This window comes from Anguilla rostrata, chromosome 1, assembly GCF_018555375.3.
Source record: "Anguilla rostrata isolate EN2019 chromosome 1, ASM1855537v3, whole genome shotgun sequence".
In the NCBI taxonomy this organism is placed as follows: Eukaryota; Metazoa; Chordata; class Actinopteri; order Anguilliformes; family Anguillidae; genus Anguilla; species Anguilla rostrata.
In genome coordinates, this window is record NC_057933.1 from 11,009,115 (window position 1) to 11,246,711 (window position 237,597).

General features: G+C 38.8%; 10 protein-coding genes and 1 long non-coding RNA gene across 17 annotated transcripts; 4 read left to right on the top strand and 7 right to left on the bottom strand.

Moving 5' to 3' along the window:
- Nucleotides 1-3,852: 3,852 nt before the first annotated feature.
- On the top strand, nucleotides 3,853-22,760 carry kcnk10b (potassium channel, subfamily K, member 10b). 2 transcript variants are annotated; one of them, XM_064321862.1, is made up of 8 exons: nucleotides 3,856-4,116; nucleotides 4,749-4,815; nucleotides 8,272-8,672; nucleotides 16,353-16,470; nucleotides 17,661-17,821; nucleotides 18,841-19,033; nucleotides 19,626-19,768; nucleotides 20,251-22,760. In XM_064321862.1, exons 2-8 carry the CDS (start codon nucleotides 4,761-4,763, stop codon nucleotides 20,905-20,907), a joined length of 1,728 nt encoding a protein of 575 aa, XP_064177932.1. In that variant the 5' UTR covers nucleotides 3,856-4,116; nucleotides 4,749-4,760; the 3' UTR covers nucleotides 20,908-22,760. The 2 variants fall into 2 exon arrangements, with proteins under 2 accessions (XP_064177941.1, XP_064177932.1); XM_064321871.1 differs by having other exon boundaries at nucleotides 3,853-4,815; nucleotides 18,844-19,033.
- Nucleotides 22,761-28,512: 5,752 nt separating this feature from the next.
- LOC135247903 (G-protein coupled receptor 4-like) lies at nucleotides 28,513-33,175 on the bottom strand. Its single transcript, XM_064321883.1, has 3 exons — nucleotides 33,089-33,175; nucleotides 30,703-31,708; nucleotides 28,513-30,225 (listed from the first exon to the last, which is right to left on the bottom strand). Exon 2 carries the CDS (start codon nucleotides 31,696-31,698, stop codon nucleotides 30,733-30,735), a length of 966 nt encoding a protein of 321 aa, XP_064177953.1. The 5' UTR covers nucleotides 31,699-31,708; nucleotides 33,089-33,175; the 3' UTR covers nucleotides 28,513-30,225; nucleotides 30,703-30,732.
- Nucleotides 33,176-34,718: 1,543 nt separating this feature from the next.
- LOC135241717 (G-protein coupled receptor 4-like) lies at nucleotides 34,719-36,857 on the bottom strand. Its single transcript, XM_064312329.1, has one exon. The coding sequence runs from the start codon at nucleotides 35,927-35,929 to the stop codon at nucleotides 35,003-35,005; it is 927 nt and encodes a 308-aa protein (XP_064168399.1). The 5' UTR covers nucleotides 35,930-36,857; the 3' UTR covers nucleotides 34,719-35,002.
- A 2,738-nt stretch (nucleotides 36,858-39,595) lies between these two features.
- On the bottom strand, nucleotides 39,596-42,115 carry bdkrb1 (bradykinin receptor B1). 2 transcript variants are annotated; one of them, XM_064321901.1, is made up of 2 exons: nucleotides 41,426-42,115; nucleotides 39,596-40,968 (listed from the first exon to the last, which is right to left on the bottom strand). In XM_064321901.1, the coding sequence occupies exon 2, from the start codon at nucleotides 40,965-40,967 to the stop codon at nucleotides 39,903-39,905; it is 1,065 nt and encodes a 354-aa protein (XP_064177971.1). In that variant the 5' UTR covers nucleotide 40,968; nucleotides 41,426-42,115; the 3' UTR covers nucleotides 39,596-39,902. The 2 variants fall into 2 exon arrangements, with proteins under 2 accessions (XP_064177971.1, XP_064177962.1); XM_064321892.1 differs by having other exon boundaries at nucleotides 39,596-40,971.
- Nucleotides 42,116-44,196: 2,081 nt separating this feature from the next.
- Nucleotides 44,197-164,028, bottom strand: LOC135247936 (B2 bradykinin receptor-like). The gene is made up of 2 exons (XM_064321940.1): nucleotides 163,830-164,028; nucleotides 44,197-47,513 (listed from the first exon to the last, which is right to left on the bottom strand). The coding sequence occupies exon 2, from the start codon at nucleotides 45,680-45,682 to the stop codon at nucleotides 44,582-44,584; it is 1,101 nt and encodes a 366-aa protein (XP_064178010.1). The 5' UTR covers nucleotides 45,683-47,513; nucleotides 163,830-164,028; the 3' UTR covers nucleotides 44,197-44,581.
- On the bottom strand, nucleotides 46,537-51,908 carry LOC135247941 (B2 bradykinin receptor-like). The gene is made up of 2 exons (XM_064321955.1): nucleotides 51,575-51,908; nucleotides 46,537-48,805 (listed from the first exon to the last, which is right to left on the bottom strand). Exon 2 carries the CDS (start codon nucleotides 48,796-48,798, stop codon nucleotides 47,743-47,745), a length of 1,056 nt encoding a protein of 351 aa, XP_064178025.1. The 5' UTR covers nucleotides 48,799-48,805; nucleotides 51,575-51,908; the 3' UTR covers nucleotides 46,537-47,742.
- On the bottom strand, nucleotides 69,099-93,785 carry LOC135247926 (uncharacterized protein C14orf132). Its single transcript, XM_064321914.1, has 2 exons — nucleotides 93,484-93,785; nucleotides 69,099-70,818 (listed from the first exon to the last, which is right to left on the bottom strand). Exons 1-2 carry the CDS (start codon nucleotides 93,508-93,510, stop codon nucleotides 70,591-70,593), a joined length of 255 nt encoding a protein of 84 aa, XP_064177984.1. The 5' UTR covers nucleotides 93,511-93,785; the 3' UTR covers nucleotides 69,099-70,590.
- LOC135241724 (uncharacterized) lies at nucleotides 116,921-121,077 on the top strand. Its single transcript, XR_010326096.1, has 2 exons — nucleotides 116,921-117,081; nucleotides 120,404-121,077. It is a non-coding gene; the product is annotated as an uncharacterized LOC135241724 (long non-coding RNA).
- LOC135247932 (protein TUNAR-like) lies at nucleotides 126,459-137,795 on the bottom strand. The gene is made up of 2 exons (XM_064321925.1): nucleotides 137,022-137,795; nucleotides 126,459-128,944 (listed from the first exon to the last, which is right to left on the bottom strand). The coding sequence occupies exons 1-2, from the start codon at nucleotides 137,091-137,093 to the stop codon at nucleotides 128,759-128,761; spliced, it is 258 nt and encodes an 85-aa protein (XP_064177995.1). The 5' UTR covers nucleotides 137,094-137,795; the 3' UTR covers nucleotides 126,459-128,758.
- A 14,939-nt stretch (nucleotides 164,029-178,967) lies between the features above and the next one.
- On the top strand, nucleotides 178,968-201,296 carry syne3 (spectrin repeat containing, nuclear envelope family member 3). 3 transcript variants are annotated; one of them, XM_064321965.1, is made up of 18 exons: nucleotides 178,968-179,126; nucleotides 180,867-181,024; nucleotides 181,361-181,533; nucleotides 181,915-182,224; nucleotides 183,572-183,727; nucleotides 184,459-184,803; nucleotides 185,479-185,615; nucleotides 186,586-186,760; nucleotides 188,519-188,701; nucleotides 189,411-189,554; nucleotides 189,958-190,092; nucleotides 190,452-190,613; nucleotides 191,397-191,569; nucleotides 192,378-192,978; nucleotides 193,204-193,362; nucleotides 194,504-194,686; nucleotides 195,164-195,205; nucleotides 198,145-201,296. In XM_064321965.1, exons 2-18 carry the CDS (start codon nucleotides 180,881-180,883, stop codon nucleotides 198,331-198,333), a joined length of 3,411 nt encoding a protein of 1,136 aa, XP_064178035.1. In that variant the 5' UTR covers nucleotides 178,968-179,126; nucleotides 180,867-180,880; the 3' UTR covers nucleotides 198,334-201,296. The 3 variants fall into 3 exon arrangements, with proteins under 3 accessions (XP_064178035.1, XP_064178051.1, XP_064178043.1); XM_064321981.1 differs by having other exon boundaries at nucleotides 198,148-201,296; XM_064321973.1 differs by having other exon boundaries at nucleotides 188,519-188,695; nucleotides 189,405-189,554.
- A 10,582-nt stretch (nucleotides 201,297-211,878) lies between these two features.
- Nucleotides 211,879-235,743, top strand: clmna (calmin a). 3 transcript variants are annotated; one of them, XM_064322011.1, is made up of 14 exons: nucleotides 211,879-212,228; nucleotides 224,957-225,018; nucleotides 225,958-226,053; nucleotides 226,457-226,540; nucleotides 226,623-226,715; nucleotides 227,385-227,578; nucleotides 228,007-228,200; nucleotides 228,359-228,441; nucleotides 228,539-229,847; nucleotides 229,887-230,347; nucleotides 231,017-231,195; nucleotides 231,829-231,883; nucleotides 232,163-232,221; nucleotides 233,323-235,743. In XM_064322011.1, exons 1-14 carry the CDS (start codon nucleotides 212,144-212,146, stop codon nucleotides 233,471-233,473), a joined length of 3,105 nt encoding a protein of 1,034 aa, XP_064178081.1. In that variant the 5' UTR covers nucleotides 211,879-212,143; the 3' UTR covers nucleotides 233,474-235,743. The 3 variants fall into 3 exon arrangements, with proteins under 3 accessions (XP_064178081.1, XP_064178064.1, XP_064178073.1); XM_064321994.1 differs by having other exon boundaries at nucleotides 211,880-212,228; nucleotides 228,539-230,347; XM_064322003.1 differs by having other exon boundaries at nucleotides 211,880-212,228; nucleotides 228,539-230,347; nucleotides 231,023-231,195.
- Nucleotides 235,744-237,597: the final 1,854 nt, after the last annotated feature.

Below are 237,597 nucleotides of genomic sequence, written 5' to 3' on the forward strand. Positions count from 1 at the left end.
ATAATTCTGCAGTTTCTCTCACATTGGCATGTATGTGTTTTGCCCACATCCTCCGTGAAGCATTATGTAATATCATGTTTGTAAAGGGTAGCCTACTATTCAAAATAAAGGTTGACTGACTAAAAAATAATAATTCTGATCATATTTACGGATCTTCTTGCATTTAAAGGATGTATACAACATAGAGATAGTCATTTTGTTCCATCATTCTTCTACATTTCAAGCAGTAACATTTTCTTAACTGAATTGATTTAATTCACATATTACACACACACACGCACGCACGCGCATGCACACACACAAACACAGTATACAAGGAAGAGAAATCCGCCAACCCATCTACAAATCTGCCAAGAAATGTATTTGAATATTTAATTCTTGGAGTAACACATGCGGTAATGATCCTATCCTGAAGACGTCATGTCATTACATATTAATGAGCATTCTTAGGGGGCATAGCAAATTTCATTCATAATTAAATGCAGTAAAAATAGGAGTCTCTTGGGGATGCATCCCTCTCAACAATAAAATGGAATGCTTGGACAATACACTATATAGTATAGGTGATGGTATTTAGAATACATGTGGATTTTAGTGATCTTTAGTGATAAGTTCCAATGAAGGCTGAGCAGGTACTGTATTCATTCCAAAATGGCCAGGCAAACCAGATTCATTAAAGAACTGACATAAAAAAGAAGTGACATGACTGATCACCTGGCATGACTCTTACGGAAATGGAAAATACTGAAAATGTAAAAATATTTATCATCATATATTTTTAAATATATATATTCCATTATATTAAATTCCCATGAATGCAGAACTTTCCTTTCAAACTACCCTTAGATCTTTTAAATTTATGCAAGTTCTGCTGATTTCTCTTTAACTTGAGGATGGCAACAGTAAGCAGTGGAGGCAAGTAAACATCTCCCATTATGATGCCCAAAATGGCAAGCAGACAAGCAATAGTATAATGACTTTGGCCCATTTAGTTTCCGTCTGTCTTTAAAATTCAAGCGAACTTGAGCTGTAGCAGGGATTTAAATGCTTTTTTTGCAGTAAGTGCTTCTCTGATGTGCTGTGTTGTATGAATAGCTCCCATGTAGTTGTGTAGCGAAAAAGCCACTGGACCTGTGATACTGCTTATTTCAATTATTAAACTGTGCACCCTTGCAATCTGTTTTCAGATCATATATTTTGCCCTGCTTTAAAAAATCTATTAAAATTCTACTATATAATAATAATGAAAATTATGTTTTTAAATGATTAGTACAAAACTCAATTGGATAGATAAACTCTGTTTGCTGCATTTAGCATAACTAAATACCTTCTCCCATAAGAATGAAAACACACACTAAATCATATTTTAGGCAGCCAGAACAATTTATCGATTCTGAGTTTATTATGCCAACACTTTGGTTTATGAAACCCTGTAGGGTAATTGCTGCAGTGCTTTCATGTGTTATACTGGTGATTACTCATGCTAGATACTGTACATCCCCAACCTTGTAGCCTTTTATTTATATGGTATATCAGCACTCACAATACATAAGTCAAGACTACCGAAGTGAAGTATGTGCAAGTCAACAATAGTCAATCATTGGTTTGAAGCCAATGATGAGATCATAGTGTTACAGTAAGTACCTTATGGCAGAACAATCACTAAATTTAAAAATATGCAAGAAACCCATGCTGTAATGAAAAAAGAATATAATTAGCACACTTTTTGCGAGAAAAACAATTCTGTTAAAGAAATATTGCTTCATGGGTGTACTTACTGTTTTGTTTTGGGGACCTTTTGACCTAGAAAAACCCAAATATAGCTAAGTGATTTGTGATTTATTTTATAGCTGTGTGGAGAGTGGGGCTCAGATTACTCCCAAAGATGCATGCATGTGCCAGTCTCGAAACCCAGTCCCCTTAGCTCCTGTTCGCTCAGCCTGTTCCAATGTGCAACCCCCCCAACACCACCCACCATAATTTGTTATAATTTAATGCAGCCTGTGTGTATAGTGCTCTCTTCACAGAGAAGAAGTCCTTTACTTTCAGAGAGGAAACCTGATTATTTTCATGAAATATCATTTTTTCCATTTATGTGTACTCAAATCCTAATTTCAGTTATCAATTAATATATTCATTTTAACCATCTTTCTATCCCTAGGTTTTACCTTTTCACCCAATTAAAAAAAAAAAAAAACTTTTTCCATTCCTCCATTAATTTAAGAGGACACAGTCAAGCACATGCATCTTTTGAAACGTAAGCAGCCGAGTACAGATTCTATAATCTGCACAAACAGACAGACACAGACAGGCAGAGAGACAGACTGCACGTGCCTGATCGTCCAGATGTGGCCTTGGGTGGGGGTTACCCTACTGCTGTGTGGCGAATTACACTTCACCCTGCAGGACTCTTGGCTGTAGTCCACACTGGCAAGTTCAGGGCTTGAGAATTAGTCACTTACTGGTGATTTAGCTGGGCATGGCACCTGGTGAGCCCAGTTGGAGTTTTCCCGATCACCTTCTAGCATCAGAAAAGACAGTGGAGGTGTTCAAAAGAAAATACTAAGAAATAAGGCTTGGTCATTGACAAAAAAATAAATATAAAAACAATGGGAATACCCTGTATCTTTGTGGCTATATCAATCATTTGGAACAAATATCACATTTTTATCTTAAATTTGCAAAAACACCTTGAAATATACACTGATGTCTCAATGGTTTAAGGAAAAGGGGAAACACAATCTTCATAACACATACACAACATAAACATATTAATCTTCACATTTCAAACTTAAGCCCTAAACCACAATGAGAACAAATGGGATCATGTACATAGCACAGAACTTGTTTTTAGTGGGAAAAGAGACCAACAAAAAAAGTAAAAACACAACACATTTGTGTTGTGTAAGATTGCAATTGTGTTTAGGTGTCACTCCACCCCTTTTCATAATATTTCCAAAAGTTCCAATCATTTACTTTGTGTAATTATACAAGCTGTTTCCCTGTTAAGGCAAATATTTAAATTCTGTAATAAATAAAAATATAAACAGTGAACCTGATACATTTGATAACATTTGATTTTTAAATGAAAATTGTATAAAATATAATACATTTAAATAAAATGTAATACTACAGTAATATGTGATTTTTGGTTCTGACATGAAATGTAAATGATCTGTTAAATGAGTCAACTGCCATTTTAAGCTGTTTATTTTAGTTTACCTAAGATCTGTTGACTGTATATTTGCATCTCATCAGGTTAGTGGGGTCATACATCTTCAACATCACATTCTCTGGCTGGTCCATGTGTCCATACATTGACACTGAAGTGGAAATTTGTGACAGGTCAGAGTTTTCACAAGTGGAAGGTTCTAAATAGTATACTATTTTTGTTTTGGGCCACAAAACTAGTTTCCCAGAATCCAAACATGCATGTCCAGGAAAAGAAGTATAGACAGGGTCTGGAGGGAGTGGGTGGGATGGGAACATGCAGGAGGCAGTAGGTGTATGTGGGAGGAGGGGAAGGGAGGGGTATGAACACATAAAGAGCAACATGAGTAGGTAAAGGATGCGCAACAACAAATGACAATACTACATTCATGCAGCAACTACACACACAATATCAGTATATGGTTTTATGCACTCACCATGATGTCCACACTATATTGTGGTAAAAATAGCTTCCGTTTCAATTATCAATTGACAGCATAAACCTATGTACGGTTAAATGATGTCATTTTTACAGTATTGTTTTATTTAATCACTATTTCCTTAAACCCTAAATAAACGTGTACACCCTCTTGGTTAGTGCTCACAGCCAATAGAATATTGGCAACGTGTGAGAGATGCCTGGTGTGACAGAAATCTGGTCCTTTACTTCATTAATTATTCATGCTTTCTCCTACATGCTAAAATTCTGTAATGGCGTGTGTTTCCAAGAGAAAGAACGGGTACGGTAAATTACTTTAATTGCCACGGGGACCCTCTCTGTTACCATGTGCCCGTGCCTTCGCCTCACTTCTTGGTCGTGTCTCCAGCGCCTAACTCCACCTAACAACGACGGTAGAGGAGGCGTTTCCTGCCTGATTTGTTGGCTACACGACGACATCAAAGCCAGTAAGTCGTAATATGAAAACGAAGATAATGGAAAACTAGGGAGCACATTGTAGCCCATAATTTAATGGGTCTTATGACGGAGGCTCTCATTTATTTTATAACAGATCTGTTACAAAATTTTGCTTTTGGTTTGACAAGAGGGCTTGAGCAGAGTGGAGACTACTATAGCTTTAGTGACAAGTCAGTCGTGCTACGACTCGATTGAAGTCTTCCCAACAGCTGTTTTGAGATGGATTCACCGTAGTGCTGCCTTTGAGCAATAGATGAAGCTGGCGTGAAGTTAATCATCTCTGTTTTCTTTTATTATCGAGTCCGCTTTCCTTGTTTACTGGCGAACTGACGTGTGAAATGTGCTGCAGCGAGAAGCCAATTGGGTGTTCTTATAAGGTACCACGGCAGGGGAAAAGCTCAAAACGATCAATTTGCCCCCGCGTGCACCACAAGCCCTATGACTGCTAGAGAAAAGAAGATAAAGATGATGCGTTTCTGCGATTGTTTCTCCAGCTATGTAGTACAGTATCTGTTGAAAACGAGTGGATTCAAAGCAAGGGCGCTGGCTGAACAGAAATATTAACCTGTTTTTGATGCAACGTTGGACAGATATTCTTTATTCTTTGTCTTTTAATTGAAAGAGAACAAAAGAGATGAAATTTCCAATAGAGAACCCACGAAAGCAAGTGAACTGGGAACAAGAGCAAGGTTAGTAGAGTATTATTTTGACCTCATGAAAAGTTTGTTTCCTTCTTTACATAATGTTTATATAAACTAATGATAGCTACTGTGTTTTCTATTATTTATATTACTTCATGTAAACTTCAGTAATAGGCAGCTAGAAAACGACGATCAAAAACATTTTATACTAAACAAAATTTCTCAAAATATTATTTTGATTCTGACTATCAATGAATGAAAGTCTGCGCGCACTTCTACAGTAATTTAAGTAGCCTATGTGTCCTGTATCTCATGATTCATCAGTTACCGTTCCTTTCGGAGCTTTATTACTTTCGATTATTCTCAGCTCATTGCTGAATATTTCCTTTTGCACATTCGAGTTTGGCAGTGGGTGCCTTGCTCAGATGTATTGTAGGCTATAGTCTAAATGTGAAATATTAAGGAGGGGACAGATTGGGAGATGCCTGCAGGCAGCCCATCAGACCATGGGGAATTACTTAATACTGTCGTGGGCATGGTCAAATGTAGGCTGAGGTCATACCGGAAAACGAAATAATAGTGCGCTGGCATTTATTATTATTATTATTATTATTATTATTATTATTATTATTATTATTATTATACACATACACAATACATGTATACATACCCATTGGCTGGGCACATGAGGAGGTCTCTGCGCTGCTGTAAGGAATGATGAATAATGAATTATGGGGTGATGTGCTACTCTGATGAAGTCAATGTGTAGTGCATGCCATGCAGCTCTTCCAAACACACCATCACATGAAAGCTAGAATACAAAGTATATTAGCAATACTTGGTGATTTAGCCAAGTGTCTCTGATGTATCTTACATGTTGATATGGTTTCAGGGGCGATAGCTTATTTAATGTATGTATGCATCAATTAGCATGTCTTTTTTTGTGGTCAAAGCAAAACTGAATATATCATTAGATCATCAGAGCAAATCAAATGCCTGGTGGAATAGGCCTTTACTGTCATTGGTAAAGGTTCTTTCTTGCCTAACTGTATAGTTGCCTTTGGGTAAATTGTAAGAGTAAGTAGCCTAGGTCTGCATCTATCTTATTGTTAACCAGACAGTAAGGACAATTTAGGAATTTGATAAATGAGTTTAAATTAAAACAGTGCCCACTACCAAAACCAAATTTTGTTAAAGTGAAAAATCAATATGATTTATTTATTTATTTATTTGGTAAAACATAAGTAATTTTTGTCTTATAGGTACACTGAATACAAACCACAGTCATCATTCAAAACCATTGCATATTTTTAAATAATGAATTGCATTCTGGATATTAGAATGTTGAGTTAGATAATCCTGCTTTTAATTAGTAGAATTATTTTATCCAGCACAACAGACAACCTGATAAGGATTATTTTCCAGGCACATTCTTAACAGTGTGACAGTTGTGAATTGATCTTTTAATTAATAATCCTTCAGTACAAATCCTTTCATGAAATGGTTTGGTTTATGAGCAAACCTGTACATACATTGTAATGTATTGTTTGTGTTTCTTACAGGATATTCTTTCAAGCATTTACAATTGCTCTGAAGGGCACTATATTAGATAAATAATTGAATCACAATGCCTATGCAGATATGCCTTATACAGTTTACTTGTATACGGATCTGTAGCTCCGGTAAGCGTGTGGGTGACTGCAGGGATTCCCGGCTGTCCTTGAGTCACGGACGTGAAGGTGGACGTGATTCAGAATGAGACGCGTCAGAGTTGATGAGGGGAGCGTTCCAGAAGGCAGGAGCTATCGGCTTGCTGTGCTCAGCAGCAGGCGATGAAGACAGGCAATCAACTAAAAATACTCACCCAGGCGTCTAACTAAAACAGAGGCGACAAATGATCACTTTTTGGGTTTCATATGAACCTGGCGAATGCTGTTATCAAGTTCCCTTTGGCGTTGCATTTTTGTTTTGCAGAGGAGTGGAGTGAAGTTAAACAGCATTATTGTGTCAGGGATTATTTGTCTTCTCTGTGTGACCCTTACCATATGGGATGCATCATTGCAGGCACAGTCCATCTGCAAACCCCTTACAGACTTGCAGCAAACACTTTTCATTATTGTGATTTTGTTTATTTATTTAAACAAGATAACTTAAAGGGGTAATATTATCAATAACGTCTGATAATTATTATTATTAAAGGTGATGATTGCGTCATTTCAGTTTGTAGGCTTCCTTGCATTTTTAAGGAATAGTTTAAAAGACGCATGTATATTTTATGAACTGGGAAACATAAAGCAAAAATGACATAATCATAGCCTGTACTCTATGTTCTATGTATGGGTATTCAGAAGAGACATATGGAGAGTATGTGTGGGTTATACCACATGTACCTGAGTTTCTCAGTCAGTGAAGCGTTAGAAGTGATGCAACACAGCACAGTGGTCGTACACAATGGGATCAATCTTGCCAGAAGTAGGGATTCTTTTATCTTGACAAGGGCTACTGTTGCATAGGCTCCTCCCAGTTATGCGCCAGGTGCGCTATAAAATGTTCAGTGTTATTCAACCCTTACAGAGTACATATGGTCCCTAATGGGATAGTTTACTGTGTGCTCACAGGCTACCAGTTATCATAAGTGACATGCCTCGCCCACTGTTGCTGCCAGCTCTCCTGTGGTACCATGTGTCAAGTGGTTACTCACATGTGGTTGAGTACAATTGGAAGTGTGCACGTGGTTCAGTCGCAATAGTATTAGATCTGAAATGAAAACCTGATATATAAGATGGGTCTCTCAACTGACAAATCAGGAGCTCCAAATGCTAAAATGCTGTACATTCATGTTGGAAATGTATAGCGGCACTGCTTCAAGGCTACCGCACACAGCTGTAATTGTTCACATCATTACATTGCCTACAGGGGTCCATCTCTTTTTTGTCCTTTGGCTTCTGCTTACAGTTTTGCACAAATGGTGTGCCATTACAAGAATGCACTGTTAGTGTTTTAGCCTGATCCAGAAAGGATCTACTGTCTCATATTAATTTGACAGACATGCATTATCGCTTCATCTTCACTTCATCCTGTCAATGCTGATATTTCTATGGCTTGAGCCTCTAAGCTTCAGTGCATTAACTTTCCTCTCCTGTCTCTGGTGGTGCTTCAGTTCAGCGTTGCCTTGCACAGCTCATTACGTAAATCATTTCCACATTGTTTCTGTTTCCTCTTGTGAAGGTTTAATCCAGAAAGGTACCATTTTGAACACTGGCTTTTTACAATTAAAAGCCACCATTACCGTTTTTATTCACAATTACAGTTTGGTGAGTTCAGAAATCACTAAAACTATTTAGCCAAACTGAGTTTGTATTTATAAAAAAAAAAGAAATGTTATGCTTGAATTTACTTCAAAGTCAAAATTAAGGACAAACGTTGAGTGAATACAGGCCACGTCCACCAGTACAGTCCAGCCCATTAGTAAGTTCTTGCTGTTGTCTCCCTCCCTCTTTACAGTGGCGGTTCAAATTAACATGGTTCCGCCAAAGAAGGTTCAGCCTGGGGTGGCCCAGTCCAGCTTGGTGCAGGCCAGTGTGGCCGCCATGCAGAACCCCATGGGCTGTGAACCCAGGCCCAATGGCCACTGCCCGCTCCCCAGGCTCTCCGTGTCTTCCCGCTCCACGGTGGTGGCCAGCATGGACAGCACCAGTTCCACGCTCCACACCGTCATGAAGTGGAAAACGGTGCTGGCCGTCTTCGTGGTGGTGGTGGTCTACCTGGTCATCGGGGGCCTGGTGTTCCGGGCCCTGGAGCAGCCGTTTGAGAGCAAACGGAAGGACAACATTACACAAGAGAAGGCTGTCTTCCTGCACGCACACACATGCGTCACCCCTGCTGAGCTGGATGAGCTCATAAAGGTAAGTTAAAATCGGCTACAGACGAGCCAGAGACCAGGGTTCTGTCAGGCAAGAGGGATTAGGGTTTTTGGTGGAAACCAGTTTCAGTACATTGGAAGCCGAGGGACTAGGGTGTGGCTAGGGAGTCTGTGGGGTGGAATAAATTTCAGTAGGGCATTTGTTCTGTGGTGGTGGTGAAGTAGAACAAGTACAGTGAAGTGAAAATGAGAAGCTGACTGGGCTCATACAAAAAAAAGTTAAACTTGGAATTGCTTTTCCTCAATGATGACAGTTGTCTCAAAACTGAGATATTAAAAAAACGATATAAACACGTATATAAAATGTAAAAATAGAGGTGATTGGGTAGAGTTGAGAACAGAGGAGGAGACATCTTTGATTTTAAACACAGGAACAAAGCAAGGCTAAAAATCCTGCATAGTATGCCTTTATACTTAAATAAGCATATCTGTAAAACCGTAAACATAAGGACGATAAATATAGAAAGATTGTCACCCTTGGGTGCCTGAAAGGCTAATTAGCTGTAAGGAGTTATCAGTTGTATCCAGGAGTCATGGGGCATTGGTTTAAGACTCCCTGCAAATGACCTGTCTATCAAAGCCATCCCACCAGCTGTCCCCAGGTCAACAGAATGTACTAATTGATAAGTAAATGCCATGTGCAGACAGACTGGCCTCTAACACATTAAAAGGCTTTTCCAACGGCAAGATGTATCCTGCAGGAATGTGCCTCACATATGACAATAAATCCCACGTTATTTGTGATATTATATGATATGGTGGAGCTGGCATGTAATTTGATTTTGTCTTGTCAGCAACTATGAGCATAGAAGAGGTCGTCTTGCGCATGGAAGGCTTGCACTGTCTGGAGCCTTTAGAAATGGTCTGAGTATTACAGAAGAAGGATAAGAAGCAGTAAATTGTGAAGTGAAGCACTGAAGAAAAATGCCAGACAGCAGGGACTGTATTTCAGAAGAATACAGAGTGAGCTGGAGGCTGGCTTATCAGTGGTACCTGTGGAGTATAACACACTTTTCAGGCACCCTAAGATGTATGTGGGAATGATGGAGAGTTTATGATATTATTGTGGTAGTTCTTGGCATTTATTGCAGTAAGACTTACGAATGTTGATAGCCAAAATTTCCACAGTATATTAAGGGTTTAATGTCCGCATGACATATCCTTAATGCTTGCCCTGAAATTGGCAGGCATTCTCATCTCAATGGACAGCGACACTTTGGATATAAGTGTATGATTGACTGTGGAAGATGTCTATTACATCATGTACAGTTTGCAATATAAGTAGCGACTAATTGCTAAACAGTGTTGCCCATATAGCCGACTGCTATAATGCCAACACTGGAGAAATTACCTTTATCATTACTTTTATTGTTGGCACACTATGGGGAATTTGGCATGGTTAAATTTTGTGAACTTTATACCACCCCACTATCCCCTACCCCCCAATGATCCCACATCACTGCTAACCTCATAGGTCCCATAGCCCTGAGCGTTTTGAGAGAGGTCAGTAATGCCCTTATGGCACAGACAGCATAACTAAGAATCGCTGGTTGCAAGTGTCGGCTAGCTAATTAAAGCAGCCTGTTCTCTGGTGATAGAAAGCTCATAACCGGGTTTTATTTTACCTCTGCTGCTCTGCGTTCTCTTTTCTGCAAGCCTTGTGCTTTTTTAATAGGTGCACCTTTCTTGGCTCCTCATAAAGAAACTGAGCAACACCTGAGATTTCATGCCCGCCAGAAATTGATCTGGAATCGTGAAACCGTGCAGATAGTGAGCCGAACAGGGAGGTCCCTTGGGTCTTTAATGTAGTAAAACAGGACAATTTTATTTAACAATAGCGGCCAGCCATGCAGAATTCAGTTCAGATGCCCGGAGACCACATATTAAAATGAGCGGTTTGGTAAGTAAACAAAAAGGCAAGGTTGTTTCCTTGGTGGCTGAAAAAATGAAATACAGATGGTGTCATTAAAATATAGCACTTTGCTTTGGAAACCTCAGTGGGAAAAATAGCAAAGATGGAGAATGTGCTTTGTCAGGGAATCTGATTTAAAATGCTGATATTGTGGTATGTATGATTTACAGTCATTTCACACTCACAATGCGTTTTTAAATAGGGACATTTTTGTGAAGACATTTTAATCTGCATGAAAGATCAGACACTGCCTCCATATGCAGACTCAGAGGTAGAAATAGGATTACTAAAACAGCTTTATTTTATTACTTTCAAGAGTGATGCAGATCCTTATAATGTGGCACATGGTGTGGGTAGCTCAGTGCTTTCCAGTGTGGTGCTAGCCTTCTCTGCATGGTGTAACATGAGAAGGATAGGAAAATGGATGTGCCATTGTTGTGAGCTGCAGAATCACACAATCTGGATCAGAGACCCCTATATCAGTATTTACACTGATAAATTAACTGACTTGAGGCCACCATTGTATTGTTTGTTGATGGAAATTGACAAACCTGAGACCGATACTGAGATATTTACTGACAGAAATTGATAGATCTGACACCACCTAGCGGTACAGTATTTACAGAAAAACAGACCTGTGACCAGTACTGTAGTATTAACAGAGACAAATAGACAGACCTCAGACCAGTACTGGCAAATTAACAGTGACAAAGGAACAGATCTATATATCAAATATCAAAGATATCTTCTTGTGATGACAATCTTTCTTAAACAGTGGTTTTTGACCTGACTTACACTGCATGGTTAAGTATAATGACAGGCCACTACTCAAATGTTTTCACCGCTGTCACAATACAGCAGGCCGTAGTGACATGACTGACATTTTTTGCAGGGCGTTCCTGCAAAAGAGCATCCATGCTCAGCGAACCTACCCTGGGTAAATAAAGGTTAAATAAAAATAAAAAAAAACATGACTGACATGAAGTTATGTCCTGAAATAAAAAAAGAAAAAAAAAGATGGTATAAAGATGCTGATGCCAAGAAACCATAAATATGAGTGCGCAGGGATCTCACATCCAGGAAGCAGCTGGACTTTATTAGAATGGACACTGCAATCAAGTGATTTGGAAAATATGAAGCTGTCTTTCTTTTGGCTGTGATCCTGTAGTGTTTTGTAGTGTCTCTTTTGATTAAAACAAGAAAAAGAAGTCTAAAATGAATTTTACTCAAAATTAATTCAATTAGGATATTTTTAAAATATTTGTATCACCAGATGAACATAACTAGAAATGTGAGCTGTAAAAACAGATGATTTGAACTAATGTGTTAAATGCGTGCATCTCAGTTATATGGTTGCATTGAAAGAATGGCAGAACAATGAATTCACTCATTCCACTTTAGCTTTGGGAGATCTGGATTTTAATATTAAAATAAAGTTTCAACATTCCAGAATGTTTATTCTGAGAGATCAACAAAATAAAAATTTCAATACTGATGATTTAATATTCAATAATAATATTAGCTGATGTTGACACTCTTAATTAACTGTAGCCGTGGAAACAAGGAGCCACCATTAATTTTCAATCATTGTGTGTCATCTGTTTTAATATTTCATTCAACATTAAGGCACTAGACCTTTCCCCAGTGCACATAAGAGAGGCCTAAAATGAGATGCAGCTCATTGGTATTTGACGTGTACTGTTTTTAACCAGTTCCCAGGGAGCCACGTTCATTCAGCACTCTATCAAAGCAGTGAAATTTCACAGCATGTCTTCATTTCCCACACAGCTTTCCTATTAGCACTGGGAATTTTCCCATCTCGGATGGATGCTCATGTCATTTTTATCATTATAGGGAACTTTACATTCATCAGAAATAAATGCGGAAAGCTGCATTTTGCTTGTATATGTCCTGTGATACATGCTGAAATAAAATGTTTAGGATTGTTTTCAGACCGTGGGTCATTATTTAGTCACTGAAATTTTTCCCCTTTGGAATTGACCTTTATTATGTACTTCCTGTGGCCCTTTACAGTAAAATGAACGGAGTATATGTGATGGTCCCACTCTGGGCCAGTGCCAGACCATATGCACTGTGTTAGAATTGATTTAACAATGGACATTTTATTGTGTGTGACTCTGGGGGGGGCATGGCTTGAGGGACTACCATGACTACCATGTCAACAACCATGGCAAAAACTTGTATTACAGTTGTTGACATGGCTGAGGATAATAACAAATTCATATAACCACTATTCGTATAACCACTCACAAATCAACTTCAGTTCATTTCAGTGTCACAGTGGCATTGATCATGTTGCATCAATACCAGGGGCAGTGCAAAAATAACATAATGAAAAGAGAAAGAGAATCCGTAATCCACCACCAGCGTCTGTGGTTTCTAGAGAATGCGCTAGAAACAAACATTCTATCACATAGAAGAAAACTGAAATTTTATTTTTGGTAGTTTCATAAAGTGCTGTGTCATAATGATTCTGTGCCATCTCACAGTCTTGCTGCGCATGATGAGCTTGTCACACACAGACTCCGGGTGCTTGTAAACATTGGGCAGGCTCCTGGGATGCCTATGCCAGTGTTTGGGAGTGAGTGATTTAGGCACACTTCCTGCTCCTTGCCATCTCACCAGGGTGTTCATCCTCATTACACTGGCTTGGCAGCAGTGGGGTGACTCGCTGTTATGGAGGATGGATGTGCACTTTGAAAGTCACTCACATTTCTTCACGTCGATGATTGTTCTTTTTGGTGCCTACTTTATGTGAGGCTGCTTTTCATAATTTTCTTTGAAATGAGATGGCAGTTTAGCAGACTTCAGTTGGCGTTTTTAAGCAAGCACACAGGGAGAGATTAACTACTCCTGAAATAAGGATCTTGCAGACAACCTCTAGCCCGCCATTATTTTTGTCATCCTTTGATCCACTTTTGCTCAAGATGTTGTTTTATTTTCAATTACAATCATATATGCAATGCTTTATTTTAACAGATCAAATAAAAATGGGTGTTTCCTCAATTTGTGTAAAATACACCATTTTGTTTATATTGTTAACCTTTCACAGGTCATAAGCAAAAGTTTTATACTTACAAGCATACAATTATGAGTAAATGACAATTCCAAAGGACATTTAAAGGTGGGTCTTAACCTTTGAGAGAATTAACTAATATGCATTTTGTATAAACAGGAATAAAGACACGAATTAAATAGTAAGAGCTCATTAGCATGCTAATTGCATTTGGTCAAGGATTCAGGAACTGATGAATTGCACCTCATACTTTACCCACAATGCATTTCTATGAGTTGGAGTAAATGCTTCACTAACTTCATTATGGCACAAAGCAGGGCAGGCTATAGGAAGAAAAATTGGTGCTTGCAATCTGCGGTTTGATCAAATGGTTTAGAATTGTGTTTTTCAAGCCTTTTTTCAGGAGCCATCCTTTCCAGGCACCAATCATCCTTTAAGGCACTCAGATTAAAAAAAAAAAATATTGCTTCACCTTGATCTCAGCGCAATAAAGAAACCCAAACAAATGTGAAGTGGATCAAACATTATAAAGCAATTTCCCTATTCTTGCAGCACCTGAAAGTGGTTGAACAGATCATCTGAATTACAAAGCTTCAGTCTGTAAAACTCCAGAGTGCATAGCTCTAAGCTGTCTGTAGAAGACCTCATCTAAGAAATATGGCCAGTGGGAGATTCCATGTGCTGGTTTGCTTCTTTAGCTAAGTAGGCGTCAGTTAGATTTATTACTTAGTTTTAGCTCTGTGGCCAAAGGTGTGAGGTGCAATGTGGCTGTTATCATCTGAGTCATGTATCATGTGCAGGACCAGCATGCAGAGACACTAGCCGCAGGTGCAGGTCTTATGGAGAGTCAGTCTTTAATAAGGTTGCTTTAGGGTCGCTCTTTCATTCGATGCTAAAGCAGGTGGGTACAAGTTTCCTGGTAGCTTTTGCTGTCTTGATCTTGTGTTCCTGAAGTCTGCATGGCTTCTCCTTTGCCAAAGATATGCTGTACAGATGCAGTACCAAAATGATAAATCATTTGCAGGGTGCAGTACCATATTTTGAATTGGTATTTGTGAATATTGTGTGCATTCGTGTGGTTTAGCCCCTACCAGAGAAATGTAATGGCTGACTTTTGGAACACCTGTTATTTGTAAATGTTATTGTGTCTGTTAAGAATATTCTGCTCTTCTCTTCTGCCAAAGATCTCTGGCACAACTGCAAGGAATCGGTCCATTAGTATAATGACTCATTCTCGTTCCAGGGGGTGAGATCAGTGCAACATGAACAGAAATGACCCTCTTTACAGTCACAGTTGTATGTGGGAAATTTTATTTTACTCCTCTGACACTAAGACCTTGATTCAGTCAATCTTTTCTAAGTCTTAAACTCAAAGATAGTGGAAATTTTCTTTTTATCTTCTTATCAATTTCACAGTCTGCCAAATCCATGGAAAATATTGTTTGCAATGAAAAAGGCTTATTCTCATTTATTTGTAAATGAAAGGGCATATGTTGGTTGGTTGGTTTCTTACTCCGTGGAAGGGTGAATGTATATTTCATAAGTCTGACTTGATGCACCTGACAAGACATGACACGTTGAGGTGAGATGTTGGCATGGAATGACTTTGGTGGACATCAATTCAGTGCTGAAAACACAGCAGAGAAAATGTGGAATTGGCTTTCATCGCCAAACTTCGCCAAAATTGTCTTGGGAACCCTACAAGAATTCACATCTCAAGATGTGGGAATGGGTATACTTGGAAATGAGTGTTCATTTTAGTATTAGGTGAAGCATTTCATAAGATAAAAAATAATACAAATGCTGTGTGAATTAAAGGATGGCATTCTGCAGAATGATTTATGTTTATCATTATTGATATTGAACTTTCATGTGTTTTTGAATGCCTGAGACATTTAAGAACGAATGTGCAGCTACACCAGCCAAAATGTTATGAAAGGGCGTTTGCTTATAGTGCTGGAAAAGAAAAGCTTTCGTACAGACCACAGCTAAGTTTCCTGCAGCAGTCCTAACTTGAGAACCTGCAGAACGCACGTTTGACCTTCAGCTCTCCGGAGGCTGGGCCATCGATACATAACTCTCACACCTGAACTGGCTGGCAGTCCACCCCGCTGCTCCCCACACGTAGCGTCCATCTGCTCTCAGGATATCCCGTCAGGATAGGGGCTCAGATGTGGTGGACGCCCAGTGTTTCAATAGCGATGACTCATCACTCTGAGGAGCCATTGCGTGTCACTCACGCAGATGACCCAGCTGAGCACTGTCCTTTTTGGGCATTATGCACGTAGCTGCCCTGTCCTCCAGGGCGGCGGAATCAGGCTAAAGTTAGTAGCTCATTTTCAGTGAGCACTAACTGGCAAAGCTTTGTGGCTATTTGACACAATTTATTTTGTCATGTATGTTAATATAGCCACATGCAAAGTTTTGACCTGTCTGAATATGCACTTTATGTAAGATTCAGAGGTTAGTTCTTAAATTATACCTTAGTTGTGATTAAATCCTTGTGGTGTAGTTTTCAAAACAGGTTCATATTGTATTTAAAAATCCTCAGATAAACTTTGGAAGTTGACACCTCAAGCTCTGTTAATTTTTGCATAACAGTGGGTTAGCAAAGTGTAAAAAATCTATATAAAAAGCTGTAATATTGAGGATTCACTGCATGTCTCTTTCAGAGCATGTGACTAAATTAACTGTGTGACTCATATTTTTCCCAGCATGCTGTGAATGCTGCCAGTGCGGGGGTAAGCCCCATCGACCAGACATCATACAACTCCAGTTACTGGGACCTTGGAAGTGCCTTTTTCTTTGCCGGCACTGTGATCACCACAATAGGTAATCTCCACACGCCTCTTCCCAGAACCTCTTCTTCTTCTGGGCCCCTGGAAGATTGATTCATATGCCCTTGTCATCTGTTACGTGAAATGGAGTGAAGCAATACACTCTGCAGATTGAAACTCTGCCAGTGAATACTGTTGCTTAATTAAGCTGCCAGTGAGATGGCAGATAAAGAGATTTCAAAGAGGGAAGCAATATCTGACCTTACCCTTAACCTGGATGCATGATGGATTCATGACCTTTATAGACTTTTAATGGAATCTGTTCATCCAGTTGCTCATTTCAGAGAATCTTGTGCTTGTCAGGCTCCAAAAAGAATCTCTCTACTATGGCTTGAAAGAGAGGGTTCTTCCAAAGACCAGCTGAAGAAAAAGCTTCAGCTGAACGGAATCCTCATTTAAAATACAGAGCGAAAGCAATATGCCCAGACATTAGTGAGTACCTAGAAGTTGTGGTTGCAACCAGTTGCTGATAAAACTTGAAATGACTTTTGTATTGCTAAATAAGAGAGTTTTTGCAGGAAATCTTTTCCGCCATGAGCTTGAGATGACTCACTAATGTGGGCATTAGTGTAGTTATTTTACACTTTAGTTTGTATTTTCATAGAGATTTGCTATGGCCACTTTTAAAGATCTCTGTCCAGAAACAATCCCTAAAATATATATTTAGTCTGTTTTAATACTAACAAGCAGGTAGTTTTCAGTACTTCATGCAGTTTAGCACACTTCAGAAAATGTATGAACATGATTAATAATTTACAAACCAAAACAGGTTCAGCAGAGCCTCAGGCTTTGCTTAAAATAACCTAAATAATAGAGTAAAGGGTCATTCCATTGGCTGGAGATCAACCAGATACAGGAGGAAGGAGGAAGAGAACTATGATATGGAAATGAGGTGAGGAAAGATGCATGCAAGTATCGGTTCTAGGAATAAGAAGCCCGTATCCTGATTCATCCAGCAAAATCAGTACTACCCTGTATATGGGGCCTTTATTATTATCCCTTTAAGCAGTAATGGTCCGTCTTCCCTCTTGTTTCTATCCCATTTATCTGCTTAAAGCAAGGCTTAAATTCATCCCTTAAAATGACTTAGAAAAGATGTCTGGATCAGTAGACAGATGTAGATCTTTCAGGTGCTGGAAGATCAAAAGACTGCATCTCACCGTGACATCTTGACTCCTCCTACAGGCTATGGAAACATTGCCCCCAGCACTGAGGGAGGAAAGATCTTCTGCATCCTGTATGCCATATTCGGCATTCCTCTCTTCGGCTTTCTCTTGGCTGGCGTCGGTGATCAGCTTGGAACCATTTTCGTAAAGAGCATTGCAAAGGTGGAGAAGATGTTTCGGGTGAGTCAGAACCATTCCAAAGCACATCCTGGGTTCTTCTGGGTCCCAGAAGCCTGGGCACACAGTGGGATTCAAGCTGAGGTTTCAGAATTATTTCGTTGCCAGTCATTCTGGAAGGAACCCAGCAGAAAATGAGGAACAGTACATGGAGTATTAAAAACCTTCGCATATTTAAATATGTATCACTCATCTCTATGCTATATTGTAGCATATTTAGAATGCACTGGCTCATATTATGTTACGTAATAGCAGACACCCATTTTAGGCTTTGATTTGTGATTAAATTAACTGAATGGACAGCCTTTGAGGCTACAGTGGCTGTGGAATAGCCTGAGTGACTTAATAACCGTTCTTTGCACAGAATAGCATCGATTCAAGTAATGTTATCAGGTTTGAATCTGATTTGACATATGAAACCAAAGCATCTCAAGCATGCAATGTGAATTTCATTCTGTATTTTATTTATTTTAATGGGATTTTCTGTGAAATAATAATGCATCAGCCATCAGTCTTAAAGCATGTTTTTCTCATTGGGCGTAAAGTGTCATTTAGGTATTTGCTGTATTTATTAGTGAATGGAGAGTGTACAGCCTTACTCTCAGGCTTGCATAGATTCTGATGTAGCCCTGTATATTTTTTTATAGGGAATAGGACACGCACTGCCTGAGAGTCCTTGAACAAGTCATTGCAATGCCAGGCTGTAGGGAAACTGATACATGGTTACATGAGCATCCATAATGGCTTCTAAGCATTCAGCTCTTAAACATACAGTACCTTGAGATGACAGTTTATATAACAAGGCATGCAAATTATGTTCAGGTCCCCTCAATTATTTTAGATTGATATTGATCATTTATCACAGCGCACTGATGAACAGATGATGAATGGATGTTGAGTCTCTGCCATGCTGGTCCCTTGTTCAGCTTTGCTTGGCCACGACGAAACTTGGCAAGCTTAACATACAGACCACTGAAACTAATTTAACTGAATGTGTCTCGATTTGTCCTCCGCTTTTCCAGCAGAAACATAGGCAAGTCAGCCAGACAAAGATCCGGGTGATTTCCACCATTCTCTTCATCTTGGCTGGGTGCATAGTCTTTGTCACCATCCCCGCCTTCATCTTCAAGGGCATTGAGGGCTGGACAGCCCTCGAAGCTATCTACTTTGTGGTCATTACCCTCACGACTATTGGCATTGGAGACTATGTTGCAGGTGAGGATTTTAGATTTATATGTGTATATATGCTATGATGTTACACTACAGTGCACTGCCGGGGGACTGGGATAGAGGTTTGGAAGGACAGCCCCTTTTTGTTCACTTGCTCTTGCCTGAAACCACATCAAGCTAAGCTTCCTTTCCAACTTGACGTCTGATCACCGACTAGCAGGGCCTCCTACATATCCACAATCTGTCTACACTTATTAGTGTGAATAGAGGGAAGAAATGTATCAAGAATAAAATGTAATTTATATTGAGTGAATAACAGCTGGAGTAGTGTTGCTTCTGAAGTTAAGTGCTGCAAATGTGAAATTAAATAAGCTCTTTACTGCATTTGTCGCAGGAACCTGCATTGATTTGGGTTTTAGCTTGTTGCCAGTGCCTCCATCTTGGTCATGATTCTTTTTTAATGCCTCTCAAACATCCCCATTGTTTCTGATGGAAGCGTTTCAAGCACTGCCTTCAACATCGAATGCACAGAAGTACTATGGTCAATGTAAAGATGCAGCTTGCAATGAATATTTTAAAAGTTTCAAGCTAATGGGAAATTCAGGCAGTGCCAGATACTGTATGTTTTTGCTTTCAGGTGGAGATCAGAAAAAAGAATATGGGGAATGGTACAAGCCGCTGGTCTGGTTTTGGATTTTGGTGGGCCTCGCTTATTTCGCCGCTGTGCTCAGCATGATCGGAGACTGGCTGAGAGTTCTTTCCAAGAAAACAAAAGAGGAGGTAGGAAGCACTATTTAAAGCTCATTTGTAGTAACGGCTTCAAAACTACAGTTAATGTCCTCTTTCTGAATTCTCACACCTAAAACAGCCCAGGAAACGTTTAACCCTTTAAGGTGTGAGATATGTAAAAAAATATTTACGTATGTATGTTCGTAACTGAACAATCACTACTGGTAATTGAAAACAATGGAGTGCTACAACACTGACTTGGGATTTTGAAAAAAACATTCCCAAAAAAACGTACTTTAAAGGTAGTCTGTGTAGTTCTTAAGATTTCTTTCCTATGGTAACACAGTATGGTCCTTCAACTCTATAAGAGTTGGCTGTAGAGTCTGCCAGTCTATCCTATTGTGTAAAATAGCCTTTACCGCTTCTGTTATGCATACTTTATACAAGCATGCACTCAAACAGTTCTGTGTTGCGTATGTCATATCAAAAGTGCTAATACACCTTTGTCTCTTGTGACGTGTCCTGTTGTTCAGGTCGGGGAGATCAAGGCCCACGCCGCTGAGTGGAAGGCCAACGTTCGGGCGGAGTTCCGGGAGACCCGGAGGAGGCTCAGCGTGGAGATCCACGACAAGCTGCAGCGCGCGGCCACAATCAGGAGCATGGAGCGGCGGCAGCTGGGCTTGGACCAGCGGGCACACTCCCTGGACATGCTCTCCCCGGAGAAGAGGGCTGTCTTCTCCAGCCTGGACACCGGCCGCTTCAAGACCACCTCGCAGGAGAGCATCGACTCCAAGCTGAACAACCTGCGGCTGAAGGTGGAGCAGCGCGAGAAGCGGGAGCAGGCCTCCTCCTCCTCCGAGGACAACATCTTCAACCGCTTCGGCTCGCTCACCAAGCTGGCCAAGCGCAGCAGGACCAAGGAGCTGAAGAAGAACATCCCGGAGGACATCCGCAAGATGTACGACACCTGCAGCTGCAACACCATGGAGGAGGAGAAGAAGGAGGAGGAAGGAGAGGAGGAAGAGGAGGAGGAAGGGGAAGAGAAAGAGTGCAACACCAGTTTGACAAATTTAGCCCAGTGTCCCGAGAGCTCCAGGCTAATGAACGGGTTCATTCCATTTGAAACCAAAGAGGACGAGGATGAAAAAGCACTTGAAGAACAACAAGAGCAGACCCAGATGAGCCCTTAGGCTGGGCATATGACCTGTTGAAAGGTTTTTTTTTAAAGTCTCAAAATGTGCCTTTCTGTTTTGTATGCTTAAATGTGGGACAGATTATGGTCTGCAGTCTGCTCATTAACTACTCACTGTGCCCTTCTAAATGAAATTCCGTCTGCCAAAAACCTTCTGAAAAAGGTTGCATTACCCAAATTGGAAGTTACACTATACTCTGCCAAAATGTCAGATGACTACGATACTACTGTAATGAGAGATGATTTTTAAGAGGTTGAGAATGTGTAGGACTGTAGAACAGCCATGTATATTGGCAGAATGAAGCTGAAGATTGCACATTTACTCAACCTTCAGAAAGGATTTTCTTTCTTACTATCAAGTCAATGTTGATCCTTTAACATGATGTCTGTAACATGGAGTCATTGTGAAATGAGAAAAAAAATGCAGAAAACTTCTGACTTAATAACACAGAAACCTAATGTTTTTAAGAAAACGGAAAATGACTTTTAAAAAATTGCTGCAAACATGTAGTCTAGATTGTGTAAAGAAAATAGAAAACTCAGAACTTCAACTGAAAACAACAACAGCAACAATAATTACGATACTTGTACTGTGCATTGTCTTTGAGAAAAATTGCTGTATCAATATATTCCAAAGCTGTTCGGTTCATGTTCGCAAGTGACATCTCAGGGCTCGTTGTCAGGTGGTTGTTGTTCATATACACTTGTCTGAATGATGCTGCATTCTCACTTAAAAATGGATTGCTTTGGCCGAATATGGACGAATGGAGCATAAGCCATATTGCAAAAAAACAAACAAAAACAAAACAAAAAAACAAACAAAAAAATATAAAACTGAGTGGGTTCCATCTTACCATAGTAAAACGCGTTGTAAAATGTTTAACATTTGTCAAAGCAGGAAGAACAAGTTATGGAATATAAATCTCAACGCAGTACTGTTCAGCGACTGCTCAGTCGGGTATGTTTCCTTAGTCATAAATAATAATCTTACGTGACTATTTTTCTGAGACCTGGACTGTACCCTGGGTCGGTATGGTAATATTTGAGGTTTTGGATAAAGACTGCTATCAACAGTCAGAATGCTTCTTTGAATATAATTTTTAATTATATTGCAAGTTCCTGCACAGAATGACACTGTCTGACAGTGTACGGTATGTCTCAGGATAGGTGGGTAATGAATGATTTGATTTGCTAGAGAGCACTGAGTATGTAATGAGTAGGTAGTGTCTTGTGTGAGTGTATTAGTGTATGTGAGCATTCACTACCCATAATGCACCTGGGCAATAATTTTCTGGCCCTCCATCACAAATGTGGGCATTTGTTTTACAGTCAGCTATATTCAAACCAAGAGGAATTTGCGACACAAAGGGTTCTATAGTTTATGTATCATGTGTCGATGACATGAAACCAAAATGGCATATCTTCATGATATTTTTGATGCTGACTTCTTCAACACAGACAAATTCTCAGTTTTCATTTAACTAAAACTATTCATATGTGTCCAAGAGTGATCAGTCCACTCTTTCAGAGTAAAATGCACTCTATCAGAGTTTATTTAGCCATTTTTTAAATATAGCTTTGTACCCTTAAGCAGAATCTATTTGCATTTCCTTTTACCAAGTCGTTTTGTTTGCTTACTTAATAAACGCCACATTAGTGATTGTACAGTATGCATCACAGGAAATCATCAGGCATGCAGTAGAAGGGAAACAGGAGCTGATGTACAGAAATACTGCCAGATGTGTTCCCAGCCAATTTTTGTAACACGCACCATTATCAGCTGTGTACATGCATGGTATAGTGATCTCATCTCCACAGTCATCCGTCACAATAAATGGACCTGTAAGCCTGCAGATGTGTTGCTACTTCCATTAAGTTTGGGGTAAGCATTTCAAAAATAGATTTATTGCTTTGTATAACACATAATTGCATAGAAAATGAGTTCTCTTTGTGGTTTCTAAATTAATCGAACTGAAATGAAAATGTGTGACCCACTGAGTTGCTGATGGTAAAAAGTATCCTTTAATTTAAATATCCTTTATGTCTGTATTGGGCAGTGCAGATATTTAAATTCCTCAGAACGTCTCTCTCTCTCTCCCTTTCTCTCATACACACACACACATACACACACAGTGTGATTCTACCATTAGTGGGGAGTGTAGTCATGATTGTAACTTCAGTTTCTCTCACAAACCGTACTGCACTGACAGATTTAATTGCATCAGTACTTCAGTTCCGCAATAACAGTGAGTCATTATTTAAATTTAGAAAGAAAAAAAAAACTTATTTGCCTTTAACAACACACAAGTTACAAAATGACTGCAGTGAGGCTGTTTAGCCAATATAGAATTAAAATGATGCATTTGACTCATTTCTGTGGCCATATTAAGCTTTTGTACGAGTCTATTCAGGCAAAGATATTGATCCAGATATAAAATGAATATTTGCGGCAGAACACCAGACATTGGGCACATCTTTTCCCTAAAGTGTCTGTGCCTACTGCAGAATAAGGGCATGGAGCTGAAACAGTGCAATCCTGGGGGCAGATATTATAAAATAATATTTCTAAGGTAACAGTTTCACATTGAGTTGAACTGAACCAACACAAGGACAAAAAACAGCTTCAGGTACAAGATATGTAATGTCTGAGCAATGACTTGAAGATTTCTTCAATATCAGCCATTGCTGTAAGCGAACAAACTCACACAGGACAAGAAGAGTAATTGAATATGGATCTCCAGTCCTAACATATCATTTTTTAAATCTTCAGCTGCTTTTTGTAAACATCTTTGCCTCAGTGTTGATTATCATTGAATTTCCATTGGCTATTTTTTTTCCCTCAGACTAGAGAACTGGTTTTCCCTCTCAGTTCTCTGATTTAAAGTTGTTGTCTATTTGGTGGGGCTTTGCATGGTTTGGCAGTAGTGTAATTAAGGGGTCACGAACCCTGCTGAGCTGCCAGGCATGTCAGTTCTTGGAACCCATCACTTAATTGATCAATTAAAGCAGATTGCATGGTTAACTCTGATCACCAATGAAAACGTCCAGACCATGTGGCTCTCCAGGACCAGGTTTGGACCTTGTCTAATATAAAAGCAGCAGATGAATAAAATAAAATAAAATACCTGAAGAAAAAGGGCATGTAATTGTGCTGATATATTAATATAAAATGTTGTGCTTCATAAATTGTTGTTCCTTGACATGCTTTAAAAGGTAAACCTATCATTCCATCATTTTCATTAAGATTTTCATTGAACATCACTTGTGCAAGCATTGCATTAAATATAGTGAGTGCATTTTGGAAATGAATAACATACAATGAACTGATACAGCAGATTTAGTCACTGGTACCTGATTAACCTATTAATATTCCCTGATCGGTCATTGCACACCTGGTGTCATCTAAGATGCCAGACTAGAACTTATTTAATTCTGATTGCTGTTGGCTCTCTACCACTACCCCCAACTGAATGTTCTGAACTGATAGAGAAATTTGAACGTGTGTTAAATCAAAATTAAATTGTCACATGCATACATACATTTAAAAAAAAGAATTATATTCTAAAAATAATGGGCATGGTTTCTGACTAATATATGCACAGAATGCAAAGGATAATGGAAAGATTATCCAGGTAAATGAAATGTCCACGCAGTCCAAGGTGACACAGAAATCCGTAATGAATTGAATCAAAGATAAGCTCCGGAGCTGTTGAGGACGGAGGAAAGCTTGACATAGGGCACGTGCACTTGTGTAATTGAATTATGGACAAAGTACCACGGAAGAAAAAAAAAAGCAATGAATTGCACCCTATGGAGTAAATGCTCCTCCAAGGTTAATATGACCTCCACCTGTCATGCGTTTCACATTGATGGGGAGGCGCTGGGTTGCACCATCAATTCAGCCCGTATTGGCTACAGAGGTGGGTTTCACGGGCACATTTACATCTCTGGACTGGCAATCAATGAGAACAGTGGAAAGCTGCACTGTATCCACATAGATCTAGCATGGTCTCACCTTGAGGCAGTGACAGCTATCTATAATTGCACAGAGCAAAATAAATTACTTCACTGGATGAGGAGGAAAGAACTTTACACCATGCTGGTTAATGCACTGTGATAGGTGGTGAAAAAGATAGGGATAGGGCGTCACTGGAAGAATCGGATAAATATGGGTTTTCCTGCACCTTGGGACTTTGACATTCAGCTAGGTAATCAACACTGATTTCTTCATTCAGTAATACAAGCATGGGTTACATTCTCACATGGACAGTAGATCCAGTTCCTCTCAACAGGCAAACTGATGGCGGCTATTAAAGTGGAGGTTGACCGTATGGTTCAACAGTACATGATCAGGGGTGCTCAAAGGTAAGTTAAAAGCTGGGGCTTTTTATTTTCCACGTCCCTTATGCCGCAAGTACTTTGTGCTACAACTGGAATTGACGCTTCGATGCAGGGGCTGATGGGAAAGCAGCAATGTGACAAGGTTGCAGCTGTTCCCACCCTGAGGTGAATAGATGACCTACGGCCTCACTTGCACTGTGAGAGGGAGGCCGCAGAGAGCCTGGCATCTCGAGAAAGGTGACTGTAGAAACGACAGCGCTAAGCGTGAGCAGAGACTACAACCTTAAGGACCCACTGCTGGGGCTGTAGGAAACTGCAATGAGGCTGTAATGGAAGTACTCCTGTCAATGAAACATTATTAATGTCTCCCAGAGGTTTGTAACAAGTGGCAGAGGCGTTAAGCTGTCACCGTAGTGTAATTCACCAAAAGGTCATCCCTAAACCTCTTCAATTAACTAAATGCATTTACTGTACTGTACTGCTCTCAGGCTTGCTTATTTTCCCCAAATGAAAACCCCAAGAAGACCTTTATGAATGAGAAAAATACTGGATCTCAAATTTCAAATGTAGAAATGTAGACTAAATTTGACAGGATTAAACGTAAAAAGAGAAAGGTGAAAGGATAGCCAGTATGGTTTATTCCAGCCTTACTCAGGATGTGACTCCTTTTACTTCTATGCTATGCCATGAGAAGCCTTGGTTAATTGGATGCATGAAACAGGGAAATGGGTCGATATTCCCGTCCAGTGACGAGACTGATGCGGGACTACATCGTTTTTCTTCCATTAGTGGATGTGAATTACAGGAGAAAAACCTCTTGCAGAGGAAGACTGTGAGGTCGACAGGGAGTCCTTGGGAATTAGCAAATATGCTAATTATATAATACATGATACAGAGCAAATTGTTGTCATGGTAACCCTCATTTTGAGAATCACACCATATGGAGTCAGTCCAATGTATAAGGGCAAAAAACACTCACCACTTTAGAAAATAGTTGCTTTAAGATTTATATATTGTGCATTCATGTATTTATTTACGTATGTATTTATTTGTTATAATCATATTCATCATCACCATCATAATACATTCTCTACAAATCATTATATAATTATTTTACAGCTATATTCCTTAGCACTCTTAATTGACAGCAGCTGGTGTCTTGAAAAATTTTGTGTGTGAAATGTGTGTGTGATCAATGGCCAGTTATGAAAAATATCTGGGAGCATCCCAAGTGAGATGTCCAGACTGAATTTTCAGTAGCAGTGTATGTTCCTCCACACATGGTATTTAAACCACTTCCCTGTCCGTTAAACTGAAGAAATATTGTTTCCTCCTCTTTGGTATAAACATGCCAGGAAACCTGATTGCACAATTGTTGATGTATATTTAAAAACATTTTCATTCACCTAATTAGCTAGAAACAGTGCAGTGAAGCTGTGGTCCTTTTAAACTGTAGATTCATGAAACAATGTAGGTGGAAGCAATTTTCAGGTGTGGCAGTTTTATTCACAAGCGCAGTTTGCTGAATACATTTTTTGAAACTGCGCAAAGTATGAGAGTAACTGTTGAATTTAGCTGTAATTCAAATATATCAATGTGCTACGATTGAATCCAGCACTCTGTGTCTGCAATGGGTCCAACTACAGTGGTTTGTGGAACATTGTTCAAACACAAAGTTCCTCAAAGCCAGTGTCATGTTCTCATCTTCATGGGCTAATTCAATGACTGGCTCTGAGCCAGTTCAACCTGTTGACGAAGCATTTGAACATCTCTTAACATGAGCGTGTGCCATTCTGACTCCCCAACTGAGAACTTATGGGTTTGAAGGACACCTACAGTTGTACATGAATACATGATGCTGTTCAAAACTTGTGTGTTTGAAACATCGTGCCTTAGTCTCAGCTGGAGAATTACCTCCACTACTATTGCCAGCCCTTGATGGGTGGCTTTCACTGTCACAGAATTACAGAGAGCAGAGAGAGGTGGTCTCCTATTATCAGTGGGAGAAACATGTAGATTCTCCTTTTTAAAGACACATATGCTCCATAATCAATATTTCTGTGTTTTGACTTCATTTGTAAAGAACATGCTTTCTGCATATAACCTCCATAACAGCTGTTCTGTGGATACAAGAATACACCCTACATCCTTTGCCCAATGGTAGAAATTTCTTCTTTTTTTTAAAAATATGAATTTGCTCTGTCAGCAAAAAGGAAAAGTATCAGAAGGAAGAGGAGGAGATACAGGGAATGGGTCCAGCGCAACAGGAAGGATGCTGATGAGAGGTGAGGGGTAAAGCTCATGATGTGTGTGCTTGGGGTAATTACCAGTGATACCAGGGGGGCCTGTCACTGACACACCACGTGACTGCTAACGGAAACATCACAAAATTCTGAAATACAGGCACGAAGACAGCTACCACTGATTATGCCTGAAATTTCAATATCTTCCATATGGTAATTTCATATTAAGGACAACTGAAAATGTGAACATTTTTAATTAAACCATTCAACAAAAAAAGAGAAAGATATCCAATAAAATATTGATTATAATAAACCCATTAACCTACATAATATCAGAGCGGAAGAGAAAAGATGTGCAGCAATGAATTACACTGCATGGGAGTCATTTGTGGTGTAGCTTAGGAAGCAGTGACTATGGAAGAATGCAACCAAATAACACGCCTTCGTGTGTCCCTTTTCCTGGAGAAAGCAATACCATGGAAGCATTGAGCTGAGCCTCATGATGAAAATCTCATTGTGGTTTTGTGAATATCATCTGAGCAATGGCCACATATTGACCCCATAGGGAAAACTGGCACTGAGTCACACCATACCATCAAGCTTAAATTACCTGAGGCACAAGGGGTTTCGCGTGAGTCACACATTCTAAAAGCTCTTCTGTGAGTGCTATCCATTTCCTACGCACCTTCACTAGCACAGTGGGTGACAATCACTGTTCATTTTTGCCTTTGATAAAGACAATATAGATGATAAGGTAGAGTTGAGATGAAAAAGATACACATATGCACACAAACACAGACACACACGCATGTGCGTGCACACACACACACACACACACACTCACCTAAAATCTGTACATGCAGATTTTCTCTTATCTCCATGTGCTTCCTGAGCTGTGTGTGTTGGTCTGATTGTGGCAGTCTGTCTCAGAGGGCTGTCTCTGTGGTGACTCACGGCTATGGACACGGGCCATTTCTGTGATCACACTCCAGTCCAAACATCTAAACTTCTGAGCTGCATTTCATGATAACAACCAGAATCAAATTTTATTCCCTGCTATTTCCCCAAAACACCTTGTTTGGCCTGACAAACCAAATCCGTGTATTACTTTCGATTTCATATTTCCTGTTTGGATAGCTTCTTCATTACCCTGCTCAAAGTAAATATTTAAAGCAAACATTTAAAGCAGTACTTTTTCAGAATGTGTTGAGGAATTCTGTTCTATTTTCAGTCCTCATTTACGCCAGAAGGCTCTTCTCATTATCACCCTCAATTTCACTGGAGCAAAGTGAAGAGAATAACAGCAGGCTAGAACATGGTGGCATATAGGGAGGTATCTTGAAATAAACCTCACCGTCGGTCGCTGCTTAATTCCAGGAACTCTTTTGACAGGTAAACTTCACGTACTACACAAATAAGAAGCATGGTATTTAATCTTCTGACCACCTAGTACTGTGTGACGCAAATGCAAATAGGCAAACATCAGCAGGAGAGTAGGCGGCGATTGACAGAGTCTTTGTTCTGAAAATTATATAGCGAGGTTAGAAAATATTTAACATTTAAACATCATTATTTTCTTGTCCTGAATTATTAACAGTGCACAGCAGCTGTGCAACCTAGAAACACATAAAAAACACACTACACTGTTATCATTATTGCACATCCCCATAAATTCAAGATGCATAATTGTAACCCGATTACCCACCTACTGCATGTGAAAGGGAAATTACATGGTTCTTGTGTGATCCAGCAATTAAATTCAGAATTGGAACAAATTGTCCTGTAATGTCAGTGTTTAGCTCAGCACCTCCGTGTTTGGTGCACTACACATATTTATTTCTGCTATGAACCTGAATCTAAAGAAATGATCATATTTACCTGTAATGATTATAAAGCACCAAGCATCTGAAAGCTTCTTCTCTCCACTAATGTTTCTGCCTCGACTACATGACCATGCAGGCTATTCCACACATTGGCGACTCAGATCAACATATCTGAAATTTTAATAATCAAGCGCTTTATACTGATTGTATGACACTTCAACAGAACAACAAGCAGGTTATTAGACTGTCCCATCTTGCATTTGTGATGGCAGGGCTGTCTAACTGGTGTGGAAAAAAATACATGGGTCTGCATGGGGCCTGTCATATAAGTGTGTATAACAGGACCCATAAAGACAAAACTGCTCAATTAAAAAAGATAAAATTATTATTATTATGAGATAGGATCATTTTAATACTATTTTTACAATATTTTTTGTAAATACTGTACAACGTTAATATATTTTTCAAAATAGGAATATAACTGTTGTTAAAGTTCAAAGTTCAAACTATTCAAATTTCATGAAAAGTGAATTGTTATTTGAAAGAACAAGCTGTGGTGAGATTTTCAACCAGTATGGTCCATCTGTTTTTCTAACATTGTCCAGTAGATGGCAGTACAAGCCAACTGTCTGCCTCTACTCTTCTACCCTTTCAGCTTTATATTGGTCTCCCAAGTGAACATTTATCTTAAAATGAAACTGAGCAAGAAACCTCAAGAGAACCTAATTTCAACATACGAGGACTTCCATTTGGTGAAGTAGTGCCAAGATACAGTTTTTACTTTAAAACTGTGAGCACACCTATAACACGTGAAGTTGAGTTTTATTATGGGCCGTGTCCAAGACATTTCTTCCTTTTGAGTCATCATGCCTTTATGCAATTCATGACCTCTGTGAAGTCTTGCATTGTCTATAAGATAAACAGGAAGAGAGCAGCTGATGAGATATGACGGTCTCTAAAACATAGACGTACTTATTGTCCAATGCATCAACTCCTCCGCCAGTTGTATAGCCAAGGAAAATCTATGTCCTTTTATAGAAAAAGGGATAGAGGATACAATCGTTTATCATGTTACATCAAAAGAAAAAAAAAAGAAAAAAAATCATCAGAACAGTTCTGCCAAAACTTAGAAGTTGTTAAGCTCAGTTCACTAAATTCCTGATATTACAGTTGGAACTCAATACAGAAGTACAGAAAACTCTCTTCTTGCGATTGCTGTCATGACTGATGGTTATATAAGCTAGTGGTTATTTTGTCAACCAGCTCGCCAAAACATGGTTATACAATCGGAAGAGATTGCTACATCTGACAAACAACAGATGCATTTATTAGGAAAATCGCTGTGAATCTCCCACTATATGTTCGGATAGAAGTTGTCAGTCCTACCTGCGCAGATGTGAGGCACAACATGATTCTCTATGATGGTTGACGGGTCATGTTCTTCTTCCGCTTCCTCTGAATGAAGGCAACGGCGCGTGTGATTTCTGATTTGGCACTTTTTGTGACAAAGCAGTACAGCAAGGGGTCGGCCAGACAGTTGAGTGAGGAGAGGGCGATGCTGACTTTGAAGGGGACGGAGAACCTACTGGCGTCCTGGCACTCTTTCTCCCGCAGAGCGCGGAGCAGCAGCACGACATGGATTGGTCCGAAGCAGAGCCACAGCGTCAGCGTCATGGCGCCCATCAGCATGGCGATACGTCTGCGCTCGAGCCTATCCGTGGCTTTATTGGCCCTCGCCGCTCTGTGGATCCCCTGGCAACAAAACGCGATCAGCAGAGCCGGGAACAGAAATCCGACCAAAAAGCGAATTACGCTGACCGTAGCTTGCCCCTCGGGCATTGGATAGGTATCGAAGCAGCTCCCGTCATCGTTATAATACTCTTGAGTGGACATTGTGGCGGCGTTGAATGCGATGGTGAACAACCACACTGTCACAGTGACGCAGAAGGCTGTTTTCACCTCTCTCAGGACAGGGTTCTTTAGTGGGTAGACCACAGCCAGGTAGCGGTCCACGGAAATGCAGCACAACAACGTTGAGCTGGTGTAATAGTTGGTGTATATGAGAAATATGGTTAAATTGCACAGGAACTGGCCGTGGATCCATTGGTCTTTTTGCATGTAATCCACCCAAATGGGACCCACCATGATAAAGAAAATGTCAGCCAGGGCCAGGTTAAAGAGGTAGACCCCTATCTCATTCTTCTGCCTGATGTGTTGCCAGGAGACGTAAAGTGAGAAGCAGTTGGAGGGAAGGCCTAACAGCATGATGCCTATGTATAAAGTCAGAAAAAGCATATTTTCCAGATGTGCATCAGGGGCACACCGGCTCAAGTTTGCAATACTTGCTGAGCTGTAGTTTCCTGTGACGAGTGTTGAATTCATCGTTGCCCACCTGTAGGTAAAAGATGCAGCCTGAACAGCGAGGAAGCTAACTACTGATACGTATCAGTTGATCACGTGACTGCGTTGCGTCAGTGTCTGTTACTATAACCGGCTTCAAACCGACTTTCAGTTCTGTTTTTGACTATGTTCACTTCCGCGTCAGACATAATTTTCTACTAGGTTAGAAGACTTAAGTGAACAACAAAGATTATATAGCTGTACATCATTTACATCTGAAGTGAATTACTATCATGAACATTATGAATTACTCATTGTCCCATGTAAAAGCATGAAAGTATTCACCACATTGTTTGTGTTTTGGCAGTATTTTTTTTTTATTGGTCACTATTTTAGTTGGCCTTTCTTGTGAATGTATTTCCTGCCTGTTGAAGCTTTCTCAATCTCAATTTTTTTTTTTTGCAGTCACCTAAAATGTTTTAGTTATTTTGTAATTATGTCAATTTCTTAAAGTGTAGCTTAATCAAATCAATTGCTTCTTTTATGAAGGCTGCTCATAGCAGCTTTTTCCTGTGAACTGATAAAGCTCAGATGCAAAGTAGAAGGCTTTGCCTTGTAAAACAGTGGGTTGTTTACTTTATTTTGCATGCATACAGTATCAGCCTCAGCTAAACTTGAAAAGGTTACAGTTTTTACTTTGTCTGCCGTCTTCCTGTGTTTTTTTTTGTTTTTTGTTTTTTGTTTTTTTCCTGCTACCCATACACTTTTCTGGACAAAATGTACATGCTCACAAGTCTGTTCATGCAATCAGTTATCAGTTGTAATTTTTTTAACCAGATTATTAAGGCAATAGTATTTGAGGAAACAGCTTAAAGTAGTGCTACATATAGGATAATTAATTTAATATTATACAATTTATTATTTAGCACTATTCTGGTACCATGTTTTAAAAACAAAAAAAGTTATTTTTTAAATCAGTTTTTTGAAAGTTGTAAGTAATGAGGAGAGAATTAAAATAATCTCATTAGTCTCAACACAATGTAGCTGGGAAATTTAGTGTTTTACATTTTTAGATTGCGAAAGTAGAGTACATTAAGACATGTCAAGGTCTCTCAGCAGAGGTCAGAGGTGGATATTAGTTAATGGAAAATCTTACTCTTCTGTTGGCAATATCCTTTGCCGAAAGAGCTATAGCATCACAACTCACTGTGTAAGTACAGACTCTTGGAGTTCTGAAGACTGATTGACACAGTCCAAAGTGGGTTCTCAATGGGTCCCTCAACCCCCGTAGTCGGGCACTTCATTTGTGCTGCTTCAGGAAATACTCAGCTTTGACAAATAGATAAAATACAGACTCTGCAATGCCTAATTCATTGTGAGTGAGTTTCTGGGAAGCTAGCGAAATGGAGGTAGAGTAAAAAGTTTAACTTACCCTTCATATGCATTTAGGTCTGAAACACATCTACTCAATACATTCTTCTTCTTTCCTGCAAGTCTCAGAACAGTCAGAATTTCGACATTCAAGGAAATAGGAAGTGGCTAAGCATGTTTTCAGAAAGAGATAAGAGATTTCAGTGTCTATGACTTATACATACAATATATACAAGCTGCCGTATTGCAAGTAAAACTCCGTTTTGCTTGTGCTTCGTTAGTTAGATCATTGCCAATATCGTTTTGCAATAATCATACTAATCATACACACTGATTCAAATTGGCATTGGTAGCAAAAAAAAGGTATATATTAAATGCAGCAAGCTAGCTATCTAAAGTAGTTTACAATGGCATGGTTACTAATTAGCTAGGTAAGTGTACAGCCAAAAAGTATAGTCTAAAGTGGGCTAACCAGCAAAGTAACTATCCAACTTGTTGCAGTGATTACAAGTGATAGCTTGCATCATTGTACAGCTGATGACAGTTTGAATGCTGGAGAGTGACTGAAATTACTATATATCAGACTGAACTTATCAGATACGGAGAAGGCCATATCTAATATAGATATCCAATATTAGATATGGTCTTTCATTTAGCTAACGCTTTCCCGAGGAAATGGAAGGTAAGTACAAGTGTTATGAATTGATAAATTAAATCCATATAAAAGGCCATTGTGTCCAGAACTGGAATGGCAGCAAAATGACATCTTCAAGCTGAAATAAGGGTAATTTATAGACACCACCATAGCAAACAAACAAATAAATAAATAACAAGTCCAAGATTTGAGACTTTTGTTCAGGCTCATTGTAAGACTAAGGGGTCAGCACATGCACTTAGTATCAATTCCCCAGTGAGTAACCAAGTCAGAGGTCATTGCTGGGGTTTGTAGTTTCTATGGTTTGAATGAGCCAACGTTCAGTTCTGCAGTTCGACACAACTACATGGAGCTAAATATGAGAAGCAAAACAAAATCATATAAAACGTAATATACAGAACTTTATGAAATGTATTTACATCAATCATAAAACCCACCAAAATAGTATTGAATTCCTATAAAATTCAGAAACTCTAGAGATATACCAATTCACACGTAAAAATGTTTGACAGCTGCAGATTTTCTCTACACCACTAGAGGCAACCGATAACAAGGGATGCCTGTGATTTCTTGTCCAGGCCTAAAGATTCAACACAGAAACGTACTCTCACATAGTTTAAAAATAAGGCCAAGTTATCTGCTGTAAAATTAGTGGCCTTATATAGCTGGCTACCCTTGCAGCGTTATAATTTTGTATAATGTGAATTAAAACAAGCCTTCGTCCTTTGAAAAAATATGTCTATGTCCAGGTTTATTGGCCAGTAACATTACCAGCTTTAGTTTTCTGTACATTTTTATGCCAAAAATGAGGGCATTATGAACATCCTATTTTTTGTGCAAATGATGGATAGACATGTAATGAATAATATTGTCTGATTACCTGATCCCTGCATCTGCCAAGAGAGGTGAGAATTGTCTTTAGCTATTATAGTGTAGCTAGCAAAGATGTAAAATACATTTTACATACTAAATACTGCAGCACACATTGATAAATATGTAGTTTAAAATAAATGCAAATGTAGAAATATATGTCCCATTAAAATGACTGACAAATAATTATATAATAAATTTTATGCTCACAACTTTAATAGCATTCATCTTATGCTGATGCAGTAGATCTCCTATTCACAGAACAGATTTCTTTCAAGAAGAAAAAGATGAAAAGGATGCTGTTGGAGAGGAAGAATATGATCAGTGTGCATGGATGAAGAAGAGTAAATGAACTCACAGCTTAGTTAAACATTATGTAGTGAGGCCTGGTGAGTCCTATGAGATGGGGGAAACAGTCTTTCTCCGGAACGGTAAGATCTTTCCAAACCATTAACGGCATCCCTGAAGGATCAGGTTCATCTCCGCCTTTGCAGCTTCACTCAGGAGGCAATAGAGGATGGGGTCCACCACACTGTTGATCGTTGTCGTAGCAACGGATACCATGTAGGCGTCCCTCACACGCAGGGCGAAGCCACACACGTTGGGCTCCCAGAGGCCCCTGAGGAGCATGATGGTCTGGAAGGGAGCGAAAGCCGTCACGTAAGTGAGGAGGAGGAGGAAGAGCAGGCTCTGGACCTTCCTCCGCTCGCTCTCTTGCGTGAAGGTGCTGCGCTGGAGGGCGAGGAAGATGCGCAGGAAGCAGAACGTCATGAGGAGGAGAGGGACGAGGAAGCCCAGCGCCACCCGCACCAGCGCCACACGCGAGACCGCCGGCCTCATGGGCATCTTCTCCTCGCACAGCCGGAACTCCGAGAAGGAGCGGAGCGCCCCCGTGTGGTGCAGGAGGACCGCGTGCAGGGCCAGCTCCGCGCACCACACCAGGGCGCTCACCCCATTGGCTGTCCGCACCGTGTGGGCCCATGGGTAGTAGAGCGGGGAGACCACAGCCAGGTATCGGTCCACACAGATGCAGCAGAGGAAAGAGGTGCCCACGTAGAAGCTGTTGTTCATGACCACGGCGATGAGGCTGCAGAGGGTGTCGCCCACAGGGTAACGGAGAGCCAGCTGAATCCACACTGGCAGAGTGATTGTGTACAGGAGGTCTGACACAGAGAGGTTTACCAGATACACCGCCAGATTATTCCCTTTCCTTGCCAGTGCCAATGCTACATAGAAAGAGAGGCAGTTAGCTGGGAACCCAATAATAAAACATATAGAGTAGAATGTAGGATACATGCGAACGTCCACAAAATCTTCTTTTGTGCAAGAGCCTGAACCTGAGCCGTTTGTGAGGTTGTGGGACAGCAGAAGGTCCATCTCTGCAGTCTGTTACGATCAACGACGTATTGTTGTTTTGTCTGAAAGCTCTGTGGTATTATACAACAGGGCGGTTATGAGTACAGGTGCCAATGCAAATGATTTCAATTCAATTTTTTTTCCTTCCTGGACGCAATTCATTGTAATTTTCAGGGGGTTTTCATTGTACTACATGACTGTTCAGACTACTGTTCCACATCGTATATGGCAGCTGTACAATCTACTGGCTGGCTGATGACCTGGTGAGCTCATTTTATAATGTAATCAACACATTTATTGGATAGCATTCAATAATGGGAATATTTTCCAATTATGATGTGTCTGTATGTGACCATTTGGATTTATCTTTAAACCTAAAAATAAATGCTACAAATAAATTAGGAGGCAGCATAGTATAATGGCAAGGGAACTCAGTTTGCAGCTGAAAGGTTGTACTTTTAGTTTGCCGCTAGGGCACTGCTGTTGTACTTTTGAGCCAGGCATGCCAGGCTTTAAGCTGAAAGGCTTCAGTAGAAATTTCATAAATTGATTGCATGTTAAGTTTCACGCAAGTTGCTCTGGATAAGAGCATTCAGCTAAATCCTGCAATGTTGACCTAACTAAAGGAGGGTTAGATAAGGATGAAAAACAATTAAATATGGTGGTGGTTTGCCAGTTTGAAAGTGCTTAGTTTTATTTAGAAAGTGCTAACTAAAGGTACAGGATGATAACAACGACTGAATGTTGATCTCCCTCCCTCGTCACTAGGCAGTTCAAAAAGTCAAATATCGGGCAGTCTCCAAGATCAACATTTAATTACACTAATGGCAATATCACACACTTTATCCCAGCGTGTACAATAATAACTGCTCCTGCCAAATTCGCAGACATCATTATAACCCCAAAGGCATTGCAGGTGCTCTATATTAATGTACTCCCAATGCTGGATTTAAAGTGATCCAAGTCAGATGTTTTTTGTTCTCTAATAAGAGACACTTAATTAAATAATAGAGACTATTAATCAGGTGGATAAATAATGAAATATTTAATAATAATAATAATAATAATAATAATAATAATAATAATAATAATAATAATAATAATAATAAATCCAATAAAACACCATGACATTGTTTTTTCCCTTTTCCGTCAACAAAAGCAAGTTGTCCTATGTAGGGTCATGCTCCTACAAAATGCCACACTCTGTTTGCAATATACATGTCATAAGGCTTTAACTTCATCATTAGATATCAGGTTACACATGGCTTAAGCTGGTTATCTTGGCATGTCACAAGAAGCAAATGATCTCTAATGGTAAGTTCATCAAATTAAGAAATATTTTTGTGAGGAACTGAACATCCATCATGAAAATGCATCTCGCTAATTGCCAGAAAAAAATTCTACAACTGTGACGAACCTGACATGGCGAGCTACACACGGCCTGTAATTGAACTAAGAGCAACCAGGCACTGAAAATGACATTATAATACTTTTGATTTGTGGCTCTGCTTTAGACTGCAAGTATTTCACTTGCAGCCATTAAGGGAAATTCACATCGCCGTGAATATGAAAGGGCACATGCCCCATATAGAATTAAAAGAATATCGCTTTAGAAATGTAGTCAATTGGCTTACGTAATTCACAGAAGTATATTGGAGCATTGAGAAATAGCTTATTCAAAGCATATATTCTCCTAATAACTGGCATTGTTCTTTTTTTGAAATAATGGATGACAAAAACATGTTCCAGTGAAAATATATATATAAAAAATATATATATAATTTATTTTTATTGAATGTGCCTTATAGTGTTGATTTCAGCTTAGTAGAATATATAGGTTTTAAGATTAAGACCAAAGACTAATGTCCTCTACAGGGGACAATAATCAATTGCTTTATGGTTTTTATGAAAAATAGTTACTATATTGTACATCGCTCTAAGCATGACAATATTATATTAGCAAACTACACAATGAAATACACGGAATATGGAACACCATGGGCATAGTTTCAGCACTGTAACTGTAAATTGTATTATGATTTTCTTCATAACCAGACTGAAATGATTTGGAAAGGGAAATTACTCATTTAAATTCCCTGCCCCAATTTGCTAAGGAAATTAGCAAAATACTTCCTCAGCAGACCAACAGGCAAACCCATTTTCCCACATCTTATTTTGTGCTATGGGATTATGGGATCCGCTACAGGGTTTGGAAGTCTGCAATGTCTGACATGTATCCCGATTTACTCTGAGAAAGCTTAATTGATTATCGGATTTACTGTGTCCCTGATTCAATAATCTTACAAAAGCTTTTAGCATTACTCCTGTGACCTAATGCCATTTGCAGTGACCAGTTTAATTGCAAATATCATCACATTAAACTGCTTGTGTCTTTGTGTCTTTCCTTATATGTATACAAAGCTCACCGAGAAGCCTTTAATAAATGCTTCACCAGAATAGTGATCAACATCCTGTGTGTATGTACTAAGTCACCTTCTTTTAAACATAAAGTCCCTGCTGGGATAGTAATTCCATTGATTTCCAAATGGATGTCATTCTTTCTGCTCAACTTGCTATCATTTCTAAGGACTTTGATTTAACACAAATGGCTATGGTCAGAGATAATATTTTGAAATATATACTTCACAACAGTATAATACTACTCAGAGGTGTCATTGGAGGATGTATTACCAGGATTTATTGAAGAAATTAATGCAATCTAAATTCATTGTGCCCATCACAGTGTTTTACAGTTCACTGTAGCCAGGTTACACAATCTGGATTATAATCTTGCTGAGGTACAGTTTTACTACTATCTGGGTCCCTCTTTACGCAACACTATACTGGTAGGCAGCCACCTACTTTAAAGGATTAAGATCTGCAGAGGAACGAGAGCCAGATTCACTCTTGTTACCGTGAGCCGGAGGAGGTGGTTCACATTTTACGTCATAGGATCTCTTTGATTACATCATTGACTTCATGAACTAAAAGCCAAAGAAATGACTCTTCAAAATAGGTATTTTCAACAAATGACATTACGGTTTGGTAGCTGGGTGGAAGAGCTCCCACCATGTGAAAATTTTCCATTGTGTAATGGAATAGTGAAAATGTCACTTGGCTGATTCTGCCCTGCTTTGACTGGCTAGAGCAGCCATATGTTCATATATATTTACTGCATAATCCATCATGATACTTGAGTTTATACGTTCCTGAAGCTATGTGTGCTGAGAGTGGGTGGCCAAGCACGTGAAGTATAATGTATACAAACATGAGATTTTTTTTTTTTTTAACAGAAGGTTCACGTTGATTAAATAACCCATCAAATAAATCTAAACTCTTTTAACACTCAAATAACTCTTAAAACTCAACACTTAATGCTCTTTGTAATCTTATAACGCTCATGAATATGCCATAGTCCAAGCCTTTCACCAGTACCATGCAAACTATTCAGGATCTTTAATTTGTTTTACTATAGGTAAGAGCCAGACGGATTTGTGGGCACCATCTTAATATATTGTTACTTGAGAAGCAGACAACTCCAACTTTACTTCAACAAAAAATAATAAAAACTGTCATATATTAATTTACATTTACTGGGATCCTGAGACTTAAAGGTTTTGTTGCAAAACTGTTCAAAAGTTCAAATCTGGGAAGTATTAACATCTGGAAAATAAGCATCATCTCAAAATTATTTCAGGCCTTTAAATGGAAGAAACAGTGCCAGGAAGGGATCCCTCTGAAATTTATCAACACAGAATACACAGAGCTGGAATCTGCAATCCTTCGCTTCACTTGAGGCCTGGAAAAGATACATTTAACCTAAACAGTGCACAAATGTAATCTGGGGAGTGTAAATATTCAGTTTGTTTTTGTTATATTTTTTGTTCCAGTTGATCAATAATTTTTTCATCTTCTTAATTTCCTCGGTAACTATTGTGTTTATTACATGGCCCTGTGTAACTGCTTTGTTTTCTTGTACATGCGGATTAGATTTTTATTTGTTTGCGGAAAACAAAGCAGGGCTTAATTGATCAATGCGCAGGAGGTATGTTGATACGACTGAACGCTGCTGAGCCAAGTCGTGTGAATGGCTGCGAGCCTTTTTTCTTCTGCAGATATCCGCTATCATCTTTCTGAAATACTGGCCAGTGAAAACATAGAGCACCGGGTTCAGGCAGCTGTTCAGAAAAGCTAGGTAAGTTGAAAATTGGTTCCCAATGTCAAGGGCGTGATACCATGAGTCAATGTCCAATATGTGAAGATCACACAACAGATCAAGGAAGGTGAAAAGGTGGAAAGGACACCAGCATATGAAGAACAGCAACAAGACTGCATAAATCAGTTTGATAGCCTTGGTGTCATTCCTGTCCTGAGCAAAGACATGTTCTTTCCTCCCTTTCAGGGCTATCACAATCTTACAGTTGCAGAAAACTATAATGGTTGAAGGCAGCAAAAGTCCTATGAGATTCATTAAAATGTGGTTGGCAAGTTTCCACGATTCTCTGGGATAATTAATTAAGCAGGCCACTGTTTGGAACTCCGGAACATATTTCACACTCCTATGAATGACCATGGGCGTCGTCATGGCAAACCCAAACAGCCATAAAACAAGGCAGATCACTTTGGCGTAGCGAGTCCTCCTCATCCATCTCGCGGTCAAGGTTCGAACAATTGCCAAGTAGCGGTCAACTGTGACCATCATCAGCAGGTAGATGCTGGTGTACATATTGACAGTGATGGACATATTAACTGCCTTGCACAGAAAATCCCCATATAGCCAGTTGAATCGGTTCAAGATGTTCATAGCCCAGAAAGGTAGGCTGGCCAGAAGCATGAGGTCAGCTAGAGCCAGATTACCAAGGTAAATCTCTGGCACCGTCCAGTGAGCTTTGTGCAGTGCAAAGACTAGCAGGACAAAGGCATTTCCTAATATTCCTGTCACACACACAATGAAGATGTACGGTGGCACTATGGTGTGAACAAGACTCCAGGCTGTTGAGTTGTCATCTGTGATGTTGATGGTTTGGGCCTGAGTTGTTACCATGGACACTGCCTCCATGCTCCTCATAAGAACAAAAAAAGAAGAGTAAACACAGAAGTAATGTAAATAGCTACATATTTGCAATATTATTATAAAAAAGTAGGTCTGCTAAACGTGGAAAATAGTGCTAGGACACATGACACCACAAAGTAATTTTAGTTGAAAATCGATGAAAATATTATAATTTCAACGCATTTTCCCTAATCTGATTAGATTAAAGAAAGCACATAAAAGGTTATGAGTACGGACACATTCCATTGCAATTACTCTTTTATATTTGTAATAGTTTTACAATCATTTTATATTACTGTTATTTAACATTTAACTGCTAATATTCATTAACAGCAGAATGTGAGTACAGCTGCTGTGATCATTCTCTACCAAAACAATTCTTGACATAATTTATAATTTTACAGTTGAACATTTGAACATAAGTTACCTGCTGAATCACCTTTGATACAGCTCTAGTTTCTTACCTTGTGAGTAGAGAATTCCCTGAAAATTCGACTGGATTTTGGTACCGGTGATGAAGGATCACGCAGCCCCGAAGAGCAATGCCTTGCACTTCTGTTCCTTCTATTCAGGGAAGCTCTGCTGTACTGCAGAGGACGTGTCAGCTGCTTAAACCACGCCATTCCTCAACAGAAACATTGATGTGTACATGAAACTTGTTTATACTGTATTCTGTACTTGCCTTCCAAAGATCTGAAGAATGTTCTGTTGCTACAGAAGGGGAAATATTTATTCTATGATTTAAAGTGTGTTTGCGTGTGTGCGTGTGCGTGCGTGCGTGCGTGTGTGTGTGTGTCTGTATGTGGCCGGGGAGTAAGGGTGGGGGAGTGTAAGAGAAATATTGCACTTATATGTGGCAGTATTCACAATAACGCATTTAGGATAATACTAACCAGGCCTGAGGCCTCATTTTTAGAATTTTTGCTCATACAAATTTGATCCCACGGATTAATCATGAAAATCGATCCACAATTTGAGATTGGCAAAACTTTAGACTGGCATGAAAATGTTCTTGTGCGTACACAACCTCCAGAGGATGCCTGCAAACACCCTTTTTTCAGATTTGAGAATATTTTGCCAATCCCTTCACTTATGGAGATGTACAGACCATTAGAAGCTTAGATAGCAATTGGAATGTTATAACATTACATTGGCAAGACTATCTATGTTTGACTCAAAAACGTTGTCACAAAAATACAACAGACATAAATATATGCATGTATATATATATATATATATATATAAAGGAACAGCCTGAATAAATGACTGACGGTTTAATGAGTATGAAAATGATGTGCATCATATGCTATGGATGAGGGAATATCTTCTACAAGCATGGTGTTCATCTCTCTGGTACAGTTCCACTGAGTGTGAGGTCTCACAATAATGGAGAAGGAATTGGGAATATAATTAACCTTTAACGGCACTCTCCGCCACCATTATCAAAACACCAAATGAGGGAATATCATTTAGAAGTGTGGTGTTCCATCCCTCTGGTAGAGTTCCAGAGACTTGTATAATCTATGCTAAGGCGCTTTGCAGCTGTTCTGGTGGCTTGTGGTTGTCCAAAAGACACGTTCTCTTTGCTTTTCCTTTAATTTGTCACCCATTTGTGAGTATATATGAGAAAAAAAGCTATGATATGTAAATTACTACCAGAGATGTCCTAAATAAATATTTGCAGCTGAAGTTTTTTGCCATTGAGCTACTGTCCAGACCAGTCTGGAATAAAGCAACTCCATTCGTCTGGTACATTCTTTAGATAAGGCACCTCCACAAATCTTGCCCCATTTATTATGTACCTAAATCAGTGAGGTTATGGGTTCACTGACTGTGAGTTCTCACATTACTGGAGAAGGAATCTGGACAATTTAACCCCACAGAAGCATTCTATTAATGAGTCTTTTGCTATCTTAACAAAAACTCTGTCATGTCAGTGAATTTGTTAATTTTTAATTAATTAACATATATAGTATTTGAAAGAAGAAAAAATAAAAACTTTCATGATGTTGAGAAGCATTAAGATGTGTTGCCATTCAGTTAGTGCAGTGAATACAACTTGAAGGTTAATTTTTTGATTAACTACAGAAATTGTGCTGTCTGGGAACATAATTCACACAACATCATTTTCTCTCTGTGGGAATGACAAAATGAGACATTTTGAAAGAATACACTCATAGCAAGGTGGTGCGGGAGACAGTTGAGGTCCACATATTACTAGGGGGAAAAACACATAAAAAACTTGTAGATAAATCCAACTTACACATCATATCTCAGTTGCGTGTAACTTATCCAGTCTTTCAGTTGCTACATTCCTTGAGTATATCCCTGCACTTTTGTACCTGTGTGCATAACAACCACCAAGATTTAGAACAGTTGTTTTACATTTCACAGAGCTTGTGTTTTTATAAAGGTAGCTTAAGTGTAGTGTTTTTAATAAGCCAACTTTTATTTGTAAAAGCACAGTGTTAATCTCCATTAGACAAGTCACATAAAGTTTGAATTGAATGTTGGAATGTCATATATTTTTGTACTAATGTAAACTTAGCTCATGAAAGACTGAAGTGATTACTTAAATGTGTAAACAGTGGTCTCTAAAGAAAAAAAGGGGTATCCTGCACTTGTAGTCTGGATGCTGGATGTCATGGAAAATATCAACCACCTTTATCATGGGGTGAATAAAGAAACATTATGGCAATCTGTTGATAGAACTCTTGTAAAGCTGTAGTTTGCCATAAATAAATATCTTCACCATGGTTTAGAAAATCACACTGTCACTCATCACCATTGATGGGCAGTCAGTAAAATCAACACAGTTAAAGAGCCATTACCTATCAAATTGGTATCAGACTATAAAGTAGGAGAATTAATAGGCATCAGTAAGCGGATGGGTCAGGACCACTTGGTAAAACTGGGCAGGGCTGGGTATCCAAGGTAGCTGCTAAGAGAGAGGTAGTTATTTATCCAGTTAAACAGGCAATCTTATTTATCCAGCCTAAACAGGCTCTCAGCCTGGCCATCCAATCCTCTCCCAATGTAACTGCCTTTCTTTCCCCACCACTTCATATAATTGTGGTTAGCATTATGGTACCAAATGGCTCCTGTGCATCACCCAGATGGTGACAAAAGAACAGTAAGGAAAATGTGGAAAGCAAAATTCAAACCCTGTCAAGAATAAACAATAAATATAATAAAGAGGCCATGAGGTTTTGTTTGATTCAGTTTCGCCATTTAGTTTGCCACAGACCAGTACAGGTTATACAAAATTGATGTGTGAAGAACTAATGAACAATGAAAAATCACAAAACATACACTCAGTAGTGCAAACCAAACAAACATTTGACTTTAAATGGTTTCCTTCACAGAAATTAATAGAATTTCATTATTAATTATAAATAATTATCCACTTATCACTTGATGGTCCTAATGTTATTTCACATTATTCATGATAAAAATGTTTATTACAGAGAAGAGGTCACTTTTAAGATCTTTACATTCAGACATGTCAGGTATTATATATTTTAAATATGTGTAGAAGGAAAAAATAAATCACAAATTACCTCAAACATTGAACATCTATTACTCCATGTTCTGTCATTTCCACAGAATATTAGCCTAATTTAATTCGATGATTCTAAAGTATTTCTAAGATAAAGTTCGGAATCACCCAGATTGATGGACTCATTGTATCTAGTGATTGATGTAAATTTAATAGTTTTCAAGGTCTCACTCTTGTCTTTTCGGTTGAGAATGAGTTTAAAGATCCTTGTTGCCTTTTGCCTGAAATGCTTCCCCACAATAGCATACAAGAACGCGTTGAGTGAGCTGTTGCCATAACCAAGATAAGTAGCCAGCTGAATGCTAATATCAATACCACTCGCCCAGAGGCAACCTCTAAGAACATGGTAGTAATAGAGTGTGTCCAGGAACATGACTACCTGGTAGGGCAGCCAGCAAAGAATAAAGACTACAAGGACAATAAGTACCAGGTGTCTGGCCTTCCTCCCCGTCCTTACTGCAGAATACTTCCTCATTTGGTTGTTCTTGAGGGCAGTGATGATGCAGTAGCTGCAATAAGACAGCACCGTGAGGGGGATCAGGAAGCCCAAGATGTTGACAGTCATGTTGTAGCGGATCCTCCAGCCCTCGTGGGGGTAGTCCAGGTAGCACGCCTCCACCCCGTATTCCGGGAAGGGCTTGACGGTGCGGAACAGCAGGGCTGGCAGGCTCAGGAGACCGGCCACCACCCAGACGGCGAGGCAGAGCACTCTGGCCCAGGACACGTCCCTCAGCCTGACGGACGACATGGGCCTGACCAGGGCCAGGTAGCGGTCGACGCTGATCATCGTGACGAACAGGATGCTGCAGTAGTAATTCATGGCGATGGTTAAGCCCACCAGCTTGCACAACGCCTCCCCGAACAACCAGTGGAACTCTTGGGTGATGGTCACGACCCAGAATGGCAGGCAGGAGACCATGACCAGATCGGCCAACGCGAGATTGCCGAGGTAGACGTCGGCTACGGTTCGGCGTTCCCTCTGGAGGCAGAATACACAGAGGACGAAGGCATTGGCGGCCATGCCCAGGACACAGATGACCCCCATGTAGGCTGGCTGCATGGAGTAAACCCACTCCCAGGCTTCAGTATGATTGCATTCATTTCCATCAGTGGCCCAGGAGCCTGTGGCTGGTGCAGTGCCTTCAGATGAGTTTGACACCATTGGGAAATGGTCAACGTTTCAATAAAAGTTTAAATAAAACGTAAAAACTTTTTAATGCGTTGGTTGATTTGATGACAAGAAAAAACTAACATGAACGAGTAAGTGAACGCAACATAAAGATTTACACAGGGCTGTTGAGAAGGTATGTCTTGCCGTTTGTTCGTGATGGCAAAATTAAAAGTGAGAGCACAGTGTGTTTGGGTTTTTTATATAGAAACAGAATAAGAAGGGGGGGGGGGTGTGGTTGCTAACTAAAACAAGTCATCTGTTGATATAGCCTAACCTTGAATGGAGTTAATGGACCAGTCGACAGATGGCACATCGCTTTTACCTCAATGACGTGAAGGCGCAGGAAACATGGTTGCTCTTAGGAAGGAAATACATCTGGGTGCAGTTGTGAAAAGTGAATGAATGTCCTGAGCAGTATGCCAGTGAATCCAAAACCACTGTGAAAACAGAAAAGTTCCAGACAAACTTTTTTATTTAAAAAAGAAAAAAAAAAAGCTACACTGAAAGGAAAACCGATATTTTATGAAACAATATTTAGTGATTCAACTGTTTTCATCATCTTGGTTTTTCCACCCAAGATGGTTGTAAACATATGCTCTTAGGCAACTATAAGTGTTCTCCCTTTTGGCATGTCTGGTGAATATGGGGGTGTTTGACTGACCTGAGTCTGTCTCGGGAGCTTCCTACCAATAAAATAGGGCCTTCTCTACAAAATAAACTGTTAAAGTTTGCGTCATTCAAACCTCAGTGGAAGAAAGAGAATTTATAGCACCACTGGAAATTCTGTGACACATTAATCAAGTTTACTTCAGTAAATCTGAATCTGAAAGGTTTCAAAAATAAAACACTGTTCTCTTAATTTTATTTGTGGAAAATTTATGGACTATGTCTGCATGGTACATTTGCTTCATATGACACATATACACACAATACATGTGTTTTAACAACAGAAAAAAGCACATATGATACTTTACATTACATAGCTTCTCTTGAAATGATACACTTAACAAAATACATGTCCACACACATATACATACACAAACAAATTAATTAATACTGCTTGGTCTTCATCAATGTTTAATTTCTATTTTGTTATATATACTGAGTTGTTCTTATTTTATTCTTATTTCAAATAAAATAAAAAAGAACATATGTCCTTAAATCTTCTATTTCAAAAAAAGCATCTGCCTACATTTATAAATGCATTTTATAAATGCTTATTTTCATAAGAACATCAGCAGTTACGTATTGATCTTTGCTTATGTTCACATGCTGACTTTAAAAAGTCTTTCAATACTGCTTCAACATTTACAAATTTTACTTGAGTTGCACTCTGTAACATGGGTATTTCCTGGGTCAGGTTAAGCACTAGGTCTTGGTGTAGTGACATGCCCCAAGGAATAGAACCTAGATCCTGAGTGTTTTTGAGAGTCCCACTAGGCAAAGCACAATAGTTGGTCATAGTATTGCTCAAGTAAAGAGAGATTTAGGCAACAGGCTTTCCCCCATTATTACACAAGAGGGAGGGAATAAGTCATTAGGTCTCCCAATACTGGTGTACTATTTGGAAGCAATGACTGTATAACACAGATGTTAGAAAGTAAATCTTAGAATGCTACAGGTCAACTTAAAGGGCGGGGGGCATTTTGTAGTTAGTTGCTGTTTTCCCTTAATGCTAGTTTTTGTTTAGAGTTCCATTTTTTAAATAACATATGATTTGTCATACTATCTGGGCCTGCTTCTGCTGGTGCTTCAGGGTTAGCATCTATTCAATTATATGTTTGATAAATAAGCCATTCAACATTCTGATATGCAATCAGATCTGTGAGAACATTTTACATATTACACAGGATGTACATTTTTGCATGGAATCACACATAAATAGTAAACATTAAATGGAAAGAACATTATATACATAAACTATTATAAATATCATAAATATTTAATATATTTTAACAATTGAAAAATTGATTATCAGCTTAATTCTTCAATTTCTAGGAGTGAAATGGAGGCCACAGGCGTCTAATCACATATTTCGTTTGTAAAACAGCTCAAATAATGGTTTTCAGTGTTGATGACAGATTTGACCGAGTTGATCCAGTCACTCTTGTTCTTTTCTGATATATTTGCTCAAAGACCTCCTTAACTTTCTTTCTGAAGTTCTTTCCAACAATCACATATAAAATGGGATTCAACACGCTGTTACTAAAAGCCAGGTAGGTGAACACCTGGTTGCTGATCTCAAGGCCATTGATCAGTTCACATTCGGTGAGACCCATGACCCGAACAACAACGTCGAGAAACGTGACGAGGTGAAACGGAATCCAACAAAACATGAACGCCAGCAATACGAAAAGCACCAGGAGAGTAGCCTTCTTCTCTGTCCTCACCGCGCTGAACTTGTTCACGTTCTGATTCTTCAAAGCCTGGATGATCTTACACGTGCAGTAGGAGATGACCGACAGAGGTATGAGGAACCCCAAAAGGACCAGGAGCAGGTCGCAGGCCACCTCCACCGCAAACGACGGGTAATCCAGAATGCAGGCGTCCACATCAAATTCTTCTATGTATTCCACCTTCCTGAAAATGACAACTGGGATGCTCATGAGAATGCCCAGGCACCAGATGGCCAGGCAGCTCAGCTTGGCGTAGGACGCCCTCCGCATTCGCCCGTGGGACATGGTGTGGACCAACGCCACGTAGCGATCGAAGCTCACCAGGACCAGGCTGTAGACGCTGCAGTACATGTTGACCTTGATGCCCATGTTGACCAGGCGACACATCACCTGCCCGAACTGCCAGTCAAACTCATTCCACACGCTGATGGCCCAGAAGGGTAGGCAGGAGACGAAGACCAAGTCTGCAACAGCCAGGTTGCTCAAGTAGATTTCCGCCACCGTGCAGGCCTTCTTGTGCAGGCAGAAGACGGAGAGGACGAAGACGTTCCCAGCGATGCCCAGCACGCAGATCACCAGCATGTAGACCGGCTGCATGGTGTACAGCCAATCCCAGCCCTCTGAGCTACAGTTGCCATGGCTGCCCTCGTGGACCGTGGCGTTACCCGTTGTGAGGCCTAAAGTAGCCGTCTCTGTGGTGTTGGAGCTCATGATGGTGCTGTGAAGAAACGTTTTTCAAATGAAATGAAAATCATTGACTTAAATATGAATTCAGTATCTTTTAAATAAATGGAGATATACTGTGGAACAATGCATAATGTAAAGCTGATAGAAAAACTGCATATAAAGTACCAGTAAATAAAAACATGAATAAATACGAAGAACACAGCAAAATAAAACAAAATTTTGCCCTTTGGCATGGTAGGGCATACATCACCCCCACCATGCTGCCACCCGCCCCCACCACCGCATGTACAGTCCCACACCACCACTCATAAGCCCCAAGCACACTGGAAAATAAGTAAGTCAATATGCCTCAGGCATTTGAATATTCCAGGACAGCAAAACACCAGAATGAATTATGTTCCCTATTTGTTTCCTGGAAACTTTGCAATCATATATGTGCATCTTCGGTGAACTTGGTAATTTCAGGTATATAGCTACCGTGTGTTGTCTATTGGTGCTGTTTGTTTTGTCAGCAAAACTTCAATTTCTACTTCAATTTCGAAGTAAAATTTAATTTATCACACTGGATATGGAAATAGACTAAAAACATGGCCTATGCCTTGCCCACAAAATGTACTTGTATCTACAGGCCATTTTATAACAATGAAATTATTATTACCTGAAGGAAATTGTAGGAGTAAATCTGAACTAAAGAGGCTGTTTTTATTTCTGTCTCACTGCAGCAGTAAACTTCTCGGTTGGTGCGCTTCCCCTTTAGAACATGTTTTTGAGTGACTTTATAAAGGCATGACTAAAGATGCCACCGGGAATTTCCGATCCAATGTGACGGCTTGCAGACTGCAGCAGCACGGTGTCCATTGGCTCACATGCTGAATTACTCTGACTCATCCTTAGACCCCGATGTCTCATAGTGTCAAAACATTGTGTATTATTGTCACACAATTATTTTTAGCCCTACCATTTAGATTTTCTCCCAAAAAGCAATATTTAAATGTCCCCCACTTCTAATCTGACCTGAAAGGAATATGTGAATATGTGAAGAAAGCATTTAATTTGATCTGGCGAGGGATGGTAGACAAATTATGGAAGTACTGGTAAAGCTTACAGTAAGTGAACTGAAATGAGTTCGCATAAAAAAATAATAAGTAATCTGATTAATTCATGCAGGTTTTGGTCTCAGCTGTAGATTTACAATGCGACCCCAAGTTTAGTTTTCTGTGAGTGAATTTCATTTGTGTGCAAAATGTTAGCTGTTATTTCAGAAAATATTCTCAAACTTATACCATATGAAAGAGAAGAATACCTTCAATTCATTAACATACTCTAGATTTTGTTGAACCTCACGTAAAGCTGATTGGATGCCATTGTAACAACCCTACTGCATGCTGATATATGTATGTATATGATTTAATTTACTATTCCATATTAGGGCTGGGAGTTCTGCCAACTCTCTAATCAGTATGCTGAGTAACTTATTGTTTATGCAATACATAATATTTGCTTTTTACTTTGCTGAGGATTAGCACAGAAGTCCAAGATGTCTTCTCCTGAATTATTAAATATTTACAGGAATCAAACCAATTTCGTTGACTGTTCCAGAAAAAAATGTTTCGCAACAATTATGGCGGCATTGATTTGCTGCCACAATTTAATGGATCAGAAAAAATGCTGTGACAAAAAGATCTAATTGCCTATGATAACATGACTATATTCTTTATGTCTGGTTATACTTTTACATGTACTATAGTTACTCGGTAATATAGAATAGTTACAATTTCTCAACATTTCAGGTGCTATATGATTACATTTACCATCTTCAAAAGTTAGTAGTGTGTAATCTGCAAACTGCTGAATCACTCTGAATGGCAGTTTGTACACTACCTCATGCTTGATTTTACTGTACATGCTGAGAGTCAGAATAATGTTCTCTCTTGAATTATTTAGTACTTTAATAGAGGAATTTTCTGAAAGGAAATCAATTACCTGAAGACAAATTGTTTTTGTATATTTGTGGATGATTGGCAGTGACCATTATATCAATGGTGGTAAAGTGAAAAAATTACACATAAAAACAGAGTGGGGCTCTGCTTACGTATCAATTATTATTGTACAATAACTGTTATACTGTTAATTATTATAGTTACCACTAAACTAATATGGAATACATGTGCTGTGAAAATATTTCACAACCTCCACCTTCATGCAAATAAGTTGGTAAATGTGCGACTTCATACATTAGGTAAACAAAACAAACAAGCAGTAAAAGATATTTAATTTCAATTAAACCAAAAATATGCCTATTAACTTGCAATACTGACCTCTGAACCCAGTTTAACACAAAAACATACCGGAACATTTCTGACAACACATTCGTTGATTAAAAGAAACGTATTGCCATTTTAATACATGCACTGATCTATATTTAACAATTATATACATTTTAATACCTGTAACCCGCCTCTTTCACACGTGCGAATGTATTTTGAAGCACATGCATTTACTGATGCCTCATTTTTGGGTGCTTTAAAAACATGTGGTCTATATATCCACATGTATGACAAACCACCTATCAAAGCTTCAGAATTTCTTATGTTAGTTCTATTAATCCTTTCTTTGACAATATTGACCATTGTCATGTATCATTTATTCACTTTTTTTGTTTAAAATATGTCAATTCCTTTTTGGATTACAGATATACACTGCCAAGGTAAAAGTATTTACAATAGTCTCATAAAGTGAAGAAAATGTTGTGAAAAATGTTCCCTCCCGTTTATTTACTGTAATAATTTAGCATACCTACCTGGCTTGATTGAATCTATGCCCGTCTAAATCCAGCTGTGTTCCCTTTAGCCCAGATGTGCGGCCACGGCGATTCTGCTTCTGCTACAGTCTGCCTTGAAAAGCAACGGCTGTTAGAGGAGGAGGGAATTAAAGTGATGTCATCCATTCATCATCTTTCTTTCCCTAATGTTTTCCGCCCTCTTTGCCCAGCTGCTTCTGTATAGCTCATTTAAAAAAACATCATATTCATACTATTGGACTACACAGTATTCATCTGTTTTGAGGAATATCAGTTCACGTAGGCATCGCACACTTAAGATAACAAGCATTTCATGAGTTGCAGAACTGAAAAATGCCAGAAGCGACCAGGTCATCATGGGCATGCCTGGGGGCAGTCTGCCAAGGAACCACACCTTTATCTACATGTAAGATAAAACATACTTTGCTTCTGAGCTTACTCCTCTGAGAGGCTTGGAAAAGAGGCAAAGACTCACCAGTGTAGTCTAAATAAGTGTATATCCGTGTAGTATGTTTACCAGCTCCCCAGAGTTTTCTAACCCCGCACACTGTAAATGAAACAGCGTTTGCAGCATAACTGTAACATCATTTATTGTCACGGCATCAGTTCCCACACCACCTGTTTCCCGGTGTTAGGTCTCGCCTGTGCTCTGTGATTCCCTGTGCTTCGTGTCTAGTCCTAGCTAATTGTTGCAGTAATTGGATCATTGCCTTACCACATTCCCGACATGTGTCTGCTCGTTGTCCCTGCTTGTTGTTTGCTGTGTATTTAAGCTTCTGGTTTTCCTTGATTTTCTCAATTTCCAGCATTAGGTCATGTCAGTCCTTGGTGCTAGCCACCCCGTGTCTAGTTTTATCCTTTGGTGTTGCATTGTTTGTGGTTTCGTTTTTGCTTGTTAACAGTCTCTGTAAAAGACTTATTTAACTTATCTCTGCCTCTCTGTGTGATCTCTGTGTGTGGGCCCTAGCAATTTATGATGTGTACCATACCACATGCTTTTTTTCATTCTATAGGACTTGAACTACATGTCAATAGTTAATCTTTAACACAACCTGAAGAAAAAGTGAGGCTTTCAAGTGAAAACCCTCAAAAGGAACATTTGCTGTCTTTCTCTTCATGGTGGTTCGTAGTGTTTATGGGTGACCAGTGCTGCTCGACAACCGGGCTGATGATCTGACAGTAAAAAGAAAAAAAAGTGACAATATGCTGAGAGACTGTGAATAAGCATACCCATTAGAGCGCACAACACAAAAAATGAAAAATAGAACTTATATGATAGGGTGTAGACTTTGTCCTATAAATCTTGGTTGCTTTAAGATTCAATTCAATTCAAATTGTATTTGTAGAGACATTGTTGCAAAGACACTTTACAGCAGAAATACAAAATAACATTGGGCAAAAACATGCCTGTACTTTCAAAAAGTAAGAAATTAAGGTTAAAAAATTCCGCAGTGGGAAAAAAGATACTACTTGCCAATGGGAAGAAATCTCAGGAGGAAAACTGGCTAGAGATGTGCAGCCCATCCTCCACTGGCTGGCCTGTTGTAACAGGTAGAATAAAAATATATGCAATAAAATGGGTTGGGCTGGCTACAGTCAGAGGTAGGTAGACTTGCGGGAAACATAGTCCAAGCAGAGAGATGTAGAGTTATATGCAATTCAGAGGGGCGCAGGTATGCTTCAAGGCCTCCGGTTTACGACCAGGAGAGGGACGAGTGGTCAGCAAACTCGGGGGCTGGGGGAAGCGGCAGAAGCCCCCAGGAAGAAAATAGAGAAGAGAAAAATGGGTTGGGCACTAATTATGAGATTAACTGCTGCATGTGTAGAGGCCTGAGCATAATATGGCAACGTCCCAGTGTGCTATGCTGTCTGAGCACATCTGAAAAATGAGAAGGAAGGGTGTATAACCATGATCGTGATCTTGAGCAGACAGTACCCCAACAAGGCACAGAACGTCAAACCAGAGCATTCACGTGCAGTGGCAGGACAACAACACAGTTAGCTTTGCTCATAACATATCTGTGGTCCTGATTTCCCCTTCCCAGACATTTTAACAAAAGGACTGATTAAAGAAGTAGGTTATGAGGCATGGACATGCTAAGGGACCCGGCTTTGCCTCCCATTGTAATTTTAGAGGTACTTGGAATTTTCAAATTGCCAGAACCTTGTAAATGAAGCAATCTTGGGTAATAAGGGATAAGTAACTAAATAAAGTAAATAAAGGATAAGATATTCTGGAGCCAAACCTCGTACATTAGGAGCAGAATCTCGTAGCCAATTAAAATTTAACAGGCATCCAATGAAGAGATGCAAGCACCAGACTGGTATTCTCACATTTCTTTGTTCTTGTAAGTACCCTGGCAGCTGTAGGCTGTACAATTTGGAGACATTTCAAGGCTGAATTAGTGCAACCAGACAATAAAGCATCACAGTAACCCAACCGAGAGGTTACAAAGGCATGAACCATTGTTTCAGCATCCTGCAGGGACATCTTCCTCAATTTAGATATGTTCCTCAGGTCAGAGAAGGTCACTTGTGATGTAATTAATGTGGGCCTGAAAGATCAGAATCCTTAGTCATGCCAAGTCTTTTTTTAACAACTGCATTGGCTGAGATAGATTTAAAGACAAGTTTAAGAATTCATCTTTTATATTTGGGACTTACTACCAATATCTCAGTTTTATCTGAATTCATTAAGAGGAAATTTTATGTCATCCAGGCCTTTAAGACAGATCTCTAGTTTGGCACGCTGATTAAATTTTCCTGTCCTTGATGCAGAGCTGGCCATTATTATTTGGCATTGGTTCTATTTTTACCCTTAAGCAAGGTCAAATGCTCAACTGTCTGCATAAATTGTATGTGAAATTTCAGCAATACAAGTCACCTTGGATAATGCAATTAGTAAAATTAAATCTAGCAAGAGCTGTATAAACTACTGAACCTGAAAAACACTGACTGCACAGTATCTAAGCTATATTGGACACACACGACCAGACGCTCACTTGCTATTTTCAATGTTTTTGCCACTTAACATAGCTTGTAGTGGTTGCTAAACAGAAAACAAAATGCTATATAGTTATCAAGCTAGTTGACTACTGAGTAACTAACTGCTGCTAAATTGAACGTCTCTTACTTCATAGACTTATATTTAGGATGACAGTCATCTTAAATGTGTTAGCTAACAAAAAAATAATAATAATACAGCTGTGAGCTACATAAAAAATAAAAAATAAAAAAAAAAGCACATGTAGGCAGGTAATGCTCTGCTCATCACCAAAGATTAAAATGTGAAAGGACACAATTTTACCACAACATGATAACATGGATTTAAAGATAAATATCTGTGTGTTGCACTGTATACATGGCCTTCTAGGCTGGGATACTGGGGGATATTATGGCTGTGCTGTAACCAACCAAAAATCCCTAATCTGTCAGCTGCCAATGTTGGCATGGGGAGTGTTCCAGTGAATTTCTCAACAGATGCTTAATGCATTGGAGGCCAACTAATGTTGGCCCCATATCAACTACCAGCACTGAAACTAAATTGGATGCTTTATAATTGCGCATATGTTTCCACACAATAGTGGCCCCATGCTAAATGTAGTTATATTAGTTTGCCTTGCTGGACAAATAATGGTACATTAAAATAGACCAGTAATAGGCGATGCATCAGTACCCAATATTGGTTGCTGACAGTTCATAAACATTGCCCAAGTTTAGATCATCTATCATCTTCCAAAACTGGCAGCCAACTAACTGATGACTGCTTCCAAATTGAACAAGCTAAAAGGGCTCTCTAACCATTTTAAATAAGCCATTATCACAGTGATAATAAAACCACATAAGGACTTATTTATGTCAGGCCATTGTTTGTAACTAATGCTGGGCAGCCACTGGCCTTCTGAGCTGCTGACAAACAAGCATAAAGATTGATCAACTGATACAAAAAAATGGTAAACTGTCAGGTCTGGATGGCATCATTATATAAATAAATGCTGTAATAAACATTTTGACAAGCATAACTGACATAATGAAGGAGACCGCTTGAAAAAGGGATATCGCATCGATCACAGAGTGGTCAATAATTATGTGACACGTTTGTTAGGAAAAATATGATTTTGTCATGCAAACAAATCCTTTTTTTTTCACCAGAAGGTTTATATGTCCCGAGGCAGGATGAGCAACTCAAATGGTTTGTTTATGGTTTCAGATTTCAGTTGGGTTCGGTGAAGCTGAGTACATCACATGCGATTCCTTTTGAAATGGCGTGTTTGAGAAGAGGAAGTGTTGTGCGAGTCATCAAGTGTAGGAGTACCTCCCACAACAGTTTCAAAACAAATATTTTAGAACATCTGCCTCAGCTGTTAACATCTGACGCTACCGTGACCGTACCGTTTTTTATAGGCTGACAAGTAGTTTTAAGTCTCTTCTGTGAAGGACATGCATTTTCTATACATGTACATGTATCTCGCATATACAAGTAATGTTTTTTTGTTGTTATTTTCTTTACAGCTTTACAGATTTGCATGTAAAATAGAACAATTTATCATCCATATTCCTTTGTGTTCTTTTTTTGTACGAAAGTACAGTACCAGCAGAATGTTTATGCCTTGGTTTCACAGTGACGCATGCTTGTAAGTTGACCATTACTGATGATTCATGTCCCACGGCTGCCATGCAAAATGACTGTTCTGTTTTAGGAGGACAGAGCTTTGATTAGTGAGGATGATCTCTGACCCCCTATATCGTTTTGAGAGCAATTTAATGCCAGCACCTGGAGGTATTTTTAAGTAACCAATGAGCTGTGCACGCTCATCCCTATTTGGCCGTGGATTTGCTCCTGAGCACCCTGACAGAACATATTTTTTCAAATCCAAAACAATGATCCTCCACTGAGATCAAGCACAGTCCTTTTTCCATTGCATCATATTGAAAGATTGAGCCTAAGGTCAAAGAAAAAAGGAAAAAAAATCTCTGCTCCAAGTTATCCAAAAAATTTGATTTGATAAAAAGACCTAACATGAGTGCCAATGAACTGATGGAGGATAATGCAATTTCTCACAGATGCACTCATACTTAACTCTGTGCCCTCTGACTGGGTTTGATCTTAGATCAGTAACATATGAGAGAAAGTAATTTAGTGACAAGGCAGAAACTAAACAGACCCAGAACACATTATAATTTGTAAACAAGGGTTACTCTAACTCTGACCAATTTGAGATAAGATAAATAAGGAGGATTATACTTTTGACAGTTCAGATATAACTTGTAATAAAATGAATGGTTATGTAAACTTCAAAGGTTTTTTTCCTCCTGTTTTAGCAATGATTACAGACACATGTCTGAACGCCGCTTTAAATATGTAAGGTGAACATGTTCTACTCCAGATACACCATAGTTTTTCTGAGCCTTAAGCTACTTTCAGCTGATGGGGTATGCCACGATGTCTGTTGTCTGTCAGTCTGTTCCTTACACAGTCTTTTGAATATTTTTTTATGGATTGTTCACTCAGTGAAAGACACCAGACTTACTCATCAGTACTATTTAACATTTAGAAGCCATACGTGCGTCATTGTGTGTCATGACCATTGACCTTTTATATTTTTGATGAAAATGGTAATAAAAAATATTTTCTGATTCAGAAAAGGAGTGCACTGCATTGAATATTCACCATGCATTAAAATAGATCTCTTTTAGTGAATTTGCGTTCAACTACAATGAACGTTTCATTTCACCTGAAATAACTGCAAGGTCAAAAAATGAGATCATCTACAGACATTTAACTGACTAGAAAGAAACAGTATCTGTGACTAAGAACCCAGCTGTTGAACCCTTTGCGTGTAAAAAGTTTCTAAGCTCTCGCAAACCCCATAAAAAAACAGACAGTACTTGGAACAGGCTCATAAATTAGCACTGGGATTAAATCCATTAAAACAGACCTAGATGTATCTCCCATTACAGCATACGTGACTAATGTACTAGATTAATGCAGGTCTGTTTAGAGCAAATGTTCATTCAAATCCATGTGAATACAAAGGTATGTAAATCAAAAGCTCTAGTAATCCAGTCAAGACATAACCGTACTTTATTTAAAATTCCTCATGCAGCTTTAAAAACGATACAACCACTCCTGTGGCGTTTTCAGACATCTGCCCATGCAAAGCTGCAGCTGGGTGATCTTGGGACCTCATGTCAGTCCTGTACATTTTCTAGCCACTGCCCCCATCCTAACCTCCTCTTTTCTTCCTGGACATCTCTTCCTTTTGCTGATTGGCCTGTTTCCTCCAAGCGACAAGGAGTGCCACATGTTCCATTTGAGCTTGATCACAAGGGTTTGATAGATCATTAAAAGCCTGGGTATTCAGAGCCTGGACGACGAACTGCTGAGTACCTCGAATGCATGGTCACCTGCATCCATTTAGCTTAATAATTAATGGAGTTATGCTGTTATAGGTTTGAATGGAACAAATACTGGGGCCATGTCTGCCACTCCAGGAGCAGGGGTATTTACTCCTGAGTCCCAATAATGCATTTTCTCTTTCCCATTCCCTCTCTTCAGCTAACCAAATCAACACCAAGCTTTGCTGGTTATATTTAATGGAACCCGTTGCCTCATTTTATGACAGCTGCTCTTAATCTGAATTCAGTGCAGAAACAAAGCAAACCAGATAAGACAGTCGCATCTCTTTTGCATGACCATCTGAATATGTTTCCATCACAAATGGGACATCACAACAGAAATAAACGCTACATCCCAGATCAATTAATGAATAAGCGATTGAAATGTGTTGTATTCACATAAAATATAGGCATTAAATGTAGAGAAATTAGTTATTTTGCAAATGAGTGCCAGTACAGGAAACTGTACAATACCTGAGTCGACCGCGTTAACCTATAGAGATTTCTGAAACAGCGACATTTCGGGCGGGTATATTGGTAGGTCATTCTGGAAGAATATGAACAATAAATTTGTTCCAATTTTAGCCTCTCTGTTAGAGGACATGCATGCAGAAATTTTTGAATGGCTAGATCATATAAATGTTTTGTTACATTCAGTTTGTTCACTTTTATACAACTGTAATTCAGAAGTATACATCAGATACTGGGCAGGAGATTCATACAATTGTGATACAGTGTTAGCAAGATGATCAAACTGGTGAAAGTATATTTCATTTTTTGTATCCGTTTTAATTAAAAATCCATTTATAGAAAAAAAATCCCCTGACATAGCGCACATGATAACTATGCCATTCAGCAACCTGGCTGCTTGTCTGTCTTGGACTCCATTCAATTATGTGGGCATGGCAGAGAAAGGCTGCCCACTGCTATTAGCAATCAAATCACAGCATAACAGAATTACCGAAGAATTTAAATAAAGAGAACTGATTCTATTCAGGAGACGACTTATATCTTCACAAAAATAAAGCAGCACATTCGCTCTTTTATAAAGCACAGGGATAAATTACATCCAATGCCGGATTTCTTTGAAACTTTCAGAATAATTACATACCTCCTAACTCCAGACCAATTATGCAGGCGGTTTCTATGGCAACTTGAGCTCAACAGTTATTTTTCAGCTGTGACGGGAAGCAACAGCATTTGGGGTCAGTGAACGTCACTCTTTTTAAATGTGCATCCGCTCCACCTGCCAGTAGCTCAGTAAGTGTAAATCAAGACCTGAAAAACACTGTTTTCACTGGGGTGAAAGAGAGAGCAAAGATAACAACGATAGGACAAATGTTCACAATAAAAAGGGTCAAAGCTATGAAAAGCCAAGCATGGAGAGGTTTATTCCATGCCTTTAGGCCAACTGTTTGCCTGCTAGTTCCTTCCATATTTCATCCTTTAGTTTCTGGTGCTATAAAAAAGTGTTAAACAGTCACGGTGGGAAAACAGCATCATGTTATGGAACAGTAGGTCAGGGGTGATTAACGCAAAAATGTGGTTATGTAAAAAAATAAATAAATCGTTTCTGTTTCTGAACTATGAACTCTGGCATGCAGAATGCAAAGAAGTATGCAAGCGACTCCCCCAACATCTACACATTCACTCACACACACACACACACACACCACAGATCACACCCACACACACACCCACACACACACACACACCATAGACCACACACACACACACACACACACATACACAGACCACAGACCACACACACACATACACACACACATATACACACCACAGACCACACACGCACACATCATACACACACATACGTACACACACCTCAGACCACACACACACACATACAATGCACACATTCCATACACATACACCATACACATTCCACACACATACACACACACACACACACACACACACAAACAAACACACGCACACACCACACACACACACATGCACACGCACACACACACACACCTACACACACACGTAAGTGCACTGTAGAAAAACACCAGGAAACTTGTAAAACTATTCTGAGGATCTCCCTCCTGGCCCTGTAGTTAGTCAGGCAGGCAAATATCAGTTCAGCCTAGAAACTGGCCTCGATCGATATTCAATGGATGTTCAGGATCATTCGTCCGTGGAAAACACTCTGCATATGATTTAATCTCACACAAGAGGTTCTGTATGGTATGTTCTCATCTTTCATATGGTCTACTGGAAATACAAAAAAGGATCATTTTAAAAGATCCATTTCAAAATGTGAGGGCCTAGCTTTTAACTTAAAACATTAAAGCCTTGTGTTTCCCAGAATTATGAAAGGTCATTTATCAGGTGGCAGATGGCTATGCGCAGATAAAATGTTATAATGCGTAAGTGATGAATTTAGCTGAGCAAACAGTCCGTATACGCCTGGAGAGTCCACTTAAAGTGCTGCGCCTTTTACGTGCGTGTGATATCAAAATGAAACAGGAAATATGTTCATCTTGTTTGCCGTTCAATGTCAATAAATAAACTGATGAAAGACTACAAAGTGGTAGTTTTCCTGAAGTTTGTTCCTCAGTGGATTGTGCAAATATCTTGTACACACATGACTGTTTATAGTAAACATAACATTTACTGATAATGAAAAGGCTGGCCGATTCCGGAAAATCCTTTGATGTTCGGAAAGATGTGAGAAATTGCTCACACTTTGTGCCACAAGTGAGAAACACCTTCCTCAGTGACAAACCCAAGAGTTTGCAGATAACTCACTTTAAGTGATCCTGTGACTGACTCTGCCTGTTACGGGAGTCAAATACACAGGAGCTCAACTAAGTCGTAAATGTTAAATCTCAAACCTGGTATGAAGAACATGATTTATATAACATCTTGAAATCAATACCTGAAATGAGATATCGGATTTCATTCTGATTAGCTTGGCCAAAGATGCCTTTACCAGTGTTCAAAAATCTTTCAGCATTCTCACTGAATGCCAGGTGAATCTCCTGGCTCTGATCAGAATCAAAATTGTAAAAATCTTTACTTGTGAACATGGAGTGAATCTATGAATGAGTAAATAAATCACAAGTTTATTAATGTTACATACAATAACTAATTTACTAAAATAAAAATAAAAATACTACAATTATACTACCATATTACAAGTTATATAACAAGTTAATCATGTTGTTATGCACATTGCCAGACAGATACAAGGATTTATACACTTTCTTGAAATGTGAAAAGTTTGCATGCTTTTGCATATAATTGCAGTCTAGTCAAACGTCAATGTTTTTACAACAGATTTTGTTGTCTTGGAACAATTATTTTAAAGCTGCGTTCAATGAAAGTGCTTGTTCAAGCTGTGGTTAGTTCATCAGGAAAATATGAAGCTACAAAAAACCAATTTTCACGTTTCAGACGATCAGAGACAATAATGGTGGCAGACAGCATAATTGTGGTGTACTTATGAGGTTATTGCGAGACTATTTTCATTTATATTCTTCTCTATGTTAGGTCGTAACCTGAATATACAGAATCCCAGAATGCCAACACTTTGCATGAATAATATTTAGAATTAAACTCATATGCCCTGCCGTTAAAATGAAAGAGTTTTATATATATATATATATATATATATATATATATATATATATATATATATACAAATCTAAAGTCATAAAATCGACTTAAAAATGGTTTTATAATTATTTAAGAGACTTTGCAGGCTTTTAGTAGAGACTTTTGGTCTGTTTTACAAATTTAACTACATAGTGCCAATTCTCTATTTATTATCTTTAAAGAAAAAATTAACTCCATTATGGGGAGCATGTCTGCTTAGTTGTTTGACCATGAGCTACAGACAGCAGTGCCAATAGTATTTGAGATGATGCTGAAATAAAATGTCCCCTACCCAGAGGGGGACAGAGGCAGAGTAACAAAAAAATAGTTTTTTTATGAATTTGAATGTTGGCAAAACACTCAGTGGTACAGTAAAACTGTACTTGTAAATGCACTTGTAAAACTATAGTAAAACTGGTTAAAACTTGGATTTGCTATGAAATATTTTTTCCAGTGTGGTGGATAGTTATTTCATAACCCATCAAAAAGGGTGTGCTTTGTGGGGGCTGATGTCTGGACAGCGTGAATCACAATGTTTCGTGTCTGCTACGTAGGTCTAAACACTTTCATTTCTAGTGCTGCCTGTCTCCTGTTTAGCTGAAATACATCAACCCCTAGTTTTCCAGTCTTCACCACTGAAGATCTTTGGGCCAGACCACTAACCACTAATTCAGTTGTAAGGGCAGTCTGTCGGAATGTGGTAAATACTTGTAGCAGACACTGCTTTGGTAGGCTGTCATCCAATTCTAAAAATAATGATTTCACTTGCCAAGGAAAAAAGTTGTGATGTGACAAATACACAGAGTGCAGACAGCAAAACAGACAGTAGCTGGAGAGAGAAAGTATATGACGCTGTATGGTAAGCCCTGTAATACCACAGGACTTCACTCCATGACCACCTCAAAATGGAGTTCATGAGCTTTGAAAGTCGGTTGTATTGTCAGGTAGTTAATAACCCTGTCGAAATGTTTCCATTTCATGTTAATTGAAGCATTAGTGAATTTATTTGTTTCTGAGATGGGTTTCCATGACGACCCATTGGCACATCCGCTGACTTTTATCTGAAGTGCTGAAAAAAAATGTTTGCTTTCTCACAAAGCTAAGAATTTATTTGACAGACTTAACATATTTCTGAGGAAGAGTGCATCTGCATTACTTTTCATGAAAATACATTATCCAGCACTAAATGTTTTATGCTTTCAGTTTAAAGTGGAAATTTACATTTCAGACATTAAACAAAATGATAATTATCATGAAAGTTTTACTTACACATTCTCAAGAGCAGACTGTCTATGACTGTTAACCGCAGGGTCAAAGTCTTGTAAACTATGATAAACACGACACGGGGGCTTGGAGGCACGTATCATTACAGAGGCATGCTGTTACACAACTGAAAATGATTAATCTCTTGCTTCTCATTTTCCATTTATTTAATCAGTTGCTCCCCAACCTTTGCAGTGTATGTCCATGTGTCTAGCAGATTCCAAGACAGGCACTGCTGGGCACAGTCAGCTACTGTATGTCACCATTTGTCTAACATCAAAAATATTTCTTCTTGCTCTGAATGATAATTTGTTTTGTGTGGCAATCTTCTTTAAGACAGAAATCTTACTTTCCGGTAAGATCATGAAAAATCATATTGTTTAGTTACATACTCTACTGTTTAACCAATGATAAAGGAATTTTTTTTACACAAGTTACAGAGCATTAGCTTATATGCCTAAATGCAAATCTATACAGAATCATGGTGATAGCTGATGCACTTAGAATACATTTAGTTTTGATGTGATCTGATTAATTAAGCAGATAATTTCATAAAGATGGGAATATCATGATATGATTGGGATATAGGCCTACATAGTAAGGCTGGGTGTTTGTCACAGAAGTTGCAGGTGCCACGGATTTGGTGACTTTCCCTTGTTTAGGATTTTTAACAATAGCCTATTGCCAAATGCTGGGAGAAACAAAGTGCAACAATGTATACAGATTCTGGAATGCACTGGGATCAGGATTCTCATCCTTGTCCGTTGTGTTGATGCCCAGCACTCCTTCACCATTACATAATTTCAGTGACAACATGCACTCATCAAAGATTCAACCTTGCATCACATTGTACCTAAACAAACTTTAAAGAAATAAAAACTGAGATGTGGTCACCATTTTATTTTCCTAATGCAATTTGAGCATGCTCTATTTCTAACAAAGTTCTATTGAATTAAAGGCAAAAAAGCAACATTCAAACTAAAGTTATACCCTTGAACAAACCCACACACACCTTTGGCAAGTTGAAACATGTTCTTTCCCTCTTTTTAATCTTTTTCAGTTGTTAAAGCTGTCAAAGGTCAGATACTGTACATTTGCTAATAGATGTTTATAAGGAAGGCAAGAGATGGCCTGTCATCTTATCTGGTCCATACATAAGTCAACCGTGAACCTGCAATGTGAATATGCCTCTGACTGATGTACAGTGTACAGAATAAGAAATGAAATAGTTCCCTCATCAGAAAAAGTGATAGAGTGAGAGAGTGAGAGAGAGAGAGAGAGACTATAATAAATGTGGTGATAATGTTATGAATTAAATGAAACCTCATTCTTTGATTAAATATGTTTTCTGTAGTGGTGGAGGACAATATGCCCTATGATAACTATGTGGGCCCATGCGCCTTTTCAATTAATTAATTAATTAGAGGACCTTCTCGTAAAAGCTCCTCTACGGTCTGTCTCAGTAATCCGATGACTAATACCCGTGTATCTTCAGCATCCTGGTGTGATGATACATTCACAATGAGAATTTGACTGGAGAAATATGCGACTTCTTGGAAACGATCCTTGCAGCTTTCCTGTAAAAAGCAATAGCCCATTAAAGCAGAACCCGGAAAGAGAAGCTTCAAAGGGAATTTTTAAAGATGCGGAGTCTTCTAAGGGCTGGTACCCCCAAACCATCACTGTGGAACCTGGATGTTATTCCCTCCACACAGGAAATGTTAATGTAGAGGAAACTTTGGGGGCAGACCAGGTAATCCCAAACCCCAACAGGAGACATAGCGTGTGGTGGAAGCCCAGCAGATCACATCGTTTTAATTTAGTTTTGATTGGACAGGACAAGTCAGCACATAAAACCTTTCAGAAAGCCAAGGCAAAACGTTTCATAATTTATATTGCAAACTCTGGATGTTTTTGTTGTTGCTTCTCATAGTCTGCTAAGAGAACTGGTGCTATACCTACTCTCATATATTAATAACTTGCATTTAATTGATTTTATATGCACTTATCATATTTTTTTAATCTGTTCTTGTGTGTTCAACACCAGAAAAGTATTAAAATAACATAATTCATAGCAAAGTAATCGTCCACCAACGTTTCATGAGTATATCATGAATGTGAATGAAGATTTTGACTCCTGAGAATGAAGGTTAGAAAGACACAGGTTGTTGCATGCATTCCTTTCATCTATGACTCAGCATTACTTATGACCAAGTGCCCTCTACTGGTACAGACGGTTATCATTTGAAACATATATAAGATACGTTTAATAAAATCAAACTGTCAAATGTGCTCAATTTATGTAACTGGGAAAGCAACAGACATTAAAACTGTGTCAGAGTGTTGGTGTTATGAAGATAAAATTTAGGAACATCACACTTTTCACATGACAACATGCATCACAACGTGTGCATCTCTACAGCTATTCCTTTTCTGATAATTGCTGAACAGCTGTATTTGCAGACAGTTAATGGGAAGTGGAAATGACACAGGTTAACGGTGTAATAAACTGCTCTAATGTGAGCAGCCAGTCGTTAAATTGTGGGCGCTGAGATTAAACGTTACATTTAACGGACAACAAAGCCTACCTCCGACACACACATACACACACACAGGCAGTAATGACCAATAGCCTTCACCACAAATCTCCCTCACACTTCGATAACGAACAGTTTGGGAATTAATTATAATGGATGTAGGAGTGAGGAGAAGATGTAAGCATGCAGTTTGTAATTGCCGTCGTCAGCGTGTCACGTTGCCGGTGAACGCTGTAAAACACGATTGTGTTTTGCTTCCTCTTCCACTCAGACTGGCAAGTTTGTCTGCAAAAGGGGGACGGACGTGATGCAATTCCTCCCACAGGATTAATAAATAACGATCCCTACGGTGAGGGGGGATATGACCTGCATGAAGATCGTCCATCAGACAACCCCTGGCCCTTTGTGACTGGGGAAGATGTCCCTTTTGCGTCATGTTTCCATCCATAATCCATACGGCTGAAATGAGGAATCAAGGGAAGATTCATAGTCTCACTGCTAGAAAGGGGGCATTGCTGATTTATTGAAAAAACAAGCAACTGCTTCAAGATCAAATTTGAAATAAGCGCTCCCTTGGCATTGGATTTTGGATCTGATTGTTTGACTGTGGGCTCAGGTGGAAACTCAACATTTATCTGTGTTGGTGGGACACCTTGTCATAAATTTTGCTCTCTTCTAAACACATTTGTTATTCTATTGGCTACTCCAGTGACAGATAACATTTAACCTGGTGCCTGGCAGAATTACATTCAACTACCTCACACAAAAATAGAAATAATTTAACACGCAACAACTTCGTGACTAATTGTAGCAGTGCATTATATTGATATTTGCAACAACTTAATGCATTGCTCTTAGCTACTTTTTAATGAATATTGGAGATTTCTCAAACACACTGTGTCATGCTGCAAAGAAAACTCCCTTAAAAATGTCAGCTTAGAATAATTTGAATAATGCCCTCAAAAGTCAAATGTTATGGATCTATAATAATCTGTGAAATTGAATTATCGAGACCTGTCAGTGTACAGGGGCTATGGAGCAGTGGTTTACCATCCAACCTGACCAGTATCAGCGAGCATTCAAGCAATTAACTGCAATAACATTCATCATCCAGATGCCACAGTGCAGTACAGGGGACTGGAGAATGAATAAATCCATAAAAGCAAATGAGAGCAGAATTCAGCACTTGTATATTTCTATGTTTATGTTTCTATGTGGAAATTGCTTTAGACAGCAAATATTTCATGGAAACTGGGTATCGCCTCTTTGCAGCCTCCTAATTAATAGGAATATACCAGGTGAATATGTGGTAAAATTGCATTTAATTGTGTAATTACCACTGGTAAAACAATAGGAAAATACTAAGAAAGTAAAATGAAATACTTAAAAACATGGGATAACCGATAAGTTAACATTTCAAGCTTCTGACAGAGTAATTAACACATTTATACTTTAATTTGTGAACAATTTCAACAGCTGGAGATTGCTTGGATAGGAATATTTATATTTTAGACTTTTGACCGTGCAATATAGGCCTATTCTTATCCCCCCCCCCCCCCCATGCCTCTGCACAGCTATGTTGCTAACTTGTATACATGGGGGTAGGTGAGGAGTGTACTGCTTTTGTATGCTGTGCACCTCCACAGTACCACTCTTAGGATGGGTGGTGTTTAATCTTTATGTTCTCATTTACAGTAGGAAAACTATCATTCAGTATTGTTTTCAGTACTCATAGACATTCATACACAGAATTGCACCTGACATGCGACATCCCCATCAGCGGTGGCTTTCTGCCATACCTCTTTTCCACAGGTGATGACATGCTTGGTTATCCCCATCTTTCAAAGACGCCTTCAAAATTAAAATGAAATAGTTAAGGTTCATTTATTTATGTGTAAGAGGCAAAAAAAATCTGACTGTAAAGTGCTTCATGGGGGGAAAAAAAGCATTGTTCTTGCGTTTATATGGGGTAATATGCAATAAAGGTTTTAATGCTTTGTGAAATGTACCAGACTTGCTCAGAAAGGGCATGGAGAACCTGCTAGACACGTTTTGACGTGTGTGTCCAAATGGTTGGCACATATTAGCATATTCAACACCTCAAGGCCGGGCTGTCAGGTGGGATTAGACAGGAGAAGACCTCCACAGTGTATCCTCTGAGACATCTGAGGCACTGGCAATCTCCGGAACTGTCAGACGTGAACTTAGCCTGCACTCAAATGTAAAAAAAAAACCCTGTCAGAGAAGAATATATGCCCTTAAGGCACAAATCTGATTTGTTTAGCAGAATCTCACTTGAAATGCTTATGTGACTGGGATGAGTGATAATGAGCGCCTTTGTCGGAGAGGTAACTGTATTATTTTTGACGGTGTCTTCTTATAGGAAAGGTTGCCTTTTGGAATACTCCGCTACCTGAGACCCAATGATGCTTACACCGATTTCTGTTACTGAGCCAACACAGTTCTACCGGCCACAAGCAAATGGCCTTGCAAAGACACAAAGTTAAATGAAACAGATTAACAGTATTGTTTAATTTCAGCAATGTGCAGAACCTTCTACAGGTGATATAGCATTTTTGACAGTTAAGATATATTAATTAGTACTATGAAATGAAATGTCTATCCATTGCGTTTGAGCTAAAGTGAGCTAACTTGCATCACTTCAAACTACACTGTACAATAAGCAGTCCCACTTGTGCACTCTACTTTATTCCAGGCCCAGGGAAATTAAACACTTTATGTACAGTAGAGAATGTAGATTCAAGGAAGCACTGTAGACCCATATAAGATGTAAGATTAATACAGAATGGATGGTGCTTTAAACGTGAACCCGGTGCTCAAATTGTACCATATATTGATCAAAAACTAAATGACGCTAAACATGAATCAAATTAACGACGATAATGAAAAGGTACTGAGGAAAGGCAGTTACCATCGAAGCTATGATACGAATACCAACAGAGAGAAGACTGAGCAGTGAAATGTGTTAGAGAGGAAAGTAAACGAGGTGACTTTTCACAGGTCTGGGTCGTTGGCGAAGAGAGAGAACGTCAATTGGCTGCATTCAGGAGTTGGATGTGCAATCTGCGACCATGTCAGGGTGAGCGATGGCGCCTTATGCTCCTGCATCAATCTCTCTCGGGAGATACGCCATCTTCAGTAATCAGCCACAGCCGGAACATGTGGCCAAAGCAGCACAGTAAAAACCAAGCTGCGATTAAAAGGAAGTTAGCCTCAAAGTCGGACGACACTCAAAAAGTTCTTCGTCTGGTTGTGCTGTAGGAGGAAGATGAGGGGAAGTCCCTCCCATTATTGAAGAACTGGATCAGATTCTGTCAGACAACTGTTCCAAAAACGCCTGATCTTAACCATTCACATGCTAGGCCTTACAGAACTGGACTATAATCAAAGTATATTAAAATTAAATAAGCTACCGAGATATTGCTATAATTAACAATATATAGGCAAATACACAAATTATTGTCAATTCCAAGTATTGTAAAATATAATTTTTAAATACACTGTAGTGAAATATATTTATATTTTCCACATATTCAACAAAAGTCCACATATTTACAATATGTTGCAGGATATTCCATATCTGTAAGGGATTAAAGTATTTTCAGAACCATGGTCCTGTATCACCAAACAGAACCTCTGCTTGATCTTCAAAATGAAATGGAATAATAATGATGTGATCATACTGAACTATGTAGTACTTTATTATACCCCCAGAATTATGGTCTTGAAAATGTCTACAGACATCACATGTATAATAAACATCTAACCAACAATGTTTCCTCTTTCTGTAATAAAAAAGAACATTACTATTAAGTGATGCCACTCAAAACACCACAAAATACAAACAAGTTTCACTGTTTTCCTTTGAAGAATGAATATATACAGTTAGCCAGTCTAGTTTTACTAGTGTAAACAGTTATTTCAAATCTACAGTATATATAGCAACAACATAACACTGCCTGCTTGTGTCTCTGGTGTAATTACACATATAAATTATTGTGATATTGAATACATTTCAAAATTGAATAGAATCATTCTGGCCTACACAGCTGAATAAAACTATTTTACTGAAAGTTTCAGTTCTTAAGTTTCAATAAAATCAATACAAGGATAAGGAAATTACTATGCAAATTATTTTCAACACGCTTAAAAAATGAATTCATCTTTTGAAAATGAGCAATTTAAGTTATTTCCAACTAATGAATAATACTTATGTAGCCATAAATAATGGTAGATTGTCAAATGAAGGGCATTCATACATTTGCTGCCTTCAAAGGTTCCTCTGATATCGTAGCATTTATTGTGTAGTGCTAAAAGCACATTCACTTTTGACTGGAAGGTCTTGAGCAAGACAGCTGGAAATAAAATTTAAAAAATACAACATATCATATAAAAAAGACACTTGCACTGAAAAGGACTCTGCCAATTATATTATGGCATTGAATGAACACATTTGTACACTGAATAGTGTTGCAGTCAATGATTGTCTCTTTTACTAATCAATGCTGGCCCCATATTATAAGAAACAGATGGTATAACTAGTGAATTGGACAAAATCTAAAAACCTTGACTGCAGAGTGGACTACGACTGTACATTTAAAGCTGTTCTATATCTGTTGTTTTTCACTATTTACATTTTATAAATTGAATATGTATACATCTGTAATTACATCACAGATTACCTCCCTTTGGCAGTAAGTTTTAGTATTTGAAATATGTCACATGGCTAAGTAGTAAGTAATGCAGAAATTATACCAAATTTCATTTTTTCTTTTTTACAACAAACAATCCATTGCACTTTTCCCCAGTAGGTAGACAGCACCCTCTTGAATGCTGCTCTCATGTCTAGGAATGATTTGTTGGTCCACATTACCAGTAGGTTTTCAGCTGCACCTAATTTCTAAACTCATAAATAAAAAGAAATAAAAAATAAAAAATCTCTAGATTTCTTTAACAACATTAGATAAACTATGAAGAAATGTACTGGGTGGATGGTGGGATACAGTAAATGATATATAAATAAATACACAATTAAAATAACCGATTACAATTTTACCATGCAATGAATTGCTGTCGCTCTGAATCCCTGTGTTCTGCTGGACCTTTTCTTTAACAAAGAGAGTTGGTGGCATCCCCCAGTGTCTGAAGTCAAAGGCAAACCACGGCAGCGGACTATCAGAAAGTGAACGCGTACACCACGCCCACGACCACGATGTTCCCGATGGTGGCGATGATGGCGATCCAGAGCCAGATGGCGTCTCTGGACATGGGCTGCGCCTCGTCCTGCTGGCCCTGCAAGGTGACGGCGGCCGCGTGCACGCTGGCCGAGGAGTTGAAGAGCGAATGGTCGCCGCTGTAGTCGTCGTTCGGCGAGTCCATGAAGGCGCCCGTCATGACCGGGATCTGGCGGAAGAGGAGGACACGGGTGCGATTGCTTGTCAGGACAAGGGAGTTCATGGGAAGGGGATGAGCACCTTTTCCACCATGTGGGCCTACACATAAAACCTGCAACTGCCCTTATATCAGCTATTGCAATGCTGGCATGTCATCAGAAAATTCAATAAATATCTACAGTAGCCTTCAACATACACAAAAAAACACCTTTGGCCAATTCAAAAGATACTCTAAAACCTGCAATGATATCAAAAGAACATGAGATAGTGAACTATCCCTCTAACACATTTATCAGTAATGGACCATACTGGGGAAAGGAGATGGCAGGAGATTAGCTAGCTGTGTACTCTTTCTTATAAGCCTTAAAAAAAATACAAAGATAGAAGTAGATACCACTACATGCATAAGGCTCCTTGTGCCTATTACTGTAGTCATGAATTTTTTCCCCAAGTTTTCCCTCCTGCCTCTTTTAAGTTTCCAATTCCATTTTCCAATATTGGGAAGGAGGTTTCAAACTTCTGCCATGATTTACAACATAAGCTGTGGGAAGTAGGGCTTAATTAACACGCATGAATATTTCAAATATGGGACATTAGAGTGATTTATTGCTTAAGACAATTAAACCATTTAGAAGAATCTTCACCAGAGCAGAACCATCCATCCACTCCTATGAACTGTACTTACTGTAAGACACAGAAGGGGGCTGACCAATGCCCTTTCAAGTTCATTGGATGAACAGACCCTCTTTTCTCAACAATGATAAAATATACAATACCTGAGAGCTATGTAAAAGAACACTTCCATTCTACTCTCTGAAAAAGCTTAAAAGCCGGAATTTTAAACCTTTGCTCCCTTTTGACAAACAATGACAAAGCTGGCTGAGCTGCTATTGCTCACATGGCAGGCATCAATGCAGCAATGTACAGGGGCAGCAACCTGTGAAGCCTCCTCCCCCCTCCCCAATCCTCTTGAGATTATTCAGGCAGACACAAGGACTCTCTTCGGGCTAAAGAATTGGATGGATGCCGATCTTTCACTCTAACGTTAATGAGAGCACTGCGATCTTTATCTTGCACATTAACACCTCACTGTGAAGGAAAATCTTTCTCATTTACTGGAAGCAAGAACGTGTATATTTTTTTTGGCCACATTGATTTACTCTAAGTAGCTTAGCTCAGGATCTCATTGTATTAGCATTATTCTTGCAGAAGATGGGAAAGGGGACTTCAGAATGTTTCGAGTTACTCATCTACAGACAGGCTTTGTCTGTTGCAGTCACTGACGTAATTCTTCCAGACAATCAATGGACTGTGCCTTCGTCACCATGTTCTCACAGCAAAGAACAGTATTGCAAATTTGACATCTGAAAACATTACCCTTTTGCATTACTCTTTCTTACAAATCAGTTCATGGAGATAATAAATTGAACATGCAGCACAGAAGGAGAATTTTTTGATATCTTCAATTGATTTTTTTAAAGGTTAGAAACCAGGATGATTGTAGCCTTTAAAAATCAAATGAAGATATCCAAAACCATCGCCAGCTGTGCTATATCTTTAATTTATTTCTCCAATCAAAAGCATCTTGCTGCAAGGCAAATATTAGTATGTATGTCCTCCAAAAATGATGTGGCTAGCTGCTAACCAGTTGTGCTGCATGGTTACTGCACTGGAAGACTGGTGCGGGAGCCAGAGAATATTCTGCTGACTTACACCCTCCCTCCCTACGTGCCACATTACACCCTCCCTCCCTTGTATCTCGCCTCATTCCAGGCCACAGGCAACACTGGCACAGTTGGGGTTCAATTCCAGACCATGGGGTAAGTTACTGCACCAAGGAATGATTTTTATTTTTTTAGTTGCATGCACCACCCATGGATACGATAACATATCATCATATAGTTACCTATATTGTTACCTATAGATAGAAGTGAAATTAATTTTCGAGAGTATCTTCCCTAAAGGCGAAACAGAATCCCATTCAAAAATTGGTAACCATTATCCTTATAGCAAGAGGGTGGTGCCTCCACAAACTGCAGTCACCCTACTGTCAGCTCACAACACTAAGATGGAATTTACTCTTAGCTGTTCTGTGGACTTGAAGTAATATCCCAGCCACAAAAGAACATGCACATGTTCCCACACGCACACAGACTGCACAAACATCATACACACAAGCACACACACACACACACACACGCACACGCACACACACACAGATATTCTCATTATGCCATCACTGGTTACACAAAAAAAGTAAGCTGTGTAACTGTACTGAACAGAATGACACAAATCATAGTGTGAACATCCCCAGCATCTCAGTACTGAAGTCTTCGCTCACAAACAGTTATTGCAAACCACTGGAAATGTAGAGCTGGGAGCAGTGCTGGTTCAGTGTCTCTGGAGTACAACAATCCAGGTACGTGATCTGAGACGGCAGTTTAAGATTTCCCATTCCACCCATGTAATCTGCTTTAAAAAAAAAGTGACATCGAACACTGGACATAGTCACGCATGTGTGTGCATATACACGCACACACACACACATACACACACATGCAAACAAGTGCACGTACACAGATGTATGAACGCTTGTCAGCAGGCTACCCATTATAAATGTGTTCATGTTTCTGCAATAATGGCTTAAAGACCCCATAGCCTCTTGTTGCCAGTAATTGAATTGTGAAACTGTGAAATGGCTTTCCTGAGATGCATGCAAACACAGATTCCACACAGGCAGAGAATGTAAAATGTACTGTTTTTACTCAGTGCACGGGGGCCATATCAATAACAACCCGCCTTACCATAAATCTGTTTGAGCATGGCACAGAATTCATAATGTACCACAGCATTTACCTTCAGCCTAATGGGCTGCAACTTCAGCCACATACCTTTTATTCTTTTACCTTCCGACTTCAGTTTTATTGACTTTGTGTCCCTCCAGAGACCGACTGTACTGTTGGGCACTTTCATAATTACTTCATTCAACTGCTTAATCTGAATAGAAGGATAGTTCAGTTCACTGTGAACAGAAAGAGCACAGCTAATAAGGTGTTTATTCTCTATCTTCCCTCATAACTATGCTGAATTTTTTTTTTCCTCCAGAAGACTTAACTTGCTTGTTATATAAAAGAAAGCAAACAAAGTCTGAGTGTGAAAGCAAAATAGTTTTTGTCCATACATAGCAAGTATATTGTACAAATGATCTTGAATTTGTTCGCGAACAAATTCCAATTTGGTTGAATGTTCAATGGAAAGTGAATGTGAATCATTAGTGTGATTCACATTCACTTGAAGTGAATAAGGAGTTAAAGTACCCTTGGGATAAATTAACTTGTGATTTTCTTGTTTTATTATTTTATTAGTCTAAACACTGATGATTCATTTGTGATGTTTTAAAACAAGTAATTTTTAATTGGTGTACAAGGTCAGCTACTTGTTAACATTAAAAAAGCAATTTCAAGTCTCAAAATACTGTTCTTTTTTTTCGTTACCACCGCAGCGCATAACTGGGACTACCAGCTGTTGCCATCTGCGTGAGGCTTTTGGCCGAGATCAAAGCACATTAAAATATTAAAATATAGCGTATATTCATGCGTATAGATAAGTGATCATTTTCCATTCTGACCAGATGAGAGAGTCTGAGAAATACCCTGGGAAAAGGAAGGGGTACACTCAAAAGCCCTGCGGTGACATGTGAGACGGAGAGGTTGCGTGAGCCTGTGTGAGAGTGGTGCAGTTACATGTGCATCCTGACGACTGCTTGTTTCGGTGGCTGACTTCCGACACTTGCGGACGCCAGCGTGTCAGAAGTGCGCTCATCCATGAGACCTTGTATGACAGGAAAACTCTAGCAAGCCAAAAGTTCCGACACCCTCTGGCAGATTCACCTTCTTTTTCAAACAAGGATGGGAATAAACACAGATGTGCAAAACTGACACATTTTCAGTATTCTTTAGACACCTTGCTGAATATGCAGATGTCAGAACTCAATTTCTAATCTGACAAGAAAAGTTACAGTACCACATAAAGAAGATAAGTTCACTCAAAGACACAGTACACAGTAGGCCTCCTTGATTAAATATAAATATGTGTACTTTCACCACAGATTAGATCAAGAATGTGAACTGAGAACATGAGCTGCTTTCATCTGGAAAATAATTAGCGTTATTCTGCTGAGTGCAGCAAAAAGTTTTGCTCATTATTAGGTGTGCTATCTACAGCGCAGTACAATTTTATGCAGTTATCCTCTTTCAAGCTGTAGTAACAAAATAAGGCATAAGGATGCTGGAAAATATAACAAAATGTATTCAGTGTAGATCAAAGGAGATAATATTGATGTTATACAATGCCTATTGTACGTCAGACCACATTTAAAGTACTGTGTTAGGTTTTCAGTGCCAATGAATAAGAGAAGTATAGAAGTATAAAGAAGTTGACAAGGAACTGTAACTAAATGTATTCTACAGTAGATGAGAAAAGTAAAGACCTGTCTAAACACTAATGATTAATTTGTGATGTTTTAAAACAAGTAACTTTTAATTGGTGTACAAGGTCAGCTACTTGTTAACATTAAAAAAAGTTTTAGACATTTAATGGCCTGTAAAAGGAGACAAAGGGGATATTTGATTGAGGTTTATAGATTACACAAAAGCAATTAACAAAGTCAACTAGGTTTTCAGGTTTAATTCTGTCAGCAGAACAAGGAGGTAGGTAGTAGTTCAAAGTACATTTCACACTGATATAGGGACATTTTTATACAGAGTTGTCACTTGTGAATGTGTGGAACAGCTTGCCAATGTCATGCAGCTCAAGCAGACAGCCTTGGGATGTTCTCTGTGCTAGATTATCATAACCTGTTTTCATCAAATATTTCCATTCTCAATGGTTTAAGTGTTGATGGTGACGTTTCAGTTCATGAACTTTCTATAGTGGTAATATTTTGGGGAACATAAAAGAAGAATTAGTTATTACAATGCTTAGAAATTACCATAATGAGCAATACTTTATTCTAGGGACATTATTACATTTCCATCATAGTGTTTTTTTTCTTGCTTTGCAGACCTTGTGATTTACAGAAATTCACATGTATGCTGCAAAGACAGTCTCAAGGTAATTAGCCGAAACAGCTTTGAAACATACCTTTTGTACAGGATTTGTTCCACAAGCTTTAATGTATGTGTATGACAATATGCTGACATTCTGAAAATGCATTTCATTTTGACAGAAAACACAGTAGTTAAAAGTAATATATTCTCCCTTTGATTTTCTTTGACTCAGATGTCCTATTTTCTGTTCATTCACATTCAGTAAAATCCCGCCAACCTTTATCATCCAAGTAAAATGCATGATGAATATGAAGGCAGTGTTACTAGCATGAGGGTCATTTAACTGATGTTCTATTCATCTTCTTCATTTCAAATTAAGCTACATTTTCATACTCATGTGCAATGTCATCTGCTATGTCTTGAAACATTTTGACAAATCGATAATGAATTGTAATTCATTACTTTAATTAGAGATGGTCCCAGAATTGAACCATGTGGTACACCCTGTCCACTGTGTCCAGAATATTTGATTTATGGCCTCCTATTGTGTTTCCATTACTTTTAAATGTCCTGATCAAATTGTATTTGCCAAGGTCAATGCCTTTATAAGATCAATACAAATTTCCTGTGTAATTTATCTCATCACTGGATGTTGGCATGCAATTTGAAACTGTAATAAGAGCAGTGATCATGACAGCAGATAATGGGGATTTAAAGTTATTAAAAGGGAAATATGCTTTTGTTATTCAACTGATCAACAAATATTTTTATAAGCCACCTTATTGCCAATGACAGATAAGACAGATCCTGAGTTGCATCCTGAGTATTTCTACCATTTCAATTAAGGTATTAGTCACGGATCAGTCAGCATAAATGCCTAATCCACTCAACTAACTCTGGTTCAAATCTACTTAAACTACAATTCAAATGACTAATTACCTCTTTAACCATAGGCTCTTCTTGATATGTAGTTCCTTCCGAGTTGAAATATGTTTTACGTGATCACACTTGACCTTAAAAGTATGTGGACTAATACTGTATCCATACTACATCCTCATTTATGCAAACACAAAATAATTCGCCAGAGGAAATTCAATATATTTATGACACACAAAAAAGCCATCCATCCAAGCCAAGTAATTCATGAGGAATTTTTGAAGCTTCTTTTTTTCCAGCTTAACCCAGGATAAGGTCTTTTTTTAATCCAGGCATATTTTACACCAGCTTTTAAAAAGTGGGACAACACGGAATATAGTATCAACGTCTGTAGCTCTGCTTAGAAGTAGAGTTATCTTAGATCTGTCAGTGAAAATACCAGAAATAACCCAAAACATGGTAGCAATATCAAAGAGGTAAAAAAAAAAAACTCATACTGAAAACCTTGTCAAACTAGCAGGTCTCTTTTTCTGACACCTTTTCACTTTGTATCAGCCTTTTTAGTGCCTACATTCATTCATCAGCAGTTGAAAGATGAGCATAATCACCACATTGTCTGTGTCTGTGGGAGCCATGTATGAAATTCTACACAATGACCGTGAATATTGATCATGCAACATCTGTAATCACCAGCCCGCTCAGAACAGCCTGAAAGCACAGTCTTTTTTTAGCCTAGGGCTAAATTTAATAAAAGAAACATTTGCCAAGGCTAGCCTTTGGCTAGTATTAGGTTAAGGAAGGCCGGGAGCTATGATAACCGGGTGGGAAAATTCAGGGGAAAAAACAGTGGACTGAAATTGTCATTACATCAGCCCACCGTTAAAAAATATCACAATGATATTATTTAAAAAGCTTCATTTTTTCTGTGCTTGAAAATTGAAGAAAACGCTTTCTGTCACAGAAATGCATTAATTATTTACCCAAGCAACTATTTTAATAATGTATAGCTGGATTAAATGGGAAGCATGTGTTCACAGTATATTTTACACTCAGGCAAGCATAGATTTCTCTCACACACATTGTCTTTTCCCATTCCATTGTGTATTTGTCTCGATATCACATTTTCCATACATATATTTCACACAACTCAATTCAAATATGTATATTAGCGATAAAATATACATTTCATTACTTATCTTTGTTTAATGAACACACCACAGATATACAAGCAATGCATTGACATATTTAATATATTGCACTCTGTTACATTTTGTTTTTATTGGCAGACCCATGATATATTGGAGCATGCCACAGTGTACATTTTATTTTGTATTTCCAGACTGTGTACATCACCCACTGTGTATGCAGCTGGGTGTGGCCGTTCTACACAGTCCCTGTGTCCTGATTTTCACTGTGTTCCATTTCCTGGAACCACCAGCCCTTCTGTGATGTCACTACTGCTTTCACAGTGCTATTTATGCACACAATACACTCTCTTCCTGTTGCTGGGATTCTCACTTAGCAATAAATAATGGGCTTCTTGATAGCTGCCGGAGACTGTCAAAAGACACACCAGGGTTAGAGAAACCCACATAAATGCCTCCTGAATGTGTTAATGACTGCCATTTGCCAGTAAATACATGTGATGTCACAATTTGCAAATAATAAGCACCTTGTCCTTATTTGGAAGTTCTCTTTAAACACCAAGGCCTGTGTGGATTTTGCACCACGAAAAGGATCAATAAGGAATGTTATATTTTTGCAACATACAACAGTAAGATCGTTCTCACATGTCCATGATGGTAAATAATGTACATTGGCCTCTGCTCAGTCATTCTCTTCTGTTTGTATGACCCTAGCTCTGTGACTTTTTACATTCTGCTCACACTGTGTGTGTGTGTGTGTGTGTGTGTGTGCGTGCCTTTCGTGTGTGTGTGTGTGGGTGTGTGTAGGTACACCTCTGGTAGAATTTCCTCATTCTAGTGCAAGGTCACTTTGTCCCTGAGGAATCGTCAGAAAACCACACATTTAATCTACTCAGAGATTCATCACAATACCATGACATTGCTAGTTCACATGGATTTTGATAGTAAACCCCATCAGAATTGCATTGTGATATTTACACTTGGGGGAAAACCAATATTACTTTTAATGATTTAATTCCTGATCTTGAAATATACATTCTAAAGAATAATTGTTTATCAGGTCAAAGATAGAAGCAATAATGTCCACTGGTTACCGTGTCCACTCTACCCTGTGCCCTTCTCATGGCAAACAGGTGAAGTTAAACAGGCGTGGTATTGGTTGGAACTCGGATAGGGGACCTCCAGGGAAAACTAGGCAGCTACGGTCAGGCAAGTAGGGGGTGCTCTCCCCTCTGGACCAAATTGAAATCTGAGGCCTGGCAAAGAGACAAGAGTACTGGGCTCTTGAGGGGGCTGTCCATAACCGTGGCCCTAATTCTCTATTGTTATTAATAATCAAGAGACGGGGTGATACCCTGGTGTCTTGGCCAAATTTGCATAAAAACAGGCCATCTACATTTGGCTATCACATCACACTCTAAGATTGATTGGCTAAACAATCCCCAATCAATATTGATTCCCTGGGTCATCACTACAAAAGAGAAGTGAATTCTCAGTCGACCTACTTGGTTAAATTCAGTAAGACACAATGATCATATTAATAGCACAGGCACTCATTCTGTAGAAAGCAAGCTGCTGACCTCTTTACTTCACGTTATCGGTCTCTTCTTGCAAGTCAGCCTGTCAGCCTCTGAATTGCTAAACCTAAAGTTCTGAAATCCTTTCAGTTCAAATTTCCCATTCGCAATTAGCTTGTACAGTTTTCATTTCTGTGTTACACTATGCTGGTTTATGGATAATGTATCTACATTCAGTATTTTCTTACTGTATTGCATTTTAAACACTGTATATTTCCGTATATCACTGTATATATTTCCTACTTTAAGGATGATAAAGTTAATCAACATCATCATCCTCATCCGCAACTTCATCATCCCCACCATCATCATTATCATCATCAACTAGCAACACTACTTCTACTAATTCTACACTAATTCCATGCCTTGAAGGTATTTTTTACTTCCTACAAATCAAACCACATTTAACAAGTATGGCGACGAGTGTATGACTCCACAACGCCATGGTAGTCAGCCTGACAGTTTCTCAAGGATTAATGAGCTGCTCAGATCTTCTGCCTGCGGTGAGATCTGCAGTTACCCCCTCAGCGCGATCCTTCCGGCAGTCCTACCCCGTCATCATCCTCAGGCAGCGGAGATCAAACGCGGGGACGTGCTGAGGGTCCCCCCCCACCCTCCCCACCTCCCCGCGTTCTGGGATCAGGAAACTCTGTCATCTCGCATCCTGCTCTACAGGCGCAGTCAGAAGCACCTGCATGCACTCCAAACCCAGGCTTCTGCACAGGCACAGGGCCCAGGGCCCAGGGGAAGCTTCACACTGACTCTGTAACAGGGGCAACCCTTTAACTCTATGCCCTCTGCCAGTTACAGTATCCTACCGTAGAGTTACAGGGTGCTGTCATAGAACAAATACATCTTGAATCACATGTTGGGACAAATCTCCATTTATTATTGCTATTCAGAATTCTGAAAAAGATAAAGAATAGAAAACGCATACCCCAGTCTCTAAATTCCGCTGTGTTTTATCATACAGTTCAACTCAGATATGGCCACATTTCCTGGACAGCGCATGCCCATCCAACAGTACTCATCAGTCATATATGAAATTTCATTATCCCAGACCCTCTGAACCCATATTCCAATATCCTTTGTGGCGGCACATGGCGAACAAATTACTTTTTCTAATTATACATGGGCCAAGTTTCTCTTTCGATAGAACTGTTTCTATAACCACGGTGAAATTTGATTAATGACACGGATGATGCATTGCATTGTGCGCGCGCTACAGCTGAGGTCTTGGCAATCTTTCAGACTCAAGAGGTGTCAAGTTAAGCAGAGCTGAGAACAAAGTACAGCTGAAAATGGAACGCCCGTGATAAAGAGGTCGCTCACTATTTTTACCACCCATTTTTCAGAAGTCACTCATATCTACGGTGCTATTTTTCTTCCCCGGCAATAAAACTCTTCTGACACCTGTCCTGAAAGAAGGAGGAAGCACTAAATGTTATACTAATCACTAAGGAATGCCTCTTTGATGTACAACTCTCAATTATTTAAAGTGTCTTGCCTGGACCAGTGAAGGGTATGTACAATACTTCTCTCCTGTATCTTCTCAGTGTCTGTGATGAATGTTGTATGATAAAATAAATAAATAAATCACACCAGTCGCCTCAAAGCTTCTCAAACCGCTGTCAGCGTCTGCACAGACATGACTAAAGCTTATTCTTTCTGTGTAGGTCTGCATGCGTACGAAGGGTGAAACGAGTTGTGAATCACTCCCTTAACATGGATTTGGAATGGCATTCTTTGCTCACCAATTTACATTCTTTCTCCTGTCAGTCTTCTGCATCTCCCATTCTGCTTCCTGCTACAATTGACTCTACGTGCAACCACACCGATCATTAATAACAAGTAATGGATTCTTGTGTCACACTTCTTCACACATTCTGTTCCAAACAATGTACTGCCCCCCAGTGAGAACTGGACAGATTTACAAGAGCTGGAACAGGGTGCATAATGCAGGCATTACAGCACTGAATCCTCACCTCTCCGTCAATAAGAAGAAAACTACTGCTCTATAGTCTATAGGGTCAGTTCTGCGGCTGACCAATGCAGACAAGAACATGCAGCGATTCTACTGTAGACATTACATGCCTCTTCCTGTGCCAGTGGTGGAAAAAACAAAAACAGAACTTAAGTTTGTACATTAGAAAACTCATTAAAAGAACACACCAGGAGTCTCTTGGGGCAAAATAATAATCTATCATTTCCACGCGAGTCTTAATTTTCAATTCACAGTGGCGTCTCATCGCAGGCTAAATATAGTCATAAAAGAAAGCCAGAAACCTTCACAAACTAGGAGAGGATGCAGAGACGATTGCAACTCTAATGAGGGCCGGGAATAAAGCACCTGCTGCTCACCGTGTAATTAATCAGAGCAGATGGAACTGGTGTTCGCACTGAAATTATGCATTGCATTTGTTTCACAGTGAGTTACATTGGCCATTAGCACGGTTATAGGTGCACATACTAACACACAAAGCCATATCCATGATGAAATGTTGCCTCGGGGGGCAATTCCTTATCCAATCCTCACAGCATGCTTTTAAAAACTCTTAAGGTCTATAGTCTCTCCCTCTGAGATTAATCCGTTTGGGACGGACACAGGTGAATGGGAAATGAGGAGAGAAAATTAAACTGAAGCACAAGCCACCGTAGGGTGAACAGATTACCAAACTCTGACAGCTGTAATTCCAAACATGTTCCAGATAAAATATGACTTATATCATAAGACTATCAGGCAGAATGCACTTCTATAATAGCATACAGGCTCCACAAACTATCGGAAGAAAACGAATTAGTGAATAATTTACTGATCTTCAGTAATCTCGGTGTACACCATGCTTGATCAATTTTTCACATCAAAGGGATACAAAGGAGTACTCCACCAAAACCCCAGGGTTTTATTCAATGTCTGGTCGAAATGTCCAAACCATTTCACACGGATACCCTTCAGCAGTCAAAACATGATAAAAAATAAATTCACTGGAGTCATGGAATGAACAGAATCTTATTTTAGTTCCTGATTTCACTACTTGAGAAGAATTACAGCTCTGATGCTCCTTTGTCTGTTGTCATTCAAGAACAACATTCTGTTCTGGCGGGCATCAGAGTTCAAGAAGTTCAAGAACTCAAGCAAAGAGACCAGGAACACTGCAGAGGTGTGGCTATTGGTCATGGAGCCCTTATCGAATCCCGTGTGCCATGAAGTTATCAAACATTATAAATGGTGATTAATTCAAAAGAATAAAAAGAATTAAAAAGAATAAAAGAGTAAAAAGACAGGGGAAAATTACAAGGCTATAACGTACTATGGAGGGTACAAAATGCAAAGTAATGGACAAAGGATACCCTTACATGGCAAACATCGGCTAGCATATTATATATTTACAGAGTTGATCCTGTTAATGCTTGCCTGTGTGAACGGAAGTTTGTCACTCACAGACATAGCCACAGGAAGAGGACAGAGGCGAGAGTAGAAAACAAGCAAATTGTTCCTAGAGAGACAGCAGAATTAGAAATGCAGTCTATGGCTGAACATAAAAGATGTTAACATTATTAAAAAAGGTCGCATGATGAATTTAGGATTTTCAGCCAATTTAATGGAGAGGAGAGTTGAGATTGGATGTTTGATTACTTGATCATCCAATCATGAGATCACTAATTGATTATGTGGATCAGAACTGGAACGTGTGTGAATTAACAAAACATATAGACATCTCTACGGCATTCAATCTAATCAATATTCATGTCCGGAAGCTTAAAAACCTGGTATGAAATAATAATAGAATTCATTGATCTTAATTTTCCTGCATGAATTTTCTCGTCTGGGAATCATTATTAATAAAAAATGTATGCTTCATGTGCCATATAGAGCCTTTGGGGCGTGGACAAAGAGCCTAGTTTGGATTATTACAATATTTAATTTTCATGGTCATAGATTATTTTAATATGAAAATCAATACATAATATCATTCTAAATTAACATCCCAAGTTTGATGAACTGGTCAAGGCTGCAGAACATATACAGCAAAAGTCTCACCCAAATCCCATTAATTAATACAATGACAGGAAATTATATCGGGCTGACGGGTGGATAGATATAGAAGCCACAGTCAAACCCCATCTTATTAACACAAGCTGATGAACTCCTGTTAGTGTCGGATGGAAAAGACAGAGCTCAATGAGCCAACAAGCCATCAACAAACTCTGCACAATCAATATTGACAAACAGCAGTATTAAAGACATCATTAGGATATTTATTTATTTATTTACTACCATTTTCATTTAAGATGGTTTCATTAGATGCAATGTGCTCACATGTTCAATAATGCTAATTATTGTTATTCCAAATTGTGATATGATTTCCTTGAATCTGAAACACACACACACACACACACGCGCACACACACGCGCACACACACACACACACACACACACACAAATGGGAGACAAATTAAAGGAAAAACCAACATAAAGTATCTTGTATAGTGTTGGGTTTCCACAAGCCACCAGATCAGCTTCAATGCCTCATGACATTGATTCTACTGGTTTCTGGAACGCTACTACAGGGATGGAACACCATTCTTCTAAGAAAATATGTCACACTAATGGTGGGGCATTTCACACAGAACAAAGCATCATGGGCCAAAATATCAACCTTTAACGCTTAATATCTCAAAATGATAAAAGATAGAAACAAGGTTAAAAGAATAAAGAAGCTAATAAAGCTTTATTTCTCATGTGCATATATACATGTACATGTGAAATGCATCCTCTGCATTTAACCCATCCTAATTACTTAGTAGCAGTGGGCAGCTACAGCACGGCACCCGGGGAGCAATTAGGGGTTAGGTGTCTTGCTCAGGGACACTGCGACACGCCCGGGGTGGGGGACGAACCGGCAATCCTCCGACTGCCAGACAACCGCTTTCACCTCCTGAGCTATGTCGGCCTTCAAAAAGTACTTTAAACAAATCAATTAGAGAAAAACCTAAATAAAACACCATAAAGGTGCAAAATAGGTGAAAAATAGAGCCTTTGATAGCCAACCAGCTATGAATAAAGTGGGGGAGGGGGGCGCATGCATGAGAGTGGTATAGGTATGGAGGCAGCTCACTGAAAGAGGCAAACCCCTGGGTGTCTCACCCAGTAGATGCTTGATGGCTTCCTGACGGGTTCTAGTGTCTAGGGGAATACTCAACTGGAACAGATAGGTCAAAGAAGCCATCTGCTGTGAAGACCTCCACCGAGGGGCACCCGGAGGGTTGACGCGCTGCAAGACACCCACCACTCCGGCTTCATTTGGAGTTGTAATGATGGTGGTGGAGAGCGCTGTCTTAGCATGTCAGTCCAAAATCTTCCGTAGGTGTTCAGTTTGGTTGGGATCTGGGATCAGGCCATAGCATGTGATTTACATTATTTTCATAACATCAGTCACCCTCGTGCCCTGTGGATGGGGGCATTGCCATCCTGGAAGAGCCTACTCACATCAGCATAGAAATGTTTTATCATAGGATAAAAATGACCCTCACTGTTGGGGTCAAGTATTCAGGCCTGTACCATTCTCTTTGTGTATGCCACACATGCACTCACCCATTTGTCGAGAGTCACATAGATCTTTTCCTCTTGCCATCTTTATCCAAAATTAAAATCAACTGGGCCACAGAGCACACACACACACACACACACACACACACATATATATATATATATATATCACTGACGATTTTCTTATGTGCTGAGGTATCTGAAAATGTAATCAGGTCCACATGGTTTATTTATTTATTTATTTATATATGTATGTATGTATTTATTTATTTATTTATTTATACTGGACGTCATTAAAGTTAGCTAATGAGAATGAATTTTCTTGTGCATCTCAGCAATAATGCTCCACAGGGAATGGGTTGTTGTTCTAATCACAGAGATCTTACACACAGCATCTGTGACTCATACGGTTAAAACCACCGGAATGTGAACACAAGTGAGCGCAGCAAATGAACTGTAAGCCCTATGCCCCCTCAACGTACAGTACTGCTGGAAACTTAGCTGGACTTTTCATGCGTTAGCTGAGTCATTGATGTTCTTTCTGAAACGTGTAATGTTTTATATAACAAGGACCCAGGGGAGACGTGTCTGCCCTACTAGATTTAATAATTAGTTTCCTGACGGTGTTCGATGTGGGACACAGCCAGGTGATGAAAAAATAAAAAATATCCAAGAAATGTATCATGTGAGAAAAACACTTCCCTTCAGGTCTTCTGTAGTTAAAGGAACAGTGTATTTGAAGACTAAATGTGGCTTTTTTTCTATTTCAAGCCGGATAGCTACAGAGAATGGATATGTTAAGAATTCCAATTTTAATCTTTTTTTTTTATTGAAAAAGCAAGCCTGTGATGAAAATGTCTTTATTTTGACTTCGATTTTAGCCGCACTGCCCTTTCCCCCCTCTTTTATTCCCTTCCTCAGTGTTTTACCCACTTTGACCTTTCTTTACCATCTCTATTCCATCACTCTTATCTCATTTCAGTGAAAGCTCTGTGAGCGTCCTTCTGATTCTCCTGTGGAAAGCTGCGGACTGAGGCCACGTTCCACCTGAGCAATAAAAAAACACTGCTGTTCAGAACATGAAGGAGCCCTGAAGGAGGCTGTGTATCAGTGGAAAACATGCCACCACACATTCAGAGACGGGAAACTCCGAACACATCAGTGTAACATTCAATAAGCACTTGGACACACACACTGAAAAAACTGGATATGAAGGTTTCCTCGAATCATAAGCATGCAGTAATTTAACAGTGCATATATTCCATGGAAAACCTGACACAAAAATCGTTGCAATATCAGATTTTTCTTGCTTTGCAGAAAAAAAATGAATGCCTGGGCAAATGTCAAGAGCTGAAACACTTTAAAATCATTATAATCCAATCATCCGAGGTGACTGTGCTACTTTATGAACTCAAGTTGTTAAAGAATATTTCTGGAAATATATAATACTGTACTTGCTCAGGATCTGACATAACAGGTTGAATCAGCACATTGGCAGTTCAGCAGTGAGAAACGGCAAATATAGTGATCTTCTGATTATGGCCAACAGCAGAACGAAGCCCTGTTCAGTGCTGAATCGCAGACTTGTGCAGCTGGTTTGAATAGACCACCCATATGGACGCCAGTGCAAGAGAAGCCGATGTGACCAGAGCACACCCACAGCTGGGCACTCCAAACTGGCTAACACACCTGAGCCTCAGTGCTCATTTCTGGGAAGGGTTTGGGTGGCCTGTGGTAATTTGGGATCAGAAACCAGTGGAGCATGCATAATAATGCGCTTTGACAGAAACGGGACAGAATACCACAAAACAGGAGCTGAAAACTGCCTCAGCTTGTACCATTTCCCCCTAGTGGCCACGTATAGTAACAGTTGCTCCCATCAGAAAGAAGTTTATCAATACCCTGCATGCATAACTGCCAGTAGGCTAAGGACAGTGGCAGATCATACACCACTCCCCTGCCAGGTGAAGCAGAAGAGCAGATGGATGGTAGGATGGAGAAGGAAACTGCAAACACAAGAAGAATAAGGAAGTCTTTACCAGCTGAGTAAGTTCAAATAAAGATATCAATACTTTGGATGAAGAACGTGAGGTAATAATTTAACACTAAAACTTACAGATATAATTATTTAACACTTAGTAACCAAGCACTAGTTTGGCTTCATTTGATCAGCCCAATTGATGATAAATCATGGTTATTGTACAGAGGTTAACTTATGCACTGTAGCCATAAGATTTGGCAGTTTTCCTGATAATATAACACATTTATAAATGAAGAACAGAACCCGTATGTCTTAAAATGAAAGCAGGTTTTACATTAAGAACATCAACAACCCATTCTGAAGAAACCTGGTTTCTCCAAGTATGTTGTGATCATGAATATGGCAGCCAAAAAAAAAAACACACATTTTTCTACTGAAAATGCTAAGGTGAGGGCAAAATCATAGTCAGGCACTATCAGCATTAGGATTGACCCCTTTCTGTCAAAAACTGAAAAGACTGCAACAAAAAATTGCAACAATAAAAAATTTAAATTGCACTGCCATTTTCCTACATTTCCATTGAAAAAGGCACTGGCCTTTAAGTTGGATTTCCATGGAAATACACTTTCATTTTTTGGAAGTCTAGAAGAAAAGAGCTTTTAGAAATGCAACCTTCCACTATTTTTTCAAAGAATGCTGTCAGAAATAATCAGCAGGACCTGAAGAGGACACTGAGGTAGCACATTTACAGCACTGTATTTTCTATTTTCCCGCGTAAATGAGCTGAATATGGCAGATTATTTCAATTGTCTTATAGTGGACATCCAGCAGACCAACAAATAGACTTAATATTACACTTCAACCCCCGGATGTAATAAAAACTCACTTCCTGTTTTTAAATTTTCATTCAACACGAAATCACAGAACCTGATTCGATCTGATATGACACCAGACAAGAGATTGCACTGACAAAAAACAGGTTCGGATGAAAAAGTACTAAAAATGTGGCATGTTTTCAACATCAGACAGATGTTAGGGGTTTGTTGTTCTGACTGTGACTGTGGATGGCCATAGCTGCATGCCCTATGAAGCTCAGAAAGGTTCGACAAGGTCCCTGTGAATGACTCACTACCACTGTGACACGCCCAGGCTGAAGGGGAATCGCTGTTTGTACTACAACTGCCATGCTTTCCACTCTGAAGATGCACTCATTTACATAACAGCCTGAGAGACCATGACCTCTACTCAACCTCTTATGTGCATCATCAGGTTAGCGTGTGGGCACATGTCCTATACAAGGTTATGACTGGAAATAGCATTTTCTTTCTCTCTCAACATTTCTGTTCCCCCTTAATGTGAAGTGCTGACAATAATAATAATCATAATAATAATAATAATATTAATACATGTATTAAATTATCGCTGATTCTTAAGAATCAATCAATCTTAAAAAATGTAGTCCACATTAAATCTACATCAAATCTAAATTTTAAACAATAATGAACTAAGGTCATTCACTTAAAGCAACAATTGTATAGAAAGCAACCATTTTTAAACACACAAGGGGGCATGGGAAAATCATGTGCAAGCACTGAAAATCACTGGTACTGGCACTGGCTGAAGTTAAACACAAAGTGCACTGCATTTAGAAGGAAAAACAGCCATAGTCTCCTTAGTCTCAGGCTCAAACTGTTTCCTCTGCTCTTCCTTATTTGCTCCCCTGTTACAGGAGCCATTTGCAAAGCCAAAGGACATTCTAGAAAGAAGCCTTCAGCCTAGTTACTGATTCTTTTTACTTAAAAGAGGAATGGGGCCTACACCTACGATTTATAAATCTACTCTTAATGGGGGATAAATGCATTGCTAATTTTCTGAATTCATTTATGTCTGTGTCTTGGTAGGATGTGCAATGCAGTGCCCAACACCATGGGTAGGCATCACTGGTCCTTTAACATACAGAAAGGTTCTCTTAACCCATTCTTTTATGGATTTAATACAAAAATACCTGAAAGTTTTATTTGAATAAATCCATATTTGTGATATCTTCTCTATCTCAAAAAAGGCACACTTCAAATTTGAACTGCATGTGAACCTGGAGCTCAAATTCCACAGGTAATACGTTTATTCTTTCCATAATCTGGGTAGCTTATGTAAAGTACAAGATCTCGACATGAAAAGAGAAATAAATTATATGAGTCAGAGCCCATGCACAGACAGTGTGAATACAATTGAATCCTGCGAGGTAGAGGCAATCTGCTAAGCAACTGCACGTGTAATGGAATAATTTTTTTTTTAAACGACACTAAAGTCAAACTTTTCATGAAAAACGCCTAAACGGATCCATGAACTACTGAACTCCCCTTTACAGTATCTTGAGCCTGATATAATTTGAATTAAAGTGCCTACACAGCACCTTGTCACTTTTCTCATCAGATAATCCGGCTGAAACGGTTTCAGACGGCACGGAGGGCCTAAGAAACGCCCAATGCTCAACATTATCTATCGCTTCCTGCTCAGTTCGGCCGCTCGCATCTTCCCGAGGAATCGCGGCGTTAATGAGAAATCGGGGGCAAATGCATCCGACAGGTTTTTTTTTCTTTCCTCGAGCCGCGGATATGTTTCAGCTCCCTTACAGCGTCCATTGTCGCGGCTTATCAACCGAGTGGGTTAAAGAGGACGCGGTCTGCAGGAGGCCTGTGAGGTTCTCGCCAGGCAGAATGGCTCACAGCATGGGCAGTCACCAGGAGCAGCAAAAAAAAGGGAGGTTATGAGAGCTGGCAAGAGCCAGGAATAACAGAGCGGATTCTGGGAATGAGATTTTCAGCGGCAGCGCTGAGCGTAACATGGCCAGAGGTGGGAAAGACTGTTCATTCTGCCTTTTCACAGTATTACCACACCCACCTGCTAAGCTCTTAGCATGCACTCTGGGTCTCGGTGCTCATGGCTACAGCCTCCATGTTTACTTTGAACTGTGCTTATTTTATTTATTTATTATTATTATTTTTATTTCACAACATAACACCAGCAAGGCTTGGAGCTACAACCATGCTCAAAAAAGTGGCGGAATTGAATTTATATGCAAACTGCCATACCAGGGAAATAAATATAGTTAAAATAACAATAGCTTTGTAAATAGTAAAAGCAGAAAACGAAAATTTGAAAGATCTGCAGCAGTTGCATTAAGCAAAGGGGCAAAATCTTATGGTACAGTTCAGCAATAGTGCGTATAAACTTCAGAAGTTGAGTTTTGAGAAGTATGACACACAAATACTAGCTCACTCACAGCTAATTCAGGCAAAACCTAATTATAGCCATGTAGCACTACTAGCCAAGATGCACAGTGTACAGCTATGTCTTCCCTTTGGGACAACATGAGCTGGTTTTGTTACTTTAACTTATTTTGGAAATTAAAGAAGAACAGCTTGCAACCGTGCACTTAACAACCTCCCACAAGTGCCATGTGGATCTTTATTCAACCTTGCAAAGCAAAGCAACTGACCTTAATGAACACCACAAAGGTTTTGTTAGTCATGGCTAGCAATGGAAATGTTCTGGCTTGAATGTCCACGTGAAACTAAGCAAGCATCTTCATTGGTATCTGTCAAGCTAAATTAAAAATGAACACATTTGGATTTACAGTGCATTCCAAAATTTCAAACAGAAAATCTCAAATTTTTATGATAAATTTGGATTAAAATACCTGTCGAAACATTCTTGTCCTGAACTATTATCAGAATCGAAGATAAAAGTGAAATGAAATCACTCAGTATTACACTGACCCACATAGTTCCATGAAATCTATAACAATCTATGACACAATATTCATTAAAATTGTACTCTTTTGAACAGGAGAACAAATATCCCTTGTGTGAATTCTTGTTTTAATTAACGACAGACTAGTAAACCAAAAGCCCCACATACCTAAATATGTGAATAAAATCACACACCACAAATATTACACGAGTATAATTGATTTCTTTGGCCTTTAGGCAATGTCAATGTCAGTAATAATCCTTAATATCTTCTTCGAGATTTTCCCCACTTACAATCAAAATGGCCTCAATGTGTACAATGCAGCTATTTGTGAGTCATAATTCTTACTGATTTTTAGTTGCTAGAACAATTTTGCATATACAATGTTGAGATACAGTTCCTCCCGAAAGAACAAAATTATTCAAGCACACAATAATAATTTAATCACAGTGGCTAAAGATTCAGACTTGGGAATACAAGAGCACATTTGCGGGAAGCACCTAATCAGGATTCTAAGATCTTTGAGTTTCACCTATCCTTATAAAAATTATCCCATTGAAATTGCATTCAAATTATTCCTGAGCCAATACATACCAATAACTTAATGAATTTGTGTTTAACAGCAGTTAGTTACAGTACATTTCTTTTGCTTTCTCAAAATACAATTACGTACAGCCTGGAGTCAGGCCCCACTGTTCTTGTAATGATGCCAAATACAAAATGACCAGACTTGGAACACAAGACAGCTCTAGATATATGACTGCCAAAGCTCTGATAGCCAGGCAACATTTTATGATACTGGAGATGAGACTCACTTTCATTTCTCATTGAAAGTATACTGTAGTGGCATTTTAAACAGAAAACTTAATTATAATTCTAAATAGAAATGGATTGTGCTCTCATTCCAGCCCTCCAGGTCAGAAACAGTGGCACATAGATCAAAGGAATTCAGTCACTATTGTACAATCAGGAAAGATCCGTACTCAGTGTTTTAAGATGAACAGATTTTAAAAAATTGCCTTCCTCAGTGTCCGCATTCAATGTTTTCAGATAAGATGAGGCGAAAAGATTTTGGCATACTGATTTCATTAGTGAAAATGGTGTAAGACTGCCATCAGCACACAACACCATTTCAAGGTAACATGCCGATTGTATTTTTAGCCTCATCTTAACTGAAAAAAAATAAATAATAATTTGTAGATCTTTCCTGAATGTAATATTGTACTGTACTGACCTATGAAAGTCTAATTAAAATGGTCCTTTCATGCTGTCATCATAAGTAAAATCAGATTAATTCCAATAATATTACCATTTATTCAAGTGTAGTTCAAGTGTTATCATTTATAAGACCAAAGAGAATTGCATAAAAAACAAAGGAAGGAAGGAAAAACAGGAAAATCACTGTGTATTACGAAGTATAGTCATCATAAATACAGTAATATACAGGTATGCACATGTTACAATATGAATAATGCAAACAAACAGGAGGAACAGTTATTGGTTCACTGAATCGTCTAACTCACTGGTGATAAGCTACCCAGCTGCCAAGGCACACCACCTTCATTACCATCACCACTGTCAACACGTTTCAGGCACCACTTATCATCACTTGTGAACAAATAATGAAGGGTTATATGCTGAAACTATTTAAATGACTGTCATTTACAGTATAATGAATTTTAAATAACACGAAGGTCAATAACAAACCCGTTGCTACACAGAGAACATTTACATTTATTCTCTGCAACAGAAGTTATCCTCTTATGAATGTAGCCAACCCTGTCAACTGAAGTTTGTACTACCAATGAAGTTTAGTCCTACTCCACTGTATCCGTAACTCCACCTAGAGGACATTTTATTTTTCAAATGGCAGGGTTTTTATTCCAATGAAAAGGCAAAGGAACAGCAAGTAAACCTAATTCCATGCCTATAACTCCTAAATATTACGAGTAAAGATAGTCGGCTACAACTGTTAGCCGTGTGAAGCTCGAGAGGAGCGACGCGAGTTGCTTCTTCTCTATGACACGTGCAAAAGACGGTGAAACATACACGGTCTTTGTCAATGGTAAGGAGCAGGTGATTGTGTCACTAAATGGCTGGGATGTCTTGCAATACAGAAGCCTATCAACATTCAATGCCTAAGTAACAAATCTGTAGGTCAGGACTGTTATTGATTCGAAACTATTTAGTCATAGCAGGCTTATAAATAGGAATGCCTGTAGCCTACTAAGCTGTTTGAAGTAGGCTAGCATATAACGTTCTTAAATTATAACTGCTTTTGGGTTTACCAACTGACACAAATAGCCTAAGCATATGTGTAATAAAACGGATAATAGTTAGCCCCAATATTAAGTAAAGACGTCAAAATGAACAAAGCACAACACTGATACATAAACCTATAGCTAATGAACGTTACGTGAACAATGCGAAAACGATTATCGCGGACAAAAAATAACAACTATATAACATATATTTTGCAAAGTAACGATGCGATAACGTATGCCATGCTTATTAAATTATTTAATTATGCTATGTAGAATTCCACTAGAAGAATGTGATAAAATGAGAAAAAAATTATGTTTCGTATTACATTGTTCCATATAATAACTTTATTTCACTAGCATGCATTTTTGGGTTAAAAATAAAAGTTGTTAAACATAGACATCCAACCAGTTGATAGTTAAAGAACAGAACATTATGCTAATTCGATATATGTCAAGGAAATAAAACATGCGCTTTCCTACCTGCGCAGCCATAAATGAGAGATCCATTGTGTTGTATAATTCAGGCCAATGCACCCACTGGGAAATTAAATATGGGTGAGTCTAAGTATTATTTCCAAAAACATTGGTCGATTTTCACCCTCAAAAACCCTTCCTCGGTTTCGGTCCTTGCTTTTCTTCGCATGTAACGTCGTGGACGAAATCGTATGATCAGAAGGATCCGGTTCTGTGCTGAAACGAACAGAGTGAGATAGGAGAGGGGGTGTTTCTGTGACAAGGCAAAAGGCAGACTGAATCGGCGATGATTGAATCAGTAGATGGAACCCACTACAAGACTGGAGGGGCGTTCCTCCCAGATCTTTTCCATTCTGTCATTGTGCTACCTGTTAGAGAGATCGGTCTGTTCTGCACGCCCGAGAATATAAATAAACTACTGGAGTGTTCTAAGAATATTTGTATTTTAAGTGTTGTAGATATGCATTCAATCGTAAAAAAATAATAAAAAAACGAATGACCAGCAAAATGTTTGAAAATAGTAAAATATGTGATTAATGTTTTTCTTTTAACTCAAGCTGCTTTGTTACAAGCCCTTATCACATCGAATTATTCCACATTTATTCAATGCATCTCCTTGAAATGCAATAAAGTTTTTCCTTGCGAGGTAGAACAGTATTGTGTGATATGGCTGGCTTATGCAAGTAGCCTACGCTAAAACTGTGCAGCACGTGTAATTGTACTTAACAATACTCAGAACTATAATGTTAGAATCCATTTTTCACTTGTCATTTTGAACCTTTCAGTCTTCAAATATGCCTAATGAAAACCGAAACGGTTCAGATTATTCATATTAGAATGATTAATTTTTATAAAGGTGAGAGTAGAAATGTTTTGGAACCACATAGGAAAGATTTTCAGAAGAAGAAAAACCTGAGAAAGAAGTATCCTAGTTTCCATTTTTCCCTTTCCTTGGTTCCTCTAATGGATTGATTTTGGAGCTGGAAAAGGAAGCAAGGTTAAAAAAAAAATTTTAAAAATTGGAATACACCCGTGTATTAAGCAAATTGGATGTTCTTATTCAGTCAAGCGTAAGTTTGAAGCCATGTCACTTAAAGATGTGCCAGATTGGGAGAGGTAGATCCACAGGTTGGTCGTTTATACACCATGCTTTCTGAAAAAAATAAATAAATACTTCCGCGTAGGATGCACTTGTGTTTCCTCACACAACATCTATTGGGAGCCTCCTAGCTCCTCCCTCTTAGCTCCTTCAAGGAGCATTTAACCGGTTGGAACGTCCTTGAAAATGGCGGACCTCATCCAGGCGAGGACCAAGGAGACAAGGACAAATAAAATAAGCAATTGGAATGAGCCCCTGGTTTTCATTCATCTCCTCTAATCAGGGACTGATTTAAACCTGAAGCACCAGGCGAGTGCAATCTCTGGCCAATCAGTGACATCATTGGACTATCAGGCCGAACAGAAAACCAGCCATGCTTTTGACCTTGAAAGCCAGATTTTAGTATCACTGACATACTGATTTATGAGGAATTAATCATTTAAGATGGCTGAGACTCCATTTTGTGGTTCACTACTGCATGGGCTGCATCATTTTTCCAACATAGAATTGTACATTCGTATGGCAGTCTATTGACTGTGCAGGCACTGAGCAAACCCTGGTGTAGAATTGTTCAGCCTTTTCTACTGGGTTTGACAAGTCTGGTCAGTTTATCTTTTCAACAAGAACTAATCTTTGGACCTGGAAATCAGCCCTTCATCTTACTGAGTCTTCCCCATGAGAGTGCTTTCCCAAAGAAACATGTTGTACCTTATTCTTAATATGTTTGACATATTCTGATTTGCCACTTTTGGTTTAACTCAATAACTAGACTTTTGTTTTGTCTTGGTGTTTAAACATTGCAGTCGGTTAGGGAACTGAAGCACTCTCATGCTGTAACATACTTCGGGTATATTATAAATACTTTAGCATCAGCTATCATTTGTTTTTATTACAGAAGAATGACTGCAAGAGTATTACAAAGGGCCCAATGGATACTTCCATGATTGCACATAACACTAAATTAGATTGCATTACATTGCTTTCATTTAGCTGCTCTTACTGTCTCCAGAGTAACTTACAATATCAGAGAGACATACATCTGCATTGATTGATATGAGCAGTAGCACCAGACCTAACTAACAATATTCCCAGACCAGGGAGGAAAGAAGCAATATTTACCAAAGTGCTGGTGCAAGTCAGTTATGCTAACTATGTGCCCTATGATAATACTAACCTAAGAATTCTATGAAAACTATTCTTTGGTTAAAGGGCCAAAAGATATAAAGCCTGACAATATTATGAGAATAAAATATGCAACATTTGAAAGTATTAAAACACTAAAAAATAAATTTCAGTGGTTTGTATTTGCAAGACTGGTCAGACTGGTGTATATACAGTAGTTAAAGAACAGTAAAGCACTACCTCTGAAGAAGAAATAAATTATTAAATTGAATGTTTCTCTTCTTGTGGGAACACAACAGTCATATGAAAATGAAACAGGTAAATTGCATACAATGTCTGCTTTGCTTCAGCATCCATTAAGCTTATATATTGTGGATTGGAATTGTTCTGACCTTATTGCAGGTTGATCTAGCACTGGAATGACATTGGACATGAATGAAGCTAACCATCTGGTCTGTAGTTACTGTTTTATTCTGGGTTGTGAATATGTGAAAAGGCAGGTTCCACAAAAGACAAAGCAATGGAACACTTTGGAATAATGCCATATTTCAAACACAAGATGTTTTTGGCTAAATTAAATTAGATATAATATGGGTTGAATCTTGATGTACTACTAGAGCGAATGATGAAGGGACTCTTTAATCAATGGAGGACGGAGGGTTGTAAACCTGGGGGCGGGGCTGCACTGGTGAGGGGCATCTGATTTTTGATCCTGTCTGACAGGTGCCTTCAGGTTTCACTTTCCTGGCCTACTCTTAGCAGCCTCTGCTGATTTTATTTTAAAGTCAATGAAATATGCATTTCCAAGCTGTTCAACCTGTTGGTTGATATTTGTAATGCTTGCCTCTGATGTCTTATTATGATGAGGTGAAAATAGAAGGGAGTGTGATAATGCAAACATTTTAGAGCTCTACGACAGTTATTTCTACAAAAACTGTAGGGTACAATGCAAAAATCTACCCTACAGCTTGAAAAAATTAAGGGTGAGGAAATTCAACAGAAGAGAACGAAACAAGGTAAACTGGACACAAAATGAATGTCAATCTTCTATACACTCTGAATACTGAATACATTCTAGACTCTACTGGATGATGAGTTATGTTCACTGTTATAATCAGAACTATTATAAACAAAAAAATCTGATGTGTTTTTTTTAAATAAAAACTATAAATGATTCTTATATAATAGCAATTTATACTTCAATACAATTGAATGAAGTTCCTCAGCAGTTAATTAACATTTAAATTAATAATGTTGTGCATATCAATATATTTATGATGGTGATGGATAGAATTAAATTAACTTTCCAGGCAATTGATTTAAAAACATTTCAAACAATTAAGTAGAAAAAAACTATTTCTAATTATTATTATTGCATAATAATTAATAATTTATTCATATGTTTGTACTGCTAGCATTAGCTGTTAATTAAAACAGGTCTTTATGTGCTCAACTAGCGTCATTTATGTAGCATGTGAACTGTTATGGTGAAAATTTGCTGTTGTCAACCAATCAGAGAGCATTATTTATGAAGTTTATTTCATCAGTATAGAACAATTCCAAATATTATTATTAACTGATGAAAAGGAGGAAGAATTTATAGGACTGAGAAATTATTTTGACAACAATAACAAAATATAAAAAAATAATATGAGTGACACACTATTTTGTTTTCGAGTTTTATTGTTCCTCTGTAAATAGACACAGAAGTAGTGCCTAAAACCCCATCCATGTGTTAAGGGTTGTATTGCACAGTAATGAAATGATAATAAAGCTCCTCACCATTGAATTGCAAACCATCAGTTTGTCTTTCATGCAGTATAATCTTCATATAATCGTTGCACTGGTTTATACATCAATCAGGGGATACCACTTAACCTCAAATGTGGAACTCATTTGACATAATATGCATAAGCCAAATGAATTTTTTGAAAAATAGGAAGCTTCAACCCATCTCTCTAAAATACCCTTTTGTATTCAAATTTAAGGATAATCCGTCCATTATCTAACCCACTAATTCCTGTTCAGGGTTCCTGGTGAGGCTATGATCTATTTTTAGCTCATAGCCTCACTATGAGCTAAGTATAATGGGTAGCATGTCACACACACACATTTTGATATATGAGAAAACATTGTATAGGGAATTTCTCTATTGCAGGGCACACACAACATTCACTCACACATTCATATCTATGGAAAATTTAGAGTCTCCAAATAGTCTAACCCACAGGAAATCCACACAAACACAGGGAGAACAAGCGAACTCCACTCGAAAGCAGCATTAGCCTTAGCTAAGTTAACCATTACCTGCCAAGATAGCTAGTCTACCTCAGTGTAATGTAGTGAACAATGATCTCTTAATGGGTCCTTAATAGTGTAATTGAATTAGACTTGGTGCCTACAAAACCTTTAAAATAATTTGTCAAGGTGTCCTATTTCTGATAAGTTAGCAAGCTAATGATGAATGTTTTACGCTGAGATCTTTTGCTACCACCGCAACATTAGACAAACTGTTATTTCTCTGCCACCAGTTTGGCTCCACCCACAAAATACATCATCAAAGTTTACTAAAATAATCTATCTTATGGGTGTAAGTCTCTCACGCTCCTTGTGTCTCTCATTCTAATAGATTACATTCATTAACCCCATTTAGGTGCAATGCCTAAATAGCCAGCATAACTGCTCACAGCTTGCATATGTAATAGTCAAACTTAAACAAACAAAATATTTCTTGCATCTGTGTTATGTGTTCATCATATGTGTGGCACATTCAGCACGCCACCAAAATAGCACCATGCACCAGTGTTTGAGTTAAAACCTGGTCTGGCTTGGTTTAAACCGCAAACTCATTACTGAACACAAAGCTTGCACAGCATCATATATTTCTACTGTCTAGCGGCCTCTATTGCGGTACCAAACGCTTGGTGTTGTAAACGGGTCTTCTGTAGACCATGAGATGACAAAACCTGGTACAGGTGATGTTGCATTTGCCGGAGACAAAATTAGGAATTCTATTTGCACTCAGGCACCTCTGCGCTTACATTATCATGAACATTAGGCCCAATCTGTTTTAACACAACTGACTGAAAAATTTCATTCTTATGTTCCCTCTGAACATACAACAGCCCTGTGAAGAAATATAAAGGTAATAATATAATTGGCCAAGAACCTAGTAGTGGGGGGCATCCATAAACATCCTGACTATTAAAAAATACAGTTGTCTGCGCACGTGTATAAGCAAAAAGCAGCTGATGAGCTTTGACAGAATCTAAGAGGATTTTTTAGTTTTTAGCTTGTGAGCAACTTCATGCTGATGCTGTACTGCTTTTAGTAACTGGATTATATTAAAAGGGAAGAGTCTGTGGTGTATCATAAACATTTTAGGGCTTGTTGTGTTGTTAGGTACATAGACACATTTAGAAGCTAGCCTCTATCTTACAGCATGAAAGCCTCATAATAATTCTACTGGCAGAACCGTGCCCCTCCATTTGAAGTTGACATTTTACATTCAGCTTGTCATTCAAATGTGCTCATATTTCACAACTTAATCATCCGCATAGTAGGTATTATATGATCGGACCTTGACATATGCACCCCACCTAAGGTGGTTAGCCTTTTTCACTAATATATTTCAGCTCAAATTATTGAGCATATCATGAATACTATCATGGACATTTCTAATCCTAACCACTCATGATCCACATTATTCAAGACATCCATGTTCAAGTGCAACTGTTTTATAACACATTACATAGTTTATGAACCTATTTTTAATTAAAACTGAAAGTCTCTTTCAAAGTGTTGATGGAACATCTGTGAAGATTCACAATACATATTAATGTGCTGTGGATGAAGTATCAATATATAAAACTTATAAAAAATACTGACAATTTTAGTGTATATGACCAGCATTGTTAATAATCATCAGGTCAGAAAGAAGAAATATGCAGGACATTACATTCAGCTTTATTGCATGACATTTTGGTGAATTGTTGTTGCTTATTCGGGGCGATATAGCTCAGGAGGTAAGACCGATTGTCTGGCAGTCAGGGGGTTGCTGGTTCAAACCCCGCCCTGGGCATGTCGAAATGTGTCCTTGAGCAAGACACCTAACCCCTAACCTCTAACTGCTCTGGCGAATGAGAGGCATCAATTGTAAAGCGCTTTGGATAAAAGCGCTATATAAATGCAGTCCATTTACCATATTCTTTCTGTGCTCAGTCTGTGCCCTGTATGGCTTAAAGTTATTCACACGGCTTGCAGCAAAAATAAACTACTCATAACAGCATATTGTACAGTATTAATTAAGGTATTTATGGTATATTTTTTTATGCTGCTGTGCTAACATACAATCATATGCATGTGGATTTAGGCTTTTAGAGGGTACTCAATAATGTAGCGAGACCGTGGTTCGCTACATGTGTCACTTAACGAGCTGTCATGCTGCCTGAGACATTTGTCTAAACAGTTTTAATCTTCTGTGATTTTTTTTTTTTTTTGTGTTCATTTGGATGTGGCAGCTGTGTGGGAAGAGACCAATGAATACCATTACAGCCATGGAGTGTCGGAAATGAGAAACAATCAATCAAAACACCATATTGCAAAAAAAAATAAAAATAATTAAAAAATTGGGAACATAGCTGTAGACAAATTTAATTTAGGGGAGGGAGGTTTGGGTGCAGGTTAAACACCAATATCCCTTATGCTTTCTCTATTATTTCTGATGGAGAGATTTTTGAATTGCTATCTCAAAAGCATAAGCTCACCCAGTTTGTTTGCTTCATGATAAATAGTGCATGGCTAAAGATATGCATAATTTATGATTAATGTTGTGCTGACTTAAAATTTATTGAAATTTATCACAGTAACTGGTGACCATGAACAGTCTATGAGCACCAGCCAGGGTGCTATATTCCCTTTAAGGGGTATTCTGCATATGAGCCATGCATATAAATGTCCATATACACTGTAGATACCACCTGCTGTGATAAAAGCTCTTTGCACTTGTGTGAAAATGTCTATGTCAGTAAAAAGTAATCATATTTTTGTGAAAAAAATGTCAACTTGATGCTAGCTGGTAACAACTGAATGGCTGATTCTTTCGCTTTGCCGTGATAAAGGGGATCGGACCGCACAGAAATGGCTACTAAATAGCTTGGAAAACATGCTTAACCACAGAAGGCATGCACATTTAGATCACATTGAATACTTGCACCATATGGTACTAGCCTTAGCAATGAAGAGTGGTATTGACAGAGAATTACATTTTGCCATTCCCTAGTTTTATGAAATGTCTCACGGTAACGATCCACCAAAACATATGTGGAAAGACATTTGTTAAAAAGTGAACGCACCGTGTTCCGCTGTCTGTCAAATTCACTACATACGAAGAGAGCTGCTGCTAAAGGAAGCAGTCATGGCAACCGTAATTAGAGGAGCGGAAATGAGCTATGCTCTTCATAGTGAGTGCACACCACCCGTGTGCCGGGTAAGTGAGATATTTAAATCAGCGCCGTCCCCTGTGTTCTTTCCCTCAGTGCGGCTGATGAAATTGTTGAAGCAACAAGATTAAAGGAGGGCAAACCGCGGAGGGGCCAACGAGTCCATGATCGAGCCATGGTGCGCTCTCAACTGGTAGCAGAGCGTTGCCGGGGGTTACGGGGATGGCCATGTTGAAGGTCTTTGCTGAGAGCAGCTGAAACAGGGAAAAGTGGGTCAGCCGGCCAGGTGACCTTCAGTCGCGTCACATCCGCTCTTATCGACCGGCAGGCAAAAAAGTGCATCAAATTCCTTTTAGGATCTCATCTGGCAGGGAAAATACATATGTGCGTATAGTGTGGCTCAGCCTGAGAAATGCAGTCGTCTGACATGATGCATGGAGCCCAATTCCTGGTCAATTGTGGTGACAATGCAGTTCTAACTACAATGTGAGGTTTCATGGACACTATCTGTAAATAAATGAAGTTAAAAAGGTATAGCGCCATCAAAACACCAATGTCATTTCACTGTTAAACTTCCCCTTATGTATGGCCCTTGCAAAAAGAAACTTTCCTTTTGACTGTTGCTCTATATATACATACATGCACTGGTAACCGAACACTAAACAACGGTAGATTAAAACCAACGCTAAAAACACTAAAAATGTGCCATTTCACAATCCTGGTTTTATTTTTACCTCTCTGTGTCCAGACAACATGAAAGTGAATTAAAAAAAAATACTTAGTATCTCTGAAAAGTGCTGTAAATTATCATCTGTCTCTGTAAATTGAACTGATCTTTATTGATATTACATATAATTCTTTAAATATTGTGTCCTTTTCTGAAAGGTCTGGAAATATTATATATGGACCATATTTCACATTTCGCTGATCATATCACTGAAATGGTATTGCACTTGTATTTGCATTAATCCACTCCCCCACATACTGTAACTGGTACACTCCCCAATTCTACCCACACAGTTGCAAGGATGAGAGGTAACCTTGCCGTTACCATCCATTGTTTTGCCCTTCAGTCCTTCCAAAATGCATAGTTTCATGTAGAAACTGTGTTTGGGCTTTACACTGGCTTTTATGGTATCAAAATAGGACCCACTGTATCCTTATTAGCCACACACAGTAAATTTGTCACACAAATGCACAGAGCTTGCACGATGTACTCAAGCATACACTGCAAGAAAATAAATATTAAATAAACTTAATATAACTTAATTACAGATGCAGATTTTGACTAATGTTTGATGTTGATATTTTCCTATTCACAAACATCCAAGGCAAAGCCCTCAATTGAGATTGATGATGCTGCATGAGATGCCATGGGCTACTGCTTTCTGAAGGAACAAAATGTACCACCGAAATATGGGATCATTTTCCTCAGACAGTGTAAATGTTTCAGGATGATGCATTGAGACTATGAATTAACTCCGTGATGATTTCCAGTATTCCCAAACAGATGGTCCTGGGAAAAAAATGAATGAAGTAAAGTAGGAAATCCTATGTTCCTGGGTCCTGGTCTTAAGCAGTATGCACTTATTGTACGTCACTTCGAATAAAAGCATCTGCCAAATAAATGTAATCTAATCCCCACGCATCACGGTGAAAGAGGAGTCCTGCTCACTCACAGTCAGTTGTGGAAGGCACTCGCAGTACAGACAAAGGTTGAATTCAGTCTTCTTTACTCCATGGGGCACCTGACCTGATTAGCAGATGCCTTGCAAGTCTGCAGTCCCTGAGGTGGGATGCGGCTGTACATGTGATATAGTGTTATGTGGGTGTGATTTCATGCTCTGGTAGGCCTTTTTTTCATCTTTCTTTTTCTTTTTTGAGACTGACCTATAACAAGATACGCAAGGTTTTTACTTTAGAATCTGAGTTATCCTGAGAGTTGAGCTATACATGTATACCCGGCCATAGTAGCCTGTTGTGGTTACCAGGGAAGATATATGTAGTGAGTAAAAAAAAAAAAAAGAAAGAAAATAAGCATTTGGTTCAGCAGTTCAGCTTGTTGGTTAGCAGTAAGGACAAGGGAAAACCAGACAACAATTGTGAAGACAAGCATGAAAAAAGGCCATACTGTTTTTTTTTTTTTTTGTATGAAGGTCATGCTTTTATCGCTCAATGTACTTTAAATAAATTCTTGCATCCTCTTGCAGGGCTGCATCTGCCACTGAAGCAGCTGTCTCCAGTTCCTCGCTGGCCCTGCTGGAGTAATTTCCTCGGAAAGAGATCAGAACGTGTAACATTAGTCTTCCAATGAGATAGCCAGAGCCCGCACACGCCGCGTTTGATTGATCGATAAAATACGAGAGGAAGCATATTACAGCGTTTACAACGATGCCCTTGAAATGCAGAAAAGGAATCCAAGCAAATATAATACATAAATCAATATCTATGACCTACTGTAAAATGCATAAAGACAGGAGAAAAGGCTCTCAGTATATGTGATAGGGTTAAATACTGTGTGTGTGTATATGTGTGTGTGTGTGTGTGTGAGAGAGAGAGAGAGAGAGAGAGTGAGAGAGACCAATACATCACACCATCAGCATAAACTAATATTTATTTATATATGTGTATTTATCTTAATATATATTTGTACATTATTTATACAAAAGGAAAATGTCAGTCTTGCTCTCTCCTCAAATTGTCCTTAGTAACTCCAATGTTCTTTATATGATTGATTTACCACAGAAACATCCATAATGAAGGCATTTAAGCTGTTATCTCCACCCACAGACTGTGCATTCTTAAAATTTCTTAAAATAAATACATTTATTGACACCTTGCTCAAAATGACACGAGAAGGAAAAAATACACAGAAGAGATTGTCAGAGAATGGAAATATATATATATATATATATATAATATTAGATAGATATATATATATATATATATATATATATATATATATATATATATATATATATATATATATATATGTATATAGCCATGTATCTTTTAGCAAATGCATGACACATAAGGGGTATTTACCTTTTAGAACTAGTCTGGCAATTGCTTTTGATAAGTGGTAGCACTGCAGAAATGCATATAGCCAAATCTAAATGAAGAATGGAAAATTTAATATGTGAACCCAGGAGGGAATTGGAAATGATATGAGAGTAGTCAGACATACCAGATGGCTCTGTAACTGCTTGAAGCATACTGGTTTGTAAGAAGATTTGTTCAATTAAAGGAGCAGTGTGTGTCCATGACATAAAGTATCAGAGGTTAAATACAGAGCCATATTTAGTGTTTTATGCCAATCAATAAGGGTCCTGTTGGCTTATGACTGGCTCAAAGTAAAGATGTGAATCAGGATGATAACTGTTTTATTTATTTTGTTATTGGTAGATTCACAAAGGATGTATTTTTATAATTTTTTTCTGGGGAATACTTACACAGATTCTGTTCTATCCTGGGCAGTTCTGTGTTCTATAACCCTATGTGAATACAACTGTAGTTATGAATCTTTTTCCATCTATAATTGTGGTGAAATGTCAAGTAAAATTATATTTGCCTTAATATTATCCTGCATACAGTGACAAGCATAGCACTGGTCGGTATTTACATTGCCCAAACATGCTTGCAACTGAAGTGAATTCTACTGGCCTTACTTTTGTTGGAATCAGTAAATCAATGGCCCTGGAGAGTCAAATAACTCTGCTTAAACATCCTTGACATTTGCTACCTCTCCCTGATGAATTAATCAGAGTCCTTTTGTATCCTGGGTGTCCTTAGATCCTATCTAGAAATCTTTATCCAGACAGGGCATGGGTGGCATTGAAATGAATCTCTGCACCATAAAGTGCATCACAGGCTTTACTGAGTAACGGAATGCCATTAAAGTAATTAATGGGCATGTCATGACATGCTACACCACTGAAGTTGAAATGTTTGAGATTGGCATTGCAGGACATTTGGCAACATGAGTTTGCCCTCTTTGAGGTCTTCATTTAGACACCTTTTAAATGACGTTCTGTGGCCTGTGGGGCTGCAAAATGATCTAAAAGTAAGATAAAGGAAATAGTGTGCAAATAAGAGAGGTTTTAATTACCTTTTGTTAAATGGCATTAGACAAAAAATTTTAATTGAGGGTATTAGTTGGATATGTGCGGAAGCAATTCAGATTAATATTTACTGTACCTCTTAGTTATACAGTAAGCCCAGTTCCTCTATCTGTTATTGTACAGGCGCACTTTTCTTTAAATTCACACACTTCACAGGCAGCCTGACAACACTGCTTGTGAAATTCTGAAATCCTACATTTACGGTATGTACTTCAGTTATAATTATTTTTGAGGACATTTTTCCTTGTCACAGTTAATATGTAGTAATGAAGAGTTAATAATAATGTGCCATTTGAAAATTTTAATTATTTTCAATCACTGTGCTGTGCTATTATAATATACTTTCCTCTCTATTAACACAAAAAATAAAAAAGTAAAAATCTGAAACAAATCCATTCCACACAGTAGCTTAATTCATTATTAAGTGGTCCACATTATCTAACATTATGCCAATGCACCATGCCCCAGGGTCTAGACTAACCTCCACATGTTTTATCTTTAATTAGTTGAAGGGATGAATTCTAGTGTAGGAACTTTTTGTATAGACATTTTAGCCATAATGCAAAAAGAAGATATATCTTCTCAGCAGTGATTATCCATAAAAAACTTTCCACTATCACGTAAACATCTCTAAGGAATCTACTGAATTCATGCCACTTCCTTAGATTCCAAATGAGCAGTGTGCTCCCATGGTCCCCGTGTCTGGTGAGAATATTTAATGTATGTGATCATTGTTTAATATTAATAGCCTTTTTGGTAATGAACAGGATTCTGTATGTATTGCATCTATACATTTTCATAACCAAAGTGCTGAATATTCTCTCATCCTTTCAAAGGTGGTCATAAGTGTTTGACCTCAACTCTAAATTAATAGGCAAATCACAGAGACCAGTCGACAGCCGCAGATAATGATGTGACCGACCTTTTCACTGCCAGAATGCCACTGTAGAACCCTGACAGAGCCACATGTCATTCCTGTAAAAATTAGTGCTCTTTAAATTTCTAAAAATAATTACAGTACTCTCTGTCTCTCCTTTAATGGTTTTTCTGACGCAGCTGCAACAGACACATAACCTTTTCCTCAAGTCTTTCAGCCATTCTTTTAAAAATAGAAGAGTTAATAAAAAAAGGAAATAATGTAGAATCATCTGCCATCATCCAGGACAGTACATATTTTATAAAAAGTGGCCATATCTATAAAACATGTTTAAAAGAATTCTTGATCATTGTTTGGTGTATCATACGCATATTCACAATCACCCAAGCACACATTTACACATGCACGCACGCACGCATGCACACACACATGCACATACACGCATGCGCACGTTCACAGTAGGCTAGCAGGAAGAAATTTCAACCAAATAGTTGCCAGTCTCTCCTGTTCATGGTGAGTTTCAAGTTACATTTTCACTGATAAGCTCTGCTACCATATCAATGACTGGATCAGTTAACTCCAGAAAATACACCCAGGCAGCAACACAATATGTCTATACCCAGCATCTTATCAATGGCTTATTTTTAGTATCAGGAAGTAATGTACTTCCACAATCTGTAATTTCATCTGCTTTTTCCCCCGTTCATAACCTGTAGCATGTCTATTCTAGGGGCGACATAGCTCAGGAGGTAAGAGCGGTTGTCTAGCAGTCGGAGGGTTGCCGGTTCAATCCCCCACCCTGGGTATGTTGAAGTGTCCCTGAGCAAGACACCTAACCCCTAATTGCTCTGGTGAATGCAAGGCATCAATTGTAAAGCGCTTTGGATAAAAGAGCTATATAAATGCAATCAATTTACCATTTACCATATTCCAGCCAAGGTGGAACTCAGTGTGAAATAAATGCATTGGCCCTTTTTGACTTCTGTCTAGGGTTTAAAGGGGGTAATTAGTTTTTCTTATGGTGATATGGGTGTTTGATAACTTTTTTCATTAAATCAATGAAATAATAATTTAAAAATGTTTTTTGTGTTTACTCTTTTCCCTGAGTTTCCCTTTGTCTAATTACAATTACTGTGACTCACTGAGAGCTGATATCAAGGACATCTCTAATATGAACTAATAGACTGTAGGAATAAGATATGCCTTCTTTCTTGTTTCTACGCCTTCTTATTAATAGCTGCACATACTGTATACTAAATATAGTTCTGTGCATTAAATATGACATAGTATCATTTTTGAAAGGAAGAAGATTTAATGAACTGTACCAGTTGTGGTTCAATAAAAAATTTAAGGTGGTTGCTGAGTGTTTCATGCTGTTAAGGCACTGATGTGTGGATGGGCCCCATGATTTGGTATATAGCCCTTGTTTCCAGTATTGGATGTAGCTAGCAGGAACCCCCTCTGGTCAACTAAACACCTGCTGTCTGATGTCTGAAAGGGCTGCACATGAGGTGCCTACTTCCAATTCAATATCACACTGTGTTCTGGTGGAGGTATTATGCTTGTCTGTGCTCTCGCAATTTGACAGCAGAGGTTTCCGCAGTGAGCACAAATCCCTAGAAATAGATCATTCCAAATAGCAAAAAATAAGCTAATTACAAATTTTGGGCCAAAGAAATGCTGTAGGTGCTGTGCAGAAAGTGATTCTTTTTTTGGCAACAAAGTCAGTGAGATCATCCTCAACATTGCATTGTGCCCTGAAGGAAAAAAAAAACCTTGTCCCTCAGTCTTAGCTTGGACCTACAGTACAGGGAAGGATTCTATTTGGTAAATGGACTGCATTTATATAGCGCTTTTATCCAAAGCGCTTTACAATTGATGCCTCTCATTCGCCAGAGCAGTTAGAGGTTAGGGGTTAGGTGTCTTGCTCAAGGACACTTCGACATGCCCAGGGTGGGGTTTGAACCGGCAACCCTCCGACTGCCAGACAATCGGTCTTACCTCCTGAGCTATATCGCCCCTCGAAATCTAGTCCTTTGGCGGGTGTGGAAACAATCACTACAGACTAATATGAGCAATCTTGTTTCCACCTGCCACATCCCATCTGCCTTCCTGCTCAGATGGAACCAGCAGCAATGGCTGCATCTTTCAGTTCTTGTTCATGACATGTAAAACCACTGACTATCACAAAACTGGTTCATTGGCATATGACATATAACAAAATGAATGTAAATACTGTAGATTCTCCTGAAAAAAGAAATATTGGGTAAGTACTTTTCTCAAAGGTACTGTATTGCATAGGAACAGCATAGCAACGCTGAACCAATAAATTCCATATGCAACCACATATAGTTCAAATCCCAGCCAAGGGCCTTTCAGTGTGGAGTCTGCATATTCTCCTTGTGTTCGTGTGGGTTTCCTTCTGGTACTCCAGCTTCCTCCCACAGTCCAAAGACATGCAGGATAGATTAAATGGAAAGTCTAAATTGTCCTTGGGGAATGAATGTGTGAGTGAATGGTGTGAGGGTCCTGCGATGGATTGGTGGCCTGTCCAGTGTGTATTCTTGCCTTTCACCCAATGTATGCTGGGATAGGCTCCAACCCCCTACGAGCCTGATCAGGAGTAAGTGTTTTAGAAAATGGATGAATAGATGTTGGTTTTGAACTCATACAATCATGGGATAATTGGACATTAACTCCATCATCTCATACAAATATGTTATTCCTAATATATAATTAAGAGAAACATATTTGTACAGCCAACAAATACTACTTTCCCTAGTTAGGATGCCAATAACTACGTAGAGAATTTTGTCTGATGGGCAATCATATTCCTATCCATTCATCCGTCCATCCATCCATCCACTATCTATACCCGCTTATTCCTGGAGAGGGTTGCGGGTGGTGCTGGAGCCTATCCCATTGGGTGATAGGCAGGAAATCATATTCCTAAAGACCTTCTATTTTCTTCTAACAGGAAGCACTAACAGCTTTATCCTTCAAAATGATTGACATATCACTCCCAAGTGACAATATTTAAAGCTCTGATGACAGCATGGCCCTGCCTATAAAGTATTCAGGTGCTGTCTCACTGCCTCTCTGGCCAGCAGTTCCTGTACACTGGTATGCACTGTGTGTACATGGAGCATTGAATTCCAGGGACTGCATTAGAAATAGAAAGCATAAATATCCCGTGCCAGTTTTTTCACACCACTTCTGCCTTTAAGTGCAAGGTCCTGAACGCACTGAGAAATGTATACATGTGTCAAAGCACATCACTTTAACTCATTGCGTGGAAACATTGCAAGACATGCACTCAAAGGGGGAATTCTCACGGTCATGGTAAATATTGACTCAGAGACATAATCATATGGACAATTTCTGATAAGTCAGTTATTATTGTATTTATAAATTTAAAAAAAAAATAATTTCCAACAGGTTGTCTTCTCAGTCCACGACAACAAACATTTTCCAAAGACAACACCACCAGAGCCAATGTTAAAACTGAAAAATTATTCCCTGGCCACTGAAAGGTAAGTCAAGCAGAACTCCTCAGAAATGGTGGGATTGCAAAATAAAATACTTTAGTAAACAGGAATATTTTGGAGAAATAGGCCTGTATTTTAAAAAATTCCAGGCTATGAAAATACAGTCTATTCAGACATTTTGTGGGATTGGGCACATGTAAAATGTTTTGAAACACATTCAGTACAAAAAAAACAAAACAAAAAGTAAGCCATTAAAGAAAAAGGAGGCGACTGTTTTCAATAGTCATGCAGTGTTACACTATGCCATTTCGTCTCTGAAGAAGGTGAAACATGAGAGATGCAGTTTTGTTGCATGCAGCCTAAATTATGGAGATTACACCCAAGTCTGTGGAGAGGGTGGAGAATGTAATAGACGGTGGTGGCTGACTTCTGATCTTTGTTTTTCCACAGATTTCCCCACGGACCCTGCGTTTGAGATTCCATTTACGTAAGATTCGGTGCAAAGACGGTCTGTGTCATTTTCTCATTTCAGAGCCACATATCCATCTACAGCACTGCTACCTAGGTGACAGATGGCTACCAATACCAGACAGTCAAAAAAAAAAGCTTGTGGGTGAAACGTATTATAATTAAATCTGTGGCCTGCTTCTCAGTCTCTGGACATGGAATTTCAGTTAAAAGTACCACGTGTGAAGCATTACCTGTGGTCAAGTCTGACGGCAAAGGAGACATGCGCCATTTCATTTCCTAGTGTTTTGCTAAAGAACTACAGAAAATCACATGCTCAGGCAATCAGTACATAATATTTCCTCAGTGATTGTACACGTTTCATCCCAATGTTTCAGTCCATGATGACAACATAATGTATTTTGAGATTTCTATGAGATATGTGCAGAAAATGAGTGCGTGTAGATCTGAGTCGGGGATAAAGAAAGCTGCATAAAAATCTACAGTTCTCATTTGTGATGGAGTGCAGAGAACTGGGTTGAGATCCAAGGGTCTGATTAAGGCTTATCAGGGCAACAGGGACATCATCCAGCAATAACAACTGTAAGCAATTCAACACTTCAATGGGATCCTATTACAGCTGGTTTTCTCTAATCTCTATCTGTCTCCAAGTTCTTATATGACTTACTGCCACAATTTGGTTTCATTCATTGTTTTTAGAATCAGTGATTCAAGTTTTTTTTTTTTTTTTTTTTTTGCTGAAGTAGATTTGAAACAGAGTTTGTTGAAGTTGCCTAGTGGAAAGAGGGAAAAACCAACAAAAAATCTAACAAATATATTACAAATATACTACAATTTATTGATTTAAATGTAGCATTGTTAAGTTGTGATATTTTCCTATGTAAATGAGCCCATGAAAACCGATATGCCACTCACACAGACAGTTCTTGTATTGTTCTTGTGAAAAAATAGGGAAGTGAGAATTTAAGTTTTAGAGATGTTACATAGAAAGGCAGAGTGGCCACAGACATCCTTGCAATCCCTCCATATTTAATACAGTCAACATGGTCGTATCACTGAAAGCATGCCACAAACTAAGACAATGGTTGCGTGCTCTTCTTTATTATGCTGGCTTTTATCTTCATTGAAGTGTTCTGGTGTGCACTTTCAGTGTGTTGTTGCAGTGGTGCGTAAAACGTGTCACCAAATGCATGTGCCTAGGCACTCTCAGAAAACCCACATGCACTAATATTGCATATCGGAAACAAACCGTGATGCATTCACTACTGGACATACAATGCAAATCAGAGATCACCTACTTTGTAAAAAAAAAAAAAAATTCACATTTATTAGGAGTATGATTCATTTGCCAATCAAATAAAGTTACAAAACCTTATTACAAAATAATAAAATAAATTGATTAATGAGAAATGATTAACTCCACCTCTTTTGTTCTCATATCATTTAAAGTAAATTTCAATTTCTCATACAGTACTACACATTTTCTGCAGCATTGTGGTCTATGAAATATAAATCCTTTAAAGTTAAATATTGATTTTATTTAGCTGTCGCATTGGGTACTCAGTCCAGAGAGCGATTTAATCTGCATGTGATCTTGCTGGAAAGATTCATGTCTTTGGCGAGATTAATAGTAAGTGGTCTCTAAAAGGCTGTCAGCGTGCTTTAAACATGAAGCTTTGAAAAGGTCACAACCTCCCCATTGGCCAGGCCCAGGAACCACTCTCACACACTGTGATCTAGACCTCCTGATGAATAATGAAACATTGTTAGCAATGGTCTCCAAAGCGACAACCTTTGCACACTTTTCGTATTCTGTTCTCAAAAATTCCGAAGCAATTTCAAAGCATCTTATTGTGAAGTCACCTAAATTTGTCGCTATGAACAGCCCTTCAACATGAACGCATGATATTCACCAAATCAGTAAACCAGACAATACCTATTTTACATCTGTGACATAAACAATTTGATAATTCAGATTTCTGTCTTTGGAAAGTGGCCTAAAACATATATTCATATTGCTAAAAACCTGGATATACTTTATGGATTCAATCAGCAGCAAAGTAATCATGATGTATTTACGATAATGAAACATATCTTATGATTTCTGTGGACATATATTCAAAGTCTGCTTGTTCTATGTCTCTTTACATGTAATTACTAAACATGTATGAATCTAAATCTGTGTACCTTAGCCTTTGATTCTAGTACTTTTGTATGTGCTTCCAAATGAAATATAGCCTGGTGATATCAGCTGAAGCCTTGAATAAGAATGCATATGCCCTATTGCATATTTACGAGTAATTTATCATAATGTATTACATTTCCAAATGAACACAGTAAATCACAGTAAATAATATTTTTAAATAGGCTTAAAGGGATTTGGGCTTCCAGAAAGTTTCATTATTCATTTAGTAACAGTTACATAACAAACCAATGCAGAAAAACATTTTTTTATGGTCCTGGAGTAGCACATTAATCAGATGACCTGATGTTAAGGACAAAGAATTAGAGTAATAAGAAATCAAAATTAATTAGGTAATTAATACTATTAATTCAATATGCATTCAAGAAGGTGCAATACATAATGATGATGATGATGATTATTATTATTATTGTTGTTGTTGCTCTTGTTGAATTATTTCACTTCTATTGTTTTCATCACAGGAAGGGTGCTGAAATAATCTCTGGCATAGATAGGTTGTTCAGTATTATTTTTGTTGACAGGTTCACAAAAGATCACAAGCACAAACTATACTTTGATTTCTTTAAGTCTGTCTTCTCTGATAGATATCTCTGGTATGCTATTAATATATACAAGTACACCAATTTGCCTGATTTTCATTAACCCTAAGAGGTCATAGCATTATAAATAGATAAGATAGATGTGAGGCTTTCCAATATGTCCTTTTTGATACAGCCAAGACAACTGAAAAGACAATTTTCAAACTCCTTTCACATATAGTTGGTTAATGTTGTTTGCAACGGCCAAACCATTTTTATCCCCATTTGTAAATACTGGGATGTCATTCTTTCCAAATATTGTTAATGATTTAGCATATTGGCGAGAAGACAGTATGCAGTGATATTGCACATCCTGAATAGAGACAAATTTGTTTGGGGTTGGGATGTCAAAATCAGGATCAAACTAATGGGATATGGAGGTAAGAGAAGTGTGTTTGTTCTTGTTGTTGGCTTTAGTTCACATTGCTCCTGTTATTCTTCCACCGTGTTCTCTGAGTACTAATGAGGTGAGGGCATGGAGGACCACTTCAGGATTATTGACTCAGGAAGCCCAAAGCTGACTGAATTCAATCAAACAGTGTCCCTGAGGTGGCCTCGGAAAGCCTGAGATTTACAAAGTTGCTGTACATCTTACAGATCATAAGCATTCTCACTCAAGGCCAAACCAGTTCACGGGAAAAAAATTAATACAAAGCAAATTTATATGCTGAAAGAGGGCTCTGCCTCTACGCATCCCTGCCAATTAGAAAAGACGAGCTTAATCAGTGTGATGTGAAGTGAAATCAGGAAAATCGCGACGGTACAGCGATTGTCTGTTCTGAGACAGACGCACCCACCTACCCTTGATGGGTAACGCCTCTGTAGTAATGGAAATGACAAGCTATTGATTCCGTTCCTGGGTAATCGCAGCTCGGCGTATTGTGCTTCTTTGAGAGGCACACAATGTTCCTGAGAGAAGTGAGCATGTTGACCTATTTTCACTGATGTCTAAGACCTGAGTCATTGCCCACTTGAAGCTTTCCAGGCACACTTTTGTTTCAGGGAACTCCTTGAAGGGAACCTCACAGTGAACCATGAACTGGATTTAGGCAGCATTGCAAAACTGTTAAAAAATGTCACAGATTTTTGTGGTTTAGTATTTAGAGAGAAACTGGACCCAGGCCATTGTTTCAAGTTTCAGAAGCAAGCACTAAGCAAATGTACTGAACCTGAAATGTCTTTCTCTTGTCTCGATCGAAAGTATACCTCCACTTGGATATGTTGGGGCGGGGGGTTAATATATTTTTATGTTGAAAAGTGTTTCTTCTTTTTTATTATTATTTTTATTATGTTGGGCCCTCAGAAATTTGCTGTAAAGTATTTAAAAATATAGATTTTGACATACCCAAAGGACAATTTATCAAGATTTGGTCCAGGCACATTAGATAGAATTAGATCAGTATATTTAGGCTGAGAAGACTATGAAACACGCATAAAGATAATATATACATGCACAACCTTTAAGTTTTACTGGATTCAATTAAATTTTCTTGATTACTAAGGTTGTAGCTCTCAGGTCTATCATTTCCCATCCTGTGCAATGCAATGTCCATACTCTTTCCAATGCTCAGACCTTAGCACCAAACTCCAATTATAACATTATTAATAGAAATTAAGCCATTGAGTTGAGTAAAGTCAAAGTCAGTGTTGATTCCCCATAGTCATTTGTCAGTGTTGTGTTCCTAAGGTTGAGAAGCATCTGCTATGACTGTGTCTCTCACTAGAGGTCAGCAGTAGTCCAATTTTGTCATTTTGTACAACGACGTGGTAGGAAACACTCCCGAAGTGCTTTTTTATGTTTCTCTCTTTATGATAAAATAATAGGTAGCTCATACTTTGAGTAAAGACCTACATGCATCAGTTAACTCCATACCATAATGACTAATGTTCAACCCACTATGGCAGGTGTTGTTTACTTTTGCATTTAAGCATGCTTTCCAACACATAATAGTGTACTCTCTTTGTATTTGCCAGTTTTTTTTCCTGCTTATATATTCTCATCACTTACTTGACTGTTGAAAATAAGGCTGCAGTCCCTATTAATGCCTATTTATTAAAGAGACTTTAATAGTTCACAGAGATAAAATGTTACATACAGTATGTTACCAATACACTATGTTAGCTTATGCTCTCTCTGCGAAATGTTACAAGCAGCACTCACTCAATTCAGTTTGATTACATTACATAATACCTTGGACATGTTAGAGTATTTTTGAATGTTGTACACTTAACTTTTGTTAGAAGCGGTGGGAAATGCCCAAATAAAAAATGAGAGCAGTTACAGGATATAAAGTTAAGTAAAAAAAAAGAATTCATGATTGAACGACTTAACTAATCACGATCTTCAATCAAGACCTTAAGTAGAATCAGGTGTCTCAGTGCTGAACTAAACAAAGACATGCTTTATATGAATACATTTTTCTTTTTACTGCAGTAATACTCAATCCTGGTCCTAAAGAGCCACTGTGCCTGCTGGTTTTTGTTCTTTACTTAAGATCACCGACTGATTCAAACCCAAGAAATCAGGTGACCTGAATTAACTGTGTAATCAACTATTTTAACTGATCTATTGCTGTGCTACTCAAGTGCTCAGAAACACCGAAAACCACAAGACTCTGCAACTCTCCAGGACCAGGAGTGAGGACCAGTGGCTCAAAGACTGTATTTAAACTTATATCCATGTTTACTTTCTTTCCTGACTCTCCCCATATTAGGTCAACAAATTGTTGAATTAGTGTCCCCAAAACTCAATTGTATGATTAGTCACTCGACTGTGTCGCAGAGTGTCTCTGGGGACCCCTGGACGATGACCATTACAATACAAGTTTAAATCCCTACAGGTTGCATGATGAAGACAAACTGGTGGCCCTGTTATTTGTGCCTCTCAGAGGGGAAATCTGATATCCAGCCAATTTGTGGGTCAAGGGTCAGGTGTCTTGTGCAGCAAAGAAGTTGTGAGGTTGAATTGAATACACATTCCACAGTTCAGTTATTTGGAGTAAGCTTTTACCTACACAACAGCAAACGCCCCGTTAAAAAAATATTTTTCTGCAAACACATACTTTGATTTGAAACCAACAAAAAGAAAGAAGTACGAGAACCTCCAGTATGTGCCTATAGAGGGCAGTGTGCTGCAGGATGTGATGAAGCACTGCTTCAGATTCTGCTGCCAGTTCAAAAAAAAAAAAAGGAAGAAGTGTTTTAAAAACTGTGAAATTGTTGTGGCAGTTCAGAATAAGACACCATCCCTTCTATTTTCCGGCTCTGTTTGATTTGTCAGTGTCCCTTCCTTCCAAACTTGTCGTGCCCAACAACAACGTAATTTCTCCGACAGAGCCTGACAGCTTCGCATAAAGCCTGTGGCAGAAGCTAGCGGTGTTGACAATGACCTCATTATGGTACGACACACAGCCAAATGGAAATGCACCGTGGAAACATCTTCATGACTTTTAATTAATAGTTTCTGTCCACTCAGAGCCACATCATGTTTAACGAATAAAATGCGGCGAAGATCCCCAGACAGCCCTGTTCAGCAATTTGCTTTACGAAAAACAAATTTTTGCCGTGCTCAGGACTGGTGTGTCTGTCACTGGTCTGCACTTTAATCCACAATTTCAGATAATTATTCATCTGTACCTACTGTACATTATCCACTGTACCCGTCCATTAAAATAATATCCTTGCATCATTAATGTCAAGCTGTGCAGCCTTTTAACAGATGTGCCATGAGTGCTAAGTGTGTGACTTATGTAATCAATGTCTATTTTTCCCCCACATTATGATTGTGGGAAAAAAAAGAGCAATACTGAATCAAGCTTTATGGCACCAGTGATGCTTTCTAAGGGGTGCTCTTCAAACTCTTTGGCAAGCAATAAGGACCTGTCACACAGATATGATATCCAAGTTAACCTCTATGTGGTCGGATAGATCTGAAAGTAATTGCAGCCGCTAGAGATCACAGCACTGGCTCGCACGATCCACAATGGCAGCACCTCGTTACGCTGAAGTCGATCCCCGGCATTGACTTCCACGTCCAATTAGGGACACCCCTCAGCCTGGTCTATTCTCTAAGTGGAGTCAGCTGTTTGAGCGCGCTTTTAATTCTCTCTGGCAGTGATTGATCTGCTGCGCGTTGGACGCAACCTTGAGCCGACAAAGCACCAGCGGATTGCTAGCCCGCATGCATTCTCACTCTTCCAGAGGCACGGTGCGCAGTTCTTACTTGCGTCTGGGTTCTGACTGAGCCAAATCCTCAGGTTTGAGATTAATTCGGCGTGCGTAGGTGGATGCGTGTCATCAGCATTTTTGCAAAGACCAATAGAGAGGACACTGACAGTTACTGTGGGGACAGAGAGTCAGAAATAGCACATCTTGGTTCGGCTGCTAACTCCTCATTAAAAAGGTACCTGCTGAGATGTCCTTTTCATTGTGCTTACGTACCTGCTCAAAATGATGCATTAATGCGCCCTTAATACTTAATACTGAATGGGGCGTACTTGTATTGCGACGATCAGTCCCATTTTAAAGTGAAATATTTACTTCAAGCAGCGTTTCCCAACCTTTCTCCTTCCGCGGCACACTTTCCAAATTTACATGGCACACTACTCTCAAAATCGAGCGACATTCTAATGCTGATGTGACGTGTCACCAGTTGGCCTAAATGTTCTTTCTGGGTTATAATGAGGCGATATGCATTTGAATGACATTTACTTTGGCTTTTGTTAATGGAATTTTTAAAAAAGAAATTCATTTGAACTTTCATTTGAATTAAACGCACCGCTGACACTGAAGTGCCATGGCACACTGGTAAGGAAACAGTGACTTAAACGACGAGATGTTAAAAATGTTTTGGTGCTAATATTAAGAACTGTAACTTCTGACCAGACTGAAATGAGAAACATATTTACATTTTACAAAGTTTCTGTTTACTATGAATAAGTTCCTGCAGCAATTGACCACACTGAAGTTATTATACGTAATGACAAGAATTATTACATACTGTGTTTCAATACTGCTGAATACAAATTATGAATTGAATAAGAATAGTTCAGGCAGTGCTTTCCTTGTTAACCTCATGCCACGAGTAAGCATAAATCTTCTAAACTCTTGACAAAGCAGCTGATTTGCATGCTGTGCCCTGCTAAAGGAAGCAAAGTGGGCTGATGGATGTTAGAGAGCTCCTTAATCATCTCAAAATGTAGCGCAGCCCCCAAGTAAATATTAACATAATTAATCATTGTCCGGGTGTCAGTCATGTTAAAACAGCTTTCTATAAATTATGCAAACAGTTTTCATATGTGGCTTTCACCGCCTCTCATCCCCCCAACACCCACCCCTTCTGAGAGGCAGTGGCATGTAATTTAGTCAAGGTCATTCCATCATATTTTGTGCATTCTTCTCTCATCAAATGAATAAGTCTTGCTCAATGTGTCCAGCTGCATTTGTTTTCCTTAGTTTAAATGTCATAAACAGAAAATTAAAGCCGATCTTCACACCTCGGTGGAACTCCAAGTGACTTTTTAAACAGCCTCGTCTAATTACTTGAGAGGCAAATTTATGGAAAACGGAGCTGGCGAGCTTTTGAAAGGCATGAGCATAACATTAAGAGTTATTAATGAAATAAAATGTAGGGTTGTAAATATGGGGCAGGGAGGTCTCCATACATTCAGAGTATTCATCTCTTCTCTTCTCCAAGTAATTCAATTGCATTATTAATTTCTCCTGGATATAATGAAATATAATACAGATTTAAACCGAAATTTAATAACACAGGTTCCAGGAGCTAAATCATTTAGCATAGAAAATGAAATGGGGGATGTGAGACTGAGTGTGGTGTTTTCTGGTTAGAATATTACATGAGTCAGTAAGTGGGGGAACTCTGCAGACCATGATTAAATTCAACATATGAATTCATTGACTGGCAAGTCTGGGAGAACTAAGAGAACTTCATGCTTCATGTAATGCATATGCCTGTGTTTCTTCATTCATTAAAATTTGACATACAGAAAATATTGTTAATTTTATTAATTTAATTTGATTGCAATAAGCCTGGTTGTTTAGCTGTTTCTATTTCAATGAAGCATGACTAGTATGAAAGCAATATGAAAGCAAGCCCCTAAGGCAAGCATTCATTGTTTCATCCTGATTGAGCAGACCACTGTAAGCCTAGAGGATGCAGAATATTCTGTGTATGGTTGCAGAGCCCCATATAAAAAAAGAAAGGGATGGAAAGGTTTTAATAATTAAGCAAAAATCTCCTCCAAAAGTAACTCATCCATCACTGGCCTTGTTGAATAAGCATGTCACACAGAATATGTGTGTGTTGTGTACTATATGACAGCTCATTCATGTTTGAAGACCATTTCCTTGCTGTATGAGTTTATATTTTAAATTCTTTACTCAATTGTTTATTTGCAACAACACAACAATAAATAAATAAATAAAAGCATTATACTCATCACTGATCAGTTTAGAATTATTCATTGGTCACACCAGTGTATGCAGCAATGCATGTATTAACTTACAACATTGTTAACCATATTGTACAAAGTACACACAAAGTACTCAGTCATGTGTAGTCGTTATAGCAACAAGCAACCACAGTACACTGCATGTCATTTCACCATCTCTGGTACCTAATTATTTATTATTATTTTTATAATTTATGCTGAAAATCTGGAGTGCTTAGGAGTGCTTAATTGTATCCCTAGGCCTATTTGATTGCTGCAATATTCTCTATAATTTTGGGATTGGAAACAAGCGTGCACACTCCCTGTTTGTGCTGTTCAGTCACAACACAAATATGCACAATCTTGTCTTGCCCTTGTGGCCACAAGCTCAAATAAACTGGCAACTCATTTAGCACAAAATGCTGCTGAAACTGCTGAAACAAGGGATGTTTCTGTTGCTTGAGTTTTGTGAACCTAAAATGTTACACACTGTTTTCTGTTTGTAAGTCACTTTAGGAAGTCTAACAAGGTTTTAGTAAGATTTCAGTTGATTAAAACTTTTTACAACAATGGAATGAGTTTGGAATATGTTGGCCAGCATGAATTTGAAAAAACATCTTGACTAAATAGTGCACTTCTTATGTATATTGTTATCTCACTGATTGGTTTTGAGGTTATTTTAGAGACTGAAGAAATGTCATAACTTAAATAGAGGTTGGATAACATGAAAGAGTATGTTTTCTGTAGTGTGATTTCTTTTACTGTAAAATATTTTAAGATGTTTCAAAGGTTTTGACTTTCATGCGCTTTTATGCTGCAGGGATTTATTTGTTTGAATTAAGCATTTCAAGACAGAAGACTGAGAAATACTTGCACTTTGAACTGAATGTAGGCCACATAACTATCCTGAAAATAAATGTTTGTAATTACCATCCTCCAGTAATTATTTTGACAGGGGGGATGCTGTGTGAGTCCTAAAGCTGAATTCACAAACTTCCTGCCATTTTGACCAATGAGCTCACAGACTGATGTCACATTTGCAATTCTGTATTTTTTAACTTTTCTCCCCCCTGCCTGCAGAACCTTTCTGACATTCCTGTGCATTCTTCATGACACATGAGCACTAGCTACATAAAGGATCCAGTGGGTAGCTAAGCATCCTGAAGATGCTTAAATGATTTTAAAAAAGGCTGACACTGTGTTTGTACAGTATTCAAAACCGGCATAATATATTCAAAAATAGTGCAAAGTACTATATACAAAAAAACAAGTCAAATTAGACCATGATATGCCTGTGTCTAACTTAGCATGTGGGATTTGCATACTGTAAGTAGACTCTTCTGGAAAGGTTCTAACAGCAGAATCAAAAAAAAAAAAAAAAACAGTAGGTTGGCAATAACACACCAATTTGCATTCATGTACATTCATGACAAGACCTATTTAATTACAGAAGACAGTCTGCTTGAGGGAATATGCAAAGAAATTAGAGCAGTTGGTGTGTGCTGAAACTGCAGACGCTTGCCAAGGTGCTAGATGGCTATTTACTCTCCCCCTGTCTCTCCTCACGACACAACTTGATGATTCTGAGTGGAGAAGTGAAAGCTCTATACAGGATCAAACCTCGAGTGAGCAGCTAAGTGTCAAATTCTTATCAAGGGTTATAGCACAATTAATTCCTTTGGCTGAGTAGCCAGTAGCTGGGTATCATTCCTTAGCTTCAGGGTATGTAAGATCAAGCTTAAGGTCAGTGGTGTCAGAGCGTGGGTGGGAAACAACCTGCTATTTAAAGCTCCATTAGTTCATGTTTCACTTACCAGCGTTTAGTTGCAAGCTGATCATATTTCTGAGAAAATGTTACATAATTATTACGCTAAATTATTTAAATTTTCCAGAATTACTATTACCATGATCCCTACTATTTACGTGTTTACTAAGCAACTTTCCATTATGCTGCTATTCTATTTATTATTACATTTTCTATTATGCATTGTCATCTTGAAATACATTAAACACCATGTAAATGTTTTACAATGTTCCACAGTAGAGTTAACCCCTTGTTTCTGTTGTTGGAGTTTTGTGGAATGTTACATATTGTTTTCTGTTTGTATGTCACTTCAGTACACACAATGAGTACATTTGAAAATGTTTAATGCACATTACAGAGGTTTTGTGCCCCTTAATTAATCATTCTTTATTTTTTTGCAACAAATTTTATAAACGCGTATCTCTGGGAAAAAAGTAATAAATAAACATAACAAATGGTTGATTACATTTACCCTTGGGTGTGATATAGATATTAGATCTAACATTCAGATTTGTTATTCAAAACATCACCTTGCAGTGTTTAATGAAATAAAATGAACAATTTTATGCAAACCAACTCATATAGATAATATAAATATATCATGATTTATTTGGTGCAGTTTGACTTCCTTTTTCCCCATGTGTTTATAAAATGGGATGTAACGCGCATGTATTCCATTAAAACAATGTTTCATTGGCATTGTCCTTGTAAAACCCATTAATAATTGGCATAATCAGATGTTTTTCCCAGTAGTATTTGTAACAATTGCAATACATAATTAAAATGCTGCCCACATATATAGCAATTAACTGCAAATCTCCAAAGAGTAAGTCCTGGATAGGGGATGGGAGAATCCTACATTGACCTTGAGGATTTAATCTCATGTTCCTGCATCCCATGCATCCCATGCATTCCATGCATTTCCAGGTACCATACATCAGTGCCCCTGGCACAAGTTTTGTTATAAGCTTTCCTGTGTCATACAGTCTAGTCTCTTGCTTATAAAAGTAGGGAAAAGACCACGGAATTGCATTACATTTCAGAAACACACTGAGAATGGTGTGAGGTTAAACATGAGGTTTGTCGTCAATTTGCTATTACATACTAAATAATCATTATTAATACCGCAATATACTGTAGAACGGTGCGACTATTACACTATTGTTAAATTAATTTGCTTGAATGTATCTGAGAATTGTCTATCTATGCCTGGCTGCCTTGTTGAAAGATGTCCTCACAATCTTCCGTAAACCTGTAGGCAGACAGCTGTTGTGACCTGTGGACTTGGTGAAGATGGTTAAGTTTATTGCTGCTGGCATTCTTGATTTTATACTTCATGTTGTGCTTGTTTTGCATTACTGGAGAGATACCTTGCCAGCAGGCAATCCTATTCCAGGTCAGTTGAGACCTATCCAAGCATACTCATGCAGACTAGACATGGAGCCCTTTAACAGATGCCCTTGGCTTTGACTATGGAAGTAAACTGAAGTGTCGAGTGATGTCATCTATTGAAGTAGATGGCATCACTCCATAGTCATTCAGCCTTTACAAAATAGTCTGTGGAAATAATATGGTTTAATGGTGAAACACGAAACTGGTGGAGCACATCAGATTACTGACTGAAAATGAGAAATGAACTAAAATTGATTAAACAATAGCAAAATATTGGTCTGTTTGGATCTCCTTGTGTGGTTTGATTAATATTTCAGCGTGTAATGCTATCGTAATTTTCAGAAAATGTTTATGTTCCTATGGTTATAGGGGCTGACACCTTCCTCTTAGAGTATTTTCAGATTCAGGAACATCAGTTACATCAGTTACTGTAAGCATCCATTTCTGAGAAAGCACCATTTTTTCTTAAAATAAATGTAAAGAACTGAAGTAACTATGAGTATAAATATGGATGAATATTGCAGTTAATTAAATTCCCTTTCAACTTGTAAGCCAGTCATGTTTCAATATATCAAGCATTGTAATAGCCAGCTTTAAAAACAAATGTTTAGTAAAGATCAAGCACCTTATGTTGTAGTCTGTAGTTCCGGTCACTTGTCTCCCCAGTACTGTCTCTGTGTCTGTGTTCCCTGAGCTGCTTCACTCCCCTGTACTTGCGTGATTTCACTATTCGGGTGGTTCCGGGTTTTCGTGGTTTCCCCCCTTCTTTCCAGTCTCGCTTTACTTTCTTCCTGCTGATTTCTAGTTTTACTAATTTCTACTAATCCCTACTAACTTATAGATTGTAAAGTACTAACCTCGCTAATATACTAACATGTGAATATTACTAATGGACTAACACACACTAGTTTTGGGTTTTTGATAGTTTAGATCACTATACTAATACATTAACCAGTCTCCCCTTTTCCATGCTGCGCTGTAGCTCCGCCCCTTTTCTTTCTAGCCTGCTCTAACGCTGAGTTCTGCAATTGCCTGCACCTGTCTCTTGCTCTAACTGCACCTCTCTCTCTCTGCACGTGTTTTACCTGCTAAACCCAGGCCGTCTGTTATCATTGTTGTCTATGTGATTCCAGTCCGCGTTTTGTCAGTCCCCTGTCATTTAATTAGTTATCCTAATGTTCTTCACCTGGATGTTGTTTGTTACTCCGCCCTCACTCACGTTACCCCTCCTTGATTGTTACCTTCCCCAGTGTATAAATGTCAGTCTTTTCCACCATGTCCCTGTCAGAACGTTGATCAAATTCATTGTGCCGATTATTTGTAAGCCTTTGTATTTTGAGATTCCTGCGACACCCCTTTGCCTGACTTCTCTTTTGCCTGCCCCTTTGTACCTTCGCTATTTCTGATCTCCTGGTTTTTGACTTTTTGCCTGTCTTTTTACTTTTCTTCTGGAAACTCGATTCTGTACCTCACTCTCTCTGATCACCTGGCTTCGAACTTCGCACGGAATAAAGACAACGTTTTCTTGGATTTCCCTGGTCTGCGCGTGGGTCCTTACTCTGAACGTAACACCTTAAGCACAAGGTCACATAAAAACATGTTTTAATGTTATGTGGGGAGAAAAAAACAACAATAATTAGCATGCTGATCACATTGTATTAATTTTATGCCAATGGAGGATAATAGCCACTCTTGAAATCAAGCAGTCTGAGATGGGTTATGGACATATTCACATAATGAGACCAGTTTCATTGAAAAAGTTCCATGTTTTACTAATCTGTCCATAGAACATTTCCCAAAAGGCTTGGGGATCATCAAGGTGCTTTTCTGTAAATGTGAGATGAGCACTGATGTTTATTTTGGTTAGCAGTAGTTTCTGCCGAGATACTCTCCCATGATTCACATTGTTTGGCCAGTCTCTTTCTTTTTGTGGAGTCACAAACACTGACCTTAGCTGAGGCTAGAAAGGCCTCCAGTTCTTCAGATGTTCTTCTGGGATTTTTTGTGACTTCCTGTATGATTTGTTGGTACATCCCTGGAGAAATTCTGCCAGGCCAGTCACTCCTGGAAAGATTCACCACTGTTCCAAGTGTTCTCCATTTGGAGACAATGGCTCTCACTGTGGTTCGGTGGAGTACAAGAGCCTCATAAATGGTTTTGTAACCATTTCCAGACTGATATATTTCAACAGCTTTTTCTCTCATCTCTTTTGTAACTTTTATTGTGGCATAGTGTACTTGTAGAAACTGTTGTGACTACTTCACTTTGATGGTAAGGTTCAATATGAGGGAAGTTTAGATTTGACAGGGCTGGCTTCAAGCAAGCATGGTTGTGTTCAATCAACGGAATCAAATAAATAATTAAATGATCATTTAAACGGTTTGTTTACTCAGTTTCCCTTGGTCTAATATTACATTTTGTCTAAAGGTGAAACCATTCCGTGTGACAAATATGCAATGATAGAGGAAATCAGCAAATGCTTTTTCACGGTTTGTAAATATATAGCATATACTATACAGTGTGTATCATTGTTTTAGACATTTGTCACCAAACACTAGCTATTAAAATGAAGAATTATCTGAGGCTACATTGTCTGTCTATCCAGTTAGTACAAGAGCTCAGTACTGGCTCCTAGGCTATTGTGAATTTAAGCAGCTGTGGATCATCAAACAATATTGTTTACTTGGTTCATTGCCTAATCCAATATATATTTATAAAATATGCAGTTAGTTGCGTTTTTAATTTATTTATTTTTAAAAAGGATTATTCCAGCCTGATTTAAAGCATAGGAAACTCTTAATGGAATGAAAAATTATTTTGACACATACATGACCTAAATGATATAGGCAAAAAGGAAAGGGGGTAAATAAATACATTTGGTTAAGGTTATATGGAACCATTTCTTTGTCCTCTACACTTTGTGGTTCTTTTATTTTCTGTCCTTCAGATTGATTTGAGGTTTGACAGAGAAATCTGTCTTACTGTATGAAATGCTTGAAAATAGGAGGCTTATTCCCTTCTTCCCGTGCGCACATTCTGGATCTCTCTTCATTTTTTTCCTGAAATGCAAGAATATGTTGAAAGCTTCAGTCCTGCATGTGTGGGTTATCCATCTCATGCTTAAAGACAACAATGCAATCTGACAAGTGTAAACTTATAAAATATATTTTGTGACTTTGTTTATGATTCAGTCATTTATGAGATGTCTCGGGAGGAAGTGAGTACTTTCATGTGAATATACTTGCCTCTTGCCTGTAAGCTTTTGAGTCATCGTGATGACCATTTTAATTGAATTCGGGATGCTTCAGTTAATATCCAGCTGTACGAATAGATACTATATATATAAATGCAAGCTGCTTAAACTCTGGATAAAAGTGTCCGCTAAATGGCGGTAATGTAATGTAAAAAACAGAAACAAAATTTGGCCATAGGATGAATATGTAGCAAAGTTTGAGGGACACACCAACCTCACCCCCAGCCCCCCCTGAACCCCCACCCCACACCCAGCCAGCCAAACAAATAATCACTGATGTGCCCCACGGTCCAGAATCGATTCCCTACTTTGTAAGAGTTGACTGCAGCTGGAACTCCCATGGGGCCTTGGGAACCTTGCCTGGTGAGATCCACCTGAGAGAGTGTGTCTCAGGCCATTCAAGAGCCAGTCTGCCTGCGCCCACTGCACGTGAAGTGTAGCCCTCGATCGCAATGGCTGCATGGCTTAGCTGGCAGAGAGCAGAATACAAAGTGCCAACTGGCAGAATGTACATTGGAGGAGGCCCTTTGTAGTCTTCCTGGATTTAAAAAATAGGGGTGGGGTAGAGATGGTTACAGATTTGAAATCTGCTTCACTTGATTTTATTGCGAAGTTTTACTTTATTTTTTTTTTAAGAAAACATCAGGCTGAAAAAGCTTTACATAGTAGATAACAGGACTTCAAAATCATATCACCATACTTCCTTTTAAGAAGCTTTATTACATTTACGAGTCCCACTTTTCTCTCTTCAAACTGTTGTTCATATAGGATTTTAACAAATAAATAAATGGCAAATATATGTAGAGAATATACAATGAAGATTGCAGAGAAAGAGTGGATTTCCTGGGAAATCCAAAATTAGTTACAACAGGTGCAGGTTATGACAAACACAGAACTCCTGTGATGGTTTCCCAATCTTTAAAGATGAACATCAGTTTGTGTATTTGTCTTTCCAGTGTTAAATATATCATTGAAGACTTTAGGCACTGCTCCGTGGCTCTTGAAGTTTTCACTCCATTACTAAATATGTTTTCCCCTATCTTTAAATGAAAATAATAAGCACCTGCAGGTTAAATGGCAATGAATTATTTAATTGTTGGAAATTGAAGATAAGATGATAAAACGGACAGTTATTTTTCAGAAATACATTCTCAGCACTGTCCACTGAAGTTATGACAGGCTATCTTTTCCTTGGAGCTAAGTGCTGCGTGGAGTGTTTGTGGGCATCTTGAAACTTTGTCACAGGCACTTTTCTGGGCACAGAATTTTTTTTTTTTAATTCATATATTTATAAGTAACTGTGCCCTCTTTATTTGTGCTTTATGATTCTACTACCACCTTTACCCCTTACAGAAATGGAATGAACTGCAATGGACTGCAACATTGTAAATATCGGCTAACTAATCGACTTAAAGGATATCATTAGTGCATCACCTGTGCAAGTTATAGTCCTATACCTTAACATAAGCTGAAACCATTTAAAATACAATACATTGACATGTTATAATCATTGCTGTCTGACATTTAACAAGCTGTTACTGTCTTCCTGGATCCACACACAAAAAAAATAGTTTCATGTATAAGGCAGTATGATGATTATTTCCAGGTAGTGTATATGTCTTTGTGAAAAGAGATAACTGTACAATGTAATAAAGAGTAAATATGGGGTGGTCATACAAAACAGTCTTGATATAATAACTCAGCTGTAGACATGAGTATATTCAATGAATCCACTAAAGTTTAAGCAGAACGTTTAAATGAAAGTATCGCTTTATCTTATGTTGTTGTATACCTAGAAACACATTAAATGCACTAAAGACCAAGTACGCACCATGTACCCTTATTTACACATACAATGTCACTGTTACTTATGTAGAAGTGTGCAAACTACACTATCCAACATCCATACCATACCATCACATGGCCTTCTTATTAAATGGCTGAAGCTTGTATGCCGGATGGCACCAGGGTAAAATCGCCTGAGAAGACACAGTTGGAAAGGTATTGGTATGCTAGGTCTGGCCGCCGATCTTTGGAACAAAAATAAATTGATGCTTCATGGGAAAGTTACCATCTGAGAGAGAGCCTTCAGTCGTAACGCTGAGAGAGATTGGGAATCAGTTGCCACTTAGGATCCTGAAGAACTCTTTGTAAAGGGAAGGGGTGTTGACCCTGGTTCAAGAAAAAACTACCTTATATTTCTTGCTGATGTCCACTATTTTAATTTTAGCCCTAGGGCTCGACTGAGTCTATGAATTATTAATTAAACCCAAATAACCAAGTAGCATATTTCTGGCAACACATGTAAGAATAAGTTGCATCAAATAATTCCAAACAGCTTTTGCTATGTCTCTAGACAGTAAAAACATAATTCAAGGGTGAATAAAATATTACCCCAACCATTTTATCCTATATACACATTACAAATATCAAAGTCATGTTGGTATAAACAAAATATCTTATAATAGATTCTGAGTATTTATCATTATAAATGAGAAACACATAGTAGCTCACAGCATGTCTGAAATATCTTTCAGTCTTAAGCTTCAAGGTGTACTGTGTAAAAATCTATTGTTTTCCCCGTTTATATAAGAATGCTCGCTCAGCTCACAATATTGTGCTACAGCCTCTTGTTTTTGTTGTCTCCTAATCTCAATGCGTGATTTACACAGTCTTAATGAAAACTGCATTTCGGATGCTGTTCTGTGATGTGGGTCTTGGCTAAATTGGAACATGAACAGTTACTCCAAGCTGCATTTGTGGGAGTCATTATCTCATGCATATATACAGAAGAACTGGAAACAGTGTTCATATGATAACTTTTGATCACACCAGTGCCCCAGTTTCAAGGGTCCCACAGACAATGGTCTCTTGGTATGATCCTCTTTGAGCCCCCTTTGATCAACAAGCAAGTCAATAGCTTTGCTGCTCAGCACCCAGTCCTCCAACATGTAAGGTTTGCCAATCATTTCAGAGATCTCTCTGGTCACAATGTTGTGTAGATGTACACAAAAATGATGACAACCAGGTTGAGGATGGTTCCAATGATCCCCAGCATAGCCAGTATGGACTCTTCCTTGCTTTCCTTATCTTGAATTCCCCTTTCTTCATCATTGATGGAAGTGTTTACCATTTTCGTAGAAAAAATCTGTAGTTTTCTTCTCAAGCTGACCTGTGAGTGAAAGACACACATACCATGTGATGCATGACATAACAATAATTAAGGGGGTTGAATGGATTAAAACTATGTTGAAGACTTCATGCAGTAATACAGAAATGCAACACCAGACTTAGATGTTTTTTTATTTTTTGTTTTTTTGTTTTGGTGCTGCTTCTGAAGTAGTTTCTAAAACAAATGTTCTATTATTCATATTAAGTCCAAGTCCCCCCAAAGCATATCACAATACAGTATTGATAATGTTTCAAATTATATTGATGAAATTTCAAATGAAGTATTATTTATTTAAAAGTGCAATACTTGAAAAGACAGGCAAAAAATCAATCATGATCCCTGTCAGTGTTTGTGTAGATAAAAATAATTGATCAATAAGTGTCCCGCTGAAAAATCCAGCTTGAACCAGCCAAAGCTGGTCAAACTGGTTTAAGATGTATTTTCAACACTTCTGGCTGGTCAATCAGCTGTTCACCAGCTGACCAGCCTATATAGTCAGCTAGTCTACTAGTTTGACCAATAGCTTATTCTACCATCTTAACTGGCTTTGACCCGCTTTGTCCACCTATAGACCAGCTTTGAGTAGCCACAGATCAGCTATGACCAGCTAGAAGTGTCAAAAACATGGCTTAGACCATGTTAAACCAGCTTAGAATTCCAACTGGTCTTAGCTGGAATTTGTGTTTCAGAAAAAAGATTTTAGACTCAAGAACACTAAATAAATAAATAAATAAATAAAAAATAAATGGCTTTTTGGGGTGGGTTGCTTTTATACATGTATTTCATGGACAGTGCATGCACACTAGAAAATCCTACATGACATTTGATAAATGAGGCCCAATGCATGCAGTGCAAGGCTGTCAGAATAATTAAATTAAACTTGTGAAAAATTCAAACATCACTGTCTCAAGATTAGAATGTCTGTATATTTTGCATAAATGCATGAAATAAAAAATGACAATAACAAAGTGTTTCAATTGTACAGTTCATTTTTTGTGACCACATTTTGTGCCTGTTCATTTAATTATTTATACTCTTAGCAGAACTTGTCTTATTATTTGAGAAATTACAGTTGAATCCGAATACTTATTTCAAGCTGTCATTATGAGTGTCCTGGTACTTTTGGTCCTTACATGACACACATATCCACACGCACGCACACAAACATGCACACACACACGCACACACACACACATACACACAAGCACGCACACACACACACACACACACACCCATGTTAGGATAGCTATCCATGTCATTAAGGGACAGTGTAGTGTTAGTTGTATTAGAAAGTGGAACTATGATATAAACAAACTTTTAACTCTCACTATCAAGGTAACTTTAAAAACTGTCTATGAAACGTCTCCTATATCCTGGAACATAATCCGCAACATAATTGCAATAATGATTTGTTTTTCTTACCCTACTTTATACTTTCAGACCAATATATACTTGTGATTAGTTCAACATGTTCTTTTTAATGGAAAGGGGCTTGAAGTAACTGTTTGAAGACCCAGGGGAACAACAGCAAAGAAACAACTACATTTTCTGGCAGAAGCACAGTTACAGCTGGCACAAAGTTTAACCAGTCTGAAAAATACTTTTTGAATTTATGAATAATCATTTCATAATGTTTGCTAAGCCCATCTACATCGCTAATATTAGACAGGGCTCCAAGCTTACACAATCACATCATCGAGAGGCAGTTTGTCAATTTTTGGACTTTATAACCAAGACATTGTAGCATCAGAAGAAACTGGGAACACCAGACTGATTCAGCCTTAGATTTTAGAACCTCAAGTGCATGCTGGAACAATGCCTTTACATGATAACCGCTCGACAGTCCCTGCATTTTGTTTATAAAAGTCATTTTAAGCTGTGATCTGGTATTTTTCCATGTGTACGTACAAATTTACAACACTGGTGTCCAGAATAGATAAATTATGTCATGTATAACATGCTGTCATGTTTCCTGTCAATCCTAACGCTCTGAGAAGATGTTCTACGACAAAAATGCCTGGGCAAACAGGTACTTCATAGGTTATGTTTTAATGCTGATAACACACATGGACTGCGCTATGTTTCAGAAATGTGTCTTTTCCATCTCAAACGATACAAATCAAAATATCGAACAAGGCATTGTTAATTATAATCAGCGACATGATGTGATGACCTTTTAAAAGGAACAGTCTGAAACTGTATAAAGATTGGAAATCCCAAATATGGTGTCTGTGTCAAATGGAACCATTCTTAAAAAGAGTGTATGAGGTTCAAACTGGTAACATGGGGTAATCTCTACACAGACACTTCCTTCAATGCTGCACTGGTCGTCTTGCAGGCTTTTATGGTGCAATGTTTTATTTAAGACCTCTGAAGTGATTTTTCATCAAAAATATATTAATTTCCATCATTCACTGAATAAAATATAGTGGACTTCTAAAATGTGTTTTCATGACAGGAATAAAATGTAATGAAATACAGTTACATTTAGTTGTTGCTTCAGTGATATAGCTGAAGCCTTTTTAAATTGATACTTCCTCACATTGTTTTTTTTTTTCAAAGCATTAATGTCACGGTTTGCACAGTTCATGGTACTAGTATGCATTTGTTAAAACATATAAATGTTGGTCCTAAAGTGTGTATATATATACTCCTGAAATCGAGCAGAAGAAAGTTGGAGGACAAAAACGTGTTGCAGAAAAAACAAAAATATTTTCACAACCATCATTTATTTTATTTTTATTGAATGCCCCATGCAGTTAGGTTTCAGCATAGTTGAATATATGATTCTTGAGAATCAGACTTCAGACTAGAAACTCATGTCCCCTACAGGGGACAAATATGAAGGATAAATAGATAACACTTTTGTTACTTGCTAGTTTACAGACATATACTAAAATATACATATGTTCTCATACTGGACGACTAAAGTGACACAAATCAAGCTGACTACGCCAGGTTATTGGGCTGACGCATGAACTTCCCCCTGCTGCAGGGAAAGGGCTTTCTCCAGGAACACCTTGGAGCCCATCATGATTGACACTTTGGTCATTGCAGGGATGGTTCAAGAATGAGATCATTTCCATACCCTGTTAAGGCCACTCAGACCATCTCGAGGTCCATAACCAAGGGAATCGTCTGACAGTCATCTGACAGAATGTGTTCCGTATCCAGTCAAAGTGATGAGTTTTTAAGTAGATAAGGGTTTTGTGTGTGAATGTATTACTGAAGTATATTGGTATAAAGCAAAAAATAAAACAAAAATCTAAATCATAACAGCTTGAAGTCGCAGTAAAAATGTGAATGTAGATGACAGAGGATTGTGGATTTTTATCTCTGGTGGAAAAATGCAATTTCTTCCTACACCAAGGCTATACATCTTTTCAGTCAAACTAAGTACATACACTATTTGTATATGACCTACTGTATCTCAATGGAAAACACAAAGACATGGGCTCTGATTAGCACACAATATATTAATTGATGAATCCTTCTTCATGGTAGCATATACACTATATCAGTACTTCTGTTGCCGGAAAGCAAACATCTGAGCATCTTTTAATAAACTGTTTGGCTTCAGAAGCTTACAGTAAATCCAACTGAATTCAGTTGTTTGTTGTAATTAATACCTGCCACATCCAGATTAAGGCTCATTGGCAAATGCTCCACCAGTGCAACTGATGCTTACAGAACATCAGAGCTATTCTGAATTACAGGCTATTTTCTCACCACTTTGCTGGCCAGGGTCTTGGCCTGGCCTCACTGGACTCCAAATAATGGCAAATTTTCAAATGTTGAAATCAGTTGAGGCATGCAATTATTTTATTGTGCAGTATAATCAGTGTTGGAAACCACCACTGTATCTGTAGCTGTATGTACAGTACTAGTAAAATGACATTTTTTGGTGCCGTGTGTCTTTACAACATAATTGTAAATTGCTGCCTCATGAAAGAGACTCAGTCATATGGAATCCTACTTCATCAAGATGTTTAGCATTTTGTGTACTATTTTGTTCTTATATCACCATTACCTACAGTCCAGATCATGCATTTGAACTCACTGCCTAATTCTAATTTAAGGAAGAGTGTTCATGTAATTAAAACTATTCTTGAAGCTCATGGGTATAAAAATATAAGGATAATACATATGCCTGTCTTCCGAGAGTAATGCAGATTTAATTTCTAAAATCATCTTCAGGTCTTTTAAAGTTCTTGTCTGTAATTTAATTTTTTTATTTATTTGAAATGTCCTACTCTTTGAAACATTATCTAGTTAGTATACCTTCAAGCAGTTACTGTAATTACTTTACCATAACTTGACAAAATGAATCATATTCCCATAAGCATGCTGTTAATTATGAAAAGCTTGAGTTTTTTTTTATCACGGTAACAAGATGAACTAGTTAGTAAGGATAGCTTTTATTGACAATAATTTCCCCATGTTTCTATCACAGTGTTTCACAGATTGTTATCATTGATAGGCTGGACAGATTATTTAGACTGGTCCAATGTGTGATGCATGAATGACATTTAATCCATTGATATTTATTTGTATTCTTTTGATAATTTGTAGTTTATTTTACACCACACTTATTATGCACATCAGTCTTTCTTAAATTGTGTATCTCATACTCATACTCATATACCCTTCTCACGTTGCATTTTTGCAGCCTTGGATATAATCAGTCACATGCCAATCACACATGCATGGCCTTTTGCATGCATGTTTCATTCAAAATGGCAGGTGTTTTTCAATAGCAACTTCGTAGTTTTGGTATAAAGGGGACTTCCCTCTGACAAGAATGGCATTCTGTCCCGTGAGTGCACTAGACTGATTGGATGCCACCGATGAGCTATATTTTTGAAGAAAAACAGGCTTTCCATGTTGCCAGCTCTAAGCTATATCACAAACACACATTCTGGAGCACATCCAAAGCTCTAACAAAACATAGACAATTTTCCATGGATGCAAATACAAGCATCGCAATCAAATATGCTTAGAATTTCACCAGCAAACAGAATTTTGTGTATATTTTTGCTTCAGTATTTATTCAAATGTCACAAATAAATGTATGATTCATTCCTCTGGAATGCTGTAAAAGCCTAACATCTAAAAATGTGGCAAATGCAGATTATAACTGAAACGAAATGGAATGAATAGCAAATGCTAAGCATGACATCTCTAGATCAGTGGTAACCAAGCCTGTTCCTGGAGATCTACCATCCGGTAGGCTTTCATTCCAACCATAACAAAGCACACCTCATTCAACAGCGAGAGATCTTGTTGAGTTGCTAATCAGTAGAGTCAGGTGTGCCAAATCAGGCTTGAATTTAAAACCTACAGGATAGGTAGATCTCCAGGAACAGGCTTGGTTACCACTCCCTAGATGCTGGACACACAGAGATAGATATGGGGTAAAATTTCAACAATAAAATGAGGAATATAATGGACTTTGAGAGGTACTGCTGACTTGGGAATTTTAATACTGGTTGAATCATATTATGAAATATTGTCTGGGCACTTAATCTTTGACCTCTTTGTAGGTGTCACTAAAGGGGGCTGGGCATCATAATTCAATATTGTGAGGTTACAGCTCTCTGCATCCAGAAGATGCCTGTAACTGTACTATATCAAACTTACTGTAATCTTAACAAAACACGGTTATAGTCCTGTCAGCACTGCTGTATCTGTAGTAGAGTCAATGCTCTATCTCAGACCTATCTAACTTGCAATGGTGATTTGGATATGAATATTAAGTACTGCTTTCCAGAATGCATCAATCGCTGCTCCTGTCACTTATATCAGCAGTTCCCCATGCTGACATATAAGCTTACAAAATTCTTGTTAAATTTATGACAGATGCAACCATCCGCACTAAAATAAACCTTTTTTGTGTGACAGAGATGGACGGATATGGCAAGACACTGCACCATACAATGCTAACACATCCAGTGCTCCATGTAAAATTTAGCTATCTGGGATTAAGGTCCATTCATGTGTTCACAACCTGGTAAGCACTAATGGTTTTAGATGCATTTTCAATTTCTTTCTTATGATGCTTCACCATCAGGCTTTCAAGCAATACTGTACCACTTGGAAGAGCTAACAAATCATGTATATTGTTTTTTTTTTTTCATTCTTATTTTACAACTTTTGCAGATGCAGTGCAATCAAAAAGACTTTATTATGCCTGGGATGTAATTCTTATGTGGGTCTCTTGTTCAGTTCAGCAATAAATGAAGAAGAAGAAAACAAGCCTGAGTTTGCACTTTTTGACAGCCATATGCACCATCATAAATATAAAAAGGCTATTGCATTACAAAAGAAGACACATTCCAGAGAACATGAATACAGAAAAATTCATTACTCCATGAATAAAATATAATACCGCTGAAGTGTGAAGGTTTGAATTTAGCCCTCTTTTAATTCCCTGTGAAAATTCAAGCTTGGCTTAATCAATATGAATATAACAGTATTTGTATTGAGGGCTGTTTTAAACCATACTGTTGGATGGGAATATCTCCGGTATGTTGATTTATTATATGTTCCAAATAAAGTAGGGACTCCAATCAAAATATAGTTCATTTTGTTAAATCTAACCAGAAAGAAGAGTTAAACACACTTTACTTCATTTTACTTTTGCCGGAAGTAAAAATGAGACCTTCAAACACTTATTGTTCAACTAAGCATTTATTTCTGCTGGGGAATAAAGGAGATCACATCTGCATTTCGAGACCAAAGCCGGGAGCATGATTAAAAAAAGAACGCACAGAAAGAATGAAAGGAACATCCTACCTGAAAAACAAAAAACAAAAACAAATATAGAGATCCTGGCTAGAGCTCGCCTAATCAAAATTAATGTCTCAAAATTAGTCAAGCTTGAAACCTTATGCCACTTGAATTATTCAAAGCGTGTCAAACATTGCACAATATTAACTTACTCTGACAAGCAAAGGTGCTTTTGGCATTGTTATAGAATTAATACAAAGAACTTCCCCTCACATCTCTCTCTCTCTCTCTCTCTCTCTCTCTCGCCCTCTCTCTCTCTCTCTTTCTATCTCTCTCTCTCACACACATATACACAGACACATCGTCTACACATTTAACCTAACTTTCTATAGTAAACAGCTTAGCCTATCATTAGCTAACTACAGAAATTATGCACCACATTATAAATTTAGTGACTTCTTTTATATATATATATATATATATATATATATATATATATACAACTGTGTGAATAATGCTAGTGGAAAAATATTCTAAAAAACTTTCACTGAAGAGGAATATATGATGCATAATGATTGGGTTTCCTTTTTTTTATTGGTTGGCAATTAAGATATCTTACAAGTAAGATATTCTTCTTAAAATCAACAAAGTAATCATGTTATTCACATGTCCTATTAGCCTCTCAAGTGTTAATGACGTTTTAATGATTAAGCAGCAATTTGCATCTGTAAAAATCTTTCATGCTTCATGCTGATTTGAAATGAGTTGTTTGATCTGAATAAAGTTTTTTTCAAACGTGACATCCGACTGAATAAAAACAGCATGCCAACTTGATTGACACAATTAAAAATCTAAATATTGTGCATGTATGCAAACAGCAATGTTCCTAATTATCTTTTACATTCAAAAGAGTGCCTCAGAAAATGCACAGAAATGGAATTGACTGCTATTACCAAAATTAAAATATCAAATGTAAGCACTGCAGAATGATAAGGATTTTGACTGCTGTTAGTTCATCTGTCCCTTAATGGATATCTATATCAGTTTTTAAAACTAAAAACAGTTTTAAACCACATGTCATTACAGTCCTATCAACATCTTATCAACACTGGAGATGCTCAAGTATTCATCAGCATCTCAAAGATAGAACTGCTGTACCTCAAACTGCAAATCGGTAACAACAACAAAAGAATCTAGCTACAAGCAGTGTACAAAACAGATAGGATCAGTTGTTAATTTACAATGTGTCTTGACACATTGGTACAATAAGCTACAACGTGCTGGAGAGCCTTCGGGAGACCTGCACAGGAGGAGTCACTGCTGACAGAAGGTAGGTGACAGCACTTACCTTGCACAGCATCAGGAGAAACATAGCATTGGACATGCTGCAAGAGACGGCCTTTCTGTGGTGCACAAACATCCACGGCAACTAGCTGCAAAGTCGGTTCCACTCATTCTTGAGCACAGGATGGCCAAAGGATCTTGGGAGGGCAGTGTCTTCTTCCAGACTGTCAAACTCAGGGTCAGTTGTTGGCGTTCGCTCCCTGATGCAGTTGAGTGTTCCCTCCCCGAGTTTCATCTCACAGACGCCAGGATCAGTTCGACTCTAATCTCTCTTCTTCAGCTCAGCAGCTGAAGCCGTTCACTTCTTCTTCTCCTTTCGTCAGGACGAGGGCAGGCTGAAGGTCTGTGGAGTTGACGAACGAAGGTGGGGGCGTGGGTGTGGGGGTGTGGGGGGGTAGAGGAGATTTTATCTTGTGTCCAAGATTATCTCTCCCCTTTAGCTCTCCTGTTCCGCATTGATCTCACCAAAGGTTTCTTTTTTTCCCCCTTTAAGAAGACAGGGATGTAGCCCTCAACGAGATCGCATTGTGTAGTCTTTCACTTGTGAAGCAAAACTCCTGAATCCTGAGTGTAATTGTAGAGTTTCCCAAATTTACACAGGATCTTGAAAGAATTCAAATTCCCACAGTGACCAGATTGGGACACTTGGTGACTTAATGTACAAGTATATGATTTGTGACCCTCACAGCACAGCGTAGCTTTATGGCAAGGCGTCAGGCGCCTCTCGTTTACTACGCCGAGTGAGCGCGCTCTGCTCATGTGTAGTAACCATGCTGCCGTCGCGCTCCGGAGGCAAGAGGCATTCCCCGCTCCTTCTGCCGCGCATATTAATGGAGCTGGGGTTGCCTTGGCAACCAGCTCTGGGGAGCCGCAGAAAGCCTGACGACAAGAAGCGTTTGTGACAGCGGCGGTGATGGGGCGGGGGGGGGGTTTGTGGTGGGGGGGTCTCCTCTGTGGATGTTCTCCTTTTTTAAGCACACGGAGCGATCCGCGCTGTCGGAGCGCCCGCAGCTACTCCGACCTGAAGGAGGCGTCTGTGCGGTGCCAGCGGGGCCACGTGGGCAGGCAGGCTGGCAGGCTGGCGCACACTACCCGGGCACTGTCCGACAGCGCTGCTGTATGAGGCTACGAGGGGGCATCCACGCCCGCAAAACTGAGGGGCACTAAAGCTTGCAGCGAACGCACTCATCGAACATGAAATACGACTTGCTGAGACGCTCAGAATTCAACATCAGATTTCCCCCTTAAAGTGTAATGTTCCTCCTCTATTTTCTCCTCCATGACTTAAGATGCATATGAGCACCACAGGCTAGATGCAGTTCTGTCATTGTCATATAAACTACGGCATTAAAGTGCAAATCGGGCAGGCAGAATTACACTTTGTACATAAAGGAAGAGGCAGATCCGCTCCATGAATTTATATACTCATTTATTCATTCATATTACAACACCCCGCAATAAATATATCTGTCTTTCCAGCAAAGTGGAAAGTAAACTATGGCTCATTAAAGCCTTTCCTTTCTGACTTCGGAGGTCCATCTCTCCTGCATTATGATTACTGAAAACATATGACAAAGATATTTCATTTCTTTACAGTTCCTATAAAGCTTATTTTTCTTTTCTTTTTTTACAAGCACACCTAGGCTTATTGGCTTATTGGCTTATAGGCCAAAATAAATAAATAAATAAATAAATAATCTCTCAATAAGTGTCAAATCTATACAAAATTAATGTACATAATGATAGACAAGTTACCAAAATAATTATGAAATCCAAGTAGCTATAGTTAGCTAATGTTATCTGAGGTTCTAGTAATTATATGCAAATCATATGCAAATCACAGAGATGGTTAAAAAAATGCAATTTAAAATAGTAGTAAACAGTTTTTTGTGAACATGTAACTAGATGTTTATAAATATAATTGCTGATGTTGAATTAAATTCAAAAACTGATGACTAGAAACCTGGTATTTTGATGTTGTGGTAACATTTTAAGTAAGCATTATATGTACAAACCTTGAGAGTATTCAATAATTCCCACTTCTTTCTGTAGGGTCCACACAGGGTCCACACAGCATCCTTTTTACTAGCTAGGCAGTGTAAATAAATGGACGAAAATTTCTATTTTATACTGCTGTATAAGGGAATTATCAAAAGAATATTAGCATGTCTAGTGTAACTTGTCCACAATCAGCATTTTGATAAGATTAAATTAGATCACTGTGCAACTCAAGTTACAGGGGAGTTGCATATATATTGCAATCTAAATACAAATAAAATAAAATTTAGTTGCAAGCAACAGAGGTTTTTGTTGCAAGAAACATCCTCCATAGACCAACTGCAACTAACTTTTGATGTGTTTGCTTGTTGCGGTTGAGTTGAACTCCATGCTGATATTAAACTTTGACAACAGTCATGACATTTGTTTGTTGCTCAGCTAAATGAGCTGTGTCAAAGTACACCTGACCTTAATTTCCGATCAGTTGACTGAGACTGCAAAGTGAGCTGAAAATTTGAGGACATGCCCAGTTTAAAATGTGTTAAATGAGCTATGCAGTCCTAAAAAAGTAATTACCGCTGCTATTCCAGTGAAAAATAGAGAGAACTGGACAGCGGCAGTCTGGCCATGTCACCTTTAGGGGTTTTATGAATGGCAAAATGAATGTTAGCGCCAGCTCAACCCCTGACAGTGATCCTTCTGTCACAAAATATCTCATCACTGTATCAAGTCATGGCCAGCGTACAAGGATTTCAATGGTAGTTCCCACAAAGTGGCAAGGTGACAAGTGGTTAGCTGACTTGATAAAAAGTCATTTCTTGAGATGCCTAGAGACACAATTGTATCTGTATGCGCGTATGTATCTGTGACCAAGAGCTAAAGTTCTCACTAAAGTATTAATTGTTAAATATGTAGATTGCCATACAGAAGGCACCTGGAATCAAAAATATAAATATGTAACATGTAAAAGCAAGGTATCAGTTAAATCCTGAATTGTGATAATACAGGTGAAAAGATCTCAAATTCTGCCTCCAGGTATTTATCTTATATTTCAATGGAAACATCATTTATGTGTGTGGGTGTGTGTGTGCGTGTGTGTGTGCATGTGTTCTTGTGTGTGTGTGAAATACTAACACCATACTTTAAGGTAGCATAAATGCACATTTTTGATTAATGCTGGTTCTACAACCATGATCAAATTCTGGTTTCTGCTCCATAAAGTTGATACAAATTAGATAACTTCATAGTCCCTGCTTAGTGATCCTTGCAATGATTAGATTTATATATTGCACCTACCTTACGTCCTATATTTTTACATGGACAATATTTCATTATGTGGGGGATGTTAATGGAAAAAGTTTAGGATGGAAAAAAACAGGCAAAACAAATTGGTTTAAGCTCGATGTCACACTGCACATTAAATGGCCTGGAATGGACAGCAATAAAAATGGAAATGTAAAAGAAGCATTTCTTAGACAGAGCTCACTGGTGTGCATCATTTTATTGCTTACATTCACCCCCACACCCCCATCCCCAATCTTAGATGAACTTACTTCAAGCTTCTATATCCAATGGAACATTTATTATAATTAACATGACAGTAAACCTAATTAGTTCTTGTCACCAGCAAACTTTGTCACTACAGACATCGTTCAGACAGTACTCAAGGTAACCCAAATGAAGACACCTTATTAGTTTCAGTTCACTTAGATCCAAAAGGAAAATCTAAAACAAATGTTTTTTTTTAGGAATGTGGAGATCACATTGCATTTATACATTATGTAATACACTGCATCATATAAAGCATTTCTGATTTGTTTGAAAAATACCAGCATAGCCAAAAAGACTGTGCGCGGAGTGCCAAGTACAGATCCAGCTTGGCAAACGAAGAAACTCCTGCTTCACTGTGAAGCATTAAGAGCTCTACGGTACAGGACCTCCCTCTGTTTTCCATGTTTACTGCAGTCATTGCGCATCAGTAGCCACAGGCATAAAAACAGGGGAATCCTTTCATCTGCTAAGCTACAGACGTCCCTGTGCTACAGAGCTCTCTTTCCGAAGCTGGTCTCTGGCAGCTCAAACTCACCCTTCGTTGTATTTTTTAACAAGAGAAAATGAAACATCTACAAATATGTAGGTGCATTTTTGATACAGCATTCATGGGAATTTAATAAACACCTATTTTGCGACTGGGTTTAACACCGTGAATCACACTTTCGTGCTAATATTCCAAGCTGTGTCTATATTTAGCTGCTCAATCTCTGAGCAGGAAGTTGTCCTCTTATGAATTCCGATCAGGCCACACTTTCAGGTCAGGCAGAGGACAACGTTAAGTGGGGTTCAGTGTAGTTTTATGTGGCATTGAAATAACTACGGAAATGGCTGCCATTTAATCTAATTGTGAAGAAAACGAAGGGTCCATACAGAACTCTTAAAGCTCAGAGCAGTCTCCCATAGATCTTGCTGGCTGTACTGCAGTTGTTTCAATCAGAAATTTGTATGGCAGGTAACAAAAGCAAAGGGCTTGAAAACCTGGCAGAAGACGACATTGCATGATTGTCTACAGTTATGAAAACATTCAGTTTTGCTCTTTTCCCTGTACAGGGAGGGCTTCTCTTCTTGCAGTAGGCTTCTGTCTCCCTTTATATCTGGTAAATATGAAGTTCATTAGTACTGCAGTTATAAAACTGGTGATTCTTCCCATCCCAAATCCCAAAATTTCCTTTACTCACATCTAAACTACTCAGCCCCTCTTTCAAAAATCCAAATACCATTCTTTAAGGCAGCATAAATGCATTTTTGATATCCCTGTACACACCTTCATGACTCCTTGTGAACACTATCTAACCCCATCAAATCTTTGTGCTATTATGATAAAAGTGCCAAGTTAGATTTCCCAATGAAGAGTCATCACTGCTGGCCACTGCAGTACCATTTTGTAGAATACATTGTGATTGGTGCTTGATGCTGATCGAGAATTGCGAGCTTTCTATATTTAAAAGCATTTTTCAAAAGCTACAATTACTTCTGGAAAGAAGAACAAGATAAGTGTAAGTTGCTGCAAGTAAAAACAAATAGCAGGCCCAGAAACACTTCAACAAATACTTAAAAAAGTACAAAAAAAACACTTTAATTTACAGTCTTACAAAAAGGCATTAAAAGAACACAAAGTGTCACTTTCATTGAAAGAGAGAGACATGAGTCAAGATCATCATGGGCTAAAGGACTGAATAAATATATTAATCAGAGTGACATTCACCACACAAGGTTCCCCATTCAAAATGTTTCATCTAGAGATGGTTAAAGTACATATGGTATGTTCTTCATCATGAGAGACTTGGATAGTGGCACATCCACCTGGCCCCAAAAAGGGGTTATATCTTGTCTAAATCAATTATGACTCATTGAGTAGAAAATCTTAAGATAAATTACAATATTTATGTGCTTATGTGCAGTCATTCTAAACTTGTAATGGTGGAACCCATACAGACTGAACTGAAGAACGGAGAGTCTTGAATCCTAATTGATTTATGGATTATTTCACCAGACCTGACATACAGGTTCAAGCAATGTTCTCAAATACCTAATCTCAGAGAGCCAAAATATAAATAAATGAATACAGATTAATAGAAAGATTAATACATTTCAAAAAGGAACACAGTATGTTCCCTTTTTCCTTTCAGGGATAGCACTTTAAAGTTTGCATATTTATTAATATTCTGCTGACAGTGATATCTGAGATTTGGGAAGTTCTGTGATCCCTGTCAATCACATTCTCTAGGGAATGCATGAATGTGTCATGGCATGGGTCAGGTTTCTTCTCAGCTGAAATGAGCTGGAATTACATAATTTAAACAAAAGGTTTCTTCTAAAAGCCAGTACATTAAATGTTTTGACTTTCATGAATTGAAATTTAAACTAGCAAAATGTACCATTTTTCTTCATGACTATGTGCCTGTCTTTTCATGTAACAATGCAAATGTGTATCTAAAATTTGCTTTAAAAGACAGTTCTGATAAATAAGTAAGACATGCAGGAACACTCAAATTCTTCTATTTGACTGCTAATGACTATTTTACAGTTTGTGTACATCTGTAGATATAGTGCTCAAAATCACTTACTGCAAGGAAGTGCGTAAAAAAGTAAACATTGGAATGATTGTGGTTGTTGGGTGGCTAAAGCTGCTAAGACACTTTCAGTGTGTGTATGGGCCCCATGGCCTAGTATCAAATTCGAACTATACCAGTTGCAACTGTGGCTGGTATCCAACAGGGTTATGCATAATGGCAGCCAGGCTCCTCAGAAAGGGGGGATTTGGTTGGATGGGATGACTGTGGCTCATCACTAACCAGTGACCCCCTGTCGAGTGCCCACAGTTCACTTGCTGTACTTGAGCTGCGCTGCACATGAAGTGTCTTTCTCCAACTCATGCATATGTCGTTTGTGGACTGGGACATGAAAAGAAGCAGCGGCTTTACATCACATGTTTCAGAGAAGAGCACATTGCTGAAAGAAAATTTGGGGGAAAAATGTGAATTTAATATTTTTAAGGTGAATAAAGACCATGTAGACTTTCTGAAACTTATCTAGCGATTTTTCAAACTGAATCTAAACTTTTACCAGATACTTCAGAGGCAGAGAGTCATAGAACATGAAAGTGTGCTGTCAACTCAACAACTTTAATTTTTTATCCCCCAAATATTCAGAGAAAGAAACTGTACCCAACGTGAGCGTTTTCGGGTCAGCACATATACCCTTAAAATATTTTAATGTTATGGAAATTAATGAAAATATATTCATCACACTGCTCCTTGGTACTGTAAGTAGCATATATTGCACTTTTTAATGATGAGGTTTTGTGGCACAAACAATGCTTCATTTCTAACATCATCAATCAACAGTGACTTTTGAGAGATAAAGTGGTGCAACTGCGATGGTCAATTTCTTTAGGTACCTCTCAACTCTCAAAGAGAACTGAGAAAACCATCATTAGTGCATGTAACACAGACAAAAGAAGTCTTTTATGGAAATGAGAAGAAAGTTTAAAGGCAGTTGTGCTGATGAGAGAACTCTGTGGGCACACGTGTTCATTATTTAACAAACACAATAATGAAAAGATATTAAAGTCACGACTTACTGTCTGCATTCCTTAAAATAAATAATGTCTGTTGTTTTTATAACTCCAGCTCCACTTTCATGTTGCAAGATAAGATTTCAACACAAAAAATTACACTCACTGTTTGTGCTTGTCCAACCCCCAACTGTTTAATTGACCATACTGATGCTGATCTCTAATCCTAAAAAGGGTCATTCTACAGTCCTTCAGCATTTTTCAAAATGCCAATAGTTCTCAACAGTCATTGACAGCCCGAGAGTGCTGCTTTTCCATTGACCAAAAAACTCTGGGTGCTCGCAAGAGTGTGAGCCAGCAGTGCTGACTCCTGTGGGAGAGCATTGTTCTCCCTCATTAAGGAAGAAATCCCTTTGCAGTGCTGTTCATCTGATTGTCAACTACCTCTTCAATTAGCTTGCCTGCGTGCTAGCTGGCTAGCTCCTTAAATGAGTTAACTGGCATGCTAAAACATTTGAGAGGCAATAGTTGACATGAAACGCAGAATACCAGTACAGCAGGGGGCTCTGATTTGATCAACTTATCGTACTCTCCAGTAGTACTGTGCATAAAATAAACAGGAAACCACCAGCTTTCTTATGGAGTTTTAAAAATGAGCACTTTGATCATATCAGAAATGCAGGCAAAAAGCCAAAACAAACAGGTGGTGAAAAAATGCTAACAATATATAACATGCCGAAAATATGTTTCAGGTTTGAAGATATACACCTTGTCACTGAGTTTCCAGTGATCACACTACAGTTACATATTCAAGATCTACTCAAATATCACTACCTGGATCTCTAATGCATCTTTACTGTATAAATGGAAACAATTCATGAACAACTGCAACCCTGATCCACACACTGTAGACTACTTTTCAGAAAATAATGATGGAATGATCCTTTCGGAGAATTTCTGTTAAATGAGAGAGGGCTATACCATTTGATATCAAGCAAAATTCAAAATTAGGCCACACCATTTTAAATAGCATGAAATGACTACATCGTCTACTGGGCATTTACCATGCACAATTCACCATCTGCTCTTCAGTACCTTCAGAAGGGCTGTTTGCAGTTTCTTGCAAATGTGACTATGCTTTCCAGAATGCTTTTCTTTATATATCAATGCAGTCCCGTATCTACAGCGGAATGCCAGAGGATATTGTGTCTTTCCTGAGCATGGTATCAAAATATGAATATACACTCAAGAAAAAAAGCTCAATATGTTTGTGAAACCATCTGGCGTGTCTGAATGGATGCCGATCTGCCGAGTGCTTGATCAAAGATCCGTTTTGCGGGAAATATTAACATATAAAACATGGAGTCATATCACAGTTGGATTAGGGAAGCATGATCCTAGACAGATCAGAAGATCTCGGGGTATTAAATATTAAATATGAAATCTCAAAGTCGGGAGCGGACTGTTCTGAATTTGGATGATTTAAGGCTTAACAATGCCGCTTATCCTGGGAAGAGAGCACGTTGGCTTTCTCTCCGGGATTAGAAGCTGATGTTGGCAGGAGTTCAAGATTTGTCTCTGTATTTCTACCGTGTCGATATTTCAGTAGGTGGGGTATTGACTCTGGCACTGGAGATGAGCTGTCTGAATTTAGCCAGAGGATATTTGTGGAGTTCACTCTCTTTACCAAATTTTTATCAAGGTGAATAAAAATGCCGTTCTGTCCAAGGTGGAGATAAGTTGCTAGAAGACACATGGGTACTTCAAGAGCTCCTCCTGCTGCTTATGAAAAGAATGCATAGTATAGTATAGTATTATATAATAATGTGTGCAGTCTTATAACCCACACCTTGGCTTATTAATGTTTTAAAGGAGACAGGGATTAACGTCCCTATTTAAGGATGATTGGAATAAAATTGTTCCTCTGAAAGATTATAGTAGATGCAGGCATATAATTATTGATTCTGTACTGCATGCCATGATTTGAATAATCCAGTAATCCTACTCTAATTATAAAACGGTTTTACTACTTATTAATATAAATTGTCCTGAAAGTGCATGACACTGAAAGACATCAATCATTGATTGTTTCTTTCAATTATTTAAAAAACTCACCCAATCTGGATAGATTTTGCAATACAATAATCAATGAAGTCAATCACTGAACTGAAGATGACTAGGAGAAAAAGCACCGGTGCCATGGTGAAGCTAATTTGCAATTTTTAAAGCAATGGCAATTAACAATGCCTCAGGTCTTGAGGTAAAATGAACATATATGGTCCTGGTGAAATTCAGAAAAGAAGTACTATCTGTAACACAGATTCTTAACAAAGATTCTTAATACACTAATAGTTCTGTTGGACACTAAAATACACTTTATACTTTAGCTTTATACAAGACCAGAAGTACAGTAACAAGAAGTACAAGAAATAAATTATTGTTGTTTAACCAAAAGAATTGTTATTGCAGGGTAGTTTGACAAAAATTGTTGAAATTGACACAAACGTAGTAACACAAAAAGAATGTTGGATATTAGCACATTCTTTTTAAGATTGTATCCACTTCTACAGTACAGCTGGTCAGAAGCTTTTTATTTTTATTTTTTGAGGCCGAACAGTGCTCACAGCAAAGGACATGTGGCTATTGCCTCAGCCAATCATTTCAGCCAGCCACCCCCCTAGCCAATGGTGGGCAGGCCACATGGTGCTAGTAATTTGGAAGCTCTCCCCCGGTAACCTCTCCAGGACTCTTGTCTGGAAGATTAGTTAAAGGACTCATTTGAGCGATTTTGTCTGATTCTGTACGCGACAGCCATCTTCCCCTTTTCTCTGCAGGTCAGAGGTGATTTGTTATGGCTAGCACTGGATGTTAAGCTACGCTATACTCTGCTGCACTCCGCCTGCCAAGCAGCAAGCTTGCCTCATTCGCACCGCGCGGTCCCAGCAGCGCTCACGTTTCGTGAGCCTCTCCCAGCAGTGCATTTCTCAGTTTGCACTTGGCGCAGGAGCTTCAGAACCAAGTCCCACAAGGCACCAATGCATTCAACTGCTCTGACCCCGGCATGACACAGCCGCTAATCTGCAACTGCTGTTGTGGCGGGATGAAGGCAAGAGACACGCCTGAGTTATGTGTGGCAGCAGCAATCCTGCAATGTCAGATGGAGTTTCCCAGAATACCTCTGGTCTGCCACCAGAGACACCGGCCTGGATTCAGTCAACATTTATCCTTTACCTTGACTTTAAATTTAATGTAAGTGTTGGTTGTTCCTCCCTTCACAAAAAAAGAATTTGAGCATAGCTGGTCTAGATCAAGCACAAATTAAGTCATATGGATGTTTGTGAGTAACCGTGGCATATTGCTGTTGAATTTTTTAAATGCAAATTTTAAACTCATTGAGCGCCATGAAAATAGGGGTCTGTTCTGGTTGTATCAGAGTGAGCTGCGGTGGATATCTAGAAAACATGTAAAATCTCGAAACTATTTGGATGGAAAGATAGTACTCTGGGTAAGAGAAAACACACCTTCATTTCATTTTCAGGTTAACTTTCCCTTTAAGATCAGCAGCCAGTTCAGGCCCATAAAACCAGGTGACCTGAGTTAGCCTTACAATCAGCTGCTTTACCTCATCAATTGATGTGCTTCTCAAGGGCTGAGTAAGGGCATTTCCAGAAGGTCACCTATCCAAATACTAAACAAGCCTGCTTAGCTTCAGCCATTTGGCAGGAGGATGGAGATGAAAAAAGCTGAGTTCAGTTTCATTTGTATATGAGCTGTCATTGTCAGTCATTTTCATACTTTCATATGACAGTCTGTCTTTTTCAAACTTTCATATGACAGCACTGATCTAAACACCCAAGGGACATGCTGGGGAAATGATAACCCTCATTATTTGTTGACTCCATTTTGGCCTGTACATTTCATCAAAGCCCAGACGGGGAAGAATTCAAAGCACACTGAAGAGATGCAAAATATGAATGTATAAGTATCTGGGAAATGTAATTTATCCCAAGATGAAGTTGAGATATCTTTTTCACAGCACCATCACACTTTCTGTGAATGCAAGACTACCACCCCCTTTTACCATAGCAGTAATAAAAAAACAGGGCATAAAATGTCATTTTTAGATGATAAAGTTGTTTAATTCCACTGTGCTTGACAAGATGTAGAGAGTATGCATGCGTAAATATGCATTATTAAAATCACCCGTTTGAGTCGGCCTAACGTAATAAGATGCAGAGTGCACTGTGTTAATCTCACAGGCATCCCCTGATGCTGACTGTACGTGTATCAGAAGTTAAGTCTGCATTTGCGTCTTATTTTATAGTCATGTGCTAACTTTGCAGATTTCCCTAGCCCTGAGAAAATGTGTTGCAAGGGGCTTTCTTCTCTTTGGCTTTGATGGATTTTTAGATATTTTTTTTCTGATAAAGGGAGAAAGTCAGTTTTCTCAGGATGCTTGGCTTTAGTTTGTATTCTGGACAACACATTTTCAGGCACTAATTCTGTCAGGACCACAGTAATTCCACAAGCTTCCACATGTTGGAATTGTACAAAAAGGGGCAGATAAAGCACAAATACTAACTTAACACTATAAAAGCAGAAGGAAAAGAATCATGTCCTAGGAAGAGCAGATACTCTGGTGGCCTACTAAGAGGCGAGTACACATTGTCTGACCGGTGGATTTAGTATTGTATCAATTAGCAAAATTCTGCAGAGAAAAGTCTCAACATGGATTTAAGCTTTTGATCATCCAAGATCAATATCCACATTTACTCATATTTATTTATTTATTCAGGAAATGTTCATCCTCCTGTGTTTATGTGAGATATTTATGGTGATATTTTGTTTTTGTATTCAATGATCAAAAAAGAAATCATATCCCTGCCATGCATCCAGTGTAGCCCCAACAAGCACTTGCATCCCAGTGGTGCTCCTCTGACATATCACATTCCAACCTGTTTTTTTTTTCTTATTTCTTTCAACTTCCCTATTTTCAGTAGTTTGGCCCTGCTGACTCTTCTATTTCTCTGTCAGAAACAGATCGCTGAGTGATCTGTCGTGCTCTATGCCTTTCCCCCTGTGTGAGATGAAAATTTCATCCACCTGGCCACATCTTTCATCTTAACTTTCAAGGAATTGGGATGCCATTGCTTTCTCTGTTCTCTTTTATCCCACCTTTAATTTGTTCCTTAGGTCTAGGTTGGGTAATTCCTCTGTAGTTTTCCCAATCCATTTGGTTTCCTTTATTTTTATGAATAAGGGTGTCTACTGCCCCCTGGCAACCCTCAGGTGCTCAGAGACTCTGTATTCCCACAATGCATCAGATGCCTGAGTGTTCCCCATTCACATGTGATTTTCCTATAAAGCTGGATCACCTCAGTTTTTCTGTGATGTACAACTGGAGATCAGTTCTCTGTGCTTCATTTGATTTCCGTTCTCTCTTCCTTTCTAGGATTTCTCTTTCTGTGTTCTCCTCAGATGTTTGAATGAGTGGCATTTCTTTGACAGATCTAGGAGGCCCTTGAACCATTGTTCTTCTTCTTTTTTGTCTGATGAAATCTTCCTCGCTGTGCAGATTTCTTCTTATTGAACTCTCAGTGTTTTAAAAAGTGAGAATCCGCCATTGCGGCACTGGCAAAATAGGAGTTGAAATTCTTCCCACGTCTTATTCCTTCTCAGAGATAGCCTTTGAGAGTCTCGGAGCTCACTACTGTATCTACAAAATGTTTTCATCAGCAATTTCTAAGGAGTTCATTCAGGTTCTTGGGTCACATTAACTTTCTTTAAATTTTACAGAATCCTTTGAAATCTTTCAGATACAATATTTCAACCAGTGACTTATTCATGTACATTTAACTCCTTCTGTTAATTTAATAAGTTGTGGTGAGATGGGATGTACAGTATATCTGATAAAGCTGAATTGCCTCTGAGACACAGAATACATTTCCAGTAAATGAGAATGAGTAAGCAGTCATCTTTAAAATAATAGAAACAGGGAAGTAAAATCTTCTGTGCAAAATAAACTATGATAGAGCACATTTGACCCCTGCTGGGCTCAAATTAATTCTTTTAGAGTTAGAATTTCACTGCGTATTTTCCACTGAAGCACATAACAGTGAACAACTATTTATCTCATTGGAAGCAGAATTAAACAGAGGACATTCTGATCATGTTAAAGTCAAGACATGTATATCAACCATAAGGACACAAAATAAGTTGCAATGTCAAATGAACATTTTCTAAGAGATGTGATACTTCTGTGCGCATGGTCCAGTGTGCCCTACAGCCAGCATGTATTTTAAATGTTATTGCCATTCCTTGTTCAGAAGCATTCAGTCTGATCCACAGCTGACTAGTAGTCTTGAAGAGTCAAGTAAATGCAGCCAGACAGCAAAATAAGGATATAAAGAGGCACCAGTCAATAGTACTAAGCCAGTTGAAATCACTCTTCATTTAAGCTGTGATCTCTATTGATTTGCCTTTCCATTTTCATCGATCAGGAGAGGAAAGAATTAAAATAATTTTTTGTTTTGTTTCTTGTTTTTAGATGGCCTGGTTAAAACTGGCACCAAGATCCAAAAGTGACAGGAAGTGTTAACTTTAAAGATGCTGAATTTGTGTGTCAACTGAAGCCTCTTAGTGACTTCATAAACCATTAAAAAAACATGAGTGTGACTTTATTTTAAAGCATTAATAAGTAACTACAGATATACATACATGTTGGCTAATTTTATTCATTTATTTCTTTTTGTTTGCTTTCTACAAATTATATCATGTTATGAAAGCTTACTAGGCCATGGACAAATGCAAATTTATTTCACAGCAAGAGAAAAAAAAAGCTGAATGTCAAAAGAACAATTACAAGTACAAAAGTCTAACCCTCCTCCAACCAGATCTAGCTGCTTTTTCTGCTTACCATGTTTTTATACTGTGTTGTAAGCAGAGCTAAATGTTAATAATTCCTGTGCTTACCATTGCAGTTCTCCAAACAGCTTTTTATTGCCGACGTAGAGGCCTTGGAGTGTCTGTGTCTTTTCCTCAAGGCGTAGCACTGAGTTTCTGGTTCAGCAAGTTTAATAATAATCTGACCTCATCTTGTTTCGTTGGGTGGTGTTCGGCCATATTAGTCTGCGAAAACATAAATCCAGAACCCGTTTAAATTCCACTACGATCATCTTCAAAAATCATGTGAAATATGCTAGTACCATCCTGTGAAATATGCTAGTGCATGAATACTATTTAAAAACTTCTGCTCATTCCATTGTATCTAGTCAGAAACTGCATGGCATAATTAAAATATAATTATCATTTTTATGAATATGCACTTGTGCTCGAATATTTTGTGCTCACTCAAGCCAACTGTGGTGGGTAAATGGTCGGTAAAGACATACTGCACATATTTATTTATTCATAAGTAAATAGTGATATAATTTGTTATATATATATGTGGTCAAGTATTTCTGTGTTTTCATTCATTATTTATTTGCTAAGATAGCATTTTTGAAACTCCTTATATGAACTGCTTATTTACTTATTTATATTAAAAGGAATATAAAAAATCTCTAAATATAAAAAGTAGTAGCATAGTATAGTATAGTATAGTATAGTACAGTATAGTATAGTGTTATCATCTAAACTGTCATATTTTCATTGCCATTCATTCACAGCGAAAGGAACAGAACAGCTATTCAGGGAAGAATAGCATCTGAATGTCAATTTGCAGAAAAAAAAACCATTTTACTTGGTCTCCCTCCAAGCACACTGGGATGTGTGCCTTTATATCCTGTTTGGCTTGTTCAGCTCAATTTTCTCAATAGCCTATTAATTAGAAATCACTTCTGGACAAAGCAGTGTACATACTGGGAGACATTTAATCTTTTTGTTTCATTTCAAAGTAAGGGATATATTCATGCCCTCATAATGAAAACTCCCACGTTCAGATAATTTTACTATGACATGTATGTGCAATGTAGATAGCAGGAACCATTGATATATGATTGAATTATTTCAAATGCATGCATGGTATTAAATACATGCAGTGAATAAATTGTTTCAGAAAAAATTGTAAATCAGATTTATTTGTTCCGAGTGATTTTTTTCTTTTTGCTTTTCTTCTTGCTTTTCTTTTTTCTATTCTACAATAATTTTCTAGTCTTTCAAACTGGCTTTCAAGATAAGCTCTCTTCCGTCTGTAAAATAAGAGTTAAAGCTGGGAATTTCCATGATAAGCATCTGCCAGCACTGGCCTTCTACAAGATAGAGAGAGAACATTTTCTTTGAGGGGTAATTAGGATGCATGTGCATTCATTTTCAGTGGCACAGTGTGTGAACAGCATGCAAAATGATTTACAAAATTTAATAATTTGTTTTTCACTGTTTCTATATATATATGTGTGTGTGAGTGTGTGTGTGTGTGTGTGTGTGTCCTTTCGAAGGATCTACAATTATTTTAATTCATGTACATGGTCCTTATATTAGGAGTATGCATGACAAATACTTTCTTTCTCTAGCTGATAAATGCAGCCTGAGAGGAGATGTTGACACTAATGGGTGAGTGTAGTTACAAGAGGAGACAGGCTATTCATTATATGTACTCATGAAAACCCCCCACAAAGTTTAAAACAACAAAGATACTTCAGTGCATGCAAAGGTTGCAGTGACAGCCCTAAGGTAGCCCAAAAATAACTTCTGCCCTGGGCTTTAAAATAAGCCAAAAAAACAACATACATTGTATTTTACCATGAACTAGTGGCCTGAGTAGAGAGAGAACTGTTTAAAAGTCTCTCACACAGACTACCTGAGCCTGTAAGTAACAGAATGTGGACTCTCTCAGTGACAGTATTAGATAGAAGCACATCTGCAAAGCTCTTTTGTGCACCATTCTGAAGAATTAACTAAATCTATAAATAACATCTCATCATTGGAAAATGGCAGGTTCATGAAAAACTGAATGAAAAGAAATAGAAATGTTTGTTCAATGAGGTGCATGCATATTATGTGACCATGTATGGTACAGTAAATTGGTGCAAAACATGTTTTCTGTATTATTGCTATATTTTAGTTGGTTTGTACAGATGCTCATTTAATAAGTGTTCCACATCTTTTTTCATCAGTCATTCTAATGTGAATTCATGGGGTCCAATAGCATTTTAATATCTTTGTTTTTTTTTTCTTGATTTTAAGTAGTTACTGTGTAGTAGACACAAAGCAGTAGATTTCATGTATAGCATACAATTTTAATGCACTTGGAAAGCGCATTCAGTTTCCAAGGCTGGTAACAGTGGACAATGAGGAGAAACATTATCTGTGGTGGACATTCAGGTTTTTCCTGAAATCCCTTTATTCCGTTTTATATACGTTTCTGCTCGCACAGTTGGTGCACAGTTGTGAGTGACATCACATGCCCTGGCAGTGTCTTCTTCCTTCCTGGCATGACAGCATGACTGTTTGGGGCCACCTCATTGTTCAGGGATGATTAATTACCATCTGGATTAAATGTGATGTTTGAAAATGTCACAGAGACAACGTGCTCCTCTGTGCAATGTGATGGGAGAGCTGGATTAAGCACACATGTCTGAATGAATACAACACACTATCTATCCTCTAGTTTTCAGATATAATCCATTACCTGCATATGCAGGTTTTAACAGTTTTAAACTGGCATTGGGGTAAAAAATCCTAATACATTACTTGTATTCACTTCTATTGCAGTTCAGGTATAGAATATATTAGTGCTACAGTGTCAAAACTGAATCATGTGTATTTGCTTCCATCGGCCAAGTTATCCAAAACAAAAAAACACATAGTAAACAGATTGAGCTATTTGTATGGCAGTGGCCATAGAGATCCTTGATTACTTCCATAGTTCATGTGGATTAGCCCACTGGGAAAATAAAGCAATTACGCAAAAAATTGTACTATTTTTTTATTTATGATGTTCTACGCGTGCATATTTTTCACTTAAACCCCAACCCCAACCCCCCCCCCCCCCCCCCCCCCCCCCTTGCAATTCTCAGAGTTTATGCATTTCAACCACCCCCTATATTCTCACTAAAGTTACTGTACACCCTTGCCTGCAGGTGTCAGTGACAAGAGACACATTAAATATTCTAAGAACAGCTTTACGTAACTCTCTCACACTGATTGTGCGGATTGTGGAATTACATTTCAGAGCACTGAGCTCTTTGCAGAATGTGTGAGTGGGTGAACCTCTATTTTCCACAATATGGATTACCTCTTATCTTTGTTTTTGCCCCATGTCAGGTAACATGACATCCCCATTACCTAATTCTTTATGGTGCATGGAGAGCATGTAATACTGCATATGGCAGCTCTCAGCTTCTGTCCATCATGCTCTGTAATTCTGTGAGCAGATGTTTTATATTGTGATTACATTGCCATTGATCTGGAATGATTAGAATCAGACAGGGCACTATGCATGCTAGTCATTCTAATAGCATGGTCCCTGCACCATTTGAAAAGCTGAGACAGAAATATATTTTTTCTTTCAGATCTTTTAACTTCCTGTATATATGCTGTTTTTACAGTAAGCCTTAAAAGCTGACATGTTTGTATATTGCTGACTATTTACTCTATAATAATACAATTGGAATGTATGATAGCCATATGCATTTATACATCTAACAGATTTTGTGTAGTAATGCTCTTTTTTTTTGGGGGGGGGGGGGGGGAGCTGGTAATACACCTGCCCCAGGTGTAAATTATTGGTTGATTTGCAGAAGATTTGTTGTTGTTTATCTGTTCTGCCTTGTACCTTGAATTAATCTGTGGACATTACAGTCTAGGAGTAGGTGCCTCTGTCTTCTGTTATTCTTTCTTATCCTGCATCATCCTGATGCTGAATCACCTTACATATGGTCACTTGTAAAAAAAAAAAAAAAAAAGAAATCAGCAAGTTCAGCTGATGTTCCTGCCAGACATGCCCCAGCAAACTCCACTTTTTCAAAGTCCGTGAAGTCTTTCTCTTAATTAAAGAAAAACAAGCCATCTCTAGCATTATATACATGGCCTTATGCATGTGGCAATGTTTCTTGTTTATTAATGAATTTCTATTGTATTCACAACCTGCATGGTAGCCTCTGCTTTGCATATACTGTATATGTTGTCCCTCTTCAATCCAGGTTTTTGAATTATTTTGTTTGCTACCTGTAGACAGAGAAATGATGCCCATGTAAACAAAAGTCATCATGCGTGGATAAATAAACAAATCATAAGAATTAAATAATGTGATTATAATAATCATAACAAACATAAATTCTGGCTTTTGCGATTTATTTTCCCAGGTGCTAACTTCATAGAGGCTGAACAGTGTCACTTTTAATCATCAAAGCCTTGCAGAAAGACCATGCCTTGTAAAATACTAAATTGAACATACATCACTCCTTGAAGGACAGATTAGATCAAATGTCTGGAGGTACAAATCCGTTAATATGATACTAAGCATCTTCATTAAGAACATAATAAATGGGGCTCCACCAACCCATGTTAAGTTATTCTATTTGTGGAATATTTTATTTGTAAAGCAGGTAGCTCTTTCTATTTCATCATGAGACTTGGTGAAGTCAACTTTCTGTTTTATTTTTATTATTTAAAGATTATAATTAAATAGTGGGAATTTTAAATATTAAAATATTGTTGAGAGCAGGACTTGGTTGCCCAGTTCCCAAGTGGGTAATGCATGGCAGCCTTTCACCGTTAGTGTGTGAGTGTATGTGTGAATGGGTGAATGAGAGGCATCAATTGTAAAGCGCTTTGGATAAAAGCGCTATATAAATGCAGCCCATTCACCATTTTACCATTTATAAATATTATGTTATAGCTCTGTATGCCATCATTTGACAGCTGTGGAATTAACAAATAGAGGAAGAAAGAGTTCCCCCATAAGCATTAGCATGGAGATGGCTTGAATGGTTTATCAGAGGACAATTCTGGAGTGATATGCTATTATTATATCCATGCCCTCTTATTCTGAGCATTTCACCATGCATTGGTCATGCCACCAAGTTGCACCTGTAACAATGCAATTATTGAGGGTAGTGCCCTGTGTTTACTGTACTTCAGAATAAAGAAGTGTCATCTATTATTTAATACAAGCAGCAAGAGGTATATACACATTCTATGCATGCTTGTGAAAGGTGTGGCACTATCACGCAACAGAAAATGACAAAAAAATATTGTGCTTATTTATTTTTAATGTAGGCATGGAAGACACAGGGAAAGAAAAGAATAATTTAACTTGACACGGTTCACAATTTTAGAGGTCGAAGTAGACTGGAACCTCTCAAAATTGTGCTCCCCGTTGAATCTTCTGAACTCTCAAAGTCTTACCATTTCTTAAGACATTTCATAGCAAATTTTACCTTCATAATAACACAACACAAGTCAATCGGCTGTTTTCATATTTAAACATTGGTTGTCATCTATATAAATTGACTACATTTCTATAGGATATGTACCTATGTACTGTAAGAACAAGGTATTGGATTTCTGTGGGAAGTGTATGTTACCTGTCAAAAGAAGGGCAACTTCTCCTCTAGTTCCTGAGTCTGGTTCTAATTATGCTAATTGAGTTTGACGGTTAAAGCTAAATATCCTCGAACACAGATAAATTAAACCTGACTACTGTCAAATAATTTTATTTTGGAATGGCCGATAGCAGAAGAGAAGCAGGGTGAAAGATTCAAAGGCACAGATAGATCAAAATAAAGTCGGATTTGAGATTGTCTGTACCATCTCCAACTCAATGAAGTTGAGGGATTTTTACATTTGTTTTATCATTTATGTCTGGGCATTGTGGGAAAATAATGAAATCAGTTAAAATTGGTCTGAGATGAGTATTTATCTCAGTTGGTGTCATATGCACACACACACACACACGTGTACACACGCACACACGAAAACACACGCATGTGCATGCTCACACACGCACACACACACACAATCTTCTTCAGTTCTGCAAACAGCAGTTGAGGAAAATTTGAAGTATCAGAGTATAAGAGGCTGACAGAGCAATGCACTGAGATAGAAGTGCTTAAACTGCAGCCAAAGGGAAAGAAAAGTACAAAGGGAAGATGGGAAGAAATGCACTTTGCTTGTCTGAGATTTCCCAGTCCTCAAAAACTGCAGATTGGAAACAAAAGGCATGCTGCTTTGGTTGTTTTATTTAGAATCAATGGCCATTAATCTTTAGAGAAAGCGAATGGTTGTGGTTTTGGAAGGAAAGGAAAGCTGACCCAATCCACAGGACATCCTAATGGCGCAGATGTTTGTGCTACACAGCACTTCTCCCCTGCCTTGTTTAATCACTGTGCCCTGACACAAGGGGGAAATGCAGGGGAATACGCTCACACTGCCATCTCACTAAATGCACTTATTCCATCACTACAGATCCTTCACAACTATTCAGTAGGCTATGTGTGTTTCATTATTATTATTATTATTATTATGGGTCAGCCCGGTGGTGCAGTGGGTAGCAAGAAGGTCCTGGATTCGATCCCAGCTGCGGCCTTTCAGTGTGGACTTTGTATGTTCTCTCTGTGTCCGCATGGATTTCCTCCGGGTACTCCGGGTTTCTCCCACAGACTAAAGACATGCATGTTAGGTTAATTGTAGAGTCTAAATTGCCCCTAGGTATGAGTGTGTGGGTGAATGGTGTGTGTGGCCTGCGATGGACTGGTGAACTGTCCAGTGTGTATTCCTGCCTCTCGCCCAGTACCCACGACTCTGTCCAGAAATAAGCGGGCATAGATGATGGATGGATGGATGGATTATTATTATTATTACTACTAATTTATTTATTCTTTTTATATTTATTTTTGTTTTGTTTCATTTTTCTTTCTTAATTTAAGTATGGGGCACTCACTGATGTCCACTAGACCCAAAAAGTTGAAGGCATGGGGGCATTTAATCACATCTTTAGATGGAAACTGTGAGGAGAGTTTGCTAAAAGAGGCATTGAAAAACTGCAAATGACTGCGTATTTACTGAAAAAAAGTTTATACTCCTACTCACTGTTTCACCCTGTATTTACAGGAGATAATTATGCAAATGAAGGCAGCTGAAAACCAACCATTTAAATATCACTAATGGCTCAACTTCCTTTCATTTGGGCAGGTACTTATTCATTGTGTGAGTGTGCTTTTATTTTCTACACTGAAATCTGGGGACATCAGTTGAACATAGCTATGATTTGGGATTTTTTATACTATACAATAAGTTCTTTCAGTGATTGCTTTTGTACTCCATGCAAAATTTAACAAGGTCTCCAGGGATCTTCCAAAGGTGTGCCACTGTTTCCCATTATGGCTCTTTAGGTTAGGATTTATATACAATTTCTGTTATGCTTTGGGCTCTGAATATTACAGCACTGTTTTTATGTCATGTTAAAAACAGATGCTGGGGAGGAGGGGGGGGGCGTACTGCCATTTCGGCAGTAACGTTTGGGATAATTACCTATTTTTTATTTATTTGGCTCTGTGATCCACCATTTTAGACACCATCGAATTCAAATGTGGTTAAAGTGCATAGAGCAACCTGTTGGATCAGCCTTTATCAAAATGTACAACTCACGACCAGATAATAAAAAGGAAACTTAATGTTTGAACAAATTATTCAACAACATGAATTTTACAGACATCGAACAGGTTACAGTCACAAAAGAAATTACTGAAAGAGAATACCAAACCACTGCTTTTTTCTCCCAAGATGGTCCCTGCTTGGCTTCAGCTTGAAAGTGGAACAGCTTCTAAAAATATGAATTCCAACTTACAGGCCTCAACATCTACATAAACATTAACACTTTCAATGAAATGTCAAAGATTGCATTTAAACCCAAAATCGAAAGGAATCATAATCTTTGTGTGTTTTGTAGCCATGCTGGGCCTCTGGCCCCCAATAGTTTGGGTGTTCTGTGTTTCCTCCAGAAGGTAATAAAGTAAGAAAAGTTTCAAGGGAGAGAAAACGCTAGGACACCCCAGGTTTGTATAGAGACAATGTGACTTTTAGTTGCACCAAGGATGTTTCCTTTGATGTTTGCAGAGGGGAGAGCAAGAATAGAGAGAGAGTATTCATATGATCAAACAGAGCACGCTAGGCCACACTAGGCCACTCGGTCACAATGTGGACTATAAGCAAGTTTATACGATCTCTCAAAGGCAATAATTAAAACTAGATATCTGACAATCCATATATCTTTGCATAATTTACATAGCATGGTTTTCTTAAAATATCCAGAAAGAGTGAAAGAACAAGTTAAAGCACTTCACTTGAGAATGTGTTACTCGTAACCTTTTCGGTGCAAATTATTGTAAAAGAAAAAAAAAAAAACCAGGCATGCATCGCATGTGAAAACGCAACACAATGCACATCGCTCTAACCACATCAGTCTCAAATAACTCACAACCATGTAATTCAGCAAACATTTAAAATCTGAGATTAATGCTTTTTACACTGGTCAGGAAAGTTAACATTTCACGCACTGCCAGGAGAACAGGAGAAATAGATTAAAGCCACACCAAGAGAGGGACGAGTTGGTGGTTACTCAAATCAGCACACTCTGGAAACACCATTCAGGTTCGGTAAATGCTTTTAAAAAAAAAATATGTATCGTGCTGAAAGGGCACATATAGGGGATGACATATTGGATTATAAACACTTTGACAGTTTCACCTTCTCTCCTTCCTAAATGTTTTGAATAAGTTATGTAAATGCCAGACCCTTCTCATGAATTAACATTGAAGCTCAAAGGGGTTGTTTTTAGCGTATTGTTTTCTGGGTGTATTAATGGTTTCAATTTGCATGACTGATAGGACAAGTACTACAAGTCTGATGGGAAGTGGCATAGAGCTATGGAAAGAAGGGTAACACGACAGTTTTAGCAATATCCTTGTATCCCGGCATAATTGCAAATTATAGACAATATATTTTGTACCACACCATTGAAAATCAAAGAACAATGATTTAATGTGTCTAGTTCCATGATAAACATCCTATATTAGACCCCAGGGGGTTGAAGCCCTACCTCCAGCCCCCACCTCCACTTCTTCCACATTGTGTCTGCTGGTATTTAAGGGAAAGGAAGATGAAAAACAGCATTTTGCAACTATCCATACCATTATCTGTCAGGCCTTATTCAATTCATGAATAAAAAGACAAACGGGGTAATAAATCTATTTAATTAGCCTCCATTTACTCCCGTAAAATAAAGTTGTCATGAAGTGCAAAACCTTTCATACGCTTTCCACTCCTGTAAATTGCCAGTATCGCACTCTGCCTCGTCTACTATTTCCTAATGTCATTAAATCCCCGACATTGTACAGTTAAATACCTCCACGCATTTATTCTGTCACCAAAGCAGATGGTGTACTCTGCAGAAGAATAAAGCTGACTTTATTGAAAATTGCTTTGTAAAGGCTATGCATAGCTCATACTGTATATCCCTGTGGCAAAGCCGCAGAAGAAAATGGCTTTGAATCTCACAAAAAAAGCTTCTTATTAAAGCTATTTGAGTTAGAAATAAATGGTACATTTACATAAGTCATCAAACTGCTTTATTGCTATGTTTATGAAGTATTAACTTCAATTACACCTAAATAATAACTGCATTTACATTAGATTTCGGTTTTAATGTGTCCCATCAATATTTAAACCCATAAAGGCTAAGCAGTTCCCCTAAGGTATGGTGCGATCAATTTATTACTTACTTATTTAAGACGTGTGTAGCATGGCAGTAACATGGAGATTTAATACATAAATGTTATCTCCCATAATAAAAATTTTACGTTAGAGATAAAGCAATCAAAGGACCAGGCTACGCCCTCTTGTGGTAATCTGCCTGTACCAGTCCTGTCCAAAGTCTCTGTATCACCTCATTCTATCACTTCCCCCACCCTTACCAGACTTTGGCTTTGAAGGTGGTCTCCAGAAATTTCCTGTGACAATTTGTGTCCTCTTCTGGGCATGAATTGGTTCACATGATCATTATTTTATTATCTGAGACTGAGCAGTGAAATGGCCACATCCGTAGCAAAAATAAGCATCAATAAAGATACCTATATATGATAGGAAAGACCATTTATTTATTTTATTTTATTTGGTTTTATAGTAAACACCATCGGGCTACACCAGCACTAAATCTCCAAAAGCAAGCTTGCTAAGAATACATAAAATACATTCATCAATAGATAAACCCTGGACAAGCATGAAAATTATAATATGCAAAAACAGTCAAACTGCTAAGTCAAAAGACAGGAGAAGACTAAAGTAAATTATGTAAATGAGTATTAAAATCATTATTGGCTCACTTGCTCTCTTCAAATCATTACAACCTTGAGTAATTCTTTCTGCTTCAAAGTGGAAAAACAATCTTTCCAACAGATTTGGAAATTACTGTACTCATCTACATTACTGTTCAGCTACATCCCAATCTTTACATATTCATCTTCATGGCTGTTTTCAGGAACATTCCTTTCTATTTACATATGGTCGTGAGAAGTAATTTTACATTCAAATCGCAGAACACGTCTTAAGTTATTTGTGGATGTGATATATTCCCCTTGTGCTAAACATTTAAAATTGGTTAATGCTGCATGATTTCACTTAAAGACTGAAGACTCTGTGGCCCATTATTCTCAACCTCCTGGAAGAAAATGAAAGGCAAAGAGACTGCTGTATCACCCTCAGAATGGGGATATGTAAACAAGCTCTCATTATTGCACTAACTGGAAACTGCCCTGTGGCAGTTTTCTATTAAAATTTTAACACCGTACCCTTTAACTCTACAAAATGCATCAGCTTTTTTTTTCCCTGACTTTTTGAGATCTGGGCGTGATTAAGATAATTAAAACTTCCCTTCCAGCTCTGTTATTTGAAGCCAACTTTCTGAGAATTCGTTCTGAGGTGAAAAATGCAGTGGGTGAACTGAAATAAAGGACTGCACAAAGTTAAAAAAGTTGATGTATGATGCAAGCAGCTAACTCAAAGGACCAAAGGAAATATTGATTTCAATCCATTTTTACATTTTAATGAAACAGGTTTTTGTGCAGTGCGGATGCACCTGCTTTACATGAACCATGGATGTTTACTCTGACATTAACCACACATTTTTACCCTCAGAATAAAACCATCAGTGTGATGTGGAACAAGAAAGTTATCTCAGTACAGTGACAGTACAGAGCTAATATGAAAAGTTCACTGCATGAGGGATGCAAGTGAACTTTTCACATGCAAATCGGCCTGTGACTGTGAAAATCTCAATTTTAGAGAAGATTTCCATAATTCCTGATTCATACCTGGTTCATTATTTTTTTATGAATAGATCACCCACTCCCAAAAGTGGCAATACATATATTTACATTTCAAGGTCTTCTGATTCTGCTAGAGAGAAAAGTAAAAAGTATTAGATGCATTCATGACAAGTTTACATGAGAAATTATAGATACCCAGACAAAGCACCGTCTGCAAATATTGTGCAATGACCAGAAACCTTTTCCATCTACCAAGCTTTCTTCTGCTGCTGACATAAATTAATTTATTACTTTATAAACTTGGAAGTATAAAACTATTCATTATATTTATCTTCTAGAATTCCATTCTTAAAATAAATTTAAAATGTACTTTGTAACTTGTTGTTAAACGCAGATTCCATCCCTATACTCAAGTACAAAAAATATATATATTTGAGCAAATATAAATCTAAAAGCTGTGGGGGAAAAAATCAATTTCTTGGCACTGAAAACTGCTGGCAAAATTCAGAACTTGAGCAAGTGAAGGGTGATTCTTTACAACTAGGCAGGTAGGCAGACAACTGCGAGAAATTGATTCCACCTCACTCCACTCCATTTGGCAAACATTGCACACATTTGGCATCAAAGCAAGGAACAATGTACTTATTTGAAAAAGACACAGGCTGTGAGTTAGCACGGCCGTGGAAACAAGACAGATAATGCTTTACTTTATTAATAAATTGAAGGGAGACGGGGTTATATTGTATGAAGTGAAGCATCGTTACTGTGCTAAGCCGCTTAGTCACAAACAAGCGTGGAGCCAAAATTGTTGTGATGATAAGCAACATTTTGTCACACACTTGTTTGTGACTAAACAGCTTAATATAGTAATGTCCACCAGACCCCACCTAAGCTTTGCTTTTATCATCATGAATGCTTCACTGGTATTACTGGAGCCAACGGACCATCCTAATTAAATGAAAGACTAATGGACTTTACTGTAGCTGCATTTTAAAATAAGAAGTGTCGTGATCCTGTACCATGCGCCTCATTCTCAAGGTCCCAGTTTTGCTTACATCAGGATGGCGACAATGATCCTCTGCTCAAATTTGCTTGACAGTTTGCTTGTGTGAATGGCTGATAGATTTTGCGCGAGGACACTCTGGAGGACTCTCTGGGTAACAGCGTCCCGCTGTGCCTTGTCTTTCCAACCATCTGCATTGAATCCATTCTGCTTAGCCCAAAGCTACATGAGAACACACCCATATTCCAACAGAATGTAACCAAATGAGTTGAGCAGACCGTTGGAAAATGACTGGCCATAGTTACGGCTATATAAAGGTAACATTAGAGGGATTTTTGAAAGAGTCTATTTAAATTATTTTGATTATAGATATTATTTCTTTTAAATGTGTCACATTTGACATACAAAGAATAAATGTTTGAAATAAATGTTTTAGTAAAAAAAAATTTTTTTAAACTGAAACTGATGAGAACTCACATGGGGCGACATAGCTCGGGAGGTAAGACCGATTGTCTGGCAGTCGGAGGGTTGCCGGTTCAAACCCCGCCCTGGGCGTGTCGAAGTGTCCTTGAGCAAGACACATAACCCCTAACTCCTAACTGCTCTGGCGAATGAGAGGCATCAATTGTAAAGCGCTTTGGATAAAAGCGCTATATAAATGCAGTCCATTTACCATTTACCAACTCATTAATTGGGACACATGACCCACACACATGCTACCCCAGGTTGCACAGATGTTTACTTACAACTGGAACAAATCTCTAGCCACTGTAACCATCTGCATGATGTCTGGAAGTAGTTATGGATGGATCTGTTGTTTGGACTTGCCTTCCGGCATGATACTGCTATTCTTTTTTTTTTTTTAAACTTCTGCACTTTTTCTGAATGCATCTGGGGTGGTGCAGAGTAACATACTGAAAATTACTGGTAGCACCAGTAACATTTTCCCCTAACTTTAAATGATAGTACTGTATGCCAGCCCCATCTTTTCCGGTCAACTAGGAGAACATGACAATATTGTTGTATATCCTTATAGATACATGATTAAAATGTTGAGGAACTTTTCATGTTCTACCAACTTGGAAGCAAAATGTTCCCTTCAGCACTGTAACATTTTATTGGACGGCAAATGTTAATGCCATAATTAATCTTTGAATAGCAAGGCACCTGTAACATACAATGTACCTTGTGTTTCCTTCAAAGTACAGAAAATATATAACGTCTTACATAAGTTGTATGTAAGACATTATATATAAGTTGTATAGTTGTATTATTTATTCAACCATAGAATAATTTGTGGCTGACCTGTATTTTCATTTTGTTTTGTCAGAAACGAGAGAAATGGCAGTAAATTCTGCTGTGGATTGGGGAAGAAAAAAAAAAACTTGTTACCAAGAACTAGCCTACAGAATAATGTCAACACACATTGTAATCTTCAACCGTACTGGCTAATAGGTAGAGACTGAACACCCAGGAGACATTCTTAATTCTAGCATACATGTGGAGGGCCAGGACCACACTGCAGGGCTGCATTGCCTTCCACAATCATTCACCTGCTTGGGAAATGGACAATTCTCATACTATGAACTGTATATTTCAGACTAGTCCACTTTTGGGTGGTCTTTTCTAATAATGATAAAAGTCCTTATGTTCTATACATTAGTTTGCATAGTAGCAGTACTGTCTGGGGCAGCTGTAGGGTTCTGTCATAGGGTGCATAATTTAATTTATTTAATGCGACAAATCAAAGAGCAAAATACTACCATAATGTAATTTAGTTGTGTACTTCAATGCAGTAAATCCAGTTAACCATACAACCATATGTCACCCCACTGTCTTAACCCCCAACAAGTTTGTTAAACTAATGACAAATGAGAAAGCAAAAAAAGTGCTCATCATATATGTGAACAGCCATTTGCTGTTTTGTTTATTGTCACCTCATTCAATTTGTTGAATCCTACCACAGGACACTCCTAGGGAGTAGGGAGGTTTTCTTCAAATGTGCTTCCTGGTATGTATGACTTCATCTTCATCAATCCAATCATTGAAAAGGCAAGGAACAGAATGATTTTTATTTTGTGCTGTTTTCTGTGATGCATCTTACAGCTGGTTCTTTGAGCTGAGAGATTTCACAGAACCAGAATACCAAATTCACTGAAACAAACAACATACCCTCAACAGAGCTATTCACAAGTCCTTAGACACTCAACAACATTCTGGCCTGGAGCAACTGTTATGTCAGTATTCCATAATAGAACCAAGTCCATGAGAAGCCGCAGCAGACCAGATGTCTGTTTCTATGGCAAATACAGCTGAATTGGCCCAAAGACAGTTCTTGATTGGTTTTTCATTAGATTTTTATTTATTTATTTTTAGACATGGCCACTTCCAATGTTAAACAGTTTGAGCCTTTTCTTTTTTTAATAGCTCTCGACTTTGTGCATGCACCAGTAGAAAAGGTCAATCAAGATGCATCTTAATGGCTGAATGGTTCAAAACTGCAGTGACCTTAATGCGATGGTATTCTGGTAAAGTGAGCCATTCTGATTTAACCTAAGTGGAAATATCATATCCGGTGTACTGGTCTTGTAAGGGGTTTCATTCATCTATGTAAAGGTCAATGGATTACCCAGTTAATTCATTCTCATTTGTGGTCAAAGGAATTAGTTTATCCATTTGATGTAGAATATGTGCACTCATTGTCTTTTTTTAAATCATATTTATTTAAATTTATTTTTCTATTACAGCAGGGAAGATTTCATATGATACAAATTAGAAATGAGGAAAGAAATGTGCTAAAGAGACAAATAACTATTAGGAAAACTGGTAAAAATAACACCACACTCCACCTCTCACCCTCCCACCCCACTCCAGAGGCAACAGAGGAAACCAGCACATACCAAACTCTTTTTAAAAATCATCTTAGTTCAGCATAACAAGCATCACTCTACAACTCTACAATTTTTTATTTCAATTAATTTATTATTTGTATTTTTATTTTTTTCTAATCCATATAAGAGAGCGTGCAAGAGTGAGAGAACAGAGGCCTAAAGAATATGGAGGCTTCCATTACGTAGTGAACATTTTCTTCATTTAAGTCAGTCCAGCAAGATGTAATCAGTGCGATGAACTCATTTAAAGTCTATTTATTACATTATACACTGCTCAAAGAACATAATAAACTAACAAAACTATTGCTTCAGTAGAATAAGTTTCAAAATGCTTCATGTCTGTTATATAGAGTATTCTACAGGAAACAATATAAATATTGTAGTAAATGTGGTCCAACAAAACATGCAGTGGATATAAAAAGACTTCTTCTACTAAAGTACTATTTCTATTCAATAAAATGATGTCCCAGAAAAAAAGTCAGATAAATCTGTCACAGAACATGCAAGTGACTCAAAAATGCTTATAATATGGTATTTTCATTGCAGTCTTATAGACCAGCCCTTGCAGTCAATCAGATCTTGTGACTGTACTTCAGATATGTTGAAACTGCAGATTCAGCATTCCAAGCTGACAGGACAGCTTTCTTTCTTGGATGTATTTGTTCTTATCTTATAGCCTGAGACAGAGAGAAAAGATAAGCTACTTCCATGTGAAAGCAGTCATGTGATGTGTGTGGTTATGCTGTTTGAGGGCCAGCCTTTGCTCATTGAACATTGTGAAGATACTATGAAGTGCGTAGTTCACATGTTACTCCTTTAAATTCTCCAAGCTATCGCTGCCCCCGTATCTTCCATCTATTACATATCAATAATGGTAATCTCTCTGAAACTGAGTACATTTTTGCATTTTTGAATGCCCTCAGACCCTTTGAATGCCCTTTTTTCTCTGTCTCACTTAAGACTTATGCGAGCAATTTTATATTGGGATGTTATAATTATCCACTGATGTAAAGCCAGATTTCCCCTTAAATTCCATTAATTGTACAAAGTTAATTTGTAACTTCAAGATGAAAACTGAAAGTTTCAAGTGTATTATGTGAGGAAAAAGCATGATTCTGAATTTTACACTTCAAGACACAATTCCCCCCTCCCCACCCCTTGGGGAAGAGGAGAGAAGATGTTTGTTAATCATCCCATCTTGTTTAATTGCGTCTTGTGTTATAATGAATGCAATATGACTAATTATAGAAATACTGTTGCAAGACTTTTCACTGTCTTCATTTGTCTGAAACATTGCCCCATCGTCACCCTCCACATGCAGTTAATTTTTATTTATTTATTTATTTATTTATTTAAATTGGATGTAATTACAAACATTTTAATCAGCCAAAACATTACTAGGCCATATGTTCATAAAAAGCACATACAGTAGAATGGAATTACTTGCAAAAAAAAAAAAAATGTGTATCTCAACTAATTTCTTATTAATTGTACCTAATTTCAGATAAACTGGAGTAACAATATAAAAATATAGTATGTGTTTATCATATGTGCATTCTCATTTCAGAAATATGTATCTGAGACATTTAAACATTGAAAAATGTAAATCTGGAATATTTATTTTAAGGTACAGTAGGTGGGTGGCTAGTGCGAGTGCAGTACATTGAGTTTTAACCTATATTGACACTTTTAACAAATAATTGATAATTTGGTAATTATCAAAATGTTGAAAAAATAATTATTCAAATAGTTATTTATTTCAAAATATTAAGAGCAGGCTTCACATATAGCAAGACTGCAGGCTTTCATGGTGAATGACTGATATTGTGAGATTGGCAAGAATATCCAGGGTCAGTTAGAAAAGAAAAAAAATTCAGTGCAAAAGTCATGCACTGCAGTCATACCTGTTCTTACATTCCTGGACAATGTCAAGTCAAGTCACTTTTATTTGTATAGCACATTTAAAAACAACAAGAGTTGCGCCAAAGTGCTTTCCAGTCACTACAATACAACACAACAAACCACAACAAAATTACATCACAATACAATACATGTATTAACAATACAACATAAAAAATAGAATAAGAAGTAAATAAGAATAAGAATTAGGAGTAAAAGGATACAAGTACAGGATAAAATCAATTTAAGAACAGATTAAAAATGCAGTGAGAGGATGTTAAAAATAACTAAATAAATTAAGGGTGGAGAAAACTGTAGGGCAACTTCAAACTGCACTAAAAAGAAGAGAAAAAAGGTGGGTCTTTAAATGTGATTTAAAATTATCAATGGTGGGACAGGACTTAATGTGGGATGGGAGATTGTTCCAGAGCCTGGGGGCAGCAACAGAGAAAGCCCGATCCCCTTTAGTTTTAAGACGTGAGTGGGGGACTGAAAGGAGTTGTCTTGCTGATGACCTGTGAAGTTCAAGGTGAAGATTTACAGCCTTTCCCAATGTAGTCAACCAGCCATTTCAATCATAATTTTGACACTAAAATTGGAGAGAAGATACAGAAGACTAGATATCTTTGCTGAAAAAGTGCACATCACAAAAATCCTACCAGTAGGCATAGTGAGATAAGAAACTCTGTAATGAATTATGAATTTTCTGATGCAGCATCACTTTAACACTCCTAAATTGCTTATTAGGCATGTATTGCATAAAAAAAATCAGAAGACTTTATTAAAGTTTAATGATACCCTTTCATATTAATATCAACTCAGCAAGAGCAGATCTGCAGCTAAGCAGCTGTTTGAGGTAATCCTTGAAAAGTGACTTCACTTACAGCCATAAATCATATATGAAGTGAGTTCTGCTGGAATTTAAAAAAGGGAGACTTCTCAGCAGGCTAGCCATATGAGGTTTGATTTTGGTCAAACGTAACATAATCATAGACACACTCTTATTCTGTGATCTGTCAGATCTAATATCAGATACAACTGGTTTTTCTCAAGTGAAATGCTACTAGCCCATGAGTTAATCTAACTGTGTGTTATGCAAAATGGAAAACATCAATGCTAGATATGTTTACACCACTGTCAATTAAATATAATTTCCTGCTACTCATATTTACTAGTATTCTTGTACAGATGGACTTTACTTCAAATTTGTAATAATTATAAATTATAAGGAATGCTGATGTGCAAGGAGCATATACTGTATATAAAACAACTTTATGTTACTTTTTAGTTTAAATAATGAAAACATACTTTTTAATGGGTCCTAACTGAGTTTGGAAATAAATCACTGATAGTGGTTTTCACAATCAATATAATGAAAATTGCAAGTACTACAGAATGTTTTGGTGAATAACTCAATCATCTTTGCTTTTATTTTCAAAGGATTTGAACAGAAAACCCTGAGGGACAAGGACACAATTTTGCATTTCAGAGACTAGATTAAAATATTGACTACTAAAGCGAAAGTATAAAAGTCAGCCCTCCTGTGAATTTTAAATGAACGCTTCTTGGAGGTCATGCAAAGGTGGCCTAGAAGGTGAATGATTACCCAGAACCCCTAGGACAAAAATACATTCAAAGCAACGTGAGGTTCTTCAGCCACTCTTGTTACACTGGACAATTTCTAAGAAAAGTAAAAAAATATAACTAAAAAAGATATTTATTCAGCAGGCTGTCCATCTGGGCACATGAACTCAGTATACAGGGTTCTCTTTCATCCTCGTATTGCATATAAATGCAATTTTTTTTTTTTTTTTTGCTTAATGAAGCTTAAATAGACCCATGGGACCCAAGATTTCGAAAGGTGAATTTGATTTGATTTACTAATTTACATGAACATTTATAAGTACAAATGCAGAACAAATTTCTAGGAAACTATCCATCCATCCATCCATCCATCCATCCATCCATTATCTATGTCCACTTATCCTGGTCAGGGTTGCAGGGGGTGCTGGGTCCTATCTCAGCATGCATTGGGCGAGAGGCAGGAATACACTATAATAATACAAAATGATCAGGCGAGACGAGTGACACAGCCCATAGAGCAGTTGACTCTTGAACCCATAAGCATGAACACTCCGCCTTCAAACTCCCTCCATGTGCCACCTTCTGAGATGTGATCCCTTATGCATCTGCAACCTTCTCTGCTTTACAGCTATCTCAATACTGCAAAAACGGAAGGCTCCCCCTTTAAAAAAAAATAAAAATAAATAATACTAAATAGTTTTACTGAGGGGGTTTTTGGTATGGAAAGTGTACTTGAATCCAAAAATAATGTTTTATATAAAATATATAAAACATTTGGGTTTACATGCATTTGCTGTACGAACACATTACCATATCTCAGCTTTGCATGAACTGTATAATTGGGGTTTAGTACTCAAGTAGTAAAAAAAAGGGCACAGGTATTTTCAAATGTATTTTCCAAAGAAGTTTTGTTTTAATGATCATAAATGCAAGTGAAATACACTACATAGGTACTGTAATTACGATTGTAGTAAATTTCACCCAGCTCTCACTCAGGTTTCTGTATGGTTATTGAATGCTTTTTCAGGGAAAGCACACTTCCCTCTCCTGGCCCAGCTGACACCCATTCAGGAATATGAGTGCCTTAATGAGAAGGTCAGTATTGATTACCAATGAAAACATTCCATTGCTTTGTTGTCTTCCCTTAACCTTGACTCCTCGTTTCCTGACTCTGCCGATTCCAATTTCATCTGCGGGGAGCTTTTTGCTTTACTGTTAACTCTTCCTGTCAGGCCGCTGTAGTTTTGTTCCATATGGCGACAACAAGGACATTGACTGTACGGAGGCAGAAATATCATGTGTCTCCTTAGACAAGTTCATCAGATAGAGGTGTGGCCTCCATTTAGAAATAACTCTGCAATACAGATACTCATTCAGAGACAGCTGGGCTCGGGGGGTGTCTCTCCTGCATGCTTTTCATGAGGTTCGGATCTCATTTATATACCAAGCGAAAAGAAGGTACCCAAAGGCAGGTCAAGACACAGTTTGGGAGGAGCCCTGACCGCCTTATAAATGCTTTTTGCTAAAGACGGGATGTCAGTTTCTATACTGTTGAGGGCATGGACATGAACCCGTTTGAGGGGAGGAGGTGACCTCTTCACTTGCTGACATTAATAATGTAATGTTTTTTTCTGTGATAATGCTGGGAAGTCAAGAAAGTGGTAGGGCCAATAACATAAATCTGATAAATACATTGCACACACACACACACACACACACAAAATGGAAAACAGCATGGATATCCGCAAGACTAGGGATTTTGGGGATTTGAAATGCATCCAGTAATGTGTAAAATAAAGTTGCCCTGAGTGTCAAATGCAGTCTGCATCTCATATTTGGGCTACGCAATCAGCCAGTTATGACCAGTTGTCTATAGAGTACAGTGGGACATAATTTGTCTCATCCCACTAAACATAAATCCAGTTTAATGTTGGCCAGGGTTTCCTGAATTACAATGCATTACTGTAGTTCCTCCCAGCAACATGTCACGCATCAGTGAGAGAGGTGCATTTCCTCCAGTCGGTGCTAACTCTCCCTCCTGTGTAGGGTGCGAAATAGTGACCGGCCCAAGGTGAGCCTATCAGAAGGCTCCAGATGCCTCAGCTGCATTTCCTGTCCTCGCGTAGATGTGGGCGATACCGTGGAGACCTCAGAGGCACAACCGATGATTCGAAATTGGTCCGAAAAAAGTGGGGGTAAAATTGTCAAAAAGTTAAATAATAAGCTGGCCACGGACCCGCTCTGTGCACTGCAAAGTCAGGACCAGAATGTTCAGAGTTCAGCCGTGAACTCTGAGCAAGAAAAAAAAATGTACACAGCAGAGACCTTGAATAATTTATAGAACCCATGGATCACCAGCCATCATGTAAGGCATTGAAAGTGCAGAAGACAGCTCATACCCCATAAGGACTCATTCACAGAGACAAAACCTGAGTGAGCGGAGGACCTCCCGTTCCACAGGAAGATTTTTATTCAGTGCTAGACCCAAAATCAGATAAATAAATTTAAAAACTCTAAACTACCACGTGTTCGGTTTTTCATAAGGCAAAGTCCATTGCTATGGTTTAATTGTTTTATAGCTTTATAAGGTATATAGTCTTCTTCACAGAAATGCATTCTTACCCACTCCAATCCACTGACTATCGTGCTCTGTAAGCACTTGTATATTTGGTGTCTCCACTGTTTCAGAAATGCAAGCAATCAGAAGGCTCATGCATACAAATAAGAGTTGAAATATAAAACGTATTATTTTGTAGAGACGGAATTATTTGAATAGAGGGGGAAGTAATTAAAGTATGAATTACAACTGAAAGTGTATTGCCTATTTGGCTTCAGAGTTAATATTTCCTTTGGGATGTCAGAGAAATGAAAGTACCTGACTAACTGATCACTTCAAAATGGGACATACTCCATTTGCTCCGTACATTCATTAGGAATACAATTAAAGGAAAGAGAAAAGCAAACATATACCCCCATGAATCAGCCTTTGAGTGTCAACTATCACTAAATATTTGCCAGCAATTTAAAATGTTTGTCTAAGTCCAAGCTTAATATTGCAATACTCAGAGTGACACTATATTGCTCTCTAATTAAGGTACCTCTACTACCAATAACATGATAAAGTCACCTGCAAAAATGCTGAATTAACATATCCAATTTCACAGACTGCCTGCATCAGTTTGCCGTAACATCCTGTAACTGAACATATGTTTTTCTTACTGCAGATGTACAGGTTATTAATTTTTATAATCTCATTAAAATAATGGCGGAACTGCAGATACGAGGCCTATAATAGCATTGTGGAGGAAATGTACTGAAAGGGGTTGGATTGTCTGCAGCGTGTTTACCTCTGGTTCCTTTGACTGCCTGGAGATGGGGTTTCTTATTGGCTTGTTTTACAGACATGCATAGATGCCTAGCAAACACCGCAATAAATAAGTGACCCAGAGGTGCTTACAGTACATTGTTTAGCTTTACGACACCACTACACAATTGCTAAATTTGATCTTGTCTTGTTTCCCAAAATATGCACCGCATCAGGATACAGGTAGGAACACAATTTCTCCGATTTCAGTGGAAAATAGCCAAATGAATGTGCCTTATAAAACGTTATTTAACTGAGGTAAACAAGCGCCGCTCATTCTAAAGTCCCTTCGTGAGAGAACCATCTGGATCACCTGTCTTGATGGCTGGTTAGAAGATGTATTTCATGTGTCATTAATTTGCAGGCTTGTTTTAAACTGCCAGCAAACACCTAATTACCATGAAACAGTTTGGCACTGCCTCTAATCACACAGAGGTCAAACTATAAATGGTATATATTTACATCTTTGCTCACGCAGTGGAATTGGCTGACGTGCCCCCTTGAGTGACATTTAAAAGGTGAAATCTCTGATGGCTTTGGTCTGGAAACGAATTAGCTCCCTCCTGTCCATTTGGGTGATAAATGCCACTTGAAACAATAAACAGTATTAATGAATCACCATATTTTGTACTATTTGAAATATTAAATCTGAAAATAGCACAAAGGGCAACCTTTTGCCTTTATGCGGCTTCAGTTTCCTTTTTTTATTGATTTTATTTGATGCATGGGTTTACTGTGCTCATTTGTTCAGTTTGTACATACAGAAGTTGTATTGATCCACAATGGCATATGTGTTGTTTGTGTATTTGTTTGTATAGTTTTGAGTAGCTCTGTCAAACTACAGTAATGAAGGTTGATCAATAGTTCTGCGCATTTTTTATGATTATTCTAAACTGAAAAACGATAGTCACAATTCAATGTGTCAAAGGGATGCAGACAGAATTGTTTGTGATGTACAGTAGGTTCTTTAAATCTGCTGCTTACACAGCTACACTATTTTTCCTATTAAACTGCAAGCTTAATAGGAATGTGCCAAAGATTTCACACATTAATAAATGAAAACATTTAGTGAGTAATCTTGTACTAATTACTCTCTGGCTGATTTTATCCCCAGATGCAACAACAGTATAACTGTATGAAACCTCATATTGATGATTGAGCAATTAACTAAACAGCGACGAGAATCTAATTACCCGAGGGAGATTAAATTCTATTTTTTTAAAGTAGAGCAAGGAATTGTGACATATTACTCTGGTCTTTTTACAACCTACATGCACACAGCCAGAAACAAATCATAGGCCCCTATTGAAGCATAGATAGCTAAGATACTGATACTTTCAGGTGTTCACCAACTGTAATTAAGCTTTAAAAACTACCGTATATCAGAACATTTAATAAAACTCACAAACAGGGGTGTTTGTGTCAATTTTGCTGAAAGAGAATGCGTTTTTACTGTAAAACTAGCTCTTGAGGGCATTTTACACAGTATACCCTTCAAAGGACTACACTGATAGTACTGGAAGGCAGCAAAGAAACCCTATAAGAGAACATACATGGAAGGCATTTTCATCACATGCACCATACAGTATATAATGTCATCTTAAATCTTTTGTAAACCTCAGATCAGCAGTTTTATTCCATTTGCATTTGCTGTTACAAGAGTCAGCGATCCAGAGTGTTGTGCCATCTCGGTTGCATAAAACAGGATGCTTGTTTAATTTTGAAAGCTTAGTTTAGATTAGAAGGCAGATAATAAGCCTTGCCAATTACTGCCTTATTGCATAACAGGGAGTAATAGATATCTCTGAGCATGCCTCTCCACTTCAAAGCACATAATCTCACATCCTCTGATTCCCCGTACAGTCCAGCAAAGGAGGCAGTATGTTCCTTTCATTAATGATGATATATACAGGTGATAAAAAACATCTGTCACTTCATATTAGGAATATGTTTATTCCAGACTGAACACAGCTGTATCAAAGACCAGCTATGAATCAATATGCTATTTTGAAATGCTGGTATATTAGCTAAATAATCAGGTTTTAGTATAATAATAATAATAATAATAATAATAATAATAATAATTTCCCATAGACATTCCTCTCCTTTGAAAGAACACTGATGTACCTTAACATGTCGTTTTCCAGAAACAATCTTGATATAAAACAATCCATCTCAGATATTTTCTGCTCTGGCCTGATCTGGATGTACCCATTTAGAATGCCCCTCTGCCATGTCAATGTCTTCAAATAGTTCTTTTTTAGATTATCATTGCCCCCTTGTGGAAGAAATGATTCTGCAGACAAATGATTAACTGGTTCAGTGAACTCACCATCTTTTTAGATTGGTAGTGTTGCAAGGACGTACTAACTATATTAGTACGCCAATTTGAATGAAAACTTCGAAAAATCAGACAATTAACAACAGCAAATAATACATTACTATGAGTACTGACTTTTTCCCTTCATCAAATAATGATGATGCATCTCCTGCATGCAGCCGAAAATCCCCTAACTAAATATAATTTTACCGTAACTAATCTCTCCCCTCATAATTCTTAATGCACTTTGGTCCATTGAATAGTCCGTTGAATAGAACTTCAAGTGAACAGTTACCTTTTGTTTTAATTGTTTAAAGTCTTGTTACTATGATAAGTGCCCTAAACTATAACACCTGTCCCTTTCTATGATTCATAGTTACCTCTAACTGGGTTTTATGGTGAGCAACAATTTTCAACCTATGACCTTTGGTCTATAGTCCTTGTTATGCTCCCTATCCAGGTACTTTGTCTGGAAAACACACCTACTGAAATTGTAATAATGTAAATTTAAAAAGCTAGGACACAAATTACGTAGTAATTATACATTGTGAATATTTTCCTTTATGCAATGTTCATTAATCCTTGTGAAATACTATGGTAAACCTCATTGCATAACCACTAAGAAAGGAAATGCTCAGCAAAACCTGAATCTGAATGTCTGAATGTTTACTAGCATAAATACCCTCAAGGTGTCATTAACATACAACCACAGTGAGAGAATTATTTCCTCTCTCACTGAGTCAAATAATATCTACATATTTGATGAAATAAATAATGAAAGTTTTCTCTCTATCTAATGCAATATATAACAAATAAACCAATATCTATAATTACTTCATATAAAAGAAAAACACTAGGGAAATGTGGATCATTACACTAATGTGGAAATTAAACTAATGAGATTTATATTATTAGGTTTTAGTTTGCACAGACACAGAAAATTAGGTTTATGGAAGCCATTCAGAGTTATGGTGGGTTATTATTTTATGTGACTTTAATATTCTAAAAATAATATTAACAGAGTAAATTATCATATTAAACATTGCTGTTATTGTCCATGTTTATTGGATATCAATTATTATTACAGTTTATTTTGTTGTGGTTACATATTAAATTACAATGAATTAATACCATCACCCTAGTTATGTCATTTGCCCATTATAGATATTTGGCAGGTAGGTTTGTACAATCATAAAGCACTTGTTTTGTAATGTATATGATTTCGGTAAGTTACGATTTCAAAGCAGTACAATACTATGAGATTATTTGTGTTCATTAAGGATAATTATTTTAAATGCAGCTATTTGCATGCCAAATTACTTTACTATTACGTACTATTGCATTATCTGTACAGAAGAATGTGGGTAACATCAGTGATTCAATTCAATGGGAAGAAACATTTGCTTGCTTGCTAGCATCCTCTAGTGGTGATTATACAAATGCTCCTTGTTATCCTTACAGTATTTTTCAAACCATATCTGAAGACTCTTCTTTATTTTGATGAATTCAGGGGCATATTGAGAGAGGTAGGGTGGGAACTTGGCTTGGACACAAGACAATCCTCTATTGTTAATCTGCTTGGACCAAAGAGAAGACTTACCCCCACTTCATCACTACCACTATTACCAGCAACAACCCAGTTTTTTTCCCCCATGAAATCTCCTTTCCTATCCAGATACAAACCAAACCCAACGCCACTTGGCACCCAAAGTGTTTACCCATACGTTAATAATAATTTAATGGCTTTTAAATAAATGTAACATGTTAATAATGGTACATGCTATCCTACATTACTTACTAGTGTGGGCCTTAATCGTGTCATTTTGTGTATTCTGACATAAAGTTTGCGTCACAATAAGAAATGTTAGACCTAGCAAAAAATACATTTGCTTTTTAATTACATGTTCTAAGCCTAAAAATCTTTTAGAGATAATTAATCACCAGACAGCATTGTTGCATCCTTTCCTGCTGTCACTTGCCAACTGAAAATTGCCAAACAGAAAGAAGACCATGCAGGGCTTTACCCCAGGCAGGCACTGGGTCATGCTTATAGTATTTGCTCTTCGATCTGACCCAAACATTATGTTTAATTTTAACAGAGCCAGCCCTAGTGGTTTGGTGGCCCTAAACTGGAATGTTGTTGTGGGCCCAAAGAGCTCCAACATAAATCACACAATTACATTAAAACTTTGAATTGTGTGGCCCAGGGATAGTTGTGGCCCTAATCGACTGCAGAGTGGTTATGCCAGTGGCCAGCTCTAAATTGTAATTGTTCACAGAACGCACATCCACTCATCTGATGAAAATAAATAAAATGTGTAATGGGTCCCATACCAGATACAGAGAGAGAAATAAATTGGATTTTAAAATATTCTGATTTGACTGAAATACAAGATAATTCTCCATATATATGAATGGTGAGCTACAGAAAAAAACATGTATTATGTATTGTATTTAAAGGGTATTTAATTGACAATATTATAAAATAACAATAAGGAATATCTGTGATGCACTGGGGATCTATTTCACCGAATTAATGCACCTTCACCTGTATTTATTATTCTAAGGTGTTTGGGACGTTTCTGGGTGTGGCTCCAGATCCCATGGTTTGGGATCAGATTTGAGTGGAGTGTTTGCTGCTAGTCAGCTAGCTGCTGCAATGGTGGAGGTGAATATGGAGGAGGAGTGCTTGTAAACACACGACCACAGCAAGACTTAAAAAAATGGACACAGCCTTTGCATACTTCTAAGCAGACTTTCCATGCTCCTGGGCATAATTACATGCCTGGTTAAATATACATAACCCACATTTGAAAAGACTGTATTTTTGTTCTATTTGTGTCATTGTTGTCCTTCCTTAATTCTTGTAGCTTCAATCCAATGTCATCTTAAAGTTTATTTTTAACAGGAAGTTACAATATAATTCACTTTGTAACAAAAACTGAAGCATGGGTATTCTTAATTTGACACAACATTGCAAATTGACATCACAATTGATAGGCTTTATTTGTTCTAGCCAACAAACAACGACAATCAAACACAGGTGTATGATCACTGGACAGGAGCCAGTGGATGATCAGATTACTGCTCACTGACCCCCAACCCATGCTGTGTGGCAGAGAACACATTCGTTTATACTGTTCCAGAGTTATATGTCCTTTAGAGAATTTCAGAATTTCATTTTTGGTTTCAACTTTATTTAAATCAGCAGCATGGGTTAGCAGCAAATTACAATATATTTTACAGAAAACAGTGGTTTTAATAATAAAACCTTAAGCGTTCTCAATCCTTTTTTCCCCACAATGTCCTGGATCTGCCCTGACCGCCACAATTTGATAAATAAACGGTGACGCTATTTCTTTAGCTATAAAACGCAATGGTCTGCAACAGTTTTACACCGAGTTTCATTTTTAACCCTGGAAAAGTTCAAGATAAAGCTGAAACGAATTCCCTCTTAAGAGATCTGTGCATAATACATGCGTTAGCGAGCAAGAAATCTACTCGGCGCATTTCAATTTGAATGCGTACACATACCCTGGACTGCGCATGATTATCAGTTGCTCGGTGGATTTGTTGCTACTGCCTGGGTAAATCTGTAGTCAGCCAAATGCAGTTGTAGCAGGCCACTGCTTCCTGTTCCTGCATTGAACAGGGAGATAAATACAATACGGCAGATTATTTCCACTGATCCGGCGTAAGCAGCGTTAGATGCACAGGTAAAACGAAAAGTTATCGTTTTCTTTTTCTTTAACAAGCAATTTTAGTTCGATTTATACATGTTAAGTTCACTCCATGGAATTATCAGCAGCTACCAAACTTAATTTCAGCGTTAGCTTCAGTACGGTTTACGATCATTCAAGCTGCATTACCCCCCACATGAGTTTTTTAAGTGACAGGAACGTGCAGTGTGAACTTTTGTATTGATCGTGTTATGATACCGCGCGCAGATGTAACCATGGTCTTTATTATCAGAATTGTGTTTATTCCGCTGTGTTTTAAGTAAGACCGTTTGTATAATGCAGTTTAATTAATGCAGTTGTAATTCTGAAGCAAGCTCTTTGGCAATGTTACTAGTTTTCAAACTAGACGAAACAGAGCTGTCCACTTGGATACCGATGTATTACTCCGGTGTTTGAAAACGTAAGGTCGCCTATTTGCATTGCAATATCAATCGTTTGACAAAGACGGTGATCTATTTACGCGTTGCTGTCAGTAACAGATGGCTGGGAGGGACTAGGGGCGTAACTCTAAAAATATATTTTTAACTGATGAGAGCTTTTGGACCGTAGGCTACGATGGGTTTTGAACAGGAGTTCCAGTAAATTGTGCACTAACCTTACTAGCACAGTGGCCTATTAGCCTACCATACAGAATCGTTTTTTGAGCTCACTGGTCGCCATGATGACTTGTCTGATACTAAAATGAAAGTATGTGAGTGTAGTTTTGCTAAATTTTCAGGCTCTGGTATGCTCACTTGCGTACTATTGCCAGGAGTTGCGAACAATAAACTGCATTAAAATTGCTCTAAATGCGGAGAGGACACTTAAGTCGTCCTGCGATAATGGTTCCCCTGGTACATTTCTTTTCACTTCTGACCATGGAGAAAAAAGACGGTGCAGCGTTTTTGTAAAACTCACTAACACACGCCAACGGAAAGGGTTGGGGTGGTAAAAATGACTCATGCAGGAAAATGACAAATTCATTCAAGACGCACCGTAGAAATGATTCTAACATTGGATAGTTCACTTAGCGTCCTTAGCGTGAACATTTCAAAAAAAAAAAAATCTCTGTCAGTGTTTTGATTCTGATCTCTCCACATAGCCTAAATAGTGTCATGTATGAAGGAATATTTGTATTGGCTACAGGCAGTCGCAGCCCCAATTCTTTTCAGAAATGGAGCGGTATGCATGTGTGTATGCAGAGAAGGGGTGTTCTTGAAGGTGATCTTTTTACACTCTTGTATTTCAGATGACAGTTTGGAAGGTTGAAATTATAGGCTATTGTTTTTCAGGGCTTAACAATCATTGATCATCAACAGCCATCAACCGCTTCTGTTTTGGTGTTGGAAACGTTGGTTTTTACAACGAGTCCATTATACACTAAGTCTTGTAAAGGCATGTTTTACCTCCTTGCAGAAGGTCATGTAGCCTACCCATTGTGAGAGCTTAGCTAGTTAAGATACTTTGTGATGTAATAAGATGGCATAAACCTAATATGATTATGAGTCTATGATTTAATCTGTCAGTGGATAAAATTCAGCCTGTTTTGTCAGTATTCAGCTGTATAGGACTACCTTGTGTAAGCCTATATCCAATCCATGTCTTCCTTTCGGTCTGTTAAGCTTATGTTCTGTACTTTGTTAGATATTGTGCTTTATTCTTTGAAAATCTTTGCTAAACCATTACTCTGTTCTACAGCAACTGGTGACTCAGCGTCTGTCTCATTGTCTCTCCCAGAGTTGTCTTGTGCCATGACTCAGCAAGAGCAGGATGAGTTTGGGGAAAGCCTAGAAGGAGCCCTGGCCTGGATGCAGACTGTGCAGGAAAGACTCAAGGCCAATGATAACACCCAGGGTCCCAGGGCGGCACTGGAGGCCCGTCTCAGAGAGACAGAGGTGAGTCCAAACCAACCTTTGGCCCTTGACCTCCAAACCTTTTATTTAAAGCTGAATATATGTGCATCAGGAACTTTTCAGGAAACAGACAGGCTGAAATAAATGTTCTATATAGCATGTTTCTGTGCAGTAGGGGAAATGTAGGCCTGTAGTGTATGAAATGCATTAGATTGGAGAAGATGTTTGTTCTTGCCCTCTTCATTGTTACCATTATCTGAATGATTATGAGAGAAAGATTTGTAATAATTATTCTGATAATTACTGTTACTTTGTGACATTATTTTCTGGAGAGAGATAGTGTTTGTTAATGGAGAGTTTCTCTTTTGTTGGGGTAAGAAAATTCATGAGTCAGAGCACGAGGGCCGGTTGAAGGTGGACAGGGTCCTGGTGGCTGCGGAGGTTCTGCTGCAAAACGATGACGATGAAATGAAGAACCGAACCCACGCCAAGCTGAAGGATCTCAAGTCGCTGTGGGAGGAGACGTCAACGTACATTATTCACTGTCACAGGTACATTTAAAAATATATAATTTTATAGTCATGTATAATTTGAATGAAGAATGAGCGGGAGACCTCTTGCACTTTCTGTGACTCATAACATTTTGTCGGAAGTGTATGTACTGACTACTACTATTAGTTGTGATATTGCTGACTTGGCATCATCCCTGTTCCTTCCCTATACCCTTTTAACTTTTGTAAGTTGTTCTATGTGAGGAAATCTAAATGCTTAAGTGCAGTTTAAACTAGGGCCTGTTGTTCTTGCGCAGTACATGTTTAGTCATAGCCCTGGATATTCCGGGTGCGAGGACTGCAGCTGCGTTTGCACAGCCCTCAGGTACAGCGGTGTCCCGTGTCGGCCTTTTGTCACCTCTTCCCCTTTGTCCGTGTCAGTCGTATCGAGTGGGTGTGGCTGCACTGGAGCGAGTACATGAAGGCCTGCGAGGATTTTGAGCTGTGGCTGGTGAAGATGCGGCGGGCCCTGGAGCCCGAGCTGGAGCTCCAGCTGGGGCTCCGGGAGAAACTGTGGCAGCTGGACCACCACCGCGTGCTGCTGAGCGACGCACACGCCCAGGCCCCGCTCCTGGAGAGGCTGCTGGACGAGGCCGCCACCCTTCACAACCGCACCCAGGACCCCAGCGTGGACGTGGAGGCGCAGGAGGGTCTGCAGGAGGCCTACAACCAGATCAAGGACCAAGCCCAGGTGAGGGCCCAGTCGCCATGGCAGCTCAGCCATGCCTGTCTTCCCGTAGTCTACCTGTCCTACTCACCTTCTTCCTTTACTCTTAGAATGTGTGTTTCTAAAGAAGAATGTACTGAAGGGATCATCTTGTGCTGGAAAGCTAGGAAAACGTGGAGATTCCATCACTATAGTATCAGCATATTTACACCTCTAAATAACACTTGGGGGGGAAAAATAAATTCTGACAGTTTTTTGTTTTCAGTGCCCTTTGAAATTTGTTCTGATCAATGTGCACATTTTGCTCAGAATGGGTGAGGTTAGGATTGAAAGAGCTGAACCTGGAACATTCATTTTCATGGACATTGATGCCTGTTTTATATAGCTGTACTGATGTTCTTCAGCACTTGTGTGATGTAGCATGGTATGCATTTTTATGGGTGCTTTAATTTGGCAGAATGGGACTTCGAAAGGATCTTGAATTAGTGGTGATTCCTAATGCTAAGACTAATGCAGTGTGGAAACTTACTTTAGGCAATGCTTTGTCTTAATTGAGTGTCTGGCTGTTGGCAATAATGGTCATAAGTTTGTGTGCCTGCCTCCTAATTTTTCAAGTTCCAGTTTTGTCAGTTTACTGGCTGCTCTATCAGTTAGCCCCTCAAGCACAACGGAAAGGAACGGTTGGTGAGGTGGAACTTTGTTCATTCAAATAAAGAAGTTCAAATTCCATGCAAGCTAGGCGCCATATATCTCAGCTCAATTTTTTAAAAAAATGTTTGTTTGCTATACACCAAGGACAAAGTCTTTATGTGATGAACAAAGTGGTTCTTTGTTAAATTATGTGGAACTAGCTTATTGCCGAAGATAATGATCAACACTCAGTTCACACGAGGCTATGGTCCGATGAGGGATGGGCAGTCTCGGATATTGTTTCGCCAGAAACATGTGCAAACATGCTTGGCTTTGGCGATATGGAAACTGTATTTCTTTTGTAGCATTCCAGTGGTATTCTCAATTTGTGGTCTTTGCATGGGGCTGTTTACTTGGTTATGTAAGAAAGAAAAGTAAAAAGAACTTTTTGAATGTACACAGTAGTCCATTATGTTATGACACAATATAGAAACTGGAAGTAAAATTCTACATTAGGCTGTAAAGAAATGCGGATGAAAGAGATGTTGTTCATACCAATCCAAGCTCTATGCACATGCCCTGTAATTCCACTTAAATGTAAATTAAGTTAAATTATGGAAAATATTTATAGAAACATAGATTAAATTTCAATTCCATGATCCGATGCTTTGGATTTGATCATTGGATTAGAGGCCACAATTGTACATTGCTATAAATGTAGTATTTCTGTCATGTTTTCAGGAAAGATTGTCATTGCTGCAGAAAATTGTCGAGGAACATCAGCTTTTTCAAAGTTGTGTGCAGAAGTTCCATGCCTGGCTGATCTCAAAGACTGAGGAGCTCAACCAGTGCAATGAGATGGACGACACTCCAGAGAACAAGCTTAAAGCCCTACAGGTATGTTGGCTTAGATGTTTTGCATCAATCTCAATGTCAAATCGTATACATGGCACTAGCATCAGCTGTCTTCATGTTTTGTGTTTCTGGAATGTGCATGCAACTAGGCTACATTGTGCAGTGAGTAGCCTAAATTCTGCTGGCACAGACCCCTCATCGCAAGTCTTACGTACATTTTCTGGGTTTCCATTTCTCAATTTCTTTCCTCAACAAATATTTGTTTTCCCCATTTTCTTTTTCTTCTCCAGTTTAGTATCATCAGGTGTGTCTTTAAATTCATTGCTGTGCCATATTCATATCTGGCACAAGGAACAATACAAATTAATGCGTATGCTTCCTGTTCCAATGCACTTCCTGTGAGTCATTTTCCTTTCTAGAGAAAGCATTTTCTTTACTACAGGCTACACAGTACTAGGCGGGGAATATTTTTTTATTGACAAATTGCTAGCCAGATCAATTCGTCTGTAAATGATTAGACTATATACAGTTGTATTATAAACTCATCTCATTAGTGAGTCAATAGGTCGTTTGCCAAGTTGGCACAATAATTCCGTTAATCATTTTATACAGAACCATTAACGGTAGAGAGGTAGCCTTTGGTACAGAAGTCATTTAAATTGTTCTATTCTGAAATGCGCTCCTGTGAGTGCTTGCCTGGAATTCAGAGTCTCCATTTCTCAAGAGTCAGAGGTTAAAGGGGCTGGGGCTGTGGCTGTCTCCCTGCCGATCAGGACCTGTGGGAAGGCGCGAGCGCCGAGGAGAAGACCCTGCGGTACATCGAGGGACTGGCGGAGGCTGTGAAGGCCCACACCTCCCCGGGGGGCACGGAGCAGATCGCCGGGGAGGTGGAGCGTCTCCGCGAGGCCTGGGAGAAGCTGCGGCGGGGCCTCGACCTGGCGAGGGAGAGGCTCCAGACCACGCTGCACTCCCAGAGCGAGTACTCCGCCCGGGCCGAGCAGCTCCGCGCCGACATCGCCCGGCTGCGGGCGCTGGTCCTCGGGATGAGCCGCGAGCTGGAGACCAAGGACGGGGAGAAGACCGAGGAGCAGCTCGTGGCCTTGTGGAGGAAGTACATGGTCCGTCCCCGCCCTCTGATTCGGCTTTATTTCAGGCCTGTCTACCTTCTAAGCCGTAAATTGCGATGTGAAAGTTTTTCTTCTTTTTTTTTACTTGCTTGTCAGAATAATTACCTTAGAGGAATTTGCCTTCAGGGAAGATGTCAGAGAAATGTGTTTTTAAGATAAGAAAGGTAAAACTAATTCACTGAAAGGCCTTCACAAGTTTTTTCAGATTTTTGTGGGGCCCAGCCTTTTGAGGAAATTTTAAATAGATGAGTGGTTGTCAAGAAATGTAGAAATTGTGAAGGCGTGAGGACACCTCAGTGTGTGTGTGTGTGCGCGCGCGTGCTTAGGGTTTATTTTTGCTAAACAAACAGGTATTGTATATTACCATTTGAACTTTTGTTGTTTTGCAAATAGGTTTAAACTGATATTGCAATACTCAACAACAAATTCTGTTTAAAAGGTGTGAAATTCTCTTTAAGCCGGAAAAATAAGCTGCACAGCAATGCTTCTGAATGTAAGGTGTTAGCTGTACAGCACTGGAGGGAATTAAGTATTTTGACCAGTTTAACCATGTGGTTTAAGGCTGTCAGTCCTCTAATCCACTTTGAGGTGCGTAATTTATTGTGCTATTTCCTCTTTACTGTACGCATTCTGGGAGTTGATGTTTTATCTGTGACCATTTCCCAGAACATCAGGAGCACGCTGGCAGCAGAGGAATCGCACATTGAGCAGCTGAAGGCCCAGCTCAAGGAGCTGTTCCGCTTCTCCCAGGATGCTAAGCCCCTCTCCGAAGACGTGCTGGCTGTAGTCAAGGAGTACCAGAGGTGAGCAGATGATCAGAAGGGAGCTTTCAACAAGGACTCCTGGGGCTGTCAGGGTGTATAAATATAACAACCTTTGGTGGTGTGCATTACATTCATACTATTTTTCTGTTCCAGTCAATCAACTAAATGCCTCTTTTGTTTTCTCTGTGTTTATTTAATGGAATGTGGACAGCGAGTGAATGCAGAATTACCACCTTTTCTTAGGAAGTATGACTCTCCTCTATGCTATGCATAACAGGTTTTTTTCCTGCCATAAAATATGGCTTAGGTGGTGTCTTTGTGTGACAGCTACTGCGGTCGGTCTGGATTTACTGCCATCGTCAACTTCCCTTAGCGTCATCTCCTTTAGCTGTATTTAGAATGTAAAGTTCTTCGAGAGACCAATACAATGCACAATGATAAACAATATATAAATAATGTAACCCATGACAAAAAATTAATATTGGAACAATTTAAATAAATATTTTTTGAAAAGTTAAGTATTGTAAGTGCCAGAACTAGGGGGGGGGGGATATAGCCTATACTGAAGGATTTGCACATTATCAGGGTGTCATTCTACAGGAACAGTGATATTCGGAAATGCAATATGTCTTGAAATGCATAATATAAAATTGCATAATTCAGGGATTTGCGTAGAATTGCCAAATCCCAAACCAGTCATTCCATTGTAAAGAGATCATGATTGCATAAATCATTAGCACATATTTAGGGTATTTTCATTGAATTATGTCCAGTTACAACACATAATGATGTATATATATACATCAAAAGTTGGCTATATGTATAATAAATATTTAAATATGTCTACCCTCTGAGGAAAAAGTATGCCTAGTGTGAATTGTAATATTTAACATTTGTTTCACATGGTTATTGTGTTTGTATTCATGGTGCTGCTGACAGGAATGGTTCTCCTGAGCCGCTGGTCTGGTGACTGTGTTTGTGACTTCCTTTTTCTCTCTCCTTGACTCAGCGCGAAAGGCCGGGCCTTCAAGCTCTCGACGGAGATGGAGACGAGCCTGAGGCAGGTTCTGCAGGACCCGCTCCGTGGCTACAGCCAGTGGAGCCAGCTGGTGTCCCAGATCCTGGAGGCCTCGGCAGAGGTGTCCGAGTTCTCCCACATCGCCGTGCTGGTGCAGAACATCGAGGTGACAGCGTCCTCTCCTCTGGAGTTAGCACACTGAACAGAACAGAGCTGAACCTTTCCCTACACCAGAGTGAAAAAGAAAGACAGTGAATACAGCCATGCTGTCTATACACAAAGGGCTGTGCCAGCCACAGATCTCTGTGGATGCATTTCAGTTCAATGTAACCCACTCCGTGCTCAGAATTGTCACGGATATTTTGCTATTCTCATTTTTCATGTTGCAGAAGATTTCTAGCCTCAGTGGTAATGGCACTGTTGGGGGGGAGGGCTGAAATGTGGGAATGCTTATTGCATCTAATGAGAAACACTTGTGACTTGAAATCTCCCCTCACGTCAGCGCAGGTTTTGTTCTCTGTGAGAACGGCTGTGCTTTGTGCTCATTCCCTCACGGTTTGCCTACATAAGCAGTACTGAAGATGTGGTTGGTCTGCTTCAGTGCTCTTACTGCAGCCATTTACCAACAGTTGTGGCTCAGGGGAAAGGTTGTGTCAAATACACAGTGAGGTGGGGAGCAGGTTAAATCATTTACTCTTACATCTACAATTAGGTAAATAACTTTGTATCTAAATTTCATTTATCTAGGTGTTATAGTTTTTAAAAACAAACAAAAAAGAAACAGATACAATTATAATCCACTGCCTTTCCCTGGAGGTAGCCATACTTTTTTCTTATCTTGGATACTAAATAAAACAATAAATGTAGGGTAGATTCTCTGTATCGGTGTCATACAGGAAGGACTCTTTCGGTTATTACGAAATGGTTCATTATGCAGGACGGTTTGCAGCCCGACCCTTTGAGGCTAACGCATGTCATCTTTCATTGTATTGACATTGATTATCCACCAGTAAGCCCTGCTGAATGTAGTCATAGCAGTATGGTTTATTTAATCTTTCTTATCGCTTGTAACATTTCCATTAAAAATGGTATGATAATGGGTTTAGAATGCTATTGTAGGTTATCGATCAGTATACAGAGCTTCGATGAAGGGAGTATGTATGAATTTTGCTTTCAGTTAAATCCAACTCATTATAAACATGTACATTAAAATTAGGATTTAGAATGAATAAATTTGACTTGTCTATATCAGTTAATAACACTAGGCATAGTGGGCCACAGAAATACAAAAGAATTAATAAATAAAGAGATGTTAGTCTGCATATGATCAATGCTTTTGCAGGCTTTTCTTTGTTTAAAATGGAATCGGCAGAATGAAACATTTTTCTTGCGGTTTCTACATGTGTAAGTTACCTTAAATTATAGTCATCTTGTATTTTGAAAAATGTTATTCTACCTGCATTGTGGTAGATATCTATTAGTTTTGGTCATATAATTCCCATGATTTTGCCTTCTTGATTAATGGCTCTTGACAGTTTTCCTCTGTTTTTTGAGTGAGAAAATATGCCGCTGTGTGAATTCAAGGCAGTAAATCAAGGTTTACCACACTTACAGTGACATTTCTGTTGATGCATGCCAAAACTGTATTTCTACTGAAACTACTAATTTCCTGGGAAAAAAGCTGTTAAAACTTCCAGGGAACATTGTCTATGTCTGGAGGGCAACAGATTTTGGTCCATTTCAGTGCCAAGGCATTTGAAGCATGAGACCCTTGTTTCTTTATTGTAAAATGTGCTGAGTGAGAGTCAGATGTTCTGCTTGTTGTTCCCCCCCACAGACCTTGGCTCTAAGAACGCAGTCTAGTTGGATTGCTATCGCACTGTGTCCCCTGTGTCACGCTTGCCTGTGCTCTGTCCCTGTGCAGAAGCTGCTGAAGCACAGTCTGCAGCTGCAGGAGCGTCTCAGCCTGCTGCAGGTGAAAAGGGACCTGCTGGGGAATGTGTTCAGCCAGGAGAAGGCGGAGAACCTGCTGACCGACCTGACCTCCGCCCTGAGGAACAGGGAGCTGCTGCACAGCCAGCTGCTGCAGAAGAAGCACCGCCTGCAGGTACAGTGCAGAACATGGGGAAAGTTCCATACCACACAGAACAAAGAGAGGGTTCTGCGTCACACAGAACAAAGGGAAAGTTCTGTACCGCACAGAACATAGGGACAGTTCTATACCACACGGAACAGAGAAAGTTCTGTACCACACAGAAAATATGGGAAGTTCTATACCACTCAGGACATAGGGAAAGTTGTATACCACATAGAATACAGGGAACGTTCTATACCACATTGAGCATAGGGAGAGTTCTCTAGCACACATAACATGGAGAGAACTCTATACCTCACGAAACAAATGGAAAGTACTATAGCACACAGAATACGGGATGTTCTATAAAAAAAGAACGTGGGGAACATTCTGTATTACACCGAACATGGGGAAAGCAATAAAGCCGATTTAACGAGGGGAAAACGCTGATTATAACCACTCATTTCAGAGTTCCTTTTTCCAGTCTAAGGAAAGGAGGCACACTACAGCCCAGCAGCTAGCACTCTTTTGTTGTTTTTTTTGACTCAGCACTCCCTCTAGTGTGGATTAGCACAGTTGTGTTGCCTTCTTATTGGGATGGCAGGTATGCCATCCCGCCAAGTTACGCCTTGGCGGGGGCATGCCCCATACCTATACATGCACTATGTACTATGAGACTTGTAAATGTTCTCCTTTTTTTATTTTTATCTTATGTAAACTTGTTAATGTTTATTACCTTCAGGGTTTGATATCAAGAACAAAGGACTTCGGAGATGCTTATGAATCCATCCGCAAAAAACTCTCTCTGATCACTGAGAGATTTATTACTGCTGACACACTGCAACCTGACATACTGGCCAAGAAAAGTCAGTCTGACCAGCTAAAGGTGAGAGTGGTTTGTTCTTCATACCATAGATGTAACATGAAGATTTATGCATGCACCTTGAATGGTTATTATTGAGTTTAGTCAGATAAGGTGGTCTGAATACTTTTAGAGATACAGTTACTTATTTAATTACACTGTGTCAGATGCCTGTGTGTAGTGGTAATCATTACACTTGAAGAGGGGGAGCAGACGTTTGTAAAATATTGGCTTTGACTTTAGAGCCTGGCTCTGTTAACAGTGTTTGCTTAAAAGGCTCTCATACTTGACCTCAGTGTTTGTGATGGAACAAAGGAAATCGCTTGGTGAGCTCAAATGTATGCGTTTGGTATTATATTGCCTCTGGGGCCTTTGAGGTTCAGTAGGGATGTTCAGGGTGTATAATGACCCGGATGTGTTTTTGCAGGTAATCAAGAAGGACCTGGAGGAATGTGAGGCTCACATAACAGCCCTGGAGACTTTGGTTTCCTCAAACCCTGCAAACAAGATGAAGTTTGACCAGCTCTATGCTGACTGGAAAAGCCTGTATAAAACTATCAGGGTAAGCAGTTATGTTTTTTGTAACATTCATTTTATCCCCCATTTTTTATTCAGTTTATGCGGGAATATGAATCTTGTATCAGGTTAGGGCCCTCTGTGTGCTGTAGAATGGTCTTGTGATTTGAGACGTTCACCTGACAAGACCCCAAGGTCTTGAAAGCTTATAAATGTTGGGTCATGCCAAAGACAGATGCCATCATGTGCTCCCCTGCATGGGTCACATCAGTAACTAGATCACCAGTTAAGATCACATCAGTAAGTAGATTACCAGATCACTGGGTCCAGCCAGAGGGTCTTTACATGTATCCACATTGTTATAAGCGAAGACCCAAGCCCAAATCATTCCCATGCGCGTTCCAGGTGAAGGTGAACGAGAGCGAGCAGAGCATCGCGGAACACGAGAACTTCCACGAGAGCCTGCTGTCCCTGGAGAAGTGGCTGATGATCATGAAGCAGAAGCTGGAGTCCTTCTGCAGTGGCAGCGGGGAGTGGAGCGTGGAGAACCGGCTCCACGAGGCGGAGGTCCGTGTTCATCCCCGGGTCCTGTGTGCCGTTCCCCACACGCCCCTCACCACACAACAGCAGCACGTTACATGGCAGCACATGGCTCTGGCTCTGCACTGCCACCACCAAACCAGCTCCTTTCACCATTCAGTCATTCACAGGGGGCTTGTGATGTAAATACATTTTGTAAGGATGGTTCAGCAGTGAGACAGGCCCTAACATGACCGAGCATTCCAAATGAATTATGACTAGGGCCACCGGTTTACCTCACCCTTGTGACCTGCTGGGATTTAAGCTTGTGTTTCAATGGTTATCCTCCAGGGGTCCCCATAGGCACTCAATTTCCATTTTTTAATGTGGGCGGAGGACTTAAGTACCATGCGAGAAAACAAGGGGAGACAAATTGGTGGTCGTAATTATGACTATTGAATATTAATCAACGTTAATGATGTCTCATGGGGGCATGTTAATGTTAAAACTAACTTTTCTATAAAATTTGGCATTCTAGTTGAAGTTTTTTGGATGCATTTAGAAAGGCATTTTATAAAATCATTAAGGAGGGTACAGAGGCCCTTTCTGGTCTGTGGTCGTGATTTGAGGCATAATACTCCCTATAACTGGCTCTAAATTGTTCCAGCACCAACATCTGTTAACTACTAATCAGGAATTAAGAACCATTCACTAGCAAACTGCTGACTCAAAGTAGTGCTTCTGATGTGATTATCCATCAACAGTACATTGAGAAAGGGCACCTCATCAAGGGAAAAATGATGTACGTGGCATGCTCGTTCTGTCCTGTAGAGGGCGCTGGGGGAGTTTCCTGAGAAGGAGATTCAGCTGCATCAGACTGAGATTCAGGGTGAAGGGGTGCTTGCCAGGACGTCCGAGGAAGGGAGGGTGCACATCCGGCGGGACCTGCAGCGTCTGAGGGACTCCTGGGCTTCCCTGCACGCCCTCAGTCTCAACATCTTCAGGTCAGCCGCCTCCTCTCTAAGAGTCCAGCACTTTGTGCAGGATCCTTCCTAATTCATACAGATTTTACAGTGTTCCCTTTTTTTCTAATGGTGGATTCCCCATGGTAGTCCTGGTCAGAAGTTCAAGGAAACCCTATTTTTGTCACCAGTAGGTTAGCAGTAAAATGGCTGCTTCGTTTTACACCAAAGTTCTTAAGTAGGCCGTGCATGTGCATGAGTCAAAGGAAGGCTCGTTTGCAGCTGAATTTGTGAGCCCCTGGTTGGCTCGATGGTGATGCTGGTTTGCGATGGGACGCTATCGTAGTGGCCGTCAGAAACCCTCCCATCTCTGGGTGACGCTGGAGCCAACTGCATGTTTCCCTTTCGGGGCTGCCAGCTACAGTTGGCATTGGCACGGTCCAGATTTGATACCACACCGTGGGACCCATCTGTGCGCTAGAACAGTGCCTTAACCGGATAAGTCCCTAGCAATGCTGAAGTGTTTTTCACACGCTGTATTTATAAATGTGCTGTTATTGAAGGAAGGGGGTGATGTTCGATGGTGTATCGCTGTAGTGGTGAGAGTAATAAATGTCTTCTGGGAAATATGAAAATAGATGATGTACTCCTTCATGTCCCCAGGGAAAGGGATGGGTCTGTTTGCTCTTACCCATAATTACATATTTTGTGTGCACCCATATTACATATGTAAATCTTAACTGCACAATCACCGTTTTTTGCATTGCAAACACTGATGTACTCTGAAATAAACCAGATGTACTCTTCCCTAAAGGCATAATGATATTTCTGTGTCTTGTTCCTCCTGCAGATTGCTGAACAGCCATGGAGTTTCAGGGACCACAGAGATCTCTATGTTGGGGCCGGATTTCTCTGACTTCTATGGTAGTGGTGATGTCAGAGGCAGTGCAGAGGGCCTCACCGGGTCAAAGAGAGGAGTGCTCCTGGTGGAAGAAGGGGACGTTGTCAGGCAGAGAGAGGGGGTTGCGGAAGGTCTCGCAGAGGGAGCAGACCTTGGACACAGGCACAGGGTGGAAGAAGGGTTTGGCCCCACAAAAAAGGGGTCGGGCACATGGGTCCAACACAGTGAACTGACCCCAGGTCAGAATCCAGCAAGATTTGCCGAAGGAGAGTACACAAGAAGAGAAATTGGCAGTGGCTTTGAAGGTTCATGGGACTATGGCAGCCAGTCGAAAGGTGCTTTTGGAGCAGTAGCTTTGAAAGGAGCGTACGGCCAAGCTAGGAAAACAAGCTATGGGACAGGAAGTGATGAGGACAGTGAGGAGCAGGTTAGAGAACGCAGGAGAGTACTGACCAGGAGGCTGAAGACCAGGGGAGAGACTGAGGCGGAAGGCCTACCTTCTCCACCTGCTGGAACAGTGGCCACAGATGGGCCCGTTCGACACAGACTGGTAATTTGATGTTATGACGCTCCTGTTTTTTTAATGCTCAACTTGCTTATTGTAATGACATACCTCACGCCATTTGTAATTGGTGGGGGGAAAGATCAAGTGCCCTGTTCCAGTGATTTATGTCTTTGCCGACAGGGATGTGTTGACCTTGCTAGCGCCTGGTCATGGCCGAATGCGTGATAGCCGCTGATTTCTCCGCGGTACACGCGGTGTTCTGCTTTTCAGGCGGGTGCAGAAGAGGCTCAAGGTCAGGGGGACTTTGAAGCGCGGCTGAGAGGGTTTGAGGCATGGCTGCAGGGAGAGAACAGCCGACTTTCCAGGATTTTGATCCAGACGGGCACTCTGAGCACGAAAGAGCTAAAGAGCCGACAGCACACGCTCAAGGTCAGTATGATCTACGGTTACATTTCAGTTTTTACTTTAGTCTGAGCAATGGCCATTTCTGTATGAAAAACATGTATCTGATGTTAGATAGTGATCCATGATTTCACATTCAATTAGTTCTATTTTTCATTTTATGGAACAGAACCTGGCATACTTATTGTTGGTTCTGTCTTGGATGTTAATCATTCATATTTCTAACATGCCCAAATCTATCCCTATTCAAGAACCATGTTCATTTGGGCAGACTGTTTGATTCCTATTGGTTATTTCCATTTTAACAGAATCTAAGGCCTTTGTTTGTAAACACAATGGAGCAATGCGCTATTTAATTACTGACACTCTGGATACAAAGTCTCACATTTGGTGTCTCTGGTGTCCAGGAGTGTGGTTTTAACACTGATTTGATTTAAAACAGACATTAGGTTGAATGCAAATCAGCAACCATAAAACCCAAACCAAAAATAGTTAATTCTCCTCTAAAAATGAACAGTTTTGGGCCAGCGAGCCAGCAATCCCATAGTGCATTGCTCCATTGTGTTTATCACCACACATTATAAACGCGGTTCACTTTAACACCGTAACTGACTGCAAAAAAAAAAAAAAAAAAAAGTTGCAAGAAAAGGGAGTGACAATGGATATCCTATCCTATTATCTCATGATTTTGGTATGGGAAAGAAAGCAGTGAGCAGCATCAAAAATTCAATGGCTGAAATTGTACACTGTTGGCAAACGCAGTGTGGTGTCGACTACAAATTCAATTGCTGGATGGAGCTGTGTTGTTTTTCAAAAAATGAAACCAGGGTACATACTAAAATACAGATATATTCCAGATACAGAGGCAATTTTTATAAAAGAAGGCCAAGACAATAACAGCTTTTTCGTCTCCTTTTATGAACTCTGCTTTGCCTAACATGCATATTTCAACTGATTTCAGTTAAGCTTGTAAATTTTATTCAAAGTTTTGAAAAAATTCTTGGCAAAATGACTAGGGAAACCCAGTTTTGGCCAATTGTATCCACCAAACAGTTGGTGAAGAGAGATGCTGGTTAGGCCCAGCAGTGGGGCATCCCTGAGGGGCACAGATCCTGTTCTGGGGTCTAGTTCCTCTCACCGCTGCGTCTGTGTGTGCGGTCTCTCTCAGGACCTGCGGTCCCGTGTTGGCTGGGGTCAGGGCCAGTTCCAGCAACTGCTGGAGTCCCAGAAGAGTTCAGCGGGGCAAGGAGGCCTGGATGACCTGGGCCTGAATGACCTACAGTACCGCTGGGTTCTCTACAAATCCAAGCTGAAGGAAGTGGGAGACCTGAGGGGCATTCTGAGACACAAGGTAGGCCTGGCTGTCACTACCAGGACGTAACCAGGAAGAAGCAAATGATATGAAGGAGTGGCTGCTGACAGTCCTGACACAGAGTTAATTCAACTCTAATATAGTTTATGAGTCCACTCTGGCCATTGTGGACTCATATAAACACTGTAAAACTTGATATTCGAGACTAGTTGCTTTTTATTTCAACTTGTCATGCCATATTGTCGGCTTATTTTCTTATAGATCCAGGTAATAGATCAATAAGAATGCACCAGGAGGGAGAATAGAAATTTTAGATTTTGCTGTTGTGGTTTGATCACATTTTCTCAATGAGCAATTACCTGTCATAACCACAAGGTGGCCTCCTAACACATAACTCCAGTTGTAAATGTAACCATTAAATAAAGGAAGTCTGCTTCAACGTGATTGGGCGGTGCAGTTAGTTGAGAAATGCGTGTTTTAACATTATGCATTAATTAATTAATTTTACTTTGACAGAGCGGTGATACTCAAGAAGAGGTACTTATAAGGACTGAAAAGGTAAATAGTATTTATTGTGCAAAATGATGGGTTCATTACCAAATTCTGCTTTAACTCCTTATGCATTTTGAATGTGTTGTGATGGTAACATAGTTGAACCACAAAGACAGGTTCCAGGCTTCAGATCTTTATAATTAGTTAGTGGCATATATTAAATTAAATGCAGATTCAAAGATGCCAATTTAATTCATTTTCTTGACGGCATATTTCTTTGGTGAGTATTCTATAAACAGCGTTAAGGAGGCATGTCAAAGCCTGTAAGAGACGTGATTGCTTTTGCAACATACTCATGGCTCATGTATGTGCAAATCTTCTGCCATATTCAGCAGTGTACTGAATTTTAATGACATTGTTTCACATTCTGTACAAATGCATATGTAATCAGTCTTCATGCAAGGTATTATCTGAGCATTATGCAAGGAATCTGTCATGAACTAAATAAAATAATTTACTGTATACACATTGTAGAAAGTCCAGAGCGCAGAGATTATTTTCAGTTAACTTTCAGAACCCTTTCTAATTTAGCCAATCACGGCCAAAAGGTTTTGTGATGTCATGGGTCAGTTCTGTTTCCAGGTGGTCAGGCAAAAACCAGCCTCTTAATCAAAACAGAATTAACTTTTGGGCACCGTGGGCAGCTGGGTGTTATGAAATGTCACAGCCCGGGTCTTAATCCAGCCCCTGTGGTGTGGAAATTCAGGGAATGTGGCGAGCGGGACAAATATTTCCCCCTGCGATTCTGGAGGATTTTCACCTTGTATCGCGCCTCCGTTCTGCCATCTGCGAGTTAGGAAATTAACAGCTATTCCTTGTCGGTTGTCCACAAGGGATGACAGGTGCATGCCCAGTTAGAATTATAAAAGCTGATAAATTTGCCCGGGCTGTTTATGTGAAAAACTTTCACTAGGCAAAACGAGCCAAGGAGGTTGCTATGAAACCAAGTTAAAAAAATGATTAAAAAATAAATAAATAAAATAAAAAAAATAGCTGATAGAAAATCTGTTTTTTATTTGAATATTTGTGCAGTGCAAAATAGGTGGTATACTAGTGCTCCTGCAGGTAATGATTGTAACAGTGCTTATTTACTCTGCAGTAAAGATACACATTCCCTTGACTAAAGACTCCAGGCCCAGCCTCATGACTGATAGGGTAGTATTAGCACATACAGAGGGATCCCATTACTGCACATCCTGTCATTAGAATTCTGTGAAATCACTTGGGCGTGGACACCGCCCTGATTCGCTGAACCTGCTAAACCAGTCATCCCAAGCTTCTGTGTCCCTGTTAATGCTTCTTTCTTTCCTCCCAGTAGTAGAAAATGAGATCCCCGAGTGACAAAGATCATTGAGCAAAACGGCACTGGGGTCAGAATCACGGCCTTTAATCTGAATTAGAGAAACGATCGTACATCCCAGACCACCTGGTATTTCTTCTTAAAACTGTCAGGCTCAAATTTAAAATCAATTGGCTGAGGTTTTATTATTTTTTTTGGTAATGCTAGCGATGTGGCTTAGCGCAGTCGTTGGGATTTCAGTGCTCACCAGGAGCAGCATTCGGGTGGAGGTGGAGGTGGGATGCGGGTGGTGTTGTGGAGACGCTTCAGCTCGGAGCTCGTCCGCCTCCCCCTCACGCCGTCCCAGGGCTCTGTAGTAGCACCGCGGAGGCGTCGATGGAGGGGCGCTCGCTCCGCCGCGCTGCCGTCCCTGTGACCCCGTCGGCAACGCGGGGGGGGAGCGGTCACGTGTGGGCGGAGATTTTCCTGCACAACAGAGAAATGGCCTCTTAAAAGCATTCAGAATGAATTGCTCTCAGCATTGTCGTATTTTATATAACAACACCTGCACTTTTACATTGTTACGAATAACACTTTCCAAGGTACTGTAGTTGTTTGCGTGCATTATCGGGGATCATTCTGTTAAAGCACCAATTTAATGAAATTTGTGTAAAGGTCCCTCTTATATAATTATGCATACAAGTTGATTTACAATATTTATTGTCTGTTATTGGTGTGGATGTAGTCATTTTTCACTTAAGACTGAACACTGTGTGCAAACCTAAAGTTGAAAAATTGGGCTTGTCATGGCTGTCACACTTGGTGGAGTAATGTCTGATTTTGGGGGATTAAGCAGACCAGATATGCCCTCTTTTATAGGAGACTCTGGAGGCTTGTTTTCACCCCTGATGAATCATGTGCATTGATAATGATCTGTTATTAAGGAAGCAGGAGGTGTCTGTGTAATTTTGTTTGTGTGTGCGTGTGACTGAGTTTTGCTGACTGTGTGTGTGTATAACTGAGTTTTGTTGACTGTGTGTGCGCGCCTGTGAGACAGTTCTGTTGACTCTGTGTGTACATGTGAGTGAGACTGGGGTCTGTTGACTGTGTGTGTATGTGTGCGTGTGTGTGTGTGTGTGTGTGTGTGTGCGCGTGTACACACGCACATTTGCGTGAGAGTTCTGTACTGTCTGTGCGTGCGTGTGAGTGACACTGAGCTGTGTTGACCAAGTGTGTGTTTGTGTGAGTGAGAGTGAGTTCTGTTGACTGTGTGTGTGCGTGTGTGTGTCTGTGCGCGAGTGCATTTGCATCAGACTGAGTTCTGTTGACTCTGTGTGCATGCGTGTGAGTGAGACTGAGTTCTGTGTGTGTATGTGTGTGTGTGTGTAAGACTGTGTTGTGTTGACTGTATGTGTGTGCGCGCACGCTGCTGTGTGTGCATTTTTGTTAGTGAGACTGACTTGTGTTGACTGTGCGTGTATGTTAGTGAGACTGACTTGTGTTGACTCTGCGCGTGTGTGTTAGTGAGACTGACTTGTTTTGACTGTGTGTGCATGCGTGCGTTCGTGTGAGACAGTTGTATTGACTGTGCGTGAACGCTCTGCGCGTGCGTGTTAGTGAGACTGACTTGTGTTGACTCTGCGCGTGTTCGCTCTGTGTTTCTCAGCAGAAGCACTCTGGCTTCCTGTACCGTGTGTGCCGTGTGGCCCTGCCCCTCCAGCTCCTGCTCCTGGCTCTGCTGCTGCTGGCCTTCTTCCTGCCCATGATGGACGAGGGCACCAGCTGCTCCCTCACCAACAACTTCGCCCGCTCCTTTAACGTCATGCTGCGCTACCACGGCCCACCGCCCACGTAAGAGCATGCCAGCACCGCCAACGCGCTCGTCTCCAGGACACCTTGGGCTAACGCTGCTGCTGCTGCTGCATCACATGGTGCACACGTGTTTTTGCCATTCAGTTGCTAGGCTTCCTTAATCATTGATCTGACAAAGACTAATGAGCCTGGATATGAGAACGTAGTGCATGTGGTCTGGAAGTCAGACGCCCATTCTGTGGTTTTCTTGTTGATCTTTCACTGTTTCACTGTCACTCTTTTTAACTCACTGTCATGAAGGGTATCTGCGTTGGTAGATTCAGCTTTTGCACACACAGCGCTTTTTAGAGTAAGTCTGTTCAGCTTTTTTTCACAAGAAAGTGAAAGAGTGCTCAAGGAAGAACTTTTAGACACATAGCCATGAAATATCTATACCAAATAACTGCTTTACATAGTTTCTGGATAAGTATTTACTAATTGTAGTTTCGGTGTTTCTAGCAACAGTTGTTTTCTTCAAATCCGAATTCTAATGCAATATCCACATTTGATAGTTGTATGAATGAAGACACACACACATCCAAATGTGTGTACGCTTGTCCATTATTGAAGGCATACAGTGTTCAGATGTATAAAATACTGGCCCTTTAAATGATCTATTTGTACATTGAATCATGCTTTATTATTCTCCATTAAAGATGGTAAATGGGTAACATTAGGAAACGATTGTGACTCAGAACTCTCGGAATATGAAATATAAAGAAATTAGCTACAATCCAAATAATATGATCATATGCTTATTAGTTGTAAGGTTCTGTTTAAAGTGTCAATCCTCATTTTTTCAGTTTTGGTGGATTTGGCGACATCTGTGGTGACTGGTGGTCACAACAGTGTGTTTTCATACTCTAAATCCAAAGTTCCATTCGAAACAAAGCTACTGTACATACCCAAACAAAGTGTCATGGTTTGCTTGTGGGTACAGCACTAGGAGCACAGTGTTTGTTTAGTTTTCTTGGAAGATAATCCAGTGGTAGTGATAATTCAGCGGAGAAAGAAGACTGTCTAGAGATGGTCAGTAGTGAGTAACATATCAAACTGAAATTTAAACATAAATGTCAACAGATGTGGTTACATTTGATTAATTATCCTGTTTGAGACATCACCCGAAACAAATACTGCAAGGGAGGTGAAATAAGGTAATGTCAGTCTGCGTTGGTATGAAGTAAGTTGATACGCTCATGTTCACTATTTTTTATCCATGACTCTGTAAAATCAAGAAAAGAGGGAGATTAGCTAATATATAGATTAGCGCAAAATAAACCCATCAAACATAAAATACTGAATAAAATGCATTCAGTGGATATTGCTAAAAAATAGCTGTGTGGTATCAAATATGGCTTTGTTTAATGAAAAACTAGGGAATGACTCATAAGTCTGACTCATAAACTGGATGCTATTCTTATCAATTGTGAATGCTAAGTACATTATGCTGAACATATTACAACACAATGCTTTATCAGTGACATTCAGCACTGTGACACGATAAAGGATGCTATGAGTGTAGCCTAGTTGTTACTGTGCTTGCACACATTGGTCAGTTACAATACATTTTCAATATTTGTCTGTGTTTAGTACATACTGTTGTTTACACACAGTATGTGCTCTGACCTGCTAAAATCCCACACCTATGTGGAGATGAATTTGTATTATATTAATATAGGTGCTTTTTACTTTGACATTCAGAAGTTGTTTAACTGTTATGCTGTGTACTCATCATTGTCTGAATGCAGTAATTATGAAACACTCCTCCTTGGCTTTTGACATATTCGTGGACCGAGGTGGGGGTGGGGAACTTGTTTTAGAATTTCTTTTTTTGACTGTACTCTTAAACTTCCCTGTGGCCTGTAGAGCTCTCCTTTCATTCTCCGCTTGTTTAAACAATGGTGTACCGTATGTTTCTGTCCTCGTTGTAACTATGGCAACACAGAAACAATCCAGTTATCCACGCAGAATTGCGGGGATCTGTGTCATTAGAAATGCTTTTGCTGCCTGAAAGTAGAGTTGTGTGTATTAATATTTTATTGAGTTTATTTGAAGTTTTGAGTCATTTTGTTTCAAAATGAAATCAAGCAGTGGCCTCAGCTTTGCGTCATGCTGTCTAACTGATGTTTATCGCTGTATTTGTCATCACGACACAACATAATTAAGCACAAGAAAATACTTATAAAGAGAAACAGATATGCCTTACATGTTCTTTTCACCAGTATTATGCAGATGTACATAATATAATTTATCTATAATGTGCTGCAGTTAATGAATATTCAAATATATAAAATGTATTTAACCACAACAATTCTTTCCATACCTGTCTAATTATAATAGTTGGTTAGCCACTTATTTATGAGTATATAATTATATTTAAATCCAATATTTATGTCTTACAATGATATCGCACAATTATGAAGAATGTATGGCACTTAATATTATTGCGCTGCATTTATATATATATATATCTTGGCTTCATTTGGAAAATTAATCCAAGTTCCATATATGCATGTTAATGCTACGTACACACATATACTCTAGTTTAACATACCTACACATGTTTGTGCTGGCTTTTTTATTTCTGTACAGACATGTACATACAGTCTGGATGTTTGAGATTTTGTACAAGATGGGATACTTTTTGAATGATATTTGATGAATTTAAAATGTTGCTATGCAGAAACATTCTTGTTCTTATGCAGAGTGTTATACACAAAAAAAGACTATCCCACTCACAGCCAGGTCTGAAGATGCAAAGCTTTTGATAGATAGATACTTTTATTTGTCCCCGTGGGGAAATTGGTTTGTAAAATAATACAATTGCTATATTTTGTTACTGCATTTTGTTGATACAAGAATGAAGTACTATTGAGCATTTATTTTAAAAATGTATCGAGAAAACATATATGTAACTAGTATTTTTGTATGTTAATCCTACGTACAATAAACAACATTTGACCCTTGCTTTAGATTGTATTTTGTTTGACTTTAACCATCACAGTGGATACTAAGCATTTCATGGGTTGAACAGTCTACAGTACAGATTTCAAGGTTATAAAAGCAGGAAGTTGCAATTTCCTACTCCACTGTGCTTGATCTCAAGGTTAGTAAATAATTAAATGGCGTTCAACAGCAATGGCGTGTGCAAACATTGCCCTCTCCTATTTGCTGCTGTAGGAACTGGCCTAGTTCGCACACCTCATGTTAGCGTAATTGCATCATTCAAATTGACTGGCTGCGGATTTCAGCAGGCAGGAACTGCACGAGTCTAACAAGCTGGCCCACTGGGCGCTCTGAAACCGAAAACCAGCCTGCTGCTGCTCTCCTGTCTCCCAGCAATCTTCCAGAAAATTAAGGCCTTCATGTTTTTATTACAACCGGCACACGGCCAGGTCATTCGGGAAACATACCTTGGAAAAGATATTGATCAAAGAAGGAAGACTAAAAACCAAAAAGGCATTTTTGCTGGAGGTAAGAGGCTAACTCTGAAAGCTGCCAGAGCTAATGCAAAACGGCTCAGGATGTCTGCGTTTGAGGAGGTCAGGGGCTCTCCGCAAAGTCATTCACTTTTAATTTAAGCCTCCAGCAAAAGAGAAGAACGAAGCCTAATATAAAGCAGACATGACACTGGCGAAACATGAAGTCTAATAAGTAATAATAAAGTCCCAACATCTCCATCGGTGACCCCACTCCACAGGGAAACAGTATGCTGTATTACAGAATGTATTCAAATTACATTAGAGCGTATATGCATTGCCACTTAGTGGAAACTATTTTACAAACACATACACACATAAAAATTAAAAATGTAAAAACAGCCTCTGTACTGATGGACAACTGGCATGTTTGCCCTAATCTTTCCAGGTGTTATGTGGGTTAAGATTTACCTATAAAGTGCCGTTCTCTCTGTAATGGCGGACCTTATTCAGAGCGTGTATGCAGCCTAATTTATTGAAATGGTATTCACACTTGGGGAAGAGTGTGATTGTGTGCTGTGCACCCACCCACACGCACAGTAAGGACCACCAGCCCACATGACATGTGCCTCAAACTGCCAATTCTCTGCTGTCGCCTTGTGTTATGCACATTTTAGCCTCAGTTAAAGAGAGAGATGCTGTGATACATTTTATTTATCAAACTGTCGTTTACCAAAATCATTGCTATTCCAAGCTATTGGTGTTCTAATATCTGCTAACGATATTAGCCGACAAGTTCATGTAGCAAAGACTGTGAGCTTTCTTGTGTTTAATTACTATGAATACGTAGATGTCATATTTTCAGTGACCTATTATTTAGCGTTCAAGCACATGCAATTAGTGGAACAAAAGGTGTTGCAATCATTGCTATACACCATGCCCTTCCATGTTCAAGGGGGAAAAAAAGCCAGGAACAATGGTCTGTTATTTATGAATATTATCAAGTATGTGTCCTCTGTTTCTGTCTCTGATTCATGCTGTGCATCAGAGTGGGTGTGATCATATCTAGTCCGTGTGACTACCACTTGTTCTGCTGCTTGAAAGTGAAAATTCTGCTGCATGATATTTACAGGAAACCAACTGGTATTGCAGTACTGTTAAGTCCTTAGATTCAGCCCAAAATGTTAGAAGCATAGGAACCCGTCTTCTCTTTTTCCATTTATTCATTGGGTTGTCTTTTTTGGCTGCCCTTTCTATGGCTTTATATTTCATATTTTGCACTTGAAAAATACTTACTAAACAGTGATTAGACCTGTTTGTTTGATTAAGCTACACAGCTCTAAAATAATGCTGTCTGTCGAATAGTAATTGCATACTATGTTTGAAAACAGTAATACAATTGAACTTCTGTGCTTTGCTTTGTTCATTTTAATGTATTCACTTCCTGTCGTAATCCAAGTCATGACTTAATCCTTTATTCTCTACCCTTCTGTGCACTTACAAAGGGAAACATAGTAAGTGTTTTGCATTCGGGATTATTTCTTAACCATCTTCAGTGTCATCATAAGCAAATCTCGGTCACCACAGGTGAATATTGCTGGAGCCTTTCCTTAGAGTGTTATACAAACCTACTCATTCAAATAAGGTTAAAAGTGAAAATGATGTGAATAAATAAACTGAGGGTCATTTAGCACAAACTGGAAAATGGTGTCTGTTTCTAAGGCTTGATTTACTGTGCCACAGCCCTTTGGCTGCTCCTGGCAGCTGGTAGAAAGTTACAAGGGGAGCAGAAAGGTGAATTTCTTTGACTTTGTTTATGCGCTGTCTCTGTGTGTCACACAAGGGAACGTATGCCTAGTGTTATGTAAAAATATGCAAAAATGAGGCAAAAGAGACACTTTTTCCTGAAGTCCCTCCAGGGAAAAGAAATGACCTTTTCTCTGTAATTAACACGGTAGGATTATTGCTAAATTATAACTTGTATAATTCTATTAATTTCATCAAAACTTTCAAAAGTAGAAAATATTCTACTGAAAAAAGAAAAAAAAAAACACATTTCCTTGTGCTTTGGGTCAAAGGTAATACAGACTTTGTTTATCAGCCTTACTCAGCCTTCTGTAAACACACCATAGCAACGTTATCCCCACCCTCTTCAGTCTACACCTGTGGGTCCAGTCTGCTGTGGACATTGGGCTGCCACTCTGTTTAATTGGCTTATCAGCACTTTACCCACTGTGGTAAATATTTAATCATCCCAAATAAAATTCAACACCAGCAAAGGAGCCCATTGTGGCATTATTTTAGCTACTTTTAGGATTTATTTATTTATTTATTTTAAGATAATGTCCTGAGGTCTGTGCAGTTCAGTAAGTACCCTTATGTGTCGTTTATTTAATGCATATGCATTCGCTTACAATATATAGCTACTATCATGCTATATTCAGTATGCTTAACTGAATGTTAAACATACTGTGTTAAGGTGTACAAATCAAAATCACACCTTAGCTTTGCTGCTTTGCTTCAGGCATTGTTTTTACAGTATCAGATAGGTTGATGCACATGGTGTTGCAGTCTGCTCTTGCCTGGGAATGCAGCTTGCTATGTACCACAGCCGCAAGTGATGTATGTACTTCTCTGACTGAAAACCCATAACCTGATTACATTATAATGTTTAACTCTTATGCTTTTAGTGTGCTGGATTCAGTGCTGCTTATGGGTGTTTATTATACTGAAAATGGCATGTGAGTCATATCCTGCTTCCATGACTGCTAGAAACAAAATAGTATATTGGATCACATAAAGAGTGTGTAATGTCATGAACCAGAATGTTCCAGAAGAACCCAGCAGTAAAAGGAATCAGGTGGTTTATTTTATCCCAACAGCATGCCTTGTGAAAGTGTCTAAATAGTAAGAAATACATTTTGTAACTGAGATTCAATTATGAAAAGTGTTACATATCATTTCTTATTCGCTAAATGCAAAAAGAAATGAAAGAAATGTAACAGTTGTGTTACATTTTGGCAGTTTAATGTTTAATCCCTTAAAGAAAAAAATGTGCCTTTTTTTCTCATTCCGACCAATAGTTCAACAGTTTTCATTTTCACATCAATGCAGGTTTTTACGAGATGAGAAAAGACACTTTGAGCTCCCCCAGACAGGACAGCTGGTGTTGACACCTGACACATCCTGTAAATGAAGAGGGCTGCATCAAATGAATCCATCTCGGAAATGAACTGCCATCACGATCAAGTCAGCCAGGGCTTGGATGACCTCACAGCGGCCTGTGGCGTGTGGCAGATGCGACGCAGGGACACACGAGGTGGCAGCTTAAATCTCGCATCCAGCCAGAGTTTACATAAGGATTTTTCAGCACAGCCTTAGGCTGTGGTATGAAAGCTCTATCCAGGCAATCGTACAGTCCCAGATGGTGTGACGGAGAGCTGTGGTGTGACGGAGGGAGTTGAAAACTGGGCTGAGTCACCTGACGGATCTACACTTTGGAACACAGTGGGCACTTTGATCGCTGTGCCTTACATCCTCCCCTGCACCGGATAACTCCCACATTGGGAAGAATTCAGGGGCCGTGTCTGGCGTGATGGCGCACTTTCGCTTTTGTTCCACATTGTGTAGCGATGCAGTGATTTAATCTGAACGCATTGCACTCGCTAAGCCCATCCACCTGCCGTCCTTAACAAGGCCAACACAATAAGCGCAGATCCGTCTATAAATATCAGTCCCCCCCATTAGCACTAATAAGAGTTAGAAAAAAGACACCAGGTCCTTTGGAAAATAGAAAGCCTTAAGAGCTACAGACATTGTTAAATATAGATTCTACTGTCATGTTCTATTTGTGTATATACTCATCCAGCCCTGATGATAAACATACTAATTTGCTGTGCTTGGTCTGAGCTTGCTCTTACCGCTGCAAGGCACATCTTATATTTTTCTTGCATTTTGTTCCTTGCATTTCTCTCCATGACAAAACATTAGAGTATTCTAACCCCACTACAGCAGCCAGGATCAGATAATGAGATAATTTTCTAATTAATTAAGAGATGGCATCAAAGGCATTGGGTAAATCCATCCATCCATTACCTATTCCCGCCTGTTCTTGGTCAGGGTTGCGGGAGGTGCTGGAGCCTATCCCAGCATACATTGGGCAAGAGGCAGGAATACACCCTGGACAGCTTGTCAGTCCATCGCAGGGTACATACATCATTCACTCTGACACTCGTACTCAGTTTAGACACTCCAATTAACCTACAATGCATGTGTTTAGACTATGTCTCCATACAGAAAGGCCCTGGCCGGGATCAGAACCAAGGACCTTCTTCCCCAATGCTACACACGTCTTCACACAGCACCAGTTTTTCTGGAAATTTCAGTTAAGCACAAGCATATATATTGTTTGATAAAAAACAAAGAGCTTTTACCCATTCCTACGCACATCCCCCTCTCTCATTTCCTGTGGAATTAATCAGCTGTGTCCACAATCACATCATTCCAGTGCAGAGCCTTCAGGTGGTTATAATCGGATTTGTAGTTCCATGCATTTCTGGTGATCTGTGACATTCATAGCATTCACAAAAGTAATACACAGTAATATACAGTTGCAGTTCTTGCTGCCTGACACTGATATCAGTTAAGTCAACTTTGACACCTAGAATTTGTGGTAGTTCAGATCACAATGTTATTTTAAAAAACTGGGGTGCAAACCTGTGAACAAATTTGGAAATAGCACAGGGTGTCCACTTTTTGGACACCGGAAAATGTGCAGTAACTGGAGGACCTCAGTGCCTAATTATCTTCAGTGCTGCAGTGCTACTCAAATAAAAAGATTCTGTTCAAAGCAGGTGTGTTAGACTTATGGTAATACATTAGATACAACAAGAAGAATGCAGTTATGTTTTTCGAAAACATTTTGAGCACTCAATTCAAAAAGTATTTTCATTTCAAGCAAGAGCCTGCTTTCTCATTTTTCTCTGTGGGAGGCTGCAGTTTGATCTTCCTGCTTGGTTATGTAATGCTGCTTATGCTCAGATTCAGTGGGCTGGGTGCAATGACCCTGCACTTTTATATAAATAAAGCTGCAGAGGCCCAATCCAGAGAGAGCTCTTATCTTGACAAATGCAATAGGGAAAACAACAAAGTGCTTTCATTAACAGTGATATTCCACATTCCGCAGTAGTAGGAAATCCTGGTTGGTGTAAGGGTTTGCTCAGGGGATCTTGAGAAAAGCTGTCCTTTTTGTTTATCTGTGGGAGTCCATCACGGAAGAGGAGTGAAGACAGCCCAAAGACCTCAATCTTTACTTCTGTTCGCTGCTTAAGTAAGGCTGCACCTCTCTGTAGTCTCTGTCTAACAGTATACCAGTTCCTACACAGTAAAATGTCCAGTGTTAATTCACGTTTTTACAGATAACATTTGTTCCCACTCTGGAATGTGGGACTGAATGTTATCTGTTAAGAGTTGATTTAACACTGCACATTTTACTGTGCACACTGTCTTGCATTACCACTCTTCCGGCTCCCCTGTAGCTTTTAGCCCATCCATCTAATCTTCCACAAGGGTGATTCACCTTACAGTGTACCCTGTGCCTCTGACATCCCTCTGTCCCCCTGTTTGTAGGTGATTTAAGTCTTCTGCAATGGCTGGTTCTTTCTCTGGCAGTTCCTGTCCTCTTCCCTTGATTTTCTTGCTCACATAAAGACCTGAATCATCCCTTACTACACATCTGCTCTGACTGTGCTGCTGCTTCTCATAGGGTTTTTGACTTTTCTGTTATCTGTCTACAGGTCCTTCTCCCTCTCCTCCATCAGACTGCTTCTTGTGTTTTCTAAAGTTAGCCAGATTGCAAGTGGTGCTCAGCCAAAACAAAATGGAAGGTCTTTGCCAACCTCATTGGCTTGCATCCTAGATCCCCCATTTCGCTCTTCCAAAGCTGCTATATGCTACTAATTCCAGGCCGTCTTCCTTTAGACTGAAATACCGCCTCAATCACCTTCTCAAGGAAACCAAACATCTGCTCTTTCCTCCAGCCCTGCAGCCCCCCATCTGGCATCAAGGTCGAATTGGATGTTGCCCTCTGAGCTATAACCTTGAGCAAGCTCCTCTTTCATCTCCTCCCTTCTCATCACTGTTTGCTCCTCTTCAGCCTGAATGAAGACTTCCCTGCACTTCTCTCATATTACAAATGCACGCTTGACCTTTCATCCATCCAGTGAAACTGTCAGGTGCTTATGCTTTTTTCAGAGCAACCATTCCTTCAAGACAGCCTTCCACTCAATAAAAAATAACAGCCACTCACCTTGATAGTGGTCATTTTAGATATATAAGCAGCTGTGTTCATGTAAGATCACTAGATCTACCGATATACCTTTGCTGTTCTACTGAGGAGATCTTTGGCAATGTATTTTATTTAATTGGCCCAGCTTTCAGGAACTTCACACTGCTGTGATTATATGTTTCAGGGATATAGATAGCTCAAATCTTTTTCAAACCTTCTGAAACGTCTCATTTTCCGAGCTCAAGCGTGTCTTCTCTGATGTCTGGTATCCCTGCATGGATGACATTCCTAAATCAGATGTGCTGAAAAACTTTCCAAGGTGTCCCTTTGCAAGCAATGTGATACTGACCTTCACCTACAGAGTCAAGGGCAGTATCTGAATAATCTCCACTGCCCTCACTAACAACTCAACCGATTTAATCATCTATGCTCCTCCCAACTCCTCTAAGCAACCAGTTGCTGTTTGTCTGTATTTCCAAACAGGTATTGTATTGCATAAACCAAGCGGAACTTTCACATTTACCTCCCTCAGTCCCTGTCTTAGATATCTTCCATACAGCAATTTGAAACTCTGGCCCCTTTGGTGGAGTGCATCACCTACCACAGTTCGAACAGCTACGAGAATTTATGGGATCTGTGCTGCAACTAAAACGCTGGATTGGGATTCAGACCGTGCAATCAGCACTCATGTAAACTGGCACACCACAATATGTCAGTCATGGGGTGTTTCAATCATCACTGCGCACACTCAGTTCAGTTCACAGATTAATATGTTTTGATTTTAGCCATTTGCTGGGTGCACTCTACAAAAACCAGATGATGCAAACTGTGCTTAATCACACAGAGAGGAAGAGAAGCAAGCATAATAGACTGATCATAATCCTGTGATTCATTTTCTGTCTGGCTAAATTTCCCAATGAGTTCAAATCTGATTTGCAAACAGTGACTCCTCCGGTGTAACATATTGACCCTGTGTCATCCTTTTCCTCTGCCTCCTTGTAATTGAATCTTGAGATGTCCAGATGAGCCACCTGCTAGTTTGAAGACATCAGAGGCTAAGCAGACTTGCTTCAACTACTTTCCAGGGAAGTAATGAATGTCCTGTGCAGGGCCACTGAGGCTAACAAAACACAGAACACAGGCAGAACATACAAGCTCCTCACAGTGCTTCACATTTACAGTAACAGGTGTTTCTTGTTTCTGCATGGCTGGGTACACTATGCTTGACTCCAAACAATTTTGTGAGGACAAATTTTGATACTTTTCTCTGCAAACACCTTGACTGGTATTCATGTCAAAGCATTCCTATGAATGATTTCCTTCTAGACGTTCTTTACAGATGACATCTGTAGATACAATACATGGCACTGTCTTTTCTTACTTGATGAAATATGCTTTTGATTTAACTAAATTTGCATTAAAACAAAATAATATACATGTCTCACCTCTCCTTATATTTCTTCGCTGACTTCTAAAAGCTGCTTGGATCCAATTCAAAGTCCCAGTTGCTAGCTAAGTAGGCAGTGAAAGACAGCTCAGTCCTACCTTCTGTCCATCATCAGACCTTCTGTCCCTGAATGATCCCTCTTGATTAGCAACAGCAGATCAACGGCTGGTTAGATAGCTATCCATCTTCTCTGCTGCTATATATTCCCAGTTTTACTTTGTCCCGCTTTCCGCTGCCCCCTTAGAGATGGATTGTCAGAGCTACAGTAGCATTCAACATATTTTGATGCAGACAAAAAATACACCCATTCAATCATGAATGGGTCCCAGGATTTAGTCCCATTCTTAGTCTCTGCTCATGAACCCTAAGTACATTTTTTAATTGTACAATTTCATTGTTATTCCCTAAGAATATGGAAATATGATGCAAGTTATCATTGCACTTATTGCTTATTATCCATTATCACATAAAAAAGAACTATGATGCAAGGTAATGATGCTTTTATAGATCTGTTAGGCTACATTCAAAGTTGTTTAATGGAACTATTTTCTGTTATGCTGTTAGGCACTACGTTTTTCATTGTTTTGCGTTTATATGTTTTTGCTTTTTTTAATGAAGCATACCCTATTAGCCTTATTAGTCCCTCTTAAAATAACAATTAAAATAACTTTCTTTCTCTGGTTGTGTAGACTTAGTATATTTAAATAGTGTTTATTTCATTCACTTACAACATTTATGCAAGCGGTGTAAAAACATTAATGAAACACTTCACATGGTCATAAGTTTTCTAAGATGACGGCCAGTAATAAGTGGCTCTGGTTTGGTTCTAGCCAAGGCTTACCAATGTCTGTGTGCTTGGTCTTCATTGTTATTCTTATATGTGGACATCTAGTATTATATTTATTTTACAGGTTTCAAGTGTTGTAATGTAATATGGCCGGTGCTGAACCAACAGAAGGCAAACATCCATCTGTAAACAATACTCACCATGAACAGGTGCTCATTGCCCACTTGTGCACTGTTTAATTTGCATTACAATAGAGTATTTATGAGCAGGTGAGTCATCTGCAGCCAAAATAAAATGTTTATGTACCTGGTTTTAACTTTTTTTTCTTTTTACACATTATTGGCCACAAATCTAGCCAATTGAATTATAGAATAAAACAAATCTCTGGATACTCCTTTTGCTCTTGCAGTTTCCTCATTCCATCTTTGCATGTCCACAATCATGTGTCAGTACTATGGCACAGGTTATTTAGTATTTTTCTAGGAAAATGTAAATGCAGCTCTCAAGCCAACTGTGGCCTACTGCTTTTGGACACCAGCTTTTACAGGGTATTTTTAGATACATTTTCATAATCTCATTCTCTTGCTTCCCATGTCTAGTCCCCAAGGTTAAGCTTGATCAAAGCACACCGTAGATAAAAGTATTAATAGCCTACCTGTGTTAACCACTACTCACCATGTTTTTGATAATTGTGATTAAAAGGAAAATGATTAAAACAATTTTCAGTAATACATTTTCTAAGGGCACAATTCATGCTTTGGTGAGGGAGTTAACTCGTATTACTATGAGTTGCAATAAATATATCTTTTTCTCTATGAAAATGTTCTTCTTAATGGATCATTAACTCAATACAAATGAATATTATACCATCATACAGTCAGTCCACTTATTCAAATAATTTGAAGTCTAGTAAACAGGATTGCAGCTACAGATGCCTCTTTTGGTGAAGACTGTTCACCTAATGGGAATCCTTCACATGACTGCTTTGCACAAGAACAAAAATCTTACTTTCTCAGTAGGAAAGGAGCAGAGCAAACCCTTTTGCTATTCGGTCTAGCAATTCGGTTTTTCAGTAACCTTTGACTGTGTAAAACGCAGACTCACAGTTCTAAGTCCGAAAGCATCAATGGAAATGCTACAGACAAGTAGGTACATTTACACTTAACTAGACACGGCCAGTTTTTAATTGTGCATAACTAGTTCTAATCAAGGACATAACATTCAAAAGTCTACAGGCTATCCTAAAAAAAGGGTTTAAGATGTGGCTATGGCTGCCGTGAACCTGTCCCACATTTCCTCTAAAGCAGGGACGTTAGGAGCACGTGAAGTCATAGGAACGTTCCATCCTTACTAGTAGGATACAGTTGCGTGCTAAGCGGTCCATCTTGAATTAAATCAGTCGGGGGGATAGAGGCAACATATAAAATACAATAAATTGTGGGGGGGAAATGCATACGGAGGATACCCTGCATTCAGATAGGCGACCGCTCCATCCCTTTCTTCCTGGAGACCGAATGTCTCGTTACAGTATGGGGATAGTGGGCGTGTACAGCCTTCCCTGAAAATATTAACCAGGTGCTTGTGTACGTGTCCCTCCCTCCTCCTCTCCCTCTGTGTTATTCTCTCTTTTTTTCCTCCAACGTTGTAGTTGCTTTCTACGTCACGGGGAAAACTTCACGATTACAATGCACAGCTAGAAACCAGAAACCATCCTCTCTGGGAAGCACTCGTTCAGATTAAGGTCTAGCCTGTCTGTAGCTCATGGCTACCGTTGTAGGCTTCCTGTTATAGGACACCGCTAGGTAGCCTCAAAACTCAAAACGCTTGCAGACAGAAGATTTTTCCTCATAAGGTCCAGACTGCAACTTTCCGAAGATGGCAGGACACGAGTGGGATGATTGGTTTGAACGTGAGGAATTTATCGGGCAGATCAGCGACATTCGAGTGCAGAATCTTCAAGGTAGGTGGAATGGAAGGCTTCCACATGAAATAGCCTTCTATAGTAACCGAACATACAGTATGATATTTGGTCAATTTCGTGCACATTATTGGAAAGCATTAGCTGCTGAACGTTGACTGAAATCCTCTTCACTTAGTTCGTTGAATGTGATACTAAAACAGCATATACGCAAATGAAAAGAAGCGAATATAAACATTTCCACTTTATATTTGATATTGTAAATGCAATGGAGGTAAATTCACTCGTGGAGTAGCCTGAGATATAGTCGTATACATCCTGTTGGTTTATTCATCGAGTCAGTTACGTTGTTTACCCCATAGTACGCAGCGGAAAACGCTGTAAGCGCATTGTATTGTAAATCAAGGGGTCCCTAGCTGTATTTAGCTATAGAATACGTTAGTTGCAGCAGGTAGGACTGCGAGTTGTGGTGTCCCATACCCGTGAATAGCAGGCTGGAGTTTAAATTCGCAACGAGAACAAAAGCAACATTTGTAGCTGGCCTCATTAAGATTTAACTTTTTTTCTCACTACCTGCTGTAGGCTAGTGTCTGTAGCTTATACCACTCAATACATTACCTTCAACTGAACTTTCTATAAAGAATATTGAAAACAATGGAACTGCAACACGGTATCCAAGAAAGAACTGTTGATATTGCAACGTAGACTTAGCCTACTCTTTGAAATGTCGTGTCCCGTAGGCTAATGGTATCTGGCGCACAGATAGCAAGCGTGAATCGGAAAAACAATCCCCAAAGACTGAAATAAAGCCTAAATTAAAATTACAATATCTACACAAGTTATCGAAAAATGCTTTGACTGTGATTAATTAGAACACATCGTGTGATTTAAACAACTCAGAAGTTGTGATGATGCAGGAGCTATTTACACCATTCAATTTGACGCATAAACAGGAACAAAGCACTTAACTGGAAGTAACTGATTCAATGAGTTACGATAATGAGTTTTCTGTTGTGGATTCATGAGCTGCAACATTTTAGAGAAGAAAGCTTTCACGCCTGCAGCTCTTTGCTGTCATCTTTCGTAGAGACTACGCTAGCCCATACAAGCCTCTGTGGTAGCCTATAGCAAGCGGGCGCATTACTTCAGTGTTTTTCTACAGGTGCAATACACATGGCATGCTTGCTGTGCTTGGGTGGTTTGAATGAAGCTACCCTTAAATGTGCAATGGCGTTTTAAGAGTACTCTCGTAAAATATAACATTCTGTCATATGAGTGCAGTCTCTCTCTCTCTCTCTCTCTCTGTTGCATAATGAATGCATCATGTCAAATGGAACCCTGCACTATTGAGATTATATTAATATTAGAATCACACATTCACAACATGTTATTCTAGTACGGCTACACACCAAGACTCTGAGGACACAAGCACTCATCTAAGCTGTAGTATTACCTCTGGCGCAGAACTGGTTCTTGTAACTCTCATGCGCAATAGCCCATGCAGATTTTTAAGGAATAATTTGAATGTTTTAGTTTTATATTTGGTAAGATTGTGTACCATGAACTTGTGACTGCTATTAATGCATTTGAATGTGAATGGTATCATTTACATTTGTTAATTTGTCTCATGCAAACTTGATTGTGGGATATTTTACCATGCTCAGTCGTCTTCTGTCTGGGAAATAACCAGTCCCCCTTTAAGTAGAAGCTCAGTGTTCCTAACAATTGATAGCTAGAACTGGATGTGTTAGTTATCTGTACATTACAGACTCATGAAGCCAGCTAATTTTCGATTGGATTCTTCCCCCAGTGGTTAGAAAGTGAGTTCGGATGACTTAAACTAGTATTTTCCAGTGTTACAGTTTAAAAAATTTTTTTCCAATAATTTATCCAGCAAAGGATTTATCTCAATATGCTCCTTTCCTATCTCTGAATACATCATTGTTTTAATATTTTCCCATTATCATACACTGCCCAGTTCAAAATTTGTGTTCTACACATGACTGAGTTATCAGGGGGAAATGTGTAGCTGTCTGAATGTCTGTCAGTACTTTTTTTTAATTTTAAATAGCTTAGTTGTAATTCTGATTCAAGGTGAATGGATAAGATCAGGCGGAATCAATGTTGCATGGAGGAATTCGCCTACCTTTTTGACCGGTTTCAGCTCACAATGTCTGAAATCAGCTCAAGATCTGTGACTTGATCATGTGATCAACCATGGTCCATACAGCGAACCAAAACACCAAATATATATGTTGTATGTATGTGTGTGTCTGTGTGTCTGTCTGTGTCTGTGTGAGTGAATGTGTACATGTACTTTGTAAGAAAGTTTAGGCAGAAAAATGCTCATAATGTGGAATATTTACCATTAACTAAGGAGCCCTCTGGTGAGGTATTTGAGCTGATGATTCAGACGTTACAGACGTTACAGATGTTACAGACGTCAGAGACATTAAAGTGAATTGACAGTGGCTCTTCTTTTGTACACTTGACTTCTTAAGCAGGATGTGAAAATATATTGTGTTGTGTAGCAGAATTTTGTATAATGTGCTGATTGAGGAACTTGCCAAACTGCACACACTTGTTTGAATGTGCAGTTCTTTGCATCTGTTTGAACAACAGCCAATTCCATATCAGAGCAAACATGATCTGAGTTTGGGCTATAGCCCACTGCTGCAGTTTTCACACACCGGTGTGTTTTAGGGGAAGACTCTGGATAATGGCGGTCTCCCTTCCATTCACTCCCTCCTCAGGCAACTTGTAAACCAGCTCAGATGTTCATTTCTTTCTTAATAAATTCAATTTCCCTTTGATGCTTCCCTTAAAGCAGATGTTTAGTGGTCCTCCAGCAGGTCAAGTCTGTTCCTTTAAACATTGTTAAATCGCCCATGGATGTACTAGGCTTTGTGAGTAATATTACTAAACGCAACAATGTTGAGTTAACAGAAGCGCAGATTTGACCTTATCCTAAACATGTGCAAGATTTTCTAGTTTTCCTTTTTGAAAAGCGGTGGAGACATGGAGGCAATCAAATTAGCACTTGCCGCTGTCACATAACATGAATGTCCGTCCTTGTTTCACCATTTTATGCAAAGCTCTCTGTGAAACGAGTGAGATTTCACTAAAAAAAAAGGGTAAAAAAAAAAGTCCTGTCATGTGCATTGTCTTAATTTCCTGGGGGGTAAGGAGAGCTCAAACCAACTGCTCTCACTCATTACTTGAGGATTACCTTCCGCTCGGAACACCAGAACAGGCTCTGAAAGCCATGTCTCTCCGGAGGAAGCCATAGGTGTAGTACTGCTATATTTAGCTTGGGCTTTCTTGCATGCATGAGTGCCTGCGTTCCCTGACATGGGTTATGTGTAATGAGCATACAGCTGCAAGCAGGAGGTCCCTGCTGCCAAAACCATATATAAACCAGCTTAACCATATAGTTCCCAGGCTAGCAGTCCATCATGCTCGGAGGTATACCGGTCAGCAATGGAAGCCATTGACATCAATGCCCAGATAACATGTGCATTCACTTTACTGACAAATGTATGTAGAATTAGCTCAGTTTTTGAGTACTGTGAAAAAAGATTATAATAATCAAGCCTGTGGTGCACAGGTAACCAAGATTTTACATTTTGGTTTTTTTTAGGCCAAGAATGTATGTGCTGCAGTAAATGCCAAGACCACTTGTTGAAATGGTTCAGGGGTTCTCAATCTGAAACAGCATCAGTATAAAGTTATTGATATCAGTCAAATCAATGGTTTGGAGCACGCAACTATGATTAATAATTCATTAACTAAACATTTGTAAAGTTGTGATTTTGGCATGTATTTACAATGAAACTCACAACTGGAATCAGAAAAATATAATGTATATTCTGAAAAAAAATTAAACTAATAAAACTGAAGCCTCTTCATTACCAGCTGATTTTTGACAGCTGTGTAGCTGCTTGGCTAGTCTGACTAAATTTAGTAGTTAAAATTTGATGGGATTGAGGAGCAGTATTTTTCTATACGGTATAATTTTGTCCGTTCTAACTTGACTTTGTATATTGAGTACAGCCAGTTTTGCTGTATTTGTGCATATCTTCTTTCTCAAAGCCAATGAAATGAATCCATTGCTTTTTGGGAAAAGTATGAAAACAATCACCCATTGCCAAGCTACCAAAATGTAGGTGATTTTCTGGTACGAGGGGAGCAGATTTTCTGCCGTGCTACTTGATTATAATTAAAAGTGGGTTGGTCTCTTTATTTTGAAGATTTGGGATTTAGCATATGACTATGAAGTCAAGTCATATACGCTGTCATGCTTCAGTTCAGGTTATAGGGGTTTTGTCAAGTCTGGGTGAGTGCCATTGTACCTTCCAGTTACAGCAACACCAATTCCACATCCTCAAACCCAGAGCTCAAGCGGAATGGTGCCAATAGAGAGGCTGTTTTTGATCAGGTTGTCACAGTTAGAAATGCTTCTGTGCTCTCAGTGTTGAATAATGAATTAGTTGTGCAAACCCTGTCCTGCTCGTTTGTACTGTAGCTAAGCTGGTCAAGTTTTTAATTGCATCTTTATTACCGCAAATATCAAATGAAACATTTTAGCTGGATATCAGCTTTATGGATATTTTTAATTTAGCATTTTAGCTAGGTGTATGCTTATGTAGCGGACAGTTTTAGCTATCTCAATAAATTATCTACAAAGCACTTATGCAGTACTTGTATACTTGTACTTACCACTGGCCTGTAGCTTTAATTTCATTCTAGCCTTGCCTTTTGATCAGTTCCTTAAGGGTGTATTGTAATGACACCTCATAAATATATAAATAAATACTGAAGAGAGGAGATACCATTGCTTAGAAATGGTTCTAAATGTAAAGATACTTTAACTGGTCAGGGCTTCACTTCACTGCACATTTATGGTACATCAGCACTGCTTCGTCAACTCCAAGATCATCTGTGATGAAGTCACGCCAAAGTGGCAGATGACGTAGTTTTTGGTTTTTAAATTGCATGATTCTGGCAGTATTGTCTCAGTGCCAATCAAATTAAATAGAGTCTGAACAGAGCCTTTCATCATTGCTCATCCCCCTGTTATCACTGTATAGCTCTTGCATTAACACATGGAGTTTACTAGCTGCTCTACACTGTTGTGAGGATAATCTACATTGGTCTAAGAGTCCATTTTAATGGGTTTAGCGTGCTCTTGTTTAGTTCTGGTGTGAGTGTTAAAAGGGATTTCACTTTATAAGAAAACCTAAATATATCTCTGCTTGTTGAACTGTAATGAAAGTAAAGTAACATAATTCACATTGCTGGTAATGCAGTACCGGGAGTGTGATGTTATTGTTGGTGAGATAATGCATTGTTCTGAGGTTAAAGTGGAGTTTATTTTATTAGCTGAGATGTTGGTGTTTTTATCGCCTGGCAATAGGAACAAGCAGTTGGAGCTTCAACATTTAATTAGCAAAACCTTCAGGATGCTTGTGTTTACCAATCTTCACTCCATGTGAGCAATGTCTTAAAAATAGTAGCCAAGTCTGACCCTGGATAATTTCAGTCAACTGCTTCTTCTGAGAGGAGAACAATTTGAACAGTCCTTTACAGTCCAAATGAATAACCAAGTGACTACTGCCTAACCTAAAAATAGAAACTGCCTTCTCTCATTGTGTTATTAAAATGTGATCTGCCAAATGATGAAATTAGGGATTGTCTGACAGTCTTGTCTTGCCTCAGAAGAGAGAATTCTCAACATTTTCGAGTATGGGCTAAACAGTTCTATTAGGAAAGACACAATCAGCATGTAGGAGATGAGAGATTAAATGATACATTAACACTCCTTCTGGGAAAAACTGGGATGATTTAGGAATGTACATAATCATGTCATGAAGAGCCCGCAGAGATTTATGTTGTAAAATGGAGAAATGTTAATGAGTGAGTAGAACAAGCAAGGTCTGATAACAGACTTCCCAGATAAAGAAGCTGTGCCAGGGCTGGAACCAGAGATGACATGATGGCCAGCAAATACAGCAGACAGCCTCATCAGAACAAACCAAGACTGGGATTTAAGTCCAAAAAGATGGTGTATATATCATCAATCGCATGCTTTGCCTCAACCTGTGCAGAAAAATCTTGCATGATTCGGGAGTGTGTAAAATGGAATCTTTAATTGAAATGTTTGTCTGAAACTCATTACCCCCTTGCTGTTATTTGAAAGTCTGCATCAGCTATCAGCTAGTTTAATGCTTTGGCTCATAATTCTTCTTAGCTTTTGCATAACTTAGTCCCATTTTGATGTAATTAGAATATAATTAGAATATATTTTATTATTTGCACATGACTGTTGGCTTGGCAGGATTTTCTGTTTTTACCACAAATGAATCATGCAGTTGAATAAAGAAACACATCTTGTACATTTGGTATGTGTGACCACTTCAGTTGCATTTAATTTATGGGTTGACCTGTGCTTCCCTATAATGATTTAGCCTGTGAAATTGACAATCTGTAATAATACAGTGATATCATTGAGGCCTGTACCTGAGCCTATAGCCTTGGAGTGTGCTGGTACAAGTTTCAGGGTTACTCTCTTACATCTTTCTACCAAAGAGCCATTTAACTACATGAAAGCAGAAAAATAAATATCAGAAGAAATATCTGTTCAGTAGAATATTTAGCAGTTCTCAGGATCATTTATTTCTTTTTCATGCCGTTGAACTGAATTGACTTTTTGTATCCTAGAATTCAATTTATGCTAATTATGTTTCTGATTGCAATGTGTACCAGCGATTGCAAAGTACAGACAGCCTAACAGAAATGTACCGCCTGACCTCGAGATATATGTGTCTGAACAAGCCTATGTAATTGGTTTTGTCTGTGCCTATATCTTTTAATGCACCACCATTACGTTTAATGTGAAGCGGTGGTGATGATACCGACCATGGCTTCAGAGTAGGCTGTGTCCTCAATACCCATCAAGACAATGCCCCAGTTTCACTGCTGTTATATCATGACTTCTGGATGAACGAGCCCAATGTGAAATGGGCCAGTGATGAATAAACACTGCAGTTGGTCAAGCCTGATTTTTGGAAAGAAAAAGATCACAGGCAAAGTAATGTTCCTTCCTTGTGGAGACTGGACACTCTGGGCTGACAGATGGCTCCCATATTCTCTTTCTACCCTTCTTGACCTGGCTCAATTAGAAAAGGAGAGCTTCACATTTGTCCCATTCACAGCCATTGGGCCGTGGAGTACCTGTCTTGTTGTAAACATATGAGAAGATGTGGATGAAGGAGAAACACTGCTGTGTCAGCTTCCCTTTGCAGCTGTTATTCACCTTGGGAAGCTGAATTTGAGATTCTGTTGCCTTTTTAATGAGCTCAGACTAGATATAACTGCGGTTATTAAGCAATCATTATAATATTTTTTTTTCATGGAGAAATAGATAAACTTAAGTGCTCTTCCTCTCATTGAATACTGGATAATATAAGAAGGCTTCTAAGGTGATTCATTGATTTTACTCCTGTTATTAATTTTAAAAGGTTTAGGTGAATAAAATAAAATAATGCAAATAAGCTTCACTGCCATATACTGTAGAGCTATGTCTTGGATGCTAGAAAAATATCTAATGTGCTGTACTATATATTTTAACAGTCACATCTCATGCCTCAAATTGTATCGGCACAAGGACTGTGCCTTATTGAGGTAATACACATTCATTCATTTTCTAAAAAAATAAAAATCTACAGAAGTTCAGCTACTAACAAATTTTTTGGCTAACTGCTAGTGCCCATATCTGAAATAGATCCAAAATATCAGAAACACAAAATGATGGGTTTTTTTGTATGTAAAATACTGATTAAAATGGTCTCTTTTTTTGATCAGTTATGAAGTCTGTTAGCCTGTGCATGTCTGAAGGATGGTGTTGTTTTACCGTTGTTATGGTGCATGGGGTTAGGAATGAGGAAGTGTGGCACTCATATTCTGCCACTAAATTAGTTTGCAGGAAGAATCACAGGTCTACAGATATCCCTGGAACCCGTACCCAATCTTAGTAGTGCTGCTCTGACCATCCTTTGACTAGATTAACATAATTTTAAAACAGATTTCATTATTATTATTTTATTTATAAATTTTTTTTGCAGTGAATTTTACTACACTCTTCAACAATAAATGCAGGGAGGGGTTAATACACTGTTCGATTTCCATTCAAGGGAATTATATAATCTAAACCTAAGTGCACTATTAGCTAGATAAATTTGAAAATAATTTATTTTTATTTTTGAGGCCTACTGTGGATTGACTGTAATAACATTTTATACCAAAAATAAGGTATTGCATGAGGCAAAATAGGTTATCTTCATTGAATACTTTTTATCACCCTATTTCTTCCAAGTGTAAGGTTTTTTTACTGACAGACCGTTCTGTTTCTATGGCAATGTGTGAGCATGTTTGCACTGCCAGGAATCTACACATTTGTTTTGTAATCTGTTCCCAGGAAAGAGAAGGTACCACTGAGGCCTGCCCGCTGCTTGGCAGAATCACTTCCTTGAATGATCTGTTGCCTTTGGAATTTTTTCAAGAAAAAAATGTTTTTGTTTGGGGCAGGAATGTTAGGCACCCACTTCAGAATATAATTGAGGTCATATAGTTGAAACTTTGAATCTTTAAGGGTATTTGTGCGATTAAAATTATGGTAATTTGAGTGCTGTGTAATATCATATTCAAAGCTAAATGTACACACTGGCAAACTTGACAAGTTTTCTCTTCATCTAATACAGGATAAAATATATTACAGACAATCGAGAGTTTTATTCCCTTTTGTCTTAGTGAGTTGGCAATTTTTGTTCAGAGTGTGGGGGAGCGAATGCGTGGGAGATTCTAACAGATTTGAAGGCTGTTATATAAGAGCTGCCCACGGAGTCCTCTTCTTCCTCTGCCCTCTTAATTGGCATTCACTGTGGTACCATGTACACGTGTTACTTTCCCTTACATCCTATGCAAGAACGATGGCATAAATTTGTAAAGGGCATACATTTGTTATTTTATTCATTTTTGCTAAATTATGCCTTTTGTGTTTGTAGCAAGACCTTTCCCTCATAAGAAATTATTTTGTATGACTGCAGTGTCTGCTGAATCCTTTTGACTTTGCATAGTTGAATTCACTATTGAATGTAATTAAATCTTTACATCTTTTACCAGTGTCTTTATGATTATAGAAGGTTAGAAACTGAACCTATGAAACCTTGAATTCCTGTTTTTCCCCCTTGGCTGAATTTCCATATTGTATTAATGTGCCTCAGCAGTCTTTACCATTCTTTGCATGTCAAGCAAATGAAGGTCATGTGACTACTCATAGTCTCCTCTGTGTTTGTCTAGAGCAAGCACTGGCGGGCAAAGACAAAGGGGGGGTTTGGGTAAAGAAAGAAATATTCACATGGGTGTCTGGTAGGGCTGTTTTAACAGGTCAAATGCTTCCATTCTTGGCCAATTCTTGGGAAAAGCAGCCTGAAAATGAAACCCGGAATGCACACAAGTTATTAGAACAGTGTGTTCTCTGCCCTCTCTCACACAGGCTTCCGTGGCATAAGAAAGCAGATATACTGCTCATTCACAGATGCAACTCTATCTGACAGTTTTATCATTCATTAGTTCTGTGAAAATGTATTTATTTTGATATAGCTGTTTTTCAAGAATCTGTTTTTGTGTTTGATAGTATCTTCATTGTGTGAAACTGAAATAATGCTGTTGTGTGCATTTGTCTGTTGTGAAAACATATGCAATTGAACATGAACAAAACAGTCCCTTCAGAATTAAGTAGCCTAACTGTTAAATCAAATGGTCTTTGTCAAGAGGTGATATTTTGAAAATACATAATTCAACTATTGTACTTATTGTACTTTGTGTCAGGTGCATGCCATTTAAGTTTGAAGTACTGGTTTTAATAGTGACCATCATTCAACTTATAAAATGATAAGTGACTGGTTCTATTTAGGCTAATAGAATTCTTTGAAACAACTTCTCAATCTCAAAACTGTTTTGAGGTTAGGTTTGAAAATTTTCTTCTTGCCATGTATGAAAACTGACTTGATTCATTGTGTTACACACTCTGTATCACCCTCCTGTCTGATCTTGTTTGCTTTTGTTGGGTAATATGAACATGGCAGAACTTGCCTTGTTAAACAGCCAATCAGAACAGTTTTTATGTTCTGATTACAATCGAAAACCAATGAAAGTAGTCTTTTTCACGGTCCGCCTAATGCATGTCAGTACTTCATTTGCAGTGACACTTAACATCTCTTGCCAAGTCAAGCTTGAATGTGCTGTTTGTTTTAATATAATGAACTGTGCACAGATGCAATAGTTTGGCCCATTTTTGCACAACAAAAACAGCTGAATACTACAAACAAGAATTTAAAAAAAAATTTGAAACAAAGTCCTTTTAACGAAAAGGAAAGAAGCTGTTCCTTCTGCGCACACATAGAATTTTGTGCAGGCCTCAGCACCGCCTGTGTTACAGCTGAGAGCATAAAGCTGTCTCACGGAGCGAGCCAGAGTCTCTTTGTGCTTTTATAGCCACTGGTGCTCTGTGTTTCAATGCTGGGAAAGAAGTCCTCATTAAATAGACATTGCCTACATGGAAGCTAAATGCACTTTGGTGTAAGCCTTGCTACTGCTATATGAAAGAGCTTGGCTATATGTGAGTGGGATGGAAGAAACATCTCAGAAGGTTTGAAGAGAACTTATGCAATATTGATGATTTTTGTGAGGATCTTCTCAATTTTTAATGATCAATCTCTGGAAGCATCAGAGTTGAAAGATTAAAACAATATTTTTAAAAGTCTTTTCAAAAAATCTAAACCATGTCCACAGACAACCATCCTCACTATTAAATACATGTTGATTTCTTGTGTGTTCAGTCATTAAAGAGAAATGGCTAAAATTAGGTTTTATGTTTTGTACACTTTGTGCATTTTGAATGAACAAACAACCATGTTAGTCGGGAACCTGCAGTTTGTGTGCATTTGCAGCTAAAAGGAAATGCGTACACACATACGCACACACATACACACACACAAGCACATACTCCCGGAAAGTAAACTAGGTTAGAATCAGTCTTGGCCACACTCATTAATGCAATTTCCTTTATTCAGGTACTTTTCTCCATGCTTTGGTTGGACCAATCTGGTTTCTATTTGGCATACCCCAGGCCAAAAACTGTATTGTCGTCATGACTACGCACATGGGCACAGTTATTTACAGTGTGGCATTCTTGGCTTTATTACAGTTTTTTGTCACAAGCTCATTCTCCTGGCCAAAAATAACAGCAGACCATTGATGACCATGGCGGTTTGAATTTGTATAATTGTGTGTTTGTTTCACATGTTGTGTATGACTGTGTGAATGCATACATGGCCTACCTGTGAGACGACTGATGTGATGTGAGTGATGATTATGCCAAACTTTCTGTAAGGACAGACATTACAATATTTCTGTAAACAGCACCTGCAATTTTTTCTTATGAATGATAAATGAAAGGCAAAAATGATGAACTCAAGGCATCCCTCTGGATACTCTTTTTGCGCTACTTTGCGGGTTTACATGTCTAGAATTTCAATGAGCCTCATAGAAAATCAGATAAACATTTAACTGCGGAGGAGCAGTCTGAGGGGGCAATCCGTCAACCGCTCCTGCAACGGGGCACGCTCTCGAGGGAGCCAGCCATCCCACCAGCATGTTCCAGATTTAATTCCAGATGTGATTCTTGAATGAAAGCTTTTAAGACAAACACAGACTTCAGGGGGAGGATCCTCAGGCGGGCGCGAGTTCACTTTCCGCTAGAAATAAGACGAGAGGAATGCTATGAAGGCAGCCAGTTCATCAGTGAGATTTATTATCACAGTGTTACATAGCGTTCTGCTGTGTGGGGTTACTATTGATACAAATAGTGAGACTATATATATATATATATATATATATAGCACTTGTACAGTCAATAACATACAAATTTAAATAAAAATTATTCATAGTTTGTTGTCTAATTAAGCCCAATTCTGTGGTTGCAGAATAGACAGTGAGTCAGGCAATGAATACATCTATCTATTGTGTTGCAATTGAAATCTGTAAAATACAAGATAGAAGATAATAATAGATAATGTGCATAAAATACAAAAAAATTGAAGGCTACAGCAGAAATAACAACAAAAGCACAAAAGGAATCTTAATTTGGGCATCTTATATTTAAATCACACAAATGTAGTTGAGAGTTCCATTTGGTGTTCCTTGAGAATGAGAGGCTTAACAGCTGTGGTTTGATTAAATAGGCTTGATGGTGTTGACGTTGAGCTTAAACAGGCTATTTCCAAGTTACAGACAGCAGTTTAAAAAATGAACGAAATCTCTCCGAACACTCACTGGAGAGGTCGGTCAGAATGAGTAGGCTACTTGATTAAAACTTGCCCATGATGTAAAGCGCATTAAAAGACCAGCAGAGGACGTACTGTAAATGTTTATTAGATGGAGAGACTTGACTTGCTGTCTGTGAGTCTTCTCCTTTCACTGTAGCACTCCAGTCCATGTGATTCTCATTGTTTCTCTACCTCTGTTTCACCCACCCCTCTTGTTGCCGTGGTGCGTTTCGAATTGCACCCTGGCTTTTGGCTAAACTTGATTAATGGCTCAGAGAGGGTGCTCTTGTCAGGAGCGTGGCAGCAGATTGATTTTGCAACCGCATGTATTATTCAAGGCCTTGAAATTTACATTAATGTACGTTTCCTCTTCTCCCCCCACAGTCGAGAGGGAAGTAGTTCAGAAGAGGACTTTCACAAGATGGATGAATTTGCATTTGGAGAAGGTAACTCTTGCTTTAAACCTGCTGAACTGAGCATGACAGGTGTTTTCTCCTCAAAACCTTCCCAGCACCCCTGCCCCGACCCCCCATGTAGAGAATGAATGCAAGGTTCTCCAAAGACCTGTTTTATGAGGCACTTCTGCTTTTTTTTTTTAGCTTTGACAGTGTGGAATATTTGGGACCTTTATGCTCACAACACTTTCGCATGCACATGTCAGTCTAGATGACAGATTCAAATTGGAATGGTAGGCCTTTATCACATGTATAAATAATGAATGAGCTGGCAGTGCATTACATTAAACATGCATGATGGTAAAACTGTTGGCTTGGCAGAATGTTGCCATTTTATTACTTTTGTGTTGAAGAGGTCAGTTTCTGTCTAGTAGTAACTGGAAACAAACATTATTGTATTAAACAGTAGTTTCCTCATCTCACGCATACATCTATAACTTCAGAGTTCAGCAGGTCCTACTTATTGTGAGTGTTTCATTACTCCAGATGTATACCATTGTTTTCAGTGACAATGTTCCTCAGTCACTCCAGTATTCGGGACAACTGTAAGATAAAAACACTATTCAAAGGGTTAGAGTGCTTCAGAATACAAACCAAGAGCAGGACAAGTGAACTGATAAAACATTTGTTGTTGTATAACAATGGGCCTCTCTCTGTTAGACAGCGCGTGGCAGTAAGTCAGAACTCTGACCCAATAATTGACAATTACGCATTTGTACTTTTTTGTCTTTTTGGAAGCTGGTGTGTCCTGCTCTTCACCAAGAATTTTAAATGTAATTTACCAACAAACAGAATTCATATGGGTGTTAAATTTTATCAGAATTTGAGCAAAGCTTCTGTAGCTGCTGCTTTCGGTTATCATGTATGATGTCAGATAATTCATGGGTTCAATGTACAGATTCCAGTGCTTCCCTGTTGTCTCTCTTTCAGTGCAATCCTCCATTGGAAGTTCATGACCTCTTCAGAGACATTCAGGATGGTAGGATATTGATGGCTCTGCTAGAAGAACTCTCTGGGTCTAAATTGGTGAGGTTCCACTAACCTATTTATTTAGAACAGGGTTTTCCAGTATTTTAAATATGCAGGCCGCCTAAAATAGAGAGAGAAATCTTTTGCAGAACTTATAAAAAATAATTAATGTATGTCATTAATTAATTTCATAAATAGTAATTTATGAAAATTGGATGCTCATTGTTATTGTTATGATGGGAACTCTGGTTAACCTAGTTTTTCAGTAAACTGATTCTTCTGAGAGAACATGGCTTCTGCTATAGCCACATGGTTAGGAATTTATCTGAATGATTAATTATCATGCAGTACATACAATACTGTGAACAATGTTTTAAATACTGTAAATAGTGTATTTGCTGTAAATGCCATTTTAAAAAAGCAAAGCTTGTGTTGATGGTGTGTTGCTTATGTTCTCCAGCTTCATGGATTCAAGCCATCATCGCATCGCATTTTCAGGTTGAACAACATAGCCAAAGTCCTGGCCTTCCTGGAGGAGAGGAATGTGAGTACCATCTTTAAATGAAAATTTACACATGGGACACACACAGCACTGGGTAAATGCATGGGTCTGTTCTCTGGCGCAGGTGAAACTGGTGAGCATAGATGCTGCTGATGTCGCTGATGGCAACTCCTCCATCGTTCTCGGCCTGATCTGGAACATCATACTATTTTTCCAGGTAAATGCTTTACCGATACCCACTGCTGTGCTTTCCTGCTTTCTTTCTTTGTTGCCCCCCCCTCCCTTCCCCCCTGGAGAGAGATGTTTTTCACCTCCCAAGGTTAGTGTCCAAAGAACTCTGAAGGTACTCTAAAGCCTTTGGTAGCTGCAAATAAACAGCAAGTATACCCGATAACCGCGTCAAACAGGATTCAGGTTTGGGATCACGCCATGCTATTTCAGCAAACAAGGACGGCCCAGCTGGTTGTACAGCAAACTCTGCTTGTTGTACAGTGGCTGTTAACACGTCTGTGAAGCAGCAGGGACACACACACACACAGTCCATAAACCCCACTGACCAGCAGGGAAATCAGAGGATTTTGCAAAGATCACAGTGCACACATTTTCACTTATGGGACTAATCTCCTGTTTCCACACATTGATTTCATTAGTAGCTCCATATGGTCTGAAGAGGTTATCTAACCACAAGTATCCCCTGCTTCATTTTGGCTGAATAAAGCAATCTGTAGCTCACTGGACATATTTTGCCTCTATGAGAGATAATCCCTTGGGTATCCTAATGAAATTAACTTCAGTATATGGGCATTGTGCAAACACCTATATTCATGTTAGTGCTGTACGTTATTACCCCTGTACAGTGGTTAACAGACATTTCTGTTCTTGTCAGATAAAAGAGCTGACAGGGAACATCAGGAGCCAGTTTCCGTCTACCTCCAGCCTCTCGTCCCTTCCCAACAGCAGCGACTCTGACACGTCCCACTCCAGCACACCCTCAGTTGAGAGACACCCCTCTATCGCCATGAGGGATCATGGGAGGCCCATCAAAACGCTCCTGCAGTGGGTGCAGAGACGCACAAGAAAGTGAGAGGGTTTTTTTTTTTTTGTGTCTCATTGGTATGCGTGTGTATGCCCAAATTATTTCAGGGAAAGAGCGGGTGGCACAATTAGCCTGTCACTGAAGGCTAGCTTATATAAGAAAAAATATGCGATATAATAACAGAAATAATAGGTTGCAGAAGAATAGATGATAAACAACCAAAATACATTGTTAACATGAAAAACAAAATAGAGGTGTGTAGTGGGTAGTAATGGTATTATCTTCATTTAGCACAGAAATGCATGTTGGTCCTAAGCACTGCCTGGGTGTGTGTGTGGGGGGGATATGGTGGTTTTCATGTGAAGTATTTAAAATAAAACCAAAATAGAAGAGTTAGGCATTGGTAATGTGTGTTTTTAGAGCACAAAGTAATGTGACTATAGAGTATGTGAAATCTTTCCCTCGTTTTAAGATATGGTGTGGCCGTCCAGGACTTTGGGAAGAGCTGGACGAGTGGTCTGGCATTCCTAGCGGTCATAAAATCAATCGACTCCAGCCTAGTGGACATGCGGAGAGCGCTACTGAGGTCCTCCAGGGAGAACCTGGAAGATGCCTTCAGAACGGCACATTACAGCCTTGGTATACCTCGACTCCTGGAACCTGAGGGTATGGCCATTCATTGAATATTCAGTTATATCAGAACAGTAAATATAAACAAATTGCTGAAAGTCTAGAAATATTATCGTAATCAAACCTTAATATGTGCTAATATTCCGGTTCGATAATGGCAATTTCAGTGAATAAAAAAAGTTTTCTCTTTGTAGATGTCACAATTAATGCTCCAGATGAACAGTCCATTATGACGTATGTGTCCCAGTTCCTTGAGCACTTCCCAGGATTTGATGAGGTATGATCTTTTAAACAATTCAAAATGATATCTCTTTTAAATGATGATGTGCCCATACATTGTAAGTTACAAATATCTTTTCTAATTCCTTGTTTAGGAAGAGATGTATATTGAAGCTCAGAAAAGCAAGTTAACGAGACAGTTCAGTGCCCCGGTGAATGACTCGCCGGTCAATGGGGTGCAAAGGAAGCCTTATGTGGTCAGAAAAGACTGGGTCCAGCCCCCGCCGAAGATCTTCATCTCCTCTGTGTCCGAGGACAAAGAGCAGCCGTCCTCCCCCTTGCTAACTCCTGGACTGGAGGACTCATCTGACTCTGTCTTCACCTCAGAAGGCGAGCCCCAGAAGCGACCCCAGGACCTGGGGAAGGAGGTGTCCTTCACTGTGTCCAGCTCCAGTTCCCCGCAGCTGTCCTTTGTGGACTCAATCAACTCGCCAGATTCGTTGCTGGTGGAGAGCCAGAGTGATGGTTCGCTGAATGAGAACGAGCTTCCGTATGATCAGAAGGACTGGTCACCAGAGAAGCCTTCTGATGGTGAACAAGAGTCACAGGCAGAAAATGGAAACCCCACAGAGGATCAGGTCTTTACTGATCTGTTCATTGATGAGGGAAACTTCTCTGAAAGCTCAGAGGAGAACTTCCAGACAAAGTCCAAGATTCCCTCAGAGGAGGAGGATGCATATCAATACATCATGGGTCTGAATGATGAAGAAACAGCTGAGCCGTTATCACCAGGTAATGGTGACAGCCCAGAACAGACGGCTAATAGGCTTGGCTCAGTGTCGGAACAAATGGAAGAAACATCTGTTGCACAAAACAAAGAGGATGTTCTACACAAGGTCGACGAGCATACTACCTTGTCACAGAACAGTATTAGGGAGCCATCTCAAGAGCATTCTGGACCAGAGGCAGATGACTCTCTTAGCAAGGATGGCGATAGGCTTGAAGGTGCACTGGAATGTGAGGACACACCCACTTCACAGAACCATGTGGATGATAAGCAGTCATCTCCAGATTTCTCTCCAGAAATGAACAAAATGCTCAGAGATGCAATCTGTGAGGAGCAAGAAGACAGTACTGGGCTGAAGACAGAGGACCACTTCAAGCAGACCCCTCCTGAGATCTGTGTAGAACCACCTGAGTTTGAGGAGCAGGACCACACTGAAATTCCCTCAAACTCTATGTACAGCGGTGATGCAGAGTTAACTGATACGACAAACCAGAACCCAATAGAAGACAAGGATCCATCCGGACTGGAAAAAACCCAGACTCAAGAGACACCAACACTGGATAGTGATCAGCTGTCTGAAATGATTGTCAGCTCTCCTGACATCAGCCCAACTGTGGAAGCCGATGTAAACATTTTGGAGTCAAATGAACTCTGTGGAATGACTAGTGGTGCCCCTTGTGAGGGAAGTCCCACAGAAGAGAACAGTGGTGCTCCAGACAAGCTTGATGAAACAAATGATGACAGGAAGAATGATAACACTTCCTGTGCACCGGGTGACAACGAGCGTAGTGACAGAGGCGGCAGGGAACCCGATGTCAGAGACGAGACTGAGGGTGTGGAACATGACATCATCGCACCTGAAGTAATTGAAACACTGGCAGTCCCCCCTCTCGAAACACCAGCTGAGGAATGCTCTTCTCATTCAACCACAGACCCCCAGCACAGTCCCATAGAGTCGGAGGGGCCCACGGAGGAGTGCACTGAGGATCATGCATACTTGTCATGGATGGCGGGGCCTGACAGTGGAGATGACCTTAATGATGCTGCTGAAGACGCTGATGAAAAGAGCAGTTACACAGGGCCCGAGAGCGAGCCAGTGGGTCTGCATGGCACTGACAGTGTGCTAGAGCTCGAGGACAGCCTGGCAGAAAACACTGAAGACTCCAATCAGGAAGAGGTAATCTCATATTTCTGGAAGAATAAAATGAGTGTGTGCAAGTGGTCTGGACTACACAATATTTTCGTTATGATGAGACATTTCCCATACACAAGCTGAAACTATTAATAAATATGCTTCTTTACAGACATTTAGGGCGTCATCTTAATTAAAATAATGTCTGTTCTGCATTATTCCCGTAATTTGTTATGCATAATGTACTCTATGTGAGGTGTGTCAGATCAGTTAAACTAATGTATTTGATGCACAGGACAAGATGTCCTCTCTTGGATTCAGTTCATGATTAATAATTGATTATTTCAAGGAGAAACAGCTATGTAAAACATTGATGAAACCTTCTTAAACTGGAACATTCAGTTTGCATATTGAGGCCTCATTTCATAGTTGTTTTATTGGCAGTGGTACCAAATCATGAATCCAGAATTACATCATGGCCTGTTAAAGGCCATGACATCTCAATAAACAAACTGACTAGATTAAGGAATCAGGATGCTGTGAACATGATAAAGCGCAGATAGCACAATGTTGTCCTTCAAATTCATGTGTGAAGGAGTTACTAAATATAATATCACAGTTTCAGGTATGAGTTGATTTCATCTGTCTGGGTCACATGAGTATTGCAAGACTGGGCAAGCTTTTTCTGAGATTTTGTTTTCACTCTTGTGTAAGGAGCAGGGCAGGCAGGAGGGGCCAGATGCTAGTTCCCAGATGCTTTGCTCGAATGAGCGTCAGGGGAACAACGTCGGGGACTCTGGTGGCACAGAACTGGACATGGCAAGCGAACTCTGTGAGCTCATTAAGACTGATGAGGACCCTGTTGTTGCCAGTAACAACACAGAGACACTGAGGTACGCTTCTATTATTAGGGCCTTTTACACATGGGAAAACTCTTGTTTTTGTGGTTGATCTGACTGCAGAACAGTCTCTTACAGTTTTAGACCAACTGCCTTAAATGTACAAAGCTGAATGTGTTTATTTTGGCTTTGGCATCACCGAGTTATTCTTGGTTATCAGCGGTTTTCCCCATCAGAGGGAAGCTACAATCTCTTAAGTTGGGTCTTATCTAGAGAAAACTCTCACTATGGCAAATGCGTGTTTGTTCATCACTCTGGTATTCACAGCTGGACACATGATCTGCTGGACACATGATCCTGCCATGGAATGGTCCATGGCAATATGGATTTCCATTTTGTAATGACCGCAAGATTGCCAGTAGGAAAGGAGATGTGAATATTTAGTGTCAAGGACTGGAGAACCTCTATATTGAGTTCTCGTGTCTTATACGAAATAACTAAAATTCTATCAGGAGGTTAGATCACACTGAATTTAACTTTATGTTAGCTTTATTTTAATTAAACTGTTCTTTGTCTAAGGAAACTTCATGATCATTTCTGTGCATAAGAACAGGAGGCACAGGTCTGTTATCTGCATGTGAGAACATGGCTTTGCATGGTATGAAATAAACTTCTCGTTTTCAACAGAGGGAAGGTAGAAAATGAAGTCTCAACAAGTGAAAGTCAATCAGATGGATTAAAGGTACAGCATTTAAAAAGAAACCTTGATATGATGCAGATTAAGACATCAAAAAACATTGTATTGATATTCAATTAAACCTAATGTATAAATGTTTCACATACATTTCTAGGTATGAATGCATGTAACTTATAGCTAATTTATTAATTTATAAAGATTTATCTAAAGAATGTTCCTGTAAATTATGATTTGATTTTTAATTACTTCCATTCAAATTACCCATTTCCTGTGAATTCTTCATCAGCTGTACTGCAGTTTTCAGATCCCATGTTGTTCTTTTAGGTCAAAGGCAAGGAGATCAATGAAAGTGGGCGGAGTCACAAAATCAACTCTGATTTACGGTACCTAAGAATTGCGTTATATTAAAATTAAGATTATTGTATGAGTTTTTAAGCATTCATTTTATCACTGTGCATGTTTAATGAAATCAGAACTCTCTTACCACCTGTGCCATTTTTTTCAATGCATCATTTCAGATGAATTTTCATTATCTGCATGTGGAACCTTTGAGGATAAGAGGAATGTAGGGGTTCAGGCTATTTGTAAAGGAATGATAAGAATCTACGAACAGCAGCACAGAATATGACCTCAAATTAAGGATTTAATTGTTAAACTGTTGACAGATGTTTAACCCTCCTGGTCAGGGTGATGATTCAAAATCGCTAACCTGGCTGGCCGCTCTCAGCTAGCCCTTTGTTTGAGCGCGCACTGTGTGAACCCGGCTGCCTTCTGCTCACTCGAGCAGTGCAGATGGCTCAGGGAGGGGCCTCTACATCTGTTGCCATAACAACCGATGATGAGTCTTAGTGCCCAGGCGTTTCCAGTCATCCTCGCGCACGTGTTCCTTCCCGCACACGATCGCCATCTCGTCGCCCAGAGATGTTTACATCATTGGTCGGCTTAGGGAAATGATGCGCAAATCAAGTCCTGGAGGGCAGCTGCGGAGCAAGTTTATTTCTGTCCCTAAGAAGAAGGGTTAAATGTGTATTCCAGTAAACAACCGGGCAATGGCTGAGTGGGAAGCCATGGGCTTTATTCAATCTGAAAGCAATTCCTTGTATCCTTATGTTTGACTAACAATTTAAGCAAATCTTTCATTTTTAATTTCATGAACATTGATTTCAATTCAGTGACCTTGCAAGTGATACAAACTGGTATTAATTCCAATGTAAATTTTAAAGGATTAAGTGCAAACAATTATGAGTTTGTGTTTCTCTTGTGTTGCGCTCCGCTTGTAAAATGCACAGGGAAATGAGTCATGACCTTTTACCTTATTGCGTCTTTGTGCCTTTATGGGCAGATCATCACTGTCTCTGGTTTTTATTTTGATGAGGTTGTTGACCCTGTATGAATGAATCGTATTTTAACTTGTTATTCCCACTGGATTGGTGCACCTTGGCTGTAATGCAGTTGTGCTCAAGTGTATTTTGTCTCTGTTGCAGGAGAGAGTGCAAGTCTCCTGTGGCATGTGGTGTGACGGCAGCTGAGTTGTATTGGCTTCTCTTCCTATGGATTGCCCTCTACTGCTTTTTTGTCCTGCCACAGATGGATATGAAGACACTGCCACACCTTCTCCTTAATCTTGATGAGTGATCACCCTCTGACACCCAGCTGGCTAACTTTGTGCTAGCTTACCCCAGCCTAACAAAGGCAAGGACTGTCTTGGTGAGCATTGCTCATGTTGTCAGTACAGTGCATTGGGCGTCAGCAGCAAATGAAGGCTTGTTTAATTCCTACATAATTTATAATGCTTTTATAGTTCTTTATGTCGGCTTCCTATGTGGCTTGAATTATAATGGTACAAATGTAAAAATACAATGTAACTTATGTGATTCTGATGGTAATATCCCACTGATGTATAGAAGATAAACACAGGGCTCAATACAAGTGGATTGTACAGTGCACAACCAGGATTTTTATATATTTAGGTTGACGTTGAAGGTTAAAAGTACATATACATAATTTTTATTGCTCACCAAAAATATGTATAATTTAATGAGAATAACGCAGATTTGTCCCATTTCTTGCCTTTCTTGCAACATACTTTCCTGCCATTATTATAAACAAGTAGGTTTGATTTTTGTGAAAACCTTTTTAAAATAAATTTTTGCCAGAGGCACAGTAGGCAGAGTAGTGCCCTTTATACCACAAAGTAAAGTCCTTTATCACACAATGAAGTGCTCTCATCTGAAATTGTTATTGTAGATGGGATTCTCAGAGGCTTTCAGCGTGTCAATTGCACTTTTAAAATACAGTACATGAACTGCCAAAGATACAGTATTCAGGTAGCTGATAGGCTGGACCTTCTTTGCTGAAAATTGAAAATTGATTTGGTCCATAAATTCTCACATATACTTTAATATTGGATAAAGTGGGTCAGGGGTGACTAAGTTTGTGTACTAATATTTTGTTGTACATTTTACAGAGAACTAAAACAGAATTTTTAACGTTGATGGAACATATGTAAAGCTGACAGTGTGTGGTATGGATGTTTGGAATGTTTTATTAAATTCAGTATGATGTTTCTATGTCTATACAATTTTATAAATCCCTCTGTGTGATTCAGCAGTGCTTTGCATATTTAGGAGTATGAAATGAAATGTACACTTATCATGAAAATGATATTTTTTGACATTCCTTTTTGAAATCTGTCTTCATTTAAAGGCTTTGTAAAATATGATTTACTTAGGTTTCCAGTTATCTGAATGTCATAGTTTACAGCTTGCATAATGTAAAGCTCTTTGGTGAATATTTCTACAAGTACAATATTCCAGTTCTCTCTGTTTGTGTATGTGTGTTGCAAACACATGATAATGTGTGTGTGTGTGTGTGTGTACAATGCAGTCTGTAACACAATTGTTGTTTTGGGTACATGCACACAGACACACACACACAGTGAGTGCCATAACATCTGGGACAAAGCCATTTTTAATTTTTTTTTTATTATTAAGCTCTGTACTCCATAATTTTGGTTAAAGTGCAGGTTCTCAGCTTTTGTTAAAGAGTATTTTAAGGCATTTTGGTTTTACCTTCACCATGTAGAAATAACAACACTTTTTTTATGCATAGCTCCCCATTTCTGGGCATCATAGCGTTTGGGACAAATGGCTTTACAGTTGTTTCTGATTGGTCAGGTGTGTTCATAGGCCAAACCTTTGGATTACCAAAATGAACAGTTTGGAACAAGAGAAACTGGTGAGCTCAGTCGTCGCAAAGGTCCTGGCAGGCCAAGCAAGACTTCTTTCCGTAATAAAAAGCAACTGAACACTCCTGACTAATAAGAAACACCTGTGAAGCCATTTGTCCCAAACCTTATTTTGCCCTGAAATGGGGCCAAACTGAAATAAATGCTGTTATTTCTACATGGTGAAACCAAAATGTATTAAAAATGTCCTTTGATAAAAGCTGAGAATTTGAACTTTAACCACATAGGAATTGTTTGATTACAAATGTAAAATTATAGAGTACAGAGCTAAATCAAGAAAAAATATGGGTTTGTCCCTAACATTATGGTACTCGTATATATATCACATACATGCATACTTCCAAAGAGAGAATACAAAGCTGATATGGCATTTTTCATGGCCAATTTGAATTGAGTGCTAAATACAAAGAGCTGTCTGTATGAATTGCATTGAAACGGTTTTTATACATTTTAATTGGATGCAAAAGCATAGCCACTGTTTAATCTTCAAGTCTGCATGATTATGCCTTAGAGACACAATACACCAGACTTAACTCTGAAAGAAGTGACCTAGTAAGCTACAATACCTGCATCTTGCTTTTGTATTGGAACTGACAGTCTGTTCTATTTGTGTCAAAAACATTGTTCAAGTGCAATAAATGAAACGTTTTGCCCTTTGTCCATTGTGCATCATTTCCACTTTGACAGATTATTTGTTTAACATACTATTATTATCTTATTACCAGCATTAACATAATTCTTAGTAGCATCTACAATTGAATGGTTAATTTTGCCGTTTTGATTATGTTAATCTTAATCTTATGTAAAAACAATCTCAAAATCGAATGAAATCTTAGCTGAACATATTTCTCTGTATTACATGATGCAGCAGTCATGAGTTATTGCAATGGGAGGGCTGATGTTAACCTACTATTTATGGAGTATATCAGACAGTGAAGGAAGAGTGAGGGAATAAAATGTCTAGTTGATGGCAACTACTTCATGTGGGTAAATGTTAATTTGTGATCTATGAAGTGTCATATACAATTTACCATGCCTGGTCTTGGAACTATATCCTTGATTTTGTTTGGGCTTAAAATACATCATTTCATATCACTTTTTTACATATATGAGATTACTCCTGTGAAGTGTTTTGGCTCTAGTATTATTTTATCATAGAGAAATCTGATTTCTCAAAGGATTATTGCATTTGTGATAGAGATTTTAGATGTATGTATTATTTAATGAATATGAACTTAACATACTTAAAATTTCTGCATTAAACATAGATATATTATTTATATATATATATATATATATATATATATATATGAAATCATAAAGTAATATATAACCAAAAATGTAATGGGTACTTACTGGCCTTGACTATGACATTCCAAATTAAGTTGAGGCTGGTGATATGTTCATAAATTATGGGAACACTGACACCTGGTGGTGATATTGCAAACAATCTATAAGCCAAACTTTTTCAATGTAAGGTTTATACAAATATGATGATGATAATAATAATAATAATAATAATAAAGTTTAAAAAGCTCTGGTGAAGGTTCTGAAGATTTAAAGATGCATTACCTTATTGGTTGTGCAACCAGCTATAAGGCAAGATGCGACCCTTTCTAATTGACTTAGTGTATAAATTGATAAATATGTATGAGTATAAAAATGTAACCTGGGTAAAAAATTGCTCTGGATACAAGTGTCTACTAAATGCTGAAATGTTACATTCCATTTATGATTGTTGCATAGTCCACTACAAAAGCAACGACAGGAGCCATGATGCCATTAATGGGTGTATATAATAAATGTATGCATGTCCTGGCATAGACAAAGGATTTTAAATGTATTGACATGTCACATAGCTGGACCTTCATGACAATGTGACATGCCAATGATCGTTGGCACCACCAATTCAGTTTAATTGACCAAATATGTTGAGTTTTTGCCTGTTTCGTTTTCATTCTGACCCCGCCGCATAGAATGCTTCTGTGCCAAGCCCACGTCATTTCAGATGCCTACTGTGGTACCGATGCAGGGCCATAATGAGTCCCTCCTTGTAATTCAGAAGCAACATTAGTGTAGTCTATTAAACGTGGCATGCTCTCTAAATCCAGATAGGGGAGTGGCATGCGGCTGCACATAATTCAACATTAATGCACCTTATTGATTGTTATGTCTGATTGCTTTGAAATGTTTTTTTTTTTTCTATTTCAACTGGCATTGTTGATCTTATTCTGGAGCACATGGTGGCCTGGATGTGTTGACCTGCTGTGGATGGTTACCTGTTACTTCCTGACCCTCATAAGAGCAGGCAAAAAAAATACGTGCCAAGTTAGCCCTTATATTCTATAACTATCACATCCATGTCAAGCCATGGCCTCAACATGTATTCAGTATACCATTGTCCACTTGCAAAGATGTTTGAGTGATAAATGAGCGAGTATGTCACATCACACCTCACTTACTCAGGGTCCACTTTCAGAGGGCAGGCAGGTGTATTGTGTGTGTGTGTGTG

What these genes read in the sequence shown, in the direction of transcription:
- LOC135247936 (XM_064321940.1), bottom strand. Translation starts at nt 45,682, where the DNA reads ATGGTGTCAAACTCATCTGAAGGCACTGCACCAGCCACAGGCTCCTGG.
- kcnk10b (XM_064321862.1), top strand. Translation starts at nt 4,761, where the DNA reads ATGAAATTTCCAATAGAGAACCCACGAAAGCAAGTGAACTGGGAACAA. An exon ending in CACTGTGATCACCACAATAG is followed by an intron (nt 16,471 to 17,660) that starts GTAATCTCCACA and finishes CTCCTCCTACAG; the next exon opens with GCTATGGAAACATTGCCCCC. An exon ending in AGGTGGAGAAGATGTTTCGG is followed by an intron (nt 17,822 to 18,840) that starts GTGAGTCAGAAC and finishes CCGCTTTTCCAG; the next exon opens with CAGAAACATAGGCAAGTCAG.
- LOC135247926 (XM_064321914.1), bottom strand. Translation starts at nt 93,510, where the DNA reads ATGGATCTCTCATTTATGGCTGCGCAG. An exon ending in TCTCATTTATGGCTGCGCAG is followed by an intron (nt 70,819 to 93,483) that starts GTAGGAAAGCGC and finishes CTCTTCCGCCAG; the next exon opens with ATCCCGGTCATGACGGGCGC.
- LOC135247941 (XM_064321955.1), bottom strand. Translation starts at nt 48,798, where the DNA reads ATGAGCTCCAACACCACAGAGACGGCTACTTTAGGCCTCACAACGGGT.
- LOC135247903 (XM_064321883.1), bottom strand. Translation starts at nt 31,698, where the DNA reads ATGAATTCAACACTCGTCACAGGAAACTACAGCTCAGCAAGTATTGCA.
- LOC135241717 (XM_064312329.1), bottom strand. Translation starts at nt 35,929, where the DNA reads ATGGACCTTCTGCTGTCCCACAACCTCACAAACGGCTCAGGTTCAGGC.
- syne3 (XM_064321965.1), top strand. Translation starts at nt 180,881, where the DNA reads ATGACTCAGCAAGAGCAGGATGAGTTTGGGGAAAGCCTAGAAGGAGCC. An exon ending in GCCTGTATAAAACTATCAGG is followed by an intron (nt 190,093 to 190,451) that starts GTAAGCAGTTAT and finishes TGCGCGTTCCAG; the next exon opens with GTGAAGGTGAACGAGAGCGA. An exon ending in GGCCCGTTCGACACAGACTG is followed by an intron (nt 192,979 to 193,203) that starts GTAATTTGATGT and finishes TCTGCTTTTCAG; the next exon opens with GCGGGTGCAGAAGAGGCTCA.
- bdkrb1 (XM_064321901.1), bottom strand. Translation starts at nt 40,967, where the DNA reads ATGGAGGCAGTGTCCATGGTAACAACTCAGGCCCAAACCATCAACATC.
- LOC135247932 (XM_064321925.1), bottom strand. Translation starts at nt 137,093, where the DNA reads ATGTTTGTGCACCACAGAAAGGCCGTCTCTTGCAGCATGTCCAATGCT. An exon ending in TTCTCCTGATGCTGTGCAAG is followed by an intron (nt 128,945 to 137,021) that starts GTAAGTGCTGTC and finishes TTTCACTCACAG; the next exon opens with GTCAGCTTGAGAAGAAAACT.
- clmna (XM_064321994.1), top strand. Translation starts at nt 212,144, where the DNA reads ATGGCAGGACACGAGTGGGATGATTGGTTTGAACGTGAGGAATTTATC. An exon ending in AACAACACAGAGACACTGAG is followed by an intron (nt 231,196 to 231,828) that starts GTACGCTTCTAT and finishes CGTTTTCAACAG; the next exon opens with AGGGAAGGTAGAAAATGAAG. An exon ending in GTCAATCAGATGGATTAAAG is followed by an intron (nt 231,884 to 232,162) that starts GTACAGCATTTA and finishes TTGTTCTTTTAG; the next exon opens with GTCAAAGGCAAGGAGATCAA.